Source organism: Podarcis gaigeae (genome assembly GCF_964106915.1).
Source record: "Podarcis gaigeae genome assembly, chromosome: 2".
In the NCBI taxonomy this organism is placed as follows: Eukaryota; Metazoa; Chordata; class Lepidosauria; order Squamata; family Lacertidae; genus Podarcis; species Podarcis gaigeae.
The window spans coordinates 114,362,146-114,605,074 of NC_139679.1; the positions used below are offsets into that span (position 1 = coordinate 114,362,146).

The window sequence follows — 242,929 nt, forward strand, 5'->3', positions numbered from 1 at the left end:
TCTGTCAAGACTGGCCCGTACGGGCAGGGGTACTTTTACCTTTACCTTTAACTTGCCAGACGGGAGATAAACAACGCACTCAGATTTCTATTGTAGACCACCTTTTCTGTGATGTAGGTATGATGTTTGGGGGGGGTGGTCTTGGACTCCAGGGCGGGCAATTTAAAATGTCTATATAAGGGTGGGCACACCTTTGTTTGGGGTCCTCCTCCTCTCTCCTGCGTGTGAGGGGAGCACCCTGTTGCAACAGCTTTAATAAAGATCAGGCTTACTAGCTGCTTTGCTTCTCGTTATTTTCTGGTTAGCCTCTGTTATTTTCGCCTACTGATAGAGAACCTACAGAAGGACTCTGTATGGGCTCTTGGGTACCCCATAAGGGAAAAGGAGCAGTGTTTTTTATCTCATAACAGCAGCTTTTTATGTTTCCCCCACCCACCTCTTTCCCCTTTTCAAGTGACTCCTCAGAACACAACACACAGAAATGCACATTTTCTTCTTGGGAACAAATTGCTTTTATTCATATAAATACAGAGACTTTAGATGCCAGGGAAGGCAACCAGCCTCCTTTGGCCACATAAGTAGGCCACGTGTAACCCCATTGACAAAACTGCGCCTGACCCTAAGGCAGAAGAAGAATTTCTCACAGGGTTGGGGTATTTTTTGGAGGAGACGAACTCTGCCTGCTCCCCCAATCAGACAAGCCATGCTTAGAACTTACCAGCAATAAATAAGGTTCTTTTAAACCATAAATATGTAAACAGTCCCAGCGGGCAGTAAGGGAACTCCAGGCCGAGGAATTTATACTCATAAAAGTTAAATGGAACATGTAAAAAGGTAAAGGCAAAACATAAAAAAAACAGAGGGCAGCTGTGAGGTAAGGCCCAAAGCACAGCTAAAATGAGGGTTGGGCAAGCCAACCAATTGAATAGCAGCTCTCACTTTGAACTGCTTTTTAGTTCTTCAGAAATGCTACGTGAATGTTCATAGACTTTTATGGTTCCTTTATCGCCTAATGTTTTCTTGCTGCAGAGAGCAGTTGACGAAAAACCATTTCTTACATCCCTGTCACACTGTACATCTAAAGCACATTTTTTTATCGCCTTTAACCGTCATGGCTTCCCCCCAAAGAATCCTGGGAACTATAGTTCACCCCTCACAGAGCTACAGTTCCCAGCACCCTTGACAAACTACAGTCCCCAGAATTCTTTGGGAGAGCCTAAAGTTGTTAAAATGGTGTGAGGTGTATGTTGTGACCTTGGTGGCATGATGGGGAAACCAGCCAATCGCTTCCCACATGCGAGTTTTCAGTTCAAACCTGCAACGGTCATATCCCTCACACCTCCTGAGTCTGGCCTTGCAGGGGAAAAGAAATGTCTCGACTAAATGTAGCAAAGTGAACTTTGGGAGCAACCCCACCTCTCTAGAAAAGAAAATAAAAGTTTCCTTTTGTCTTCACTCTAAACCAGGCATAGGCAAACTCCGGCCCTCCAGATGTTTGGGACTACAATTCCCATCATCCCTGACCACTGGGTCCTGTTAGCTAGAGATGATGGGAATTGTAGTCCCAAACATCTGGAGGGCCGGAGTTTGCCTATGCCTGCTCTAAACTGTACGTAAGTTTGCAGACACAAGCTACAATGGACCTAAACAGAAGAGGGGGGGGGGCAGGAACTTCACATAAGGCAGAGTGAGAAATGGAGATTATATTAAAGTTTTTCAGGGATGCAAGTAAGATTTAGAAAGAAAGAAACCACATGGGCTGTAATAGTTTCTCTAAGTCTCATAGATCATGTGCTATTCACAGATAATGTGCTTTTAGAACACAGGAAAATGAGAAACAATAGCTTTACATTGTGGGGGAAATCACTTTTTTATCATTTTCATGCACTCTTCTCACTTGCAATGCCAGGATCACCTGTTCTGCAAATGGTCTCCTCTGCTCATCCTCTCAAGGAACTTAATGGGAGGAATTGAATGTCCCGAGACAAAACAGATGCCAACTCAACGTTGCACTAAAATCGATGTGTCCCAGCAAGCATTTTGGCCAATTGGAGCAATTGCTGCCCCTTGTGTGCTGTTTTATTTGACCTCTCCGCTGCCGCCACCCCAAGCCAATTTTGAGGGTGAATAGAGGGGGAGCACTATTACAAAAGCCGAAGCCCACGCACATGGCTTTTGCTGATGGGACTCATTAGCTGAGTCATTCCCACCATTGTAACTAGGCTGGGATAGCTCAGTCGGTAGAGCACGAGACTCTGAATCTCAGGGTTGTGGGTTTGAGTCCCACATTGGACAAAAGATTGAGAAAAATAGGGCTGTAGTGTCTGGATTGCGGTTAGAAATGTGCATACCATCTGGAGTGTGTCTTCACAGCAGCCCCCAAACTGCAGCAACCCCAATTTGAAAGGAGTTTCAGCAGCTGGTCAGAGGTAATTTATGCCACGCTGAGGACACAAGCAAGTACCAGATTCATGCTGAGCAGCCAGCAGATCTCCTTGCCACACAACCAGATCACCCCACCCTCACAATCCTTCTGGAAGTGGGATGGGCGGTTGTGTAGGGAACTCCTGGCCACAGACTCGCCATCCAATTCAGGGTGGTCCACAACTTGCCACCCTAGGAGCAAGCCTGTGTGAACCCCCGCCAAACTCCTTGAACGATGAACTGGTCTAGCACCTCTTTCCTCCAAATCCAGATATGGGAGGCAAGCAGATAGGATAAAACAATTCGGCCCTGTCTCTGCATCAGGCATGATTGGACAATCACTGGACAAACCACCCCTTCTAAAGGGACACGAGACAGGAGGACCAGATCCTAAATTTGAAAAACATGACTTCCCTACAAAGAATATTGGCACTCACCAAGCTACAATTCCCAGCAACCTCAACAAACCACAGTTCCCAGGATTCTTTGCGGGAAGCTGTGTGCTTTAAATGTAGTAGGTTGCAGCAATGGCCGCTGTTCCAGAAGTCTTACTTTTAAATTAGGAGGTAGGCCTAGATGACAGCAGCTCATGCAGAAATTAAAGGGGTGAGATTCTCTGTTCTGACTCATGGACATTCCAAAGGAAAGGTTTTCAGGTGTAACAACAGCACCTGCACTTCCAATTTTAACAACAACAACAACAACTAAAAGCATGGCTTGGCCATCAGAAATTTGGGGGACACTTACTTCTACTAATTCAAGTCAGATCCAAAATGTGTACTGCTTCAGCTTTCCATATGATAAAAATAAATATTCATGCCAAAAGCATTTCCTTATTCCTTATCCTATATTATCTACATGGCAAAAATAACCCAAAAAACCTTCAGGACATTGCATGTGAGAACGCAAAAAAATATAAATAAAATCTTAAGCTTCTGCAGAACTATGAAGTATTGTAACAATGCTGCTAAAATCCACACTAGTGGCTAGTAAATTATGAACTCCTCAAAACAGCCCCCGCTCCCAAGTTCTGTTAATTTCACACACAAATGTCTATCAATTTTTCTAACTATTTGAGCCTCAAAATAATAATAGTAATTATTATGATGAACATTTCTGAAGGTGAAGTCCTGAAACAAAGTACAATCTGAAACAAACCCAAGTGACTTCGTTGGGGCTATGTTCACATGTGGAAAAGTACAGAACATGCTTTGCAAAAAAAAAACCAAATGCGTATTTTTTAAAAGGTCCTTATTCTATTATTAGGACCTCCAGTCCTTGGCACTTCCTGCTAGAAGGATCTTAAGACCTTTGCTAAAACTGGACAGCTGCATGGGAAGGCAGTGCCAAATGTTTGCAACCGAATGCCAAGGCTTTACCTCAGCAACCGTGGCCCAAAATGCAATGCTTTACTCTCTGCCGCCCCCCCCCCCCGGGTGAAGGAAATGCATCCATTCACTTATCAGGGGTCAGCAACCTTTTTCAGCCGTGGGACAGTCCACTGTCCCTCAGACTATATTTTGGAGGGGGGGGGAAATGAACGAATTCCTATGCCCCACAAATAACCCAGAGATGCATTTTAAATAAAAGGACACATTCTACTTGTGTAAAAACACACTGATTCCCAGACCATCCGCAGGCCAGATTGAGAAGGCGATTGGGCCGCATCCGGCCCCCGGGCCTTAGGTTGCCTACCCTTGACTTATATGGAAAAAGGAATGGGGCACACTCAAGAGCACCACTGTCAGTCTGCCCCACTGTCCGCCTGCTCTCTGCCAGCCCAGACCTGCCTGCCTTCTTATTTAAAACCAGAGGGTGGTGCTGCTTGTCAGCTTCCACCTGCTTAGTGCTGCCCCCTATAGGACTCGACAGGGAGGAGGATGGGGACAAAAGTAGAATTCATTGGTTCTGCCTGCCATTGGCTCTGGCGCCACCTACTGCCTGCCTCCCTCCTTCCTGCCCTATCAGTCCCAATATCAAACAGCCACCATTGGAACAAGGATTTTTGCACCTTAAGCAAAGATGGGAGTTTGGTGCAAATGTAGCCTTCTTCTGGTGCTCGGACAGCAAACCGAAAATGCTATTCACGCCAAGGGAGAAAATCGGAGGAAGTCCTCAGTACCTCACAGCAATCTGGCACCTCAGATATTATCACCTCCACTAGCTGCACTTTTACCTTGGAATACAGTGGTACCTCTGGTTAAGTACTTAATTCGTTCCGGAGGTCCGTTCTTAACCTGAAACTGTTCTTAACCTGAAGCACCACTTTAGCTAATGGGGCCTCCTGCTGACGCTGCGCAGCCGGAGCACGATTTCTGTTCTCATCCTGAAGCAAAGTTCTTAACCCGAGGTACTATTTCTAGGTTAGCAGAGTCTGTAACCTGAAGCATATGTAACCTGAAGCGTATGTAACCCAAGGTACCACTGTAGTGAGGATTTTCCTCAACTCTACAATCTACCTTGCTTGCCATACGTTACAGCAAAACCCAAAGTTTTGCACCTTTCGGCTGATTTATGCAAATAATAATATTTTTAAAAAAATCCAGGCAGCCTGTACAAACTAACTCAAACTTTGCATGATGAAATCAGAATATTGCCCATTTGCTTGCTAGCTGGGCTATATAAACAGCTCTGGTCATCACCTCATCAAAGGAAGAACGTCAAAACACATTAAGAGCCAGCTGATCGACGTAGCAGACGGAATGAAAGGGAGGGATAAGGAGTCTAGGTAGCCTGACTTCCGATTGCAGGCCTGTGTGGGTCACATTTCCAGATGTTCCCCTGCTAAAAAGCCCCTTCTGTAGCATGCAGGCAGCTAAGACAACAGGTAAAGCGCTAAGCTAAGCATTTCTCTCCAGTGTACTGGTTTACTACATAAAGGATTTGTGTGTTTCTTTTATGTGGAGAAACATTAAAAAACACAGCTTCTCTCCACGCTGCTAGAAGTGGAGCAGTCTAGCGTTCCATTCTCTCATTCCACATAGCATGTAAAACATTTCCAAGAATAATTATCCCCCTCAAGCCTCACCAAGCGCAGCTGAAAGTGAACCCTGTCTTGTCTTCATTTCCTTTTTCATTTCCTTTTTCAAACTCCAGCTGAGTATACACTTTGAGGCACATTCTTTTCTGCAGTTTGTTAAGGGCTGCTGGGAATCGTAACTCTGTGAGGGGTAAATGACAGCGCCTGTAATTATTTGAGGAAATGAATGTGCTTCACATAAACACAGCCTGGATCCACAGTCAGCGTTAAACCTGAGTCCTATTGCATTATGTCCTATTGTACCTTGGTGATAGTAAGAGTTAATACTGTAGCAGACGGGTGGGGAATCTGTGGCCCTTCGCATCTTGGGGGACTCCAACTCCCATCAGCCCAAGCAGCATGGCCCGCAGTCAGGGATGATGGGAGTTGTAGTCCCAAAAACATCAGAAAGGGCACCAGTTTTCCCTCCAAGAGATGAGGGTACCTTAGCAGATGCTCCCCCAAAATCAGCCAGCAGCTGCCTCTTAACAGCTGTCACTGGGTGGTTTAAGCACATATCATTTTTTTAAAAAATATAGACAACAGAGCAAACGACGAAGTTTCTGTCTACACTGATTTCTGTTGCTAACCTGAGTTTCTGAGAATGTGCTTCAAAAGGAGGAGGGGAAATATACACATTTCTAATAAATACATATTGCCTTTCCATTTAGTCAATAATTTAAAATATTTGTCTTGATCTATGATTGGAGGACTAAGCTCTGAAGCCCCTTCCAACATTGTGGTGCAAACAAAGAGACTGAAGCAAATTACTGAAAAAATTGCAAGCCTGAACCATTAGATGATTTTGCGGTGACGCCTACATGGTTAAAATTTGAAAATGCCAGGGAACTGGAGTTTTGGTAAAATACTACAAACTGGCCCATCTTCTCTGTTGAAATGTCAAAACAGAAATCTCAACTTATCTCTGCAAAATAATGTTAGCTTGTTGAAACTTTCCTACAATTAGTTTCTGTCACCTTTCTGGAAGTTTAGTCCCCATTAGAAAGAGTATTCAGATTTTTGCCAGAAAGAATGTGATGTCTTTTTTAAAAGTCCAATTGAAAAGGCATTTTCTAAATCCAACCTTTTCAGTGTTAGAATTTCAAAGAGAAATATGGCCAGCTTCCACAAGGCATAGATTTCTGCAAGAGGTTCGGAACCGGGAAATATGAAATAGGAACATTGCATTTAAACGTAATACATTTCCTGTTTTCAGTCTCTTTGCTAAATTCAGCACCTAAATCCCCCCCCCCAATTCTTCTCAAGTATTTGATCCTGCTGAATTGTCCTTTTGCGGTTTTTCCTGCAGCTTTCATAGCTCAGAGCTGCCAAAATTAAAAAATGGCACAATCATTTCCTGCCCTGCAGCCCCCTGGAACCCCCCAAACTGCTCCCAGTCTTCACCAAAAGGTCCTGCAGGAAAAAAAGGTTTCTTCCACTATGAAAGAAAATATCAACCATCCTAAAAATAAAAACGAAACAAAAAAGCTATAGGTAACAAAAGCGGGGTTTCTTCTCGGTTGGGAAAAAATGCCAAGATGAGGTACCACAGCGCATCTCGGTTTAGGACACTCTCCTCCTCTGCCAGCTTCTCCTCAAGTCCTCGCCAGCTACGTCAACCATTTGGCAATGCAAGTGTCATAAACTGTGAGGTTGGAATGCCAGTTTGTGTGGGTGACGCCTGGCATTTTGTAAAAAACGATGTCGCCTCGAGCGTCCAGAGTCTTCAAGCCAAAGGTATCCAGCAGGTAGACCTGAGAGAAAGGAGAAAGGAGGTCATTTAAACTCCTATTCAAAAAATAAGAATAAAAAAAATGGCCCTGTCATGAAGCTGAAGACAAAACCACTTGCGTGGGATTTTTTAACCAGTTAATATGTCGCTTGGTTGTGCCTTTAGATTGCAATGCGCAAGAGACACATACCTTTCCACGGGATTTTGAGGTCCGGTTCTTACACACGTGTTTTAATTAGGCCATGAATGCTTTGAGTTTCCTCTGATATTTCAAATCCAGAAGCATCCCCACCCCCGCCAGACTTCAGGAGCCATTTTGAAGGTCTTATGGAAGAAAACCAGCCTAGAAATATTTACTTTCAAAATCTAGGCCTTCAGGTAGGTTGATGAGGAGCGGACTTGCAATTGAGAGGAACATTCTAAGATATATACAGTGGTACCTTGGTTCTCGAACTTAATCCGTCTGTCCGACTCCAGAAACGGTTGAAAAACCAAGGCACGACTTCTGATTGGCTGCAGGAGCTTCCTGCACTCAAAGTGGAAGCCGCGTCAGACACTTGGCTTCCAAAAAACATTCGTAAACTGGAACACTTACTTCTGGGTTTGCAGCGTTTGGGAGCTGATTTGTTTGAGAGCCAAGCCGTTTGAATACCAAGGTACCACTGTGTGTGTGTGTGTACATTTAAAAATATCAATGGAAATCCAAGTTAAAAACAAGTTATTAAAAATTCAAAACATCATCCTTTCCCAGTACCAACTTCCTTTCCGAGTAAACCAAAAAATACATTTATTTTGACATGCTGATGCCCCCGGCTCTGTCCCCCCAATTAGGCAGTCTAGCTTCACTCACCGGCTGTGATGTCATATTTCTCACATTCTCGTTATCATCATAGAAGGCAAACAGACTGCAGGGAGAAGAGGGAAGAAAAAGGTTTCATTACAAGGACAGTGCTTGATCTCTCTCTCTCTCTCTCTCTCTCTCTCTCTCTCTCTCACACACACACACACACACACACACACGGCTGAGATCCAACCCCATGACCTGAAACCACTGCCTGTGTTTGTTTGCTTTCTTCCTCCTCCCTCCCCAATCCCTTTTCCTTTCATGTCACATCTTTCAAATTGTAAAGGCTGAAAGCCACACTGGGAGTCTTTCTTGACAGGAGGCCGGAGCGAAAATGCTTCAAATAAACAAATTCTGTGATAAGACCCATATGAAAAGTATGCACCTGCAATTTTATCCAGACTAATAAGTCTATGGCGCTGTGGGTTAAAGCCTCAGCGCCTAGGACTTGCCGATCGAAAGGTCGGCGGTTCGAATCCCTGTGGCGGGGTGCGCTCCCGCTGCTCGGTCCCAGCGCCTGCCAACCTAGCAGTTCAAAAGCACCTCCGGGTGCAAGTAGATAAATAGGGACCGCTTACCAGCGGGAAGGTAAACGGCGTTTCCGTGTGCGGCTCTGGCTCGCCAGAGCAGCGATGTCACGCTGGCCACGTGACCCGGAAGTGTCTCCGGACAGCGCTGGCCCCTGGCCTCTTGAGTGAGATGGGCGCACAACCCCAGAGTCTGTCAAGACTGGCCCGTACGGGCAGGGGTACCTTTACCTTTAATAAGTCTATTAAAGGTTACCAGCTAGTCACCTACAAATGTTTAAGTTAATCTTTTGATGCCTAAAAACAAAGAATAAATTTATTTCCTATTGATTTTTTTTGGGGGGCGGTGTGCATTGAAAGTTTCCCTCCCTATTTGTCAGGAGGCAATTCCTATCTGCCCTGGATGAGAAACAGTTTTGCTTACATGCCTGCTGCAGTCCTGTTTTGTTTGCTGTTTGAAGAAGAAGAAGAAGAGTTTGGATTTGATATCCCGCCTTTCACTCCCCTTCAGGAGTCTCAAAGCGGCTCACATTCTCCTTTCCCTTCCTCCCCCACAACAAACACTCTGTGAGGTGAGTGGGGCTGAGAGACTAAGGAGAAGTGTGACTGGCGCAAGGTCACCCAGCAGCTGCATGTGGAGGAGCGGGGAAGCGAACCCGGTTCACCAGATTACGAGACTACTGCTCTTAACCACTACACCACACTGGCTCTCTCTTGCTACACTCTACAGCGGTTTGAATATATTCTCCCTACGTTGGAGCACCTACCACTACAATATTACTGGACATTGACTATTGCGCCTTTGTCACGGTGTTCCCACGGTTATTACACTTACTATTTCTTGTTTATGAACTTTTGCATAACTATGCATGTATTATATGTGGGTGCTTATGATTTATGACCTAACTATTGATAATACATTATTAGCCACGTGCTGCGTTTGGATTTGAGCAGTACGGGATATAGCATGCAGGTTGTAAAATCAACACCCTGCAATATTTCAAGGTTTTTGTTTCCTTTTGCAAAATTCAGTATATTTCAGGGCAGCATCACCAGCACTTATTTAAAAAAAAAATTCCCACATGTATCTACATGGCAAAAATAACCCAAAAAACCTTCAAGACATTGCATGTGAGAATGCAAAAAAATATAAATAAAATCTTAAACTTCTGCAGAACTATGAAGTATTGTAACAATGGCCACATCTATTAAGGGATTTCGCCACCTAACAGAGAGGCACTGTGGCAGTGCTGAATTTCTCTCTCTCTCTCTCTCTCTCTCTCTCTCTCTCTCTCTCTCAAATATTTATACCTAACAAAGGAAGCTCCCTCATATACTGAATCAGACCATTGGGTTCATTTAACTCAGTATTGTCGACACTGCCCAGGATCTGAGAAAGGTGTTTCTCTCAGCCCTGCATGGAAATCCTAGGGCTGTTTTATTCCAAAGCACAGGCTCTGCTACTGAGCTACAGACCTGCTCTACCTACTCTCAAGGCAGCTTATCTGAAATACAACAAAGCAAGCAATGAAAGTTAGCATACAAAACAAAATCAACATCTTTCTGTATGCAACAACAGCAGCGAGAACGTTGGTAGCCAGACACTGGAAAGGAAATTACCGTATTTTTCACTCTATAGGACGCACCGGACTATAGGAGGGGGAGAACAGGGAGGAAAAAAAATTATTGTTCTCCCCCTCAAAAACAAGGTCCGCCGGGCTCTGCAGGCTTGCGGATAGCTTCCTGAAGCCTGGAGAGCGAGAGGGGTCGATGCGTTCGCTCCATAGGACGCACACACATTTCCCTTTCATTTTCGGAGGGGGAAAATTACGTCCTATAGAGCGAAAAATACGGTATATCCCAACAAAAGGGGAATAGTTCAGTAAACTATGTGAGTACCTGGAGTTAGCAAAACTGACAGATTTAATAAGGCATAAATCAAAAATTAGAATTCAGAAACAATGGTAATGCTTAAACGGATATTTATACAAGCCGGGCTCAAATATGAAAGTTTGGTTGTGCCTAGACTAACCTTATGAAGAATATAGAGAACATGAAGATTTGACTGATTATGAAAGAATCTAAAGAAGGGAAATGATTGAAGAACAGATGTGAAGGTGAGCGTGATAACTAAGAGACGTGCGGTGAATGCGGAGGAAGTCTTTTATAATATTTTAACTAAGATTTATATATTGTAATGTTTGAAGCATGAATTTGGTAATATTATTGGTTATGAAAAGTATTTTCTTTTTTCAGTTTGCATTTTGGAAAACATGTATATAAATGTGTTTACAGTGTTATGTATTGTTTTGGGTTTCTTTTTCTTTTCTTGTAAAATTCAATAAAAATTAATAATAATAATAAATTAGGATACAATACTGGGGGTGGGGGCGCAGGGGCCGGAACCAGCAGCAAAGAAAGCGTACACAGTACCAATGGCCTAGGAATACAACAGCGATTCTGCCCGGCACCTAAAAAGCATTACGGCAGAAGGCCAGAGGAATAGGCAGCCTTATCTCACTTCAGAACGGGGACTTTCCAAAGCTGGCCCTCCAACAAAGATCTCAACAGTGAGACAAGTTCGTAATCTGGGCTGTGTGCTTTGACACACAAGCCTAAAAGCCTTATGGCCTTATCGGCAAGTCCGAATGGCGTCTCTGCATTGATAACATACAGGTGGGGTAGGGGGAAGAGTGACAGAGAAGGCAGAAAGCTGTGCTTGGAGACAAAAGCCTTATCCTCATTTATTATCAGTTTATTATCCTGCTCTACTGTTGGAGCATAAGCAGGCGAATGAGTCAGCAGACAGGCTGGAGACAAATCAAAACAGCAGCGGGACCGAGAGTTTTCACTCTTACACATGCAGGAAACTAGAAAGGATCCTGCACAACACAGAAGTGAGAGAAGTGGTTCTATCTGGTGCTAATGGATAAATTAATAAAACACAGTACAGTGGTACCTCGGGTTAAGAACTTAATTCATTCCAGAGGTCCGTTCTTAACATGAAACTGTTCTTAAACTGAAGCACCACTTTAGCTAATGGGGCCTCCTACTGCTGCAGTGCCGCCGGAGCAAGATTTCTGTTCTCATCCTGAGGTAAAGTTATTAACCCGAGGTACTATTTCTGGGTTAGCGGAGTCTATAACCTGAAGCGTCTGTAACCCGAGGTACCACAGTAAAAGCAATCCAGAATCTTAATTTACTCATATTACAGTGGTACCTCGGATTAAGTACTTAATTCGTTCCGGAGGTCCGTTCTTAACCTGAAACTGTTCTTAACCTGAGGTACCACTTTAGCTAATGGAGCCTCCAGCTGCCGCAGCACCGCCACAGCATGATTTCTGTTCCCATCCTGAAGCAAAGTTCTTAACCCGAGGTAATATTTCTGGGTTAGCAGAGTCTGTAACCTGAAGCGTATGTAACCAGAGGAACCACTGTATTGGGACTTTAAACTGTATTTAACGCACACACCCAATGCATCAACATAGTTCAGGAACACTTGCCTCTACCCCTGAGGTTTTTAAGCAGAGTTTGGATGGCCATCCGTCATGGATGCTTTGGTTGAGATCCCTGCATTGCCGGGGCTTGGACTAGATGACCCTCAGGGTCCCTCGCAACTCTACAATTCTATGATTTTATATTGTTGGGCTCCAACTCCCATCAACCCCAGCCAGCATGGTCAATGGTGCAGGATGATGGGAGTTGTAGTCCCAAAAGGGAAACAGATAGCTTGTCCCTGATCTACTTCATCAAGATCCGAATCTCCCCCTCTCCTTATGGCTTCCAGGTGCCATAAGAAAGCTGCAGAGATAGAACAGGATAGTGCGCACCCCGGAAATGATCTCTTTCAGCTTCTGCCTTCCGGAAGAAGGTACAGGGTTATAAAGACGAGGACTAGCTGCCTGAAAAACAGTTTCTATCCAAATGCGATTTTGGTTTTAAATGCAGTACAAGGAGTCTCTATGGGAGTATATTGTGTTTAATATACATATATATTGAGTATATTGTGTTTAAAAATGGGGTATTGGAGTTTTTAGGGGGCTAACCAGGTTGGAATAGCTGGGATAGCAGGCTTGTTGGTTTCTGAATGTCTTATGTAGATTTTTTCCATTCCGTTGTTCTGTATGGGAGAAAGACAATAAGATTATCGTATTGCATGTATGGAAGTAAGAGCTGGACCATAAAGAAGACTGATTGCCGAAGAATTGATGCTTTTGAATTATGGTGCTGGAGGAGACTCTTGAGAGTCCCATGGACTGCAAGATGATCAAACCTCTCCATTCTGAAGGAAATCAGCCCTGAGTGCTCACTGGAAGGACAGATCCTGAAGCTGAGGCTCCAATACTTTGGCCACCTCATGAGAAGAGAAGACTCCCTGGAAAAGACCCTGATGTTGGGAAAGATGGAGGGCACAAGGAGAAGGGGACAACAGAGGACGAGATGGTTGGACAGTGTTCTCGAAGCTACCAGCATGAGTGTGACCAAACTGCGGGAGGCAGTGGAAGACAGGAGTGCCTGGCATGCTCTGGTCCATGGGGTCACAAAGAGTCAGACACGACTAAACGACTAAACAACAACAACAACAATCGTATCGTATCTCAACCTGGGTGAGAGGGTCTTCTCGCGGCTTCCAAAAGCTCACCTGGACTGCCATGGCGTGATTACACCATCATCCGGACCCCCAATCAGAACCATCTTTCGGATCCGCAGGAAGTTTCTCTTCCAGGCTGTATTGGGGGGGGGGGGGAGAGAGAGAGGCAAAAGATTCAGAAATCTGGTCACAAAAGTCACTGTGGAGACTCTTCTCCTTTGTCCCATTCCTCTGCCCCTAACAGACAACAACCGATCTCTCCTCACTCTGAATTCTCTGAGATGTGGACCTGAGGTAATCTACATAATTTGCTCCTGCAAGAGGTAGTGATGGCCAGCAACTTAAATTTTATTATGGCCTCACAAATTGTGGTGGGAAGGTGGGGACAGAAACAAATGAGAAACTGAAAGAAAGCAAAACTGATAGATGTGCCCATTTCCTACTGATCTCACAGTGCCTTGCTGTTTAGAAGTCTTAAGGCAAACTGCAGTAAAAAAAGAGGAATAAGCTGTGATGACTTGTTTTGTGGCTCTGCTCCCGTGCTTTTAGTTCGTTTAAATTTTTGTCGCCTGCCTTTCTTCCTATGAGGACCCCCAAGACAGCTTGAAGTATAAAAACTAGATAGCAGGTGATTAAAATAAAGCAAAACAGGGGGGGAAATACCTAGTGAAAAATCATAAAACGCAACACACACAGCACAGTCAGCAAGCATTCTGTGGCAGGAATCCAGGATCCAACTGGATCAGTTCCAAAAAGGATTGGCGAAACAAAACATAGAAAGGTTTTTACAAGCCTTTCTATAGTTGCCACAGCTGAACTGGCCTGGCAAACCTTTCTGGAGAATTCCAGCAGCCTGACATATAAACTTTTAGCAAGCAAGGATTTCCCCACCCCCACCCCCCACATTTTAACTCTCCATTTTGGGAAATGTTTAACTTGAGGCAGCGGCATTCGCGCAAACAAAAGAACACTCCATCTTCAAAACGTCGTGCTCGGTTGCCAGATGTTGTGGGCCAATAACTTGTTAAATTTCTGTGTCAGGATGCTGGCAAGGCCTTTTTTAAAAAATTAAAAAAACAGAGCTACCCTGTTCAACCTGAGACTTGGCCTGGTTGTAACACCTCAGAGGCAGTAAAAGACTATGAGGACCACAAGGGTTAATGGCAGGACAGGGGGGGCAGCCATGTTTATTCTTCATGGATCAAATGGAATTGGGGGGGGTGTCGGTGGTGGTTGTGTTGTTATTATTATTATTGTTGTTGTTGTTGTTGTTGTTAAGTTGTGGGTGAATATATCAGACGACAAAGCGATTCTTCAAACAGCTCTTGTTTATTCACAGGCCAGGACAGAACTGAACTGAAGGGTTCAGTCAGCCTGCTTATATAGAGCTCCAGTACAACGTAACTGTAACAACTTTATAAAACTATCCAATCACTGAATGTCACTTTCGATCCTTCATTTGCATAACTATCTACAGTATCCCCCTGCTGGCCCAGGGTGAGAACTTCAGTACATAACAATTATTATTATTATTATTATTATTATTATTATTATTATTATTATTATTATTATCATCATCAAAGCACAACACTCTTGCAGGTGAAGGAGAAGAGCCAGGCACTCTATCATGGCAGACACTTTTCTCTCAACTCAGCACTGACATTGGAAGTGAATCAGAACAGGGAGGAAAATGTTTGAGAAAGGAATTGGGGAGACACCTAAACGAACAAACATTGGCATCCACTGACATGACTAGTTTGGCCCTAAGAGGATAATTTGTAAGCTAGGAAGCCCCCGTTTCAATTTTCTCTTCAGCCATTGCTTCGCTGTGGGTGTGTATTTAGCGACGGAGGTCTCCTTCCACCTCACGAACGAAATTATGAGCAAGACTATAAACATTTAAACATATGTTTAAAGAAGGTTGGAAAACGTTTATAGAATATAGGGAGGAAAACTGTGTTTATTTGAAAACGTAGCCAGCATTAAGATAAACTCAACAGTGTAAATAGGTTTCGATGGATGTAATAATGGAATACTGACTGGTTTAGTTTATATAAAATATGCAGGGATTTGTGTTTTGGAAAATGAACCATGGAAAGAGAAGAAAGGAAGTCATTGGTGTTTTAAGGTTGTTTGAATGAATTTTCTAAAATGTAAAACAGAAAATGTAATAAAAATTATAGAAGAAAAAAAGAAATTATGAGGTAGACTACCTGAGAGACCTAGCTGACCAAAGATTAGCAACGCGGACCTAAGTCACCCAAGGCTGTGGGGCTGAATGGACAGGTTTTCAGGATAAGACAAGCATCATCTGTAAGTGGGGATGTGGGGTAGGCCTCCCAAGTGGGGCTAGCCTACCACTCCCCCTTTTACATTGGGAACTGAGGAACAACACCACTTTATTACCTGTTGCGTTGGGATGGAGCCTCTCGTCATTCAACAGAGCCAGGAAGTTGCTATTGTTGAGGTAAAGATCCCGATGATGTGGATCTGAAAAAGGCAGAGAAATCTCGTTTGCTTTCTACACTGGCCTTTTCCCACAGAACCCAGGAGACAGGCTCCAACTCCTCCCTCCCCCTTATTTTTAATATAAAATAAATAAATAACATTTAAAAAACCAGTCTCTTTTTTGCGGGGGGGGGGGGGGGCGGCGGCGGCGAAGGCTTTAGATTTGAACATAGCCCTGGAACTTATTTTTATTGGCAGGTTTTATCTCTGGAACAAGCGTAGCAGTAGCAAGAAGCCACAACTGACTCAGAGCATGCACAGAGTGCATTTCCCTGCAACGGAACAATTCTTATTTATTTTGTCTATCTCCAACCTCCTTCTCCAAAGAGCTCAAGGTTCTTTCCCCTGCTCTTTTAATCCCCACAACAACCCCGTAAGGCAGGTTAGGCTGAGAGGCAGTGAAAGGCCCAAGGCCACTCTGTGAGAGCTTCATGTCTGAGTGAAGATTTGAATTCTGGTCCTAGTCTGATAGGGGACACTGGTGGCGCTGTGGGTTAAACCACAGAGCCTAGGGCTTGCCGATCAGAAGGTCAGCGGTTCGAATCCCCACTATGGGGTGAGCTCCCGTTGCTAGGTCCCTGCTCCTGCCCACCTAGCAGTTCGAAAGCACATCAAAGTGCAAGTAGATCAATAGGTATCGCTCCGGCGGGAAGGTAAACGGCGTTTCCGTGCGCTGCTCTGGTTCGCCAGAAGTGGCTTAGTCATGCTGGCCACATGACCCGGAAGCTGTACACCGGCTCCCTCGGCTAGTAAAGCAAGATGAGCGCCGCAACCCCAGAGTTGGTCACGACTGGACCTAATGGTCAGGGGTCCCTTTACCTTTACCTAGTCTGACAATCTAACCACTACAACCATGCAGACTACTCCCAGAGACCAGGGATCCCGACGTACAAAACCACTCTCCTTCTCCAACCCATCTACCCAAATTTGCTTTGTATTCATCCTTCCTGGCAGATCAGTGGTGGTGACCCACTGTTTCACAACCCCCATTATACTCGCTGGCCCCCCAAAAGAGGCAGATTTCGGGGAGTGCAACTGGCTCACCGGGTGCTGAGCCAAGAGCATGCTACAACAACGATGATTGACCGGAACACGAAAGGCGGGAAGGATACCCAATTCAGGCATCGCACAGGGCACCACTGAAACTTTAAAGCTGAAAGTCTGCCACTGCCTTCAAGCCACAGCTACCTGCACCTATACCAGAGCTGACACAGGACGTCAGGTGTGGGGCAGGTAAAGATGCATCTCAGCCAATCAGCTGATTGCTGACACTACCAAAGAGTTATGGACATAACTTGATTCCAAAATAAGAGGAGCATTGCTAATCAACAACAACAACAATTTGTTATTTATACCCTGCCCATCTGGCTGGGTTTCCCCAGCCACTCTGGGCGGCTTCCAACTGAATCTTTAAAACAATACAGTGTCAGACATCAAAAACTTTCCTAAATAGGGCCGCCTTCAGTTGTCTTTTAAAAGTAAAATAGTTGTTTATTGCCTTGACATCTGCTGGGAGAGCATTCCACAGGGCAGGCGCCACTACCGAGAAGGCCTTCTGCCTGGTTCCCTGTAACCTCACTTCTCGCAGCGAGGGAACCGCCAGAAGGCCCTCGGCGCTGGACCTCAGTGTCCAGGCTGGATGATGGGGGTGGAGACGCTCCTTCAGGTATACAGGACCGAGGACGTTTAGGGCTTTAAAGATCAGCACCAACACTTTGAATTGTGCTTGGAATGTACTGGGAGCCAGTGTAGGTCTTTCAAGACCGGTGTTCTATGGTCTCGGCGGCCGCTCCCAGTCACCAGTCTGGCTGCCACATTCTGAATTAGTTGTAGTTTCCGGGTCACCTTCAAAGGTAGCCCCACGTAGAGCGCATTGCAGTAGTCCAAGCGGGAGATAACTAGAGCATGCAGCACTCAGGCGAGACAGTCTGCAGGCAGGTAGGGTCTCAGCCTGCGTACCAGATGGAGCTGATAAACAACTCTACAATAAATGGCTTTGACCAGTCAAGTAATTAGTCTCCTAATACAGTATTAATGTATGGAGATGGAAATTCAAAAGGAATGTTCATCCTCTAATCTATTTCCTTATTAGAAACTCCCTGGCTCCTAATTAACTCCCATACACCCAAACTCTTATTTCGCACTGTGCAATTCTTTTTCTTTTTACAATGTGCATAATGTGTCTAGATATAAATTCGGATTAACCCTGGTGGAGTTGGAACACAGCCATTGTGGCTAGTAGCAGCCATCAATATCCTCCGTGAATATGCCTAATTCTGAGCAAAGGGAAGTCTGGGAAAAGGAAAGTCACTTGACAGGAGAGAATTGTAGAATTGGAATGACCCCAAGAGTCATCCAGGAATGCAGAAGAAGAAGAAGAGTTTGGATTTGATATCCCGCTTTATCACTACCTGAAGGAGTCTCAAAGCGGCTCACATTCTCCTTTCCCTTCCTCCCCCACAACAAACACTCTGTGAGGTGAGTGGGGCTGAGAGACTTCAGAGATGTGTGACTGGCCCAAGGTCACCCAGCAGCTGCATGTGGAGGAGCGGGGAAGCGAACCCGGTTCACCAGATTACGAGTCCACCACTCTTAACCACTACACCACACTGGCTCTCAGGACCTCCAGAACGAATTAAGTACGAAACCAGAGGTACCACTGTACTGAGGTCGAACAAATGGATCCTTGTTAGCTCCTGCAAACCGAGACCACTAAGAGCCAGAAGAAGAAAGGAAATGCCAGATTATCAGCTACAGCCATCTTCAAAGTGTCACGAGATTCTGTTGTTGTTACTGCAACAGACTAACATAATTTATTATGGCATAGGTTGCACACTTCACCAAACTGCGGGAAATCTCACAGCTGCCGATGACTCATACAAGTAAGCCAAGCCACATACTATTTGAGGTCACTGGTTTTTCTGGTCTGGAGGGCAATGCCTTTATGACATCTAAATAAGAGCATAAACATGAGCAATGACCAGCTACGGAGTAATTTCAGGGCAAGTTTAAGCAATCCCAATATCCTGCTTCCTGGTAGTGGCAAATTTCTGGAGTTCCAAAAGACAGGAAGAAGGATGGGAAATCCACAATGGAGCCTTAGTCCCTAAGAGTTAAAAGTATTAGCTGGGACATCTCTGCTTCTTATCTGTCCTCAGCCACAAATGGTCCTTGCAAGCTGCTCTCTCTCTCATCCTCAAGGATACTGATTCGAAATATGGGGATGATAACCTGGCCTACCTTACAGGGCCGTTGTAAGCACTGCCAAAATAACGTAAGCAAAAGCTGTTATGGCAAGTCAAATTGTCAAATAACAGGTGGTGGTGGAGGAACAGGGATGGTTGTGGATTCTTCTTGGGCCGTTTTCTGTAGATTCTTCCATATTGATAATAGTCACCATCATCATCATATAAATAAACATCGAGGTCCAAACTCTCATGCAAGGCATATTGCATGTATGCAACTTACATTCTTGTAAATTGGGTATGTAAATGAGAGCTACTGGGAAGCCTCAGAAACCCCAGGGCTGCTGGGATAGCTCAGTTGGTAGAACATTTCCATTTCCTCGGTCCACTATATCTGAAGGAGCATCTCCACCCCCATCATTCTGCCCAGACACTGAGGTCCAGCGCCAAGGCTCTTCTGGCGGTTCCCTCACTGCGAGAAGCCAAGTTACAGGGAACCAGGCAGAGGGCCTTCTCGGTAGTGGCACCCTCCCTGTAGAACGCCCTCCCACCAGATGTCAAAGAGAAAAACAACTACCAGACTTTTAGAAGACATCTGAAGGTAGGCCTGTTTAGGGAAGCTTTTAATGTTTGATGCATTACTGTATTTTAATATTTTGTTGGAAGCCGCCCAAAGTGGCTGGGGAAGCCCAGCCAGATGGGCGGGGTATAAATAAATTATTATTATTATTATTATTATTATTATTATTATTATTATTATTAACATGAGACTCATGGGTTCGAGCACCATGTTGGGCAAAAGATTCCTTCATTGCAGGGAGTTGGACTAGATGACCCTCGTGGTCCCTTCCAACACTTCAGTTCTATGATCTGTGATCTCGGTAGTAGCAATAATAGCAGCAGCAGCAGCAATCTCACCATTCCAGTAGTTACAGATTGAGAAATCCTGGCCCAGCTGCGTATAGCATAAACGGTACAGGTTGGATTTCATGTGCTCCGGAAAGAGCCACTTCAAGTACTTGGTGTCTGAAATGACAAAAAGAATCAAAGGAGAGTAAGCACAGACTTTGCTTCTCCCTCTGCAGTTCTTACCGTATTTTTTGCTCTATAAGATGCACCAGACCACAAGACACACCAAGTTTTTGGAGGAGGAAAACAAGAAAAAATATATTCTGAATCTCAGAAGCCAGAACAGCAAGAGGGATCGCTGCGCAGTGAAAGCAGCAATCCCTCTTGCTGTTCTGGCTTCTGGGATAGCTGCGCAGCCTGCATTCGCTCCATAAGACGCACACACATTTCCCCTTACTTTTTAGGAGGGAAAAAGTGAGTCTTATAGAGCAAAAAATACGGTATTTATTTCATTTATTTCATCCATGCTTACCATGAGACACACCTAAGCGAATTTACAAGATAATGAAGGAACAGTTACATATACAGTGGTACCTCGGGTTACATACGCTTCAGGTTACAGCCTCCACTAACCCAGAAATAGTGCTTCAGGTTAAGAACTTTGCTTCAGGATGAGAACAGAAATCGTGCTCCAGCAGCGCGGCGGCAGCAGGAGGCCCCATTAACTAAAGTGCTGCTTCAGGTTAAGAACAGTTTCAGGTTAAGAACGGACCTCCGGAACAAATTAAGTACTTAACCCGAGGTACCACTGTACAGTGGACGCTCGTGTTGCGAACGTGATCCTTGCGAGAGGCACATTCGCAACCCGCAGTGTTTGCAACCCGCAGCGCCGTGTCTGCGCACACATGGGTTGCGAATCGGTGCTTCTGCGCATGTACGACCGCCGAAACCCGGAAGTAACCCGTTCCGGTACTTCCGGGTTTTGGCGCGTCCATAACTCAAAAAAACACAACCTGAAGCGTCTGTAACCCGAGGTATGACTGTATATAAAAACAAGAACAGTGAAAACAATGGCATATGTAATTATTTTTTTTAATATACATTTATATAGAGGGGGGTGAGAGAGAAAAGGATCAAGCAGCACTCAAGCTTGCTCTTGTTGCTGAGTCGGAATCTCCCTTCTTGTAACTTGGAAGCCATTGGTTCGAGTCCTATTCTCCACAGCAGAAGGAAACATGCTTGTTCCCTCTTTCATGTTGACAGCCTTTGAGATATTTGAAGATGGCTCTCCTATCTCTGCTCTGTCTCCTCTTTCCTGGGCTAAACATACCCAGCTCCTTCGACCGTTTCCATGCCCTTGATCATCTTAGTCACCCACCTCTGCGCATGTTCCAGCTTGTCAACACCCTTCCTAAATTGTGGTGCCCTGAATTGGGACACAGTATTCCAGGCGTGGAATCACTGGCTTGCCCTTGCCCCACGACTTACCCCCATATTGCCCCATCTGTGGGGAAGAGAGAGAGATGAAGGTGTCCACGTTGTGGTCGGGCGTCGTGGAGAGGAGAGCGCGGCAGATGAGTCCTCCTGGAAGACAGAGGAAGGGGGGTCATATTTTAGAGGAAGAAGAACCCTAGTCCCGTATCATGTCAACCTTTTTCACATCGCTCCATTTCTTCAAAAAAAATATTTATTACAGGAAACACACACACAAACCCCAAACTGGTGGTCACTGCTCAGTCTTGTGGGGTCTCTTTACAGGTGAGAAGGAAGATCTTATGAAGACCCTAAAATATAATGTACTGTATTTTTCCGTGTATAAGACAAGCTTGTTTTACAGTGGTACCTCAGTTAAGTCCTTAATTCATTCTGGAGGTCCGTACTTAACCTGAAACTGTTCTTAACCTGAGGTACCACTTTAGCTAATGGGGCCTCCCGCTGCCGCCGTGCGATTTCTATTCTCATCCTGAAGCAAAGTTCATAACCCGAGTTAGCGGAGTCTGTAACCTGAAGCGTATGTAACCTGAAAAATACGGTATTTCCCAGAGTAATCAGAAAATGATAATCTCTGCATAACACTAAGAAAAACCCAGGACAATGGATTTAACACTAGCAGCGGGATGGAGCAATGGTCCAATTCTGTATAAGGCAGGTCCCTGTGTTCCTGTGACCAGACAATGGGCCATTGGCTAGACCCAGAAAGAGCGTCTGAAGCCCTCAGCTCACACATACCTTGGGAGTAGCAGATGAGATGGACTCCATCGACAGCATTCTGCATGATGGGGTAAATGGCTTGCCGGAAACCTTCCACTTGCATCCATAGAGGCTTCAGGCTCTCGGTGTGGTCAAACAGATCAATGACTGTGACGTTGGTACCCGGGTGGGTCTGCAAGGAAGTAGCAGGAACAGAGGGAGGGAGGGAGGGAGGGAGAGAGGGAGGGAGAAGAGATTCAAAAAGGACTGAAAGCTCAACCTTTCTTGTAGCACCCAAGGCTTAAGGTGGGCTGCTGCTGCCCCACCGAAAATACGTTTCTTAAAAAGTAAATATGAACTTCAGTTTTTGCAACACTGCTTTTCACAGCTAGCACTCGTGGCTCACATCATGCCAAGGCTATCTCCACACATAAATAGGGACTACTGTTCTGCTAAGTCATGGCTCCCCGGCTGCAAAGAATTCTGGGAGCTGTAGTTTGTTTCGGGAGCAGAAAGTTGTTGTTGTTGTTTACTCGTTTAGTTGTGTCTGACTCTTCGTGACCCCATGGACCAGAGCACGCCAGGCACTCCTGTCTTCCACTGCCTCCCGCAGTTTGGTCAGACTCATGCTGGTAGCTTCGAAAACATCCAACCATCTTGTCCTCTGTCGTCCCCTTCTCCTTGTGCCCTCCATCTTTCCCAACATCAGGGTCTTTTCCAGGGAGTCTTCTCTTCTCATGAGGTGGCCAAAGTCTTGGAGCCTCAGCTTCAGGATCTGTCCTTCCAGTGAGCACTCAGGGCTGATTTCTTTCAGAATGGAGAGGTTTGATCTTCTTGCAGTCCATGGGACTCTCAAGAGTCTCCTCCAGCACCAGAATTCAAAAGCATCAATTCTTTGGCGATCAGCCTTCTTTATGGTTCAGCTCTCGTTAGTAGACTCCTTTCCCCCCCAAACAGAACTATAGTTCCCAGAGCAGTTCAGCAATCTATCCCCTCTCCCAGGGAATTCTGGGAATAGGAAACAATTCAGGAACGGAAATGAACAAATAAATTAAGAGCAGAATTAGGTAGAAAAAAGCACAGGCAGCATGAGTTTTTCTGCCTGTGCTATGATGCCCAATTCTCTTGCCTAGTTTAATCGTGCCTTATATCGCTGGCAGAACCCTCACATTTTATAGGGAATTGGCAGCCAGCCACAAAGCAGAGTCCTGCTGCCATTACTGCCTAGCTGTGCCCCAAGACTCCACAAGGCAGTGCCCACATGTGGCATTGTGCAACAGCCGCTGCAAAGTCCAAAGTTACCAATGCATTCTTAAGGACTAGAAACTTGTGCATTAAAACGGTGGTGTAGCATGGGTTGCCAGTGCCCGGGGCTGCACGTAGGGGGTGGGAGGGAAATGGACGTAGCATGCATGCATGTAATAGTATCCATGTAACTCAGGAGATCCCAGCTGCAGAGATAAGAAATGAAAGAGTCGTTCCATTGTCTGGAGAAGTCGCTTCCTGGTTCGCATGTGGATGCTGGTTTCAACGGAGCCCAGCGACGGAAGCGTGCAGCTGTATTGAGGCAGCACTGGGTGTTGAAATTTTGCACCCCTAACAATTTTGCAAGGGACGCGGGTGGCGCTGTGGGTAAAACCACAGAGCCTAGGGCTTGCTGATCAGAAGATCGGCGGTTCGAATCCCCGCGACGGGGTGAGCTTCCATTGCTCGGTCCCTGCTCCTGCCCACCTAGCAGTTTGAAAGCATGTCAAAGTGAAAGTAGATAAATAGGTACCGCTCCGGCGGGAAGGTAAACAGCGTTTCCGTTCGCTGCTCTGGTTCGCCAGAAGCAGCTTAGTCATGCTGGCCACATGACTGTACGCCGGCTCCCTCGGCCAGTAAAGTGAGATGAGTGCCGCAACCTCAGAGTTGGCCACAACTGGACCTAATGGTCAGGGGTCCCTTTACCTAACAATCTGAGGCAACTGCCTCTAAGCTATGCCGCTACATTAAAAAAAACAAGCAAACATTCGGGAAACTGCATCCCATTCTGCATTTGCACCGTGTAATGCCACATACAGAGTGAGTGAGTCTTGCAAATGCTTTATCTGACTGGTGACCAGGGGCCAGTTAAGAACTCTCATAGCCTTGTGGTTCTATTTCTGCAAACGAATTTGAGACAAGCAAGCACTCAGGAGTTGCCAGAACTCCATGCTTCCTCTTTCACTACCCAGGTAACTTGCCATTCCAGCCTAACCAGTGAATCCCAGTGCAGACATCAGCCTGCCATACAGGGATCTTTGCAACGGCTCCACCTGTGATGGCTCTGAGTCACACAGGGCCTGGAGAAGTAAATAACAACCCATCCCTGCCTCTTATTAGGAGAGATGTTTACACAATTATCCCTCCTGTATTAACACTGAGAAAAAGAGAGATGGGGTGAAAACAGGGAAGAGGGCGAAGCATAAAGCCAGTTGGGTGTAGCCGCTATCTCAAGGGTGGGGAATCTTTGGCCCTCCAGATGTTATTATACTGCAACATCTGGAGGGCTAAATGTTCCCTAACCCGGGTGCGCATGTCAGGCTAGGATAGGGGAGGACCCAGTGTGGTGTAGTGGTTAAGAGCGGTAGACTTGTAATCTGGTGAACCGGGTTCGCATCTCCGCTCCTCCACATGCAGCTGCTGGGTGACTTTGGGCTAGTCACACTTCTCTGAAGTCTCTCAGCCCCACTCACCTCACAGAGTGTTTGTTGTGGAGGAGGAAGGGAAAGGAGATTGTTAGCCGCTTTGAGACTCCTTAGGGTAGTGATAAAGCGGGATATCAAATCCAAACTCCTCCTCCTCCTGTTTTGCCTTAAAACTTAACGGTGTGACCTTGAGCTAGTCATTCTCTCTCTCTCAGCATGGAATACCTCATAGGGATGTTGTTCTGAGGCATGGAATCACACTTGTTGTTGTTTAGTTGTTTAGTCGTGTCCGACTCTTCGTGACCCCATGGACCAGAGCATGCCAGGCTCTCAAGAGTCTCCTCCAGCACCATAATTCAAAAGCATCAATTCTTCAGCGATCAGCCTTCTTTATGGTCCAGCTCTCACTTCCATACATCACTACTGGGAAAACCATGGCTTTAACTATACGGACCTTTGTCGGCAAGGTGATGTCTCTGCTTTTTCAGATGATGTCTAGGTTTGTCATTGCTTTTTTCCCAAGAAGGCGTCTTTTAATTTCGTGACTGCTGTCATCATCTGCATTGATCATGGAGCCTAAGAAAATAAAATCTCCACCCCAAAGATCCTTGGGGCAAAGGATAGTACTCCCCCAGGAGTATTGTGTCTAGGTCTGGGCCCTACAGTTTCAGGAGGATATTGACATGCCGGGAGGTGCACAGAGAAGGGTGACCAAGACGATCAGGGGCATGGAAACCATGCCTTATGAGGAACGGTCGAAGGAGCTGGGTATGTTTAGCCTGGTAAAGATGAGACAGAGGAGATATGATAGCCATCTTCAAATATCTGCCGCATGGAAGATGGAGCAAGCTTGTTTTCTCCTGCTCTGGAGGGTGGGACCCGAACCAATGGCTTCAAGTGAAAAGAAAGGAGATTCCGATTCAACATCAGGAAGAACTTCTGGTGGTAAGAGACATTCCACAGTGGAGCAGATTCCCCCAAGAGAATCTGCTTCTTCGGAGGTTTTTCAGTAGAAGTTGCATGGATACTTGTCATGGATGTTTTAGCAATGATTCCTGCATTGCAGCCGGTGTTGGACTGGATGACCCTCAGGCCCCTTGCCTCCCTATGATTCTACGATAAAAGCCTAAACAAGATACCTATTTTTCGCCCTATAGGACGCACCGTCCCATAAGGCGCACCTAGTTTTTTTTTGGGGGGGGGGGAATAAATGGAAAAAAAATATTTTCCCCCCAGGCGTGGGGCTGGGGCGGGGGAGGCCCGAGCTTCCCCCGACCCCAGCCCCCAAACAGGCAGCTCTCTGCAAGCCGTGGGAGCCCAGCGCTGGCTCCCGCTGCTTGTGGAGAGGTCTGCAAAGCCTGGATGCGCTGAACTCAGCACGCGCAGGCTTCGGCATGCAGGCAACTCTCCGCAAGCAGCGGGAGTGCTCCCGCTGCTTGTGGAGAGGTCCGCGAAGCCTGCATTCGCCTCATAGGACGCACACACATTTCCCCTTCATTTTTGGAGGGGGAAAAGTGCATCCTATAGGGCGAAAAATACAGTATAAATAAATAAAATAAAGATCTGGGACTGAGCAAGGAAGAAGGGTGGCACCAGGGACTAGAAGCTCCTGTTCCTTTCCTCCCTTCCTCTTGTGAAATTACACAGGTCTTCCGCTAGTAAGAGCAAAAAATAAATAAAATAAAAACCCTTTGTTTGTCTGCCCTGCAGCAGATGAGTGGCATATATGGTATGCACCAGAGTCACAAGAGATTTGATGCATCCTGCAGGTACACTTCGCTTAAACAACTGAGGATTCGTGTTGAAATAATGACAGACAGGTAGCGAGTGTCATCTGGGAGGCATCCTCTCGAGCAAGTCCCAAGGAGCCTCTTTTATTGATTATTACAACATTGCCACATATGTGCTTATTGCTGATTGGTTAACACAAGTACAAAGCAAAGGTTGCATTAATCACCAATAGATTAAAGACTGGGAAAGGGAACGCAGAACTAGACAGGCATGAAAACCTCCTAATTAAATTATAACCAATGATTAATATAGTAAGACTTAAAACAATTACTAATGATTGATATAGGAAACTTAAAAGAGCATAACAAGCACGTTCCGTAGATGTGATCAACTATGCATATAGGAACAGGTCAAAGGACAATGTTTTCCTGAACTCAGTGTGAACTGAACATTCTAAGGTGGTGAGTGAATGTCTTAGTATTGTGATGGTTTGTGCAGCATTATGTACAGAAGCGAAGCTTAGGAGCAAGACTTCCCATCAGGCCACAGTCATGTGCAAGACTCATAGCATCCCATCAGATTCGTTTGCCAAATCCCAAACTGAGAGCCCTTTTGAGAAATCAAAGATCAAAGAAAGCATCCAGCTTTGTGACAGGCCCATTAGTTTTAGTGATATGGGCATTTCCGTGCGCTGCTCTGGTTCACCAGAAGCGGCTTAGTCATGCTGGCCACATGACCCGGAAGTTGTCTGCGGACAAATGGCGGCTCCCAGATGAGTGCTGCAACCCCAGCGTCGTCCACGACTTGACCTAATGTTCAGGGGTACCTTTACCTTTTAAGATACATGAACTATTCTATTCCCACTTCCCACATTCATGCCAGGAATTCTGGTCCTCAGCCTCACCTCATTGATGAACACCAACAGCTGCCGGAAGTCGGAAGGGCTGTCAAAGAGGCCATGGACCACGATGATGGGTTTGTAAGAGGCAGTGAGTGTGAAGAGGAGGAAAAGGAACAGGATACATAATGGAGCAAGTAGCCCAATATAGCCTTGGTGCTGCCGCATGATCCCACCAGCTAGACAAGAGAGAAAGAGAGAGATGAGGGTTAGGGTTAATAGGACCTCCCTGTGCAATTTCTCCTTCTTCTGCCTAACCTTCCTTGTCTCCTTACTTGATCCTCCGCTGTGGAACCCAGACTGACCTCCAGGACCCCTCACGTTCTCCTCCTCCCTTTGCAGCCAAGAGGAGGATTTCTGCCAAGATGATTTTCACAGAATCCAACCCTCGTCCTGGGATGCCCCTCAGAGGACCTTAAGGCCCACAAATGGCAACACTTTGGAGGTCCCGAGCCGCAGGGTGGTTAGTTTGGTCTCAACTAGGGCCAGGGCCTTTTCAGTACTGGCCCCCGACTCAGTGGAACACTCTGTCACAAGAGACCAGGGCCCTGCGGGACTTGACATCTTTCCGCAGGGCCTGCAAGACAGAGCTGTTCCGCCTGGCCTTTGGTTTGGACCCAGTTTGACCCTTATGTTTCCCTCCCCTTATGGTTCTGATTTATGGGCTACTACTAAAAAAAGGCTGCATTTTAAATTGTATTTTAACCCATATTTTAATTAACTTATTTATTTATTTTTTCCCTTTCCTATTATGTTTTATTGTAATTTTATTGGTGTTAGTTGCCCTGAGCCTGGTTCTGGCCGGGGAGGGCGGGGTATAAATAAAAAAATATTATTATTATTATTAAGAACCAGGAATACAGTGGTACCTCGGGTTAAGTACTTAATTCGTTCCGGAGGTCTGTTCTTAACCTGAAACTGTTCTTAACCTGAAGCACCACTTTAGCTAATGGGGCCTCCCACTGCCACTGCGCAGCTGGAGAACAATTTCTGTTCTCATCCTGAAGCAAAGTTCTTAACCTGAAGCACTATTTCTGGGTTAGCGGAGTCTGTAACCTGAAGCGTATGCAACCTGAAGCGTATGTAACCTGAGGTACCACTGTACTGGTTTGCAACAAACTGCAATCGGTTGCTTAACAAGCCCAACTTCAAACCAGGGTTTATGAAGCCAGGTTGTTCAAACTGACTAGTGGTTTAGTAAACCTGGTTTGCCCGTAAAGCTAAGGCGAGATTCAGCGAAATCCAATATAATCTTAGCACAAGCCATATGGGAGCTGGAGATGGCAGCACACAAGCCTGATGCTTCTTTGCTCACGACTGATAGAGGCTCAGCTGCATAGCAGTAAACTGTGGCTTAGCATTACGTACTAACACAGCCTAAAGCACTAAACTGTGGTTCAGCACGGCATATGAACACAGCCTGTATATTCTATGAGTCTATGACCTGTTCAACCCACACACCTCTTTCTGTTGGGTCATGACCCAGAAATCCTGCCAATGCCTTTAAAAGTTCTGCAAACTGTCACCTCCCATTTGCCACATACGGCCTTGTGAACCCTGGTAAATATCACCCTAAAGTTATTATTATTGCCAGAGATCTTGTTTGTAAAGTGCTTTCAATTATTCGCATGTCATCATATTGTAAAATAGGCAATATTATCTCCATTCTGCAATCCAGCCAGATGGGTGGGGTATTACTATTATCAACAACAACAACAAGGAGTTGAAAGAGACAGCAGTTTACTGAAAACCACCCAGTGGCTTGATGGACAGAGATGTTATTTCATCACTGCTTTCATGTGATTGCATTTTAAGTATTTCTATTGTAAAAATGTTCCAGGATCGTTTACTTTAATGGAATAAGCATTTCCAGGGAAGGTATTAAAATTGCGTTTTACCCAAAGCACACACACTGAAATCAACGAACATGACTAAGTTAGGTCCATTCATTTAAGTAGGTCTACCTTGAGTGAGAGGGAGACGGGTGGCGCTGTGCTCTAAACCACAGAGCCTAGGACTTGCCAATCAGAAGGTCAGCGGTTCAAATCCCCGCGATGGGGTGAGCTCCCGTTGCTCGGTCCCTGCTCCTGCCAACCTAGCAGTTCGAAAGCACATCAAAGTGCAAGTAAATAAATAGGTACGGCTCCGGTGGGAAGGTAAACAACGTTTCCGTGCGCTGCTCTGGTTCGCCAGAAGTGGCTTAGTCATGCTGGCCACATGACCCGGAAGCTGTATGCCGGCTCCCTCGGCCAGTAAAGCGAGATGAGCACCGCAACCCCAGAGTCAGCCACGACTGGACCTAATGGTCAGGGGTCCCTTTACCTCTTTACCTTTACCTTGGGTGAAACTTAATTTAATAGCAAATCTGTGCTTGGGCTGCACCACTGAAGCCTGCCAGCGAGGGAATCGAGGGAGCGAATGCTCCTATGTACAGAAACAATTATGTTTACAATGAAATCTAGGTGCCGGAGGGAAGGGTTCTGGCCTGCCCTCTTCCTGGCATGCTAGAACTCTGCGTGCAGGGACTTCATGTTTTGTAGTCATTAACTGAAGTCATGAGATATTTCCCCTGTCCGTGCATACTGAAATGGTACTGCCCAGACACAGGTTTAGCACTTCAGCGTGAATCAGAGCAGCCTACACTGACTGGCAGCAACTCTCCAGGGCGCCTGGCAGAGGACATTCCCAGCCCTTCCTGGTGCTGATGCCAGGAACTGAACCCGGGACTTTCTGCAGACAAATTAAAGCGCCAGCCCTTCCCAGTTTCACAAGGTATTATTGCTCTTATTGAACGAAAAACGACACGAAGCATATCCTCGTTAACACATCACCTAATTATCTTGTATTAGTATTTGTATGCGGCCCTTCCCCTTATGTCGCTGGGAGGTGCACCAAAATCAAACAAACAAGGGTACATGACACCAGTCAAGCTTGCAAAAGTATATCATTTGCCCGATAATAAGTGTTGGAAATGTAAAGAAAATGAAGGTACATTCTTTCACCTTTGGTGGACGTGCCCAAGGATTAAGGCCTTCTGGGAGATGATCTATAATGAATTGAAAAAGGTATTTAAATATACCTTCTTGAAGAAACCAGAGGCCTTTCTCCTGGGCATGGTCGGCCAATTGGTGCCAAAGAAGGATAGAACATTCTTTATGTACGCTACAACAGCAGCAAGAATACTCATCTCAAAGTATTGGAAGACACAAGATCTACCCACCTTGGAAGAATGGCAGATAGACTATATGGAACTGGCGGAAATGTCTGGCAGAATCCGAGACCAGGGAGAAGAGTTGGTGGAAGAAGATTGGAAGAAATTTAAAGACTATTTGCAGAAACATTGTAAAATTAATGAATGTTAAAATGATGTTGGATTGAAATGAAACGGCTCTAGCAACAAGGTTAAAAAGAATATGTTAAAATGGATTGATAATCAGATGAAAATACGAAGTTATAATATGTTAAGACATAGAATTAAGATAAAAACAAAGAGGGAAAGGATTTGCTGAATTAACCATGTGAACTGGAATACAAAAAAGGGAGGTGTGAGGAGGTAAGGGAACAAGTAAATGAAATATAAGACATGAAAAGATTGATCTGTTTTTAATTGTTTTTTATTTTTCATGTATTTTGAATTTTTCCTTTGTATTTTTGTACCTTTTTATTTATTTATTTATTTTTTATTCTGTAACTTTTTTCTGTCTGTAAAACTTCAATAAATATCATTTTCCAAAAAAAAAATCAAACAAACAAGAAGTTCATAAAAGCTATTTCAACTCAGGGGACAGCATACTTAAAACAACACGCCAACGGAAGGAAACTGATTTTTTCCCAAACCATTCTACCCCCTCCCAAAATTCTCCTTCATGGGACTCTCCTTCCTTGGAGGTTTTTTAAACACAAGGTTGGATGGCCATCTGTCAGGGATGCTTGAATTGAGATTCCTGCTTTTCAGGGGGTTGGACTAGATGACCATTGGGGCCCCCTAAAAATAAATAATAATAATAATAATAGTAATAACAACAACAACAACAACAACAACAACAACAATAATAATAATAATAATAATAATTTATTATTCTTTATACCCCACCAATCTGGCTGGGTTTCCCCCAGCCACTCTGTGTGGCTTCCAACAGAATATTAAAATACAATAACCTATTCAACATTAAAAGCTTCCCTAAACAGGGCTGCCTTCAGATGTCTTCTAAAAGTCTGGTAATTGTTTTTCTCTTTGACATCTGATGGGAGGGCGTTCCACAGGGCAGGCGCCACCACCAAGAAGGCCCTCTGCCTGGTTCCCTGTAACTTGGCTTCTCACAAGAAGTGAAGCACCAGAAGGACCTCGGAGCTGGACCTCAGTGTCCGGGCAGAACGACGGGGGTGGAGAGCCTCCTTCAGGTATACTGGGCCGAGGCAATTTAGGGCTTTAAAGGTCAGCACCAACACTTTGAAATGTGTTCGGAAACGTAATGGGAACCAGTGCTGGTCTTTCAAGACTGGTGTTATATGGTCTCGGTGGCCGCTCCCAGTCACCAGTCTAGTTGCTACGTTCTTGATTAGTTGTAGTTTCCGGGTCACCTTCAAAGGTAGCCCCATGTAGAGCGCATTGCAGTAGTCCAAGCGAGAGATAACTACAGCATGCACCACTCTGGCGAGACAGTCCGCGGGCAGGTAGGGTCTCAGCCTGCGTACCAGATGGAGGTGATAAACAACTCTACAATTCCAACTCTACAATTTTATTATTCTATGAAAAGCTGGGCAGAAGAGAGAGGTCTTTGCCTGTCATCTAAAAGATTGGAGGGAGGTGGCCAGGTGCATCTCATTGGGTATGCAGGGCCACCACTGAAAAGGCCCTTCATCCTGACCCCCACCCCACCTGGTCCACACTGGCATTTTCACCAATCAGCACCGCAAAAAAGGGTCCTATACAATAAAGAAGAAGAAAAAGGAGGAGGAGGAGGAGGAGGAGGAAGAAGGAGGAGGAGGAGGAGGAGGAGGAGAGTTTGGATTTGATATCCCGCCTTTCGCTCCTCTTCAGGAGTCTCAAAGCGGCTAACATTCTCCTTTCCCTTCCTCCCCCACAACAAACACTCTGTGAGGTGAGTGAGGCTGACTGAGAGACTTCAGAGAAGTGTGACTGGCGCAAGGTCACCCAGCAGCTGCATGTGGAGGAGCGGGGATGCGAACCTGGTTCACCAGATTACGAGTCCACCGCTCTTAACCACTACACCACACTGGCTCTCAATGAAGCATCCTTCTAGAAGCCAGATCATTGGATCAATCAGCTCTGCTTTCACTGTGGAGTCTTTCAACCCTGGAATTCCCACGTGTTTGAGGCCCAGGAGTAATTATAATTTTAAAAACCTAATTGTTGTCCTCTTCCCTCACAAACCAGGCAACTGCAGGAAGGCAAGCAGAGATCCTAAGATGCATTACATTTGCATATACATTTCTCTCATGCCGGTGCCCTTCCCATTTGGAAGGCAAATAAGGTCAAAGTTTGCACGATCAGCCAGCAGTTTCGTCACAGAGATGCAAATTTGTTATGGACCTACAGTAGGTTCAGACAGTCAAGCAGTTGTATAATTTCACACCAGTGAGGACGGCACGACAGTCTCGCACGCCCATTACATACACATGCGTATGAATTTAAAATTGCTGTTTTAATCTGTTGCGCCCTCTTCCTCTCTTGTCATCTGGTTAACTAGCTCTTCCCACGATTTAAAATTTGGCACAGAAATCCACCGCTCCATAAGTAACATACGGTGTGATCCACACTAAAAAGGAAACTATCACAGATTGTGATGGGAGGACAGAGCCAGAGAACTGATCCTTGGAAAAATCCTTCCATATGAAAAGGGTAGCTAAGCAGCCAATATTTTATTAGCGGACAAGTAAAAATGCATTACGTCAGCTGAGCGAGATCCAGATCTTTAAATCCAACAGACTCAGGATTCAGCCAGGCTTAATATCCTGCTTCTTTCTCCAAGCAGTTTTGGGTAGTACGCGTAGCTAAAAAAAAATAAATGCCATATTTTTTAGCTCTTTTTAATAGACAGGGCTTGCCATACATCCGGATTTTAATAGACAGGGAAAACCTGTCCCCAGAGTCGGCTACAACTGGACCTAATGGTCAGAGGCCTCTTTACCTTTACCTAACACAGTTGGGGAGGGAGATTGCCAGCAATGCCATCCCGCTGTTGAGAGAATTGCACAGGCTGAAAAGCAGTGAGCAGGTGAAGCTTAAGGTGCTGGTTTTGGTGTGGGAAGACTAAACAGCTTGGAACCAGTCGATCACAGCACTCCCAGGTGAAGGTCACCTGCAGTTACTACCTCTGTTGCAAACGCCACTTCTCTTGTCTTTTGGGCATCCGCCGAAGACATCTGAGAGTCAGAAGCCGGTGCCTTCTAATTGGGCCAGCGTACTTTGCCATTGGCACATGCAAACTTCTGCATTTCACAGAACCCTTCACCAGGGGAGATGCGGCAGTAGCAGACTCGCAGATGTGTGTGCAAATATACTTAGGTGAAAAAGAGGCCAGGTTTCCAGAGGCTGAACACATTTGCATTGCAGATAAGGAGCTATTTTTCAAAGCCAAAAATACCGAGCCTTTGCAAAACTAGGTTACAAAGAACTGAAAACAATTGCTTTTTATTATAATCACCACCACCCAGCGCTCACAAGGGGGGCATTGCAGTCAGTTGCAATGGCCTACAATCCTGCCCTCCCCCCAAATTACAAATTTACACTCATACTGTTTTTTTAAAGAAACCATTGCATAGACTAGCTTTTCCCTGGAAAGAACAGAAAAGGAGTGCTTACACCAGGGGTCAGCAACCTTTTTCAGCAGGGGGCCAGTCCACCGTCCCTCAGACCACGTGGTGGGCCGGACTATATCTTGGAGAAGAAAAAAAAAAAAACGAATTCCTATGCCCCACAAATAACCCAGAAATGCATTTTAAATAAAAGCACACATTCTACTCATGTAAAAACGCCAGGCAGGCCCCACAAATAACCCAGAGATGCATTTAAAATAAAAGGACACATTCTCCTCATGTAAAAACACGCTGATTCCCGGACCGTCCGGGGGCCAAATTGAGAAGATGATTCCCGGACCTTAGGTTTCCTACCCCTGGCTTACACCAACAGAAAAAGCACAATAAGGTGGGTAGAATTATTTGTTCCCCCCATTTTATCCTTACAACAATCCTGCGAGGTAGGTTCAGTGGAAAGAGGGGGAAGGGGAGAGTTATACTGGCTTGGGGTTATCCAGTTTGACAGCCAAGTGGGAAATTCGAGTTCAGGCTCCCCGCAGTCTGAGGAGCTCCTAGCCACACTGAGGTACCCAAACAGAGAAAGCTGGGCTCAATTCCCCATTCAGACATGACGCTCACTGGATAGTACCTGAGCCCACCAGCTTCTTAGAGACTAAGCCGTGCCACGTGTAAGGTTGTCTCAAGAATAAAGGGGGCGGGGAGGGAGAGAGCTGTTTGCTGTCCTAGAGATAGCGTGGTGCAGTGGTTAGAGTGCACCATACCTGGCAGACTGGGGTTCAAATTCCGACTCGGCCATCAAGCTCACTGCCTCTCAGTCCACCCTACCTCACAGAGTTGTTTTGGAAATTAATCAAGGCATGAGGAGAACCATTTACGCCACCTTGAGCTGCTTGGAGGAAAGGAAGGGATATTGATATAATAATAATTAAAGATAATCAGTCAAACAAACAAGCACAACTGCTAGAAAAGTGCAAGACTTAAAAGCTGGAGCCTGGCACCTGTTTTGAAGATATAAGTAATTAAATAATAATAATAATAATAATAATAATAATAATAATAATATCTATACCCTGCCCATCTGGCTGGGTTTCTCCAGCCACTCTGGGTGGCTCCCAAGAGAATATTTAAAAAACACAATAAAACATCAAATATTAAAAACTTCCCTAAACAGGGCTGCCTTCAGATATCTTCTAAAAGTCAGACAGTTGTTTATTTCCTTGACATCTGGTGGGAAGGCGTTCCACATGGTGGGTGCCACTACCGAGAAGGCCCTCTGCCTGTAACCTCACTTCTCGCAGCGAGGGAACCGCCAGAAGGCCCTCAGGGCTGAACAACGGGGGTGGAGATGCTCCTTCAGGTGTACTGGGCAGAGGCCGTAAATAATAATTCACCCAAGCATGTGCAGAATGCCTCACCACTGAGTCATGGCGCAAAACATTTTGCACTTCACCTGAACACCTTTCGTAACAAAGGCTGCAGTTTCTCAGCCAAAAGCAGAGGAGTCCTCCACCCCAAGCAAGTCTGCCAACCATCAGAGGCAATGGGAGTTGTAGTCCGACAACATCTGAAAGCCCACATCTGCCCCTGTTTTGCCTGCAAACCTGGATTTCCAGCACCTCCCCTATTAGCCGCCAAAGGCCTGGCAAGCAGCCAGAGGAAGCAGCTGAGCATCTTTCAGGAAAGGTGGCAGGTAGCTTCAGAGATGCAGGTGCTCCACTGGGGTTTCAAGGAGTGGGTTGCCTTGTTTCCAAGGAGGAAGGCGCCCCAGATCCTGGGCTTTAGTTATCCCTGAGCCCTTACCTGGCCGAAGGCTGTGTGGATGACACACTCCTGAATCGGGAACTGCTTGCTCAGAGAGGCATCGCCCCAGTGGCCGGTCCTTCTGGCCACCTTCCCAGTTTCTGGGGATTATGAGGACGCCTCCTGGTCCAGCCTCCTCCTTTCAGCCAGTAGCAACACAAGGAGGTGGAGACAGAAGCTGCCTCAGGTGTTCTGGCCCTGGGGTGTTTGTTCACTGCACTGAGGAGCACAGGAAGGGCAGTGGCTAGAGTAGGATACAGGAGAGTCCTGAGTTCAAATCCCCGCTTGGCCACGAAGTTCTCTGGGTGACTTTGGGCCAGTCACTGCCTCTCTCAGTTTACCTCACAGAGATGTCGCAATGGGAAGAACTGTGTACGCCACATTGAGCACCTTGGATAAAAGGTGTGATACGGTGTTGGAAATGTAAAGAGAAAGAAGGTTCTTTTTATCATATGTGGTAGGTTAAATAATAATAATTATTATTATTATTTATACCCCGCCCTCCCCAGCCAAGACCAGGCTCAGAGTGGCTAACACCAGATATAAAACAATTGTTTGAAATACAACTTAAAAAACAAGATACCCAGAAGCTTTTCTTTTGGGAATTATAGGGACATAACTATTTATATTGTATAGAAACTTATTGATCTATGTGACTACAGCGGCAAGAATGTTACTTGCCCCAAAATGGAAAGAAGAATAAGTTCCAGCAAAGGAAGAATGGATACAAAAACTTATGGAATATGCAGAAATGGCAAAAGTTGCTGGAAGAATAAGAAATCAATATAACAAACTTTTTATAAAAGAATGGAAATGGATTATTGAATATTTACAGATAAACTGTAAACAGATAAAAACATTGGCAGGATTATTGCAATAACCTGCAGTTTTATAAGAGGTTATATTTAAAGAAGATGAATAAATGAGCAAATTAGGTCAATTTGAATATGCAGAAGATACTAAAAATAAATTTAAGGAACCGCAGAAAGAGGGGGAAGGAAGTCAAGTTTTGAAATGTCAAAATGCTTGTAAAATTAATGAAATGCATAAACTTGAAAAGCATCTTTTTTAAAAAAAGAGAGAGAGAGAGAAAGGGTGTGATATGAATTAATAAATTAGGATCAGTCCCACTGGGCTGGAGACTGCAGGCTGTAATTGAAGGTGCCCATCTCTAAATGGCCCCCACCTGGAAACAGACCCTGCAAATAAAGAACTAGCACCCACCAGTCGACTCTAGGTTTTTAGCTCTCTGTGTTCCCATTTATTATTTTGAAAAGAGCGCTGTGTTTTAAAAGTGTGCTTGTGAGCCGACTCAGCAGGAGAGGGGCCAAAAGGTGATTCTAAAAAAAAAAGGATTGTATAAATGCATGAAGTCAGGCCTGTGCAAAACTTTTCTGAGGCCTGGGGCAGGAGTCTTGAAAGAATAAAGTTATAAACTAAAAAAAACAACAGCAGCCCAAACAGCTTAGCCATTAGAGGCTCAGGGGAAAGGGGCAGTCAGCCGCCTCTGCATGGGCCTGCCAGGAAGAAAAACTGTTTTTAGCACTCAACTTCTAATGAAAAGTGATCGGAAGGTCGGCAGTTCGAATCCCCGCGACAGGGTGAGCTCCCGTTGCTCGGTCCCTGCTCCTGCCCACCTAGCAGTTCGAAAGCACATCAAAGTGCAAGTAGATAAATAGGTACCACTCTGGCGGGAAGGTAAACAGCGTTTCTGTGCGCTGCTCTGGTTCGCCAGAAGCGACTTAGTCCTGCTGGCCACATGACCCGGAAGCTGTACGCCGGCTCCCTCGGCCAATAAAGCGAGATGAGCGCTGTAACCCGAGTCGTCTGCGACTGGACCTAATGGTCAGGGGTCTCTTTACCTTAGCCTTTAGAACAGACAAAACAGCCCAGCCTACCCCTCCTCTGTTCTAGTTGGTTTATTTATTGATGTGTTAGAGAACTTTCAAAAACCAAAGAAAAAGACACATTGTAAGAAAATTTCCTGCAGTGCTTAATAAAGCTACAAAGGTTGCCTCCATAATGACGGAGACTTTCTTCAATTGTTGAAGGCCTTTTCTGCTCTATAATATTAAACACCTGCATAAAGATACAGTGGTATCTCAGGTTAAGTACTTAATTCATTCTGGAGGTCCGTTCTTAACCTGAAACTGTTCTTAACCTGAAGCACCACTTTAGCTAATGGGGTCTCCAGCTGCCGCCACACCGCTGCTTTACAATTTCTGTTCTCATCCTGAAGCAAAGTTCTTAACCCAAGGTACTATTTCCGGGTTAGCAGAGTCTGTAACCTGAAGCATCTGTAACCTGAAGCGTTATGTAACCCGAGGTACCACTGTAATTGAATTCCCTCACTCTCAATAACGGGAGCCTCCAACCCTTCAATCTAGCATCCATAATTGCCAAGGAGCCAGAAGCAAGTCTGAGTCCAGCCTGTTTGGTTTAGCATAATGTACAAAAACCACCCCAAATAGCACAGGAGTCTAGATTTGTTTCCCAGCCCTTTGGCAAACCTGAGCTACTTTTCTAATTACTTGGGAGGGTGTGTGCGTTTCTGCTCGCCTCCTGCCAATACCCCTCTCCAGCCCCACCTGGATTCACACTGCTCCCACGCGGCAGGCCAGGCTCCCCGTGCACAAAAAAGGAGCTGCTCTGAACATGCACAGAGTGCCTTCCCCTCCCCCGCTGGGTAAAAGGCAGTCAGTGATTGGACGGGAAGAGGGCAGGCTCTCTGGTGCATTTTGTCGACCTTCACTACCCAACCCCGTCCTTGTCTTTAAACCCTCGTAAAAGAAGTGCGACTGCAATCTAGTGCAAATAAAGTACAGAGAGACATGTTGTCAGTTGCGAGCTTGCTTTACATAGGGGACTGCGCAGAAATAAGATTACCCAACTAAAGCGGTAGCCTCTTCTTTCCCTTCTTTGTGCAGAATGAAGCTAATTAATATTATGATTAGCTAATATTATAATTAGCTGATCTACTTTATATGCATATTTGGGCGGAATATCAGACAGACACGCATGCTCATGCCTTTGAACTTTGAGCCTGATCTTTTATTCCCTTTCCTTCCCTCCCTCTCCCCTTTTTATGAAGATTACCCGCTCTGGGATCCCACAGCTACTGGTAATTCTCCCCTGGTCTCCTTGCTGGCCCAAATAGGACTAATTTAGCCAGCTAGCCCTGGTGATCATCTAATGTTTATTGGATGGATTTTTCCACTAAATAGATTTTTGTATTCTGAATTTACAGTGGTACCTCGGGTGACATACACTTCAGGTTACAGACGCTTCAGGTTATAGACTCCACTAACCCAGAAATAGTGCTTCAGGTTAAGAACTTTGCTTCAGGATGAGAACAGAAATCATGCAGCGGCAGCGCAGCGGCAGCGGGAGGCCCCATTAGCTAAAGTGGTGCTTCAGGTTAAGAACAGTTTCAGGTTAAGAACGGACCTCCAGAACAAATTAAGTACCTAACCTGAGGTACCACTGTATGTTTTATACTGTATTTTATGCTGTTTTTTGTTGCATCAATTAAGTGTTTTAAATTTGTTGTTAGCCGCCCTGAGCCTGGTTTTCTGAACCGGGAAGGGCGGGGTATAAATAAAAAATTATTATTATTATCATGTGCAATATCTTGACTGCCCTCGTAAAAACTTCAGTCTTCTCTCAGCATCGTAAAAGCATTGGTGGGAAACTCCAGATGCTGTGGAACTACAACTCCCATCAGCCCTGACCCATGGGCATGCTGTCTGTGGCTGGTGGGAGTTGTGTGGAATCGCTACCCCTGACGGAGTTTTACAGGAAAACCTGTGCTACGCGACGTAGGAATGGAATCCCTTGAAAATTGGTGGACTCTCCTTCGTCAGAGGCAGTACAGTGGTACCTCAGGTTACATACGCTTCAGGTTACAGACTCCGCTAACCCAGAAATAGTACCTCCGGTTACGAACTTTGCTTCAGGATGAGAACAGAAATCGCATGGCAGCAGCAGCGTGAGGCCCCATTAGCTGAAGTTGTGCTTCAGGTTAAGAACAGTTTCAGGTTAAGAACGGACCTCCAGAACAAATTAAATACTTAACCCAAAGTACCACTGTATTCAAAATCCCCAAGGGTCATGTTGCAACCATGTGTAAATAACAACAACAGCAACAACAACTTATTATTTATACCCCGCCCATCTGGCTGGGTTTGCCCAGTCTCAGGTAGAATGTGCCAGCTTAAATGTCCGAATCACCTTTGCAATTGACCGCTATTTTATCTAGTTATTTTCTCCTGATCTTCTTAGCTACCAATGCATACAGTGCTGCTTTATAAGTTACAAAGTCATCAGTTATCACTCGGCAGCCATTTCACCCTTTCCACCCTGTTCGGGTGTGTTCCATTCATAAGCATGGGTTTTATGACTTGGTCTCTTCATTCTATACAGTGGTACCTCGGGTTACAGACACTTCAGGTTACAGAAACCGCTAACCGAGAAATAGTACCTCGGGTTAAGAACTTTGCTTCACGGACTTCCGGAGGCGGCGCAAAACAGCAATGGCGGTCCTCTTTACTCAGTGAAGAGGGGCTCCGCGAAAAAGGGTCGTCCGCTACGGCAAAGCGGAGACCCATTAAGAAAAACCGCAGGCAGAGCGAGCCTGCGGCCGTGGGACTCGGCGGGCGCCCAAAGCCCCCCCGGAAACGAAGAAGGAGCTCTGTAAGGGGCTCCGGAACGCGAAAGGGGGAGCGGCGCTGTGAGTTCATCGCTCTTTTCGTGGACGCAAAGCCGCGCTGCTGCTGCTGATGAGCGCCGACCTTTCTTCTTGAAAACATCAAAATTGGCTGCTACATACCCATGAGTAAGGGGAGTTAAACATCGGAAAAATTTGGGAATTTGGTTGAAATTCGGCTGAAAACGGGAGGCGAGTAACAGGAAGTCCGCCTCCCGATCCTGCTAACCAGATTAAAGCAATTGCGCAGAAGAGCGCTGAAGCGCTTAAAAGGGACTGTAAAAAGTAAAACGAGGGTGCATTTGACAGAAGTGAAAGCTGGAAATCTTTGCAAAAGTTGTGGATTTTATTTTTGGGACCTTCTTCCTAATTTTGAGCTATGTGGAGTTAAAAGGGACAACCCAGCTATCGGGCTGTCAGTGTGCAAAAGAGAACTGTCAAACTGCTGATACTGTTATTTAAACTGATACATTGACTGAGACACTAGAGTTTAAACATTGTTGCTGGGACCTTTCTTGACACCTTGTGGCCTTTCTTCAGGAGAAAGAAAGCCTGGGGAAACTTCCTTTTGTGCTCTGGAACAACTAAAGATTTAACATAGGGAATATAAGAACTTCAATGGCGGACAAGAAATTGAAATTTCCTTGAAATTTTGAAATACCCCCACCTAGAGGATTGTGGAGATATAGAGGCCTGGGAACTGTACTTTATTGTGATTCTCTGTGGTTAAATTGTTTACACTCTGGTCTTGTCTAACTTATGAAACAAAAGAAAATTTGACCTTGAACAGAGGCAGGTGTGGAATGAGTGGCACAGGGAGAACAAGAGCAGCTAAAGCTAAAGAAAAAGAAAAGAAACCAGGGCAACTTGTTCAAACAACCCTATCTCATCAACGAAGATCATCCGTCCCAACTGTGCTGACAGCACAGGAGGTGGAAATTGAAGAGCCTGCTGTAGAGCCTGCTGCAGAAGATATGGCAACTGGAGGATCTGAAATAGTCCTGAAACAAATCTTGGAACAACTGGCAATTTTAAACCAAAAAGTGGACAATCAATCATCAAAAATTGACCAAGCTACATCCTCTATTACTAAATTATCCGAGCAAGTTTCTCATCACACTCAGGCAATTGAAAAATTGCAAGGGGCAACGACTGAAAATTATAAACTCGCTGTGGAAGCTAGTCAAAAAGCAGAACAGGCGAACAAAAAGGTTGATGAGATTAGGGGGGAAGTAAGGCCTCTGAAAAGACAGGTAGGGGAACAACAAGCCTACCTGTCATTGGTTGAATTGAAAAGTAAGGAAAATAATCTCAGATTAAGGGCTATCCCAGAACTGGAGGAAGGAAATCTACAGGGATTTTTAACACTTTTGTTCTCCAAATTCTGGGGGATAGAGGAAGATAAGGACTTTAAAATTGTGACTGCCTTTAGACTGGGAAAATTGATAAAGAAGGACAAGTCCAGAGACTGTTTGGTTATTTTGAGATCGAGAGAGGAAAGAGACAAGATACTAGGCCTACATTTCAAAAAATCTTTGGAGATAGAAGGTAAAAAGGCTGAAATTTACAGAGATATACCTAAACACCTTTTGGATCTTAGGACCACTTATACAGATTTGACCAAACTGTTGAGATACAACACAATCCCTTATAGGTGGGAGTTTCCGCAAGGACTATCATTTACCTACAAAGGAAGGAAAGTAAGAATCAAAACACCGGAGGACCAACAGAAGTTCCTACACGACCACGAGGAGGACCTCCAGAAAGGAGCTGCAGCTTCTTGGCCTCCACCACCACCGGGACCATCTCCAAAGCCTACACCGCCTGGATCTGGACCAACATTACCACCTCCGGGATCGGAGGGAAACCTAGACACCCCATTGTAGACCCACCAATTAGACCAGGATGTCGCTGCAGCTTCTTAGTTGGAATATAAATGGCGGAAATTCTCCGGAAAAAAGAAGAAAAGTATTTCATATCTTGAAAAAAGAACAACTGGACATTATTTGCCTGCAAGAAACGCATGTGACAAGGCTCCACAGAAAAGTGTTAATTAATAAAAGACTAGGCCAAGAATTCATCTCTTCGGACAAAGTGAAGAAAAGAGGAGTGGTGATATATGCAAAGGAGAGCCTGTCACCGAAATTCTTATTTAAAGATGAACACGGCAGAATTTTGGCGATTGAAATTCAGACACAAGGAGAAAAAATTTTGATATTAGGAATATACGCCCCAAATGAAGGAAAATCGGAATTTTTCAGGAAGCTGCATGAGATTATGCTGGATTACCTAGACTACAACAACATCATCATGATGGGTGATATGAATGGGGTTGCGTCTGTAAATATGGATAAGTCGCAAAGTACCAACATAACGAAAGATGGCAGACTACCTAAAACTTTTTTTGAAATGACTGACAATGTGGACTTAATTGACATATGGAGGGTTAAGAACCCCCTAGGAAAAGAAGGGACTTTCTTTTCTGAAGCTCATCTGACATGGACACGAATCGACCAAATATGGATAACTAGAGGACTGGCACCTAAGACTAGAAAGGTGGAAATCTGCCCAAAAACCTGCTCCGACCATAATGCTTTGAAAATGGAACTCAGACTAAATACAACCGGATCCTTCAGATGGAAAATGAATGACACCCTACTAAGGGATGAGAAGATTGTTAAGAAGGCCCAAAAAACTTTAAAGGACTATTTCGAGATAAATTTAAATACTACTGTGGAAAAAAGAATAATCTGGGACGCAAGTAAAGCAGTTATGAGAGGGTTTCTAATACAACAAAACACGATCAAGAAAAAGCTCTGGAATGAAAAGAAGGAGAAGATATTGGAAAAAATAAGAGATGGAGAAAAAAAACTAAGATCCAGGCCCAAGTCGAAGGAAGTGCTGAGAGAAGTGAAATTTTTCCAAGCACAATATTTGAAATTGATAAATCAAGAGGTGGAATGGAGAATTAAACAAATGAAACAAAGATCTTTTGAATCAGCAAATAAGTGTGGGAAACTGCTAGCATGGCAGTTGAAAAAGAGACAAAAACTTAATACAGTTACAAATCTAGAGATTGAAGGGAGAATGGTACAGAAACCCGAGGAAATTCGAAAGTCCTTCCAGAGATACTTCAAAGAGCTTTATTCACAAGGGCCACAGAAAGATTCGGAGGTGGACCAATTTCTTAAAACCAACGGATTACAGAAAATATCTCAGGAAATGAGAACAACCCTGAATAGTAATATCACACAGCAAGAAATTGAAAGTGCCATTCAGAACCTCCAATTAGGCAAATCTCCAGGCCCCGATGGACTTACCTCCAAATACTATAAGGTTCTGAAGGACTATTTGATACAACCTTTGTTGGAGGTTTGTAACCAGATTATGGAGGGGAGGAAGGCACCGGAAACGTGGAAAGAAGCCTTCATCACATTGATACCCAAACTAGAAACTGAAAAGACCCAGCTTAAGAACTACCGCCCCATCTCACTCCTAAATGTGGATTACAAAATTTTTGCAGACATTTTGGCAAGTAGGTTTAAAAAAGTGCTTAATGAAGTGATCCATAAGGACCAGGCTGGCTTTCTCCCTGGTAGGCATTTGTTTGGCAACACAAGAAACATTATTGATATTTTGGAACTTTTACAAACAAAGCTTAACACTAGAGCGGTGCTAATCTTTATTGATGCGGAGAAAGCCTTTGACAATATTTCCTGGATGTTTATGAAGAAAAATTTGGAAGGGATGGGAGTGGGGCGGGGGTTTGAAAATGGAATAGAAGCAATATATTCAGAACAAAAAGCGAAATTGATAGTAAACAATGTGGTGACAGAGGAGTTTAAAATTGAAAAAGGGACACGGCAGGGGTGCCCCCTATCCCCCCTATTGTTTATTTCAGTTCTGGAGGTGCTATTGAACATGATTAGAAAGGACCGGTTGGTACAGGGAATTGAGGTCGGAGTGAAACAATACAAATTGAAAGCACTTGCAGATGACCTGGTATTAACACTGCAGGAGCCTGTCTCTAGTACTAAAAGAGTGTTAGAATTAATTTCGGACTTTGGTCGGGTGGCGGGATTTAAGTTGAACAAGCAAAAAACTAAGGTTCTAGCAAAAAATTTGACAATTACAGAAACAGATGAGTTCGTGAAAGAAACAGAATTAAATGTGGTTAAAAAAGTAAAATACCTAGGGGTGTATCTGACCTCCAAAAATTTGAATCTGTTTAAAGACAACTACGAGAAATGTTGGTCAGAAATCAAAAGAGATTTGGAAACGTGGTCAAGATTGAAACTTTCCTTGTTGGGCCGAATAGCAGCTATAAAGATGAATGTATTGCCAAAAATGTTATTTTTGTTTCAGACCCTACAGATCGTGGACAAGGTGGAATGCTTTGGAAGGTGGCAGAAGGATATCTCTAAGTTTGTTTGGCAGGGCAAAAAGCCCCGAATAAAGTTTAAGATATTAACTGATGCGAAAGAAAGAGGGGGATTTGCCCTGCCAGACTTGAGGTTATATTATGAATCCGCAGCCTTCTGCTGGCTGAAAGATTGGATCTTACTGGAAAACACTGATGTCCTAGATCTGGAAGGGTTTGACAACGCTTTCGGGTGGCATGCATATTTGTGGTATGACAAGGTTAAAGTGCACAAATTGTTTAAAAACCACATTGTCAGGAGAGCAATTTTAATGGTTTGGACAAAATATAAAGACTTATTGGAGAGTAAGACTCCGAGGTGGCTCTCACCGGTGGAGGCCAAGGCACGTAAGAGACCTAATATGGAAGCCAATTGGCCTAAATATGAGGAAATTATTGAAAAGATTGGAGACAATTGGAGGTTGCAGAGCTTGGAAAAACTAAAAAACAAGGTGCGAGATTGGTTGCATTATGCACAAATTCAAGAGGTCTTTAAAGTAGACAAGAAGGTTGGATTCCAGGTGGAAAAATCGAAACTAGAGACAGAACTGTTAGAACCAAAAAGTTCTTTCGAGAATGTATAACCTGCTGCTTAAATGGAATACTCAGGATGAGACAGTCAAATCCGCCATGATAAAGTGGGTGCAGGATTTGGGGCATAACATTATGTTTGAAGACTGGGAAAGGTTATGGAACACCGGAATGAAATTTACGGCATGTAGTGCCTTGAAGGAAAACATTATGAAAATGATATACCGGTGGTACATGACCCCAGTCAAGCTTGCTAAGATATATCACCTGTCTGATAATAAATGCTGGAAATGTAAAGAGGCGGAAGGGACATTCTTTCACCTCTGGTGGACCTGCCCGAAAGTGAAGGCCTTTTGGGAAATGATTCATAATGAACTAAAAAAGGTACTTAGATTTACCTTACCTAAGAAACCAGAGGCCTTCCTCCTGGGCATGGTGGACCAGAGAGTGCTTAAGAAGGACAGAACCTTTTTTATGTACGCTACTACAGCAGCAAGGATCCTGATTGCAAAACATTGGAAGACACAAGATTTACCCACACTGGAGGAATGGCACACGCAGTTGATGGATTATATGGAACTGGCCGAAATGACTGGCAGAATCCGAGACTTGGGAGAAGAAACAATCGAGGAGGACTGGAAAAAATTTAAAGACTACTTGGAAAAACATTATAAGTTGTATGAATGCTAAAAAACGCACCTTTTAGGAAATTCTAGCTTCAGTAATGTTAAATTAAAGAAATGGAAATTAAGGTACAAGAAGTCAGAGATAGAATAATGAAACAACTTTATTGTGTTAAAATGAAAACGTACATGATTTGGGTCATAATATATTTGAAATTGGGTAACATGATAAAATGGAAGATACAATAAGTATTGAAACAAGTTAACAAATTGCAGATGTTATGTATCACAGAGAATGCAGGGTTGGGAGGACGAGGGGAAATCCAGTAGATTTGGAAAAAAGAATAAGAAAATTTGTAACTTTTTTCCCTCTACTTTTATAATATGCTCTTTATTCTTTTTTCTGTATTTCATAAAACTAATAAAAAATATTATAAAAAAAAGAACTTTGCTTCACGATGAGAACAGAAATTGTGCTCCAGCGGCGCGGCAGCAGCAGGAGGCCCCATAAGCTAAAGTGGTATCTCAGGTTAAGAACAGTTTCAGGTTAAGAACGGACCTCCGGAACGAATTAAGTTCTTAACCCAAGGTACCACTGTATATAGCAGGCATTGCAATAAATAGTGGTACAGTTCCTCTATGCAAGGTTGCCCACGCAGACAAAGTCTCTCCTTGTACAGTCATACTTCGGGTTACAGACGATTCAGGTTGTGTGTTTTTGGGTTGTGCAACACATTGAACCCGGAAGTATCGGAATGGGTTACTTCTGGGTTTCGGAGCGCTAAATCGTGCTTTGCGCATGCGCAGAAGTGCCGAATCACGACCCGTGCGTGTGCAGACGGGGCGCTGTGGGTTGCGAATGCTGTGGGCTATGAACATGCTTCCTGCATGGATCACGTTCGCAACCCAAGCGTCCACTGTACTGTACTTTGCTGTACCAACCATCCACCACCGTCGAGGGCGTCGATTGGAATCGTAATTCTGTAAAATGATTCTTAGTACAGTCTTAGTACAGTCACCCTGGGCGGCTCCCAACAGAATATTTAAAAAACACAATAAAACATCAAACATTAAAAACTTCCTTAAACAGGGCTGCTTTCAGATATCTTCTAAAAGTCAGACAGTTGTTTATTTCCTTGACATCTGGTGGGAGGGCGTTCCACAGGGCGGGTGCCACTACCGAGAAGGCCCTCTGCCTGGTTCCCTGTAACTTGGCTTCTTGCAGTGAGGGAACTGCCAGAAGGCCCTCGGCGCTGGACCTCAGTGTCCAGGCAGAACGATGGGGGTGAAGACGCTCCTTCAGCTAGATCTCTGGATGCCACGTTGAGCAACTAACATCTCCATCTGGCTAGTGACGCTGCACTCAAAAGGCATGTGTCTTGTGCCATGGGGCTGAGGCTCAGCCCCCTCCCCACATCCTGAGGGAACTGATGAGGCCTGGCGGGATGTTGTCCGCAGCTGCCAGTGTGGTGTAGTGGTTAAGAGCGGTAGACTGTTAATCTGGTGAACCGGGTTCGCGTCTCCGCTCCTCCACATGCAGCTGCTGGGTGATCTTGGGCCAGTCACACTTCTCTGAAGTCTCTCAGCCCCACTCACCTCCCAGAGTGTTTGTTGTGGGGCAGGAAGGGAAAGGAGAATGTTAGCCGCTTTGAGACTCCTTCGGGTAGTGATAAAGCGGAATATCAAATCCAAACTCTTCTTCTTCTTCTGCAGGGCTTCTCCTGGATATCATGCCAGGCCAGGCAGTGTTGAGAGACGCCGCACAGACCTGGTCGGCCTCTCCTTCATCACGCATGGAACATGCAATGCTCATGACATCATGTGCGCTGCATGCCTAATGTCTCACACACATACCAATGTCAGGCACGACTCGGCACCCGTGGCCTTGTGTTCCTGCGCTGCCCTGCGGGGATCAGCTGGCTCACGGGGCAGCAAACTTTGCCTCTGCGCTGCTGCGTGAGCTGCAATCGGTGGCACACTTTCTCAAGGGTAAGAAAGCCCCTCTGGAGGTGGCGGGGGCTTACTTCCAAGCAAATAAATATCAATAATAAATTTCATTTGGGGGGCGGGGGAGAGAAAGGCACCTAGACATTCTGTTGTGGCGACCGTAACCTAAGGTGTCCCTTGGCGATTTGCTTTTAAACCTGAGTTTTTAACCTGTCATGGATGCTTTAGCCGAGATTCCCGCATAGCCAGGGGCTGGAATAGATGACCCCAGGGGTCCCTTCCAATTCAACAGAGTAGGCATGATTCTATTCTGCCACCCATTTGCCCTTGTGGCCTCAGCAGCCAGTCCTCTGGGACAGACCGAGAGAGCTTCCTCTCTGCTCCCTTATAATTGCTTTCTTTGCTCGCATCTGGCCATGTTGCCAACCTCGGTGACTCACCCTCCAATTAAAGTAACTGCACAACCCCCAGCCACAGGAACAAAAGCCTGAGAAGAACGCAGAAGACAGAACGCAGAAGAACTCCCGGCAGTTAAACAGATCATAACAGAAACTTATAAAAAGTCACACAGTGACCAGGTAAACCTCTTCCGTAATTGCAGAAGGAGAAAGGGCACCAGGCAAAGGGTTACAGAGCACAAGGCATGGGGAACCTCAAAGCTAGGGTGTGGGTGGGTGTCGGATGCGGCCCTCCAGACCTGCCTATCTGGCCCTTGAGATTTTGTACAACCTGCATCTCCCACTGGCTTCTTCCTCTACTGTCTATACCTGGAAGGAATGCATTTTTGAACTTCGATAATCCCTCTTTACTTGTTTGAATGGAGAGTAGAGCATGTTTGGCATCACCCACCATGTCTATGTGGCCCCCTGAAGGTTGCGCACGATGGGATGTGGCCCTCCAAGCTGGAGGTGGTTACAGAAAAGGAAGCCAGGCTTATTCCCAGGTAAATGGTTTTAAGATTGCTCTCTAAGTGGTCTACCAAGACCATCAGCAATAATAATAATAATAATAATAATAATGTTTATTTCTCCAGCCACCCAGGGCAGCTCCCAGCAGAATATTATTAATAATGATAAAAAGTGATATGTTGCAGAAATTTATGTATAGGTTGGGGGGGGGGAGTTTGCCCCTCCAGCAGATATCATGCACATGCAGCCCACTACCAAAATCAGCACAATCACTTTTGTGACTTTTGTGATTTGTCCCCACAAAACGCTTCATCACAGTTTCTTCCTATCTATTCAAAGGGCCTTTGCTGCACGATACCAAATGTAGCAATTCACCGATAAATGTATCTATGTACTGGCTCACTGGGAAAACTTCATAAATTCATATAGACATGTGAGCTCAGCTACTCAGGAGCCCCTCTGCCTGAGTGATAATCCCAGGCATCCTGATACCTGAGTGCCAGACAGGTAGCCATTCCAGAAATAACTAACCCAGATGAAGACAAAAGGGTGTGATTAACTTGGCTGGGAAACAGGGAAATGTAAATATCTTTTTTGTTACACTTGATGGGTGTTTGGTGGAGGGCAAGGAGAACCATGGGGCAGCATCCAGGAGGCTCAGATTACTGCCACCAGACCTCCCCTTTCACGATGTAACCATGATGTTTAAGGGATCTTGTTTGGGAGGGTGTAACATGGGGATTAGCAGCTAATAAAAGTTCGGGGGTTCTTTTGTTCTGTGTTTCCATCTTGTTCCATCTTGTGGTAAGTAGGAGTCCTGTCAAGACAGTCTTCAATAAAGACCAAGCCTACTGGCTGCTGTTTTGCTCTGGTATTCCTGGTTGGTGTCCTTGTTTTTTGCGCAAGGGAGCCCTCAGATTTCTCCGTTAACAGATATCACATCAAACATTAAAAACTTTCCTAAACAGGGCTGCCTTCAGATGTCTTCTAAAAGTCAGATAGTTGTTTATTTCCCTGACATCTGATGGGAGGGTGTTCCACAGGGCGGGCGCCACCAACGAGAAGGCCCTCTGCCTGGTTCCCTGTAACCTCCCTTCTCGCAGGGAGGGAACCACCAGAAGGACCTCGAAGCTGTATCTCAGTGTCCGGGCAGAACGATGGGGGTGGAAATGCTCCTTCAGGTATACTGGGCCGAGGGGAAAACTACAACCTTCCAAGCTGTCCCACTGTTGAACAGATTTTACTGTCAGAAAGGTCTTCCTGATGTTTAGTCATAATTTCCTTTCTTGTAACTTGAAGCCATTGCTTCGAGTCCTGCCCTCCGGAGCAGGGTACATTGTAAGCCCACCAGGGAGCCTTTTGCGCATAAAAGCAGGGTGCGTTGCTGCTTTTTAAAAATGCTACTCCAATATAATATGCTATTACTAAAACGTTCTAATCTCAAAACAGCCATTACTAATTTATGAGAATATTTTTATCCTGCACCTTCCGTTCCATTCCATCCCCCAGAATAATATCATTAAAATGCTAACAATATTAAAAATATATGAACAATTCAAAACCCCAGAAGAAAGAGCGTAGCAAACAATACAAAAAAAAAAAGACCAGCGCTACACTAGGAAAAACATGCATCTTCCCAAAAGCATATTTCTTTTAATAATGACCCAGAAAGACTACGATAAATATTTATATGCAAGATAGATTTTTTTGCTAAGGCCCTGAATCTTTAGCAGAATAGCCCTATACTTGTCTATAATTGTACCTTGGTTTTCGAACAGCCTAGTTCTCGAACATTTAGGCTCCCAAACAATCAAAACCTGGAAGAGACTGTTTCAGTTTTCGTTCTTTTGGAAGCCAAATGTCCAATGAGGCTTCTGCAGCTTCTGATTGGCTGCAGGAAGCCATGCTCTGGTTTTCGAACATTTTGGATTTCCGGAACAGATTCCGTTTGACTTCCAAGGTACGACTGTACTCGGAAGCAAGTCCCACTCAGCCCAAAGCGGCTTGCCCCCAAATGAGTATAGAATTGCAGCCTCAACCTCTTGTTGAAATAAACATCCTGATATAGGAACTTGGGAAACTGCCTCAGACAGAATCAGGCCCATTGGTCAACCTAAATCACTGATTAGGGTTCCAGGCAGAATGCTGGAGATTGTACCTAAGATGTTTTGCAAGCAAAGATTCTCAACCACTGGCCTTTCTTAGGCAGGAATAAACAGCTTCACAGATATAAGATGGGGGACAACTGACTTACTAGCAGTACATGTGAAAAGGATCTAGGGGTCTTAGTAGACCACAAGCTGAACGTGATAATAAATTATTATTATTATTATTATTATTATTATTATTATTATTATTATTATTATTTACTTATACCCTGCCCATCTGGCCGGGCCTGCCCAGCCACTCTGGGCAACTTCCAACAGGATATTAAAAACACAGTAAAATATCAAACATTAAAAACTTCCCAAAACAAGAGCCAGCAGTGCAATGCAGCAGCAAATGAAGCAAATGCTATTCTATTTTTTTTTATTGTTATTCTACTTTAAAGTATTTTATTTTTAATTTGCTCAGTTTGCATTATCACTAACACAAAATTACATCTTTTGTTCAAAACTTCATCTCCTCGGCCCCCCTCCCCCCCCGTTCTGTGGTTGCTAATGCAATATCTTTTAACTCTGCATATCAAAGTCCAATTTATTTTTCTAATTATCCTGCATAGTTCATTAAAGTTATTCTCACTGCACGATGTTAAGTCAACACTACCAACGACTTTTAAGTTGCGTACAATAATTTTTCAAATATTCTGTAAATATTCTAGGCCGCATCAACAGTGTCCAGATCAAGGGAAGTAATATCCCCACTCTATTCTGCCTTGGTCAGACCACACCTGGAATACAATCATACCTCTGGTTAAACACGCTTCAGGCTGCATATTTTCGGCTTTTGCAACACGCTGAACCCGGAAGTACTGGAACGGGTTACTTCTGGGTTTCGGCACCTGTGCACGTGCAGAAACACTAAAATGTGCTTTGCGCATGCACAGAAGACCAAATCATGACCCTCGCATGCACAGACCCAGCGCTGCAGGTTGTGAAAGTTGTGAATTGAGAACATGCATCTCGCACGGATCATGTTCGCGACCCGCGTGTCCACTGTACTGTGTCCAGTTCTAGGTGTCACTATAAAAGAGTCAGCAATATGAAAGGCAACACGATGGCCAGAAACAAGAACAATGTGAAAAACTTTATGGAATTATTCGAAACATCAAAACTAACAAACTGAAGTCTCTGAAAGTCCTTAAACATCACAGTGCCACACTTTACCTGGCAGAGAGCAAGCTGTGAAGCTTTGTATAATCAGCAAATGTCCAATTCTGATGTCCAATTCTGAACGGTGTTTCTGGATAACAACTACTGTTTTGTGGAATTCTTCGTCAGCCAATTAGTTCAACACTTTTAAGTAAATAAAAGAAGCAGGGCTTTTTTTGCAGCTGGAACTCACCAGAACTCAGTTCATTATTAGAGAAGGAGGGAGGCGTTCATGGTGAATTCTGGCAGCTCCTTTTCTAGCAAAACAGCACTGTTAAGAAAGAGATTGAGAAGCTGGAAGGTGTGCAGAGGAAGGCAACCAAGAGGATCAAAGGTCTGGAAACCAAGCCTTATGGGGACCAGTCATGGGAGCTGGGTATGTTTACCCTGGAAGATGTTTAGCCTGAGAGGAGATAGGATATCTTCTTCAAATATCTCAAGGGCTGTCACATGGAAGAGGGAGCAAGCTTGTTTTCTCCTCCTCTGGAGGGTAGGATCCAAAACAACAGAATCAAGATACAGTCAAACCTCGGTTTACAGACACTTCAGGTGGCGTTTTTTTGGGTTACAGACTGCCGAAACCCGGAAGTACCGGAACGGGTTACTTCCAGGTTTCGACGGTCGCGCATGCACAGAAGCGCTACATCGCGCTTCGCACATGCGCAGAAGCGCCGAATCGCAATCCGCACGTGCACAGACGTGTCACTGTGGGTTGCAGACACTGCAGGTTGCAAACATGCATCCCGCACGGATCACGTTTTTGCAACCCGAACGTCCACTGTACAACGAAGGAGATTCTGGCTAAACATCAGGAAGAACTTTCTGAGCTGTTCAACGGAGGTTCAACCTTGGGAAGTTCTGGATTCTCCTTCCTTGGAGGTCTTTGAGCTTAGGTGGGAGGGCCATCTGCTATGGATGCTTTAGCTGAGATTCCTGCATTGCAGGGGGTTGGTCTAGATGACCTGTGGGGTCCCTTCCAACTCTACAATTTTACGATTCTATGCATCTCAGATGGGTGAGGTGGGGACAGGGCGTATGACAACCGCAGCCTACAAGCAGCCTCTTGTGGGTGGGATGCAGTCCTCTGCACCCTCAGTTCCCGAATCATAAAAAGTCTAAAGAAGCACCTCTAACTGGGCACAGAATCAAAACGGGGTTGTGTTTCTATGCTTTGCACACACTCTCATTTCCTAGCATCAGTGGCACAGCAAAAGGTTCAGCCACTGCCCCCTCTCCTTGCCAGTCTCTTGCAGAAATCAGTGGCACTTCAATTGCTTCCTTTTGCCCGAATCGTATCTGTTCCCTTTCAGTGAAACATTACACCCGGCTCAGCAGAGCCGCGCAACAGTAAACAAGACAGGGCGAGGAGCCACACGCCAAATTAACAGCAAGAACACACCCGCCAAACACACACCGACAGGGAGAAACAGTGAATCAGCCACACAGATTCAGAAGCAAGAGGGGGGTTGCAGGCAGCGAGCGAAGCCCATTTCCAGATTGTCCCAAAGAGAAAGCATAAAATAACTAAGTGCTAAGATACTTATTCTTGGGTGGGAGATGAAAACACAGACACCACCAGGGTGCCACAAAACAAACACACAGAAGAACCCAGTGGGATTTGCCCTCCCTTAATTTGGGTTTTGTTTTGTTTTTTCCATTTCTAGATGTTAGTAAAGGTAAAGGTAAAGGGACCCCTGACCATTAGGTCCAGTCGTAACCGACTGGTGTCACGGTGCTCATCTCGCTTTACCGGTGTACAGCTTCCGGGTCATGTGGCCAGCATTACTAAGCCGCTTCTGGTGAACCAGAGCAGCGCACGGAAATGCCGTTTACCTTCCCGCCAGAGTGGTACCTATTTATCTACTTGCACTTTGATGTGATTTCAAACTGCTAGCTTGGCAGGAGCAGGGACTGAGCAACGGGAGCTCACCCCGTCGCGGGGATTCAAACCACCGACCTTCTGATCGGCAAGCCCTAGGCTCTGTGGTTTAACCAACAGCGCAACCCGCATCCCTTTTCTAGATGTTGTTACTGAACTACAACTCCCGTCAAGGATCCTGAGATCACATTAAGGGTAGCCAAATTCTGTGCAATTGCCATAAAACTTAGGGAACAAGCTGTGCTATCATAATCATTAAGGCCTTAAATGATAATTTTAGGTTATACCTCGGGTTGAAGTAGCTTCAAGTTAAGTATTTGCGGGTTGCGCTCTGCAGCAACCCGGAAGTAACGGAGCGCATTACTTCCGGGTTTCGCCACTCGCGCATGCACAGATGCTCAAAATGACGTCACGCACATGCGCGGAAGCAGCGAAACGCGACCTGCGCACACGCAGCTGCGTCTTACGTTTAATTCAGGATGCGAACGGGGCTTCAGAATGGATCCCGTTCTTATCCAGAGGTACCACTGTATGTTAGTGACCAAGTTTTAATTTATATATATTTTTGACTGTTGCTATATCCGTATCGTCCCTGTTATACCTAATTGCAAATTCAAATGTATCCTCATCATGTTTTATGACTTCCTTGATATTGTATGTGGGCTGGAACTGGTCTGTGACCGAAATAATAAATTTGTTCAAACTATAACTCCTGTCATTCCTAGCCATTGGGTATTCTTGTGTGAGCTGATGCAAGATGTTGTTCAGCAGCAACAAGATCCTTTTTAGATCTTTTAATTGTTTTATAATGTGTGCATCTGCTGCCCTGGGCGGCTTCAGGAGGAAGGGCGGGATAAAATAAATTTAAATAAGCACATAATATTTTATACTATTAACAACATCTGGAGGCCCAGTGGTTCCTGGCCCCTGCCCTAGTCCCTCCCAAACCACTTCCTTCCAGACATTTCACACCCAGGCTTGTTCAGTCAAGCTGCCATTTGTCAGGAACTCCCTGCCAAGATGGCAACACTGGTAGAATCATAGAGTTGGAAGGGACCCTGAGGGTCATCTAGTCCAACCCCCTGCAATGCAGGAGGATGCAGCTGCCCCATATGGGAATCAAACCTGCAACCTTGGCGTTATCAGCACCATGCTCCAGCCAACTGAGCTATTGAGGCTCATTTTCCTTTCGTTAGCACAGCATCTCTCAATCTGCTCTTTAGCTGTGGTCACTCATCTTCATCATCCTCGTTATTTAATGCATTTTTATCCCACCTTTTAATCCAAGGAGCTTTGAGAACCAGTGTGGTGTAGTGGTTAAGAGCGGAAGTCTCGTAATCTGGGGAACCGGGTTCGCGTCTCCGCTCCTCCACCTGCAGCTGCTGAGTGACCTTGGGCTGGTCACACTTCTCTGAAGTCTCTCAGCCCCACTCACCTCACAGAGTGTTTGTTGTGGGGGAGGAAGGGAAAGGAGAATGTGAGCCGCTTTGAGACTCCTTCGGGTAGTGATAAAGCGGGATATCAAATCCAAACTCTCCTTCTTCTTCTTCTCCATCTCTAGATTATCCTCGCAACAAGTCAGGCTGAGAGACTGTGTCTGGCTATGACATGGGTAGGCAATAATAATAATAATAATTTATTATTTGTACCCCGCCCATCTGGCTGAGTTTCCCCAGCCACTCTGGGCGGCTTCCACAAAGACCAAAAATACACTAAGATGTCACACATTAAAAACTTCCCTGAACAGGGCTGCCTTAAGATGTCTTCTGAATGTCAGGTAGTTGTTTATCTCTTTGACATCTGGTGAGAGGGTGTTGCACAGGGCGGGTGCCACTACCGAGAAGGCCCTCTGCCTGGTTCCCTGTAGCTTTGCTTTTCGCAATGAGGGAACTGCCAGAAGGCCCTCGGCACTGGACCTCAGCGTCCAGCCAGAACGATGGGGGCGCTGGGCATAGGAATTCGTTCATTTTCCCAAAAAAATATAGTCCGGCCCCCCACAAGGTCTGAGAGCCGGTGGACCGCCCCCCTGCTGAAAAGATTTGCTGACCCCTGGGCTACGAGGTCCCCCAGTGAGCTTCATGGCCTAGTGGGAATTCAAACCCTGGTCTCCCGAGTCCAATCCAACATCCTAACCACTATACCACACTGAACCGAATCATGCCTGCATTGCCAGAGGTTGGAATAGATAACCCTTGGAATGACCCAACTCTGAGATTCTATGCCAAATGGTGCTTCCAAGCAAAGTTCAGCCAGCATTGCAAGTGTACATAATATTCTGAAGTTCATTTTCTTGCATTTATGTCCCCCGCTTTCTTTCATCGTGGAACCCAAGATGGTGTTCATGCAGTTACCCAGGAGGTCATGCACTCAGGCACTGACCAGACCCAACGATGCTTAGCTTCAGAAAGGTGGGGGGACCATATGTCTTCAGACTGCCAAAATCTCTTCTTAAAAAAAAGTAAAGGTAAAGGACCCCTGACAGTTAAGTCCAGTCGCGGACGACTCTGGGGTTGCTCACTTATCTCGCTCTATAGGCTGAGGGAGCCAATGTTTGTCTGCAGACAGTTTTTCTGGGTTGTGTGGCCAGCACGACCAAGACGTTTCTGGCAAAACCAGAGCAGTGCACGGAAACGCCGTTTACCTTCCCGCTGGAGCGGTACCTATTTATCTACTTGCACTTTGATGTGCTTTCGAACTGCTAGGTTGGCAGGAGCAGGGACCAAGCAATGGGAGCTCAACCCCGTCACGGGGATTCAAACCGCCGACCTTCAGATCAGCAAGCCCTAGGCTCAGTGGTTTAGACCACAGCGCCACCCCTGTCCCCAAACCTCTTCTTAGTAGGTTGCAACACACATGCTAGAACAATTCCATGAAAATCTTGCAACATCCATAAATTAAAATGTGCAATAATGCAACCCCATTAAGATGGAACAACAGTTAAAACAGCAATTAAAATTATCATATCATATCCTGGGTGCCAGTTGAGGGGGGAGGGGGAGTAGGATTGCAGTATTTTCCCACCAACAAAAATATGACTCTTTAAACATTAGTTTACAGCAATCAAAAGAGGAGATTGGGGCAGAGGTGTTCAGTTGCCTCTTCCCATGCATGTGTGCCAATGACCACATAAACAACTTTATAATAATATAATAATAATAAATTTATGCCCTGCCCATCTAGCCAGGTTTCCCCAGCCACTCTGGGCGGCTCCCAGCAGAATATTAAAACACGATAAAACATCAAACATTAAAAACTTCCCCAAACAGGCCTGCCTTCAGATGTCTTGTAAAAGTAACATAGTTGTTTATTTCTTTGACATCTGATGGGAGGGTGTTCCACAGGGCGGATGCCACTACTGAGAAGGCCCTCTGCCTGGTTCCCTGTAACCTCACTTATCGCAGTGAGGGAACCGCCAGAAGGACCTCGGAGCTGGGCCTCAGTGTCTGGGCTGAACGATGAGGGTGGAGACGCTCCTTCATTTATTTAGGTAAAGGGACCCCTGACCATTAGGTCCAGTCGTGAGCGACTCTGGGGTTGCGGCGCTCATCTCGCTTTATTGGCCGAGGGAGCCGGCGTACAGCTTCTGGGTCATGTGGCCAGCATGACTAAGCCACTTCTGGCGAACCAGAGCAGCGCACGGAAATGCCGTTTACCTGCCCGCCGGAGTGGTATCCATTTATCTACTTGCACTTTGATGTGCTTTCAAACTGCTAGGTTGGCAGGAGCTGGGACTGAACACTGGGAGCTCACCCCGTCACGGGGATTTGAACCGCCAACCTTCTGATCGGCAAGTCCTAGGCTCTGTGGTTTAACCCACAGCGCCACCCGCGTCCCTTCATTTATTTACTGTTCAGTAAAACAACCCCCTTGGAAGGTGGATGTTGAGCTACCATAGTACAGATTGCACCCAGGACACAAGCCAGTGCATAACAGGTGTAAAAGTGTCAGACTAGGACCTGGGAGACCAGAGGGTCAAATCCCCACTCAGCCACAAAGCTCCCTGGGTGGTGTCAGGCCAGTCATTTCCTCTCAGCCTAACCTACCTCTCAGGGGTGTTGTGGGAAGTAAACGAAGAGCGAAGAGCCATGCATGCCACCTTGGGCTCCTTGAAGGAAAAAATGGGGTATGAATGCACTAAGTCAGTAAATAAATACTGCTGTAGCACAGAGTACAGAAAGTGGCCCCGGAGTAAGTCTTTAGCTGCAAATACTCTGCTTGAAAGCACATGCAGGTGTTTCAGGCATGCAGGTGTCTCAGGAGGAGCAAAAAGGGCAAAATCATAGCTCTTCTTTTGTGCAAAATAAAACAAAGTTACGAAAAAGAATTTCAATGTGCAAAATTTATACTGCTCACAGTGCAGGATCTTGTTTTTTCATAATGCAGGACTGATGTAAGATGCTTGTTATTTTTTTTAATGTGTAGGGAATTTAGGTCCATAACCACAAATGGCCACAGAAATGTTGCGCAGTTGGTGTGCACCAATTGACGCAAGACAAACCCCAAAACCCCATGCAAAACCAGTGGTGGCAAGAAAACATGTGCAGTCCAGTTAAGTTCAAAAGTTATTTTATCTATTCAATTCAGGAATTAGAAACCATTGTTCCAAGTACCGGTCAGTCACCCCAGTTTCTTCACACTTATTGACAAAACACTGATGTTGCTGGACTCCAGCTTCCATTATCTATAACACTGGCTGGGGCTGATGGGAGTTCAAAAACATCTGGAGGGAGGGACATGGGCCTCTGGAGGGAGAGACATGGGCACCAAGTAGAATGCAGTGAAAATATTTTTCCTGGTTTCTCAGTACGTAAGACTTTTTAAAGATGAAAGCTGAGAACGCACAGAAGATGTTATAGCTTGGCATTTTGTTGAGGGGCCCAGTCCCCCACTGTCAGGGACTGGCTGGAAGAGGACGACTGGTGAGAGGCACCAGCTGGGGACCCCCAAGGGAAACCCCAGAGGAGGAAGGCTTAGAGCCCAGGGATTGGCGGCGGGACACCAAGGAGAGGGGGAAAATTGGGAGGAGGTTCTAGATGCTGAAGGAGCAACAGGGTTTAGTGAGCAGGAGGAATATGTGACAGGGAGCTGTTCAGACTCTGAGGCTGAAGCAGAGGAGAGGAATCAAGATACTGCTGAAGAATCCGGGGGGGGGGGGTCTCCCTCTCCTGCTGTGACAAGCCCACCTCTACCCTGGTTTTGAAGAACGTGATGAATATTGAGGAGGGCAGAACAGAGGCCAGAGGGAGGCAGTTTGAGACTGCTTGGGAAACATCCAAGAGAGGAGGAGCCTTAGAAAGGCTGGAGGGCAGGGACCTGCTCCACAGGGCAAGACCTACTGCGAAGTGTTGCCGAGTTGTGTGTTGTTTCCTTGAAGAGTTAACTTCACCAACAAGTGACCTGTTGCATCTGACTCCAGCCTTGACACCCACATGGCCACAGCTCTGGGAAAAGTTCTTCCCATCTTGTGGGACGTTTCCGAGGTCAGATCTCAGAGTTTCCCCCATACGTCTACATTTGTCACTGACAAATTCTGGACTTGCCAGTTTTTGGAGGTTTTTTTTGGGACTGGGATACAATCGCATCCCACCAAATGCAGGTTGCACAATTATAATTGCTTGCAAGATGGAGATAGGCTGGATGTTTTGCAACAAGGCAAGTGGTGGAGGACATGCACTGGGAGGTGTGACCTGGGTCTGATGCAACTCGTCACCTAGGCTTCCTGACAGCAAATCAGTGTGCATGCTCAATAAACAGGTTGTCTGGAAGTGCCCTCTCTTAGGGTGAGGAGGCAGCTAAGGTTGAGCAGATGGGCCATGCTGCAAAGAAGCGGTGGATTAAAAATCCCAGAAAGGACAGAGGGAACACAGGAAACTGCTACTGGTCCATCAGACTCAGTAATGTCTACACCAACTAGCAGTTCTTAAGATTTCAGGCAGAGAAACTCTCCCAGCCATACCTGGGGATTGAACCTGGGACTTTATATGTACCAGGCGAGAGCTCTACCACTGAGCTATAACCCTTCCTCAGAAGCTGCATCATGATTCACAGACCAGTTCATCATCAGTTCTATAAAAAGGAATCCATTTTCCCCCCAGGCCAGAAATCCCTGCTTAAGAGGCATGAGAATATCTCTACAAAGACTTATTTGTTCCTAAAGGTGCAAGAATGGAATAGCTGACCAATCCTCAGAAGAGAGGGGAAGGAGAGGAGAAGGAAAAGCAGGGAAAAGCACATCACACTGCTTCCTGCAAAAGAATCTTGGGAACTGTGGTTTGCTACGGGTGCTGGGAATTGTAGCTCCATAAGGGACGCGGGTGGCGCTGTGGGTTAAACCACAGAGCCTAGGACTTGCCAATCAGAAGGTCGGCGGTTTGAATCCCCGCGACAGGGTGAGCTCCCATTGCTCGGTCCCTGCTCCTGCCAACCTAGCAGTTCGAAAGCACGTCAGAGTGCAAGTAGATAAATAGGTACCACTCCAGCGGGAAGGTAAACGGCGTTTCTGTGCGCTGCTCTGGTTCGCCAGAAGTGGCTTAGTCATGCTGGCCACATGACCCGGAAGCTGTATGCTGGCTCCCTCGGAAAATAAAGCGAGATGAGCGCCTCAACCCCAGAGTCAGTCACGACTGGACCTAATGGTCAGGCGTCCTTTTACCTTTACCTTAAGAGATAAACTGCAGTGCCCAGGACTGTTTGCGAAATTTGTGTGCCTTAAGATTAGGGTGTGTACGCAAGCTAAGCTAAGGCAAGTGAAAAACACAGTAATGAAGGTAACTACTGAGCAGCGCTACCTCACCATTTGGAGAAGGGAAGAATTTCCTAGTGGGGATGCAGAACCTGTTAGCACTGCAAAACTTGACTTATTTCCTCTCTCCTGTCCAGCCCCTAAATATACATAATACAAAGGAACAGCTTCAAAGTCACAGGCTGTTGGCCAGAGCAGTAACTAATCCTAACCCTGCCATTGCATCAAAGTATTTTTTGGTTTTGCTGTTGTCGAAATGCCGGTGTGTTCGTCGCTCTGAGCTCCTTTGGGAGGAAAAGCGGGGTATAAAACCGATGCACAAATGCAACACAACACTCCCCAAAAAAGATTAATCTCTCTCTCTCTCTCTCTCTCTCACACACACACACACACACACAGCCACAAAAATTAGCGAGATCCTGTGAAAATCCAACGCTGGCACCAAAAGAGCCGCACGGCTGAAGCATTCCTGACATTGCAAGCAAGGTTTTCACCAATGGATTGGAGCAAAGCGCGATTCTGCTCTTTTCGATTTGACCAGCAGCCAGACGTGCAGGCGCTAATGTTGCGAAGAGCCTCTCTTGCGCACTAAGCTGTGGTTCAAATAAATAACTACAGTATAGCAGCCGGCAGGCTCGGCAGAGAACGAAAGCAGATGCGAACAAAAGCCCTCTTCCACTTTTCCTTCGGTAGGCGCTGAGTTATTTGCCCCGCCGAAACGACTATAATCGCCCATCCCCTCCATTTCTTTTGCGCCTTTTGAAAATTTGCAATATATATATATATATATATATAGGAACTCCGGGTCATAAAAGCCGCTTGCGCTCCTGTATCTTTAAGGGCTGCGGAGCGGGGAAAATTCCACCAGGTTCGCCTTCTCTAGCCGGTGCAGTTAGGAGAAGGGGGGTGGGCGCTGGGGAGCCACCCCGGAGGAAAAGTCCTCTCTGTATGTGCAACTCTTCAAAAATACAGTATCCATACCTGAAAACCTCAACGGAGGCCAAAAGGAAAAGTCGACGCGACCCTCCCGGCTCCCTTGCAGGCCCTTCTCCAGACACAGCAGATCCGTATGAATGATCTCCGTTGCGGATCCCCGATCAAGCCCCATTCAGCATCAAACCAAACCCAATCCCATCCTCGCCCCACACACTCCCAGCTTAAGATCGTGGAAGAATTCGCCACCCCGCCTCTCCTGAATGGGATTCCCCATCTGTAAACCCCATTAATTCGCAAACTTTTATTTTTTTCCCCCGCCTTGCAGTTCACCGGACCGTGCGCCCCACCGCCGCCCATCGGATCTTGCCTGGATCAAGACACCGGCCGCTTCCCTGCCCCCATCCGCCAGCTGATCTCTTCTCTTCTCTCTCGCTTTTTCTCTTGTTGTTTATTTCCCCTCTCGGGCTGGAGCGCGCGCGTCAGATCCGGGGATGCTCCCCCGCCCCCGGCGACCGCGCAGGCGTCCCTGGAAACCAAATGTTGCAACGTTCTATTCCCACCCCCGCTCCACTCATCGCGAAACTGGCGCCCCCTAAAGAGAGGAAGAGACCGAGAATCAGTAGGGGGGCTGGGGGTCAAGCCGGAATCACAACCCCCTCCCTCCCTCCCTCCCTCTCAGTGCTAGAATGTTCCCGGACATCTGGATTTGCAACAACAATACCGTAATAACAAAAAAGGGGCTAATTTGCCTCTTATGGATGCAAACCTCCGGTGTCCCAAAGCGTCGGCTTCCAGTGCCTGCAAATGAAGGCTTTGCTTTTTACCAGTTGCCAGTTAGGAAGCTCGGACTGAAAGGGGAGCCGCACTAAAAGAAAGCTCTTGACCAGGGGTCAGCAAACTTTTTCAGCAGGGGGCTGGTCCACTGTCCCTCAGACCTTGTGGGGGGCCGGACTATATTGGGGGGGGGGGAATGAACAAATTCCTATGCCCCACAAATAACCCAGAGATGCATTTTAAATAAAAGGACACATTCTACTCATGTAAAAACACGCTGATTCCTGGACCATCCGTGGGCTGGATTTAGAAGGCGATTGGGCCGGATCCGGCCCCCGTGCCTTAGTTTGCCTACTGAACTCTGCACATGCACAGAGGCTAAAAAAAAGAGAGAGAGAAAGAGAGAGGAAGGAAGGAGGGGGAAAGAAGGGGGGAGAGGAGGTTTGCAGAGCGTGTGCTTGCAGGGAGAAACCTATCCAAATTTCCTTATGTAAAACTTGGAACCATTGAGGGAAATCACCCTTAATGTGTCTTTTGCTCCAAGGGCTACTTAATCAAGAGGTTGTCAAGTTTCAAATCTAACATGCCAAATTCTTTTCACAGGTAAATATCAAAGCACTCCCACTGTGAGTTCCTCTCTTGAGTAGTTTGCCACCCCAATGGGATTTAAATTTTATAACAGTTTTTTTTTGTGTGTGTGTGTATGCCTATGCATTTTAGGAACAGCATTTCCTGACTGACTTCTCACATGAAATAATTTTCCCTTTTAACAGGATATGTGAACCCCATTAACAAAGTGTTTGTCCCTTCTTTTCTCCCACAGCACAAATGATAATGAGGGGATGCAAACAGTGATTTAAATACTCTATAAAAAGTAATTGCATTTGTATTTCTTTTTGTCTTTCTTCCCTTAAAGCCAAACAGTCACTCTCTTTCTGTTCAGCAAAACAAGTCTGAATCCCTGCTATATTAGTTGATTTCCCTCTATCTCTTTGTGGCTTTGACATTTTTTAGGTTACAAATAATCTGTTTTTCATTTATTAATCAGTTTTTCATTGGGTTGTTAGAATGCCAAAACAGGTTACTTCAGGTTACTTCAGGTTTAAAAAATAAAATAAAAAATTTGTGTGTCTTAGCATTTATTTATTTTGGGTTCCTCATAGGTCATATTGTGTGTGTGTGTGTGTGTGTGTGTGTGTGTTTTACTTTGGGGACATGTCCATCACATGTTGAAAGTCATTTTCATCAAGTTCTACTTATCAGATAGCACATGCTGAATTTTAAGCCTTTTTCCATTATTTTCCCATTATTATTTTTTAGTCCAGTAGTAATCTGTGTGGTTTTGATAATATCTTTGTATTATTTAATAATAATTATTTTCTGAATCTGATGTCTTTGTGTCAAAATCTGTTTTCATCTGACTGGTAATCTAATTTTTTGCTTTCTTTTTTATTTTTTAACCTTTGTTGTATTTTTTACAGTTCTCTTTCTTCTATGTGGAGTAATTTTTATTTAATAACATGAAAAAAACAACAACAAAAACTAAGTGAAGGAAAACAAACAAACTTAGCAGATAATAACAGTAATTATATGAAAATGTGATAATAATATTAAATTGAGTAAAATGCTTAACATGCTAAGATTTTATTATTTGCAGCTAATAACTCAAGGAGATTTACTTGGGGAGGGGGCTTTTGATCCTTCCTTTTGTCTTTTAAGTCCCCCCAAAACCCTGCCCCTTACAGGATATCACTTCTACAGATGTGCAATGATGAAAAAGCAGCAACAACCCCTCAACTCAGTTCTTCACCATCACAAGACCTGCAACAACAGACACCAGTTTTCAAAATGCCCACAGCTATCTCTTTCAAAGGATATAGACTGACGGGGGAGTGGGGCTGACAAAGGGGGGAGGAGTTGAATTGCAAGGACATCTTCTCACTTTTGAACCCCAAGACTGCTTCAGGATTCAAAAGATACATACATAAAATATCACAATTGACTCAAGATATGCAACTGATATTTAGTTGTTTTGTATTATGTGTTATTACGTAGGAATGTCGAAATGTGTCTGACAGTGTGTTATTTCCACAAAAGGGGGGGGGCTATTTTTGTGTGTAATTGTTTTTATGTTTAATGTCTTATTCCTTACACCCCAAGTTTTTTCATGGAGGATTCTCATATATTACATGCTTTTCGATAGATCAGGCTATATTTAGATTAAGTCAACTGATCACATTTGCTTGTCTGATTTGTTGTTTTTTTTATACACGAAGTTCTCAGAAAGAAATTGTGTTTTTACTCTTTTTTTCCTTTCTTTGCAGTCACTTTCTTAATATTCCAGAAAACTATTTTGAATCCCTTCTATGACTTCTCTGTATCCCTTGCAGATTCAGTACTGTCTTTAAGTAGCAAATTGTTCTGTATTTATTTATTAATCTTGGATTTCCCGTATAGCTGTGAAATTAATCTAACCACAACCAAGTATTATTCTTGGAACCATATTTTATCAGGTAGTTTTGAAGCAACACTCTTTATTATTATTTAGGATGTTTTGATTGGAATGCCAAATGGAAATGGGTGTAGATCATGTCTCAAATTTTATTTATTTGAGGACACGTCCACCATACGTGGAATTAGGTTCCTTCACTTTGTTTATATCTCCAACACATTATTTATTTTATTTTATTTTGCTAACATCTGCATATCATTTTCATATAGTTTTTCCCCCAGATTGCACACAGTGAATCTTAAGGTTTTTTCCCCATAATTGCTCTCATTTTTTTCATCTCAATTGGACAACCAAATTGTGTGCTTACTCTTCTCTACCAAATTTTTATTTTACCAAGGAGAAGCTTCTAAGATACATGAACGTGGATATGCTTTGGTTTAGCAGGAATGATCCCTTATAGAGTTAAATTGACTTATTTGGACAAGTGCCCTTTTTAAGAATGGTTTTCTTTTAACAGTTTGTTTTGATAAGTTGAGAACCGTGGGGCAAGATAAATTATAATTGGACTCAGTTTCAATTGGGCAAGTGTATTCAGGCTGCAATTAGCTTTTTGGTCCTTTAAGTGCAAGTGAGCAACTTTCCTAGAGTGCAAGACCAACGCCAATAAAATAATAAAATTCCATAGAAAGGCCAAGGCGAAGACTTCTCTCTCATGAGATGTCCAAACCTGTGGCAGCTATGGTGAATGCCAGGCGACATGGTTAAATGAAAGCCCCGAGGGGATTCAACAGGCAGGATGTGTTGCTGTAGCACTATGCCGGTGTGAGACCACAGAAGAGCTAGCTTGACACCTGAGAAACACACAAAAATAGCGATGAACAAAACACCAACTGCATTTTTCAGTCATTAGTGGACCTTCCTGCTAAATGTAAAGCATAGCCACTATTGAGAAAATGTTTCTCCCAAGAGCTAGAATGCCACAAGTAATTTAGTAACAAAATGCAACATATGGTATTTTTATATGATATATTTATACAAAGGCATCCATTTACAACATACGATGTTATTATTTGTGGGGCAAAAATTTTTAAGAAAAATTCTAGCCCCAAAGGGGGGATAATGTGATAGGAATTTTATGGTCTTAGATATATGGCAACATTCATAACCACATGTACATAGATCAGCACAGGAAAGCCAACCTGGAACCATTTTGATTCCTAAACTGAGCAAATGTTTCTCTGCATGGTCAAAATGGAAAAATCTCTCCATTGTCTCTTTCCTCACAAATCCTGTCTTAAGGACACATTTAAGATACAAGGTGTGAGCCTGTGACCTGGCCCAGGAAATAAGTATTTTACCACTACAAAAGAATGGCCAGGCTCCCCAGGAAATCCAATCAAGTAACCTGCCAGACAGGAGATAAACAAGGACAAGAGAAAAACAACATTTAAATTTCTGTGATGTAGGTGGTATGTATCTGAGGGGTGGTCTTAGGTTACACCCCTTCTGTGATGTATGCATAATGTTTCTGGGGGTGGTCTTGATCTACAGGGTGGCAATTTCAATAGTCTTTATAACGCCTTGCAGGCCATTGTTCTGGGTCCTCTTTCTCTCCTGCGTGTGAGGGGAGTACCCTGTTGCAACAGATCAATAAAGATCAAGCTTACTAGCTGCTTTGCTTCTCAATATTCTCTGGTTGGCCTCTGTTATTTTCTCCTACCAATAGGGAACCTATGTAAGGACTCTATATGGGCTCTTGGATACCCCATAAGGGAAAAGGGCATATTTTTATTTACAACACTACCCATCCTTTTGAACCAACCCCCCCCCCCTTCTTTTAGTTTTAAAACCTAATAATCCCCGGCAATGTTCCCTCATGCATAAATCCTATGAACATTAATGGCATTTGCTCTCAAATGAGGGTTGCAACCAAGTACTGCTGTCATGTGCATTTGCTGTGGGTGCTGAGGCCGGGGCTAAGCGTTGAGGCAGCTGGTTGGTCATTTTGAGTATTCTGTACTAGGTGGGCCATTGGCCTGATGCAGCAACCAGGTTCCTCTCTTATCTTCTCATCTACAGCTGTATCCTATGTAAACCACTGGAACAGACTGTTTCCACACGTTGACACTTCTGCAGAAAGTATTGTGCCAGCTGCCAGCTGGACAAGTTAAACGATTTAAGTCCGAGTTCCTTTTTCTGGTGCACACAAACCTATAGAGCTTAGGACCTAAAAGATCACCTGCACTCTGCAGGAGAGGGTCTCCGGGAGATACAACCTCATCAGGAGACCCATCGTTATAGAGGCCTTTCATATGGTGACAACACCTGCTCCTGGGAACTCCATCGGATTATATTGATTTATGGTTTACTTCCTACATTTATTTCCCACATATATGGTACATGCTAAGGGACCACTTCAGCCCTGAGTGCTCACTGGAAGTAGTGAGCTGGAAGTGAGAGCTGGACCATAAAGAAGGCTGATCACCGAAGAATTGATGCTTTTGAATTCTGGTGCTGGAGGAGACTCTTGAGAGTCCCATGGACTGCAAGAAGATCAAACAGATCCATTCTGGAGGAAATCAGCCCTGAGTGCTCACTGGAAGGACAGATCCTGAAGCTGAGGCTCCAATACTTTGGCCACCTCATGAGAAGAGAAGACTCATTGGAAAAGACCCTGATGTTGGGAAGGATGGAGGGCACAGGGAGAAGGGGACAACAGAGGACGAGATGGTTGGACAGTGTTCTCGAAGCTACCAGCATGAGTTTGACTGAACTGCCGGAGGCAGTGGAAGACAGGAGCGCCTGGCATGCTCTGGTCCATGGGGTCACAAAGAGTCGGACACGACTAAATGCCTAAACGACGACAACAACAACAACAACTAATTACTTTGTATCTGGCTCACATAAAAGGTCAAAAAAGGGAAGGGCTGTAGTTCAGTGGTAGTGCTACTACCTTGTATGCAGAAGTTTCCAGGTTCAGTCCCCTGCATCTCCAGCTGGCGAGATTTGGAGAGAGCCTTTCCTGAAACCCTGGAGAGCTGCTGCCAGTCAGTGTGGACAATGCTAAGGTACATGAACTGGTGCTCTGCTTCAGATGGTCTTTTTTAAAAAAAGTACCATTAAAAAATTTGACGAGTTGCAATTCTGCTTGAGGCAGCGAAATGTGTTAGTAAATATTCATAAGCAACAGAGAGAGATGATAAAAAAAATCCATCTCGCCTGCAGTCTCAGAGAAGATCTAGGCCATACACCTTTTTAAGAGACAATGCGGTTAGAACAATTACAGGGCACTGCTACGCATCCCTGTTCAGAAGAAAACTCCATGTTAAGTGTTCATAACAATATTGCAGTCTCCAGATGCCAGCCCTTCATGCATTCACATGGCAGCAAGCCCAGTGTGACACAATAAGAATCATATCCAAGTAAACATTCAGTCTGTAAGAGGGACCACTGTCTGATGTTTTCTGTTCAAACCGTGGGCCAATCATGGACTGTTATTATGATTATTTTACTATTAGGCTGTCTATCATTTATCCTAAGCAAAAGTGATATTCCCTTAGGTAGGAGCTGAGTTCCACCCAACACTTAACCTGGTGACATGTGACTCTGTTTGCTAAGGAAACAATCCAAAGGCAGTAAGGGCTTGTCAAGTGGGAAATGTCAAAGTGGTGGTTGCTCAAGGAGCTGTCAAGGGGAAAGGGAGCCTTCTGAAGAAGCGAGAGGGAAAAGGAAATGTTGCCAAATGGGTTGAATTTGGCAGGGCTAAAAAAGAAATAAATCAGCATGTCGCTATCTGTACTTCTTTGCATGTCATTTTCCTCTGAACCCACAGCTTACAATTTACCCACCACCAGACAGGTGTATCTATACCTGCAAGGGGGAAAGACTGTATAGTCCGGTGGTAGAGAATCTGCTTTGCAGGCAGAAGGTCCCAAGTTCAAATCCCGGCATAGCTAGGTGGGGCTGGAAGAGAACGACTGGAAATCGTGGAGCCATGCTGCCAGTCAGTGTAGGCTATACTGAGTTAGATGCACCAGTGGTTTGAGCATAGCTGTCAACTGTCCCTTATTTGGCGGGAAACTCCCTTATCCCAGCGCCGTGTCCCACTGCTGTCCCTTATTGATGATGTCCCTTAAATTTCCCAGGATTCAAAGGAAGCAGCTCCTCTCCCTCCCTCCCTGCTGGCCAGGGAGGAGGGAGGCTCCAACTGTGTTGCTTGGCTGAGTTGCTCACCCAATAAGGAGTCTAAGAACAACTGGAGGGTGGAGCTTGCATGCCTTGTGCCGATCAAATCGGCCACGTTGCCTGGGGACTCGCCTTTGCTCAGCGCTTCCCAGCGGAGAGGTGACGGTGGTTTTCCTTGCTGCATCCCCTTTGCCGGGTTGCTGTGCTGTGGGAACCACCGCTTGAGGCTTCGTTTGGCTGCTGGCTGGGCTTTCTGCCTTTGGCTCGGAGGGGCTCAGAAGTTGAACATACCTGTGCCTGGAAAATCCCTTATTTTAGCTGCTGATCCCTTATTTTTGAGGCTGCTGGTCCCTTATTTTCAAATCTGTAAGTTGACAGCTATGGGTCTGACTCAATATAAGACAGTGTCCTATGTTCCTGTGGACTGTTGTTGCTGGCATCCGTCTGTCTCAAGAGACAATGGAGTGTGCCTCCAGGAGTGAAGCCAAACCAATGAGTTAGCAGGACCAAAGTGATCTCCCAGGGGCTCAAGCCTGGTCAGTGTGCATGGAGGTCCTGGGCTGCCCAGGTGACAGGACCTCTTGGCCTCACTGATGTGGTCCAAAGGGAAGCAGAGTGAGATGTTTGGCACCAAGAAATAACGGTGACATGATCCACATGTGGTGGACGTGTGAAAAGATTAAGATTTTTTTGGGGGGGGAATATACGATGAATTAAAAAGATTATGGGGATAACTTACTAAAAAACTGGAGGCATTCCTATCAAGTATTTTAGATAAAGAGATCCCAAAAAATGTAAGAGAGGTATTCTTGTATGCAACCGTAGCGGTTCATATACTTGTGGCCAAGGGATGGAAAGATCACGAGGCTCCAAAAATAACAGATTGGCAAATCAAGCGAGATTGGCTTCATTATTATCAAATAATGGAGGCATACAATTTGGATAAGAAAATTGGTTTCCAGGTGGAAAAATCAAAATTGGAAACAGAACTGTTAGATCCCAAAACTAAGATTCTGTCAAGAATGTATAACTTGCTGTTGAAATGGAACACTCAGGATGAAACGGTGAAATCTGCTATCATTAAATGGGCACTAGATGTTGGACATAACATTATGTTGGCTGACTGGGAACAGTTATGGACCACAGGTATGAAGTTTACGGCATGTAATGCCTTAAGAGAGAATATTATGAAAATGATATACAGGTGGTACATGACACCAGTCAAGCTTGCAAAAATATATCATTTGCCTGATAATAAATGTTGGAAATGTAAAGAGACTGAAGGTACATTCTTTCGCCTTTGGTGGACGTGCCCAAGGATTAAGGCTTTCTGGGAGATGATCTATAATGAAATGAAAAAGGTATTTAAATATACCTTTCTGAAGAAACCAGAGGCCTTTCTCCTGGGCATGGTCGGCCAATCGGTGTTAAAGAAGGATAGAATCTTTTTTATGTATGCTACAGCAGCAGCAAGAATACTCATCGCAAAGTATTGGAAGACACAAGATCTACCCACCCGGGAAGAATGGCAGATGAAGGTGATGGATTATATGGAACTGGCGGAAATGACTGGCAGAATCCGAGACCAGGGAGAAGAATTGGTAGAAGGTTGGAATAAATTTAAAGACTACCTACAGAAACATTGTAAAATTAAGGAATGTTAGAAGGATGCTGGAATGAAGTTATGTGGTTTTAGCAGTAATGTTATAAAGGAGTATGTAAAAATGGGTTGTCAACAGGTGAGAATGTAAAGTTACAATATATTAAGATAAATGATTAGATAAAAACAAAGATGGAAAGGATTTGCTGAATCAACTAACTGAACTAAAATACAAAAAAGGGAGGTGTGAGGAGGTCAAGGAAACAAGTAAATGAAAGATAAGTAATGGAATAATTGATTTGTTTTTAATTGTTTTTGTTTTTCAGTTTTTTGTAATTTTTTTGTTTTATTATCTTTTTCTTGTTTTTGTAATTTTTTGAAATTTTAATAAATATTACTTAAAAAACAATTAAGGACTTATTATGTTTTCAGAATGTATTGGAAAATTTATATAGAAAGGTTTATTGTTTTGTGTACATTTGATTGTAAGATAAAATATATACAAAGGGACTTGACAGGAAGTCAAAGTTGAAGAAAATATTTTGGAAGATAAAAGGGGGAAAATATTTACTTTCATTATTATCATTTTGGGTGCGGGTGTGGGTGTGTGGGCATCTGCACATATGTGTGTTTTTGTATGGAATGTTTGGGAGGAAATAAGACGGTAAATAACAAATGACAAACTAAACATTGATGTACGTAATTTTTATTTCTTCATTATATTTAGTGGTAGTATGGTTGTATTGTTTTTTGTAACATAAAATCATTCAATAATTATTATTTTTTTAAAGACGTTTGGCACTAGCTTGGCTGCAGGAGTTAACAGGAGGCATTCAAGGCACCATCCAACTGTCTTAGGGTTTGTGTCGGGTTTACTCCTTAGCCACTCCTCCTCCTGAAGGATCAGAGTTTTTCTTCTCCTAGATGGGCTCCCTTCCTAGGCTGAGGAGCACCATCTGCCCCTCACTTCTCTCTGCAGCACATGTAGAAACTGCCTTCTTGACCGCTGGACCTGCTTTTGGTCTCATCCACTCAGTCTGCCAGAGCCTGCCTTTGCATGCAAGAGAAGTCCCTACCTCACCAAAGGTTTGAGATTCACCTGAGGATCACACTTCATGTGCATGATGGGACTCTAATCAGTGAAAGCAGATGCCATAATGACATCTGCTAGTCTTTAAAGTGCTACATGACTCTGCTGTTTAACACTGTGACAGATGAAACACTGCTATTTTGCTATAAACTGTTCCTCATCCTTCTTCTTCTGCTCCTTTGGTGATCACTCGTAGCTGAGTAAGATTGTCTTTCATGACAAATGTCTTAATTGTGTGTCCGTAATTTGGAGGCCAATTCTGGATCCACACGTCCTTCCACAATGGGAACATAGTTTTCTGGGTGAGAGTTCAGCATGGTGAGGATTTGCCAAGTGTGTTCCTCATCCAACACTCTCAACCATACTTTGTTTAACAAACCACAAGTTAAACACAAGTCGTCCCACAAACAATCAAACATACTGAAATATACTCGGAGTCGAGAGTGGATTTCATGCTCTTTATTCAGCTCATAGTGGTGAGGAGGAATGGAAGTTCCCCCAGACTGTCTGCTTTATATACATTATTTACACAATGGGCCCCACATGATTGGCTAATTCCGGGATTCACCTGTAGGCCAATCAGGTTGCGGATTCACTTCCACCTGGAGCTGGATTGGGTGGCTCCTGTGGACCAATCAGACTGCTGCATTCTGGACCCTATTGTTCTAGGACCAATCAGATTGCTGCCTTTTGGATCCTATTCAACTCAGTACATAACACATACCATGGCTTGTTTCTCCAAATATTTTTTGTGTGTTCCAGCTGCTCATGCCTTTGCAAACTTGTAAACATCTGGGGTGGGCTAGTCAGAACAAACCATGGTTATGGAAAGGTGTCTGGTTCACACATGACACCAAACCATAGCTAAAACAAACCAAGGTTCATAGGCCAGCAACAACTCTATGGTTCTTCGGTTCTGTGTTTTGAGGGATCCTAGAATTTCATAGAAGCTTCTCTGGAGGTGGGGAAGACGTATGGAAGAGAAAGATCCACCATGATTAAAATATATTGTTGTGCGAATCACAAGAGAGTGGGGGGGTGTTTGACTGTGGCAGCTTCTGAGTTCACACATGCTGACAGTGAGGCTGAGCAGGCCTTGCCAGTGCCTTGCATGTACTGACTGCACATTCCATAGAATGGTTCCACAATCCCTTGCAGTTCACGGCGGTTCAATGCCAGATGTTTGCTGCTTCTGAAAAGCACCTCTCCTCCCCCCCTGGGAGTCAAAATGCAACAATAGCAAACTAAACAACGAATGCTTTTGAATCCTCCAGATTACCTGTTTTTCAGCACGCATCCTGATTCATTTGGAGAGAGATTAGATTATGCTGGCTATTTAATGAACATCCATTCTGATTTGTTTGTGGGGAGGTTAGATTACATTGGGGGAACTGACATTGCATCAAGCATTATCCCTCCCACACTTCCCAGTGATTGTTCCTGTCTCTTCCCTTATCAGCGATCTTTTGGGCAAGCTGCTATGTTGCACAAGACCAGTCGACTGTAATTTCACATCTGGAATTTGCCTGTTGAGTCCCATCCCAAACCAGAGACAATCTGGAAGAGGAAAGAATGAAAGCCAGTCTTTATTGAACATTCGTTCTGATTTGCTTGCGGGGCAGTTATATAACAAAGAGTGTTTGCCCCACGTTCGTTCCAGAGTCACTTGAGGGCAGAGTGTCTCCCCATGAATCATTCATTCATTCCAGACTTTTCAATCACTTTCTGAACTGCACCAAGCTCGTGTTGACAGAGCACTTTAGTACATGTTAATTGTGCAAACCTACAGCTCCTGTTTCTGCTTGAATCCCTCCCACAAAATAGTGACAGGAGGCACCATTTGTTGCCCTTGCAACAAATCTGCTGTGTGAGGCAGCTGCCTCCCTCTGCCTAATGATAGAGCTGACCCAGTGTGTGTATGCATGTTTGTGTGAATTACCATATTTTTCGCTCTATAACACGCACCTGACCATAACACGCACATTGTTTTTAGAGGAGGAAAACAAGGGAAAAAACATTCTGAATGAAACAGTGGATGTATCATTTTTGGGCTTCATGCTGTGGCCACAGACATGTGATCTGATTGTGAATTTGGGATGACCCAATGCAAAGATCCTGAGAATCCCTGTGGATCCATGCTCTGTAACCACGTTTTTGCACCATTGCAGCCCCAGGCAACAGTGGGTGCGTGATTTTTTTGGTGCAGGCTGTAGCCATGGACATGCTATGTGATCTGATGTTGAATTTGGGGTGACCCAATGCAAAGATCCTGAGAATCCCTGTGGATCTATGCTTTTTAACCACGTTTTTGCACCATTGCAGCCCCATGCAACAGTGGGTGTGTGATTTTGGGGGGGCAGGCTGTAGCCATGGACATGCTATGTGATCTGATGGTGAATTTGGGGTGACCCAATGCAAGGATCCTGAGAATCCCTGTGGATCCATGCTTTTTAACCACATTTTTGCACCATTGCAGCCCCAGGCAACAGTGGGTGCGTGATTCTTTGGTGCAGGCTGTAGCCATGGACATGCTATGTGATCTGATGGTGAATTTGGGGTGACCCAATGCAAAGATCCTGAGAATCCCTGTGGATCTATGCTTTTTAACCACGTTTTTGCACCATTGCAGCCCCATGCAACAGTGGGTGCGTGGTTTTGGGGGGGCAGGCTGTAGCCATGGACATGCTATGTGATCTGATGGTGAATTTGGGGTGACCCAATGCAAGGATCCTGAGAATCCCTGTGGATCCATGCTTTTTAACCACATTTTTGCACCATTGCAGCCCTAGGCAACAGTGGGTGCGTGATTTTTTGGTGCAGGCTGTAGCCATGGACATGCTATGTGATCTGATGGTGAATTTGGGGTGACCCAATGCAAAGATCCTGAGGATCTATGCTTTGTAACCACATTTTAAGTGGGGAGGGAAGGAAAAACACAGAAGGGACAAGGAGCAGGAGAGGGGTGTGCAGAGAAGCAGCTGGCTAAGAATGCAGGAGAGGGGTAGGGAGGAAAGGAAGGCAAAAGTTTTCCCCCACCCAAGCCAGCCAGCCATCTCTCTCTCTCTCTCTCTCTCTCTCTCTCTCTCTCTCTCTCTCTCCCTCCCTCGCTCCCTCCCTCCCTCGCTCCCTCCCCCCCTCTCTCTCTCCCTTCCCCCCTCTCTCTCCCTCTCCCCCAGCAGCACCGGAGCTTGCCTGGAGGGGAGGGGCTTTCCCTGCTCTTTGTTCCGTTTCAGCAAACACAGCAAGGAAACAGAGAAGGGTGGGCAGTAAGACCCTGAGGCAGAATGCAGGAAAGCAGCCGCTTTCTCTTTTCAAGTTTCGCTTCTCTGTGCAGCGTGCAGCCCCGCGATTTGATTTTTGCTTGATTTTTCGGCTCCAGGGACCACACATTCGCTCTATAACACGCACAGACATTTCCCCTTCCTTTTTAGGAGAAAAAATCTGCGTGTTATAGAGCGAAATTTACGGTACATCAGCCGGAAGGCCTGCCTGAGGCCTACTGGGTTTGGATATAATTATTGGGCTATTGGCGCCATCGCTTCCCACATGGCTGTTTTATTTCTATAGCTATACCTTTGCCTGTTTGCATATGCTCTGCTCCATCCTTCCCGCATATTATTTGCTGCCTGTTCTCTCCAATGTGCCCCTCCTCCTCCACCTCCTGCCTTCAGGTATCAGCAAAGTCATGAAGCCACAAAAGAGGGTGATGCTACGAATTCAGCCTGATGCAAAGCAGACAATATCCAGGGTCCAGAAGATCTATTGAATCGTTGCAAACAATATCCTTTCCTCTCTCTGTGCAGCCCTTTCCTTCAGGGAAACATTACTTGTCAAATGTAGCTGAAATATTCAGTTTGGCATGCCTGCCTTTAAAAGAAACAAACAAAAAAAGAAGTCTGCTCTGATTTAATCAGTGCATGTTTTTATCTTCTGCGCACCTCACATATTCTGCTTCTTCTTCTTTTGATCTGCTAAGGAATGTTTCTTACTTTATTTGGAGAAGTAAAGGTCTGGAGCCCAAGACAAATTATTTTAAATCTCTCCATTCCTATTAGCTTACTCAGAGAAGTAGGTCACACTGAGCTAAATATGCATTACTCTCCAGTTAGCATGAACAGCAGGAGTGGGGATTTATTTTCCGCTCAAGGGCCACATTCTGTTTTAGGGTCCCTGAGGGGGAGCACATTCCAGTAGTAGGCAGAGCCAGGGGCAAAAGTGAGCAGAGCAATGGATGTGCCTTTGTACAACAGACCTCACCAGAGCTTTCCAAACTGTGTGTCGTGACACGTTAAGTGTGTCGGCTGCAGCGTGTCACACGAATGCTCCTCCTGGGGCTGGAAAGGGGTTAGTTTAAACTGTTTTGCTGCTGTTGTAAACAAAATCTGGTCTTGTTCCCTTATGGGGTACACAAGAGCCCTTATAGAGTCCTTTGTAGTTTCTCCATCAGTAGGAGAAAAGAAGACCGAACAGAGAATATTGAGAAGCAAAGCAGCTAGTAAGCCTGATCTTTATTGAACTGTTGCAACAGGTGCTCCCCTCACATGCAGGAAAGAAGGAGGACCCAGAACAAAGGTGTGCCTGCCCTTATATTGTTGTTGTTGTTGTTTAGTCGTTTAGTCGTGTCCGACTCTTCGTGACCCCATGGACCAGAGAACGCCAGGCACCTCTGTCCTCCACTGCCTCCCGCAGTTTGCTCAAACTCATGCTGGTAACCTCGAAAACACTATCCAACCATCTCGTCCTCTGCCGTCCCCTTCTCCTTGTGCCCTCCATCTTTCCCAACATCAGGGTCTTCTCCAGGGAGTCTTCTCTTCTCATGAGGTGGCCAAAGTACTGGAGCCTCAGCTTCACAATCTGTCCTTCCAGTGAGCACTCAGGGTTGATTTCCTTCAGTATGGAGAGGTTTGATCTTCTTGCAGTCCATGGGACTCTCAAGAGTCTCCTCCAGCACCATAATTCAAAAGCATCAATTCTTCGGCGATCAGCCTTCTTTATGGTCCAGCTCTCACTTCCATACATCACTACTGGGAAAACCATAGCTTTAACTATACGAACCTTTGTTGGCAAGGTGATGTCTCTACTTCTCAAGATGCTGTCTAGGCCTGTCATTGCCCTTCTCCCAAGAAGCAGGCGTCTTTTAATTTCGTGGCTGCTGTCACCATCTGCAGTGATCATTGAGCCCAAGAATGTAAAATCTCTCACTACCTCCATTTCTTCCCCTTCTATTTGCCAGGAGGTGATGGGACCAGTGGCCATGATCTTCGTTTTTTTGATGTTGAGCTTCAGGCCATATTTTGCGCTCTCCTCTTTCACCCTCATTAAAAGGTTCTTTAATTCCTCCTCACTTTCTGCCATCAAGGTTGTGTCATCTGCATATCTGAGGTTGTTGATATTTCTTCCGGCAATCTTAATTCCGGCTAGGGATTCATCCAGCCCAGCCTTTCGCATGATGAATTCTGCATATAAGTTAAATAAGCAGGGAGACAAAATACAGCCTTGTCGTACTCCTTTCCCAATTTTGAACCAATCAGTTGTTCCATATCCAGTTCTAACTGTAGCTTCTTGTCCCACATAGAGATTTCTCAGGAGACAGATGAGGTGATCTGGCACTCCCATTTCTTTAAGAACTTGCCATAGTTTGCCGTGGTCGACACAGTCAAAAGCTTTTGCATAGTCAATGAAGCAGAAGTAGATGTCTTTCTGGAACTCTCTAGCTTTCTCCATAATCCAGCGCATGTTTGCAATTTGGTCTCTGGTTCCTCTGCCTCTTCTAAATCCAGCTTGCACTTCTGGGAGTTCTCGGTCCACATACTGCTTGAGCCTTCCTTGTAGAATTTTAAGCATAACCTTGCTAGCGTGTGAAATGAGTGCCCTTATATAGACCTTTTAAATTCCCTGCCCTAGAGTTCAAGACCACCCCCTCCATACATCATACCTACATCACAGAAGGGGTGTAACGCAAGACCACCCCCCACAAATATCATACCTACATCACAGAGAAGGTGGTCTACAACAGAAATTTGAATGTTGTTGTTTTTCCTGTCTGCCAGATTATCTGATAATGCCTTATCTGATTGCCTTTCCTACAGGTCTGGCCATTCCTTTGAGATGGTGATTACCCAATTCCTGAGACAATGGGAAGGTTCCCTCACCCCCTCCCTCCTTGCAGAGAAAACATTTGGTCAGTTTGGGAGTCAAAATGGTTTCAGGTCGGTCTTCCTTTGCTGATCTACGTACGTGCTTGGTTGGTACATTTATGAACATTTATTATATATATAAGATCTTAAATTTTATTATTACAACCTTAAAATTATTATAACACTGGTAAAACTGAATGACTGCGCTGTGAAATGATACATGTCTAAAACGTGTGTTCCCAACATGAAAAGTTTGGAAAGCTCTGGACTACACTGTAGCCATGCAAAAATAAAAAATAAAAATACAGAAGTTTCTATGTACCTCTCTCAATCCTCCATTTTGGTAAGCAAGAGGTATTATCATCACAGTCCAATGACACAGTTATGGTAAAAAGGTAGAAAAGATAAAGGACCCCTGGACGGTTAAGTCCAGTCAAAGGCGACTATGGGGTTGTGGAGCTCATCTCGCTTTCAGGCCGAGGGAGCCGGTGTTTGTCCACAGACAGCTTTCCGGGTCATGTGACCAGAATGACTAAACCACTTCTGGCTCAACGGGACACTGTGACGGAAACCAGAGCGCACGGAAAGGGTGTTTTCCTTCTCGCCACAGCAGTACCTATTTATCTACTTGCGCTGGTGTGCTTTCAAACTGCTAGGTTGGCAGGAGCTGGGACAGAACAACGCCCATTGCAGGGATTTGAAGCACTGACCTTCTGATCGGCAAGCCCAAGAGGCTCAGTGGTTTAGACCACAGCACCACCCGCAGGGCAGTAAGGGGTCAGATAGGCCTGGGGGGGGGGCACATTTGGCCCCCAGACTGGTGCAGTGACTTGGCTTACAAGGTCTGTTATTATTGTTGTTGTTACTATTTATATACCGTCCCTTATCAGAAGACCCCAGGGCAGTGTACGGCATTAAAAACACATTACAGAACATCAATGAGAAAACCATAATTAAATCCATAATGATAGACGGCCTAATAGTAAAATAATCATCATAATAACAGTCTACGATTGGCCCACGGTTTGAACAGGAAACATCAGTCAGCGGTCCCTCTTACAGACTGAATGTTTACTTGGATATGATTCTTATTGTGTCAAACTGGGCTTGCTGCCATGTAAATGCATGTAGGGCTGGCATCTGGAGACTGCAATATTGTTATGAACACTTAACATGGAGTTTTCTTCTGAACAGGGATGCATAGCACTGCCCTGTAATTGTTCTAACCACATTGTCTCTTAAAAAGGTGTATGGCCTAGATCTTCTCCGAGACTGCAGGCGAGATGGATTTTTTTTATCATCTCTCTCTGTTGCTTATGAATATTTATTAACACATTTCGCTGCTTCAAGCAGAATGGCAACTCTTCAAATTTTTTAATGGTACTTTTTTAAAAAAGACCATCTGAAGCAGAGCTTTCCGGGTCATGTACCATCTGAAGCAGAGCTTTCCGGTTCATGTACCTTAGCATTGTCCACACTGAGTGGTAGTATCTCTCCAGGGTTTCAGGCAAGGGTCTCTCCAAATCTCCGCAGCTGGGGATTGGACCTGGAAATTCTACATACAAGGTAGTAGCTCTGCCACTGAACTACAGCCCTTCCCTTTTTTGACCTTTTATGTGAGCCAGATACAAAGTAATTTGTTGTTGTTGTTGTTGTTTAGGCGTTTAGTCGTGTCCGACTCTTCATGACCCCCTGGACCAGAGCACGCCAGGCACTCCTGTCTTCCACCGCCTCCCGCAGTTTGGTCAAACTCATGCTGGTAGCTTCGAGAACACTGTTCAACCATCTCATCCTCTGTCGTCCCCTTCTCCTTGTGCCCTCCATCTTTCCCAACATCAGGGTCTTTTCCAGGGAGTCTTCTCTTCTCATGAGGTGGCCAAAGTATTGGAGTCTCATCTTCAGGATCTGTCCTTCCAGTGAGCACTCAGGGCTGATTTCCTTCAGAATGGAGAGGTTGGATCTTCTTGCAGTCCATGGGACTCTCAAGAGTCTCCTCCGGCACCATAATGCAAAGGCATTAATTCTTCGGCGATCGGCCTTCTTTATGGTCCAGCTCTCACTTCCATACATCACTACTGGGAAAACCATGGCTTTAACTATACGGACCTTTGTTGGGAAGGTGTCTCTGCTTTATAAGATGCTGTCTAGGTTTGTCATTGCTTTTCTCCCAAGAAGCAGGCAGAGATGAGTTTTTCCTACTTGCACTTGCAGGGCTGCAGTTTGAGGCATGGCCACAAGGACCTGTTGGAAAGCTCAGATCTTGCTGTATATATACATAAACAGTGGTACCTTGGTTCTTGAACGTAATCCATTGTGGGAGTCTGTTCAAATCCTGAAATGGTTCAAAAACCAAGATGCGACTTCTGATTGGCTGCAATAGCTTCCTGCAGCTGATCGGAAGCCGTGGAAGACATGTCGGACGTTCAGCTTCTGAAAAACATTCGCAAACCAGAACACTCACTTCCGGGTTTGTGGCATTCGGGAGCTGATTTGTTTGGGAGCCAAGCCATTTGGCTACCAAGGTACCATTTTATACACACACACACACACACACACACACACAACCTTAGCTGCTCCCCCCCTCCCATTCCACCAAACCATGTTTTGCCTCTGAGAAATTAAGGATGATTTAAAGTTTAGTCATGTATAGCCTCTGGAAAATTGAGGCAGTATATCCTTATACTGCCAGACACAGGAACAAAATAAAAAATGTTCCTCTGACTCAGCTTCTCCAAAATCAGTTTAAAGGCAAGATCTGAGCTTTTCAACGGGTCCTTGTGGCTATGCCTTCATACAGCAGCTTGATCTGGAGGAGAGATCAGTATTTACTTATATAATTAATTTATATACTGCCCTATACCCAGAGGTCAGGGCGGTTCACACAGTGATGAGGGTGGGGCCTGGACTGACTCCAGCTGCAAAAGCTGAGGCTGCTGAACAGATTCTTGGGCTGGGTTTTTTTTGTTGGGGATGGGGCTGTTGCTGTTTTTGACATTAATTTTTTGTATCTTTAGGTCTTACAATTTATGTGGGAATTGCACAACTCGGTTGCATTTTTTTTAATGTTTTCTTTATTGTTTATCACTTCTTTTGCCATGTTGTAATCCTATCTGACTTTTTTCCATGTTGTAAGTAAGCCTGAGCATGGTTTTAACTACGGAAAGGCAGCGTACCATTAAAATTCTGCGAACCTTAATATTCTGCACAAGCCTGGAAACTTAATTCCGCGACGCGCTGAATTGTATCCCAGGAAAAGGTTGCAAAGCCAATTTCGCATCCTCTTGCGGTTACAATGTTAAAGCCCCGCCTGCAACATTCTTTCGTCGCTCCGCTGGAAGAGATTGGCAACACGCTCCGTTCCTTCGTGGACAAAAACCTATTTTCCCCTTGTAGCAAAAAACGCCAGTTGTTTTTATGGCTCGAGATCCAATGCACAGCAAATCCCAGAACCTTAGAAGATGCATTTGGTGTGGGGAGGAGGGGGCACGCGGAGAAAGCCCCACCCCCATTTCCCAACCATCCTCTTCCTCCCTCCTTTTCAGGAAATGACAAATATGTGCACCCGGGTCAACCAGCCCTCCTGCCTCGCCCCCACCTAAACCCTCCCTCCGCCCCCTAAGGCAGCCCTGCGAACCCCATAGCTGTTCAGGAGGGCGCATGGGACTGCGGCGATGGGCAGGTGGAGGCTGGTGTGGCGGGCTTGGGGGCGCACGAAGCCCCCGGGACTGAGATCCGCGGTGAGTGGAAAGCCTCGCTTTTTTTTAAAAAAAAAAAGAGAGATGCGTGCCATCCCGACGAGCGTGGGCGGAGCCCGTTGTTTTGCAAACACGCTGCCCGCGTGCGGACGTGCGGGGAGCCGCGTCTGCAAGATGGGGAAGGGCGGTGCGCGGGGAATCGTCTTTGCGCGCAGACTTGGGTAGAAATCCCGGGGAGTTTGGGGGGGACGGGACGACTCTCTCCTCACGAGGAAGCCTATGCATGGAGTCGGACGGAGTTGGGAAATGGAGAACCCCGCATCCAGCCCCAACCCCCCCAAAAAAACTCCCCACATTTGATAGTGGGCGGTAGAGGGAAGCGCCGTTTGTTTTGCAAAGCGTGCGCGCCCTCGGGGCTTCCATATGGCGAGCGTCTGCCTGCAAGGGGAGGAAAGTGGACGGCTCTTGCACAGAGGACGAAGGGGAAAGTTAGCACGAGTTTAGCCTTCAGATGATCGCAGTGCCCGTGAGAGTAGAGAGGCCCGGAAAAACTGCAGTGGGTGGAGAGAGGCCCTTAGGATACAAACGGGTGGGGCCGCGCCAGACAGAGCAAAACCGCAAAACTCTTATTTAAAAAACACCAAAGCAACGCCATTTGCATCCTGCCCCTCTGAACATGGTGCCACCTCTTTTTCCAGTTCCTCCCGCTCCGCCATTGGCTTCATGTGTTGGAAGGCGGCGCATGTACCTTGCATTTAAAGCACATTCCACCAGCGCCCCCAGGATCCTGGGAAATGCAGTTTACCAGTTGCGGTACTACAGTTCCCAGACTCTTTTTCTAAAAATGATGGTTCCTAAGATTTTTTTGGGGGGGGTGCTTTTCAAATGTGATTTGTAGGCACCCAGATATTCCTGCTAGGTCTGTCTAGCTCAGGAATGGGGGACCTCAGGCACAGTTGCTAAATGCAGTTCTCTAAGCTTCGTTTTCGGGCCCTCGGGTCTCTTTGCCTTCTCACTGGCCCTCCTTCCGTGTTTTGCTTGTCTGGATGAAGAGTTTTGGGGCACGCAGAAACATCTGGCTTTTGTGTAACTGGGATGTACCCAACTGCACAACAGAAAATGTAAACAGACACATTTTTGCCTCTTAAGAGTGACTCCTGGCATTTGCCCTCTCTGAGTGGCAAAATTTCTTAGCCCCTGATCTAGTCCCAACATCCTGTTGCCGCAGTGGCCGGACAGAGGATGCCACTGCCATAGAATGACCGCAGGCAGGACATGAGGACAACAGTCTTTTCCCACCTCTGTTCCCAAGCAGCTGGCAATCAGAGGCAATGAACTCTTAAAGGTAAAGGTAAAGGGACCCCTGACCATTAGGTCCACTCGTGGGGTCGTGGCTCTCATCTCATCTCGCTTTATTGGCCGAGGGAGCAGGCGTACAGCTTCCGGGTCATGTGGCCAGCATGGTTACCAGAGTAGCACACGGAAACGCCGTTTACCTTCCCGCTGGAGTGGTACCTATTTATCTACTTGCACTTTGACGTGCTTTTGAATTGCTAGGTTGGCAGGAGCTGGGACCGAGCAACGGGAGCTCACCCCGTCGCGGGGATTTGAACTGCTGACCTTCTGATTGGCAAGTCCTAGGCTCTGTGGTTTAACCCACAGTGCCACCCGCATCCCTCAATGAACTCTTATTCCTCTCTATAACCAGACTTCTAAGAATGTGTGCCCACATTCCTCCCCTTTTGTTTTATCTACGGTCTACTCATTTAAAACCCCCCTGTAAAGATTCCTGGAAACTAGTTTGTTAAGGGTGCTGGGAATTGTAGCACTGTAAAGGGTGGAACTCGCAGAGGTTTAACAAGAAACCCCTCTTCCCAGGGAACTCTGGGAATTGTAGTTCTCTTGAAGGCATCCTGACACCTTTGAGTGCCCTTAACAAAACTACAGTTCCCAGGATTATTTGAGGGGCGGGGGGGGGGCTGATTAAAGCTGTATGATACTGCTCTATAATGCAGAGGGGGCCTTGGTCAAACTCAAAGTAGACCCATTGAAATTGGTTATGACTGACGTAGGACCATTAATTTAAATGGGCTTCCTCGGCATAGAACTCATTGTTGTTTGTGCTGTGCATAGATGCTGAGGGCAGAGCCATGCCTTATTGACGGTAGGGCAAGAGGCAGGGCTTTGTACATGTTTTGTCTTTTTGGGTCGGCAGCACATAAAGGCGGCTTAATTAAAACCTATTCGTGGGGATTTGCCCTTGGGGAAATCTCAGCAGCCATTGAAGATATTTGTTGAGTGGAGTGTTAGAAACTCAGATACAGAAGCTAATTGCCAAATGGTACCTTAAACCTGAAGGGACGCGGGTGACGTTGTGGGTTAAACCACAGAGCCTAGGACTTGCCAATCAGAAGGTCGGCGGTTCGAATCCCCACTATGGGGTGAGCTCCCGTTGCTCGGTCCCAGCTCCTGCCAACCTAGCAGTTCGAAAGCACATCAAAGTGCAAGTAGATAAATAGGTACCACTCCGGCGGGAAGGTAAATGGCGTTTCCGTGCGCTGCTCTGGTTCGCTAGAAGCAGCTTAGTCATGCTGGCCACATGACCCGGAAGCTGTACGCCGGCTCCCTCGGCCAATAAAGCAAGATGAGCGCCGCAACCCCAGAGTCGGCCACAACTGGACCTAATGGTCAGGGGTCCCTTTATCTTTACCATTTACCTTAAACCTAGGTTACGGTCACCGCGCTGTAATGTCTAGGTGCCTTTTTTTTCCACAGTGAAATTTTTTATTCATGCTGTTGTTATTATTTTTCGCTATATTTTTTAAAGAAAAAAATTCAGTGCGGTTTATAACGTATCAAAACATCAAATAAAGCAACCCAGAGGGAAAAAAAACAAATTCAAGCATCAATAAAAATTTTCAGATCTGTTTCTACGTGACATTTTACATTTCCCAGCTTTATGTTTACAGTGGTACCTCAGGTTAAGAACTTAATTCGTTCTGGAGGCCCGTTCTTAACCTGAGGTACCACTTTAGTTAATGGCGGCTCCCACTGCTGCTGCGTGATTTCTGTTCTCATCCTGAAGCAAAGTTCTTAACCCGAGGTAATATTTCTGGGTTAGCAGAGTTTGTAACCTGAAGCTTCTGTAACCCGAGGTACCACTGTATAGCTGTCCCATAGCATAAGGACTCTAGGAAGCCAGTGTAGTGTAGTGGTTAAAGTGTCAGACTAGGTAACCTGGGAGATCAGGGTTCAAATCCCCACTCAGTCCTGAAACTCACCGGGTGACCTTGGAGTCAGTTGCAGCCTCTTAACCTACCTCACAGGGTCGTCGTAGGGATTATCTGAGGAAGGGGTATGTGAACCATAGACTCCTTGGATAAAAAGGTGGGCTATAAATGCAGTAAATGGATGGATGGCGGCTAACAGATTGAGGCTGGATCCTGACAAGACAGAAGTACTGTTTTTGGGGGACAGGGGGCGGGCAGGTGTGGGGGACTCCCTGGTCCTGAATGGGGTAACTGTGCACCTGAAGGATCAGGTGCGCAGCTCGGGAGTAATTTTGGACTTGCAGCTGTCCATGGAAGAGCAGGTCAATTCTGTGTCCAGGGCAGCTGTTTATCAGCTCCATCTGGTACGCAGGCTGAGACCCTACCTGCCCACGGACTGTCTCACCAGAGTGCTGCATGCTCTGGTTATCTCTCACTTGGACTACTGCAATACGCTCTACGTGGGGCTACCTTTGAAGGTGACCTGGAAACTACAACTAATCCAGAATGCGGCAGCTAGACTGGTGACTGGGAGCGTCCACCGAGACCACATAACACCGGTCTTGAAAGACCTACACTGGCTCCCAGTACGTTTCCGAGCACAATTCAAAGTGTGGGTGCTGACCTTTAAAGCCCTAAAAGGCCTCGGGCCAGTATACCTGAAGGAGCGTCTCCACCCCCATCGTTGTCCCCGGACAATGAGGTCCAGTGCCAAGGGCCTTCTGGCGGTTCCCTTGTTGTGAAAGGCCAAGTTACAGGGAACCAGGCAGAGGGCCTTCTCGGTAGTGGCACCCGCCCTGTGGAACACCCTCCCACCAGATGTCAAAGAGAACAACAACTACCAGACTTTTAGAAGACATCTGAAGGCAGCCCTGTTTAGGGAAGCTTTTAATGTTTGATGCATTACTGTGTTTTAATATTTTGTTGGAAGCCACCCAGAGTTGCTGGGGAAACCCAGCCAGATGGGCGGGGTATAAATAATAAATAATAAATAATTATTTATTATTTATTAGTAGTAGTAGTAGTAGTAGTAGTAAGAGGCTAGCCAGATGGAGACGTCAGCCCCCAGAAATCTCATTGTGGCGCCTGGGGAATTTCTGACCCTGCTTGGGTGGGAGTGACTGTTCTTTTGACTCTGCCCTTTCTTCCCTTCCAGACACTCCACTGCAGGCATGCCTCGTCCTTCCCGCTCCCTCGCCAGCCCTTGCCGTCGCTGGCAGAGACCACGGCCCGGTACCTGCGCTCCCTGGAGCCGCTGGTGAGCCCAGAGGAGCTGGAGCAGACGCAGCAGCTGCTGGCCGAGTTCGGGGTGCCAGGCGGAGAGGGAGAGAGGCTCCAAGCACGACTGCAGCGCCGGGTGGACCGCATGGAGAACTGGGTAAGGAAGGGGGACCCGGGGCTCTGCAGAGAGACCCCACAAAGCAGGAAGAAGCTGCCGGTGGCAGTGGGGCTTCCTAGCAGGGCAAATTCATGGCATACATTGAAAGAGCTATGCTACCATGTTAAGCAGCCATGGCTTCCCCCCCAAGGGATTCTGGGAACTTTAGCTTCATTATACACCAGGCACCCCCAAACTTGGCCCTCCAGATGTTTTGGGACCACAACTCCCACCATCCCTTGCTAACAGGACCAGTGGTCAGGGATGGTGGGAACTGTAGTCTCAAAACATCTGGAGGGCCAAGTTTGGGGGTGCCTGTTATACACCTTTAGGTGCCGGGGAAAACTGTTCCTTTTTAACCGGGCCTTTGGTTTTCGAGAGTAATTGCTTCTGTTATAATAGAATAACGCGTATAATAGTAATAACGTGCCTCAGAAGTCAAACGGCTTCCGCTGCATGTTTCTCAATTTTCTCAACGGGTTTTCGGATGTTTCGGAAGTCCAGTGTTCTTCCGGAACGGATTATGTTCAAAAACCAAGGTTCCTCTGTATACCTGGTACCTCAGGTTAAGTACTTAATTCGTTCCGGAGGTCCGTTCTTAACCTGAAACTGTTCTTAACCTGAAGCACCACTTTAGCTAATGCGGCCTCCCACTGCTGCCGCACGGCCAGAGCCAGATTTCTGTTCTTATCCTGAAGCAAAGTTCTTAACCTGAAGCACTATTTTTGGGTTAGTGGAGTGTGTAACCTGAAGCGTATGTAACCTGAAGCATATGTAACCCGAGGTACCACTGTATTTTGTAATTTTATGTTGCGAACTGCCTTGATATCTACAGGTATAGGCCGGTACACAAATTTAAACAACAACAACAACACAGTTTCCAGAGTGGTTTCACAGTCACTGGGAACGCAGGGGGTTGTAGCTGTGGGAGGGGAATCGGGGTCTCCTAACAGCTCTCAGGATCCTAAATAACAAATTACAGATCCCATAATTATTTGGGGAAAGGCATGGCTGTTTTAAAGTTGGTGCCGTAGCTGCTCCGTTAGGACGGACAGGGCACGGCCCAGGAGCAGACCTTGATAATCTGCCACCTGTGCAGATTACCTTCCCGCCACAGCGGTACCTATTTATCTACTTGCACTGGTGTGGTTTTGAACTGCTAGGTTGGCAGGAACTGGGACAGAGCAGTGGGAGCTCACTACCATTGAGCAGATTCGAACCACCGACCTTCAGATTGGCAAACGCAAGAGGCTCGGTGGTTTTGAAAACTCACCATGAACACCTCCCTCAATGGTGCCCATCTGAGAGGTGCCGGAACTCAGTTCCTGTTACTATTTCATGGAAAAAAGCCCTGGGGGGGTGACACATCAGGGCAGAGAGAAGTGTTGTATTCCCTTGTCCTAACTGTATCCCATTCATTCCAGATCACAGACTGGTGGGTTCAGTCAGCGTACCTGGAAAGCCGCCTACCGCTGGCTGTTCACTCCAGCCCCGCTGTCGTGCTGCCCAAGCAGGATTTCAATGACTGGAAAGGACAATTGAGGTAAGGAAGGGGGACAGTGGGTGGGGGATGGAAGGATACTCAAGACGGGTGGGGAATTTTGGCAGTCGGTGGGGAAGCTGCCTTGGTTTTAGGCTGTTCAGGTTATGTTCCCTGCACAACCCACTTCTGAGGTCCAGCTTCGAGGGCCTTCTGGCAATTCCCTCCCTGTGAGAAGTGAGGTTGCAGGGAACCAGGCAGAGGGCCTTCTCGGTGGTGGCACCCGCCCTGTGGAACACCCTCCCATCAGATGTCAGGGAAATAAACAACTATCTGACTTTTAGAAGACATCTGAAGGCAGCCCTGTTTAAGGAAGTTTTTAATGTCTGATGTTTTATTGTATTTTTAATACTTTGTTGGAAGCCGCCCAGAGTAATATTAGTAATAGTAGTAGTAGTAGCCCAGAGTAGTAGTAGTAGTAGTAGCCCAGAGTAATAGTAGTAGTAGTAATAATAATAATAATAATAATAATAATAATAATAATAATAATTTATTTATACCCCACCTATCTGGCTGGGCTTCCCCAGCCACTCTGGGTGTCTTCCAACAAAATATTAAAATACAGTAATGCATCAAACATTAAAAGCTTCCCTAAACAAGGCTGCCTTCAGATGTCTTCTAAAAGTCTGGTAGTTGTTCTCTCGACATCTGGTGGGAGGGTGTTCCGCAGGGCGGGTGCTACCACTGAGAAGGCTCTCTGCTTGGTTCCCTGTAACCTCACTTCTCGCAGCGAGGGAACCACGAGAAGGCCCTTGGGTGACTGGGGAAACCTAGCCAGATGGGTTCTGTTCATCCAGGGGAACCTTTGGCCCTCCAGAGTTTTACTCCCAACTCTCATCAGCCCAAGACAGCAGGGCCAGTGGTCAGGTGTTGTGGGAGTTGTAGTTCTTCAACACCTGAATGGCACAGGTTCGCCACCTCATGTTAATCCTGTCGCAGCAGCTGTTATTTAAGCTGCCCGTGTGAACACACCCCTGGCTTGAATCCGGGTTGTCACACAACTGCTTCAGGCTGAGTCACGGTGTTTAGAAATGAGCTCACCCGGACACCGAACTAGTTAAGCATGATGTAAAACGAAGTATAATTACAAAGTGGGTGGGTGGCAATTAACCACAGCTATCCCTGCAGTTAATAAACCTGTTGCTGGCAGCAGATCAAAGTGGACCAGGTGACCAAACCTGTATCCTTATGATGGCTTCTTGGGAAGGAACAATTGTACTGGGGGTATAGCTCAGCGGTAGAGCATTTGACTGCAGATCAAGAGGTCCCTGGTTCAAGTCCGGGTGCCCCCTCTTTTTGGAGGAATTCGCATTTTTAATCCTTCCCTAGCCCCAGTGTTTCAGGTTAGTTAAAATGTATAATTGTTTTTCCTTTGGAAAATATTGCAATAAGGGCCAGGACAGGTCCCATATTCCTTGTTCAAGACTAGTTCTCCCTTATGGGGGGGGGGGGAGAGAGAAAACACCTTTTACATTTTTGGTTCTTCCAATCCCCAATGCCTCCTCTTGTGGGTAAAATCTTGAAATACTTTGGCAGGTAATTTTGTCATTGAACAGAACATCTGAGTGATACCAATACAGTGGTACCTTGTGTTATGGATGGGATCGGTTCCGGAGGCCCATCCGTAATGTGAATTTCCTGCAACTCGAAGCGCTGTACCTGCGCAGGTGCAAAGCGCAATTTAGTGCCTCTGCACATGCGCGAGTGGCAAAACCCAGAAGTAAACCGTTCCGGTACTTCTGGGTTGCTGCGGGACATAACACAAAAAGACGCAACATGAAGCGGCGCAACACGAGGTATGACTGTATATTTTGCTGTCGGAACTGGAGCAGCAATTCGGTGTCCCCACATGTCAAGGCACATAGCCCTGAAGTACTGGCCATTATTATTATTATTATTATTACTACTACTACTACTACTACAGTGGTACCTCAGGTTACAGGCGCTTCAGGTTACAGGCGCTTCAGGTTACAGACTCCGCTAACCCAGAAATAGCACCTTGGGTTAAGAAATTTGCTTCAGGATGAGAACAGAAATTGTGCAGCGGTGGAGCTGTGGCAGCGGGAGGCCCCATTAGCTAAAGTGGTGCTTCAGCTTAAGAATGGACCTCCAGAACAAATTAAGTTCTTAACCCAAGGTACCACTGTAATTATTATTATTATTATTATTCTCTGTCCATCTGACTGAGTTTATGTTGGCCTCTGTGGCAGAAAATCCCCATGGCAGTAAAGCTAAAAAAACAGTGTCCCTCTCATGATACGCAAAAGCAGCTGCCTGAAGCATACCTCCTTTCGCCTAACAGTAGGGTTGGCCCCATGGAGATACTCTGAGGCCCGGTGTGACTGTGGGGACAAGCCCCTGTCTTTTTCTGACCTGGCGAGAGTTGAGGGGAAACTGCAGCTCGCCAATGAATTTTGAAAACGCTCAAAAAGAAGCAAAATATTTTGCTACCGTCCTACTTTTCTGAACCGATTGTGAGGTCTGGGAGATGCTTCATCCTTGCATAGCTCAGTTGGTTTGAGCGTGGTGCCGATAACACCAAGGTTACAGGTTCAATCCTTTGTGGGACAGCTGCATATTCCTGTTTTGCAGGGGGTTGGACTAGATGGCCCTTAGAGTCCCTTTCAACCCTACATTTCTATGGTTCTTCAGGTTCAGGAGGTTGGAGGTCTTGACACTTTTGCTCTTTTCTTAACAAAATCAGTAACACTGGTACCGGAGATCCCACTACAGTGGTACCTCGGGTTACATACGCTTCAGGTTACATACGCTTCAGGTTACAGACTCCGCTAACCCAGAAATAGTACCTCAGGTTAAGGACTTTGCTTTAGGATGAGAACAGAAATCGTGCTCGGGCGGTGCGGTGGCAGCAGGAGGCCCCATTAGCTAAAGTGCTGCATCAGGTTAAGAACAGTTTCAGGTTAAGAACGGACCTCCGGAACGAATTAAGTACTTAACCCGAGGTACCACTGTACTAATAATTGGCCATAATCTGTGGCTACAGGAAGTGTTGGGTGTGTTCTCCACTTGCAGATGGAAGGCAAACAAACATAGGTGTGTGTGGTCCACGCTTTGTGTCAACGGAGGCTGCGCCCTGGAATATGCTCCCAAACCCTTTGCAATGCAAGGGGTTTGTTGCCTACCAGTAAAGCTGCTCCGGGAAGATTCCCTGCAGATGGAATATTCAAAAGCAATTACTCATTAATATATGGCAGAGAACAATGTGGCAAAACCAGTATCCATAACTAAGCTTCAGGTGAGGCACATCTGTGTGCTGGGGGTATAGCTCAGCGGTAGAGCATTTGACTGCAGATCAAGAGGTCCCTGGTTCAAGTCCGGGTGCCCCCTCTTTTTAATTTTTAGGAGGGATTTTGTTGGATTTCTCACCTTCCCTTTCCTTAAAGGTTCATAGTAAATAAAATTCAGGAGTAACCTCCATACTAGGAACATATGGGAAAGTATCAGGAAAGCGATCTCACATCTTTCAATATTACTTTCTCTATTTCTACCCTGCTTTCTTGGCAAAATGTCCACAAGGCAGCTTTCAACAAAATAAGATCAAAACACAGCGTAAAAGCAAACAAACATTAAAGATCATGAAAGGTTAAAACAGAAGCCGGCTACCCAATAAATATGTGCTTGTATACTATCAATATACAGTGGTACCCCGCAAGACGAACGCCTCGGAAGACGAAAAACTCGCTAGACGAAGGAGTTTTTCGTTTTCTTAGCCGCTTCGCAAGATGCATCTCCCTATGGGCTTGCTTCGCAAAACGAAGCTTTCCCCGCAAGCTCCGGGGATAGCGGGGAAGCGCAGCGCGTCTTCCCTGCTTTCCCCGGACCTCTTTTGAAGCAAGGGGCGGCGGGGAGAAGATCGCTTCTCCCCGTTGCCAGCCCCGCAATCTCCGGGGATAGAAGCGATTCTCCCCGCTGCCCCTTCCCTTGTTTTAAAACAGGTCCGGGGACAGAGGGGAAGGCGCACACGCCTTGCCCTCTGTCCCCGGAGATTGCAGGGCAGGCAATGGGGAGAAGCAATCTTCTCCCCACTGCCCCTTGCTTTAAAACAGGTCCGGGGACAGAGGGGAAGGCGTGCGGCGCCTCCCCTCTGTCCCCGGACGGTCTCCATAGGAACACATTGATTGATTTTCAATGCATTCCTATGGGAAACCGTGCTTCGCAAGACGAAAAACTCGCAAGAAGAAAAAACTTGCGGAACGAATTAATTTCGTCTTGCGAGGCACCACTGTATACCTATGACTACACCTTTTTTAACAATATTTTCCCACCTCTCTCCTCCCCCTACTTCCCACCACTATCCGCCTTATCGCTTAAATATTCCTTCCATATTTCTTCATATTTATCCATTCTTAATTTGCGCCGACATGCAATTCATTCGTATGTAGCTAATCTGTCCATATTATCAATCCGTGTGCTCAATGGAATCTTTTTGCGGCTCTCCCAATTCATCAAAACAAGTTCTTTTGCTTCTAATATAGCATGGTACATCCATTTTTTTTGACCCCTTGTATTCTCCCACATTTCCAGAATATAATTACGTCTATATCTTTCTTTTTCCATGACCTCAAAAGCTCATGGTGGGTAACACTTCTTTCTAGAAACATATGATTGGGCAAATCCTATATCCATAATTAAAAGTTCTTAGAGATAACTCAGTTCCCTGTCTGTTGAAGGAGGTAGCTCAGTGGTAGAGCATTTGACTGCAGATCAAGCTTTTCTTACCCCCTCTTTGCGGGGAAAGGAGGAATAAATCCTATCTGGGTGTTATAAACCCCTACATATAGAGAATAGGGATGCAAGTGGCGCTGTGGTCCAAACCACTGAGCCTCTTGGGCTTGCCGGTCAGAAGGTCAGCGGTTCGAATCCCTGCGATGGGGTGAGCTCCTGTTGCACTGTCCCAGCTCCCGCCAACCTAGCAGTTTGAAACCACGCCAGTGCAGGTAGATAAATAGATACCGCTGTGGCGGGAAGGTAAACGGCATTTCGGTGCCGGAAAAGTGTCTGTGGACAAATGTCGGCTCTCTCGGCCTGAAAGCAAGATGAGCGCCGCAACCCTGTAGTTGCCTTTGGGTGGACCTAACCGTCCAGGGGTCCTTTACCATTTACCTTTACCGACATACAGAGAGAGATTTAGGTTTTTTAAAACTAAAGTTTTCAACAGGCATTTAAAAGTTGAAGCTGCACCTTTATTAGCAGTGTCCCACAGTGACCTGGGTGCTGTCATGCGTGCTTTAGCTGAGATTCCTGCGTTGCAGGGGTTGGCGCCGTGGTCTAAACCACTGAGCCTCTTGGGCTTCCTGGTCAGAAGGTCGGCAGTTCGAATCCCTATGATGGAGTGAGCTCCCGTTGTTCGGTCCCTGCTCCTGCCAACCTAGCAGTTCAAAAGCACACCTGCGCAAGTAGATAAACAGGTACTGCTGCGGCAGGAAGGTTTCCGTCACGGTGTCCCATTGTGCCAGAAGCACTTTAGTCATTCTGGCCTCATGACCTGGAGAGCTGTTTGTGGACAAATGCCGGCTCCCTCAGCTTGAAAGCGAGAAGAGTGCCACAACCCCATAGTTGCCTTTGACTGGACTGACCTGTCCACGGGTCCTTTACCTTTTTTTTACCTTTTACTAGATGACGCTTGGAGGTCCCTTCCAATTCTACAGTTCTAGTATTCTTTGACATTAAAGGCTCAGTTCCCTGTTGTCAAATTAGACTTGCCATCTCAGGGAAAACCAGTGATGTTCTGGGAGATAATCTCAGGGATCAAGCTGGAACTTAGAGATTAAGGTACCCAGGACGTACAGTCATATCTCCGGTTACAGCCGCTTCAGGTTGTGTTTTTTCGGGTTACGGACCGCCGAAACCTGGAAGTAGTGGAACGAGTTACTTCCGGGTTTCGGCGGTCACGCATGCACAGAAGCGCTAAACCGTGCTTTGTGCATGCGCAGAAGCGCCGAATCACAACCCTCGCATGCACACACATGCAGCTGCGGGTTGTGAATGCTGCGGGTTGCAAATGTGCATCCCGCACGGATCATGTTCGCAACCCGAGTTTCCACTGTATGTTGTTCAGGGCTTTGTAAATTAATCCAAGGACCTCGAACCTGGCTCAGTATTAGATGAGCCAGTGCAGATGCTTTAACAACACTGTCACACGTTGTTGGTCAGATGTTCCTTCAGCAACTCAGCCACCACATTCTGCACCAGCCAGAGCTTTTGAGCCGGACCCAAGGGCAGCCCCACATAGAGCACATTACAGTAGTCCAGCCTCAAGGTTCCGAACACATAGACTAGCTGTGTCCTCCAGCTGTTTGGACTGATGAGAGTTGGACGTCCTAAACATCTGGAGGCCACCAGGCTGCTCCAGAAAACCTTTGCAATGCACAGATTGATGTGGAAGCGCTGCCTGGTAGGTATAATGTTTGCAGTGGTTAGTCATAAGTACACAGTAGGAGAACTATGCGGTAAAACCAGTATCCATAAGAAGGCTTCCTGGGCAGACATGCCTATGTGTCGGGGGTATAGCTCAGCGGTAGAGCATTTGACTGCAGATCAAGAGGTCCCTGGTTCAAGTCCGGGTGCCCCCTCTTTTTAGAGGAATTTGTTTCTGGTTTGCCACCTGTGGTGGGTAACATGGGAGATGTGTGGTGGGTAACATTGGAGATGCTTTTAATGAAATTTGATGTAGAACAGGAAGATCAGTGATGGTAGACAGGTGATTTCCCCAACTTTACTCATCTTCCCCTGCCTTGTGCAACAATAGGAAGTGTAGATAGTTTTCCCAGGTGTCCTCTCTGCCTGCAAGCAGATGATGGTTGGGCCAGGACTCTGCATGAGTTGACTATGTACACAACAACAGGTGGTTGCTCAGCAGGAAATAAATGATGATGTGGCAAAAGTTGCCTATAGGCAATTAAAACCATTAGTCGTAAGTACACAGTAGAGAACAATGTGGCAAAACCCGTATCCATAAGAACGCTTCCTGGGCAAACATGTCTATGTGCTGGGGGTATAGCTCAGCGGTAGAGCATTTGACTGCAGATCAAGAGGTCCCTGGTTCAAGTCCGGGTGCCCCCTCTTTTTAGTGGCAGGCGGGGCTTTGCTGTTCTCCTGCCTCCCCAACATCACAGGTTCCCACTGCTTACCGAAAGGGGAAGGTGCGCAGAGCTCAGCACATTGCATGGTGGCAAGTGCATCAAATTCCCTCTGTCACCATGCTCTCTGCTCCTTACTCCTGAGCTGCCAGCCTACTGTTCTGTTGTCGCACTGCAGTTAGTGTGGCCATCTATCAGTGACCATACAAACCGCAATGTGACGACATCCTTACATTTTTATTATATGGTTTCCTCACCTTTATTGATCTTCCTCCGCCATGTGCAGGTATAGGGTGCTTAAGCTGTTTTTCTCAGACGTAATCTCAGTTTGCAAGGGGATGGTGGGCCCAAAGAAATACCTAGTGCATTATGTGATCTGACTCTGCTCAAGAACCCAGAAATTAGCAGCAGGTTGTTCCGCAGAAGAAAGAAATGATGCGATCAGAGTTTCCTGTAGGCAGAGTATTTAAAATCATTAGTCGTAAGTACATGGTAAAAACTATGTGGCAAAACTGGTATCCATAAGAAGGCATCCTAAGCAGACATGCCTATGTGCCGGGGGTATAGCTCAGCGGTAGAGCATTTGACTGCAGATCAAGAGGTCCCTGGTTCAAGTCCGGGTGCCCCCTCTTTTTAGAGGAATTTGGTTCTGGTTTGCCACCTCCTCACTTTCTCCAATAGCTTGTGGTGGGTAACCTGGTAGACTGGTTTAAGGAAATAGAGGCTGCAACCATCTTATGCGCATCCGAAATGTGCGTGACCGTGCACATTGCTACAAACCCAGATGTGACCCCTCCCCATTTTTTAAAGGGGCTGGTGAGGAAGTACAGTTGGTTCTGCCTTGCTCTCCCAGCTTCCCAGCATTGCATTACTATCTCCCCTTCATTCCTCTCCTCCCCACCAGTGGCAGGAGGAATGTGAGACACTTCTTTCTCTTGTTTGCCTCCCTCAGCTGTTGGCTTCCTGTCCTCTTCTCACCCTGCAGTTCATGAGGCCACCTGTTGGTGACCATTCAAATTGCAGCGTGGTGACATCCTTTCAATTTTATTATATACTACGAAATAAGATCACTGGTAGTTATCTATATCTATATGCACACCTTTATCTATCTATCTATCTATCTATCTATCTATCATCTATCTATCTATCTATCTATCTATCTATCTATCTATCTATCATCTATCTATCATCTATCTATCTATATGCCCACCTTTACAGATCTTCTCCTGGCATGTGCCACTAGAATAAGTGCAGGTAGGGTTCTCATATGTAATAATCATTTTGCAGGGGATTGTTGTTGGGCCTAAAGCTGCAACCTCCGTGCGAGTTGACTCTGCTCCAGAACACTTTGCAAGATAGAGATTTGCGGGAGGTTATTCCTCAATAGAAAGCTTGATGTGGAATGAGTTGCCTGTAGGTAGGGCGTTTAAAACCATTACTCGAAAGTACATGGTAGAGAACTATGTGGCAAAACTGGTATCCATAAGAAGGCTTCCTGGGCAGACATGCCTATGTGCCGGGGGTATAGCTCAGCGGTAAAGCATTCGACTGCAGATCAAGAGGTCCCTGGTTCAAGTCCGGGTGCCCCCTCTTTTTTTAGAGAAATGTATTTCCAGGTGTTGCCAGCACCTTGTTTTCTGCAATAGCTTGTAATTGGAAACCTCATAGATAGGTTTAGTGGAATACGATGTATCTGAAACTGTGCCCCTGCTCGGATTGCTCACCACCCCCACCCATCCACTACCCCCTGCCAATCCTGTTGGCATGCAGAGGGCCGGAAGGCCAGCTGGCTAGCCCTAGGTGGTCCGTCTCCTTCCAGTCTTCCCGGAGCGAAGACCATCGTCGCTGCTCTGACATAAATCAGCGCTCCGGGCTTCAGAGCCAGGGCACACTATCAGCAGATAGTACTGTGCACACAGAATAGGCGTGAGGCTTGTGGAAGCATACTATAACTACAGATTTATTAATCATAAATCAGGACAAAGAAACATGTTGTCTCTCTCTCATGTCGTCTCAGAGAGAAACAAAAGCAAAAGCTATACACACAACGGGGGTTCCAGGCATAATGTGCTGGAATGTAAACAGACATGGGACACATAACAATCCCATGTCTGTTCCTTAAAGTGGAATGGAAGTGTCAACAAAACCCGCCACCCCTTGCAAATTCCCCTCCTTTTACACCTCACCAACATTCCAGATCCATAGTTCACCCAATCTACCAGCCATAACACCGCAGATTGCGGCTGTTGACCAAAAGCGGGCATGGGCCATAGACCAGTCCGACGGTCTTGCCACCACAAAGATATGTCAGGTTCCCTGCATGCCCCACAACCAGCATTCAGTGACTTCTCACCTTCATTGCCCCTACTACCGAGAGAAGAAAGCCTGCAATTCATGATTCAGAGGTTTTCCCCTATCAATTTCTGTGGCAGTGGGGGGTCCTCTCGCCACCCCACCAGTTGTGGTCGCATGGGGAGCATGGCGCAGCTTAGACCTTCCTCTTTTCACTACATGCCGCTGCTTCTGGCGGAGGAAGAGGGGAAGGGAGAAAGCTGTGAGGAGGGGGCAGCAGCAGCCTCAGTCTGTCCTGCCTATTCCATTGTCTCTTGCCAGGGCTACACCCTGACAGCCTGCCTGAGCTGCCCACCTGCTCTTGTTGTCACACTGCCGTTTGTGTGCCCTCTGCTGGTGGCCATACAAACTGCAGCCTGATGATATCCTTACAGTTTTGATATATACTAAGACAGAAGAGTGAAGCTGAGGCTCCAATACTTTGGCCAGCTCATGAGAAGAGAAGACTCCCTGGAAAAGACCCTGATGTTGGAAAAGATGGAGGGCACAAGGAGAAGGGGACAACAGAGGATGAGATGGTTGGACAGGGTTCTCGAAGATACCAGCATGAGTTGGACCAAACTGCGGGAGGCAATGGAAGACAGGAGTGCCTGGAGTGCTCTGGTCCATGGGGTCACGAAGAGATGGACACGACTAAATGACTAAACAATAACAACAACAAGACAGAAGAAGATCAGAGTTTCCTGTAGGTGTAGAGCATTTAAACCATTAGTCATAAGTACACAGTAGGAGAACTATGCGGCAAAACCAGTATCCATAAGAAGGCTTGCTGGGCAGACATGCCTATGTGCTGGGGGTATAGCTCAGCGGTAGAGCATTTGACTGCAGATCAAGAGGTCCCTGGTTCAAGTCCGGGTGCCCCCTCTTTTTAGAGGAATTTGGTTCTGGTTTGCCACCTCCTCACTTTCCCCAATAGCTTGTGGTGGGTAACCTGGTAGACGGGTTTAAGGAAATAGAGGCTGCAACCATTTTATGTGCGTCCAATATGTGCACAACCCTGCACATTGCTCCAAACACAGATGTGACCAGCCCCCATTTTTTAAAGGGGCTGGTAAGGAAGTGCAGCTGGTTCTGCCTTGATCTCCCAGCTTCCCAGCATTGCAGGCCACTGCTGTTTCCTGAAAAGAGGAGGTGGCAGGGATCTTGGCGCATTGCATGGCGCATGAGCATTTGATAAGTAGGCAGTGGCACAGTGTAGGGAAGTGGCGTCTCATGCTCATTCCCCCCACAGCTGAAAGAAAGAAGCCTGTGCATTAAGTGGCAGGCTTTTTTCTCTTGCTTCCAACAGCAGCAGGGCGGGAGGACGAAGGGGAGAATTACTATCTCCCCCCTCATTCCTCTCCTCCCCACCAGTGACAGGAGGAATTTGAGACAGTGCTTACTCTTGTCTGCCTCCCTCAGCTGTTGGCTTCCTGTCCTCTTCTCACACTGCAGTTCATGAGGCCACCTGTTGGTGACCATTCAAATTGCAGCATGATGACATCCTTACAATTTTATTATATACTACGAAATAAGATCACTGGTAGTTATCTATATCTATATGCCCACCTTTACTGATCTTCTCCTGCCATGTGCCACTAGAAGAAGTGCAGGTAGTGTTCTCATATGTAATAATCTCATATGTAATAATCAGTATGCGGGGGATTATTGTTGGGCCTAAAGCTGCGACCTCCGTGTGAGCTGACTGTGCTCCAGGACACTTTGCAAGACAGAGATTTGCGGGAGGTTATTCCTCAGTAGAAAGCTTGATGTGGAATGAGTTGCCTGTAGGTAGGGCGTTTAAAACCATTACTCGAAAGTGCTTGGTAGAGAACTATGTGGCAAAACTGGTATCCATAAGAAGGCTTCCTGGGCAGACATGCCTATGTGCCGGGGGTATAGCTCAGCGGTAGAGCATTTGACTGCAGATCAAGAGGTCCCTGGTTCAAGTCCGGGTGCCCCCTCTTTTTTTAGAGGAATGTATTTCCAGGTGTTGCCAGCACCTTGTTTTCCGCAATAGCTTGTAATGGGAAACCTTATAGATAGGTTTAGTGGAATACGATGTAACTGAGACTGTGCCCCTGTTCGCATTGCTCACCATCTCCTCCCCACCAGTGACAAGAGGAATTTGAGACAGTGCTTACTCTTGTCTGCCTCCCTCAGCTGTTGGCTTCCTGTCCTCTTCTCACACTGCAGTTCATGAGGCCCCCTGTTGGTGACCATTCAAATTGCAGCGTGGTGACATCCTTACAATATTACTATATACAGTACTATGAAAAAAGATTAGTGGTGGTTAAAAAAAAATACAATTGCCCGTCTTTACTGATCTTCCCCAGCCATGTGCCACTAGAAGAAGTGCAGGCAGGTAGTGTTCTCATATGTAATAATCAGTTTGCAGGGGATTGTTCTTGGGCCTAAAGTTGCGACCTCCGTGTGAGCTGGCTCTGCTCTAGAACACTTTTCAACTCAGAGATTTGCGGGAGGTTATTCCTCAGTAGGTGATGCGGGTGGCGCTGTGGGCTAAACCACGGAGCCTAGGACTTGCCGATCAGAAGGTCGGCGGTTCGAATCCCCTCAATGGGGTGAGCTCCCGTTGCTCAGTCCCGTTGCTCCTGCCCACCTAGCAGTTCGAAAGCACATCAAAGTGAAAGTAGATAAATAGGTACTGCTCTGGTGGGAAGGTAAACGGCGTTTCCATGCATTGATTTGGTTCGCCATAAGTGGCTTAGTCATGCTGGGCACATGACCCGGAAGCTGTACGCCGGCTCCCTCGGCCAATAAAGCGAGATGAGTGCTGCAACCCCAGAGTCGGTCACAACTGGACCTAATGGTCAGGGGTCCCTGTACCTTTACCTATTCCTCAGTAGAAAGCTTGATGTGGAATGAGTTGCCTGTAGGTAGGGCGTTTAAAACCATTAGTCGAAAGTGCATGGTAGAGAACTATGTGGCAAAACTGGTGTCCATAAGAAGGCTTCCTGGGCACACATGTCTATGTGCTGGGGGTATAGCTCAGCGAAAGAGCATTTGACTGCAGATCAAGAGGTCCCTGGTTCAAGTCCGGGTGCCCCCTCTTTTTAGAGGAATTTGGTTCTGGTTTGCCACCTCCTCACTTTCTCCAATAGCTTGTGGTGGGTAACCTGGTAGATGGGTTTAAGGAAATAGAGGCTGCAACCATTTTATGTGCGTCCAATATGTGCACAACCCTGCACATTGCTCCAAACCCAGATGTGACCCACCCCCATTTTTTAAAGGGGCTGGTGAGGAAGTGCAGCTGGTTCTGCCTTGATCTCCCAGCTTCCCAGCATTGCAGGCCACTGCTGTTTCCTGAGAGGGAGAGGTGGCAGGGATCTTGGCGCATTGCATGGCGCATGAACATTTGATCAGTAGGTAGTGGCACAGTGTAGGAAAGTGGTGTCTCATGTTCATTCCCCCCACAGCTGAAAGAAAGAAGCTTGTGTATTTAATGGCAGTCTTTTTTCTCTTGCTTCCAACAGCAGCAGGGCCGGAGGACGAAGGGGAGAATTACTATCTCCCCCCTCATTCCTCTCCTCCCCACCAGTGACAGGAGGAATTTGAGACAGTGCTTACTCTTGTCTGCCTCCCTCAGCTGTTGGCTTCCTGTCCTCTTCTCACACTGCAGTTCATGAGGCCACCTGTTGGTGACCATTCAAATTGCAGCATGATGACATCCTTACAATTTTATTATATACTATGAAATAAGATCACTGGTAGTTATCTATATCTATATGCCCACCTTTACTGATCTTCTCCTGCCATGTGCCACTAGAAGAAGTGCAGGTAGTGTTCTCATATGTAATAATCTCATATGTAATAATCAGTATGCGGGGGAATATTGTTGGGCCTAAAGCTGCGACCTCTGTGTGAGCTGACTCTGCTCCAGAACACTTTGCAAGACAGAGATTTGCGAGAGGTTATTCCTCAGTAGAAAGCTTGATGTGGAATGAGTTGCCTGTAGGTAGGGCGTTTAAAACCATTAGTCGAAAGTGCTTGGTAGAGAACTATGTGGCAAAACTGGTATCCATAAGAAGGCTTCCTGGGCAGGCATGCCTATGTGCCGGGGGTATAGCTCAGCGGTAGAGCATTTGACTGCAGATCAAGAGGTCCCTGGTTCAAGTCCGGGTGCCCCCTCTTTTTTTAGAGGAATGTATTTCCAGGTGTTGCCAGCACCTTGTTTTCTGCAATAGCTTGTAATGGGAAACCTCATAGATAGGTTTAGTGGAATACGATGTATCTGAGACTGTGCCCCTGCTCGGATTGCTCACCACCCCCACCCATCCACTACCCTCTGCCAAACCTGTTGGCATGCAGAGGGCCGGAAGGCCAGCTGGCTAGCCCCGGCTGGACCATCTCCTTCCAGTCTTCCCAGTGCGAAGACCATCGCCGCTGCTCCGACATAAATCAGCGCTCCGGGCTTCAGAGCCAGGGCACACTATCAGCAGATAGAACTGTGCACACAGAATAGGCGTGAGGCTTGTGGAAGCATACTATAACTACAGATTTATTAATCATAAATCAGGACAAAGAAACATGTTGTCTCTCTCTCATGTCGTCTCAGAGAGAAACAAAAGCAAAAGCTATACACACAACGGGGGTTCCAGGCATAATGTGCTGGAATGTAAACAGACATGTGACACGTAACAATCCCATGTCTGTTCCTTAAGGTGGAATGGAAGTGTCAACAAACCCCGCCACCCCTTGCAAATTCCCCTCCTTTTACACCTCACCAACATTCCAGATCCATAGTTCACCCAATCTACCAGCCATAACACCGCAGATTGCGGCTGTTGACCAAAAGCGGGCATGGGCCATAGACCAGTCCGACGGTCTTGCCACCACAAAGATATGTCAGGTTCCCTGCATGCCCCACAACCAGCATTCAGTGACTTCTCACCTTCATTGCCCCTACTACCGAGAGAAGAAAGCCTGCAATTCATGATTCAGAGGTTTTCCCCTATCAATTTCTGTGGCAGTGGGGGGTCCTCTCGCCACCCCACCAGTTGTGGTCGCATGGGGAGCATGGCGCAGCTTAGACCTTCCTCTTTTCACTACATGCCGCTGCTTCTGGCGGAGGAAGAGGGGAATGGAGAAAGCTGTGAGGAGGGGGCAGCAGCAGCCTCAGTCTGTCCTGCCTATTCCATTGTCTCTTGCCAGGGCTACACCCTGACAGCCTGCCTGAGCTGCCCACCTGCTCTTGTTGTCACACTGCCGTTTGTGTGGCCCTCTGCTGGTGGCCATACACACTGCAGCCTGATGATATCCTTACAATTTTGATATATACTAAGACAGAGGAAGATCAGAGTTTCCTATAGGTAGAGCATTTAAAGCCATTAGTCATAAGTACACAGTAGGAGAACTATACAGCAAAACCAGTATCCATCAGAAGGCTTGCTGGGCAGACATGCCTATGTGCTGGGGGTATAGCTCAGCGGTAGAGCATTTGACTGCAGATCAAGAGGTCCCTGGTTCAAGTCCGGGTGCCCCCTCTTTTTAGAGGAATTTGTTTCTGGTTCGCCACCATCCTGCTTTCTCCAATAACTTGTGGTGGATAACATGGATTTCATGAAAAGTGGTGTAAAATAAGATCAGTGGTGGCACAGAGATAGCTTCTCCACATTTAGCTCCGTGGTAGAAAATTTGAATGCAGATCAAGTGCCTGATGTGTGCAAAATGGTAGTAGGACTTAATTTATGATGTAAATAAACCTGTTTATAGAAAGATACGGGGCATATCTTGTGCCCTTACATAGATTTCTTAGTGATTAAAAACCTGTGTTCTGGTATTTGACTTCTGATCAAGGAGTCTTGGTTCTAATCTGGTACTATCAGCTCTCTCTTGTATTTAGCATAATTATAGTTTTGTGAATTTTACAACACCACCATTAAACATTACCTGGGCAATGTAATAATTATTCCTAATTGAATAGTTAAATTCAAAATTCTAAAGAGAGGCTGAGAAGGTACATGGGTTTAAAATTGTATTTATACTAGCTCAGCTATGTTGTGAGCTGATCAGTAAAGGCTTTACCCACTTGAAAAGTAAGGTATAAATACAGTCCTTAAAAACATCTCTCTTTGTTCAAAAAATCTCTCTGTGTGGAAATAAAAACAACCGTTTTCCTCACTCTTCTGGTGAGTTTTGAAGGAGAGTGTGATTCTGCTCTCTGAAGCTCTGAAACACATAGTTGCGCATAAAGCACAGATAAGCTTCGTTTCCCAAACTTTCTAGATCTGTATCACACTTCCCTGCTCCTGAATTATAACTGGAGGCATGCTTCACTCCATGGGTAGGCAAACTAAGACCTGGGGGCCGGATCCAGCCCAATCGCCTTCTAAATCCGGCCTGTGGACAGTCCGGGAATCAGCGCGTTTTTACATGAGTAGAATGTGTCCTTTTATTTAAAATGCATCTCTGGGTTATTTGTGGGGCATAGGAATTCATTCATCCCCCCCAAAAAAATATAGTCTGGTCCCCACAAGGTCTGAGGGACAGTGGCTAAAAAAGGCCCATGGCTGAAAAAGGTTGCTGACCACTGCTTCACTCTCACACTGAAAAATAATTACTTTTTCTAAAAAGTATAAAAATAATAAGGATCACCCAGCTTAGCTTGATGGAGAGCTCCTGAGAAATTGGAAGCTTTCCTCCTCAATCTTTTCCCCCTTTTGGTTGGTCAGTCATAATAACAAAGGCAATGATTTTATTAAGTAGGGAATCTATTTTAGCGTGTTTAAGGGGTATTGTGCAGCCCAGGACCCGTGGTGCATGAATACTGGAGCTTGAGGTTTCTCTATGAAGCGTTTAACCTAAGATTTTATTTTTATCTCTCCTTCATGTAGGTTTGCCTCAAAGCTCATTGCTGGCGTGTTGGATTTCAAGGCAAAGATTGACCAGTGAGTATTCTAGACTAACATAATTGGGAAGTACAGAGAGAGTGTCACATGCAGGACACAACCTGCTGGTGTGAGATGTAAACATAGGGTATCTTCAGGTGTGTGTGTGAGGGGAGAGTCTACTGTTTGAGGGCGCTATTGGGTGTGCATTAGACAGCTATGGCTGTTGCCACTGTGGTCTTGACACTGGCAACCTCAGGACTGGATTACTGCAACATACTCAATGTGGGGCTTCCCTTGGGCTTAACCCAGAAGAATTTAGTACCTCAGCTGTACAACCAGGCAGGCAAACAAACAAACAAACAAACAAACAAACAAACAAACCAAAACCTCACTTAGATAAATTAAAACCAAGGGGAGGAGAAATACATTAAAAGCATCTTGCCCGCTTCTAAAAGGCCACAGATTAAACTTTAAACTAAGTCCAAAGGCCTGGTTCTAGAAGGAAGTTTTTGCCTGGCACCTAAAGATATATAATGATGGCACCAGCCGGGCCTCCCTAGGGAGAGGATTCCTCAAGCGGGGAGCCACTGCAGAAAAGGCTCTGTTCTCGTGTTGCCACCCTCCGGACCTCTCATGGAGGAGGCACACATAAAAGGTCCTCAGAGGATGATTGCAGGGCTGGGTCAGTTCCTTGAGGTCCTTTTAACATTTAAAGCCCAAACAACTTGAGACCTGGGTATATCTCAGGGATTGCCTTGCCCCGTACATCCCTGCCTGGAAACTGCTCCTAATAATGTGGCACTGCTGAGAGTACTCCGTGTCTCAGAGGTGAGCTTCATATGCAGCAAAAGAGGGGGGATTTTAGTGTTGCAGCTTCAGCCCTCTGGAATGGGTTACTAGCTGAAATTAGGCATTTCGATATTTAGTTGACTACTGAAGACATTTTTGTTGAAAGAAACGTTTTCCCGAGGGGTGACCCAGTCACTTATGGAGCAACTGTGTAGCTGAAAGAAAAAAATGTCCTGTTGTTCTTAGAACTTGTAAAGATGGCTGTATCATTTTTAGTGTTTTCCAAAATGGCTTTTTGGAACTTGGTGTTTTATTCTACTTCTTTCCTTTGCCCTGCTTCGGCGGCTTTCTGCTGTGAAATGCTCTATAAATTTGTTAAATAAAATAATAAGTGTTCCTCAAGAGCATATATGTGACGATAAAGGCTAACGCGTATATTGTGGCATAAGCTTTTGTGGACTGCCTTGTCTAAAAAAACACACCCCATATCACCTCTACTGCCCAAAGCAGCAGCAGCAACCTTACAGATTGAGATTTGAAGGGCATTGACTTGTTTATCCCCCTTTTCCCCCTTCATGCCAGCCAGACCCTGTTAGTCGAATATTCCCGAGGCTACCCTCTCTGTATGGAGCAATATTCCCGCATCTTTGCCTCATGCAGACTTCCAGGGCCGAAACACGATTCCGTCTTGCTGCCTCCACCCGGCCGAAGACCCCCCACCTACATCACGGTAGTCCGCAACTTCCAGGTAACTATCGCTGTACCGCTATACAGTGGTACCTTGGGTTACAGACGCTTCAGGTTACAGACGCTTCAGGTTACAGACTCCGCTAACCCAGAAATAGTACCTCAGGTTAAGAACTTTGCTTCAGGATGAGGACAGAAATCACGTGGCAGCAGCGGGAGGCTGTTCTTAACCTGAAACTGTTCTTAACCTGAAGCACCACTTTAGCTAATGGGGCCTCCCGCTGCCGCCGCACGATTTCTGTTCTCATCCTGAAATAAAGTTCTTAACCCGAGATACTACTTCCGGGTTAGCGGAGTCTGTAACCTGAAGCGTCTGTAACCTGAAGCATCTGTAACCCGAGGTACCACTGTTTATATTGTTTCCCAGTAAGCTTAAACCTTACTACAAGATGGTGCTTTTTATGCTTCCTGCAGTTCTTCCAACTTGAAGTGTACAACAGCGACGGGACGCCTCTCACTGTCGACCAGCTGCACTGGCAGCTCCAGCGAATCCGTGCGCAGTCTTGGAAGACCGATAAGGAGCCCCTGGGAGTGTTGACTAGTGACCACCGACACACGTGGGGACAGGCCTATACCACTCTCATGAGAGGTATCTTTGTGTGTGCATGCTGTAGGGAGACAGGGTCAGCTATAGAATTATTATTATTATTATTATTATTATTATTATTCCATTTGTGCTGCTCCAGGCATGTGGTCTATATATTTATGTATGTGTTTGCTTGGTACATTTATGAACATTTATTATATATCTAAGACCTTAAAATTCTTATAACACTGGCAATAATAATATAATAATAATTTATTATTTATACCCCGCCCATCTGGCTGAGTTTCCCCAGCCACTCTAGGCAGCTCCCAACAGAATATTAAAAACACAATAAAACATCAAACATTAAAAACTTCCCTAAACAGGGCTGCCTTCAGGTGTCTTCTAAAAGTCAGATAGCTGCTTATTTCCTTGACATCTGATGGGAGGGCGTTCCACAGGGTGGGTGCCACTACTGAGAAGGCCCTCTGCCTGGTAACCTCACTTCTCGCAGCGAGGGAACCGCCAGAAGGCCTTCGGAGCTGGACCTCAATGGCTGAACAATGGGGGTGGAGATGCTTCTTCAGGTATACTGGACCAAGGCCATTTAGGGCTTTAAAGGTCAGCACCAACACTTTGAATTGTGCTCGGAAACGTACTGGGAGCCAATGTAGGTCTTTCAGGACCGGTGTTATATGGTCTCGGCGGCCGCTCCCAGTCACCAGTCTAGCTGCCGCATTCTGGATTAATTGCAGTTTCCAAGTCACCTTCAAAGGTAGCCCCACATAGAGCGCATTGCAGTAGTCCAAGCGAGAGATAACCAGAGCATGCAGCACTCTGGTGAGACAGTCCGTGGGCAGGTAGGGTCTCAGCCTGCGTACCAGATGGAGCTGGTAAACATCTGTCCTGCACACAGAATTAACCTGCGCCTCCATGGACAGCTATGAGTCCAGAATGACTCCCAGGCTGCACACCTGTTCCTTCTGTTGCCCCATTCAGGACCAGGGAGTCCCCCACACCTACATGTGACAGCGTGCTCTTAATCCAGTTTTCCAAGACCTCCCCAGTGTTAACACTTAACTGTGGAGGCTAAGAAAGTTAGCCAGGGGTCAAGCATTAATGTCTACACCAGCGTGAAGAGAACTCTCTGGTGGGCCACTTCTTCAAAACAACACGTTGGTCAGCTTGTGAGCGCAACGCTCCTTCTCTGCTGCACCGCAGCGCTGGCATAACCTTCGTGTTTTGCTTTCCTCTCCCTCCTTGCCACCAGACAAGCTGAACCGGGAATCAGCCCGTGCCATTCAGCGCAGCCTCTTCACCGTCTGCTTGGACGCTCCCGTCCTGAAAGTCTCGGATGCGCTAGCGAGCAGCCGTCTGGCGGCACAGATGCTGCATGGCGGAGGAAGCTACTCAAATAGCGGCAATCGCTGGTTCGACAAGACTCTGCAGGTGAGGACGACTTCAGGGTAAAGGGGGAGGGAGGCTACTCCTTTTGAAAGCCTGGAGGAGGCACCGCCGCTGTGGTCAGACTAGAGGTGTTTGGAAAGTGGAGCTCCCTTTCTCTCCCCCCCCCCCGCCATCCCCATGTCTTGGTTCAGGTAGGGAAGGGCTCACAAGGCAGAGCATCTATAGGGTGCCACATAAAAGGGTAGCATTATTTTTGTCGTGCTTTTTTTGGAGAAGGAGGGAAGCAACTAAGGCTCCTTCTGCACTGTACATTAAAAGCAGTATCATCCCAGTCGTGGCTTCTTCAAAAGAATCTTGGAAATGGCATACCCAATATTTATCCAATAAAAATAAAGGTAAAGGGACCCCTGACCATTAGGTCCAGTTGTGGCTGACTCTGGGGTTGTGGCGCTCATCTCGCTTTATTGGGCGAGGGAGCCGGCGTGCAGCTTCCGAGTCGTGTGGCCAGCATGACTAAGCCTCTTCTGGCGAACCAGAGCAGCGTATGGAAGCGCTGTTTACCTTCCCGCTGGAGCGCTACCTATTTATCTACTTGCACTTTGACGTGCTTTCGAACTGCTAGCTGGCAGGAGCAGGGACCGAGCAACGGGAGCTCACCCCGTCGCGGGGATTTGAACCGCCAACCTTCTGGTCAGCAAGTCCTAGGCTCTGTGGTTATTATTATTATTATTATTATTATTAGTAGTAGTAGTATTACCCTGCCCATCTGACTGGGTTGCCCTCCTGTATGCGCTTGGCTCTCTCCTGCAAAATACTTGGCAGTTTGGAGACACCCTAAGCAAAGGCTGTACTTAAATAAATGCAGAAGCAAGCAGCAAGCAGGAAAGAATTGGATCGTTGCTTTTGTGGTTCTTATGGGGAAACATAGCCAGTCAGATGCATGGCCAGAGTGGTTTGGTATGAGGAAACCCAAGCCTTTTTAAAGGTGTACTATACCATTTCCACTTGGTGTCATCACACTTATTTATTTAATACTTTTCTATCCTTCCATTAGGGTCACGGGTGGCGCTGTGGGTCAAGACACAGAACTTAGGACGGGGTGAGCTCCCGTTGCTCGGTCCCTGCTCCTGCCAACCTAGCTGTTCAAAAGCACGTCAAAGTGCAAGTAGATAAATAGGTACCACTCCAGCGGGAAGGTAAACAGCATTTCCGTGCACTGCTCTGGTTCGCCAGAAGCAGTTTAGTCATGCTGGCCACATGACCCGGAAGCTGCACGCTGGCTCCCTCGGCCAATAAAGCGAGATGAGCGCCGCAACCCCAGAGTCGTCCACAACTGGACTGAACTGTCAGGGGTCCTTTACCTTTGCCTTTACCTATTCTGTATCCCAGGGGTGGGGAAACTTTTTCAGCCCTTGTAAGAAACCTTATCGGGACTGTGTACTGAGGATGGGCAAGGCCAGGATCCAAAATTAGGTGTTGACAATGTAGATAATAATAATTGCCTGCTTTGACTCATTGAGCAAAGGTGAAGAAACCTCTGGCCTTGCAGATGTTGTTGGAGAGTGACTTTCATCAACCCCAAGCAGCAAGGCCAGTGGTCAGGGATGATGGGAATTGTAGTCCGGAAACATCCCAAGGGGGCAGAGGTTCCTTGCCTCTGTTTCAAGATGGAAGCTCTCGTAAGTCCTTTCTGGCTATCACACCCTCTCTCTCTCTTTGTCTTTTCTTTCCACATGTTTGCCTTCTCTTGCTCCCACCCCATGCTCCCAGTTTATTGTGGGAGAAGATGGCTCCTGTGGAGTGCTTTATGAACAAGCTGTTGCTGAAGGACAACCAATCGCCACCATCATAGACCACGTCCTTGACTACTGGTAATGCCCTCACCAGGAGCGCGGAAGGGATGTGGGGCTCGTCAGATTCAGGTCCAGTAGAAGGTTTTGTGCAGTGGTGATACTGAGGAAGAGACAAGCATATTTCTGTTTTCAGAAATTGTTCTAAAGATGTTGGGTGCTCCAGCTCTCTTAAAAATTACTGTGAGGAAGTTTAGGAGCCTTAATATATCACAGGATTAGGGAGGTGCACTGCTAGAGATGTGAAGGTCTGGAAGTAAAAACAGAAAAACTGGGGGAGATTGTTCAAGGGTCCTGAGAGGGCAGCCCCTGAGTTTCATATGAAAATGAATAAATATTTCGTGCCCAGCACTGGTTCCTCTTTTGTCGAAAGCTGCCCTGTGTAAGGGGAGGACTTCCTGTGTTCTTCAACACTGGGAGGCAGATGAAAGATGGGAGTTGGAACTTCCTGTTTTGAGAAAGCCTTTTTAAAACTATTTTTTGTCCATTATGCAATGATCTGAGGAACTCACAGTCCTGGCTACATTTGAACATATTTCATATAGACACCAGTTTTGTGTGGATACCAGTCTGGATATTTGGAAGGTTTATAGTACCTTACATGCTGAATTTAAGATGTTATTGACGGTGGTTGTATTCATAATGTGAACTGGGCTTGTCCTGGGATGCCGATGGGATCTGAAGTCCCAACAATATCAGGAGTTTGTCTCCCTTGCCACAGGAAGACAAACAAACATGGGTCTTTAACCCATCACTTTATTTTTAATGCATTTTTTCTGTCTCTTTCCTCCCCAAATGCCAGCAAAGATCCTGTCCCAGTCCGCGCCCCACTGATACCTCTGCAGTTGCCCAAAAAACTCTACTTCTGTTTCACTCCGGAAATCAAACGCGACATCGAACACGCCAAACAGAACCTGGACATGTGAGTGTGTGTGTGTTTGAGAGTGGTGTCACAATCAGAGTGGGATTTGGGCAGAAGGAGGAGAACCACAGCCAAATTAGAGACAATGCTGCGGTCTTGTTATTGAGCGTTTCCCAGTGTGAAAACCAGGTCCATCTTGCTCCTTGTGTTGGGTTTTCATTCAGAGCTCCCTGCAACAGAGAACACAGTGATTCTTGTTTCTCCCCATTAAGCCTTGTTTCTCAGTTTCCGAGTCGCAAAGACCTGGCTGTCGCAAGGGGAGCAGAGTGTTCTTTTGTACCAAACAGATGTTTTTTAGGGGCAGGTTGAGATGAGGTTAAGCCAGAGCGACGGAGGCTGGCGCTGTACAATGTGTCCCTCTGTTTGCTATCCGCCACGTCCATTTGCATATGAAAGGGAAGCTGCAACTTACCAGAGATGTGCAACAGAGGCCTCTTAGGAACCCAGGAAGCAGCCCTCTTCCACGAGAACAGAAGAATCCACGGCTGGATTAGGCCAAAGGCCTATCTAGTCTGCCATCCTGTTTTGAAAGGCACCAAACAAATGCCCATGGGAAGCTCACAAGCAGCAGCTGAGCGCAACAGTCCTGTGGTTTCCAGTATTCAGAAGGTGGTTTATCATAGCCTAAGACCTCCAGGTATAGGGCAGTATATAAATTAAATAATTAAAAAAAAAATCATGGCTATAATAATAATTTACTATTTATACCCCGCCCATCTGGCTGAGTTTCCCCAGCCAATCAGAAGGTCGGCGGTTCAAATCCCTGCGAAGGGGTGAGCTCCCGTTGCTTGGTCCCAGCTCCTGCCAACCTAGCAGTTCGAAAGCACGTCAAAGTACAAGTAGATAAATAGGTACCGCTCCGGCGGGAAGGTAAACGGTGTTTCCGTGCGCTGCTCTGGTTCGCCAGAAGCAGCTTAGTCATGCTGGCCACATGACCCGGAAGCTGTATGCCGGCTCCCTGGGCCACTAAAGCGAGATGAGCGCCGCAACCCCAGAGTCGGTCACGAGAAGAAGAAGAAGAAGAGTTTGGATTTGATATCCCGCCTTTCACTCCCTTTAAGGAGTCTCAAAGCGGCTAACATTCTCCTTTCCCTTCCTCCCCCACAACAAACACTCTGTGAGGTGAGTGGGGCTGAGAGACTTCAAGGAAGTGTGACTGGCCCAAGGTCACCCAGCAGCTGCATGTGGAGGAGCGGGGAAGCGAACCTGGTTCCCCAGGATTACGAGTCCACCACTCTTAACCACTACACCACACCACACTGGACCTAATGGTCAGGGTCCCTTTACCTTTACCAGAAACCCTGTCAGTTCTGGTTGCAGAAACAGCACAACTGACGCAGAATTCTAGCAGCGGAATTTTGCACTGCACTGTGGCATTTAAGCTGGCCTTGGAAGATGGTAGGATAAGGTACATAGTTTCTGGCATTGCAAGGGGGTGTGTAGGCAGGCAGGCAGGCAGGCAGGCTGTAAGTTGCAGCTGGGGGTTGTTGTCTAATCAATCTGCCTCCCTTTTCTCTTTTATCACAGACTCATCACCGACCTGGACATCAGCTGTTTCACTTACTGCGGGTTTGGCAAGGAGCTTCTCAAACGCCTTAGGCTGAGCCCAGATTCTGTCCTGCAGGTGGCACTGCAGCTAGCCTATTACAGGTGAGGTGACTGCCTTGACAGGTAAAGGTAAAGGGACCCCTGACCATTAGGTCCAGTTGTGACCGACTCTGGGGTTGCAGCGCTCATCTCGCTTTATTGGCCAAGGGAGCTGGTGTACAGCTTCCAGGTCATGTGGCCAGCATGACTAAGCCGCTTCTGGCGAACCAGAGCAGTGCACGGAAACACCGTTTACCTTCCCGCTGGAGCGGTACCTATTTATCTACTTGCACTTTGACGTGCTTTTGAACTGCTAGGTTGGCAGGAGCAGGGACCAAGCAACAGGAGCTCACCCCGTCACGGGGATTCGAACCGCTGACCTTCTGATCGGCAAGGCCTAGGCTCTTTGGTTTAACCCACAGCGCCACCCGTGTCCCTTCACAGGTAGAATTATAGAACTGTAGAGGTGGAAAGGACCCTTGAGGTTCATCTAGTCCCAACTAGCTGTCTCAAACAGGGATCGATCCTGCAAGCTTGGCGTGATCAGCACCACGCTCACGCCAACTTGAGCTATCCTGGAGTGAAGCCGGCTTTAGGGAATGTTAAATGGAATGTGCTGTCCTGTTTTTTCCAGGAAGAGGTGCAAGTTGGCATCAGACCAGTTAAGGCTAAACGGAATAATGTGCTTTTGTGTTATTTTTGTGTGTTATTTTTCACTCCATAAGGCGCACCGGACCATAAGGCACACCTAATTTTTAGAGGGGGAAATCAAGAAAAAAAATATGAAGCCTGTCCGCTTCTCCCAGAGCTTCTCAGGGCTGCCAGGGAAACCCGGGCAGCCTGGGTCCCCCCCCCCCCAGCCCCAAAGAGCAAAGAAGCCAAGAGAGCGAGCGGGATCCATCCCGCTCACTCTCTTGGCCTCTGCCATAGCCACGCGCAGCCTCTCTGGCCGGGAGAGGCTGTGCGCAGCTAAGGAAGCTGAGACCCCGCTCGCTTCCTTAACCGTCGGAGAGAGGCCAAGAGAGCGAGCAGGATGGATCCCGCTCGCTGTCTTGGCTTCCTTAGCCGTGAACAGCCTCTCCCAGCAGAAGCCCCACCTCCTGCAAAAGCCCACGGGAGCCATGCACCCTTTAAGGAGCGTGCGGCTCCTGCGGGCTTTTCTACGAGGAGGAAGAAGGGACTGACTGGCCGCGTCAGTCCCTTCTCCGTCCTGGGGAAGAGCCCTGCGGAGCTTGTCCGTGGCTCTTGGGGGCTTTTCCTGCCTGCCTCCCCCCTGCATTCGCTCTATAAGACCGCACACATTTCCCCTTAATTTTTAGGAGGGAAAAAGTGCGTCTTATGGAGCGAAAAGCACAGTATGTGGGATTGCTCATCCGAGGAAGGGCAGGCTGTGTGCATTGCGCAGAAGGGCTGTGTGTTTGTGTTGTTGTGCCTGACTGCTGTGCCTCCCTCAGGGCACATGGGGAGCTGTGCGCAACCGCCGAGTCGGCCTCACTCCGTCGCTTCCACCGCGGCCGGACGGAGACCATTCGCTCCACTACCTCTGCTGCACTGGCCTTTGTCCGAGCCATGGCTGACGACGACTGTCAGGTATACAGCCCCTGCTTCCTAAGGAGGCTTGAAAGGACAAGAGTGGACCGCAGTAACTTTGGATATGATGAGTTGTGGCTAGAGTGTTGAACCAGGACCTGGGCATAGCTGTCAACTTTTCCCTTTTCTTGTGAGGAATCCTATTCAGAATAAGGGAATTTCCCTTTAAAAAAAGAGGAAACGTTGACAGCTATGCACCTGGGAGACTAGGCCACACTAACACTGTGCATTTCAGGCCTATTTATATAACACATCATCAATGGCCATGGCTTCCGGCCCTCTCAGAGAGGGAACCAATGGGAAGTGTAGTTTGCTAAGGGTGCTGATAGTTGTTAGGAGACCCCTCTTCCCCTCACAGAGCTACAATTCCCAGAGTTCCCTGCAAAGAGAGATGGATTGTCAGGTGATTCCACTGCCTTGAATTTGGAGAGTTGTGGTGTCTTGGAAAGAGGGCATTCTCTGTGGCAGACCCTAAGTTGTGGAATCCCCACCCCCAGAGGTGCATCTGACACCTTCATTATCTAATAATAATAATAAATAATATCATGTGTACCCTGTCCACTTCAGGCAGCCTCGCAACAAAATATAGAAACACAGTAAAAACCGTACGCAGTTTTGCGAAAGACGCCCTTCTTCACCCCTGACCTTTGACATCCAAGATACATATATATTTAGGTCCCAGTCTATTCTCTTGACTACAATTTATTTTGTGAATTGTTTTTTGTTTTTTGTTTTTGTAAGCCACCCTGCCACTTCATGGTGAAGGGCAGATAAGAAATCTAATGCATTGGATGGTATATTCAACTAAATTTTACGCAGAGTAGACGTGTTCAAATGAATGGACCTAACTTAGTTACATTCATTAATTTTAGGGTGGGTCTGTTCTGAGTATAACCTAGTAGTAAATACAGTGGCACCTTGGGTTACAGACACTTCAGGTTACAGACTCTGCTAACCCAGAAATATTACCTCAGGTTAAGAACTTTGCTTCAGGATGAGAACAGAAATCGCACAGCGACAGCGCAGCGGCAGCAGGAGGCCCCATTAGCTAAAGTAGTGCTTCAGATTAAGAACAGTTTCAGGTTAAGAACAGACCTCCAGAACGAATTAAGTTCTTAACCCGAGGTACCACTGCAATGATAATAATGTCAATAGGCAAATGCCACCTATTATTATTATTATTATTATTATTATTATTATTATTATGTGTGAGAGAGACTTGGAACTTCCTGCCCTCCATCTGTGATCCATTTCCTCCTCTTCTGCACACTAGGCTCCGGAAAGATTGTCTTTGCTGAAGAAAGCAGTCGAGGTTCACAGCACCCTCACAGAGCAGGTAACAAAATTCCCTGTACAGGAGTCGCTTGGTTGTATAAAGAATAGACACAGGAAGCGCTTACTGCCTACTTTTATAGCTCACTTTTAATGACTAATTTCCCCTCCCTGCTTTTTCCCTGACCCTTTCCTCTTCTTTGTGTGACTTGTATTTTTATTTAGCCTGCAAGACCGTCACCATGCATGTTCTCTCTTTCTCTCTCTAATTGATGTGAGCGGCAGTGGGATACACGAATCGTCTGAAAAGTGAGATTACAAAAATGTAACCAACAAACAAAGGACTCAGTGAGGAGTTCTGCAGGACTTGTGTCTTCCTGTTGGTAGCGAATGGGAAGCTCGTTGTCGGAAATTCTGCTACAAGACAAAATGGCAGCAGGATTTGTTAAGTACTGAAGTTCTCACCCTGGGCCAGCAGGGGGATACTGTAGATAGTTATGCAAATAAGGGATCGAAAGTGACGTTCAGTGATTGGATAGTTACAGAAAATGGTTACTGTTGCGTTGTAGTGGAGCTCTATATAAGCAGGCTGGCTGAACCCTTCAGTTCAGTTCTGTTCTGGCCTGTGAATAAACAAGAGCCGTTTGAAGAATCGCTGTGTCGTCTGATATGTTCACCTACAACTTAACAGGATTCTTTCTTTAAAAACACATAAAGTGTGTTTCTTGTTGGGAACTAATCTGGCACTGAGTGAAAGAAGGCCTGATTTTGTGTGTGTTAAAAAAGAAAAGAAAACCCTGTTATGTGTAGGCCCGAGCCCTGAGGAACTGCAGGTGACAATTAGGGCGTAATTAGATGAAACAGTCAATCTTTGACTGGATCCCTTCTTACAGTATTTGAAAAGAACAAAAAGGGTTTGGTGGGTGGGAGCAAGGGGGAAAGGAATTTAGACGCAGCTCCACACTGCTACAGGAAATGTGATTTTGCCTGTGCTGTTTTTCTGATTTGATTTCTTCTCCGCACCCTTTCCAAAAGATTGTAGGTTGTGAATCTCCAACTGTGACATCTTAGATATATTTAAAGCTCCTCTTGACACCCTGTGATGACATGGTGGTGGTTGCAGGAGAAGCTGTTTTTAGGTGGGTGGAACGAACAGCACAATAGCAGCCCGTAGTGACAGAGCACAAGTATTGCAACGCCAAGGAAAGTGTGGAGGAAAACCATGGTTTGCCTTGTCCCAATTCCAGGCTCCTTTTTTAAGAACACAAGAGCCCACAGGTATCAAGCTATAGAAATATAAGTGTACACCATTGTTGGATAAGCAAACTCACCATTCCTTCTCTAGCTGCGTCCGGAACACATGCAAGCTTTGGGGGTGCCTTGGAACAGCGTCATCATGAAGTCTGCTTCCCATTGAGCCCTGGGAAATCCTCTGTCCTCTGATTCTTTTGCAGGCTCTGGCTGGGCAAGGCATCGACCGCCATTTGCTGGGAATGAAGCTGGAGGCCATTGCCGATGGCTTCCGGGTGCCGGAGCTTTTCATGGACACTTCCTACGCTGTGGCGTCTCACTGGAAACTCTCCACAGGACAGGTAGAGCTTGCTAGGCCTCCACATTCCTATGTAGCTGAAGATCAGAGTCCTTTACGTCTTTCGTTCATCCTCCTGAGAGCCAGTATGGTGTAGTGGTTAAGAGCGGTGGACTCGTAATCTGGTGAACCGGGTTCGCTTCCCCGCTCCTCCACATGCAGCTGCTGGGTGACCTTGGGACAGTCACACTTGTCTGAAGTCTCTCAGCCTCACTCACCTCACAGAGTGTTTGTTGTGGGGGAGGAAGGGAAAGGAGAATGTGAGCCGCTTTGAGACTCTTTCGGGTAGTGATAAAGCGGGATATCAAATCTAAACTCTTCTTCTTCTTTGGGTCCCTAATTATATGTCCCAATGACATTTATTTATAAAAATACTTATGTACAGCAATTTCCTTTAAAAAAAAAAGTGGTATATATATTCACCATTGGTCAACATCCCATCATCCCTGACCACTGGTCCTGCTAGCTAGGGATGATGGGAGTTGTAGTCCCAAAAAGCTGGAGGCTCAAGTTTGGGAGACACTGGTCTACACTGACTGGCAGTGGCCCTCCAAGGTTTCAAACTGGGCTCTGTCCCAACCCTACCCAGAGAGGCTAAGGATTCAACCTGGGACCTTTTGCATGAAAAATATGTGTCATACCACGGAGTCGTGGCCCTTGTGTTGTGACTTTTCAAGCGCCTCCTCACACGTGAACCTCCTTGGTTGCCAAGGCCTTCTGGAAAAATTCTGCTCTGGGTTTCGTACTTAGAATCTATGGGTGTGCAGAGCAGGGCCTTGCCAGTGATGGCACCATGATTGTGGGATGCTTTTCCCAGGAGGCCTGACAAGCAACATCCCTTTAAAAAAACACCACCACCTCAATTCTTATTACAATTTAGTCATACCTTTTCCTTATGGAGCTTGAGGCAACATTTAAGATTCTCTTCCCTTCCTCCCCTTGTTCTAACCAATATTGTGAAGAAGGTTCAGTTGAGATGAAATGGTCAAACATCACCTAGTTAGCTTCATGGCTGAGTGAGAATTTGAATCTGGTGCTCCTCCGACACAAGACTTTTCCTGCACCAAGTGGAAAAAAAACATGTTTGTTCCACCAGACAGACTTATGAATCGGAGTGTTGCTATTGAGGCTGGTGCTTACTAGTGAAGACCTTTGTCTGTTTGTTTTACTTCCTTTGTGGTTTGTGGAATATTGTTGTTTATGTCATTCCTCGGTCCAGTATACCTGAAGGAGCGTCTCCACCCCCATCGTTCTGCCCGGACGCTGAGGTCCAGTGCCGAGGGCCTTCTGGTGGTTCCCTCGCTACGAGAAGCCAAGTTACAGGGAACCAGGCAGAGGGCCTTCTTGGTAGTGGCACCCGCCCTGTGGAACACCCTCCCACCAGATGTCAAAGAGAAAAACAACTACCAGACTTTTAGAAGACATCTGAAGGCAGCCCTGTTCAGGGAATCTTTTAATGTTGAATAGGTTATTGTATTTTAATGTTCTGTTGGAAGCCGTCCAGAGTGGCTGGGGAAACCCAGCCAGATGGGCAGGGTATAAATAATAAATTATTATTATTATTATTCTCATCATCATCTTAATGTGGAAAAACAGCCAGTACTTTAAAGAAAAAGAAGTAACAAGGGATGGCGATGATCTGCTGATCACATTTCATTTTTTCTCCCTCAGGTAGCTGCCCGCACGGATTGTGTGATGTGCTACGGGCCACTGGTCCCCGACGGCTATGCTGTCTGCTACAACCCTCTGCCTACCCATGTTAACTTTGCTGTCACTGCCTTCAATTGTTGCCAGGAGACCAATGCTGAGCATCTGGCTGGGAGCATCCAGAAGGCCCTGGATGATGTGGGAGCTTTGCTGGGGAACTGGGGAGTTGGGAGCGATCAAAGACAACCTTGAGAGGACACTCCATACCTTGACGTTTCCTCACCTTGGACCTGAGAGAAGATCCTCTCTGCCTCAGGCCCAACACTTACCACCCATCATTCCAAACACCTCAGGCCAAAAATCTGTGCTCTACTACCCCTTTGTGCCAAAGCTTGTTATCCTCTAGCCTTTCCTTATCCAGAATGCCCTTTGTAACACTCCAGAGGGGGGAAAAGCAGCTTTTTTTTCTACACAGTCTTAATTCGAAGCCAAATCTAATTTATTTCCACGTGGAATAATGAAATAAATGATTCTTTCAGGAAAATGCTTGTCTTTCATGTTTGGGGAGGAATGAAAAAGAACATGGCGGACACACATGCATGGTGCGGTTCAGCAGTGTTGAAGAAATGGATCAACTGTCTGTAGGCTCACAGGCATAGCTGTCCACTTACAGATTTGAAAATAAGGGACGAGCAGCCAAAATAAGGGATTTTCCAGGCACAGGTATGTTCAACTACTGAGCCCCTCCGAGCCAAAGGCAGAAAGCCCAGCCAGCAGCCAAACGAAGCCTCAAGTGGTGGTTCCCACAGCACAGCAACCCGGCAAAGGGGATGCAGCAAGGAAAACCACCGTCACCTCTCCGCTGGAAGCGCTGAGCAAAGGCGAGTCCTCAGGCAACGTGGCCGATTTGATCAGCAAAAGGCATGCAAGCTCCACCCCCCCGTCATTCTTAAGACTCCTTATTGGGTGAGCAACGCAGCCAAGCAACACAGCTGGAGCCTCCCTCCTCCCTGGCCGGCAGGGAGGGAGGGAGAGAGAGGAGCTGCTTCCTTTGAAACCCGGGAAATTTAAGGGACATCATCAATAAGGGACAGCAGCGGGACACGGCGCTGGGATAAGGGAATTTCCCGCCAAATAAGGGACGGTTGACAGCTATGCTCACAGGGCAAGTCCCTCCTCTCTGCGCCCGTTTTCCTATCTCTGTAACGGGAACATGTCCGGGGATTTCTCAAGGGAAAAGTGTATCCTCAAAGGATGCTTATTTTCAATTAGCAATAATCGCGCCTCGAATTAACCTCATTGGCTACGATACTGCCACTGCGCAAAGCTCCTCAAAGGATGCTTATTGCCACGCAAGTCATCTGAACACATTTTGTATCTCCGTCTTCTTGAAATATGAAACCAGCTGCCGCGCTGACAGTAATTCTTCACAGCTTCTTAACGGGCAGTTTTCTTCAAGCAAGTTCTTGTGCCATCTCTCTGTTTAGCAAGAGTTAACCAGCAAGTTTCACAAAGGTGGTGCAACTCTTGAGCAACCCCCAATTCCTCTCCTCAGAGCTCAAATTTCTAGAGTGGTTTAATACGCAGGTCTCTCTTTATAGGGAATTCTGGGAACTGTATCTGCGGGAGGGCAATAGGGTGTCTCCTATTTTCAGCACCCTTAGAAAACCCAAGGCTGTGTAATGTGCTATGACTCTCTTAAAAGGGGATAGTGCAGATGTGGCCTATGTGTCATAAGTGGATTACAGTGGTACATCAAGCTACAGATGCTTCGGGTTACAAACTCCACTAACCAGGAAGTGGTTGCTTCAGGTTAAAAACTTTGCCCCAGGATAAGAAGGAAAATCGCACGCCAGTGGCAGCAGGAGGCCCCATTAGCGAAAGTGGTACCTCAGGTTAAGAACCATTTCAGGTTAAGAACAGACCTCTGGAATGAATTAAGTTCTTAACCCGAGGTACCACTGTATAGGATTACAGGGTGGTGCTGTGGTCTAAACCATTGAGCCTCTTGGGCTTGCCGATCAGGTTGGGGGTTTGAATCCCCGCGATGGGGTGAGCTATAAAAGGATGTCACATAGAGGAGGGAGAAAGGTTGTTTTCTGCTGCTCCAGAGAAGCGGACACAGAGCAATGGATCCAAACTACAAGAAAGAAGATTCCACCTAAACATTAGGAAGAACTTCCTGACAGTAAGAGCTGTTCGACAGTGGAATTTGCTGCCAAGGAGTGTGGTGGAGTCTCCTTCTTTGGAGGTCTTTAAGCAGAGGCTTGACAACCATATGTCAGGAGTGCTCTGATGGTGTTTCCTGCTTGGCAGGGGGTTGGACTCGATGGCCCTTGTGGTCTCTTCCAACTCTATGATTCCCATTGCTCGGTCCCAGCTCCTGCCAACCTAGCAGTGCGAAAGAATGCCAGTGCAAGTAGATAAATAGGTACCGCTGCATCAGGAAGGTGAATGGCATTTCTGTGCACTCCAGTTTCCATCACGGTGTCCCGTTGCACCAGAAGTAGTCTAGTCCTGCTGGCCACATGACCTGGAAAGCTGTGGACCAACGCCGGTTCCCTCGGCCTGAAAGCGAGATGAGCGGCGCAACCCCAACTGCCTTTGACTAGAATTAACCATCCAAGGGCCCTTTACCTTTTTTGTTTTTACCTTATAGGGTTATACTTTGATCTTAATTAGGAATGGGGACGAACATGTCCCAAGTATTCTGTTTGCAGCCGTTTTGCTGTCTGCTTACTGCAACTTTGCACATCACAGCAAAAGGCAGATTTCTGTGTCTCCAAAGCAAGTCAAAAATACCTATTTTAAACTTTTTTTGCACATTTGGATAGCTTCCCCCCACCTTTATTTTTTTGTCCTTAACGAGATGTAAGGCATGGCGCATATTCTGTGGTGAGGATGCACTCATCCAGGGATGAACATGCATGTGTAAAAACAGATCAGTGTAGAGTGATCAAGTGTTATTTATTCATTTATTTCCTGCCTTTTTGCCTGATGGGACACAAGTGTGAAGCAGCCCACAGTTGTCCTTCAAATGTAAAAGCCATGCATAGTCAGCCTGCAATGGAAATGCAAAAATCCGCCATTGTTGTAACATATGAAGCACTGCAATGAAAGAATTTCAAGTGGATTGGTGAAATCTTCCTTCAAAATTATAGGAAGGGCTTTGTATGCCAGCTTCAATGTTTCCTTCATTTGGTTTTTATTTTCAGTATAAACAGGACTGTTTTCGTACCCAATCGCGCGCACTCACTCTCTCTCTCTCACACACACACACACACACACACTCACAAACACCACTTTTAATTCTTCTCTAAGATGTGAAGGAAAAAGGAAAACCGGGACATTCTGGGATCAAATCAGAAACCAGGATGGCTTCTGTAATTCCAGGACCGTCCCTGGAAAACCTGGAGACTTTTGAGGGTATGCAATCCACAAGGGAGGGACGCGGGTGGCGCTGTGGGTTAAACCACAGAGCCTAGGACTTGTCAATCAGAAGGTCAGCGGTTCGAATCCCCACAATGGGGTGAGCTCCCGTTGCTCGGTCCCTGCTCCTGCCAACCTAGCAGTTCAAAAGCATGTCAAAGTGCAAGTAGATAAAATGGGTACCGCTCAGGCGGGAAGGTAAACGGTGTTTCCGTGCGCTGCTCTGGTTCGCCAGAAGCGGCTTAGTCATGTTGGCCACATGACCCAGAAGATGTACGCTGGCTCCCTTGGCCAATAAAGCGAGATGAGCGCCGCAACCCCAGAGTCTGCCACGACTGGACCTAATGGTCAGGGGTCCCTTTACCCTTTAAGAGGTGGAGGAAAAAGGAAAACCGGGACATTATGGGATCAAATCAGAAACCGGGATGGCTTCTGTAATTCCAGGACTGTCCCTGGAAAACCGGGAGACTTTTGAGGGTACACAATTCACAAGGGAGGAAGCAGCAACAGGTCTCCACAGTTCTGACAAAGACACAAAAGACAACCTTGAAGGAGTTCATGTTCGTTTATTTTTCACAGGTATTTCTCCATTTCATTTGTAGGAAAAACAAATCAAGGAAAGCTGCTGAAAGAGATTTGAGGCAGTGGCACTTTGTGGAGCTGCTGCGTGTGGGGAGAGGAAGGAGAGGGATTTGCGAGGGGGGCGGCATGAGCCCCAGAACTCTTTTCTTTCTTGGCATCCTTTGCCCACCCCCTTTGGCAGCCCCCAAACAGGAAGCGGCCCAGGAAGAAATGGGGAGGAGGGGGCAGGTCTTCAAGGCCCCCCAAAGCAGCTAAAGAGGAGGCTGCATTGCTCAATATACACAACAGACATCATCATATTACAAAAACACCTCACTCAATTAAAAAAAGGGAGGAAGAACGTGGATGTTTCCAAGCGGAGAGGCCTTCTCTATGAGCACTTCGCAGATTCCTTCTCCTGTTCGATGGCTGAAAGAGAAGGAGGAACTATTAGTGCTCTGGTAAGTGTTAAACATTACCCAGGCGTGTTTTGCGACTGGAATGGGTCCAATTGCAACCACATGGAGATCCCTTAAGAGGCAGTGAGCTTCATGACTGAGTGGGGACTTGAACCCTGATCTCCCCCTTGATAACCACTACACCACACTGTCTTCCTAGAGTACTTCTGCTATGGGACAGCTTTGTAAGTTAAGTAGGTAACTAAATATGGGTAAAGTAAAATGTCATTTAGAGAAGCTTGAATTTGTTTGGATTTTTTATTCAATGTTTTAATGAGTTGCCAACAGTTTGGCAATTTTTTTCCTTTAAATTATAATGCAGTACGGAAATGAAATTAATAATAATAATAATAATAATAATAATAATAATAATAATAATAACAACAACTCCACTGGGTGGGGGAAATGGCACCTAGGCATTGGGCTGACCGTAAACTAGATTATTAACCCCGATAATAATTTTTATTAGTTTTCAATTACAACAAGCCAATAGCCTCATTATAACAATGCCAAATTATAATACAATTAATAATACTAATCACTGAGATGCCAAAGTATACAATTTAGGTGTCTCCCCACATGCTGGTATTAATGGCTTGATGATTTTCTTTGTTGCTGCATTCCAAAATCTTATTAATTCCAATTATGCTCCAGTCCAAATACCAGTCCCTTATATCGCAACTGCAGTTTATATACTGTACCTGTGTTTCTAACGATATGAACGGATTGCTTATAGATTTAGACTTTGGATGAATATATTGACATTTGGTACGAGCTTATACAGCATATAGTATGTTGCTAATAATCATGTATGTATTGGGACATTATAATATAATAATGTATTGAAATGTAACTGATTCTACACAATGGGTTATACCTTGGGTAGACAAACTAAGGCCCAGAAGCCGGATCCGGCCCAATTGCCTTCTAAATCCGGCCCGCGGACAGTCCAGGAATCAGCGTGTTTTTACATGAGTAGAATGTTCCCTTTTATTTAAAATGCATCTCTGGGTTATTTGTGGGGCCTGCCTAGTGTTTATACATGAGTAGATTGTGTGCTATTATTTAAAATGCATCTCTGGGTCACCGTATTTTTCGCTCTGTAAGACGCACCAGACCATAAGACGCACCTAGTTTTTGGAGGAGGAAAACAAGAGGAAAAAAATATTCTGAATCTCAGAAGCCAGAACAAGAGGGATCGCTGCACAGCGAAAGCAGCGATCCCTCTTGCTGTTCTGGCTTCTGAGATAGCTGCGCAGCCTGCATTCATTCCATAAGACGCACACACATTTCCCCATACTTTTTAGGAGGGAAAAGGGAGTCTTATAGAGCAAAAAATACGGTATTTGTGGGGCATAGGAATTCGTTCATATTTTTTTTTTTCAAAATACAGTATAGTCCGGCCCCCAACAAGGTCTGAGGGACAGTGGACTGGCCCCCTGCTGAAAAAGTCTGCTGGCCCCTGGATTATACGATAAATTTCTTATTGTACTGTTTGTACTCCCCCGCCCCACCAATTTTCTTTCACCACTTATTTCGAATACCTGAAATTATTTTTTAAAAATACTACTACTAATAAAAAGTGGGTCTTCGGGGGCATGGAGACTCACTCAGCCAGCCAGCAGAGTGCAAAAACTCTTTTTCAGGTGGGGCCTGAGATGCCCAGACACGCTCAGCTCCTCCTCAGCAGCCAGATTCCTGTCGGATGATGTCGACAGAAAGCAGCAGCAGCAGCAGCCCCTCTGCTGCCACAGGATACTCCTCCTTCCTTACCAGGAACCAGAAGTAGAGGAAAGAGGAATCCAGTTTTATCTGGAGCGCCAATCCCTGGGGTGGGGCCGCTGAAGGCAGAACAAGCCTGGCCAGGGGTCAGGCAGTCAAGGCACTTCTGTGGGACTCCCAAGCAGCACCAATCTGCCCTGGGCTTTCCCAGCAGCACTAGACTCCGGTCAGACCCTGTTGAGTATTGCCTACACTCTCCGTGGTTTTCAGGCAGGGACATCTCTTGCCCACCCCCCCAGAGATGCCAGTGAACTGGGCGAGCTGCGTGGGCCCTTGCTTGAAGCTGCAACCAGCTGCCCCGCCAAGCCGTCGTGGGCCACGTTTGCCCTTCCCCAAGTTGCAGAGCTTCCGCCTGCAAACTGATTGTTAGTTTCTTTTTTCCTCCCGGCTGGAGGGAAACCAAAGTCCCAGTTACGCCCGCAGGGAAGGCTCCGTCCCAGGAAACACTTACTCTCCTGCGAAGGAAGTGTGTTCTTCTCCTCCGTGTTGGTTTTCTTCAGCTTCTTCTTATCAAACTTCTCCACTTCGGAGAGGTCGGGTTTGTCACACATCTTGGCCACAAGGAAGCGAGACGACAACAACTTGAGAACTGCAAGAAAGCACAGACACTTCCGTTAAGGGTGGGGTGGGCGGAGAGGCAGCACCCAAATGGCAGAGAGAAAGGCAACCCCCCACTACACACACACACACACACTTAGAAAGTAGGCTTTATTTCACCCGGGTCAAAGGCTTGGGCATGGGTAGACGAACTAAGGCCTGGGGGCCAGATCTGGCCCAATCCCCTTCTAAATCCGGCTTGCAGATGGTCCGGGAATCAGCGTGTTTTTACATGAGTAGAATGTGTCCTTTTATTTAAAATGCATCTCTGGGTTATTTGTGGGGCCTGCCTGGTGTTTTTACATGAGTAGAATGTGTGCCTTTAAAGTGGTACCTCAGGTTAAGAACTTAATTTGTTCCAGAGGTCCGTTCTTAACCTGAAACTGTTCTCAACCTGAAGCACCACTTTAGCTAATGGGGCCTCCCGCTGCTGCCATGCAATTTCTGTTCTCATCCTGAAGCAAAGTTCTTAACTCGAGGTACTATTTCTGGGTTAGCGGAGTCTGTAACCTGAAGCATATGTAACCCGAGGTACCACTGTATTTAAAATGCATCTCTGGGTTATTTGTGGGGCATAGGAATTCGTTCATTTTTCCTTTTCAAAATCTAGTCTGGCCCCCCACAAGGTCTGAGGGAGAGTGGACCGGCCCCCTGCTGAAAAAGTTTGCTGACCCCTGGGCTTGGAACCCGCCATTTAGATAAGACATGCACAAGTGCACGCAAACACCTGGCACATTTGTTCTTAAAGGGCATAAAACGTCCAACATTATTTGAAATCATAGAATTGTAGAGTTGGAAGAGTCATCTAGTCCAACTCCTCGCAGGGACAAATCTCAACTAGATCGTACAGACGACCACCCAACCTCTGCTTAAAAACCTCCAAGGAACGAGACCCCAAGGGAGTCCGTTCCACTGTCAAGCAACTCTCGCTGTCAGAAAGTTCTTCCTGGTGTTTAGGAATCTCCTTTCATGGCGCTTGGAGCCTCTGCTTCGAGTCCTACCCTCCAGAGCAGGAGAAAACAAGCTTGTTCCCTCTTCCACATGACAGCCCTTAAGATATTTGAAGATGGGTGTCCGATCTCCTCTCAATCTCCCCTCCTACCCTCAGGCTAAACATAAACTGCTCCTTCAACTGTTCCTCACTTGATCATCTTGGCTGCCCTCCTCTGCACATGTTCCAGCTTGTCAACATCCTTTTTAAATTGTGGCGCCCAGAACTGGACACAGCATTCCAGGTGTGGCCTGACCGAGGCATAATAGAGCAGCACTATTACTTCCCTTGATCTGGAAATTATACTTCTGTTGACGCAGCCTAGAATAGCATTCGCTTTTTTTGCTGCTGCATCACACTGTTGACTCATGTTAAGCTTGTGGTCCACTAAAACCCTAGATCCTTTTCATGCGTACTGTAAGGTGTGTCCCCCCATCTTATATTAGTGCAGCTGGTTTTTTGCCAGCCACAGTGTGAGACGGGGAGGCTGCAGCTGGTCCACAAAGCCCCTATATTGAATAGCCTTGTGCCCTTGTCGCTCCTGCTGCCAAAAATGTTTTTTTTTATTTGATGTTTTTCATTCAAAGGAATCCCAGAGTGGCTTACAAATAACCAGCATGTTAAAACGCAATAGAACATATGTGATGAACAAATTGATACAGCATTTATAATCTATAAAGCAATGTTAGAATTAATTAAGACTAAGTACTGTTAAGTCAATACACACACTCTCCATGCCCCTGTGACTCATATTTCGTTCTATTGAGCTCGATAAAATACACATTAATTCAGTGCCCTGCCAAGGTAGCAACTCCCTTTTGAAGGAGGGGCAGCGCAGGTGAAATCAAACACCCTCAAAGGCAAACAGAGTCTCTCCCCCCTCAGTTTTTTTCCACTGGAAACGGCTCTCTTTTTCCTGCTCTGGAGGACAGGACTCGAACCAAGGGCTTCAAGTGACAAGAAAGGACATCAGAACTTTCCGACAGTAAGAGCTGTTTGCTAGTGGAACAGACTCTCTGGGAGGTTGTAGACCTCTCCTAGGAGGTTTTAAAGCAGAGTTGCGTGGCCACATGTCATGGATGCTTCAATTGAGATACCTGCATTGCAGGGGGTTGGAATAGATGACCCCTGGGTTCCCTTCCAACCCTATGATTCTGTGAAGGCTCCTAGATCTGGAGGGTGGGGCAAGGCAGGTGGAAAAAGCCATTATGTACTGTGCCACACAATATCTCTCCCCTCACTATTGACATAGTTAAGTCATCATACTATTACAAGCGTTATCAGGCTGGGAGCAACATACTGGAGAGGTTGTCCCCCCCCCAAGAAAACCTATTGTTCAAGGTGCATGTTGTTCGAAAGTTCTGCACTGTTCCTCCTCCCTGGCTGCTCCCGTTGCCCGACGGCTGAAGCGAGTCAGTCTGGTCGTCTGAATGCAAGCTCGCGTTTCACTTCCTCCAAACAAGCAGCACAAGTGCTCGATGGCCCCCAAACCATCGCTTACCGCGATGTGATCCCAACCCAAACTGCAAAACAGGCATGCACCGAATTCGCCGGACACACCCACAGGATCCTGCACCTCGCAGGAGCAAGGGAAATGCTTGATCCCCCGTGCATCCAGGTCAACGTCGGACAAGCATTTCGGAAGCATGTGCATGCCGCCGCCCCCTCCCTCGCCATAACGCGCCCGCCCCAAGCGATCCCACCCGGCGCCGCGCCCAGGGAGATCAAAGCAAGGAGAGGCCCCTCCCCGGGCTTTGCAACCCTCCGGCCACGCGCCCCTCGACGGCACAGCCCGACAGCCCCGGACACAAAGCTCCGGCCACCGCCCCTCTTTCTCTCCGCTACCTTCAACTGCCTGCAGACCTCGAACTGATCCGCACCGCGCTCTCCGAAGGCAACGTGTCCGGGGCGGCCTTTTATAGCTGGCGTCGAGCCGCGCGGCACGCCGGGAAGTGTAGTCCCCGAGCCTGGCTGGGCTGCGGCAGCCGCGGCGGAGAAAACTACGCGCCCCAGGGCTGGACGGGGCGGGCCCACCTCCTCCCCCCCCCGCTCCTCGGGAGGGCATGTCCGAGCTGGCAGAGGCAGCACGTGGCCGCCGGGAAGCGGGGCCGATAAGGCAGGTGGGGTTTTTCTGAATGCCCAAGCCTAGTGTTGAAAGGGGACACCAGGAGTCATCTAGTCCGACCCCCCCCAGCATAGCATCCAATGAGAAACCTTCCCTCGGAAGTCTTTGCCTTCCAGTCCCTACCAGCCCACTCTAGGTCCAGTAGCGAGGATGTGGCGCCCCTCTGTCGCGCCCCCCCCACAATGTGCCAGCAGGAAATCACCCCGACGGCTCGTTGCGCGCTGTCGTGCATGGTGCCCCCGGGCAACGGAATGGTGACAACGCCTCTCCCGCCCGGGAAAGTCGGCTTTGCCCAGACACGGGAACTGTTCCAGGCAGCCCCCAATGCGTGTCCTCTGAGTGATCCCTCTCCGCCGCCAAATGGATTGTCATCTGATCGAAATGGCAGCACGGCTGAGCTTTCCCGTAACCTTGCTTGGTTCCTCGACCCTGCCACACTCAGTGGCGTAGCATGGGTTGTCAGCACCCGGGGCAAGGCAAGTAATTTGCACCCCCTAACCCTAACCCCCAGATGTTGCGCCCGGTGCGGCCGCCCCCCCCTGCACCCCCCACGCTACGCCACTGGCCACACTTACTCGAAAGTAAGCCCCAAGTGACCACTGAGTAAACAGGACATGTTTGTCCGTGCTGTTAGCGCTCCACCTGCATTGAATCGTTGTTGCAGTAATTCTTACAACAGCCTTGCGAGGCCGGCCTGTCTTGATGGCTGGTGTTCTTCCTAGCAACACCTGTCAGATGTCTGCTGACTCCCCAGCCAACGAATTGATTAATTTTTAGGGCGGGATAGATGGGCGAGTTTTGAAATTGTGACAAGGGGCCCATTTCTGACTGCCAGGTACAATGGTACCTCGGGTTACAGATGCTTTAGGTTACATACGCTTCAGGTTACAGACTCCGCTAACTCAGAAATATTACCTCGGGTTAAGAACTTTGCTTCAGGATGAGAACAGAAATCGTGCTACGGCGGCAGCAGGAGGCCTCATTAGCTAAAGTGGTGCTTCAGGTTAAGAAGAGTTTCAGGTTAAGAACGGACCTTCGGAACGAATTAAGTACTTAACCCGAGGTAAAAAGGTAAACTGTATTAATTGCGAGCTTTTGCTACTGCTGCTTTGAGCGCCAACCAGTGGCAGAATGTGGGAGCTCTGAAGCCAGGACTTTGATTATTATTTTCCATATCAGCATACAGTAATGATTTCACATTTTGAATTTAATTTATTTACAGGTATAACTAAATAAAATAATAATGACTAGTCATGACCAGCTTCAGGTAATTATTCAAAGAGTTCCTTCTACTGAATCAGTTTAATTCATGCCATTAGTACATGCTCACTTAAAAAAGCAAGGTTTACTGCATTACACATAACGATTTGTGTCTGTATACTGTAATACTGAATAACTAGGTACACATGTGGGTGCATATATCTGCAGCAATAAGTACAGGCCCACTTCATCAGAAGAGTCAGAGGTGAGTTTGGCTTATCAAAGTCTTCAGTGTGCAAATTAATTCAACCATTGCATTGCATTGTTTGTTCCGTGTTGCCTCTGTTTGTTAACAGTGGAAGCCCCCTTGCGTTTACTCAGAAGAAAGTGGCAGTGTGTTCAAAGGGACTTCCCCTTATGCTTGTTTCATACTGCAGCTTAAATTAATTAATACCCACATGCAGCAAGTTCCCCCCCCCCAGCTGGAGCTCACCTGGCATCTCTCAGGTGGGTTCAGGCACTTCTCAGGTGGGCACCATTCCCATTCTAAGAGAATGAGAGAGGCATTCATGGTGAGTTGCGGCACCTCTGTTTCTAGAAAACCAGCACTGCCCACATATAGTACGAAAAGGAAGGACCTGAGGTGTGGACCTCCAGTTTTGGTCCTGCCTAAACCCAGGCAAGCACCTGTTCCTCAGAGGCAGGTCACCATCTCGATGAGAACCACTTCTGATGGTGCTGAGGACTGCAGTCGGAGGCACAGACTGGATCGAGGAGAAGGCCTTAGGTGGCAAGATCAGCAGGTGTTTCTCCATCAGCTTCAGGTATCTGCAGAGGATTCTGCGACCTGTATTTTCCACCTGCTGTTTTGCTCTAGAACTGGGTCTCTTCCCCACCTCACCCCAAGATTAAACATTGTCCTTGTTATGTACTGAAGTTCTCACCCTGGGCCAGCAGGGGGATACTGTAGATAGTTCAGGTCCACATATGCAAATAAGGGATCGAAAGTGACGTTCAGTGGTTGGATAGTTACAGAAAGTTGTTACAGTTACGTTGTACTGGAGCTCTATATAAGCAGGCTGGCTGAACCCTTCAGTTCAGTTCTGTTCTAGCTTACAAATAAAGAGCTGTTTGGAGAATTGCTGCGTCGTCTGCTATGTCTATCCACAACTTAGCAGTCCTCCGTGCTGTTTTCCTCTCCCTGCCTCCCCTACGGGGACCTTTCCTCTTTGGCCTGGCCCGGAATAATGTCCCCCCATCTGGGAAGGCCTTAACGGGATGGGATAGGGGCTCCTAGCCCCTGATGTCTACGAGCAAGTCATAGATGGCTGTGGTGAGGCCCCATGTGACTCCAGCCCGGAGGATGAGCAGGGACCCTCCTCTGTAGAGGAGTGTGGCTTTCCTGCCCCGAGCCCTCCAGACAGCTGCAGCCGCCGCCGGGAGTCTGAGGGCTTCCTCCTTCCCCACCTGAGACTGCACATTGGCGATGAGGACGCCGAGAGGGAAGAGGAGGAAGGAGATGGCGGTTCCGTTCATGCTGCCCGACACCAGGGCGGGGAGCCAGCGGGGCAAGCCCCTGTCAGACAGGCCATCGCGGAGGGGGTCCTTGAAGGAGAAGTAGAGGGCACAGCCCAGGCCATTGCGGGTCAGGATGAGGCTGAGGCCTCGGTAGTAGCCCAGGGTCAGCCTCTCCTTGGGGGCGTAGGAGTTGAATTCCTCCAGGATGCTCCAGGTTGTGGGGAATCTCCTCACGGTCCGCCCGTCCTGGAGAACGTTCTGGACCCTCTCGAAGGGCCCAAAGGCAAGCGCTTCCAGGAATCCCGAGAGGAGGCCTGCGAAGGCTCGGTCTCTCAGCGAGTAAGGCCCGGGGGACCTGTCTGAGAAGGCCCGGAGGAGGTTGTCGTGGGTGCCGTACATCAAGGCCCCCTGCAGCGTCCTGGCCAGGAGCGGAGGGGCAATGCCTCGTGCGAAGCCAGAAAGGCCCTCCTGGCGCAACTGGCTGATGGCCTCCGTGATGGACAAGGCATGGAGCTGCTGGCGGAAAATGGTCTTGTAGACGGGGAAGGTCACCAGCGTGGTGGCGAAGCTGGAAGCAGCTCCCACAACACAGCTGGCGGAGCTCCATCTTTTGTGGTGATTCTCCTCCATCTTCTTGGAGTTCCTGCTGGGAGTCTTCTTCTTTTGGACTTCAAGATTTAGAAGAGAGAAATAATAACAACAATAATTTTAGTATTTTTACCTCACCCATATGACTAGGTTGCCTTCAGCCACTCTGGGCAGCTTCCATCATATTTAAAAACATAATAAAACATTAAAAACTTCCCTATATAGATCAAACCTATCCATTCTGAAGGAAATCAGCCCTAAGTGCTCACTGGAAGGACAGATCGTGAAGCTGAGGCTCCAATACTTTGGCCACCTCATGAGAAGACTCCCTGGAAAAGACCCTGATGTTGGGAAGGATGAAGGGCACAAGGAGAAGGGGACGACAGAGGACGAGATGGTTGGACAGTGTTCTTGAAGCTACCAGCATGAGTTTGACCAAATTGCGGGAGGCAGTGGAAGACAGCAGAGCCTGGCGTGTTCTGGTCCATGGGGTCACGAAGAGTTGGACATGACTAAACGACTAAACAACAACATATAGGGCGGCCTTCAGGTGTCTTCTAAAGATTGTATACAGTGGTACCTCTGGATGCGAACAGGATCCGTTCCGGGTCGTGATTCGCTGCTTAGGCACATGTGTGTGACATCATTTTGAGCACATGCGCGAGTGGCAAAACCTGGAAGTAATACACTCCGTTACTTCCGGGTCGCCACAGAGCGCAACCCGAAAATGCTCAACCTGAAGCAACTTCAACCCAAAGTATGACTGTAGTTGCTTATCTCCTTGACATCTGATGGGAGGGAGTTCCTTAGGGTGGGGGCCACTACCGAGAAGCCCCTTAACCCCCTGCACATGCAGAAGCTCCCCGGTGTTAGTGTAGTCTAAAAAACAGACTTGAAATGATTCTTGCATAATTTTGCCCCTAGCAACAAGTTTCTCCCAGCAACAGGTCTTCCCCAGCAACAGGGTTTCCTTAGCAACAGACTTCTTTATTAGACATGCTCTGGAGGAGAGAACTGTAGCCGTTACCTTGGCCAGATGGCTGGAGAGCACAGATGAGGAATGATTCTCTGTATATAGTTTCGATTTATTTTCCTCAGGCCAATAGCTGCATAAGTTGTAATGTTAATTCTTCAAGAAATATTTGAAGCAGAACTGGCATGCGCAAGGGGTTTATTCCCACATGGGAATTCACCAGCAGATGAGCTGAACTGAGGAAGAAGATTCTGGGAGACTTTCTGAGTGACTCTGCTGACTCAAAGGGAACTCCAAATGGCACAATCTGCAATGCCACATGGTTCAACCCCCTGTGGCATCCCTAGACAGGGCTGGGAAAGGGAAAGGGAAAGGGAAAGGACCCCTGGACGGTTAAGTCCAATTAAAGGTGATTATGGGGTTGCAGCGCTCATCTCACTTTCAGGCCAAGGGAGCCAGCGTTTGTCCACAGACAGCTTTCCAGGTCATGTGGCCAGCAGGACTAAAGTGCTTCTGGTGCAACAGGACACCGCGACGTAAGCCAGAGTGCACGGAAACGCCGTTTACCTTCCCACCACAGCGGTACCTACTGTATTTTTTGCCCCATAGGACGCACCTAGGTTTTTTGGGGGGGAAATAAAGAAAAAAATTATTTACCCCCCAGGCGCGGGGGAAGCCCGAGCTTCCCCCGACCCCAGCCCCCAGAACAGCCTGCTATCCGCAAGCCTAGGGAGCCCGGCGTGACTTCGCGCCGGGCTCCGGATGGCTGCACGGAGCTTCCTGCAGCCGACCCCTCTCGCTCTCCAGGCTTCAGTGAAAGCCTGCATTCGCTTCATAGGACGCACACACATTTCCCCTTCATTTTTGGAGGGGAAAAAGTGTGTCCTATAGGGCGAAAAATACGGTATTTATCTACTTGCGCTGGTGTGCTTTCGAACTGCTAGGTTGGCAGACCACCATCGCACAGATTCAAACTGCCGACCTTCCGATCGGCAAGCCTAAGAGGCTCAGTGGTTTAGACCACAGCGCCACTCGCGTCCTGGCTGGGAAAGACACACCCCCCCACGCATGAGACCCTGGAGAGAAATTGTTGCCAGTCAGTGTAGACAATATTGGGTAGGTGGGCCAACACTCTGACACACACCCCCACGCATGAGACCCTGGAGAGAAATTGTTGCCAGTCAGTGTAGACAATATTGGGGTAGGTGGGCCAACACTCTGACTGGGCAAGACGGCGTCCTAGGTTCCTATGAAGAGATACAGAGACTTATTTGACTAACATGAGGGGTCTGTCACCCAGAGGCATAGCAGGGGGGCATGAGCTGCCCCCCATAAAGGAAGTAAAACAATTAAAAATACTTAACTAAAAGTAGAAATCAATACTGGCTATGCCCCTTCATAAGAAGCAGGGCTGGGAGAGAGGAGGGAAGCAAAGGCTCTCTTGTGGCCTGAAGCTTTTATCCTTCTCCGATCTGCAGTAATGTTGCAGGAGGGCTCACTTTCTTCTCGGAAAGGTGATGCTAAGGGGTTTCTGGCCGGGGAGCAGAATGCTGCACTAGGTGAGCCACTGGCCTGATCCAGCCTTAGATCTCTTCTTCAGATCTGCTCCACCACCTCATTTGGCTGCATGTGTAGATCAGGCCTCACATGAATCAACTGCGGGAGCCATTCTGGCAGAGCTTCCTGCAAAATGGGGTGGGGTTACATTTGCTGAGTCTCCTTAAGGCTCCATCAGTCTGCAGGGGATCACCTTTCGTTAGGAGGTCCCATCGCAGAGGGTAGGCAGATCCCACCCCCCCTCCATCCCCCAATCCTCTGGACAGCAGCCTCTGAAAGCCCCACATTTTGGCAGAGGGTGATGCATCAGCCACCGGCCTCGGCTCGGGTACCTGAACAAATCTTCTCCATCCTAAAGGCCCCAAGTGATGCTCAGAGGTGCAGTTCTTCCTTGCAGCGCTCCAAAGAAACAGCAGCCACAGGCCAGGAGATCTGTCCCCTTGCCATCCTCCTCCCTTAACTCTCTCGCTCACTTACTCTATTCTTCCAGGTGCCAGGGGGGGGGGGGGGTTGCAGAGAGAGAGAGAGACCTCCCACTTCCTTTCTCACAAGAAGCTGCTGCTGCTGCTGCTGCTGTCTGCGCGGTCCATGGACTTCCGGCTGCCTGTGCTCTCCTGCTCAGCAGCCAAAGATGCGTTCGCTGCAACGGAGCTTTGCAGAATATTAAGCAGCTTTGCAGAAAATTAAATGAAAGGCTTCTCTCCCCCGCTTCCCCCATACCCTGCAAGGCAATGCAGAAAGTGGCTACTAGCTCCCATGTGCGCAGCCTGACTCCCTCCTTTCGCAGTCTTTACAGAACCTAAGCTTAATGGTTGCCATCGATTGGATTTTAATTAATTTTTATAATGAAATGTTTTTAGAATGTTGCACTATTTTATTGTTGTTAGCCGCCCCGAGCCCGGCTTCGGCTGGGGAGGGTGGGATATAAATAAAATGTATTACTATTATTATTTTGAATGAAATTTTGAATTGCAGAGCTGTCCACGAAACATTAAGCAAAAAACACAGCACCACGCGCTCTCCATCAGGAGCCACAATGATTTTCTCCAGTCAATACCTGGATTGCTTTGGATGAGATTCCTGCACGACACGGGGTTGGACTAGATGAGCCTTGGAGATCTCTTCCAACTCTACAATTCTATAATTTTTTTCCTTATTTGTTATTTTATTTTAGGGCCACTGTGCCTCTGTGAGTGTTGTACAAAACCACTCTTGATTGGGGGGGGGATCGCTGTGGAATTCAGGAAAGTCCCCCCCCCCCATTAAGAAAGTTATATGCAGGATTGGAATTTCCCAAGAAAGATGTTAGATTGTTTTTGTATGCCACAACTGCAGTAAGAATTTTGTTAGCCAAAAATTGGAAATTGCAAGAAATACCAAGAGTGGAGGAATGGCAGATGAAGATGATGGACTTTTTGGAGCTGGTTGACCTGACTGGAAGGATCTGCAATCAGAAAGAGGAGGCATATCAAGAAGAAATTTAAGGATTATTTAGCTAGATATTCTAATATAATATAAGTAGAACTGTTTGTAAGTACCACATTGGCCTAGGAGTAAAATGTGTTGAATTGTATAACATTATGGATTGAAATTATCATTTAGAGAAAGAAAGATAGCAATTTGAATAAGTTAAGTTTTTTAGAAAGTGGATATTGGAAAACTGCTACAATGAGATTTATAGAACTCAGGGGGGATTTGAGGAAGTCACTTAACAATGAAAATTATATAGGGCTTCAAACAGTTAGGCGTTTATATGTTTGCTTGTTTTTTTCTTTTTAATATTGTAATTTTTTTCTATGTGTGTTTGTTGTAAATTTGGAAAACCAATAATATTTTTTTTGAAAAAAAATAAAAGAAAATTATATGCAATACTAGGGAGCCCTTGATGTTGACGTGGAAAGTTAAATCCACCGCTATCTGGCTGGAAGTGGGAGGGAGGGGGAAGCGGGCTTTGTTTGGGGATGGGATCACTCTTTTGCAACCCATTTGCCCCCCCCCCCCATGACTCCCAAGCCTAGAGCGAGCCGGGAGAAGGGAGGAGTAGCAGCAGCGGCTTTGCCACTCGCTGGGTTTTGGGGAGTCACGGGGTGTGCACCAAATGGTACCCCCCTTCAGCCTGACACCCGGTGAGGCCTGCACCCCCATTGCTACGCCCCTGCTAGGGGGGCCCTACCCTTCCCCACCAATTCCATTTACCCCTTTGCAAACCCCTCCCAGGTTACCTTGACCCCCACTTTTAAAGGAGATAAACGTGGGAGATTTCAAGGAGTCAAAAAAATCTATATGGATGTACCATGCTATATTTGAAGCAAAAAAAACCTTGTTTTGATGAATTGGAAGAGCCGCAATAAGATTCCATTGAGCACACGGATTGATAATATGGACAGATTAGCTACATGTGAACGAATTGCATGTTGATGCAAGTTAAGAATGGATAAATATGAAGAAATCTGGAATGAATATTTAAGCGATAAGGTGAATAGTGGGGGGAAGTGGGGGGAGGAGAGAGAGATGGGAAAATGTTGTTAAAAAGGTGCAGCCATAGGTATATCAGTGTACTTAAATCTGAATTGTCAAATTGTGTTATTATTGTTATTATGCTGTTTGTTGTAGTCTCTTTTGCGGTTGTTGTCTGTATCAAAAAAATGATTAAGTAATTTTTTTTTTAAAAAAAGGAGGGGGAGGTGCTTCAGAAAACCACACCCTCCATTAAACCTTGCTGCCAAAGCACAGACAAATTTACAAGTTTGTGTTTGTGTGCGTGTGACAAGTTCCAGGCATAGCTGTCCGGCATAGGTGCCAACACCCTGGGGTCCTGGGTGCTGAAACACCCACAAAATTCCTCATGAAGGGGCCGGGCACCCACAAATTTCGTTTCCAGGGCCAGGCACACTGCATGGCACCCATGACCCTGGGCACCCATAGTCGCGTGGCCAAGCTGGCACTCCTGCTATCCAGTTAGGCTGCAGCGCAGATGGTGGTGGAGTGTTTTGAAGTTTTTTCAGCACCAGGTGCTGGGGGGGGGGAATTGCTCCTCATTTCCCGGCCCCCCCCCCACGTCCTGTCCTATGCGAGGACAAAGGTGGCAACCTTAATCCCCCCCCCCCGCTTCATGTTAAATTATTTTTATATGCCACAACTGCTGCTCGAATTTTACTAGCTATAAAGTGGGAAACCCAAGAATTACCAACGGTGGAAGAATGGCAGATGAAGATGATGGATTTTTTGGAGATCCTCTCGACCTAACCGGAAGAGTCCGCGACCAGAAGGAGGAGGATTACCAGGAAGAATGGACAAAATTTAACGATTACTTAGCTAAATTTGTTAAATTAAACTAATTGGAAATAGCTTGCAGGCAACAGATTGGCTTAGGAATTTATATAAGTTAAGTGATGTTTAACATGTACAATTTCGAATTGCAAAGATATAAGGATGTTAATGGACTAAGTTAAGATTATAAGAATTATGATTTGGAAAGCCGTTATAAGGATATGCATGGGAATTCAACCAAGGGGAAGTGAGGAAGTCACTTAACAATGTCAATAAGTGTAATTTTAATAAGGATATGATTTATGTTTGTTTGTTTGTGTGTTTTGTTTGTATATAATTTTGTGAAACTTAATAAAAAAAATTGAAGGAAATAAATGCCCCCCCCCCCCGATTCATAAATGATGTTGTAGGTGATGTCAGGTGCAGGGCAGGTAGAACCACAACAATGGCAGAAAGCAGGATTGAACCCCATGAGTACAGGCCTGCATGTGGGTGTGCCAGCCAGTTAGTCAATAGGGTGTCTGACGATTGACACATAGATGGTCTTACTCACCTGTCAATGTTGGTCTGCCGGGATTCGGGGAGGTACCAATTTGATCCATCCACATACCTGGTGTAGACAATACTGGGCTAGAGATGAGCCAATGGAACTCAGTAATAATAATAATAATAATAATAATAATAATAATAATAATAATAATAATTTCTTTACACCCCAGCCATCTGGCTGGGTTTCTCCAGCCACTCTGGGCTGCTTCCAACAGAATATTAAAATGCAATAATCTATTAAACATTGAAAGCTTCCCTAAACAGGGCTGCCTTCAGATAAAGTCTGGTAGTTGTTTTTCTCTTTGACATCTGGTGGGAGGGCGTTCCACAGGGCGGGTGCCACTACCGAGAAGGCCCTCTGCCTGGTTCCCTGTAACTTGGATTCTCGCAGCAAGGGAACTGCCAGAAGGCCCTCAGCGCTGGACCTCAGTGTCCGGGCAGAACGATGGAAGGCAGCTCCCTCTTTATTTATTAACTTTTTACAGAAATTTATTTATTTGGTTTTTCAGATTGAAATTTTACCTCACATATCCAGCACACAACATAAAAGCAAGATTCCAAGGAATCTCTTGGACTTCCCTCCTCCCCTTTGTGGGTCCTACTGTTAATCATTTCCTCCTGCATCTTTTATAATAATCCAAATCTTTTATCTCTCCATTGTATCCAAAATTCACCATTAAACTACAAGTGACCTTCCAATCCTACAAACGATTTTAACTGTTTACAATAAAATAAGTTATAAATTTTCCCTATTCCTAATTTTAAAAATTGTCTTTCTGATTTCTGATTCTTCCGGTCATTTTAGCCATTTTGGCATAATCCATCAACTTGATCTGCCATTCTTCTCTGGTAGGGACTTTATCTTCTTCCATCTTTATTTAAGCTCCCTCTTTATTTAATTCCAGCATCCTCTTCTGGCAGTGGCAAACCAGACCCCAATGGCAAGCAGGTGTGAGAGGCAAATCTACAGTCATGCTTCAGGTTAAAGTTGCTTCAGGTCAAGCATTGCACTCCGTGGCGACCCGGAAGTAACGGAACGCATTACTTCCGTGTTTCGCCACTCGCACATGCGCAGACGCTCAAAATGAACAGAAGCGGCGAATTGCGACCCGCGCAGACACGGGTTCTCTTCAGGATGCGAACAGGGCTCTGGAATGGATCCTGTTCGCATCCAGAGGCACCACTGTACACCTATCATCATCATCATCATCTAATAATTTGTATACCACCCTTCATCCAAAGATCTGAGGGCAGTTCGCAGCATAAAAACACAATATAAAAACGCAAAATACATAATAAAAACAAGAGCAAAACAAACCAGAAGGCAATTGGGCTGGATCTAGCCCCCAGGCCTTAGTTTGCCTACCCATGGTCTAGAACACACCCTTTGTGTGCTGTGGAACAGGAAGAAGAAGAAGAAGAAGAATTTGGATTCGATATTCCGCTTTATCACTACTCTAAGGAGTCTCAAAGCGGCTAACATTCTCCTTTCCCTTCCTCCCCCACAAGAAACACTCTGTGAGGTGAGTGGGGCTGAGAGACTTCAGAGAAGTGTGACTGGCCCAAGGTCACCCAGCAGCTGCATGTGGAGGAGCGGGGAAGCGAACCCGGTTCACCAGATTACGAGACTACTGCTCTTAACCACTACACCCCACTGAAAAGGCTCAGTGGCATATACAGTGGTACCTCGGGTTACATACACTTCAGGTTACATACGCTTCAGGTTACAGACTCTGCTAACCCAGAAATAGTACCTCAGGTTAAGAACTTTGCTTCAGGATGAGAACAGAAATCGTGCTCCAGCGGCGTGGCGGCAGCAGGAGGCCCCATTCGCTAAAGTGGTGCTTCAGGTTAAGGACAGTTTCAGGTTAAGAATGGACCTTCGGAACGAATTAAGTACTTAACCTGTACAGGTACCACTGTATGGCAGAAAAGTGCAAAGTTCCAGAATCAGGCAACAAGCCTGAGTGGAAAGGCAACCACTGCCAGGGTCGACAGGCTTGTGGAAGGAGCAGAGCTCAGTGAGGGTTAAGGGTCTTACTTAACACGAGTCCAAGGTGTGATATATCAGCAAAAAAAGCGAATGCCATTCTAGACTGCATAGTGTGCAGGTCAAGGGAAGTCACAGTACTGCTCTGTTCTGCCTCGGACAGACCACACCTGGAATGCTGTGTCCAGTTCTGGGCGCCACAATTTAAGAAGGATATCGACAAGCTGGAATGTGTGCAGAGGAGGGCAACCAAGATGATCCAGGGTCTGGAAACCGAGCCTTATGAGGAACGGTTGAAGGAGCTGGATATGCTCAGCCTGGGAAAGAGAAGACTGAGAGGATATAGGATAAGGTAAAGGTAAAGGGACCCCTGACCATTAGGTCCAGTCGTGGCCGACTCTGGGGTTGCGGCGCTCATCTCGAGGGAGCCGGCGTACAGCTTCCCGGGTCATGTGGCCAGCATGACTAAGCAAACCAGAGCAGCGCATGGAAACGCCATTTACCTTCCCGCCAGAGCGGTACCTATTTATCTACTTGCACTTTTGACCTGCTTTCGAACTGCTAGGTTGGCAGGAGCAGGGACCGAGCAACCGGAGCTCAACCTGTCGCAGGGATTCGAACCGCCAACCTTCTGATCGGCAAGTCCTAGGCTCTGTGGTTTAACCTACAGCGCCACCCGCGTCCCTTAGGATATAGGATAGTCACCTTCAAATATCTCAAGCGCTGTTACATGGAAGATGGAGCAAGCTCGTTTTTCTCCTGCTCCGGAACTCAGGACTCGAACCAAGGGCTTCAAGTTACAAGAAAGGAGATTCTAACTAAGCATGAGAAAGAACTTTCTGTCATTGGGACGGACTCCCTTGGGAGGTTGTGGACTCTTCCTTCCCAATAATAATAATAATAATAATAATAATAATATATTTATACCCCGCCCATCTGGCTGGGCTTCCCCAGCCACTCTGGGCGGCTTCGCAAAATATATTAAAATACTGTAATACATCAAACATTAAAAGCTAATTAAAACCTAAACAGGGCTGCCTTCAGATGTCTTCTAAAAGTCTGGTAGTTGTTATTCTCTTTGACATCTGGTGGGAGGGCGTTTCACAGGGAGGGCACCACTACCAAGAAGGCCCTCTGCCTGGTTCCCTGTAACCTCCATTGGAGGTTTTTGGCTGGATGGCCCATCTTGCATGGATGCTTTACTTGAGATTCCTGCCTTTGCAGGGGGCTGGACTAGATGACCTTTGGGGGGGGGTCCTTTCTAACTCTACAATAATAGAGCATCTGCTTTGCATGCCGAAAATCCCAAGTTCGATCCCTGGCATCTCCCGCTGCTGCCAGTCCGAGCCAACAATATGGAGCTAGATGGGACCAATAACTACAACGCAGCTTCCTGTATATATAAATGTATGTCAGAGACCCTTTAAAGTCCTCCTGCGTCTGAAAGCGAGCTATCCCGCACCGCAGGAGAAAAACACCCGAGAGGTGGGCTCCGTGGGTTGCCCGTGAAGCCGCCTGGCCCTTTAACTCCCCCCCCCCAACACACCCCACCCGCGCGCGCCTCTTTCTCGCTCCATCGCCCCCCATCATCTTCGCAGGGACAGCAAGACCCGCGTGGCTCGTCCGGGGAAGGAGGGAGAGAGAGAGAGAGAGAGAGAGAGAGAGAGAGAGAGGGAGGGAGGGAGGGAGGGAGGCAAAGCAAGGCAGAGACAGGAGGAGACGGCGAGGGAGGCTTTTCTTGGTGGGGGGTGACGCAGAGAGCTTTCTCTCCCTCCTCCGGTGGGTCTCTAACCCCCCCCCCCAACCCGCCTCCACAACAGACACAGAGGGGCAGCCACGTCGAGAGCAGCGGCAGAGATGTCTTCGGAGAAAACAGGTGAAGGATGGGTCTCTTAATAAAGGATGCTGCTGGTGGGGAACGATCAGGCGGGGATCGGGCCCGCCTGGGTAGCTGGGCGCAAGGTGGGCGTTTGGGGGGGGGTTAGGGAGGGGGGGGGAAAGATCAGATCTGCATCAGAGGGAATGGCACATGAAGATTGTTTTTATATATATAGCGTGTGCCATTCCCTCTGATGCAGATCAGATAGATATATATTGGGTTTTTTTTTCTTTTGCACATGTGCCCATCAAGCTGTGTGTGGGAATTATCCCTCCGTGTGTGCTGCTGTCAGGAGGGGGTCGTGCGAATGCTGCGCGTTGTGCAGAATGGAAATATTCGGGTGCAATGTTCTGTCCACGGATGCAGCTTGCAGAGGAGAAATTTGAGAGGGCGAGGGAGCATGGGTCCGATGTGAGGAGCGGAGCGCAGTTCTTGCGCGGGTGCCTGCCTGCAGAAGGCTTCTTCCTCTTGCAGCCATGCCTGCCTATCACTCGGTTGCTGGGATTTGTGCCGCGGAGCTGTGGTGGAAAATGCCTGTGTGGTTGTGTTGACAGGTGTGCAAAGGAGGGGTGCAGAAGCTGAAGGTATCTGTGGATATGGCCTTTTCCAAAGGCCAGGTTGTGCAGTCAACTGGGGCCTGTAGATTGCATCAGTGCTAGTCCTGCTCAGAGCAACCCCATTGAAATGAATAAATACAGCTAACAAAGGCCCGTTAATTTCTGAGAAAATGAGAGTTCGCCTCAACCGTGTGTGTGTAATGTGCTTGCAATTATTTGGTTTTTTTTTCCTCCCTCAAACATGCACAGAAAGGAGAATATCTGATGTGCTGGAGAGTTGGGTGGGCTTGTGCATTGATCAGATGTTTCCACAGAGGTCACCGGCACAGGTACCATGTGCAGTGGGTGAGGGGTGCAAGATTCCATGTGCGAGGTGTGAGACTGTTTAGCAGGAGCGCTGTGCCGGGGGTAACTGTGTGCGCATCACTTTGTGATGTCATCTGTTATGTGTCTGGGTGTTCGGTGTGTGTGTGTGTGTGTGTGTGTATCGTGCAGGGTGTGAAATGGGAGATGGGATCCGGCAGGTACGGAGAGCAGAGGGATTATGCCACTGATATGACATAACCTGACAAGCGGAGCCGCTTCTGTTTATAGTGCCTCGCCAAATATTGCCTTGAGGAATGTGCCTCTGAATTTTTGCTGTGGAGAGAAGGCTGTATTTATGTATCGTATGTTGTTGTTTTTAGTGTGGGGGTACACAACAGGGTTTGAGGTGTGAGCCGCACAGCGTCTCTGTGTTAGTAATGGTTTCGGGGTAGGTCTCTTTTCTTAGGATTCTGCCTTTGGGGCAGAGGGTGTAGAGGTCTCTGTGGGTCCCAGTGTTTGTGTAGCTTGTTCATCCAGAGGCAGAACAAGGGTGGCCAATGAGGTGCCCTCCAGATACTGGACTCGGGCTGCCACCAACCCAATCCAACATGGCAAATGGGCAACATCTAAAGAAGGGCTTCCCTTGATATAGAAGGGATGGCGTGGGAATTAAGGAGTGGCTCAAGTGCATCCAGAATTCATAAGACTATCTAAAGCACTTTCCTTCATTGTGACTCTACTTGCATTTAAGAAAAGGAAGGGATGTGGTATGAACCTTTGGTCAATCAGATAGAATCATAGAATTGTAGATTTGGAAGGGACCACGAGGGTCATCTAGTCCAACCCCCGGCAATGCAGGAATCTTTTTGTCCAACGTTGAGACTTGAACCCACAACCCTGAGTTTAAGGGTCTCATGCTCTACCAGCTGAGCTATCAGAACTCAATTCTCTCAAGATTCTTCCTTTTTTGTTGTTGTTGTTTAGTCGTTTAGTCGTGTCCGACTCTTCGTGACCCCACTCCTGTCTTCCACTTCCTCCCGCAGTTTGGTCAAACTCATGCTGGTAGCTTCGAGAACACTGTCCAACTATCTCTTCCTCTGCCGTCCCCTTCTCCTTGTGCCCTCCATCTTTCCCAACATCAGGGTCTTTTCCAGGGAGTCTTCTCTTCTCATGAGGTGGCCAAAGTATTGGAGCCTCAGCTTCACGATCTGTCCTTCCAGTGAGCACTTAGGGCTGATTTCCTTCAGAATGGATAGGTTTGATCTTCTTGCAGTTCATGGGACTCTCAAGAGTCTCCTCCAGCACCTTACTTGTCAATATTACACACACACACACACTCCCCGTGCACCGCTATCATGTAAACATAGCTCCCTCTGGCCTTTGCATTTCCCCATCATTTGCAAAGGAAGTCGGACCACAACCTCCAAAACACAAATTCTCTGACACAGCTTTTGCATGTTCTTTTATCCTGTCACAAATGATCTGATACCTGGGGTATGTATGGAGCCTGGGGCTGAATGTGGCTCTCCATGCCTCTCTACTTGGCCCTCAGAACTCTCCAGAGGCCACACACCTCTCCTTAGGCCGCATCCCTCACTTGCCCTACTTCACAGTATCCAGGAGTGCTTTGTCTGGAAGGTGCTCTTGATATCTGACAATGGCTTTTGTTTGCCTAAGTCAGAGCTTTCCAAACTGTGTGTTAGTGTATCGGCTGCAGTTGTGTCGTGCGAACGCTCCCTGCGCTCCTCCCGGGGCTGGAAAGGGGTTTAGTTTAACCTTTGGTTTGCTAGTAGAACTGAATTACTGTGTCGCGAAATAATGCGTATCTAAAAAGTGTGTCCCCCAACATGGAAAGCTCTGGCCTAGATGGAAATTAGCCCACTGTACAAAGGTAAAATTCGCATTCCTTCCTCCACCCGTTTCTGTCTCTGGCCTTGTCCGCTATAGGAATGTGGGCCCCAGAAAGTTCCCCAGAAGGGAGAGCGGCTCCTGGAGTGAAAAATGTTCCCCATCCCTGCCATATACCACAAACACCATACATTTAAAGCTCGTTCAGCGCTCGTTCAGCATCCTTAACAAATTACAGGTCCCAGGATTCTCTGGGAGAAGGCATGCTTAAAATGTGCGATGCGTGTGTTTTATATGTGTGGTGCCCACACACACACAAACATACACAAACCTGTCAGTACTAACACAAAGCCCATAATCAATGCACACAGAGCACAACAGAAATCCAACACACCACATCCTAGTATACAAATGTATTTCATTCATGTTGCACCTATGCAGCCCACGACACCATACACGAACATATGGGCACGGACACGCACAAGTATTTTCCACAACTGTTCCTGAACTTGCAGGTGCACACATGCAGCAGGCAGAAGCTGAAACTTCCACAGAGACACACTCATTGCTGCCACTCCAAAGGGGCTCCTTAAGGAATCCCTTCTGTTTTATGCCCCACCAGAACTAAAATACCCTTACGGGAACTAACGAGGCAATTTAACATACTTACAAAGGATGTCAGCTCGTTTGAACATGCGCATCATTCCAGGATGACATGCCAGGGTCACGTGGGTGGTTTTATGGACACCTACGTGACCCTACGTCCCACACTTACACAACAGTGTGTCGGAAAATTGCAAGCGGGCACTATACTGCCAACCTGGGTGTGGGGAACCTTAAGCTTTGGAGCCGAACGTGGTCCTCCAGGGCTCTCCATCAGCTGCTTGGAGATTTCCTGAGGACAAACCCACACCCCGCCAGCCCTGCCTTGCACCTTCCTTGAGGGTTTTTGCCTGGCTGGAATAGGTCCTTGAACTCTGACGATGGGTCTTGCTTGTCTGGGTGGAGGGATAGAGAAGACCATGTGTGTCTAAGTGTGCGGTGTGTAGAAACTACACTCCTGTAGGAAGGTAAACTTATTGCTCCACCCATTTTTGCCTCTGGCCCTGCCCACCGCTGTCATGTGGCCCTCAGAAGCCTGGCCAGAATTGAATGTGGCCCTCGCGTTGCAAAAGATTCCCAGCCCCAATTTACCTCATGGCCTTCTATAGCCTTCCTTTCTCCCACACACATACACACTCTGCTCTTTCCTGTTTGCATACATATATGTATGCGCTCTATGTAGCCACCTTTGAAGGTAACCCGGAAACTACAACTAATCCAGAATGTGGCAGCTAGACCACATTAGAGTGGCCGCTTGGACCACATAACACCGGTCTTGAAACATTGGCTCCCAGTATGTTTCCGAGCACAATTCAAAGTCTTGGTGCTGACCTTTAAAGCCTTAAGCAGCCTCTGTCCAGTATATCTGAAGGAGGGTCTCCACCCCCATCGTTCTACCCGGACACTCAGGTCCACTGCTGAGGGCCTTCTGGTGGTTCCCTCGGTGTGAGAAGCCAAGTTACAGGGAACCAGGCAGAGGGCCTTCTCGGTAGCGGCACCCGCCCTGTGGAACGCCCTCGCACCATATGTCAAGGAAAAAAATAACTACTGTACCAGACTTTTAGAAGACATCTGAAGGCAGCCCTGTTTAGGGAAGCTTTTAATGTTTGATGCATTACTGTATTTTAATATTTTGTTGGAAGCCACCCAGAGTGGCTGGGGAAGCCCAGCCAGATCGGCGAGGTATAAATAAATTATTATTATTATTATTATTATTATTATTATTATTATTATTATTATTATTATTATTATTTGTTATTATTATTAGCACACCAAACCCTCCAACATTTCTCTGATGAAAATAGTTCCTATTCCGTTGTTGTTATTATTATTATTATTATTATTATTATTATTATTATTACCCTGCCCATCTGACTGGGTTGCCCCGGCCACTCTAGGTGGCTTCCAACGTATATAAAAGCATAATAAAACTATACAGGGCTGCCTTCAGAAGTCTACTAAAGGTTGTATAGTTTCTTATCTCCTTGGCTCGAGAGTTGCATACTCTCCAACGTTTCTCCAATGAAAACAGGGACATCCTAAGGAAAAGCGGGACATTCCGGGATCAAAAAAGAAACCAGGGTGGCTTCTGTAAATCTGGGACTGTCCCTGGAAAATACGGACATTGGAGGATCTGTGCACACCCATTTTTCTGAGACCAGTGCATTATAGCAGCTGAGACAAAGAACTGCATGCTTGGGAGTCCCCAATTCAGACGTCACCTCTTGGCCACCGACTCATCAAGGCTGCCATCTTATACGCATTTAATGTTAAACTCTCCCACTGAGCTCAAAGGGACTTACTTCTGAATCCTAAGATTGTACGCCAGGGGGGCTTTTAGCAAAACGATCTCTCCGCCTCGCTTCCAGAGACATATTTGCCTACCTCGCACCACTGTTGTAAGCACCGCTGAACGTTTAGGAAGAGGCCTAGGCCAATACAAAGGGCTTAATTCCACCAAAGTTAAGCACTTCAGCCCATCGATTGTATGGCAAGACGCTTCGACACGTGCCCACCGCTCTAATTGGAATCAATACGGCTTAGAAGAGCTTAACATTTCCTGGATCATGCCCCTTGTACTATTATTGCTCATTACGGATTGACGGATGAGATATTCGGAAACAGGGTGGGGGAGAACGGGTGGCTTTGTTTGCTAATGGTTTCGGTCCTGAAGGGAATGCGAGGTTAATAAAAAAGACCTCGTCCTTTGCTGGCCCTGAAATGTTAGCAGCCATTGAGCTGTTATGCCCCATTTAACCTTTACGAATTTTGGGGAATCTTACAAGCCAGTTTATCCTCACCACCACAACCAGTCTGCCTGGGAGAGATGCTCTCGGTTTTAAAGGCCAGTAACTGACGCCATGGGAGAAAATGACCTGCCCAGGTTGTGTGGGGGCCGAGACCGGGCATCTGAATCCCGACAAACCTCTCCATGTGCCTTTTGTAATCCACTCACTCATTCATCTAACCCCCCTACAACCTTCCCCCCCACCCCATTTCTCTTCTCCCCCCAGGACACTTCTCCCTTCTCCCTCTATAAATAGAAAGCAGGCAGGCACAAACAAAGTGACCTAAAAAACCCATAACGGGAATTTGTTCACCCTCTGGAGGGATGGCCTACTTTGGAGAGAGTGTGTGCGCGTGTGTGTGTGTGTGTGTGTGTGTGAGAGAGAGAGAGAGAGAGAGAGTGAGAGAGAGAGAGAGAGAGAGAGAGAGCGCATGAATAAAGATCTATTTTGTGTGCTCTGTGTGTAGAGAGGGCAGTTGTATGACCCCCAAAGTGGATCATATATATTTACCGCACTGCAAAACTGTCTGTGTACAATTGTGTGTCGGTGCGTGTGGGTATGTGTTGTGTACCTGCCCTCCTTTTTTGCACACTCATGGGACCGCCTCTCTAAAAGATGCCATGGGGGGAACAAACAAGCAAACACATTGCCAACGTAATTTAATGCAGAACTGCTATTTGAAGGGAAAGGGCAGCTGGACAAAAATACCCAGAGCGAAATGACTGGTTAGGGATGTGGATGCGGCCGCAGGGCCAGCCTGTGATTCAGCGACGTGAGGCAGCTGCCTCAGGTGGCTGATTGTGGGATGCTGTTAAATAGGGCAGCAAATTGCTGGAGATCTCGTTTGTCATTCTGTTGGTAGTTCCTAGGTTTCTAGGGCAGGGGGGGGGGGGATTTTTCTCAGCCTGAGGGCCGAATTCCCTTCTGGCCAACTCTCTGAGGGCCACATGTCAATGCTGGGTGGGTCTAGAAACAGAAGTGAGTTTTTAGCCAAAGTGTTCAGTAGATTTCCGCTTGCGCAATTGTCATCATCTTCCTCTCTTCTCTCTTGCGCCATTGGCCCATCTATCTCAGTACTGCCTGCACTGTTTGGCAGCATCTCTCTAGGGTTTCAGAAGGGGGGCACTCTCAGCCCCACCTGGAGATGAATCTGGGGCCTTCTGCATTCATATCAGATGCTCTTCCACTGATCCACAGCCCTGTTCTGAACCTCAGGCCCAAAGGAGGGCTTGGGTGCAGGGATACCAAAGAAGGATCTCAAGCGTGTCATGAAGAATTAAAGAAGATGTTGAAAATATCAATAATAAAAAACCCCAGAGATATATCTCCTTGGATTGATAGGGGAAGAAATACCACGGGGGCGGGGGGGGGGGAGAATCTTCTTATATGCAAGTACATTAGCTAGAGTAGTGATTGCTGCTAAGTGGAAGTCACAAACTCTACCCTTAAGTGAGGAATGGATTTGTAAATTAAATGAATACTTAAGTCTGGCAAAACTAACAGCTATTACAGTGGTACCTCAGGTTATTACATACGCTTCAGGTTAACTACGCTTCAGGTTACAGACTCCGCTAACCCAGAAATAGTGCTTCAGGTTAAGAACTTTGCTTCAGGATGAGAACAGAAATCGGGCTCTGGCAAGGCAGCAGCGGGAGGCCCCATTAGCTAAAGTGGTGCTTCAGGTTAAGAACAGTTTCAGGTTAAGAACGGACCTCCGGAACGAATTAAGTACTTGAAGTACCACTGTATAAGAAACCAATCGAATCAAAAATTAAAAAAGGAGTGGGAATGTTTTGATGAATATATATGGCAAAATATTGCTCAAAAAAAGATATGCCTAGATTGAAATGTAAAGTATCTGAGGGAAGGTAAATCAGTAAGGAAAGATAATAAGAATATATAGTAGATTTGAGAAGATTGTAAATGCAAATAGAAATGTAATCTCAGAATGTAGAGGAAATCGAGTGGGGGGGAGGGACAAAAGAATATTAGGTTTGATTGATGGATAGATGGGGGGATAGGGAGGACGTGGTGATGACTTTGGTTTATTTATATTGTGAGGTAATATGGAAAAAACAAAAAAAATTGTATGGGGGGAATGTATCAGAATGATCAGTTCTAGTGCTTTATTGAAGAAAGGCCTAGACGTTCTTTAATAGCAAAGCAGCCTGCCAAGTCCCTCAGCCTTTATAGATGTGGGGCAGACACCGCAGCGAGGTGGGTGGCTTGCCTGTTCCCAAGCAAACATTCATACCGTACATTCTTTATACACAAAGCAGCATATGTCACTTTGGCCAGGTACCTCTCATCGCTTCACATGACCAGATGAGGGCATAGGTGTCAAATACCCAAATCTTACAGATAGTGCCCCTTTCTGGGCACGGAGCCCAGCACCTCAAGCCCCCGGATAAGGATAAAGCAAGCCCATTAGCGGATATAAAAGCAAGTGAATACAGTGGTACCTCGGGTTAAGTACTTAATTCGTTCCGGAGGTCCGTACTTAACCTGAAACTGTTCTTAACCTGAAGCACCACTTTAGCTAATGGGGCCTCCTGCTGCTGCCGCCGCGCCACTGAAGCCGATTTCTGTTCTTATCTTGAAGCAAAGTTCTTAACCTGAAGCACTATTTCTGGCTTAGTGGAGTGTGTAACCTGAAGCGTATGTAACCCGAGGTACCACTGTGCAATCATGATCTCGTTGCTACAACAACTACCAGTTACCGTAATCATGGGGATATATCGACTACCAAGATGGGATTTGCGGAGCGTCCAGAAGAGTTCAACACAAGCCCTTCCTTATAAAGTTATCACTGATTTTCAGTGGTGCTAGTTTCTGAATAAAATGCTCTTAGAACATGTGCTGCAAATAAGATTTCAAGGCCGCAGGCTGCAGCAAGTATCACACATATGGACTGAAACAGGAAGACTGTCAGTCATGATTTTGTTTCTGACAAAGAGAAAAAGAATGGTGACAACTTAATATTTTCTCCCCCCCTTTTTTTTAAAGGAGGGTGCCTAAAATTCCTTTTAGTTTCTTCTTATTGCAATTTTCCTTTCTAAGCCAATGAGGGGTGCGTTGTTGTTGCTTTTTAAAAAGTTATTGGGCCAAGGTTGTCAGTGCCAGATAATACCCTTTTAAAAGCACATTAGAATTTAACATGTCGACAAAGGTGTGCCAGAATCCCCATAAAATAGCAGGCAATGAGCCAGTTCAATCCTCAAAGGCACCGGAAGCGACATTATTGTGCTGAAGAGCAAGTTGCCGTTGTGATCAACGGAAGCATAAATGCGCATTGAAGGCACGATTAAGGTCCCCTGTTTGCTATATTAAGCTGAATCAGATTAACCTCCTCGTTAAGGGAAACTGTGCCGTGGAATACTTTAGGTGCAGCTGAGTAAATGGCGCTGTTAGTCAGGAAATAAGCTGAGCTTGACACAAAGTAGTGAGCTGGTGGGCAAAAAAAGGAATATACAAACTGAAGGGAACGTAGGCAGCTCAGCACTCCATCCTAAAATCTAACAATACAGAGTGATCATATCATACTGACAGACACACACTCATATATATATGTGGCAAGGAAAGTTAATGCAGGCAGCGCGTTGGAAAGAGCCACAAATAAGTTTAATAACTAATAATAATGATGATGATGATGAGAAAACAACAAAGGATTAATGAGAGCCAGTGGTGGTGTCGTTTTTAGAGTGTCAGGTCTGGGACCAGGGTTCAAACCTCTGCTCTGCTCAGCCATGAAACCTACTGGGTTAACCATATGAGCTAGTCAGAATCTTTCAGCCTCAAGGATAAAATGCAGAGGAAGAGAACCATGTTTTCCCCCTTGAATTGGAGGATATAAATGTAATCAATACATGTCAATCTGATGTGGCAAGGAGATGGTGCCACAGGTCAGTCTGGCTGCAGTGCTCAGGAGCAACGGCCACGGGGGCTGCCCCTGCACCCCATCACCCCCAGTATCTGCCACCTGCCTAACTCAAGGGACGGCCCTGCCTCAATGCCACTATCCTATTTGCACCTCGTTGGCCCATCTCCCTGCTCCTTTCGGGCGAAGCAGATGCCAGAGCGTGGATTTAGGCCCCGTGCAGATGTTGGTAACTTACTTGCTTCTTGCACATGGCTCTATACGGCTCCCTGGCAGGACTCTTAGCACGGGCCTGCAGCAGGGATCCTTTTCGATCAAAGGGAAAGAGGTAAGGGGGAGATTGCCGTGCATTTAGGGGCTCAGGTAATTTACGGGGCTTGATATGACCGCGAGGAGCCACCTCGCCCGAGAGCACGGGGAGAATTCAGGCCAGGAACTGTGGGCTGGAGAACATTAGTGTTCTGCCAGAGGAACAGCGAACATGTTGGAGGGATGTAATTGTAGGTTCTTGCAGGACCAAAGTACCCACCCACAGACCCTGCTGAGTCTTTGTGTGATTTGCTGCTCCAGTTTTGCTTCTTTCCAATCAGCCTGTGCTGCAGCTGGGCATTCCTGTAGCATCTCTGCATGGGATGTGAACTCACCGTCCAACTCTTCCTGATAAAGGCACGCTGACTCTCAGGGGAGGCTGCTTGCTGCATCTCTGCATGCATCACTGTGCTGGGCCTTGCCTCCTTTCAGTCAGAAGGCACACCCTTAGTCCATAGCTGGCAGCTTACAGATTTGAAAATAAGGGACCAGCAGCCTCAAAAATAAGGGATTAGCAGCCAAAAGAAAGGATTTTGCTTAGCTTATCAGTTCCATCGGCCCTTCCCCGCCCGGGAGGGAGAGAGAGAGACTCTTGCCCACGCCACCCGCGAGCCCGGCATGAGGCAGTTTCGGCGCCACCGCAGCCACTGAAGTGCCGTCCTTCTGCGTCCCTCCCCATTCCCTCCTCTTCCTCCTCCCTCAGGCCGCCTCCTCAGCCGCCTCCGGCTTCCCCTGGCAGTGTGGCAGAAGTCTCGCAAGAGAGGGGCCGCCTGCCCGCCCGCCGCCACCTGTCTCCTCACAACGTGCCCCTGAGGGGGAAGAGGGAGAGACGGAGACGCGGCAGCTCGTGCGCACGCTCTCTCTTGCAGCGGAGGACCCTGAGCCGCTGCTTCCCGCCCAAGCCGGGCGAGCATGAAACCCGGGAAATTTAAGGGACATCATCAATCCGGGACAGCAGCGGGACACGGCGCTGGGATAAGGGAGTTTCCCGCCAAATAAGGGACGGTTGACAGCTATGCCTTAGTCACAGGCAGACTCAGGGGATGGGTTCCTCTGGAGCCCATATCATTCTTAGATTTATACATCAATAACTTTCTGCAGTTTTATCCCTGTGACAACCTTGGGAGGTTATCGTAGGCTGAGGGATAGTAACTGGCCCCAAGTCACCTTGTTAGCTCAGGAATTTGAACATAGGTCTCCCCAGTTCTAATCTGACCCCCTAACATAGAGATTGAGAACCTGTGGGCCCTTTAGATGTCGCTGGACTACAACTCCCACCATGCCTGCCCATTGGCCATGCTGGCTGAGGCCTGATGGGAGCTGGAGTCCAGCAGCACCTGAAGGGTTAGACCCTGCGACACACACCCTTCCCCTGCTCTAATGGCAACCACACCATGCTGCGCGACAGCGTTAATGAAAAAACACAATGAATGCTCACGTTGCTCATTTGCAATTTAATTGGGAATGTATTGTTATAGGGGTTTTTTCAGCGGGTGAGGCTAAAACCTATAAATTAATAAATGGTAGGATTTTGCATACAGTGGTACCTCGGGTTAAGTACTTAATTCGTTCCAGAGGTCCGTACTTAACCGGAAACTCTTCTTAACCTGAAACACCACTTTAGCTAATGGAGGAAAGTGGCCTGGGGACTGAGGAGGAAGGGTTGGAGAAGCTGCCACCCCTTGAATAAACAGCCATGGGGAATGTTAGGCAAACAATGGCTCTTTGTGCAGCTAGGACAGTTGTCTCCTTCAGGATCACTGCCGGGGCGGGCGGGCGAGGCAGAGCGCTGATACCAGGCGGCTGTTGACAAATCCCTCATGTTTTTGAGGCCAGGGCCAGGCTGCAAATGTCGAAGAGTGGGCTCTCCAGGCACAGAAGGACAATGGGCTCCATAGCTGCAGCCAAGAAGGGTTGAGCTACCAGCCCTGTGGATGCTGAAACCTTAAAGTTCAACAGTCAGGCTCCTAACTTTTATACCAGGCCTGGCTGATCGAGAGGTTTCATATTGCCTGTTGGAAGAGAGTTATTCTGAGGCCCGAGCGCACCAAAGTCATGCGCAGAAGGGCCACAGCTCAGTGTCAGAGCATCTGTTTGCATGCAGAAGGCCAGGCCTCAGCTTCAATCCCTAGCACCTCCAAGCAGGATTAGAAAAGTCTCGCTGTCTGGACAAATTCATAGAGGATAAGGCTATCTCCATGGCGACTGGCCACAGGCATCTGGTTGGCCACTGTGAGAACAGGGTGTTGGATTAAATGGGCTGCTGGCTCTTCCTAGGCCCTTATGAAGCCATGGAGAGCTGCCGCTAGTGGTTGCCAAACACTTTCCCTGTCTACAGATCACTTGAAAATAGCTGAGGGTCTTGCCGGACCACTTAACTATTTGTTCTGCCTATTGTAGCAATTGCAATGCGCTGTGCTAGAGGCGGCATAGTTCCTAATTGTCTTTTTATTACTTCTTTTATTTCTTACATTACCATTTGCAGTCCATGGATGTAAGAAATAAAAGGAGAAATAAAAACAGGATTAAAAATATTTTTTATGTTTGATGCAGATATGCCACGGAACACCTTGAGGAGCAATGGGGGTCCACAGACCAGTTTGGGAACCCCTGGTGTGTAGACAGTACTGAGCTGGGTCTGAATCAATATAAGGCAGCTTCCTATGTTCCTATAAGGTGGGGGTGTCTCAGCATACCCTCCAACACAGCGACGGCAAAGTATGGGATGCAGTCTTCCCGGACACCATCTTCCATTTTTTATAATCACACTAGAACGGCAGCGATTTTGGATTCCATGATCTCGCATGATTTTGCACCACAATTTTCCCTGGAAAAAAACGCTTTTGCGGGGGGCACGGTGCCCAAAACACATGTTTTTGGGTGCCACACAAGATTATAGCCCAGGGGGAGCCTTTTTCTGGGGCAAATTGTTGTGTGAAATCACAGCGACCAAAATGGCCACCGTTCTCTCACAATAAAAAATGGGATGTTCCCAGTTTTTCCAGGACACTTGCTGGGTATGTTCCAGTATTGTTGTAGTGCAGCTCCCATCGGCCCCAGCAAGCAAGGCGAATGATCAGGGAGGGCGGGAGTTAGAGTCCAACTACCTCAGGAGGGCTACAGTTCTTCCATTCCTGTCATACAAGGCAACTCCATGTTCATGTGAGCCTCAGGCACTGCAGTCTTAGTGGACCATTGAGCAGCAGACCCCTGAACCAGTGACCAGGACGCAGCTGCTATGCCTGCTTGCTACTCCTTGTTGGCATGTCTTGGTGGGCCTAGGACAGCTTTCACCAGCCTCGGTTCCTTTCAGGTTGTTCAGCCTACGAATTCCATCAGCCCCAGCTTTGGTCCAAAGCTTCCAGAAGGCACCTGCTTATAAAAGGCTGTTCTGCTGACCAAGGTTGTGTAGCTCAGCTGGGAAAACCTAAGAACAGCCCTTTGGGCACATGTGGGTAGAGTGCATGGAAGACTGAACAAAATGGCGGCAGCTGGCTGCCATTTCAGGAGGAAGCGGCAAACACCCAAGCCAGGCCTGACGAGGCAGCACATTAGGCTAGTTCCCTGCCTCAGGCCAAAGACATTTGTAATTCAGTCTCCCCAGGGTCCCTGACATACACTCTCCACTGCCTGCCTCTTTTTCCCTGGTTCCATGCTACAGTCATTTTCCATCGATCCACTTCGCTTTTCAGTCAACTGTGATCTCCAAAAAAACAACTCGCATTGATTAAAGTGTGAGACAGAGGCCCTGCCCTCAGGCTTGCAAACTGAAAAGACACACAGAACGGAAGATCATAGCTTAGGGAAAGGCAGAGAAACGAAATTAGTTAGCTAATGCTGGAACAAAGGCAACCTGCTTATTCAGCATCCATCCTAATTTGCCTGTTCAAAGCTTACATGATTGTTAGTCCTGATTAGATTTCCTCAAACTTGGCCCTCAAGATGTTTTTGGCCTACAACTCCCATGATCCCTAGCTAGCAGGACCAGTGGTCAGGGATGATGGAAATTGTAGTCTCAAAAACATCTGGAGGGCCGAGTTTGAGGAAGTCTGGTCTAGATCCAGTCTTTCGAAAGCCTTCATTCTTATTTGTTTACACGGTGGTTATATGGCAGGGAGCATTCACCCTGATAGACCCGCAGGGCGTTCCTACATCTTACTGCTAGTTATAGTCATTCATTCATCCCACATTATGCAATGTCTTTCTCTGTCACTTTCTAGACTGCAAAAAGGCCCCTCCTGACTAGTGCTTGCAATCGACGCAATAATAATATGTTAGAGGTGGATTTATGCTGGACAGTCCACCCAAAACTGGGATGTTAAACTTCCGGGACGCACTCCCACATGAGTCATATGACCCATGACTCACTCTTGCCCCCCAAGTGTTTTTTGGGGGGTGACAGCGCAGCGCGATAGCACAGCACCCAAAATGGCCGCCATAATCTCACAAGAAAAAACCAGGATATCCTGTTTTCTCCCAGGACACTTGGCAGGTATGCCATCCTGCAGTTCTGCCGTACTTCCCCAATGGTACTGTATCATTGACTTACTGCAAGCAAAGCACTCCAAAGCTTTTGCAGGTGCAAATGATATTGAAAGTGCGGCTGTGTATAATGCCCCAATAATATCATGAGCACAAAGCATGAGGAATGCTTATTGGAAAAAAGGGACATCTGGAGGGGCACTTAATTGTGCAAACCTAAAGATTGGCTCCTTCCTGCAAAATACAGATTGTGAACCTTCATTTGTGGGCTTTGTTCAATATGACAGCATGGTGTGCCCCTTGTACATCAGCCTGGTAAGATGCAGTCACATTGCATCTCTCTGATGAGTGCTTTGATGTTTAGCTAGGCTTCCATCGAAAGGGCATTCCACCAGCGTTAGAACTTATTTGAGCTAAGAGAAAAGCATTACATAGGTCTGGTACGTTTGTTCCAAAAGCTGTTTTCACCAGTCATCTGAATGCCAGAATGGGGAGAATGTGTATCAGATTTGGAGGCAACATGAAGCTCAGACGGATTGCAAGCACATTGGTGGACGAGATTTGAATTCAAGACAATGTTGCTGGATACATTCAATGAATGTGCCTTTGTTTGGTTGCCGAAATGGAGGTTTCGTGGAAAAGGAAAAGACACAAGTAGTCCTGTTTGGGGGTTGTTGTTATTGTTTTGGGGCAATCACTTACCAGCTAAGTCCAATGATTAAAATTATGCTGTGCTGCTGGGTGTATATTGATGCTCCTTTAACATATTTTCTTTGTGGTTCCCCCCCCCCGTTGTCTTTTCCTTCCTCCTTAGGACTCCCCGACTCCGCTCCCCACACCTCTCCTCCCCCCTACAATGCCCCTTTGCAGCCTCCTCCTCCACCCCCACAAGATGCCCCCATCCCCGGCTACAGCGACCCCCCTGCCACGACCGTCCACTCAGGCACTGCCACATTGCCCCGGCTCGGAGGGGCTGCTACCCTGCCCCGCCCTCCCCCTACATCAGCCACCCTGCCGCGCCCGCCACGCCACCATTCCGCCACCCTGCCGCGCCTCCCCCCGGATCCCTACATGCAGGAAACTCAGTTCAATGGAGCCCCTCAGGGCTACGTCGTGCAGACTCATCCACCGGTCGGGACCCTACCGATCGGAGGCTATATGCACCCGGGATACCCCGTCCAGCTGCAGCCGTGCACGGCATACCTTCCGGTCTACCCAGTAGGGGCGGTGAGTTGTTTATGGTAGTGGGCAGTCTGCAGGGCTTCTTATGGGTGTGATCAACTTGCGGGCAACTGCGTATATGTGCGGCACTAGGAAATCATTAAATAATTTAATTCATACCTGGAATTGGGGAGAGAGAGCTGGAGAGTTCTTGTGGCCTGTGAAGAGACCCTTCCCGGAGCCCAGAGGCGACATCAGTGAGGGCAGAGAAGAGGCTGGATGCGCAGCAGGGCTTTGCTTATGCTGCTCAGCCTTCCCCCCTAATAGCTGAAATTTGGGGCAGCGCAGCAGCCACAGCGACCAATTTCCCTCGCATTCTCCTGCCCACAGCTGTCAACTTTTCCTTTTTCTTGCAAGGAATCCTAATCAGAATAAGGAAATTTCCCTTTAAAAAAGGGAAAAGTTGACAGCTGTTCTCCTGCCTCCTGCTTCAATTCCAGTTGTGGCTAGTTTTGCTACAGTATTTCTGATCTGGATTGGAGAGAGAGTGGCAAAGAGGGCATTTAGAGGGGGCTCCCCACTTACGCAATTTTCACTTATATATGTGGGGTGCCAGAACAGGTGGGGAGTCACCTATATTATGAGTTTTTGCATGCTATTGTCATTAATTTATGCATTTTTAGGCACACTTTAAGCTGCATTTGTGTGTACGTTATCTGGATAGAGAAATGCACTGCAAAAATCTGGAGCAAAGTTTGAAAGGTTGCTGTCTGTGTTTCAGTCTGTGCGTTGTTCTGGAAAGTGTGGTTTTTGACAGGTTTGCCTTTTAAATTATGATTATGATTTTATTTATAACCTACCCATCTGGCTGGGATTCCCCAGCCACTCTGGGCGGCATTTGTGGTTGTTTAGTCGTTTAGTCGTGTCCGACTCTTCGTGACCCCATGGACCAGAGCACACCAGGCACTCCTGTCTTCCACTGCCTCCCGCAGTTTCGTCACATCTAAAAACATAAGTGAATATCTAAGAAACTTAAGTGAATCAAGATTCTTCCCCATCCCGAGAACCCTGTCTCCCACCGGCATCCCGAAGTGGTACAGTCCTGGAAGTGTTTATTCACATATATTGTGCCATTCATGTGCCTGGTGCATTACAAACAGCAGTTAGGCCGGGCCTATGCCTTCCATAGTTAAAGCTATGGTTTTCCCAGTAGTGATGTATGGAAGTGAGAGCTGGACCATAAAGAAGGCTGATTGCCAAAGAAATGATGTTTTTGAATTATGGTGCTGGAGGAGACTCTTGAGAGTCCCATGGACTGCAAGAAGATCAAACCTCTCCATTCTGAAGGAAATCAGCCCTGAGTGCTCACTGGGAGGACAGATCCTGAAGCTGAGGCTCCAATACTTTGGCCACCTTATGAGAAGAGAAGACTCCCTGGAAAAGACCCTGATGTTGGGAAAGATTGAGGGCACAAGGGGAAGGGGACGGCAGAGGGCGAGATGGTTGGATAGCGTTCTCGAAGCCAGCAGCATGAGTTTGACCAAACTGCAGGATGCAGTGGAAGACAGGAGTGCCTGGCATGCTCTGGTCCAGGGGGTCACGAAGAGGCGGACACGACTAAACAACAAACAATGCTTTGCGAGGGGTTTACAATATGAAATCCACCTGAATGCTTTAGGCCAGTGTTTTTCAACCACTGTTCCGCGGCACACTAGCGTGCCATGAGATGTTGCCTGGTGTGCCGTGGGAAAAATTGAAAAATTCGAAAGATTTTTTTTTTAAAAAAAAGTCAAATTTTCGCCCACTAGGCGGGCGCCGGACTGTGTCCACTCTCATCCGATTCCCCATAGAGAGCAGCAGGGCTCTGACATCTCCCTCTCCGCACACAGTGCGGGGACGGAGCTGTCATCCGCCGGCTCAGCGGGGATCAGCGGATCGATCCCCGCTGAGCAGAGAACAGTCTGCAACATTTTTGTTTGCCATTAAAGAAAATAATATTAAACATTTTCTAATGATGGTGTGCCTCGTGATTTTTTTCATGAAACAAGTGTGCCTTTGCCCAAAAAAGGTTGAAAAACACTGCTTTAGGCCACCTTTGACACTTCCGGAGAGAAGCAAAATGGGGATTCCTTCCTCCCGTGACACCAGCTTTTCTCCCCTCTTGCTTGCAGGCCTACCCTCAGGCCAACCCTCCACCTCCACCATCTCTGTCCCCTACACAGATGACCCCCGGCATCGCCATCCTGGAACCGAGGCGCCCGCCCCACGATTACCTTCCCATCGCGGTCCTCACCACCATCTGCTGCTTCTGGCCCACAGGGATCATTGCTATCATCAAGGCCGTGCAGGTGAGCAGCTGAGGAAGAGAAGAGGGGAGGTACAAGAATCATAGAAGTGTAGGCTTGGAAGGAGCCCTAGTCCAACTTCCTGGAATGCAGGAATCTTTCGGGGCTCAAACCCACAGCCCTGGGATCATGAGTCTTATGCTCTACCAACTGAGCTATCCGTATAAGGCCCTGTTCAGCTCAGGACCAGGTTACTGGAGGGACTGCCTTATCCCTTATAAACCCAGATTGCTGCAGTCTATAGGAGAGCTTCTCCTGCAAAGATCTCAGAAACCTGCCAAGCAGTAACTCAGAGTAGGGCTTTTGGTGAGGTTGGCTTTGTTCTGTGGGAAAGCCTTCGCGGTAGCGTTCCACTCCTTCACCCAGACAGAATCACCCGGACTATAGGTGTTAAGTTGTGGGTGAACATATCAGATGACACAGCGATTCTTCAAACAGCTCTTGTTTATTCACAGGCCAGAACAGAACTGAACTGAAGGGTTCAGCCAGCCTGCTTATATAGAGCTCCAGTACAACGTAACTGTAACAACTTTCTGTACCTATCCAATCACTGAACGTCACTTTCGATCCCTTATTTGCATATGTGAACCTGAGTAAAAACTATCTACAGTATCCCCCTGCTGGCCCAGGGTGAGAACTTCAGTACATAACAATAGGGGTGAACTGGCTCTGCAAGGCTGAACGGTGTCCTCTGGAGGGCCCACCTGTTAAGAGAAGAGAAAACATGTGAAAGGGACTGTATCTGAGCCTGTGTTATTTTATCCCCGATGGGTTGAGTGTCCAAGGGCAACTTGAACGGGGGTGTGCGTCTATACATCGGTTCGTATGTTGCGAGCCCAGTTCTCTTGTTAGGGGCACATCGGACTCGAAAGAATGCAACCGGGAGCATGTCTGGCCACGGTGTTCCGGTTTATTGAGTCAATTTGGCAAGTTGGTTCTTCAAGGTTCGATTCATTCTTTCAACCTTCCCTGAGCTCTGGGACCTCCAAGCTGTATGCAGTTTCCAATTAATCCATAGAGCTTGGCTCACCCCCTGGACGAATTGGTGTATTGCTGGGCCATTATCTCTCCCTATTGCTCCTGGCAGCCTGAACCTTGGTATGATTATTTCTTGCCATTCCTGGAGGGGGGCCTTCTCCCCATACCGCTGGGGGTACACGGATCATTCTTATGAGCTTCAAATCCAGGCCCTCCTTTTCTCTATTATCCCCCATTAAGGCTGCCGCCAGTCTCCGGGCATTTTCTCTGGGCACCATGAGAGACATAATTCCTGTGCCTGCAAAGATACGACCAACAATTACTATCTGCATTCTTCCGATACCATGGAAGACGTAACACTCCTGTTCCAACAGGCTTCCTCAGCGGGGTAAATGGGTCTTTACCACAAGTGTCTACTTTGTTGAGGTTTCAGTCTAATTTAAAATGTATTTGCTATTTCTGTTAGGGGCGGATTTGCATTAGCAAACAAAAGCAAAAACCTAATGCTATTCTAGGCTGCATCAACGGAGGTATAGTGCCCAGATCAAGGGAAGTAATAGTACCACTCTATTCTGCTTTGGTCAGACCACACCTGCAATGCTGCGTCCAATTCTAGGCACCACAGTTTAAGAAGGATGTTGACAAGCTGGAAGGTGTGCAACTAAGATAATAAAGGGTCTGGAAACCAAGCCTGATGAGGAATGGTTGAAGGAGCTAGGTATGTTTAGCTTGGAAAAGAGGAGACTGAGAGAAGATATCCTAGTCATCTTCAAGTATCTCAAGGGCTGTCACCAGGGCCGGATTTAGGTTTGATGAGGCCCATAGCTACTGCCTCTCCAGAAGCCCCATATGATGTGTTTTGTGCCGTTGAACCAATCACGCAACATTCATTCCCTACTAATAAATCTTAAAATATAAATCTGGGGACGTTAAATGAAATCCGGGGACATTCCAGGGATTTTGTCCAGGGACACATTTGTAAATCCAGGGACTGTCCCTGGGAAAATGGGACGTCTGGTAACCATAATTTAACAACCTCCAATGAAGGAGAGTCCACCACCTTCCGAGGTAGACCGTGCCATTGTTAAACAGTCTACAGTCTACAACTCTCATCATTCCTTGGCAGTTTAGCCAATGGTCAGGATTGATGGAAGTTGTAGTTCAACGACATCTGGGGACCTGTGGTCGCGATGATCACGGCTGTCACGAAACCCTGCTGGGTAATGTAGTCAATAGGTTTGAATAGGGTGGCAACCGACACCGTTGCTGTTGAAGGTCTTAATCTTGTCACAACGGTAAATCCTGTCCCATGTTGTGAGCGGTAAGCCACCCTTTTTCATCCGCAGAAACGTGCTGAAGATTTTGAGGAATATGCAAGCAGTTAAAATGGGGGAAAAGGAAACAGTTTTAATTCCTCAGGAACATATGCTCGGCGCACTCCCTGTTCACGTCTGGCTGGCACCCCTCACCTCCCACACGCGCACACATTTTGTACTCAGTCGCTTCGTTCTGTGCTCTGGAAATAATCCCGTGCTTGAGAGGAGGCTGGCAGCCATTTTACCAAGCTGGAAGAGTGCGAGGTTTCTTGCCTCCAGCTGAGGTGCCGAGTCGATCTCTGCCTGCCTGCCTTCCCGCCCACCCATAAAGGATAAATAACATGTAACTCTGGTGCTTGGTGGCCGCTGACTCCTACTCAGAGAGAAAAGCGTTCTGGGAAAATGCTATGAAGATGGCAATGTTAGGAAAGTGCTCGTGGAGCGATTTCTAAAAGCTACAAACTGGTTTTTGCTACAGTCCTAAATGGAGTTAACTGTTGGTTAAACCACCTAGCCTAGGACTTGCCGATCAGAAGGTCAGTGGTTCGAATCCCCGCGACGGGGTGAGCTCCCGTTGCTCGGTCCCTGCTCCTGCCCACCTAGCAGTTCGAAAGCACATCAAAGTGCAAGCAGATAAATAGGTACCACTGCGGCAGGAAGGTAAATGGCATTTCCGTGCGCTGCTCTGGTTCACCAGAAGCTGCTTAGTCATGCTGGCCAGATGACCTAGAAGCTGTTCGCCGGCTCCCTCAGCCAATAAAGTGAGATGAGCGCCGCAACCCCAGAGCCGTCCGCGGCTGGACCTAATGGTCAGGGGTCCTTTACCTTTAAGCTTAGGGTGGGGAATACCTTCAGGGGAGCGGGGTGGCGTGGGGGCAGACAGATGTGACTCTTCCCTTTGTAATGTAGACAACATCCCAGTGATGCATAGGTAGACCTTCCAAGTATCCCTATTTTCCAAGGGACCGTCCCAGATTTACAGAAGCCACCCTGGTTTCTCACTTGATCCCAGAATGTCCTGCTTTTCCTTAGGACATCCCTATTTTGATCAAAGAAATGTTGGAGGGGACATCTCTATTTTCATCGGAGAAATGTTGCAGTTTGCATAGGTCAAGGAGTTTCCACACATACACCTCTCTCTATCCAGGCAAGTATAAGGGATTCTCCCAGTTCAGTGCCACATTTCAGGCAAAGGAGGCCATGGAGCAGGGCTGGTGAGGGCTGTGGCTTGGAGAGAATCCTGAGGGCCACATAGAAAGACCTGGAGGGCCGTATTTGGGCCACAGGCCCAAGACTCTCCACTCCTGGTTTAAGCATTTGAACACAATGGGGTGTGTTTCTTAGTATAACTTAGTGCTGATAAGCATTTCTTCTCCCAGGGAATCCTGGGAATTGCAGTTCCACCCTCTGTGTTTATTACTTGTCCCAGCCTCCCCTTGTCCCTCTTCTTTTTAATTTCCTTTTACACACTTGGGGTCCAGTTTCCACACTGGCATAGTTCGTTCTCTTTCAAGGTTAAGTTACCCAGACCTGAGCGGCACGCTCAGAAGGAACATTCACAGGAAGTTCCAGCCAGACTATTTATTTATTAATTGTTCTGTAAAACACAGGCCTCCGGACAACTTGCAGAGAATTAAAAACAGCTTTTGAAAGTCAAAAATATAAATAAAGTACCGCAAAGATGCCGCAATAAAATCCATAACCAGCACAGAGAACAAAATCCATAGACAACCACAATCAATTAACTGAGCTATTTGGAAAGCTGAAACCATATTAAAAAAAAAATAAACAACCCTTAAAACAGTCCAGTGGATAAAAACAGGGACAGGGAAGAGATGAACAGTCTAACAGAGGCTAACAAAAAAAGGGAGGATATTAAAAGGGCCTAGGAGGAGCTCTTCCCACCCCATTCTCTTCCCACCCCCAAATCTATTGCAGAGTCCTGGGGGAACCCCCAGAACAGGTAATCCCTATGCCCTTTTAAAATGTGTTTTTTTGGGGGGGTTGTTGTTGGATTTTTAAAATTATTATTATGTATTTTGTGGTTTTATATTTTGATTTTATTCTGTGATTCGCCCTGAGAGCTCCAGGTATAGTGCAGTGTATAAATTCAATCAATCAATCAATCAATCAATCAAATAATTGGGCTGTATGTTTTGTAAACTGCTCAGAAGCCTATTTTGGCATTAGACAGTACATGAAATAACCATATTCCTCTCACTTCTTCAGGTGCGGACTGCGGTTGCCCGCGGTGACATCGTATCAGCAGAAATTGCCTCACGAGAGGCCCGCAACTTCTCCTTCATCAGCCTGGCTGTGGGCATCGCGGCCATGGTCCTGTGCACTATCCTCACTGTAGTGATCATCATCGCTGCCCAGCACCATGACAATGACTGGGACCCCTAGCGCCCGGCAGCCTTGCCTTCCGACTCCTCCTGTGCCCCTGGCAACTGGTGTCAACAGCCCTGGAAGGAAACCGACCACACACCCCGGCAACCATTGCTCCCAAGGATGGTCCTTGGCAACCGTCTCCCCTGCGGTCCTTAGCAACCGTCTCCTCCCCCACTGCCAACAATACTTGGAATGCTTGGCAACCGTCTCCCACAAAGCTCTCGGCAGTATTAATGGTACCTACTCAGCAAAATGACTTCCGGAAGACGATATTCAGACTGAGTGCTGACACACCCGAGGGGGCCCGTCAGCTGGGGCTCCTCGCAACGAATTTTCCATCCTGCCGGTTTTAAAATTTTTTATTTTAATCCAGAATACTTTGCTTGCTTCCTTCCTTCCCAAAGAGTAGGCTCCGCTCTCTTGTGCCCATGGCAACAGCCGCCTTCCTTCTGCTGCATTCTGCATGCATTCTACTGCCCGTTTAACAGGACAATGCACCGCACCTGTGTATTCATTAAGCATTACTCCTTTGTATCCACAATTGCTTTCTGGCAGTTCCACCACGTGAAATAAGGCCAAGTAAGATGCTCTGCCAATGTTGCTGCTGTTCCATCAGCCAATTCTCCCTTCCTGCGTTACAGCCTTGCAGGAGGAGGTGGAGTGACCGAATATTGGGGGCAGTTTGAACCTCTTACCTCCCTTTTATTTGGTTTCCCATCCAATTCCACCCTTCCTCTCTGCACTAAATAATACAGCCTTGCTCTGTTGTCTTTTAGCTCTCTGTTTTAGATAGGAACCCCTTCTAAAATAGGTTGATTCCCAAAGCATTATTCAAGATAGCGGTCAAAAATATTCATGTGCAGTTAGGAAGCCATAGCCTTCCCTTCACCATTTCATTTGAGCACCGGCTCCTAGCTTCCCAGTCCTTCTCAAGGTTTCTTTGAAGAATGCCCGGTATTGCTTAAAAGCATCTCTTTTTAAAATACCTCTCCATTTCATATGGCTCTTCTTTTAAAAAAATTCCCATCGCTAAAGAACGTACGGGGAAAAAATTGAGAGTAGGACAAAGAAATCTCTTCTCCCCTGTGGTGGCAGGGGGAGTGATGGCTATTAGAGCTGGGCAATACCTGGTTTTCAACATTGTGAAATTTATCGGTTTTAGACCCCTAAACAGTAGCAGTTGCCAGGACATTACCCCGTTCACCTCTACATAGTTACATCGTTATTTCAGACATCATGATATATCAGTATATCACGATGTTTACCTGGTGATTTATCACAATGTTGAAAGCCAGACCTAACACACACATCTTGATTCACAATATATTGCCAGATTATGGAACCGATATCACAATATTATTTTATTTTTTATTTGTTGAATTTATATACTGCCCTATACCCGGAGGTCCCTAGGCAGTTATGGACTTCAAACTGGTTTTGGATGATATACTGATATATCACCCAGCCCTGGAGTTTATATAAAGAAGAATCATAGAATTGTAGATTTGTAAGGGACTCACAAGGATAAGTCTAGCCCAACCCCCTGCAATGAAGGGATCTTTCACCCAATGTAGGGCTCAAACCCACAATCTTGTGATGAAGAGTCTCCTGCTCTACTGACTGAGCTATCACACAAAGCCTTGTATGTAGCCAGTTACAGTGGTACCTCGGGTTACATAAGCTTCAGGTTACATACGCTTCAGGTTACAGACTCCGCTAACCCAGAAATAGTGCTTGAGGTTAAGAACTTTGCTTCAGGATGAGAACAGAAATTGTGCTCCGGCGGCACATCAGCAGCAGGAGGCCCCATTAGCTAAAGTGGTGCTTCAGGTTAAGAAGAGTTTCAGGTTAAGTACGGACCTCCGGAACGAATTAAGTACTTAACACGAGGTACCACTGTATTCGGATTCCTTCCCACTCTCTTCTCAATACTTGGGGGTAGATTAAAATATAGCCATCTCTTATCCACATTGCTTGCCTTACATGCTGGGTTTATAGAGGTAATAGGTAAACGTAAAGGGACCCATGACCATTAGGTCCAGTCGTGACCGACTCTGGGGTTGCGGCACTCATCTCACTTTACTGGCCAAGGGAGCCGGCGTACAGCTTCCGGGTCATGGGGCCAGTATTACTAAGCCGCTTCTGGTGAACCAGAGCAGCGCACGGAAACGCCATTTACCTTCCTGCCAGAGCGGTACCTATTTATCTACTTGCACTTTGACGTGCTTTTGAACTGCTAGGTGGGCAGGAGCAGGGACCGAGCAACGGGAGCTCACCCCGTCGCGGGGATTTGAACCACCGACCTTGTGATCGGCAAGTCCTAGGCTCTGCGGTTTAACCCACAGCGCCACTCATGTCCCCTATAGAGGTAATAGTCATTTAAAACTTTCATTTGGAGAGCAAGGCCGTTCCTTGGCTGCCATATGAAAAACATACCACAACCACTTTTAGTTATTTTTTATTTGTTAAAAAGCAGAAAGAAATAGGTGGAGAAAGAGAAAGGGCAAAATATGGGGAACCAGCAGCAGAACCTCAAAAAACAGGGTGTGACAGTGGTATTTCCAGTGTGCAGGCAGAAGCCAGGGCAAGGCTGCAAGAAAGGCATTTTGACTTGTACGAAGTAACCCGGTGAGGCCTAGTCTACAAGTACTTCAGACTGCAGCTGCAGGGACTGCATTTTCCTTTTTTAAAAAAAACAGAACACCAAACTGATCCCCTACCTTAACGACACTTTGTAAATAGAGCCCATGTGATGTAGTGGTGAAGCGTATTTCTTTTTTAATCCTGTTCTTCAACCAAAAATGACTCCCAAGCCCCAGAGCGGCTTTTAAGTATCAGTGATAAGACTAAGAGTAGTTAACATATATGAGTATTTGACTTGGCTACAAAGCTTCCTGCATGACCGTCTCGCGGCCTGACCTACCTCACAGGGTCGTGGTGAGGATTAAACAGAGGGACCATGTATTCTGTCCTTAGCTCTTTGAAGGAAGGACGGGATTTTTTAAATAGAAAATGTAACAAACAACAGGAGAAGAGATGGACGAGACCTTTCTTATGGAAGATAGGTATCAGGGGTTCAGAAGGAGAGACACAGGAGGGGGAGCAAATGGAGAGTGAGGAGGAGGAGTACGAGGGAGGCGCAGGCAGTGACAGTGGCCAGAGTTATTCCACAAGCCTCTCTAGCGAATCGGAGGACTCACAGAAGGGAGCGCCGGTGGCCAGAGCGAAGGGGGGTCCAGGGGGGAAGCCCCAGGAGGAAGGGGCCAGCGGGGAGTCCCTGAGCAGCAGTTGGAGATCAGGACCAGCGTCTCCACCAGAGCGCAGTGGGGAGGGGGAGTCCCAGGAGTCGGGACCAGTGTCCTCACCACCAGAGGGAGGAGAGGAGTCAGGTTTGGCAACGCCCACATCAGGAAGCGGGGAAACGGTCAGAAGGAAAGTCACCGGCTGGGCGCGCGCGCCAAGTTCAAATGTACAGGAGCGCGGCACAGCGGGGAGCCCGGGAAGGGAGCCAGGTCCTAAAGCCCGCCGGAGGGAGGGGCAAGACTCAGGAGGCTCAGCGTCAGAGGAGTCCAGGAAGGAGGGAACCCCAGAGGGCAGAAGGACCCAGCGCAGGAAAGAGCAGCGCAAGAGGTGGAGCCGGGCTAGAATCTTAAACTGGTGTGGGTGGAGCAGTGAGTCAGAGGGGACTTAGCCGGTCTAGCGTCAAGACGTGGGTCTGCGCGCCCAGAGCTTGGAAATGGAAACTAAACTTTAATAAAGACTTTTGTATATAACATCCACTGGGCGTTGGTCCTCTGTGAGCTGGGACCTAGCGGCAGTCCTGACAATAGGTTTCTATCGGGGCTTCCTGATAGACAGGACTTCCCAAACTGTTGTCCACAGACAACCAGTGGCTCACAAGCTTCATTCACGGGATCTGCAGTATGTCTGTGGATTTGTGTTTGAGGTTGGGAGACGGCACATCCATCATTAAAAAGCCATGTTGCTTTTTAATTTGCGTTTTAATCACTGCTTTTCTTTCTTATGGCTTACTGTATTGCACTTTGAATTCTACACAACAAAATAAAATACAATATATAAGAAATAAAAGCAGCAACAAAACCAAAACAAAACCCAACCTTCCCTAGAAATCATACAGTATCTAGCGTGGCACCACGCTGGGAAGAAAAATAATCAAGTCAGCAATTTTCCAGTGGTCTGCAGAGAGTGGTGGTGGTGGTGGGGAGGTTGGGGAACTACTGTTTTATTTACAATGAGGTTTGTTTGTTTATAAGCAGACTTTCAAATAGGGCATTCCCCAGCTACGATCTGAAACGGGACAGTTCATTCTGTCTCTTCGTTGTGTACAGAGCCAACCTTAGAGACGGTCAGCATATTGTGCTAAAAAAAGGCAGAATTCTGGACTATAGTCTGCTGGTCCAGGATGGGAGAACTACCGTATGCTAAACCTTTCACGCTGATGGGCTAGCTTACTAAATGCAGGGAAGGGTGGGGTGTTTTTTTAGGGGTGGGGTGTTTTTAAACATGGCATCGTACCACTTCATTCAGTATGACAAGTACATTGGCTCCAAGGGGCACTGAGAAAAATTTAGCATAAATGAGGCTAGACATGGGCGCAGAAGTGTGAGCATATGTTGAATGGCTCAGGAGCTGCAGGGCATAATTAAATCTGGGTAGTGGCTGTTCGGCTTCTCATTTCCAGGCCGCCCGCCCCGCCCCAGACTCCACCAAACCCCATATTCCGTCACATGAGCTCCCAATTCATTCCCTGCACACTCACTTTTCTTTGATTGGATGTTGGACTCCGTTATTTATTATCTCTCTGTTTGCAAGTGACTGGTTACAGAATCTCTCTCTCTATATATATATATTACTTAATAAAGACATTTGATTGATTCTCAACATCCTACCTGGCTGTATTTTTAAACAGCATTAGCTACCAGCATCCCAGTTTGCTCTGCGTGGGACCCCTTGCCTTTTTCTCGACAATGCGGATAGATGCCAAGCCCCCCCCCCCCGTCACAACCTGGCCCATCTATTCCTCCTGGATCCTGCCTGTCCTCAGCTCCTCTTGGTGTCTTTGCAGATGGTTACGAGCTATGCCAGAAAATTCAGAATTTCCTCTCCCCCGCCATTCACCTCACCTCCTCTCTCTCTTTCAAAACCCGGTGTTCCCACCCCCCTTCTCTCCCCATTATTTCCCCTCGGTTTACCGTCCGATATGGACTTCCCAAGCTCTGCTGTCTCTCAGGAGACGGTTGCTTAGGAACAGCAAGAGGGGTACGTATGGATTCAAAGCAGCAGCGTGTGAGACAGCCCACGGTAAAGGGATGTTGGCTGCAGGGGAGGCAAACGGGAAGATATGGTAACAGCAAGGGAGAACTGCGGGTTTTCTGAGCAGCTTCTCTTGGCTACATCAAAACACCCGAATGGAACCCATCACCCAGCAATGCACCATCATTTCAGGGTCACGCCAAGGTTTCGGCTTGGGATTGCTTGAAACACCCCTTCTCCACATCCCAAATAATCTACCACATAGGGGAGGGAATTACGACAGTTTATGAGTGGCTGGAATGTTTGTACAGTTTCCAGAATTTTGCTTTTCGGAGGATTTTAGGGAAAGAGGAGGCTGTGTTAAAGAGCATGAAGATAAGGGAGAGATGGTCTGTAGGGCAAAATAAGTCTGTACGCGCTGCCCCCTGAAAGAAAGAAAAGCACTACTTATTCAGCTCTGCAACTATGGGATGATTAAAAAACACCACCAAATATTGAAGCCCTATGCAAGTTGAAACCCTCTTCCCAGCCTTCCTTCCAAGATTGTACCAAATCCATGCGTTTTCACACTAAGTGGTTTTGCAGCCATAAGGTCTAGAAACTTGTCATTACATTTTTTTTTAAAAAAATGAAAGCTCTGTGTGAGATGAGGGGTAATATTTTGAAGGTGTTGACTTCTAGGCAATATTTCTAGTAAAATCATGTGTCTGATGTAATCCCAGCAGCGCAGAAAACAGAAACGTATGTGGCATTGGGCAGTGATATTGCTAAACAGGTCCCCCCTTTTTTTAATTGCTGAGATTTCACCAGCCCATACATTTCCATCCATAAGGGTTGCAAACGTGCTCATTTTTAAAATAAAAGGAAGGCAGCAGTCTCTGCACCCAGCCAAATTCCATGCTGGGTGCCAAGATCTCTATCTGTGTACAGTTTTGTGTGGCTGCACAGAAATTATGCTTTGATCTCCCACACAAGGGTTTGTGTCTCCACTCAAATGGACTTAAGAACAGAAGCATAGCCTGCTGCAATGGCCCACATAGTCCAGCATCCTGCTTCCACAGTGGTCAACCAAATGTCTATGGGAAACCCCAGGAAACCCTTGTGGTTTCCTTCAACTGGTATTCAGAGTAACCATCATTCACGTCACAGAGAAGGGGGAAAAAATGGGACAGGGGATAACCCATTCAGGGAAGCAAACCTGGTACTTCCAGAGAGTTTTGGACTACAATTCCCATCAGCCCCAGCCAATGACATGAGAACCATGGGAGTTGTAGTCTGAAACACGTGGAGAGTACTGCATTCGCTACACGTGCTCTATAAAAGGGCAAGGTGAAAAAAACATAGCACAGAGATCAATATCAGCAGCACTGAGGGCCTTCGCTACGAGAAGCCAAGTTACAGGGAACCAGGCAGAGGGCCTTCTTCGTAGTGGCACCCTCCCTGTGGAACGCCCTCCCACCAGATGTCAAAGAGAAAAACAACTACCAGACTTTTAGAAGACATCTGAAGGCAGCCCTGTTTAGGGAAGCTTTTAATGTTGAATAGGTTATTGTATTTTAGTGTTCTGTTGGAAGCCGCCCAGAGTGGCTGGGGAAACCCAGCCAGATGGGCGGGGTATAAATCATAAATTATTATTCTTTTTATTCAGGCAAACATTTTCTGCATGGCTCGGGCCAGCTTGGCATCCCGCGCCCTGATCCGCTCCATGACTCTTTCCAGTTCTCTCCGGGCTGCCCGGTTCCCTGGTTCCACCTGCAGAACCCCCTTCAGATCCTGCGCCGCCCCCTCCAGGTCGTTCATGGCATCGTGAGCCAGGCCCCGCCGGAAGAGGGCCTTGGTGTTGGCCGGCTGCAGGGCCAGGGTCTTGGTGCAGTTGCAGGCGGCATTGGCTGGCTGGTGCAGCCTCAGCTGGCAGGCAGCCAGGTTGGCATGCAGCTCGGCTTTGATCTGGTCGTAGTCCGGCGGCGGGGCAGCTACGACCAGCAACCGCAAGGCCCTGGCATAGCGCCGTGCCGCAGCGGCAACGTCCCCTGCCCGGTACAGCTCCCCGCCCCGTTCTTTGTTGCTGAGGACCAAGTCCCACTTCTCGGCGGCGCTCATCTCCCAGGAGTCTTTGGCCTCCGTGAAGCTCACTAACCGGATGGCCACGGTGCCTTCCGCTGCCAACCTCGCCTCGGCCTGCTCCCCGGCCAGCATCGTCTCCAGGCAACGGTCCACCACCCCGTCCCACTCGGCGTCACCGCCACCCAGCTCCACTTCAGCCCAGCGGTGGGTTGGGTAACTCAAGGGCGACCCTGGCTCTGCTTCGAGGAAGACCTGGCAGAGGGAGCCTTCCTTAGGCTTATCTAAACCCGTGCCGGTCTCCAGGACCAGTTTGACAAACGTGCCATCCGGGCAGGCCCAAGGGACGTCCCTGCCGGCTGGGTCCCGAGGGGGCAGGTTCTCTTTCAGGTCCTCTCCTTCCGCCTCGGCCCCGCTCCCTGTCTCTCCTCCACTCCCAACGGCTGCTCCACGGCTGCTCCCTTGGCCAACGGCTGACCCCTGGTTGGGTTTCTTGCCGGGCGTCTTCTCGGTGACCGGTTCTGTACTTGCCATCATGTAATCAAACTGTTGCCAGCTTTGGGGATGCGATGCTCCCGAACACCAGCGAGGGAAGGGCAGGGCGTTAAGGAGCTGTTCGCCAGGAGGCAATCCGGCCTAGTAACAGCGAAGAAGAAAAAGCACAAAATGGCGTTGAAAAGAATGGGCAATTGCGCCGCCTTTGCGTTGCCTCCCCACACTGAGCCCAGACGCCTCTGAGACTCAGTGTGGGGTATGGCAGTGCGCACAGTTGTTACCTTTCCACCCCACCCCAAATTCCAGCTCAGCCAAGGTTTCCTTGTGTGGCTCTGGTCGATGCCAACAGTCTTCCAGCTTCACTTCCTCATCTGTAAAATGGGAACAGCGGCAGCTTAAATAACAGAGTCGTTGTGAGGACAAGCAAGCTAGGACTATAAGAAGCATTTTTTTTCTAAATGTGAAGGGGAAGTTTGGGCATTTATCCAAATTAAATGCCGCACACTGCTTGACCACTGCCTTTCGCTAGTAGTGCCAGAAAGGCCCTGCCGTGTTTGTCAACCTTCTAGGGCTCCCATTTTCTCCCGAGCCACTAGAATGCGAGCGACCATTTGATGACATCACAGCAAGTCAACCAATGGCTGGGCAGGGCTTGTCTTTGACAGCTTCCCTCGTTATGAAGATTATATACACCCAGCTGTCCCCCAGAAACTGGCTCCAAACACAAAATAGATTTAATACGCCACATAAAACAGAACAAAAGAGGTTCTCAAACAATTCAGCACCCCATCTCTCCTCCCGCCAAAAACACACCCATGCTGCAATGACCTTCCTGACAGAGCAGCAAAATGCTTAATTATCTTTTTAGTCTGTGAAAGTCCCCCAATATTTCACGCTTCATCCTATGTCTCACAATTTCCATTTATTCCCTCCCCCCCCCCCCCAATCATTATCATTGCCATTAATCTGATTGGAATTAATTTTATAATGAAATGATTTTATAATGTTTTATCATTTTACTGTTGTTACCTGCTCTGAGCTGGGGAGGGCGGGATATAAATAAAATGTATTATTATTATTATTATTATCATTATTATCAACCATGCTCTCCTCTCCTTACCTCAGTTGCTCAGTACTGGTCCTCAGCACTGAATGGATGAGCAGGGCATATGCTTCAGCTTCTCCCTCAGTCATACACTCGTTTATCTAGTCCCCCTCCACATTCCCCCCTTCTTCTTCTTCCTCTCCCCCCCTCCCCAAACGTCATTTCCTCAGCAACCACCTGTCTTAGCAACCATTGTAAGCAGAAACCTTCCCTCAGGAGATGCTAGGAGAAAAGGCAGGCAGGCAAGAAGGGATAATTTATTTATTTTGCCAGAAGCCAGGGGAGACCTCCCTGACTACCCCACCCTCGCCGTTATGAAACAGGGGACCCCCCCCCTTCCAATTTATAGGGGACCCCCTTTTCCTCTTGGCATCTTGTCTATGCCGCTTTCAGTCAGCTGCCAGAGAGAAGCTGAGGTTTTAAAAAAACCACAATATTCACGGAAAGGATGTGAACTCACAACTTCCAAGCTCTGTACCAGAACCCTCTGTCAGAAATACAGGAAATATGAAAAATGCCCTATGTTTTAAGCCTGTCCTGGAAAGCTGACAGTATCATTCTGCTGCTTTCCAGCATGAAAGGTTTGTTTCATTTCTTTTTTTAAAAAAAAAATATAGTACATATATATTAATGCCAGGACAGGTAAAGTCAGAAAGACAGGAACGCCAATGCTGATGGGAAACCCCACAAGTCATTTTAAAAAGAAAACGAGAAAAAAGGCTAAGAAATATGGACATGGGGCAGGAAGATGCCTGGAAACTCCATAAACGACTATGGAAGATACGCTACATTATTATTAGTTATTTGATTTCTTGCCTGCCCTTCACCATAAGGTCTCAAGGCAGGTTATGGCAATTTAAAAATACAGTACTAAAAGCAAATTACAGCCCCAAGAAGGGACTCATGGGTTTTCTGAGATGGGGTAGAAAAGGCCTGTGGCATTTTAGAGCCTAACAATTAATCCTAAACCCCTTAAAAGCCTTTGTTGCTTTGCTGCAACGGATCAACAAAGCTACCCCACCCCCGACCTTGCAGTAGAGGTAATAAAACTACATTTCCCATAATGCCTTTCTTTACTCTTCAACTCCACCTCCTTCTTTCCTGCCTTTTATAATCCAGTTTATGCAAGGGGTCTATAGCAGAACTTCCAAGCTGACCGGCGCTCTCCTTCCCGAAGCATGGTCTGACTTATAATTGGTGGTACGTATAGGGTCTGCAAAGGGAGCCCGGACTCCTGGGTTCCTTTAGAATCGGGAGGGGGGGGCACATTGTGTGCAGGCAGAAAGCTAGTAAGTCAGTGCTCACTAGAGGCTGAATTCCTGGGCAGGAGCTAGTACACACACACACATACATATAGATATAGATATATTCATTTTAACATATTAATTAGCATACATACAACAAAACTTCACTTCTTATACAATCTTTTTGGACTTCCATCAGCACCTCTGATGATCCACCATTCTTATCACTTCTGCATTTCTTAAATTCATATTGCCTTTAATTATCTTAACTAACAATTCTCCTCTTTACCAATTTTTGCAATAATTCAAATAATTCGCCTCACAAAACTTCTTGCAAACCTACAAACAGGAGCCAGTACCAGCCACACAGATGTGTCCAGGTCCCCCAGGGAAATAACAGATCGCTAAGTATTTTCCTCTCTCCAATTCAGTTTGCCGCTATGTGGCTAGGAGAATAGCAGCATCGCTGCGCAACGAGGATCTGGGGGAGCCTGTGTTGGCGTGCAAGAATGGGGTGTGCCCGCTGGGTAAGTGACCCCCCACCCTACCCTCTCTCCCTGCCAGCCGTAATCTTCTGGAAGATCCCCCTTCCAGGAAATGCAGCCTTTGCTTAAGCCCCTTCCTTAAATCATCCCCTAAAAATAGAATCACAAAACCTTTTATGTAAATGCCTTAATCTTTGTCTCAGTTGGACCCCACCCCCCTTGCAACCAAACCCAAAACGCCTGTGGCTTCATCTGCTGCTCTCAATGACTCCTTCCCCCTGCTGCCACCCCCCCCCCCCCGTTGCTTTTTGCATTGTCAATTTTTTATTTCGTTCGTTGTCCAAAATCTTCCCAGACAAGACCTTCTTTCATATTCATAACAATAAAAAAATTCCTTCCAGTAGCACCTTCCCAGACAAGACCTTCTTTCATATTCATAACAATAAAAAAATTCCTTCCAGTAGCACCAACTAAGTTAGTTCTTGGTATGAGCTTTTGTGTGCATGCACACTTCTTCAGATACACTTCTTCACACTTCTTCATATTCATAGTGTTGCTTGGGGTTGGGGAATGCAAGTGCTTTTCATGCCTTACTATGAGGCCGAGTGTGGCAGTTGCCACAGGCAGCAGATTTCATCTTATTTACTAAAGGTGTTTAAATATGGCTTAAATTACCGAAGTTTCTAAACAGTGTGAATAAAAGTTATTAAAAAAAACCAATAGTTACAACTGATCATCAAAACAGAAAATGTCAGCTGTAGGAGAAAGGTCTTTTTCAGTCCTGGGACAGCTCAGTCGGTAGTGCATAAGGAGACTCTTAATCTCAAGGTCATGGGTTTGAGCCCCACACTGGGCAAAATCTCTCTCCATTGCAAGGGATTTGACTAGACAACCTTCATGGTCCGTTCCAACTCTACAATTCTATTCTATGATTCTAGGGTACCTGAAAGAAGAAGAGGTCTTTGCCAGGCGTTCAATGGGAAGGGGGCCTGTATAATCTCAGCTGGGAGGCAGCTCCACAGAATCGGGCAAATACAGGTGAAACTCAAAAAATTAGAATATCGTGGAAAAGTTCATTTATTTCAGTAATTCAACTTAAAAGGTGAAACTAATATATGAGATCGACTTATGACATGCAAAGCGAGATATGCTTCTACTTCTCAGAGGTCCAATCTTGCTCGATTTGCAATCCTTGTTTTGCTGATTTCATTGAATATTCTAATTTTCTGAGATTGTTAATTTGGGGTTTTCATCAGCTGTACACCATGATCATCACAATGATAACAAAGAAAGGCTTGACATACCTTGCTTTGCATGTCATGAGCCTATCTCATATATTAGTTTCACCTTTGAAGTTGAATTACTGAAATCAACGAACTTTTCCACGATATTCTAATTTTTCGAGTCTCACCTGTAATACTTAATGCAGCGCTTCTGGTGGAAATGAGCCACGCATCTGAGCCATGGGGGGCCACCAGCAGCAACTCCTCTGAAGTTCTCGGTGATTTGGGCAGGGATATGGGCACAAACGTTGGAGGATAGGGAGAGGCAGCGTGGTGTTGGACGATAGCGCTGTCCATCTCCAGGTACCTTGGTATCATTCTCCTGGCATTGCCAAAGATCAAGTAGATCAAGGATGAGAAGCCTGTGGCTCTCCAGAAGTTGTTGGACTACAACTCCCATCATCCCTGACCACTGTCTGGGGCTGAAGAGAGCTAGTAATCCAAAACGTTTGGAGGGAACCAGGTTAGTAGTTCTGGATCAGCCTTTGCTAACGTTCAAGAGCAGGCATTAATATCAGCATTCTTGAAAGCCTGGGCAGCATCCACATATCTTATTGTTGTCTTTTCTTACAGGCAAGCAAAAAAGCACAATGCCGCCATCTACTAGCTCCCCTGTCAGCCAAGGGGCAACCCGCCCTGCTGCCACGACAGAAGTTGGGATCCAGAAGCCACATTCTTGATGAAATAAAATGAGGGATGGCAGGAGGAGAATGACGGTCCGTTTGACAACTCCTGTGCACGCAGGAATCGAACGGACCTGAGCATCCTTTAGCCTCCCCTCCACCTCACCGTTCTAAATCGGCTTAAATAAAAGAAGCACTTTGCGTGCTCTAATACACCAACTCGTCGTAAGAAGCATAATTTGGGACTCGGTCGGTATGTTTTGCAGGAGATGGTTGTGAAACAGAATGGGATCCACAATGTTTTTCTCTATTGGGAATATTTTTTTTGGCAGCCTCCTACTCGCAGGTTGGGGCAGGAAATGAGATGATGAAAGGAAAATAGAAACCCAATAAAGAACATATCGGTGTGCACACACACGCAAAGGTGAGAAGAACAGTATTTTTCCTCTTTGGCTATCCTTCCACAGAAGCCATATATCTTTCCAGTGCAGTCCATTCTGCTGTCAAAGCATTCATGATGTCAGGAAGCATCACCTAACGTTTAGCCAAAATCTGCTTCCCCACGGTTTCCACCTCATTGGGTCTAGTCTTGCCCTTGGGTGCAACAGTGAACAGTTCCACTCCACAGTCCTTCAGATACTTGAGGGCTGCTCTCATGCCTCCTTTTAATATTTTCTTATCCAGACTAAACATAATCAGCTCTTTCAACTGTTCCTTGTAAGGCTTGCTGCATACACCCCCCCCATACATTTAGAGCACATGTCTTCCCCAAGCAATCTTGGGGACTGTACAGTGGTACCTCGGGTTACATACGCTTCAGGTTACAGACTCCGCTAACCCAGAAATATTACCTCGGGTTAAGTACTTTCCTTCAGGATGAGAACAGAAATTGTGTTCCGGCAGCGCGGCAGCAGCAGGAGGCCCCATTAGCTAAAGTGGTTTCAGGTTAAGAAAAGTTTCAGGTTAAGAACGGACCTCCGGAACAAATTAAGTACTGAACCCGAGGTACCACTGTAGTCTGCATTTCACAAAGCCACTATTCCCCAGCATCCTTAACAGTTCCAATGATTCTTTGGAGAAAGCAATGTGATTTAAACATGATTGTTACTTATGTTATTTATTGAATTTCAATCACCTATCATAATAGTGAGGGTGGGATGATCAGGAAGGGCTTCTTTGACGTTTGGTTGGTAGGACCCTTCAGCATCATGAACAATCTCCGGATTTTGATATTTGTCCAATTTTGGATATCCACATTAACACATACTTTCCATGAGTCCCTTCCCTCTCCAGGGAATTGACAGGGTTATGCAGGGTGCGGCTTACCGAGGCACCCCCCCCCCCATATTTTATTAAAGTAGGCTCCCTGAACTCACTCTTTCCTGGGAAAATCTTTCCTGTCTAAATTTGTTCTGCTGCTGGAAAAAATGTTGCAACCTTAGGAACTGGCTGCTTCTGCTGGAATATAAACAAAGGGAAGGAGAAGCATTTCTTTGGAAGTTTGGATTTGATGGTGGATAAGAGAGAGTAGTAAAAGCAAAGGAAACCTGGCGTTATTTCATTCCCCGCCCTTTGATAATATCATAGCTACATCTACGGCATATCATGCCAAATCAGTTGTGCTGTGGGGCAATGAGGTCACTCATGGCAACCTTCCATTGACTAGTCAATAACACCCAATTCCCTGATGCGCCTCTGAAAAAGTTTGCCACAATTTGCCCTGCTGTCCTGGCAAAACCAGGGACTAAACCAACCTGCATGTGTCACATCTGCTTTGAGGTTTTACAAACAAGCAGCATACAAATTTTTATATAAAATAAATAAGTAAATGCCATTTTAAACCTGGCATATTTTTTTCTTTTTTGCTTTCATATAAAATATTTGTATTGGGGTTTTTTCCAAAACAAAAAGGATGGGTTTAAAAACATATAAATGAATAAATGGTTCCTTGTGCTCCTAGCATCTTTAAACATCAACCATCAGCAGTGGAAATCATTTCTGTTTTTCGACTTCCTAGCTCCATACAAGGGGGAAAGTCCTTTGTTAAAATACCTGTGCACTAGACTGCTTGTTAAAAAAGATGCAAATAGAGTCAGAAAGATGCATGAATAAAAACGACAGCAACCTTTAGGTGCAATATAATATAAAATGCGCCTTGCTATCCTTAAAACACCCGTGTGAGAGAAATGATGCTGTTTTCATGTTGCAAACAGGAAACTGAGACTAAGAATATGCCACTTATCCAACATTTTTCAAGGGCCAAAGAGGCCTAATAATAATAATAATTCTTAAAAGGATTAGAAACCCCTCGTTTAAAAAATACAGCCAAACTACAACTCCCATAAGCACTTGCGCGTCAAGGTATGTCCCCCCCTTCTGTACGCATGCGCTCTTCTCCCTAGATTCTATACACGCACAAACGCAGCGCAGCGCCTGAAACCTCTATTTTATCAGTGCGCGTGCGCCGAGTTAATAAATACCCACCTCATGGAATGCGTTGGCGCAGCGTGGTGCCGGCTCAATCCTTCGCGCTACAATTTCAAGGCGTCCGGGGACAAGCGCCGCGCAGTTTCCCCACTGCGCATGCGTCCTTCGACCCAAGCGCGGCTCCGTGAGGCATCCCACAAAACCAAGCGGACATTCAAAAGAAAGAAAACCACTTCGCGTTTCGTAGTGCGCTTGCGCGCTGTTTTGTAGCAACCGCCGTGCGCAAGCGCACTCGCGGCTTCCGCCTTCTCCGCGTGCGTTCCGGCTCGGTACAACTTCCGTATCATCCTCCTCCGCCACTGGTGGATATTCCGGCCGTGACCCGCCTCTTGCTCGCTCTGGTTGGCCGAGGAGGCGCCGGAGCCGGCGTCCTATTGGGCGCTTCTGTTGTTATGGCAGCGGGGGAGGGGGGGCGGGAGCCGGAGTCGGCCGTGCAGCGTAGTGTACCGGGAAGGCGGAAGGAAGATGGCGGCGCTGGCTTCGGAGCTGCTGCTGCTGAGCGACTCGAGCCGTTTCCGCGCGGATAACCTTCTGAGCAGCGAGGACTGGGGTGGGTGCTCGGCGGGGGCGGGGGGGGGGAGCCGGTGGGCGGAGCTTGTTTGGGGTGGGCGGAGCGTGTCTGTTGGGGAAGGGGCTGCAAAGGCGAAGGAGGTGGGAGGGAAGGAGGATCCTGCGCTACCTTAGCCCACAGTTTAGACAGGTGCGCGACAGGCCCTCTGCGTCTCCACGAGGCGGAGGGGCGGAGCTTCACCTGGTGGGTGCCCACCTGCCATGCACCTGCCGAAGGAGGCTCTACTTCATATCCCTGCATAGCTGTCAACGTTTCCCTTTTTTAAAGGGAAATTCCCTTATTCCGAATAGGATTCCTCGCAGGAAAAGGGAAAAATTGACAGCTATGGCCCCCTGCAACGCAGAAGTCTTTCACCCAACGCGGGACTCACGACCCTGAGATTAAGCTATTGTAAGCAACTACATACATTGGTAGGATTGACTGAAAACTTGTAGTAAAAATTTGAACTATGAATTGACAAAGCATTTATAAAAATAAGAGTTGTGATAGAGATGCAGAGGGGGGAAACCATTACATTAAGATCCACAGTATGGGGGGAGGGACGTCAAAAGGTATTGTATGTTTATGTTTTTAATTCATTTGTTTATGTAAAATAGGAAAGTGCAAAAATATAATTTATTTAAAATAATTTTTTTAAAGTGTCTCATGCTCTACCGACTGAGCTTATGCTTCATGGATGTGTGAGTTGTTGCCTTAACAAAGATCCAGAGGTTCACAGGTCCCCAACTCCCACAACGCCATCCATCGTGTTCGGGACACGTTGACTTTAGTCTTTGAAGGCTGCTTGTGCTTTGTTTTTGTTCTTTACCTGTCATAATAATGTAGTTAAGGCCAAAGGCACCTGCTGTGAGGTAAAGAACAAACCGTGTGTGGCCCTTTATTATTATTATTATTATTATTATTATTATTATTATTATCAAAATACAATGTTACAGATAGGTAGCCGTGTTGGTCTGCCATATTCAAATCAAAAAATTCCTTCCAGTAGCACCTTAAAGACCAACTAAGTTAGTTCTAGGTATGAGCTTCCGTGTGCATGCACACTTCTTCAGATACACTGAAACAGAAGTCACCAGACCCTTCTATATAGTGAGAAGGTGGGGAGGGGTATTACTCAGAAGGGTATCTGAAGAAGTGTGCATGCACACGGAAGCTCATACCTAGAACTAACTTAGTTGGTCTTTAAGGTGCTGCTGGAAGAAATTTTTTGTTTTTAAAATACAATGTGTAAACAACATCAGTGAAAATTGAAAATATACACGCTGTGAAATGAGGGGAAAATCTTTAAAATATATTAGGGGATTCAGTCAAACTGGCAAAAACATGCTTATTTGTATTATCATGGAGTGAGTTGTTTATGTGGCTAATCTCTAGAATTCCAGAACTGTATTATAAGGGGGAGCAGCTCTAGTTGTATTTGGGGGAGAAGGTGGGGCCAGGCCTTGCTTAATGCATACACACACAGATGTGCATGGTATGGGCTGTAAGTGAAAAAGGAGAGCAGTAAAGGGTGAAAACATGTTTTGAGTCTGTTCCTTGCCCTACTGACTGCCCCCTTCCCATTCTCCCCACAGATGCAGGTCTGTACAGCTGCCTGGAAGACGATGGGGATGTGGCAGCCGAGCTCTTCCCCTGCCTCGAACGCAGCATTGTGGATGGTGGCTGTGCCCATTCCCTGGTGAGAGCTGCTTCCTCTCACATGCCTTCCCAGAAAAGGCTTTTTACTTCTTTATGATCCCTCCCATTGCAGAGCAGCATGCTCTTCTCACCTCCTGTTTATCTTTCATCCACTCCCTGCTACTTAACATCAGTCCTTAATGCTGTTTGTCTTGAGGGCCTGCTCACCCTCATTCCTGTTGCTACATCTTCTGAGGGCACACGCATGCATAATGGGGCTTGTGCATGATATAGGGATGTTTAGGGAAGCTTTTAATGTTTAATGCATTACAGTATTTTAATATTTTGTTGGAAGCTGCTGGGGAAACCCAGCCAGATGGGCAGGGTATAAATAATAAATTGTTGTTGTTGTTGTTATAGGACAGTGGTGGCGAACCTTTTAGAGACTGAGTGCCCAAACTGCAATCCAAAACCCACTAATTTATTGCAAAGTGCCAACGCGGCAATTTACTATGGGATAATAATGATTGTCTGCATGCACACATAAAAATAAATATACCATAATAAAAATGTGGGGAGGATTGGCAGGAGTGTTGTGGAGTTTTTTTGGGGGGGGAGGGACATGCAGATAAACACTAACACACATGGACAACACTTCCTGTAGCAGGCTGAAGCTACAAATCGTCTCAATGCTCACCAGCAGCAGAAAAAAACAACAACCCTTGACACAGCCACAAGTCACATGCAATATCGCCACTGACTATCTTCTGCTCTTGGCAGCAAACAACCCAAACAATCACGGTGTGTGGGGGGGGGGGGAGTGGTGCGGCTGAATGTCAGTTGGTTGGCGGGTGTGCTATAGGGAGTGTTTCCTGCCCACAGTGCTGGGGGAGGAGCGGCTGCCCACTTTGCGAACCCCTAGGAACGGCCCTGCTGGGGCGATGGCACGTGTGCCAACAGAGAGGGTTCTATGAGTGCCCCCTGGCACATGTGCCATAGGTTCACCAGCACTGATATAGGATGGTGTGAGCTGGGTTTGCATCTGGGAGATCCAGGTCCCTTATCTTCAACAGTGAAAGGGGCATTTTTCCTCTTTAGATTGCATGTACTAGATTTATCTGTGTTCACCAGGCGTGGGTGAGACCTCGGTCCTTGAATAAGCTGCCCAGATGTGTACTACCAAATCTGTGATGCCAAGCCACACACACACATCTCCCGCTACAAGTTTAGCCCACTCTTGCCCTACAAAACTATAAACCCCATACTTGTTAATAAGCTCCACCCCCAATAATACCCTCAAATTCCCACCTTTCACTGGCTTGTTGCCTGTCTGCTGTGCATGCATATTAATATATATCCATTCAGGATGTACAGAAGGCGAGAAGGGAAGCACTCCACCATCTCTGCTAAAACACTAACAATGTGTGGTTCATCTTCTCCCTGAAATGTTTCCTTTACAGTGGAAATGGAATGTTGTAACATTAAGAATTGATGCACAAGTTTGCATTTTTCTTCTCCCCGCATAATTCCTTTTTCTGTTGCATCATTTAGATTGTAAACCTGAAGCCTCATTACTGATCTTTGCAAGCTGCTTATTTATGGCCAAAGAGTGGGGTGAAAATGCTTCACAGAAAGACACACACACACAGATCAGTTTTGTTTTCTCTCCTAACTCTCTTGGCAGCAGTTCAGTGATGGGTTCGACCTGGACATGGAAACGGTGCCCCCGGACCCACCTTGGGACCCACTGCACGACTCTCTCTTCCCAGGTAAGTACCTTTGTGAGATTGTGGGAGGGCTGTTGAGAGCCTGAGAGATGCAGAGCTGTATATATATGGTAGGATGATACAGTATACAGTGCACAGGGACGAGACCCACCTTAGGCTAGGTTGTTTTTGTGAGTTAATGCAATAATGTGCCAGCACTCTTGGTGGAGGCGCATGGACACGATCCCAGGTCTGAGTCCCCTGTCTCTCCAGTTTAAAAAGGTCTCAGTGAAACATTGGAGAGTCACTGCCAGTCAGAGTCTAGAATACTGGACTAGGAAGAACCCGTGGACCAGTTGGTATAAAGCAGCCCCATGCTACAGAGGGAGATCCCTTTCTTTCAGTTTTGAGGCGTAGAGGAGAGGGCTGTTGCCTTCAGGCCCTCGTCATGGGTTCACCAGAGACATCTAACTGGCCACTGTCAGACAGTGGGTTAGATGGGTCATTGGTCTGTTACAGCAGGATGGTTGTTGTTTCTGAGCCTCAATATGCTTTGAACAGCCTAGAATTAACATGGAGTAGAGTTTTTTCCCTCCCCCATCCTGGACCACCTAGATAAAGTTTCTGACCTCAGACAAAATGTCTTATATTTAATGTCAGCAACTAAACTGGCTGGTGGGTAGAGCAGCAGAAGGGGTGAGAGGGCCTATTGCTTTCACTGATCTCCCCAAGCTCTGCCCCACCAGCTAAGGCTCAGAACCACAAATAACCTGCAGCTTGCGTTTGGCAGTTTCCCTCTTCTTCCTGAAGGCAGTTTGGCAGGGCTGAGGCTCCAGTACTTTGGCCACCTCATGAGAAGAGAAGACTCCCTGGAGAAGACCCTGATGTTGGGAAAGATGGAGGGCACAAGGAGAAGGGGACGGCAGAGGACGAGATGGTTGGATAGTGTTTTCGAGGTTACCAGCATGAGTTTGACCAAACTGCGGGAGGCAGTGGAGGACAGAGGTGCCTGGCGTTCTCTGGTCCATGGGGTCACGAAGAGTCGGACACGACTAAACGACTAAACAACAACAAAGCTGTCCTTTGCCATTGGACAGCAATCTAGCCCATTTCAGGGCTAGACTGGGCTTCTTGGTAACAAGGAGCTTCTCTTTTCCTTGGCACCTCCCAGACAGACAAATACGTGTCCAGCATTTATTTTCAGTGCAAACTTCCCAGGGGGCACAGAGGAGATAAGTTTGAGCTTCTTCTTTGTTTTCACGGTTGAAGTGGCTGGCAGTGAAAGCATGTTAGTGATTTGTTCCCCTTCTTCCTTTAGAGCTGCAGGTGAAGTCGGAGCCTGTCTCCCCCGCCTCGTCGCATTGCTCTGATTCCTCTACGCTGTCCTCTTCCTCCTCCTCCTCCTCCGCTGATCTCTCAGGGCAGGTACGCTTGTCGGACCTCTTGTTACAGTAGAATCTTGCCTCCTGCCCCTTAAGCTCTTGTGCTCAGGCCTGCGTTTTTCTCTCGCAGGCCCCTGGCCAGGCCGATGTGATGGGAGTGAAGACCGAACAACCCCCCACCCCTCCGTGCATGTATGGAGATGTACTACCCCCCCACTTTGGCACGGTGCAGATCAGTGTCGTCCCGGCTCCTGAGACAGGTATGTAGAGGAGGAGAGAGAGTGCCTAGGGAGAAAGGGGAGGACGCGGTGGCGATGTGGGTTAAACCACTGAGCCTCTTGGGCTTGCCGATCAGAAGGTCAGCAGTTCGAATCCCTGTGATGGGATGAGCTCCCGTTGCTCGGTCCCTGCTCCTGCCAACCTAGCAGTTCGAAAGAATGTCAAAGTGCAAGTAGATAAATAGGTACCGCTCCAGCGGGAAGGTAAACGGCGTTTCCGTGCGCTGCTCTGGTTCGCCAGATGCGGCTTAGTTATGCTGGCCACATGACCCGGAAGCTGTACGCCGGCTCCCTCGGCCAGTAAAGCGAGATGAGCACCACAACCTCAGAGTCGGCCACGACTGGACCTAATGGTCAGGGGTCCCTTTAGGGAGAAAGGGATGCAAATTAAGTCAATGTGAGACTCCCGTGGCAAAAAATTCAGTATAACCTAATACAGTGCCCTTCAGAAAAGCGGCTTCACTGATCAGCTTGTTCTGTTACAGGAAAACCGGCAGCTTCCAATAAAGCCGACAGCATTCTCAGCCGGAAGCCCCCCATTCAGCCAAAGCCAGTTGTGGTCACCACTGTCCCAGTGCAGCCTGCAGCCACGTCCAGTAAGACCATCTTATTGCAGCCTGTACCTGTGTCCCAGCCACAGGCTATCAACCCAGCGATTTCAGGTAATGCTTTTGCCGGCTGGAGGTTGTGATCCAGAGCATATGAAAGGCCACAGACTGCGCAATGCAGAAATAGAGAAAGGTTCGGCTAATAGGAGCCTGCTTGAACCCAGGTTCCAAGTGCAACCGAACACACTGTACTAGGGGGCACGCAAGTCCTCTTTTCAGATTTCCCTAATGTTGTTAAATGTGGCACCCAGGTGCACAGTTGCACCCTTGAGGGCTTCCCTTGGCATCCACCGGCCCTCTGAGCCCCCCTTGGTTATCAGGTAGTCGGGGTGGTTGCCATTTTTCTCCTTAGAAAAGTACATCTTCCGCAGAAACTGCTGCTTGCCTTCTATCACTGTTCCATTGAGAGCGTGCTCACTTATGGCTTATGTGTGTGGTACGGAAGCTGTACTACCCAGGACAGGAAGGGGTTGTGCAGAGTTGTTAAGGCAGCAGAGAGCATTGTTGGCTGCCCACTCTCCACCTTAGAGCAGATTTATGCCACAAGGTGCCATAGGAAGGCGCTGGACATAGTAAAAGATCCGTCGCATCCTGGTCACTGTCTCTTCGAGCTCCTGCCGTCGGGACGGAGATACAGGACGATGAAGACAAGAACGAGCCGTCTCAAGAACAGCTTCTTCCCCAGAGCGATCTCGGCCCTGAATGGGAAGCCTGGACTTTGAAAGTCATCTAATCTTCCTTGCTGTATTATACTGTATTGTTTTAATTAGTGTTTTTATAGTTGTTATGATTTTGTGTGGAGTGCCCTACCTGGGTGGATGGAGCAGCCAAGTAATTTCGTTGTCCCCGAGGGGGGGCAATAACAATAAAGATATTATTATTATATTAGTATTATTATAGAGCTGAAGTTGGAAGAATGCCTCTCTCCTCCCTTCCTCTTTCAGCCCTCTGTGCTTTTTAAGGCTCACTCACTTCATTGGAGCTGGCGTTCTCCTTCAGAGTGTGCTTTCTCGGTCTCTTGGGAGGGGGCTGATCACAGGGAGCGGGGAGAGAAGGGACTTGGGGCCCACCTTGCTCAAAAGCCCAAATGTGCCCACGAGGCTGAAAACCTTTCAAACTCTTTTTATGTTACTTTTCATTGTGTTCTTTTGCTGCTTTGTTGTTTGCTACCCTGGGGTCCTTTGGGAGGGAGAGCAGTATAGAAATTTAATAATGAATGAAAAGAACCTTTTTTTTGTGGGGCAAAACTACAATGTATGTGTAGCATGGATTTATAGGACCTTGCTTCTTCTTTAACCTCAGTTCCCGCACAGAGCGTTGTGATTTCCCAGTCTGAGCTGCTGCATCTCCCCGTCTCTGGGCTGATCAAGGTTCAGTCCCCTTTAAAGGAAAGTCTCCCAGCAAAACCAACTCCCTCTGCCCCCAAACCAGAAACCAAAACTATTGTCCCGGCGCCGACGCAAATAGGACCCTGCAACCAAGAGATCGACGTAAGTACCTTTTGGCCCCCTTCTTTCTGCTGCTCCGGGGTTCACTGGTCCTGTCCTGGGACTTCTCCTGAACACATGTGCCGGGGGTGGTGGTTATATGGCTGAACATTATGGCCACATATGTGCTGTGTGTTTGTATTTGTGTTTGTATGTGCCATGGAGAGCCTCAAGGTCCATAAATAGCAACACCCTAGTGGTTCTGGGCCATAAGGAAGTTAGATAAGCTTCAACCAGGGCCAGGGCCTTTTCAACACTGGCTCCGGCCTGGTGGAACACTCTGCCTCATGAGACCAGGGCCCTGCAGGATCTGATTTCTTTCTACAGGGCCTGTAAGACAGAGTTGTTCCGCCTGGCCTTTGGTTTGGAGCCAATTTGATTCCCTCCCCCTCTTTCTTTTTCCTTTCTCCTCCTGTGATGAGGGTGCATTTTAATATATTAATGTTTCAATATTTCAATGTATATTAATTTTGTCTTCATTGTATTCATTCAACTTGTTTTTATTATTGCTTGTTAGCCACCCTGAGCCCGGCCTTGGCTGGGGAGGGCGGGGTATAAATAAAAAATTATTATTATTATTATTATTATTATTATTATTATTATTATTATTATTTTAACCCAATAACAATTGGAAGACCGCAGCATCCCCGTCTCTGTTTTAAAGCGAGAGCGTATTCGTGTTTGAGAAAGTAGCATTCCCCATCCCCTTTGCTAATTCCCCGAAGATCAAGGTACTTAAAAGGCAGCAGCGGATGATCAAGAACCGTGAATCGGCCTGCCAGTCGCGGCGGAAAAAGAAGGAATATCTGCAAGGGCTGGAGTCTCGGCTGCGGGAGGCCCTGACGGATAACGAGCGGCTGCGGCGGGAGAACACGCTCCTTCGCCGCCGGCTGGACTGTGTCCTCAACGAGGTGAGTGCCTGCCGGCCAGACCTGCAGCTTTGTTGGGTCCCTCACACAACCCACACCGTGTGTGCCTGCATATTTGTCCATCCACATTACATCCACATCTCAGCAATCTGTTGATTACCAGCAGGACTGCAACAAAATGCTGCAGTGTAGCTTGGCCTCCTAACAGGAGCTCTCCTGTTCTGGATGTCAGCCAGTGACACTCAGCACTCCCCGCAGCTGCCAAGCCTGCCTGCTTGGTTCTCACTGAGCTGATTTTCAGGCTGGTGGAGAGGTGGGATTGCCCTGTTAGATTTAAATTTTTCCCATTCTTTCTGTACTTCTGTAAACCTTGGGGTTCCTTTGAGCAAGCACGAACCTCTCTCGTTCCTCTGCGGTCCTACTTTAACCCCAGTCCTGTTGGCTCTCACCACCTGAGCTCCCAGTACATTTCTGAGCACAATTCAAAGTGTTGGTGCTGACCTTTAAAGCCCTAAGCGGCCTCAGTCCTGTATACCTTAAGGAGCGTCTCCACCCCCATCGTTCAGCCCGGACACTGAGGTCCAGTGCCAAGGGCCTTCTGGTGGTTCCCTCACTGCGAGAAGCCAAGTTACAGGGAACCAGGCAGAGGGCCTTCTCGGTAGTGGCACCCGCCCTGTGGAACGCCCTCCCACCAGATGTCAAAGAGAACAACAACTACCAGACTTTTAGAAGACATCTGAAGGCAGCCCTGTTTAGGGAAGCTTTTAATGTTTAACAGACTATTGTATTTTAATATTCTGTTGAAAGCTGCCCAGAGTGGCTGGGGAAACCCAGCCAGATGGGCAGGGTATGAATAAATTATTATTATTAGTAGTAGTATTAGTATTATTACTACTATTATTATTAACCTGCTATTAGAGGGAGTGATTATGGTACAACAGGAGAGGCCGTGTCCCAAGAAACTCTGCCTGACTGCCTCTTCCACGTTTGCTTGGGCAGTTGCAAGACTGCACATGAGTCTCACTCTTCAGATGGATGGAGTTTGGAGTGAACATGTGAGAGCCAGAATGCGAGGTCATCCTAAGGAGTCTGGCAGTGTGGTTTTCATTCTGCCTGTTCTGCCTCTCCTTGCAGGGGAAAATAGGGAACACATGTCTGGCCCTCTTCCTTTGTGGACTTAAGAGTTCCTCCTTTCCCATATATGCCTTCCCTCCTGTGCTGGGCAGGGGTGGGCTCTTCATAGCTGCTGAAACGTATCACTTCTGCATCTATAAATGCCTCACCAGCACTAAAATGCTTACACCTCTTCTGTGGAGGTGTCATTATATTATTTATATTTATATTTATATTTACCACCCTTCATCATAAATTCCAAGTCCTCCCCTCCCAAATACAATATATAATAAACATTAAGACACAAACAGGAAACTAAAGCAGCAGTAAAAACTGTTCTAGTGCTTAGTTACCAATAATAATAATAATTATTATTATTTATTTCCCCAGCCACTCTGGGCGGCTTTCAAGAGAATATTAAAATACAATAGTCTATTAAACATTACAAGCTTCCCTAAACAGCAGATGATACCCAGCTCTACCTCTCTTTTAAATCAGAACCAGTGAAGGTGGTGAAGGTCCTGTGTGAGTGTCTGGAAGCGGTTGCAGGATGGATGGCGGCTAACAGATTGAGGTTGAATCCTGACAAGACAGAAGTACTGTTTTGGGGGGACAGGAGGCGGGCAGGTGTGGCGGATTCCCTGGTCCTGAATGGGGTAACTGTACCCCTGAAGGACCAGGTGCGCAGCCTGGGAGTCATTTTGGACTCACAGCTGTCCATGGAGGCACAGGTCAAATCTGTATCCAGGGCAGCTGTTTACCAGCTCCATCTGGTACGTAGGCTGAGACCCTATCTGCCTGCAGACTGTCTCGCCAGAGTGGTACATGCTCTGGTTATCTCCCGCTTGGACTACTGCAATGCGCTCTACGTGGGGCTACCTTTGAAGATGACCCGGAAACTACAACTAATCCAGAATGCGGCAGCTAGACTGGTTACTGGGAGCGGCCGCCGAGACCATATAACACCGGTCTTGAAAGACCTACATTGGCTCCCAGTACGTTTCTGAGCACAATTCAAAGTGTTGGTGCTGACCTTTAAAGCCCTAAACGGCCTCGGTCCAGTATATCTGAAGGAGCGTCTTCACCCCCATCATTCTACCCGGACACTGAGGTCCAGCTCCGAGGGCCTTCTGGCGGTTCCCTTACTGCGAGAGGCCAAGTTACAGGGAACCAGGCAGAGGGCCTTCTCGGTAGTGGCACCCGCCCTGTGGGACGCCCTCCCATCAGATGTCAAAGCGATAAACATCTACCTGACATTCAGAAGACATCTGAAGGCAGCCCTGTTCAGGGAAGTTTTTAATATGTGACATTTTAGTGTATCTTTCATCTTTGTTGGAAGCCGCCCAGAGTGGCTGGGGAAACCCAGCCAGATGGGCAGGGTACAAATAATAAATTATTATTATTATTAATTATTGTAAACAGTAAAATGAGTTTTTTTAACAAGTTTGGATCCAGTGGCTCAGCTGCTAACATCTCCATTGTTTTGTGAAGAACAGCAGTCCGCTTTCAAAATAATCGCTGTTTGGTTCTGTTTGTCTTGAAATCCTTAAACATGCCATTTGGATGCAAGTGGTTAATAGAAAGCTGCTCTTCAGTGACAGGAACCTTTGTCTAGATGTTTTCTAGTTTCTCTCCCTCTGTACGAGATGTCGGCTGGGCTGTCTACCAGTACCATGCAAGGCTTTGATACGATGATGCCTACTCTCCAAATGGGAGCCCCAAACTCTCACAATCCCATTGGAAGGGACACAGAAGGGACACAGTTGACGTCCCTTGGCTAAATAATAATGATTTGGGCACTGCAAGGGCAGTGAGACTTCTTTTTTAAAAAAAAGTTTTTATTGTTAAAATAATTCAGCTTTAATACACACATATTGCAAATATATAAGCATACAAACATACATTTTATACAATCCTTAAAAATGTTCAAACATACCTACACTCAATCCCACGGATAATTCCTTTTCCCATCACCATCCACCACCCCTCACCCTTTGTGTTAGACTTCCAATCTACTCAATTGCAATTTCTTTCCACTTCTATTACTTTCTTTCACACACCTTTAACCTACTTTCATGCTTCTTTTTTCTATTACACATTGTTATCCATCTTATTTAGTATTTCAGTATTTAAAACGGAACTTGTTTATTCTAATAGGAGTTCTGATTTTTCGATATGGTTTTGCAAGTATCCTTTAAACACCTTCCAGTCCCTGTCTATTTTCTTTTGAGATCCTTCCAATTTCTCCCATTGTTTTGGATATATTGTAGCACTCCAATAATTTGGTAAGCCACTCTATTTTTGTTGGTATAATACCGAGTCTCACTGCCAGGAAAAATTGGAAAAGTGGTATTATACCAGCAGTGAGACTTCTAAGTGGGCGACATGCCTCTGTGGCCATAACCACATGTTTCTTGCCTTCTCCCTGCAGAACAACGAGCTGAAATTTGGCTCTGGCAACCGGAAAGTCATCTGCGTCATGGTACTGCTGCTCTTCATAGCTTTCAACTTTGGGCCTGTCAGGTGAGGCTTCAGAGTGCTTGCGGGTGTCCCTCCAGTCCCACAATTGGGGAGTGAATGACTTTGCTAGGCAGTCCTTGTCTGGGAGCCTCTGAAGTTGGCAAGGCCCCAGAGAAATTGGTTTCACTCGTAGGTGGTGAAGCCAGCATGTGTAGGCTTGCTGGATGTTTGGCAAAGGTTAGCAGACTGGAGAGGGAAGCATATTTCCTAGGTTGAAGTTGGACGAGAGCCCCGAAAGCTCACCCCACCCCGCATTTCTTGTAGGCAACTCTCCTTTTTGTATCACATTAGGAGTCACTTGTTGTGACTCAGTGCACTGTGGCCTAAACCATTGAGCCTCTTGGGCTTGCCAGTCGGAAAGTTGGCGGTTCGAATCCCCATAATGGAGTGAGCTCCTGTTGTTTTGTCCCAGCTCCTGCCAACCTAGCAATAAAAAAGCATGCCAGTCCAAGTAGATAAATAGGTACGAATCCGACGGGAAGTTAAACGGCGTTTCCATGCACTCTGGCTTCCGTCATGATGTTCCGTTGAGCCAGAAGCAGTTTAGTCCTGCTGGCCACATGACCCAGAACTCTGTCTGTGGACAAACGCTGGCTCCCTTGGCCTGAAAGTGAGATGAGCGCTGCAACCCCATACAGTGGTACCTCTGGTTAAGAACTTAATTCGTTCTGGAGGTCCGTTCTTAACCTGAAACTGTTCTTAACCTGAAGCACCATTTTAGCTAATGGGTCCTTCAGCCGCCACCACGCAATTTCTGTTCTCATCCTGAAGCAAAGTTCTTAACCCGAGGTACTATTTCTGGGTTAGCAGAGTCTGTATCCTGAAGCATATGTAACCCAAGGTATCACTGTACAGTGGTGCCCCGCAAGACGAACGCCTCGCAAGACGGAAAACCCTCTAGACGAAAGGGTTTTCCGTTTTTGGAGGCCCTTCGCTAAACGAATTTCTCTATGGGGTTGCTTCGCAAGACGAAAGAATCTTGCGAGTTCCCGCGTTTTTTTCCGCCCTTTCCCTAAGCGCTAAGCCGCTTATCATCTGTTCCGCTGATAAGCCGCTTCTCAGCTGATCGCTAAAAGCCGCTAGACCGCTAATAGCGCTAATCCGCTAAGCTGTCAATGGGCTTGGTTCGCAAGACGAAAAAACCGCTAGACGAAGAGAATCGCGGAACGGATTAATTTCGTCTTGCGAGGCACCACTGTAGTCACCTTTGACTGGACCTAACCATCCAGGGGTCCTTTAGGTTCATAGAAATAAAAATGATAATAAAGTAAGCTCAGACCTCTTTGTTAGAGTGTCCCTGAACTCCTCTAGGGAACTTAACTCCCCGTTTCCATCTCTCCAGCATCAGTGAGCGCAAGGCAGCAGACGTGGAGCTGCCGAAGCAGGAGGTGGAGGCTGGCCCTGGCCGGAGGCACCTGTTAGGCATTGTGGAGGAGACCCACGACACTCCAGAGGAGGAGCAGGAAGAGCGGCAAGAGGAGGCCCCAGCCAGGCTGAGAAAGGCACAGTTCCGGTAAATTAGGGGGGCAGGCAGGAGAAACAACAAGGTGATGAAGAGAAGAAGAAACAACCTGCCCATGCATCTCTCTGTTAAAATTATTTTGGGGGCCCTGGCAACCAGGAAGGAATCCTTGACTGTGTTTGGATGTGATGCTAAAGCAGGGGTGAGGGTTCTTAGGCTTGGAGAGGACCGACAATCGCCCTCCATGCCTCTCTGACGGCCCCATTTGACTCTGCCAACTCATACTCCCCTCCCCAGGCCTTCCTTTATTTACTTATTGCATTCCTGCCCCACCCATTTCTCCCAAGGAAATCTAAGGTGACGTTGGAGGTTTCTGAGCAGAGCTTGGATGGCCATGAGTCATGGATGATTTAGTCGAGATTTCTGCATTACAGATGTATGGTGTCAAATGCAAAGTTGGCTTGGCAGGACTGCAGCCAGCCCACTTCACGCTCTTCTTGAAACATGTGGTTTTGCTCCAGGCTGAGCAGCTACTTGTGCGACTCCCAAATCACCATGTGCTCTTCTCAGCTCTTCCTCAACCCTTGATTTCCTCTCTTGGCCAATCTCTATTTAAAATTCACATTTCCTTCTCTCTCCCTGCCCCCCCCCCCATGCCTTTCTCTCTTCCTCCACCCCAAGAAATCTGTCGGCTCCCTTCTCTGACATGAAGGACCTGATGCTGAGGGACTTAGACAAGTTGTTCCTCGCTTCCGATTGCCGCCAGTTCAACCGCACTGAATCCCTCAGGTGGGTCCTGGGGCAGGAGAAGGGAGGGGGTGCTAAGTATTTGGGGGGGGGACTCTTGTGAGCATTGAGGCCTGGGAACATTGTAGGTGACCCTTCTGCCTGCCTCCTCTTCCCCCCTACAGACTGGCAGACGAGCTCAGCGGCTGGGTCCGCCGGCACCAGATCAACCGCAGGAAACCCTCGCAGTCTCGCAAAGCAGCTCAAGCCAGCCAGGTGTGATGTGGATTGGGGGGAGGCAACTGTTTGGGCAGGGAAATGGGGGGTGTAGTGGTGATAATCCCTTGTGGGGCTAGATAAGGACACCAGAATCTTACTGTGGTTTGCCAACAAGGTTGGGGGCAGGGCCAGGGGCTCTGTTGCTTCGCAGACTCTTCATATCCTTGCTTTCATTCTTCATTTCAGGAAAAGCCACAAAAGAAGCCCCCTAGCCCCTCCCGCTACGTGCCCGCCAGCCCCCCCAGGCACCCTGAGAGGTAAGCGGCTTGTTTTGCACCGAATTGTTTTTTGAGTTAGCTCCCCGGTTCGATGTGGAAACACTTTCGCTCACCCTGCCCCTCTGGCTTACAAGCTAACCCCACCCCTCCCAACACACACAAGGAAAAGGGAACAGGGAGGGAAGAGGAAGAACTCAAACTCCAGCACCAATTCTTAAGTTCTTATAATGACCAGCTGGCACACCTAAGGGGTAGGAGGTGCGCGATTGAGCTGGCATCTCACAGCAGAACGGATGGGGTGAGCCCTGCTTCCCATCTCTCCCCCAGAGGCTGGCTAATGGAACAGCTGCCTCCAGGGCTAAGGGAGAGGAGGCCTGGTGGAGCCTCTTCAAATTGGCTCCTTGCTTCATTGCTCCCTCCACCCACCCGCTGGAGACTCCATTCTTGTGTCCCGTGACAGTGATGAGGTGAAGGGAGCCTTTATGTTTGCAAACAGATCTCCTTTCCCCCTCCCCCTCTTCTGCCTTTCCAGGAATTCCCTCAGTCAGCTGCAGGTATACCAGCACCCTGACCACACGGAACACGACTTCATGGACGCGATTGACCGCCGCGAGGATACTTTTTACGTGGTGTCCTTCCGCAGGGTGAGTAAAGAGCGGCTTGTGGGGCACTGAGCGAGTTGCGCAGGCAGTGCGGTGCCCCAGATTTTGCATTGCACAATGTTCTCCTTCAGGCATGTGGCTCCAGAGAGAGAGCCAGGAAGAAAGCAGTAGAGGAAGGAAGCCCTTTCAGACTTGGGCAGAAGATTACAGGTTGCATAAAGGCACACTGGGGCAAAGATGCAAATGGAGAATCTTCCCTTCTTGGAAGCCACCAGGCAAGAGTGCCTAACCTGTGGCCCTTCCTGTAGTTGCTGAACTACAACTCCCATCATCCCCTTCCAGCATGTCTGGCGCTCAGGGATGCTGAGGCTGTCCCCAGGCCGCATCCCTTTCACAGCCATACCCCGTTCCTACCTCTGCTTTGCACCCATCTTTTAAATGTATTTTTAATAGCTGGGATAATAGAATTGTAGAATTGGAAGGGACCATGAAAGTCACCTAATCCAACCCCTTGCACTGCGGGCGTCTGGGATGATGAACACAGCTCCTTGGGCTGGCATTTGTGGAGTCTGGGAGCCAAACGGGGAGAGGTTGTCAGGGTGTGTCCTTGTTGTCAGGGGTTGTCAGAGAGGTTGTCACGGTGTGTCCACACCTCAGGGTGTGTCCTCGCCGCTACCCGCGACAACCGCACCCACCCTTCTTCCCCGCCGGCCTTTTCCGGGAGAGCGACGGCCCGCCCGGCCTTGCGGGCCCCCAGGCCCACCTTGCCCTCAGGCTGGCGGCCCCCGCAGCGCACCCTGTACCTCGGGGAGCATGGGGGAGGGGGCTAGAAAAGGGAGGCCCCCCACCCCGACGACACCGGGGAGAAGAGCCCCTGGGTCTCTTAATTCTTACGCCAGTGATGATTTTGTCATGAAATCCCACTCAGTATTGATCCAGAGCAGAACTCCGACTTAGAGTTAGCAGAGTCAAAACTTAAACACGTTGCAGGATTCCCAAAGACCAGAGGCAATTGTATTTCATCCAGCAGAGCTTTACTGCTTCTGAAGGCAAATGAGCATAATGGTCACAAATCCAATACATTCAGGACTGGCATAAGAAATCCAGTTGCAGCAGACTTAGCTTAAACTTACAATAACTTCTAATAAGTCTATGTACAGAACACCACACCAGAAGGAAAAGAGATAGAATGAGAAAGTGAAACCCAGGCTCCTTCTGGCCTTACCATTATAGTCAGAGTGGCCATGACAGAAGAGAGAACAGAACCAGTTTAGGCCAGCTGTACTCAGCTTCTCTGAAGGAACAACCCAAACATCAGGAACCTTTTGTTTGCTTCTTTCACACAGAGAAGCTTCCAGAACCCTCTTGAATTAAGTAGAATAGGAAAGATCTCTACACATCAGATCAATACGTACTTTCTGCACAAATAAATGCAAACTGACAGATTTTCCTCTCCTGTCTTTTCCCCTCTTTTAACCTTAGGATCACTTGTTGCTGCCTGCCATCAGCCACAACAAAACCTCCCGCCCAAAAATGTCACTGGTGATGCCAGCCATGGCTCTCAATGGTAAAGAAAGAAAAGAAAACGTGCGGGTAGATTTGAGGACTTTGTGTCGAAATGTTTTGTGTGAGATGCAGTCCCTGACTATACCTGCATCTGCATCTCCATATCTATATATATGTATATCCCTATGGCGCTGTGGTCTAAACCACTGAGCCTCTTGGGCTTGCCGATCGGAAGGTCAGCGGTTTGAATCCCTGCGATGGAGTGAGCTCCCATTGCTCTGTCTAAGCGCCCGCCAACCTAGGAGTTCGAAAGCACGCCAGTGCAAGCAGATAAATAGGTACCGCTGTGCCGGGAAGGTAAACGGCATTTCCATGCGCTCTGGTGTTCTGTTGCACCAGAAATGGTTTAGTCATGGTGGTCACGTGACCCGTAAATCTGTCTGTGGACAAACGCTGGCTCCCTTGGTCTGAAAGTGAGATGAGCGCCGCAACCCGATAGTCACCTTTGACTGGACTTAAGCGTCCAGGGGTCCTTTACATTTACCTTTTTTTACTTATATTATTATTATTCTTAGGATGCGGGTGGCGCTGTGGGTTAAACCACAGAGCCTAGGGCTTGCCGATCAGAAGATTGGCGGTTCGAATCCCCGCGACGGGGTGAGCTCCCGTTGCTCGGTCCCTGCTCCGGCCAACCTAGCAGTTCATGGACCTGCTCCTGACAACCTAGTCCATGCAATGCAGGAATCCTTGTCCAATGTAGGACTCAAACCCACAACTCTGAGTCTTATGCATAAGAGTCTTATGCTCTAGGGACGCAGGTGGCGCTGTGGGTTAAACCACAGAGCCTAGGGCTTGCCAATTAGAAGATTGGTGGTTCGAATCCCCGCGACAGGGTGAGCTCCCGTTGCTCGGTCCCTGCTCCTGCCAACCTAACAGTTCGAAAGCATGAACTGCAAGTAGATAAATAGGTACCTCTCCAGCGGGAAGGTAAACGGCGTTTCCGTGCGCTGCTCTGGCCACATGATCTGGAAGCTGTACAAGGGCTCCCTCGGCCAGTAAAGCGAGATGAGCGCTGCAACCCCAGAGTCGGCCACAACTGCACCTAATGGTCAGGGGTCCCTTTACCTTTACATATATTATAAAAATTATACCAGTAGGTACCAGGGCGGGTTACAATAATATGTTATATACAGTTGGGGGGGGGAGAAGACTATTCTCGTTCCCTCCAGAGGGAGGGTATAAATTCTACGAAGCAAATATGAAACAAATAACAATCGCCTCCTTGCATTGTTTTCTTTCTCCCCCAGAGAGCCTGTACAATTCGTCCCTGGGCTACGAAGTGATGATGCAGATAGACTGTGAGGTCATGGACACCCGCGTCATCCACATCAAGAGCTCCACAGTGCCTCCCTTCCTGAGGCGGCACGATGCCGCCACCCGCGACAACCGCACCCACCCTTCTTCCCCGCCAGCCTTTTCCGGGAGAGCGACGGCCCGCCCGGCCTTGCGGGCCCCCAGGCCCACCTTGCCCTCAGGCCGGCGGCCCCCGCAGCGCACCCTGTACCTCGGGGAGCACGGGGGAGGGGGCTAGAAAAGGGAGGCCCCCCACCCCGACGACACCAGGGAGAAGAGCCCCCTTAATGGAAAGTGGGGGCCCTCGCGCCAGGGAAACGGACCCGCCCCCTCAGTGGAACTCCTGCTCGTGTTGAGAAACGGGCTATGCCACTTTTGTCACCTGATCTCCGGCTGCTGCCTCCAGGAGGGGTCAGTGGGCATTGGATCCTGCGGTTCGGGGGGCTGGGGGCTGGCACCTCGGCCACTGCCTCCCCCCTACAACGCCCCCCCCCCGCGTGGCCCAGTTGAGACTTTCTGTGCGCCTCTGCTGCCCCCTGATGGCTGAGACTAAGGAACCTGTGCATTTGGGTAAATGTGGGAGAGTGAGGAAGGGTGTCCATTTTAAACTACTGTCTCCAGTCGTGTGTGTGTGTATGTATGTAGGAGAAGGGCAAAGGGAAGTTTGCAAAATGCAGTGTGTGTGTGTGTGTGTGTGTGTGTGTGTGTGTGTGTATGTGTGTATGTGTATGTACGCTCCCCTCCCAGTTACTCTGATGGCACTTAGATCGGCCCCCTTTGGATCCTCCTTGTGTTTTTTTTTTATTTTTTAAAAAAGGATAAATAATAGCTGCAAAATAAACTTAATATGTGACCAGAACCGTTTTTTCTTGCTTTTCCCCCCTTCCCCCTGGTTTTCAAGCACCACAATAAGGCGACTCATATCGTCTGAACAAGAGAGCTGTGTCCCTTATTGCTGGCAACTGATGCTGTGGTGGAATAGGCACAGCGTGGTCCAGACAGAGAGCAAAGCTTCTCTTCCTGGTTTTGTCTTGTTGTTGCTGTTTAGTCATTTATTCGTGTCTGACTCTTCGTGACCCCCTGGACCAGAGCACACCAGGCACTCCTGTCTTCCACTGCCTCCCGCAATTTGGTCAAACTCATGCTGGTAGCTTTGAGAACACTGTCCAACCACCTCGTCCTCTGTCGTCCCCTTCTCCTTGTGCCCTCCATCTTTCCCAACATCAGGGTCTACCAGCTGAGCTATCAGAACTCAATTCTCTCAAGATTCTTCCTTTTTTGTTGTTGTTGTTTAGTCGTTTAGTCGTGTCCGACTCTTCGTGACCCCATGGACCAAAGCACACCAGCCACTCCTGCCTTCCACTGCTTCCCGCAGTTTGGTCAAACTCATGCTGGTAGCTTTGAGAACACTGTCCAACCACCTCGTCCTCTGTCATTCCCTTCTCCTTGTGCCCTCCATCTTTCCCAACATCAGGGTCTTTTCCAGGGAGTCTTCTCTTCTCATGAGGTGGCCAAAGTATTGGAGCCTCAGCTTCAGGATCTATCCTTCTAGTGAGCACTCAGGGCTGATTTCCTTCAGAATGGAGAGGTTTGATCTTCTTGCAGTCCATGGGACTCTCAAGAGTCGTTTCCAGCACCATAATTCAAAAGCATCAATTATTTGGCGATCAATTTATTGGTCCAGCTCTCACTTCCATACATCACTACTGGGAAAACCATAGCTTTAACTATACGGACCTTTGTTGGCAAGGTGATGTCTCTGCTTTTTAAGATGCTGTCTAGGTTTGTCATGCTTTTCTCCCAAGAAGCAGCTGTCTTTTAATTTTGTGGCTGCTGTCACCATCTGCAATGATCATGGAGCCCAAGAAAGTAAAATCTCTCACTGCCTCCATTTCTTCCCCTTCTATTTGCCAGGAGGTGATGGGCCCAGTGGCCATTATCTTAGTTTTTTTTTGATGATGAGCTTCAGACTATATTTTACACTCTCCTCTGTCACTAGATTTGCCTAATTTTTTTAGGTGTAATTTGTTTTTCTTTTTCTTTTAAGCTCAGTGGTTTTTATCTGTATTTTCTTATGAACGTTTTGTATTATGTGAGCCACTTAGAGAGCTTCCCCCGTCACCTACAATATTATAGTTGGAGGAGACCCTGAGGATCTTCTAGTCCAACCCTCTTCAATGCAGAAAAATACGCAGCTGTCTCATACGGGGATCGATCCTGCAGCCTTGGCGTTATCAGCACCACGCTCCAACCAGCTGAGTTATCCAGGCAAAAACACTTTAATGAAGTGCTTCACGCATCTTGTTAACTAAAACACAATTCCATCGTGGGGTTTCAAAATCAAACGGGTAGTAAAAAACTTTTTTTTGAAATTAAAATAGTTGGCAATCGGGTGGAGCCTTGCTCAGGGTAGGGAGGGGCAGGGGAAAGCCTGGCACTCACATACGTGACTCACATGCCTGTCGAGAACATGTCTAAACTCCCAGTGGCATATAAACTGGGAACCATGTTGCAAGAGAAGGAATGAACGAATTAAGTCCTTAACCCGAGGTACCACTGTATAGGTTAAAATGCAATTTAAAATGGAGCCTCATTTTAAAAGTAGCCGATAAATCAAGACCATAAGGGGAGGGAAACATAAGGGTCAGACTGAGTCCAAACCGAAGGCCAGGCAGAACAGCTCTGTCTTGCAGGCCCTGCAGAAAGATGTCAAGTCCCGCAGGGTCCTAGTCTCTTGGGACAGAGCGTTCCACCAAGTTGGGGCCAGTACTGAAAAGGCCCTGGCCCTAGCTGAGACCAATCTAACCACCTTGCAATTTGGGACCTCCAAAATGTTGTCATTTGTGGACCTTAAGGTCCTCTATGGGGCATACCAGGGGAGGCGGATCCACACGCCCTTCCACAGTGACGACTGAGGTTTCCGGGCGGGACTTGCTCCCGGTGAGGGTTTGCCAAGCATGTCTATCTCTTAGCACATTTCTCCCTTTCGTCCTGAGTTTGAGCATCTTCAAAGCCCACAGGACCCTTATCTCTCATGTGATTGGCTGCCTGTGAGTCATGTGACAGAGGCATTCCATACTGTTGTGACTGTTATTCAAATTGTTTTCATTTGTGAAATGTTCTCCCCTGAGAAGCTTGCCGGGCACCTTCATTAGTCATCTTTAGGTGCCAGGTAAAAATGTTCCTGTTTAATCAGGACTTGGGCTGACTGACATCTCATATCCTTTTACATGTTTGTGGCAGGAGGAAGGGGGTTATAGATTTGTTTCTGTTTTTATTATGCATTTTGAGTTTTTATCGTGCATTTTTGTACTATGTAAGTTCCTTGGGAGAAGGAACTATGGAATAATTAGAACCATTGAACCATATTTTGCTAATGAAGCTCAAATACAAGTATTTCTCATTATATCCCTATAAGTGAAAGGGCTAGACTAGGTTGCCTTTTGCGGAAAAGATTTGGAAATCCAAAAGGAAACAGAGACTCTGGCAATCTTGAGTTCTACCCTGCAGCGACCTCAGCCTGGCCTGGTCCGAAAGAAGGTTGTGCTGCAGCAAATGAGACCATTTTAGAATCATCTGGTCCAACCCCCTGCAATACAGAAATCTTTTGCCCAAACTTGAACCCATGACTGAGATTAAGAGTCTCGTGGTCTACCAGCTGAGCTATCCCAGGAGTAAAACAGCCATTGCATCGGTTCTTTGCATGCGGACATTTAAGTTTAGGTTCAGGAGGAGCAGGGGAAGAGGTGCAAACGCTGCTACACATGAGAAGGAACCAAACTGTCTGCTAGCTTGTTTTCATCAATAAACGCAACCTAACAGCTAGTTCACTCTGACCTCCCTTTAAACCAAAGGTGTTCTTCAGCTGCAGATCAGACGAGAGTCGTCATAAAACACACCATTTAGGAAACATAATAATAATATTTTTTATTTATCAGTATACCCCGCCCTCCCCAGCCAAGGCCGGGCTCAGGGCGGCTAACAAGCAATAATAAAAACAAGTTGAATGAATACAACTTAAAAACAAGATTAAAATACAACATTAAAATGCAGCCTCATCACAGGAGGAGAAAGGAAAAAGAAAGAGGGGGAGGGAATCAAATTGGCTCCAAGCGAAAGGCCAGGCGGAACAACTTTGTCTTACAGGCCCTGCGGAAAGAAATCAGATCCTGCAGGGCCCTGGTCTCATGAGACAGAGCGTTCCACCAGGCCGGAGCCAGTGTTGAGAAGGCCCTGGCTCTGGTTGAGGCTAATCATACTTCCTTAGGGCCCGGGAACACTAGGGTGTTGCTATTTATGGACCTTGAGGCTCTCCGTGGGGCATACTGTACCGGGAGAGGTGGTCCTGTAGGTACAAGGGTCCTAGGCCGTGAAGGGCTTTAAAAGTCAAGACCAGCACCTTGAACCTGACCCTATACTCCGCCAATGCAGCTGGAAAAGCACTGGGTGAATATGCTCCCATGGCAGAGACCCCGTGAGGAGCCTCGCTGCAGCATTCTGCACCCGCTGGAGTTTGTGGGACAGTTTCAAGGGCAGCCCCGTGTAGAGCGAATTACAGTAGTCAAGCCTGGATGTAACCGTCGCATGGATCACTGTGGCCAGGTCGGGGCGGGAAAGGTAAGGGACCAACTGCTTGATGCGGCGAAGGTGGGAAAATGTCGCCTTGGCTGTTGCTGTAACCTGCGTCTCCATGGAAAGGGAGGCGTCAAGGATTACACCCAAACTCTTAACGGAAGGCAATGGCACTAATTGGGCCCCCGCAAGAGAAGGGAGTTGGTCCCTCATCCCCATGCCATCCCGACCCAGCCAGAGGACGGGACATAAAACACTTTAGTGAATTTTGGGCATGAGCTTGGTGGGAATGAAACCAGGATGGGCTTATAACCCTTCAAAAGCTGTTGTTGGTTTCTGTTTGGTTTTGAAAAATGCAAGCCCATCGCAGACCCTTTTTAATATTTTTAACAGCAGGGCTCTCGATAGCTTTGCGTTTGCTCCTAAATCACAGGCGAGGGTGGCGCTGGGGGAACTACAGCTCCCAGAATCCCCTCTGCTTGCTTTTTGTGCGGGGCAGACGCAAAGGAGGGGGCGAGAGAAAGGGGGGGGGAGAGGACTACAAGTCCCAGCAGCCAGGGTCAGGCTGTCTGAATCCCAAGAGATCTAGCGGAGACATTGGATCTGGGGGTGGGGAGGTTGGGGAGCGGAAAGGGATCTGCTGGGAGTGGGGTGCGGTGGGGTGGCGCACCCCCCAACCTTGGTGAATTGCATCCTGGAGGAGCCTGTGCGCAATTTAGCCAATGCAGGTGAGGGTCCAGAAAGAGGGGCGCTTGCCCTCCTGGAGAAGGAGGGTGGGGTGGGGTGGGCTCCCATCTTTCCTCCCCCTCGCCCCACTTTTCTGATTCTGTCTTAGATTTTGAGGATGGTGAATCTGGAAGCGGTGTGGGGTGGAGAAGGGAGCGGCGGCTGCAGGGCTTTTGAGTTTTCCTTTGTTTCCTCTCCCGCCGCCGCTCCCACCCCCCAAACCCCAAACCTTGGAAAGGTGGAAGAAGAAGAAAGGGGGAAATTCCGTGGAGCGAGGCAAAAACGGAGGGCAGGAGGAGATCACGGCTTGCTTGGGCGCCTGCTGCCCAATCCCCTTTTTAGCAATCGAACGAGATGTGAAGGAATATAAATACTATGGAATATGAAGGGAAGGGGAGCAAGAAACAGATTTTTTAAAAGCAAAGCAAAAAGAAGTCGGATCATCTAGCAATTCTGCAGCCCCGCTGGGTGCCCCTCCCCCGATTTTTCCGGGCTGCAATTCTCATCATCCCTGACCATTAGGGGTGGTTAGAGTTGGGGGCACCAAACAGCATCTCGCGGCCCACAGGGTAGTAGCAGGACTTTTTAAAAACAACAACTTGGTTTTTAGTTTGCGTTTTCCTGTTTTATTGTGTGCCTCGCTCCTTTAACTGGAGAGCTGTGTCAGTGTCCCTGGGATCTCTTCATAGCTGTCAACTTTTCCCTTTTCTTGCGAGGAATCCTATTCGGAATAAGGGAATTTCCCTTTAAAAAAGGGAAACGTTGACATCTATGGATCTCTTTGGATGAGGGGTGGCTAAAAAAATGGATTGCAAACCAATCAATATGGTGCACCGAAAGCAGGATCCACCCAGTCCTGGTCTCACAGTTGCCAACCCAGTGCCCCCAAGCAGGACCCGGGTGCAAGAGCAGTCCCTTTGCTTGCGATTCCTGCAACAGGTATACAGAAGCATGCTGTCTCTCCGACAGTGGAGGAAAGACGTAGCCGTTGTGGCTAGTAGCGTCCTCCTTCTTGACCCCTACTCCAAAACGCATGTGCGGATGGGCAGAGTCCAGGGGGGGGGGAGCAAGGATGCAAGTCTGTTGCAGCTAACACAGCAAAGAGAGTCTCAGGGTGCCTGAAGCCATGGTGGCAGAAGTTTTTGCGGACTGGAGTCTGTGCTGTCAGATGCAGGAAGGGCTCTGCTCAGATGGGCGACGGATTTTGGTTTTTAGTTTGCGTTTTCCTGTTTTATTGCGTGCCTTGCTCCTTTACCCGGAGAGATGTCTCAATGCCCCTGGGATCTCTTTGGATGAGGGTGCTCAGGGTCACCGACCCTGCTGTTAGGGCGACTGAGGGGGCCGCCTCAGGGCAGCAGGTGAGGCGGAAAATGGAGCTGAACTGTTGAGAGGATGGAGTTGAGCAAGCGCCATGTCGCCTGGCCTGCACCTCCAAAGGTGGCTTGCTAGCCTCAGGTGAGGTGGAAGAGGCTGCTGTCCTCTCGCCAGCACTGAAGCAGGATTCGGCTGCCTACGTGGTCAGCTTCTGCCAGCCTGTCCCTTTGCCTCAAACTGCAAAATGTCTTGGGCCGGCCCTGGGTGTGGAGGAAAAAGGGTAAATGGTGGCTTTCCCCTCCCACCCCCACCAAGCTACAATTCCCAGAATGGTGCAACAGTCAAATCCTCTTCACATGGAACTCTGGGAACTGTAGCTCTGAGAGGGGAATATAGGGGGGTCTCTTTTTCCCATCTTGCATTTTACCTCATAAAATCCAATGTAATGTTGAAAAATGAGATCCCCCCCCCCCACACCTCCTTAATACTTGAAATGAACCACTTTTTCTTTGGTTTTTTAACTTCTACAGAAGACAAAATGAGGGCCATGTTTCTGTCTGGATTGTCTCCTCCTTCCAGAGGATGGGAAAGAGCTGCAGCTGAGCCAACTCAGGTAAGACGTCGAGGGCCCAAAGTCCTTCCAAGTGGAAGTGATTGGGGTACAGTCATACCTCATGTTATGTTTGCTTCATGTTACGTTCTTTCAGGTTACGTCCCGCGGTGACCGGGAAGTACCGTAAAGGGTTACCTCCAGGTTTTGCTGCTCGCGCATGCGCAGAAACGCAAAATGACATCACGCGCATGTGCAGAAGCGGCAAATCACAACCCGCGCGTGCACAGACGCGCCGCTGCGGGTTGCACTCTTTTCATGTTGCAAATGGGCCTCTGGAACGGATCCCGTTCACAACCAGAAGTACCACTGTACATAGAAAAATACCCTTTTAACTCCACGGAAAAGTGGTGCCCATTGAGGGATTGCGCATCTGGCTTGCGTGCACATGATACAATACAGTGGTACCTCGGGTTAAGTACTTAATTCGTTCTGGAGGTCTGTTCTTAACCTGAGACTGTTCTTAACCTGAAGCACCACTTTAGCTAATGGGGCCTCCTGCCGCCACTGTGCCGCTGCTGCAAGATTTCTGTTCTCATCCTGAAGCAAAGTTCTTAACCTCAGGTAATATTTCTGGGTTAGTGGAGTCTGTAACCTGAAGCGCCTGTAACCTGAAGTGTATGTAACCCGAGGTACCACTGTACACTATTAACATTACTTTCAACAGTCATAGGATCCCCCAGAGGATCCTGGGAACTATAGTTTGTGAAGGGTGCTGAGAATTGTTAAGAGACCCCTCCTCCCCTTGCAGAGCTACAGTTCCCAGAGCTCTCTAGGAAGAAGGATCGGTTGTTTAAACAGTCTGGTATATAAGTACAGTGGTACCTCGCAAGACGAATGCCTCGCAAGACGAAAAACTCGCAAGACGAAAGAGTTTTCCGTTTTTTGAGTCGTTCCGCAAGACGAATTTCCCTATGGGCTTGCTTCGCAAGACAAAACGTCTTGCGAGTTCTTGAGAGTTTGTTTCCTTTTTCTTAAAGCCGCTAAGCCGTGCTTCGCAAGACGAAAAAACCGCAAGACGAAGAGACTCGCGGAACGGATTAATTTCATCTTGCGAGGCACCACTGTACTATGGAATGAAATATAGAAATGTTTGCAGCCTTTCATTTTCTCTCTGTGAGTGAGAGCTTTTGAGGCAGAGGAGGCTAAGACGAGGATTCTTCTTTTTTATACATTTTATACATTTTTATAATGTTTTATAATGTTGTACTGTTTTAGTGTTGTTAGCCGCCCTGAGCCCGGCTTCGGCTGGGGAGGGCGGGATATAAATAAAATTTATTATTATTATTATTATTCCAGAGGCTGGTGACTTTCAGAGATGTGGCCGTCTATTTCACAGAGGCAGAAGGGGCTCTGCTGGACCCAAATCAGAGAGCTCTATACAGAGAGGTCATGATGGAGAATTATGAGAACGTGACCTCCTTAGGTAAGGAACTTTGCTTCCTTGTTTCGTTAAGCTAGGGAGAAAAAACTCCTGCTTTCTGATAGTCCTTTGCGGGAAGAGGAGGGTTTTTAATTTTTTGAACATCTTTTATCAAGGGTTTCCGGTTGCAAAGCCTGTCCTCATCACTCGTCTGGAACAAGGAGAAGCTCCCTGGGTACCAGATCCTCGGAACTTGGGCAGCAGGTGCTCAGGTGAGAGGTTAGGGCATGCCAACAGGCAGATAATCCATTGAGGAGTGTCCCCATCACCCAGACATGGCCAGCCATGAGTCTCAGCCATTGCATTTGGATGTGTTGCCTCTTCCCACCGCTCTTCTTTGAAACGCTTGCTTGCCCTGTGTGGGGAGGGAATCCCACAACTTTGGGGCTGCCAGAAGGAATACCCTCTCTCGGGTCGCCCCAGCCACCAGACCTCTGAACTACCCAAAGGGCTCCCTCCCTCTTCTGATCTTAACAGGGTCTTCAGGGAAGGAGACAGTCTTTCAGATATTTAGGGCCTAAGTCGTTTAGCCGCCACAAAGAGACTTATTTTTCTGTGAGTTTGTCTAAGCCTGTTTTAAAATCACCTGATTTGGCGGTCTGGTGGCCACCACTTTCTGTGGCAAAAATTTACCTCAGGAAATTTACAGCTTACTTCCAGTTTTAAAGCCACACGATTTGGCGGTCTGGTGGCCACCACTTTCTGTGGCAAAAATTTCTCCAGGAAATGTACAGCTTATTTCCCCACAACTCAGGCTGATTGACTTTCTATGATTCTTCCTCTTCTGGAGTTGAAGGTCAATCCTGTCAGTGTCCCCCCCCCCTTCTCACCCCCTTCCAGGTGTCTTGAGGAAGAACAACTCGTGCCGCAAGTGTGGGAAATGCTTCTCCCAGAAACCGGATCTCGTCATACACCGCTTGGTCCACATGGGAGAGAAGCCCTTCAAGTGCTTGGAGTGTGCGAAGTATTTCGTTCACCATTCGGAGCTCGTGAAACACCAGCGGGTCCACACAGGGGAGAGGCCCTTCAAGTGCCTGGAGTGCGGGAAGTGCTTTTCGCGCCAGTCCGTCCTCGTGAACCACCACAGGATCCACACGGGGGAGAAACCCTACAAATGCCTGGAGTGCGTCAAGTGCTTCACCCAGAGATCGCAGCTTGTCAGGCACCGGAGAGTGCACACGGGAGAGAAGCCGTACAAGTGTCCCGAGTGCGAGAAGTGTTTCGCACGCCACTCGGTCCTCATCAACCACCAAAGGGTCCACACGGGGGAGAAGCCCTACCAGTGCTTGGAGTGTGCGAAATGCTTTGCACGGCAGTCCGTCCTCGTGAACCACCAGAGAGTCCACACGGGGGAGAAGCCCTACAAGTGCCAGGAGTGCGGGAAGCGCTTTGCTCACCAGTCGAACCTCGTGAATCACCAGAGGGTCCACACGGGCGAGAAGCCCTACAAGTGCTTGAAGTGCGGGAAGTGCTTTGCCCAGCAGTCGGACCTCGTGAAACACCGGCGCATCCACACGGGGGAGAGGCCGTACAAGTGCTTGGAGTGTGGCAAGTGCTTTGCCATCCATTCGGACGTCGTGAACCACCAGCGGGTCCACACGGGGGAGAAGCCTCACAAGTGCCAGGAGTGCGGGAAGTGCTTCGCTCAGCGCTCGGCCCTGGTGAGCCACCAGCGAGTCCACACGGGGGAGAAGCCCTACAAGTGTATGGAGTGCGAGAAATGCTTCTCTCAGCTGTCCAACCTCGTGAAGCACCAGCGAGTCCACACGGGAGAGAAGCCCTACAAATGCTTGGAGTGTGGGAAGTGTTTCGCTCGGCACTCGCACCTCCGGGTTCACCACAGAGTTCACTTGAGAGCGAAAGCCAGCCAACGCCTCAACGATCTCGAGAGCTTGATGGAGAAGGGGAGCCTTATTCAGTATCAAATAGCCAGCACTTAATTGAAATTGAAATACTTTATTGTCACTTGTACAACTTGTATACAGTGAGATTACATGAGCACCCCCCCACTCAGCTCTCTTAATTCCCCTTGTTTACTGACGCACACCCACCAAACCTGAAAGTCAGTTGCCCTGTTGTTATCTTTTCATTCAGCAGCCTAACAGCCCACGGATAGAAGCTGTTCTTTACCCTGTGGGTAGGACTAACTATGCTTCTATATCTTCTGCCTGAGGGCAGGAGATCAAGAAAGTGCCGGCCAGGGTGTGAATCATCCCTGAGAATTTTCCTCACTCTCCTGAGGCAACGTTCTTCCGCCATTTTATCCAGCAGATTCACGGGACAGCCCATAATATCTTGTGCTGTATTCACCACCCTCTGCAGGCACTTCCTATCAGATGATGTCAAACCAGCGTACAACACCGTGATGCAGTATGAAAGGACACTTTCTATTGTGGACCGGTAGGAGGAGCTCATCAAATGTTGATTGACATCGTTCTTCCACAATACTCTGAGGAGATGGAGTCTCTGTTGGGCTTTCTTAACCACCTGGTTAAGAACATAAAAAGAATTTGCTGGATCAGGCCTGAGGCCCATTTTGTCCAGCATCCTGCATCCATAGTGGCCAATCATATACCTATGGGAAGCGTGCCAGGAGGACCTTCTATGGCTTAGGTGAGAAGTACCTTGGGGTGAAGACAGATTTAGTATTTAGCAAATAGCCCCAGTTCTTTACCTGAGCTTGACTTTGCAGTCAGCAGGGCAGCCATACACCAACAAGTCAAATGGGCTCAGCTGTCTGTTATGTGTGTGCGTTGTCTACCTTTAACAAACAAGCCACGTACGTTCTTCTGTTGTTCCTTTCTCAAACAGGGAAACCCAACCCACCAAATATTTTACGACTGTTTGCATCACGGGGGAGCAGGGAAACTGTTTGTGACATCACGGGTGCTAGCCAGTTGGCGCTGTCTGCAACTGCCCTTTCCCTGGCTCCAAGTTTTTGGAGCTTACCCCCCAGGCTAAGAGAAGAAACACATTTATATTGAAGGCATCAGAGGCCCTTGCCAGTCACCCCACTCTGAAATGTTTGTATCTGTCCTTGTTACTAGGCTGTAACGGTGTGGGAAAAATCAGGTATGTACTCTTTCGATTCTGAGTGTCCGGCTCAGGAGTGAAGCTACTGCGGAGGGCTGCCCCCATTATCCTTGAATATCTGGTATGCTTTATCGCTGTGAAGCCTCGAGTACCCAAAGGAGTAGCCTCAGTATCTCCTCTGTAAAGTTGCACCTTCGTTTACTGAACATCTCCTTAAGCCACCCCTATGTTCCCATCAGTCACCAAAGCTACAGGAAGAGTAGAATTTCGGGAATCGGGGCCAAATGCCTTTCTTAAAGAAAATTACAAGCTGCTTTTGGGTAGTTGAGAGAAGAGGAAAGATTTCAGCTGAACGTACAGCTATATAACCAAAGCTGTTCTGATCTGTAATGCTGGCTTTAAAATGTTCCGTATGGCAGTTTTGCGACCCGAAGCCCGATTTCGGGCACCTGTTGCGTTAGGGTTTGAATCAGAATGGTACGGTAGGGGAAAGCACTTCAGTTTTCCGATTAGCACTGTTGTCATTTAAATACTTTGGTTGTTGCTGCTTAGCGGCCTAGTTTATGCTCAGTTCTGTGTCTCTAAGGTGAGATAATGCTTATGAGCATCTAGCTATGTATATTATGGTTTGCAGCGTTCTGTCGTACTCTAGAGCAGAGGTGGTGAAACTCCACACACAATACACACACACACACACACACACACACACACACACACACACACACATTGAGGTCCACTTTCTCTTGAGGGTGATCTGTTGGGGGACACATCATGCCAGCAGTGCGTGGGGCCAAAGTCTGTGATGTGTGGAGCCAGAGCTCAAAGTGGAGTATCAACCTTTCAACTCCAGCCGCAGCTAAGCATGGCCAACGGTCAGAGACGAAGGGAGCTGTAGTCTGGAAACATATGGAGGGTGCCAGGGGGGATCAACAGAGCCCAGAGCTTGTCTTGCTCAACCATTACATTGTCTGTGTCATACACAGTTCTAGTTGTTACCTTCCACACATCTGCGTAGGTGCCGTTTGTTTGTTTATTTATTTAGGCTTTATTTTATGTTCGACAATGATCTATAATTGTATACGGGGTATGTATCTTGCCACTAGAGTACTGTTTGATAGCACTGTTTTGCAGAATCTTGTATAACCTCCTTTTTGGAAAAAACCCCAATAAAAGTTATTTAAATTTTAAAATTAAACCAGAACCTGGAGCAGGCTTTTATACAGATAGGGGCAGGCTTGGTTCTTAAGAGCTGGGAGGGTCACCAGGGACAGGAAGGTTTGGCTCCGGTTCCTAGCAGTGTTTCTGAAATTCTGGTTGCATTAAATGCGCGGTCACCATGCGCTTCTGAAAGGAAAAGCAGTATCCCATGAGGACATTGCAGCTGCCAGGAGAGAACCTCTCTCTTAGCCCAGATAGTAGGTGACTGCACTTCACAGGGATCCCATAGGGGTGGGTACAGAGTGGGTGGATTTGGGGGTATAAAATGTGCACAGACCCCTTCTCAGGGATCCCATTTAAAGCACTGTTGCACCGCTTTGAACAGTCATGGCTTCCCCCAAGGGATCCTGGGAACTGTAGTTTGTTAAGGGCGCCGAGTGTTGTGAGAAAACCTCCCTATTCCCCTCACAAGGGCTACAATTCCCAGAGCGGTTTAACAGTCAATCCCTCTGGGAACTGTAGTTCTGAGATGGGGAATGTACTCTTGGCACCCTTAACAAACTATAGCTCCCATAATTATTGGGGGGAAGCCATGACCGTTTATAAAGTAGTTTTATACTGCTTTAAATGTATGGTGTGAGCATGATCGCTCTCTCTCTCTCTCTCTCTCTCTCTCTCTCTCTCTCTCTCTCTCTCACACACACACACACACACACACACAGAGTCCATTTTGCGGCCTGCAGCAGAGTCTAATGATGTTTATCTCCGGCCTGAAGCAGAGCCAAAATGGCGCCCTTCCTCGCCCTCCCAGGGCAAACACTTTGAAAAGTCTTCTTGTACCATTAAGACCCCAGTTCTTGCCTTCAGCTCTCCTTCCCGGCCGCCTCATGCAAGGCCAGCCCTGGCTAAACCACCATTTTGCATGACAGGATTTTTCTCAATAACCCACCAGAATAAACTGACATAAAATTTTTGGGGAGGGCATGTTGGAGGAGAGGTGGGCTACAAATATAAAAAGTTAAAAATGATGGTGATGTTAAATGAATTATTTACTTATTGGCTACCTAGCTGAAGGCAAAGTTGGAAAGTCAGTTTGGAGCTTAGAAAGCTCTTTTTTTCTCATAGGAACTAGCTCAAGTTCAGTGAGTCCAAAAGGGAACTTATCCCAGTTCAGTGTCTTCCCTTTGCAAAACAAGCTAGTTCAGTCCACAGTTCAATTCCAGTGCGCCTAAAGGATCCTTGACCAAAAAGAATCTCAGCATTCAGGATGCTACAGGCTGCTGTGCTGAAGAGTGAGATACAGTTTAAGAAGACAAGGTGTGAATTGTTTATTTTGTTTTGTTGAAACAATTAACGATTGTAAAGGCCCAAGGACTCTAGAAGAGTCAAAAACGCACGTAAAAGAAAGAAGTTGAAGCTGAACTAGACATGGTTCAAAGTTCTACCCCCAAAACAAACTTAATTCACGTTCTCTTCCCCCAGGGATTATAGGGACGGCTTTGGAGATTTTTGAAGTAATCCAGTGAACTTTGCGAAACCGAACTAGTTCATTCCTAGCACTTTGAAAGTTCGTTTCGCGGCTCACCATTCTGTACATCTGTACCAGTCATGGCTCTTTGCGTTGTGTTTATGACCTTCATTTCCCCATGTTTGCTTTGTGCTGCATGTTTTGTTCCAGCTTGCAATTTATGTGAAGTTTGCCATCGATAATTTGTAATTTCATTATAATCCTATAATACGCTGCGTTTATTGATTTGATATTCCACTGCATAGAAACAGTATGTATGTGCGTGTATACATGTAATATTTCATTGCTTCTTGTTCTTTTGCATTTGGCGTGGCTCAAATTACACTTTAAAGCTTTCTGGGTTTTTTAAACAGGCTCAGAAATTTCTGGCGTTTTTTCTACACAACCTCATAGTATTGATCACTACAAAGGGCTGCATTGAACGCTGGAGTTTTGTTTATGCAATGGAACTTCCATTTCCTCTCCTTTCCACCTTGCGGGGGGGGGGGGAGAAATAACCTGACTTCCCCATCCCTTGGGAGCTGATTTTGAGGGTGCTGGTGTAGGGTGTGGAGGGGACAGGAGAAGAAGTACAGTGGTGCCTCGCAAGACGAAATTAATTCGTTCCGCAAGTCTTTTCGTCTTGCGAGTTTTTCGTCTTGCGAAGCACGGTTTCCCATAGGAATGCATTAAAAATCAATTAATGCGTTCCTATGGAAACCGCCTTCAGACCAGGTCCGGGACAGTCTGTCCCCCGACCTCTTCTGAAGGCCGGCGGGGGGCGAAAGTCTTTGCTCCCCTCTGCCTGCCTTCAAAAGCTGTCCGGGACAGCGGAGAAACACGCTGCGTTTCTCCGCTCTCCCGGGAAGGCAGGCAGGGGGGAGCAAAGACTTTCACCCCCCGCCCGCCTTCAGAAGAGGTCCTGGACCTCTTCTGAAGGCCGGCAGGGGAGCAAAAGTCTTTGCTCCCCCCGCCTGCCTTCAAAAGCCGTCCAGGATAGCGGGAAGCGCTTCCCTGCTATCCCGGACTGCTTTTAAAATGCTGGCGGTGGGGAGCAAAGCCTTTCGGCCCCCGCCGGGCTTCCTGGACCTCTTCTGAAGGCCGGAGGGGGGGGGAAGGCTTTGCTCCCCACCGCCAGCATTTAAAAGAGGTCCCCGGAGATTTCCCTATGGGCTTTCTTCATGCGAAGCAAGCCCATAGGGAAATTCGTCTTGCGAAGTGCCTCAAAAAACGGAAAACCCTTTCGTCTTGCGGGTTTTTCGTCTTGCGAGGCATTCGTCTTGCGGGGCACCACTGTAGAAGTTTTGTTGTACTCGTGGAAGTCTGCTGCTTGAGCACTGCTCCAAGTGCTGGATACAGCCCCTAGGCACTGACAACTGGAAAGAATTACTGTATTTTTCGCCCCATAGGACGCACCGGCCCATAGGACGCACCTAGTTTTTTTTGGGGGGGAAATAAAGAAAATTTTTTATTTCCCCCCCAGGTGCACGAAGTCGCGCAGCTCTCCCACGGCTAGCGGAGGGCTGCGCGAAGCCCGAAGCTTGGGGTGTGCTGAGCTCAGCGCGCCCCAAGCTTCTGGGTGCAGGCAAGCTCTCCGCTAGCCGTGGGAGAGCTGCGTCTCCCACGGCTAGCGGATAGCTTCCTGAAGCCTGGAGAGCGAGAGGGGTCGGTGCGCACCGACCCCCCTCGCTCTCCAGGCTTCAGCGAAAGCCTGCATTCACCCCATAGGACGCACACACATTTCCCCTTCATTTTTGGAGAGGAAAAAGTGTGTCCTATAGGACGAAAAATACGGTAAGCGAGAATCAATAGGCACAACCCAGCCTAATTTAAGCAATTCCAAATCTCATAGCGAGACACATGAAGCTGCCTCATAGTCAAACCTTGAATCCATCTAGCATGGCATGGTCGTAATTGATTGGCAATTCGTGCAAAGCATGAGCTTTGCACTTAACTCAAATAGGTAGTTCCGTCAACAGAGCATGAGACTCTTAATCTCACAGTTGTGGGTTTGAGCCCCAAGGTGGGGGCGGGGGGGCAGATTCCTGCCTTGCAGGGGGTTGATGACCCTTGGGATCCCTTCCTACGATTCTGTGATTCTACAGCCTCTCATTTGAGCAGTGAGAGAGTTTGGAACAGTTAGTTGCTTAACGCTGGCGGTCAAAATCGAAGGGCACTCAAAAGTACTGTATTTATCAGGATCGTGTGCAATGTTAAAGTAGGGTTGACATACATGTGGAATTTTCCAGACGTGGCCCATGTCGGTAGTGTAGATTTTGGCAATTGGCATTAAAAATACTGTAGGTCAAAACCACTTTAAAAAAAAAAAAAGATTTTGCAAAAAAAGGCTTGAAAACTTTGCCACAAATAACTTTTGTGTCCTGAGTTTCACTTTATGAACCATGGCAACCTTAGTTAAAAGCTTTGTTGGTGTTGTTAAATAAAAGAAGGAACTTATTACCGGTAATCGGTTTAATAGATAGGAGGATTTATAAGAGCAGTTGGCATTTGATATGCATAATAATCTTGTGGTTAAATGTTGGATAAAAAGACTCCAGCAAATTAATATTGGATATGTATGCATCATTCTGTAAATGTTTTCCACAGTTTGATTACTGCAGTCATTACAATCGTGAGGAGAGAGATGGCAAATTAGGGACCTGTGATGATGAATGTAATATAATTATATTAATTTATCACGTTGGTTTTTAAAAAATAAATATTTCTTAATTGAAGTAGGTATTAGATTTTGAGTATTGTGGTGTTGTGAAAAATCAGTTTTATTGGATATATCCAACTGATTCAGAGCGCATGTTTACTGAGACAACTATCCCACTGTGTTCAGTGGGATTTGCTGTCTAGTAAGTGTGTTTAGAATAGCAATCTCAAATAAGATTCAGTGTTTGCAATCTGATTGATAGAGCTAATAGTAAATTTCATAGGATTATGTAAGGGGAGAATAATGAGTGCTCTGGATGACAAAATTAGTTCATGAATCCCATATCCTTAGAACTACTTTGTAAGAATCCTGTAGATTTTTTTAATATTAAATATAAATATAAAGTAGCTCTGCATGGGAAAGAACAAGGACAGAAATATTTCATCACACTTCTTGAATAAAACTGAAAAATATTCTAAATCAGCAGAACACATTTGTGGGATGATAAAAAGGTAAAGGTAAAGGTACCCCTGCCCGTACGGGCCAGTCTTGCCAGACTCTGGGGTTGTGCGCCCATCTCACTTAAGAGGCCAGGGGCCGTTTAAAAACTGAAATGACTTCAAAATTAAACATAACTAAGACACATGGTGTTTCTGTCTCGAGAGGTGGGGTTACAAAACCAAAAAACCATCAGTGTATAAATCACCATTTATGAATGATATATATTGCAATTAAAGGGGGGGAAATGATAAAAATATTTATCAGTATTACATAGGTGGAAATAGCCCATAGCCTGGTTCAAATGAAAACCGAATAGGCTAAAAAGATGCAGATATAGGAACGAATGATATTCAGCAACCTAAATTAAACAGTAAGAAATACTGGAGGGAAATAATTTAATCAAGTAACGTTAGATAGAATTGATGAAATGGAAAATAAAGATGGGGGGGTGTCCCCTTCCACCCCCGAAAGATCAAAATAAATGGGAGGTAGCAAGTTGTAGCTAAATCAAAATCACGGGTTGGTGTGTTATTGGGCGTCCCCAGAATCACTTGAGAAATTCAGGGGTAACATTGGGGTTGTTGACCCACCTCCCTGACCTTTATTCTCTCAACTTCCTTTGGGTGGTGCCAGAAAAACCTGCGGTTGCTCTTTCTTGGTCAGTGGCCACTTGGCTCACAAACTGGTGTTTGCAGGCTAGACCTCTGCCCTAAACAGTCAGGCTTCCTGGCAGGCGAGGAAGTGGCCCTGTTGCAGCAGTATGGGGCCACCCCTTCCTTTTGCTCCCCTTCTTCGGTGACCCTGTTGTTTTTGCTCTGTTTGTCAAGGCGAAACGGGCATTGCGGCAGACACTGTCATCATGCGTCCTCTGTTCTGGTGGGTCATGGGGGCTGACCAGTGTCAATTGCCATCAGACCCCAACACTGGAGGCGAGTTTGCCGGTTGCACATTCAGTGAGGGCTCCTCCTTCTCCCGCTTGTCGTGGCCTCAAATGGAGTAATGACTGGCGCCTGGGCAGTGAAACTACAACAGTTGTTCATAGGAATGTCAGAAGAGCTGTGCCAGAACAGCCCAAGCGCCCATGAAGTCCAGCATCCTATTCTCACAGTGGCCATTGGGAGCCCACAAGTTGGTACCCTGATCACAGCTGTGCTCTCCTTCCTTGCAGCTCCTCGCAGCTGGTTTTTAGAGGCATAATTTCTCCGACAGTGGAGGTAGAACATAACTATCCTTCTGGCTCCAGCAGCATAGATCTAGTGTTCATATTTTAATACAAGGCACTTGTAATCTTTAAAGCAGAATAATATTCTGGAGGTTTTGAGAGTAATTTGGGCTTGCTGTAAGCTGATTGAATGATTGATTGATTGATTGAATGAATGAATGAATGAATGAATGAATGCTCAGAATAAACTCAGTATATAGGGTACTTATATATTGGATCATTTACGTGAGTGGGTAAGAAGAATGCATTAAACGATGTAACCTGATTGGATTTTTTTCTTACCGGGGGGTTTTGTGATGTCTCTCGTCTTTGTGTAATGTATGGATAAACGTAACTTTTCACGTTAACGGTTAATAAAAATTTTAACATATATTCCTTGTAATCAATAAAGGAACTTCCAAGTTATCATAAAACAATATCCGTTGTTGTATTTTCACTTTATCTTTTCATTTGACTATGTTCATTATATCCCGGAACTTACAGCACAAGCCTTAAAAGAATAAAAAGAAGATAGTTCATGGGAAACAGCTCTAGGATTCAGTATTTATTTACTGCATAAAAATGTATGCCACTTGAATGCAAAACAACAACAACAACAACCCACCAACAACTTCAAAGCAGTTTGAATAAAAAAGGATAAAACAATGAAAAAAGTAACAACTCTTTAAAAAATTGATATCAACAATAAGATAAAAAGCTGAATAAAACACGTTAGCATTCTACATATCTGGGTAGGCATGCAGAAGCAAAAATGTTTCCAGCAGGTACTGAAAAGAGTTCAGTGGAGGCATCTGCCGCACTAAAAGATTGATTCCTTACCAACCTGGAGCAAGTATTATATGGTACCCGTAACAGTGCCAGTTCTGTTGATCAAAGTGGTCCGAAGTTGTTATACACCCATAAGGCTTCTTTGCCTGATCCAGCAAGGGCCTGTTTATTCCCCCCCCCCATATAATTTTATTGCAGCTTTAAAATCATAAGGGAAGGGGGGGAAATAAGAAAGAAAAGAGAGAAGATACCCAGGGGAGGGTGGGAGAAGAGCATTAAGAAGCATCAGTCAAACATGGAACATGAGTACGGCGGAATATTGTTGAGGTTTGACAAATATTTCATAGAATCTCAGAATTGTGGAGTGAGAAGGGACCCCACTCTCTACAATGCAAGACTTTCCAGCACATTTGGGGGGGGGGGGCCGGGAGGAAATTCTGTAGTAATTAGCAAGGCTCTGTATATGCTTTCATCCCTAACGTTATATTTAATTTAATTGTTTTTTAATTATTGTTCCCCCCCTCCCAAATTTTCAGCTGTTCTTATTTTTATCTGTCAGTGGGGAAAGGCGGGGGCTACTTTTAAAATGAGGCTGCTTTTTAAACTGCATTTTAACCTGTATTTTAAATTGGGTCCGTCCCCCCACCTATTATGTTTCCATTGTAATTTTACTGGTGTTAGCTGTCCTGAGCCCGGCTTTGGCCAGGGAGGGCAGGGTATAAATACAATTAAATTATTATTATTATTATTATTATTATTATTATTATTATTATTATTATTATTATTATTATTCGATATACAATATCTTTATTGTCATTGTCCAATACAATGAATTTGAAAAACTACATAAAACATTCAAAAACCCCTAAAAACTCTGAAACCCAATTTTAAAATACAATATAATAATAATAATAATAATAATAATAATAATAATAATAATAATAATAATAATAATAATAATAATAATAATAAAACAAAAAAACTAGGCTGCCCCCACCACGCAAGAACTGCCAAAAGCAGAGCAGGGAAGCGAGGACTACAACTCCCAGAAACCCCCTTTGCCAAACGTAACTTCGCGCAACGGAAGGACGCGGGCCAAAGGACTACAATTCCCAGCGGCCACTGGGCTTCCGTGCGCCCCAGCTTGGAGGAGCCCGGATGCGGGATGGGATGGGATGGAATTGTCAGGAGCGACGCCGAGGAAGCGCCCGCAGGAGCCCCGTGAAGGCGCGCAAGGGGTGGGTGGGCGGGCTGGCTGGCTTTTGGGGGACCCTGGAGGGGCGAAAGACGTCATGGAGCTGGGAGGAGGAGGAGGAGCAGGAGGAGGGAGAACTCCTCTTTTTTTGTAAAAAGGCTCCTCTCTTTGCACGCCCTGCCATTGTTGCTGGATAAGTGCTTTCCGGACTGAAAAATAAAACTAAAAGCGGGGTGGGTGGGGAGACATCCCAGACAAAGAAGGCAAATAACGCCCCCAAAGGAAGTAGCTGAAATGGCTGACCAATGCCCGTGGCTTTTCTGGCTGGCAAGGGGTGGGGGGTCCTTTCCTGCACACTCAATAATAGGATTCCATCAACCTGTTGCCAGTTGTCTCTCCACACTCCCATGCCAACCTTGCCTGGGAGACTGTTGGTCTGCAGTTTAGGGGTGGCTGCCTTCTTGGTCCCGGAAGTCAAAAGTCTTTTTTCCCCTTTTTTTTTTAAGAGGGCACTATTTATCCAGAAGGCTAGTGTGGGCACTGTGGTTAGAGTGTTGGACTGAGACGAGGGAGACTGGGTACCCAATGGCCTTGAAGCTCGCTTGGATATCCCATGATCAGACATATTCATATTCTCTCTCTCTTTCTCTCCTCTCTTCTGCTCTGTTTTCTCTCTGTGTGTCTCTCTCAGCCTGACAGGGTTGTTAACTGAGATCCCACAGCTAATTCTCCCCTGGTCTCCTCGCTGGCCCAAATAGGACTAATTTACCCAGCTAGCCCTGGTGATCATCAAATGTTTATTGGATGGATTTCCCCCCCAAATTGATTTTTGAATTCTGAATTTATTGTTATTCACATTTTAATACCGTATTTTATGCTGTTTTTTGTTGCATCAATTAAGTGTTTTAAATTTGTTGTTAGCCGCCCTGAGCCTGATTTTCTGAACCGGGAAGGCGGGGTATAAATAATTTTTTACTTTTTTAAATATTATTATTATTATTTGGCTGGGGGCGGGGAGAAAAGGGGAAAGTGAAGCAGAGGGTGCTCTGGGAACAAGTGGGGCAAAGAGGGTTGCATGTATGTGGATCTGTCTTGCTGGTATCCCCAATTTTGATAAGCCGCCCTTTGGTCCCCCGCAGAATGCAGAATGATGTCAGCGCTTGAATCCGGATTATCCCCCCTTTCTGTAGAAATGGCCAGGGCAGCGACGGAGCTGGCTCAGGTAAGGAGGAAGGCTCCGCGGCAAGTGCTGGGGAAGGAAAAGGCACCTATGGCTGCTGCCCTGGACTTGAGAGTCAGGCCCGGCTGGGTTCAGCAGGATGTGTATGACAGGCAACTGACCCAAGCCTGGTCCCTTCCCCCTGCTGCTTCTGCTGGACTCTAACTCCCATCATCCCCCTGACCATTGGCAGTGCTGGCCAGGACTGATGGGCACTAGAGTGCAACATCTGGAGGGTGCCAAGTTAGGACAGGCTTTTCCAGAGCATAGGATTGGGCTGGGGGATGCCAAGCAAGCTGCCTTATTTTCTGCTGGGGCTCAGAAATACAGTGGCGCCTCGGGTTACAGACGCTTCAGGTTACAGACTCCGCTAACCCAGAAATAGTAGCTCGGGTTAAGAACTTTGCTTCAGGATGAGAACAGAAATCGTGCTGTGGTGACGTGGCAGCAGCAGGAGGCCCCATTAGCTAAAGTGGTGCTTCAGGTTAAGACCAGTTTCAGCTTAAGAACGGACCTCTGGAACGAATGAAGTTCTTAACCCGAGGTACCACTGTACAGGCTCTGCTGCTCGCCTGATCTACAGAGCTATTGGCATAGGATAGGAGAACCATGTTCAAAAGAATAAGAATTGGGTGAAAAGTTCCTGCATTGCTAAATGGTCCTTGTTGTCCCTTCCAACTCTTGTGATTATAACTCCCATTAAAATAGAAGATGTTGGGTAGGGAGAATCCAGCCTCCTAAGGCCAGAAAAGGCACTTGCCTTTTGTTCCCCGCCTGCGATGTTGAGGTTTACTTATCCTCTCTGTCAGTGCTAAGCATATTTAACATCATAGTGTACATGCTAAAAGTGACCTAAGTTTTCCTTTTGCCGGTGCTTATATAGGCAAAATGACACCTGCCTGTCCAGTAGCAAAGGGCTTAGAACAGGCATAGGCAAACTCGGCCCTCCAGATGTTTTGGGACTACGATTCCCATAATCCCTGATCACTGGTCCTGTTAGCTAGGGATGATGGGAGTTGTAGTCACAAAACATCTGGAGGACCGAGTTTGCTTAGAACTAGGAATGTTACCCATACAAAGAAGTTGTTGTAAAATCACATTTTTTAAGCTAACATGCCACAAATCTTTTCAAACTATTCACTGACTAACTGATTACATTTAAAAAAACAAACCTGAAACGTTGTTCAGTGGGAACTAGACAGAACCCTTTATTCTTACAGAGTCCGGTGACTTTTGAAGATGTGGCTGTGTATTTCACGGAGAGCCAGGGGGCTCTGCTGGATCCAGACCAAAGGGCCTTGTACAGGGATGTCATGATGGAGAACTATGGGAATGTAACCTCACTGGGTAAGGAGTTTGCAGCCTCGATGTAGAGGCCTGATCCTTGCTGAGGCTGTCAACCTATATCTGCACTATGTGGAAATTCTTCTTATGCACCTTTGGAGCTTCTGAGGAATCTCAGATTTCCCCAGGACTCAGTTTGACTAGCACTATTTAAGGAATTCTGACAAGGTACATCAAGTACTCTCTGTCGGCCATGAAGGAGGGGCAGGAAGAAACTTAAACATGCAGTAGAGTTCCCAAAAAATAGACCAGAGGGAATTGTACTTCATCCAGCAGAGCTTTACTGGTACTGAAGGCAAATGAGTATAATGGTCACAAATCCAGCACATTCAGGATTGGCACAGTCCATAAAAAATCCAGTTGCAGCAATTACAATAAAGCTTACAGTATTTATAATAAGTTTAAATGGTAACACTATAGCAAACAGAAACAGAACACCAGAACAAAGGAGACAGAAAAGAGAAAGTGAGTGAGACCCAGGCTCCTCCTTGTCTTACTATTATAGTCAGTATGGCCTTGACAAAAAGATAACAGAAGCAGTTTAAACCAGCTGTACTCAACTTCCCAGAAGAAATAATCCAAACAACAGAAACCTTCCTGTTTCTTTCACATAGAAAGAAACTATCTAGAACCTCTTGAACTAAGCAGAATAGGAAAGATCAATACTTTCTGTACTAAGAAATGCAAACTGACACTCTCACATTGCTTTGCCTACAGGATTTCTGTGCCCAAAGCCTGAACTCATCTCCCAGATGGAACGAGGAGAAGAACTCTGGGTACCCGAATCCCAAAACAGAGGTGAAGCAGGGATCCTTGATGCCTGCTCAGGTAAGTTGTTGGTGATAAAAAAAACCCCTCAGCCAGTTGATGTTCTCCCCTTGCCTCCCTTTTAGTGATTGTCTGGAACACTCCTTCGCCCTTGTGCATTTGTTTATTAATTAAATTTCTTATCCACAATATCCCAGGGCGAGTTACAATAATAGAATCATAAAAACAAGTAAGGCTGTTCCAACCAAAACATAACAGTATAGATTCAACAAAATCATCACCATCCATTTCTTAAATCACTTTTTAACTACCAAGATAATTATGATACAGTGGTACCTCTGGATGCGAATGGGATCCGCAAACTCCATAGAACATAAAACGTGGGTTCTCAGGAGGTTATGGAGTTGTCCTTCGTTGGAGGTTTTTAAGCAGAGGTTGGATGGCCATCTATCAGGGATGCTTTAGCTGAGATTCCTGCATTAGGCCGGGGTGTTTGGGTTTCTCTGTGGAGCGCTGCTGCTTTTTTGTATTTTTATTTTAGATTTTGTTGCGATTTATGTGGGAATCGTTCAGTTTGGTTTTGTGTTTTTTAATGATTCATTTATTGATTTTGACTACTTTTGCTACGTCGTGGGTATGTATCTGTTTCATGTTGTAAGCCGCCTTGAGCACGGTTTGAACTGTGGAAAGGCAGCGTACAGATAAAATTACGCAGGCGTGTATGTATGTACAGTGGTACCTCGGATTAAGTACTTAATTCATTCCAGAGGTCCGTTAACCTGAAACTGTTCTTAACCTGAAGCACTATTTCTGGGTTAGCGGAGTGTGTAACCTGAAGCATATGTAACCTGAAGCGTATGTAACCCAAGGTACCACTGTATATGTACCGTATTTTTTGCTCTATAAGACTCACTTTCCCTCCTAAAAAGTAAGGGGAAATGTGAATGCATCTTATGGAGCGAATGCAGGCTGCACAGCTATCCCAGAAGCCAGAATAGCAAGAGGGATTGCTGCTTTCACAATCCCTCTTGCTGTTCTGGCTTCTGAGATTCAGAATATTTTTTTTTTCTTGTTTTCCTCCTCCAAAAACTAGGTGCATCTTGTGGTCTGGTGCCTCTTATAGAGTGAAAAATACAGTATTTGAAAGGGGTTGGAGTAGATGACTGTTGGAGTCCCTTCCAACTCTACAGTTCTATGATTCCATTCGTTTAGAACATGGACTACGAAATCCTCCTTTCTCCTACCAGGTGACCCTCTGGAAATGGAAGCGTGCCCCCGGTGTGGGAATCGTTGCGGCGTCGTGCCCCAGAGAATCTTGGTGGGCAAGAAATCCTTCCGGTGTCTGGTGTGCGGGGAGTGTTTTGCTCGGCAGCCGGACCCCGTCGCGACCCGTGCGGGAGAAAAAACCTACAAATGCCAGGAATGCGGCGATGGCTTTGAACAGCACGCAGCCTTCGTGAGCCACTGGAGGGTCCACACCGGAGAGGAGCCGTACGAATGCCTGGAGTGCGGGAGGTGTTTCCCTCAGCCCTCGTCCCTCGTGAAGCACCGGCGCGTCCACGCGGCGGCCGGCGGGCCTCGCCACACGTGCCTGGAGTGCGGGAAGGGCTTCGCTCAGGAGTCGTCCCTTGCGGCCCACCAGAAAACCCACCTGCAGGAGAAGCCCCACAAGTGCTTGCAATGCGGGGAACACTTTGCCGACCACCCGGCCTTCGTGAGGCACCAGAGGGTCCACACGGGGAGGAAGCCCTACAAGTGCCTGGAGTGTGGGAAGTGCTTTGCAGACAGGTCGCACGTCGTGGCGCACCAGCGAGTTCACCAGGGAGCCAACCCCTACAAGTGCCTGGAGTGCGGAGAATGTTTTGACCAGCACTCTGCCCTCGTGAGTCACTGGATGATCCACACCGGGGAGCAGCCTTACGAGTGCCTGGAGTGCGGCAAGTGTTTTCCCCGGCCCTCGGCGCTCGTGAAACACTGCCGCGTCCACACCTCTGAGAAGCCCTACACGTGCCTGGAGTGCGGCAAGTTCTTTGCCCAGCAGTCGGGGCTCGTGAAACACCAGCGCATCCACACAGGGGAGAGGCCCTACGCCTGCTCCGAGTGCGGGAAGTCTTTCGCCGACAGCTCCTCCCTGGCCAGGCACAAGAGGGTCCACACGGGGGAAAAGCCCTTCGCCTGCTCCGAGTGCGGGAAGCGCTTTTCGGACCGCTCCAACGTCTTGGCTCACAAGAGGGTCCACACGGGCGAGAGGCCCTACAAGTGCCTGGAGTGCGGGAAGTGCTTCTCTCACCGGTCGCACATCGTGAAGCACCAGAAGTTTCACGTGAAAGAGAAGCTGTCGGCTGCGGGCAAGTTGCCTTGTCCTGGAGCAGTCAAACAAGAAGCGCTCTGAATCTCGGGTGAGGGTCATTCCATATCAAGTGATCCAATTATTAATTAATTTTTTGCCATCCAATTTTCTTTCTTTTTAAAAATATTTTTTATTAGGAATTTCAACATAACAATTTATCAAAAACACATCCTCCTCCTCCTCACACTGAGAGCCGGTGTGGTGTAGTGGTTAAGAGCAGTGGACTCGTAATCTGGTGAACCGGGTTCGCTTCCCCGCTCCTCCACATGCAGCTGCTGGGTGACCTTGGGCCAGTCACACTTCTCTGAAGTCTCTCAGCCCCACTCACCTCACAGAATGTTTGTTGTGGGGGAGGAAGGGAAAAGAGAATGTTAGCCCCTTTGAGACTCCTTCGGATAGTGATAAAGCAGGATATCAAAGCCAAACTCCCCCCCTTTTTTCCCTCCCCCCTCTCCAAAAAAGACACCCCCCCCAGACTTCCCTCAGCTCCTCTCTCTGGTTTTTCAGCACATGTTATTCTTTGCATATTATAAAATTGTAAATCCAATTTTCTTAAAACTTTGTAGACTCTGTACACTTGTTGAATGAGCAAAACTATTTTAAATCTAAACTTTTAATTCTTTCATCTCGTCCCTTTTTTGAAGTATGAAGGTTTGGAATTTCAAAAAACTGACAATTGTGATCATGCCCTACTGCACAAAAACTTTAAAAGCTCAGCCCAGAATGGAGATATTTCAAAACTAAAAAATATCAATCTCTTCAGAAGTTTAATATGATGTGGCACATGATGGATTTCCTTTCAATTTTAAAATTAAGCTAAAAAATTTAAAGGTTCTTTTTAAAAAATCAATATGATTAAGATTCCCCCACCCCAAAATGTATGGAAGATTTCATATTTCTAAGAGCTTCCTGCAAAATTTCATGTTGGGATCTCAATGACATCATAGTTAATAAAAATATTTTGTACGTACCTGTCTGCCTTATTGGATTCTCTTTAGCATAAGTGGGTTTTCTTGGAGTAAAATATAGCAGAATAAACAAGACCTTCAGGCATTTCTTTAAAAAGCTATTTAGTTAAAAGCTAGTCAGGCTTTTCTTTTAAAAATGTATTTCCAAGCAGAACGATAGCTTGCTGAAATCTGGGATCTTCCCTTATACAGTGGTACCTCGGGTTAAGTACTTAATTCGTTCTGGAGGTTCGTTCTTAACCTGAAACTGTTCTTAACCTGAGGTACCACATTAGCTAATGGGGCCTCCCACTGCTGCCGTGCTGCCGCCGCGCGATTTCTGTTCTCATCCTAAAGCAAAGGTCTTAACCCGAGGTACTATTTCTGGGTTAGCGGCGTCTGTAACCTGAAGCGTCTGTAACCTGAAGCATCTGTAACCCGAGGTACCACTGTACTACTTTTTAGGAAACTGAAACTGAAAGCAATATAAAATGGTAAGGTAAAAGTCACTGAATCACTTGACATGGAATGACCCATGAGAGTTGTATTTCCCTATTAACAAATTGCCTAGAGAGTTTTGTGCAGCACTAAGCTTGGAAATGTGAACCCATGTTCTAAATTCTGCACTGGGGAGTTCTCTCAGGTGAATAAACTCTTGAAGCACCTGAGTCCAGAGCTGGTTGCATTGAACAGTGCTTTTTCTACGGTCCTGAATTTGACGTGAATTGAGAGATTTGTGCTTAGGACTGACGTCCTCTGATTCCTCCAGTTTCTCCAGTAACATCAAGTGAAAAGAGATCAGTGGTGTGACATTACTGCACTTGACATTTCCCTGCCTCCCAGAATTATTATTATTATTATTATTATTATTATTATTATTATTATTATTTTCATTTGTTAATTGCTTCCTGCAAAGCATCTTGAAGCAATTTCATAAGTACAATTAACCATATTATTTTTATTTATTAACTTTCGGTCCTGTCCTTCCCTTTCCCAAAGGAGCCCAGGGCAGCATCCGTCAAAAAGCTAAAGCAATGTAATTTAAAATACAAACTTCGTTTAAAAATAATTTTAAAACCACACATGTAAAACAACTGCACACGTAAAAGCAATTAAAATATTATGCAGGCATCTCCCCACCTAACGCAGGGGTTACGTTCTTGGGTACTGCGCATAAATGTGAAATTACGTGTCGTGGGGAACATCGTTTGAAAAGCCTGCAAACACCTATAGCTCTTTAAAACTTTTTTAAAAAAAAACCTTTTCAAAAGCCAGCAGCACTTACCAGACTGGCCTGAATGGTGACTCGGATTTTCTGCATCGCTGGAGGACATTGGAAATGATGACAAGTAGGGTAGACTGATACGCCAAAGTGCCTTGCTGTGAATTTCTTGTCATTTTTGCCCTTTTCATGCCTTCTTGCAGTTTAAATTAGTTTATTTAATTAGGTATCTGAAGAAGTGTGCATGCACACGAAAGCTCATACCAATGACAAGCTGCACAACCGTGAGCTGATTCTCAAAAAAGCGGGCTTTTCTCCTTTGCAAAAGAAGCTGCACAACTGTGAGCTGACCCCCCAAAAAACAGGGCTTTCCCCATTTCCTCCTCTAAAAACTAGGTGCGTCTTATGGTCAGGTGCATCCTGTTGTTGTTTAGTCGTGTCTGACTCTTTGTGACCCCCTGGACCAGAGCACGCCAGGCACTCCTGTCTTCCACTGCCTCCCGCAGTTTGGTCAGACTCATGTTTGTAGCTTCGAGAACACTGTCCAACCATCTCGTCCTCTGTCATCCCCTTCTCCTTGTGCCCTCCATCTTTCCCAACATCAGGGTCTTTTCCAGGGAGTCTTCTCTTCTCATGAGGTGGCTTCTCCTTAGTATTGGAGCCTCAGCTTCAGGATCTGTCCTTCCAGTGAGCACTCAGGGCTGATTTCCTTCAGAATGGAGAGGCTTGATCTTCTTGCAGTCCATGGGACTCTCAAGAGTCTCCTCCAGCACCATAATTCAAAAGCATCAATTCTTCGGCGATCAGCTTGCTTTATGGTCCAGCTCTCACTTCCAAACATCACTACTTGGAAAACCATAGCTTTAACTAGACGGACCTTTGTCAGCAAGGTGATGTCTCTGCTTTTTAAGATGCTGCAGGTGCATCTTAGAGAGCAAAAAATACAGTAGTTGGTCTCTAAGGTGCTACTGGAAGGATTTTTTTTTTATTAGTTCTGGGTCAGAGAGTTAGAGAACTTGTAGAGTCAGAAGGGGCCACAAGGATCATCTAGTCCAACCCCTTCAACGCAAGAATTTTTTGCCCATTGTGGGGCTCGAACCCTTGACCCGGAGATCAATAAGAGTCTTGTGGTCTACTGATTGAGCCATCCATACAGGAAAAGGAGATGCAGCTGACTAGCAGGTACTCCCCTCACATCAGTGTCTAATTTGAGCTTTAGGGCAGGAGTGAGGAACCTCCATCTTTTTCAGAAGTACTACAACTCCCATAATCCCTGTCTTTCAGCTGTCTTGACTGGGGCTAATGGGATCTGGGAGGGCACCAGCTTCCCTTCCTCTGCTTTTTAAGGGAAGCTGTTTGAGAAGCAGTTCATTCTGGTCGTAGGAGTGTATTTGGTGTGGGGCAAGGGGAGCTTAAAAGAGAATAATATCCAATGTGCTGCTACTATTGATAGGAGAAGCTGTGGAAAAGGTTCTAGTTTGCTGAAGGCGATGAGCCGTGTATAGATTGTTCAGGCCATGGCAATCTAAAAGGGTGTGTCGTAAGCCCACAAGGGTGGCTGCCTTTGCAAAATGCTGTTGCCTTTTGATAATTGGATGAATCGTTTGGGACACCTGCAGGCAACTCAACTGCAACCTTTTAAAAAATCTCCCCCTCTGTTTGACTGACATAATTTTGCTTGTTTGTTTAAATCAACCTGGTGTCTTAAATTCTCGACTTTTTTTTTTACTAGTCTACCCACACATGTAAGTAATTTGTAGCAAATCGACATCCAGAAAAATAAAGAACTCAACACTTCCCTGCCTCCTTAAATATAGAGGCTTCCCTTATTGGCCACAAGATAATGTCTCTTTGAGACTGGTTTTAAATCAGATGAGTACTATACATAGTTCCTTATGTTTTAGTGGAGGTGGGGTAGTTTGTTCTTGAAAATATAACATGCATTTAGCTTTCCTTATTTTGGCATTTAAAATGTTTGCATAAACTGAGTTTATTAGCATATGTTACATCTACTTTCCTTGTTATTAATGTAGGTTACCTTTGCTTTGTATCAAAGGATGCAAAGCTTTGAATTTATGTTGTGTCTTTCTTTGCTCCCACCTGAATTAAAATTAAGAAGCACTAACGATGCGAAATTCAGATATTTCCATTTTGTTAATTCTTACTGAGCGGCCCTAATAATAATAATAATAATAATAATAATAATAATAATTTTTTATTTATACCCCGCCCTCCCCAGCCAAGGCCGGGCTCAGAGTGGCTTACAAGCAATAATAAAAACAAGATGAATGATTACAACTTAAAACCAAAAATAAAATACAACATTAAAATAATGGAACATTAAAATATTAAAATGTAGCCTCATCGCAGGAGGAGAAGGAAAAGAAAGGGAAAAAAAGAGAGGGAGGGAATCAAATTGGCTCCAAGCCAAAGGCCAGGCGGAACAACTCTGTCTTACAGGCCCTGCGGAAAGAAATCAGATCCTGCAGGGCCCTGGTCTCATGAGGCAGAGCGTTCCACCAGGCCGGAGCCAGTGTTGAAAAGGCCCTGGCTCTGGTTGAAGCCAATCTAACTTCCTTAGGGCCTGGGACCACTAGGGTGTTGTTATTTATGGACCTTGAGGCTCTCCGTGGGGCATACCGGGAGAGGCGGTCCCGTAGGTACGAGGGTCCTAGGCCGTGAAGGGCTTTAAAGGTCATAATCAGCACCTTAAATCTGACCCTGTACTCCACCGGGAGCCAGTGCAGCTTGAAAAGCACTGGGTGAATATGCTCCCATGGCAGAGACCCCGTGAGGAGACTCGCTGCAGCATTCTGTACCCGCTGGAGTTTCTGGGCCAGCTTCAAGGGCAGCCCCGCATAGAGCGAATTACAGTAGTCAAGCCTGGAGATGACCGTCACATGGATCACTGTGGCCAGGTCGGGGCGGGAAAGGTAAGGGACCAACTGCTTGATGCGGCGAAGGTGGAAAAATGTCGCCTTGGCTGTTGCTGTGACTTGCGCCTCCATGGAAAGGGAGGCATCAAGGATTACACCCAAACTCTTAACGGAAGGCAATGGCACTAATTGGGCCCCCGCAAGAGAAGGGAGTTGGTCCCTCATCCCCATGCCATCCCGACCTAGCCATAGGACCTCTGTCTTCGAAGGGTTTAGTTTCAATCGGCTCCCACGAAACCATCCAGCCACAGCTTCCAAGCATCTGGTCAGTGTGTTCGGGGCCGAGTCAGTGTGGCCATCCATCAGCAGATAGAGCTGAGTGTCATCAGCATATTGGTGACAGCCCAGCCCAAAGCTCCGGATAATCTGGGCAAGGGGGCGCATAAAGATGTTAAAAAGCATTGGGGAGAGAATTGCGCCCTGCGGCACTCCACACACCAAGGAATGGCGCGACGACATTTCCCTCCCTAGTGCCACCCTCTGTCCCCGACCAGAGATAAAAGAGCACAACCAGTTACGGGCTATGCCCTGTATCCCCACGTCTGCGAGGCGGTGGTCCAGAAGATCATGATCGACCATGTCAAAGGCTGCTGACAAATCTAAAAGGATCAGCAGTCCTGACCCGCCTCGATCCAGTTGTCTACGGAGATCATCTGTTAGGGCAACCAGAGCCGTCTCCGTCCCGAAACCGGACTGAAATGGATCTAATTGTGCATGTTGACTCAGAAATAATTCAATGTGCTCAGTGGAACTTACTCCCAGGTAAGTGTGTGTATTTGACTGCACACTTCAGTATACTGAAAGCTGTACCACTCAGCCCAAGACAGATTTTTCTATAGGAATGTTGAACTTGAAGTGACATAGGCATGTGGCCATGAAAATTTCTGGCTGAGTCTTCAGCTGTACACCTGGCAGGTAATGTTCTTCCGTTCTTTTCACACAACTTCTCTAAACCAGATAAAGGGAACCTTTCGCAAAATCGTTTTTATTCGTTTTCCAAATTTTACCAGATCAGCTGCAAATTAACACAAATTTAATGCAATTTCTCCAAAAACTGGTTTCTTGCACTACGTTCTTGATGTGTCCAAAATTTCCTTTTGTTGCTGCTTTATTTTCCTAGTTGTTTCTAGTTCACATTCTTTACAATTAATCTTACATTACATTAGTTTTTTTTTTTTTTTTAAACTTATTTATCCTTAACCATCAGCTGTCCGCTTGCCAGTTCCGGCACATACAATATTTTAACATTTACAATATCTACAAGTAGCACCTTAGAGACCAACTCAAAAGTGTACATGCACATGAAAGCTCATACCAATAACTAACTTAGTTGGTCTCTAAGGTGCTACTGGAAGGAATTTTAAAATTATTTTATTTTATTTTATTTTGACTACGGCAGACCAACACGGCTACCTACCTGTAACTAGTATCTACAAGTGAGGTGGCTCCACAATCGATCTACAATCAGCAATCATCATTTCTAAAATAAATTCCTTTCCTCCCTTCTGCATGTCTAAAAGCCCAATAGTACACTTTTACTAGATGTTTTTCCTTTTCTTATCTGCACACTCCACCCTGTCAAAGATTCTTTCCAGTCCAAATACCTCTGTTCATTCTAAAATAGGAATTCCAAAGTTGACCCTCTGGCTCTTTATTTTCCCAGGCACCTTAACAGCCAGCCCATAATAGCAGCGGGGAGGCAGACTGTATTTCCTAGAAAATCTTTTTAACAGTTCAATCTTTGGTTGCCCTCCTCTTAAACCAAACAAACCCAGGCTGATGTCTTTCCTTTGAAATTTCCCGGCTCGCCTCTAGAAGGGTACTCAGTTTCTTGCTGGCCTTGTTCCATCACATTCTCATCAACATTTTCCGATGCTCCAAACTTGTAATTTAACTATTCAGTTGTTTAATTATTTTAAATTCTTTCAGTCTTCTTCCTTCAGTTCTTTCAGTTTCACAGCATAGCAGGGAAACTCAGCAGGCCATATGGAGATAATGGCAGTGGTCTACCCTGCAGGATTGGTGTGAATATTTTGCCTAGTTTCATGGCCCCCCTCTCTCCCCCCCTCGCCTCCAATATGGAGAAAACAAAGCTGGACAACCTTTTCCCCCCTCCTATGGTGGAAAGTGCCCCTAGGGCGAATTTAAGAAATCCAAAAGCTTCTCCTTTTTATGCACAGGTAGATCTTTGGGAGCAGAATATGGTTAAGAGCATGGTGCTGATTCTACCAAGGTCGCAGGTTCGATCCCCACGTGGGAAAGCAGCATATTCCTGCATTGCAGGGGCTTGGACTAGTAGATGATGCTCAGGACCCCTTCCAAATCTGATTCGATGTGGTCTTTCAAATTCAGGCTGCGTGTGAATGCGCGCGCGTAAAAAAGAGGACCCAAAATGAGGATTCCTGCATTTCCCACGACCGGTAGGAAGTGGTATTGTGGGGGGCGGACGGACGCAAACGACGCCGAAAGAACTTCTCCAGGAAATGCAAATCTCTAGGCTAAGGGACTAGTGGTCTAAACCTCTGCAGGTTGGTGGAACCAAGCCGAAGGGCTGAGATCCCGGGATAGAAGCAGCGGGGTGTGCAGCTTCGAGGGAACGTCTGAATGATTCTTCGGGTGGTGCAGATGCAGATCAGTGGCGGCGGGGAAATGGGAGGCGCGGTGGGGAGAGTGTTTCGGTTTCTGCAGGAATTTAGGGGCGCGTTTCTCCTCGGCTGCGCCGGCCCGAGTTGGGCAGAGCTCGAGCGGGTTCGGGAGGAAGAGGCCCGCTGCTGCGCGCAGTTCCCACGACCTCAAAAGGCCCGGGTGTTCGTCTGAACGTGTGCGCGTGTTACGTGCGCGGGCGATTCCCAGTAACTCGTCTCCCTCCTGCTCAGCCATTTATTAAACGAGGCGGGATGGCGCGCAATTCAAATGGTGGCCTCTTAAGATGCCGCAGCGGAGACCCACTTGGTTTCTTTTGTGTTCTTTAGACAAAGGGTGGTGCATAGACTTTAGCAACGGTGATAAATATAATAATAACAGTTAATAGCAACAGCATTGCCAGTGGTTCCAGCTGGGGCAACCCAGTCAGATTGGTAGAGAATAATAATAATTGCAGCTTTGCATGCTGGACGTTTGGATGTCCCAATGTTGAACCCTTAGCATTTCTAGTGAAGGATTGGGTAGGTGGTATCTCCTCTGCTAGTCAGAATGGATAATTCTGGGGTTGGAAGGACAACTATTCCGACATGTGTAAGACTGTTTCCAATGTGCCACCAAGCCTCTGCAGTGGTACCTCGGGTTACAGGCGCTTCAGGTTACAGGCGCTTCAGGTTACAGACTCCGCTAACCCAGAAATAGTACCTTGAGTTAAGGACTTTGCTTCAGGATGAGAACAGAAATCGCAGCGCGGCAGCAGCGGGAGGCCCCATTAGCTAAAGTGGTACCTCAGGTTAAGAACAGTTTCAGGTTAAGAACGGACCTCCAGAACGAATTAAGTTCTTAACCCGAGGTACCACTGTAGTGTATTATGTGGGGAGCAGGGGCTGATGGGAGTTGTAGTCCAAAGCATCAGGAAAGAACCAAGCTGGCCAAGGTGGAGCAAGAGGAAAGAAGCAAACCATAGTTTACTTGGGCATTTGAAAAGGAATTGGAACCCCCCCCCCCCGTACTCACTCGCGCTCTCTCTCTCACACACAGGGGCTCCCATATTTTGGTCACATCTATGCCATTCATTATCATTGATTTGCCGATCAGAAGTTTGGTGGTTCGAATCCCCATGACGGGGTGAGCTCCCGTTGCTCGGTCCCTGCCCCTGCCAACCTAGCAGTTCGAAAGCACACCAGTGCAAGTAGATAAATAGGTACCGCTCCGGCGTTTCCGTGCGCTGCTCTGGTTCTCCAGAAGTGGCTTAGTCATGCTGGCCACATGACTCGGAAGCTGTACGCCGGCTCCCTCGGCCAATAAAGCAAGATGAGCGCCACAAACCCAGAGTCGTCCGCGACTGGACCTAATGGTCAGGGGTCCCTTTACCTTTACGCCATTCATTATCATGATACATTGCCCATCCTTGAACAGCACTCTGGCGCGTTGCAGTAGTCCAAGCAGGAGATTACCAGAGCATGCAACCCTCCCAGGTTGCCACCATCTCTGAATTTTAGGCATCACTTTGGCTAAGTCCCAGCCAAAAGAAGAGAACAACCGAGGCCTTTTTCTTCCTGTAGAGTCCAGTAACTTTTGAGGATGTGGCCGTGTATTTCACCGAGGGACAAGGAGATCTGCTGGATCCGTATCAGAAAGCCTTGTATGCTGAAGTCATGATGGAGAATTACGAGAACTTGGCCTCGTTAGGTAAGCATTTTGATTCCTCTTCTGGTGGAGGCTGGATGATTTGCAAGGAACCTGTGCATTTGTCAACGGCATCTCTTCTCTCCCACCAATCCTTTACATTTTCAGGAGAGTTGAGTTTATTTCAGTTGGTCAGACTTCCATTTGCTTTCTTACTCCAGAATGTAGAGAGCACTTGGAGACAGGTAGCATGGAAATGTGTTGCTTTATGCTTCCGTCAGCAGCCTCTTTGGTTTCTGTGCTGAGATCTACAGGCAATGGTCATGGGTGGTCTGTAATAGTGAAATCTAGCTCTCCTGGGGTAGCACAGCTGTTGTGGTAGTTAAACATCAGTGTGGTGATTTATTTATTTTGTGCACCGCTTCTTATTTCGAGAGGAATCTCTAATTAGTTTACAAATTAACAAAAAAACGGGAATCAGTATAAGAAATTCTCGCAGTGAGGGAACCGGCAGAAGGCCCTCAGAGCTGGACCTCAGGCTGAACAATGCGGGTAGAGACACTCATTCAGATACAGTAGTACCTCGCAAGACGAATGCCTCGTAAGACGAAAAACTTGCAAGACGAAAGAGTTTTTCGTTTTTTGAGTTGCTTCGCAAGACGAATTTCCCTATGGGCTTGCTTCGCAAGACGAAAACGTCTTGCGAGTTTGTTTCCTTTTTCTTAAAACCGTTAATACCCAGGGAATCCGTGCTTCGCAAGACGGAAAAACTCGTAGAACGAAAAAACTCGTAGAACGAAAAAACTCGCAGAACGAATTAATTTCGTCTTGCGAGGTACCACTGTATACAGAGCTGAGGCCATTTAGGGCTTTAAAGATCAGCACTTTGAATTGCGCTCAGAAATGTACTGGGAGCCAAGGTAGATCCTTTAGGACCAGTGTTATATGGTCCCAGCAGCCACTCCCAGTCACCAGTCTAGTTGTAGTTTCTGGGTCACCTTCAAAGGTAGCCCCACGTAGAGCGCATTGCAGTAGTCCATGCAGGAGATTACCAGAGCATGCGCCACTCTGGTGAGACAGTCTGCAGGCAGGTAGGGTCTCAGCCAGCGTACCAGATGGAGCTAGCAGACATCTGCAGCTTTTTGAAAGGAGCTGTCTTGTCTTCTGTTCTCTCCCTTCAATGATAGCAGGAACCAGGAATCTGCAGCTTTCCATGTGTTGTTGGTCTACAACTCCCCAAAATCTCTGGCCATTGGCCATGTTGGCCGGGGTTGATGAGAGTTGGAATGCCACAACATCTGCACAGGTTCCCCATCCCCGAATTTAGGAAGTTTCCACCAAACTACTCACTCTTTTGTTCCTTCTTGGCAAGGATTTTTACTGGCTAAGCCACCTCTCATCTCCCAGCTGGAACAGGGAGAACAGCCCTGGGTGCCGGGTACTCAAGTCTTGGATGCATCAGGGATGTCGGACACCGAGTCAGGTGAGAAGTTAGGGGAAGCTGGTGGAAAAACACACACACACACACACACACACAACCATTTAGGGATTACCAGGAACTCTTAATTGCCTCTTGAGAATTGGCTCTTATATATGAGCCATTTTGTTCCAAGAGAGAGTTATAATCACCCAGAAGACATTGCATCCCTATGGTAGAAGTCTTTTAATTCCTTTTGCCACCTCAGCTTTGCTTATCTACAAAGTTTATTCCACACTGAAGAAGAGAACTGTCAACACCTCCGTAACAGCCACTGTACCTCCCCTAAGCTGTGGACCACTTCACAGTTCACAGTTTCCAGTTGACATTGTCCCTTGCCATGTTATAAGAATCACTATACAGTCATACCTTGGTTCCTGAACGGCTTAGTTGCCGAACAAATCAGCTCCCAAACGCCAAAAACCTGGAAGTGTTCCGGTTTTTGAACGTTTTTCGGAAGTCGAACATCTGACATGGCTCCAGTTACAGATAGGTAGCCGTGTTGGTCTGCCATAGTCAAAACAAAAAAAATTCCTTCCAGTAGCACCTTAAAGACCAACTAAGTTAGTTCTTGGTATGAGCTTTCGTGTGCATGCACACTTCTTCAGATACACTGAAACAGAAGTTACCAGACCCTTCTATATAGTGAGAAGGTGGGGAGGGGTATTACTCAGAATACCCCTGTAAGACCTATTGCAGTCGTTAAGAGTCGTCAACAGGCTCATCACAGCTATCTGCCAATCACCCATTCCCACCACCCTTCTGAGTAATACCCCTCCCCACCTTCTCACTATATAGAAGGGTCTGGTAACTTCTGTTTCAGTGTATCTGACATGGCTTCCGCTTGAGTGCAAGAAGCTCCTGCAGCCAATTGGAAGCCACGCCTTGGTTTTTGAATGGTTTCGCGAGTTGAATGGACTTCCAGAACGAATTAAGTTCGAGAACCAAGGTTCCACTGTGTTACTTTTTTTTTATCAACTATTTTATCCTGGCTCCCGTTTAGGAATATTTGTCTTGGTTAGTGAGAGGCAAAAACCCTAAGGTTGGATGGCCATCTGTCAGAGATTCTTTAGCTTTCTCATAAAATCACAGAGTTGGAAGGGACCCTAAGGATCATCTAGTCCAACCCCCTGCAATGCAGGAATTTGCAGCTGACCCTTACAGTGATCAAACCTGCAACCTTAGCGTTATCAGCACCATACACTATCCAGCTCCTGCATTGCAGATGGTTGGATTAGAAGACTTTTGGGGTCCCTTCCAACTGTACAGTTCTATGATTCTATGGTCTGATGTCTTAATGCTTGCTTTTAAAAAAGAACGGAGGGAGTGAAGTTTTCCCCCTGACACATTACTTTTCTATGTGCAAGAAGTTTATTTATGGAGGAATATTAAAACATTTCGTTCTCAGCCTGTAGTCAGTTCAGATGGCGTCCAGTAACAGATAAATTACATGGGACTGCTGGTTCCTGTAGTTCACAGAAAGGCGCTGAATGACCCACATATGTGTAGGGTGAAGTAAAAATAATTGAGCAGAACGAAATAATAATAATAATATACCCTACCCATTTGGTTGGGCTTCCCCAGCCACTCTGGGCAGCTTCCAACAAAATATTAAAATACAGTAATGCATCAAACATTAAAAGCTTCCCTAAACAGGGCTGCCTTCAGATGACTTCTAAAAGTCTGGTAGTTGTTGTTCTCTTTTGACACCTGGTGGGAGGGCGTTCCACAGGGCGGGCGCCACTACTGAGAAGGCCCTCTGCCTGGTTCCCTGTAACTTGGCTTCTCGCAGTGAGGGAACCGCCAGAAGGCCCTCAGCACTGGACCTCAGTGTCCGGGTAGAATGATGGGGGTGAAGACGCTCCTTCAGGTATACTGGACCGAGGCTGTTTATCAACGACAGATGATAAATCATTGTTTACACACACCCTACCAACCAATTTCAGTTTCTTGCACATCTTCATGTATTGTTTCCTTCCTTTATTATTTTACTACCTTCCTTTCTTTCCTTCTCAAGTTCAGAAGTGAATGGTTGTTTATCCTTGCAGGTGATGCTGAGAGACGGCCGTTGTGCCCTGTGTATGGGAAAAATCTTCCTCAGATCTGCCTTATCGAACAGCAGAAATGCCACACTGGAGAAAAAACCTCACGGTTGCTTAGAGCATCAAACATGTTCTGTCAAAAAACCACAGTTTCTGAGCGAACATGTAAACCACAAAGGAGAGAGGTCTCCCTGAGCCACTGGCGAGTTCTCACTGGAAAGAAGCCCTATCAGTGCTCAGAGTGTGGGAAATGTTTTCGCCAGCAGTCGCACATTATAGCACATGAGAGAATCCACACAGGGGAGAAACCGTATGGATGTTCTGAGTGCGGAAAACGTTTTCGCCAGCAGTCGCACATTATAGCACATGAGAGAATCCACACAGGGGAGAAGCCCTATCGTTGTGGGAAGTGCAGGAAGCGTTTCTCCCAACAAACACACCTCCTCAAACATCAGAGGCTTCACGCAAGAGAGGAAACCCTATAAATGCATGAAGTGTAGAGAGTGTTTTGCTTGACACTTGTGGCTTTTGAGCCGCCAAAAGATCCACACGGCAGAGGGTATGCTGCAGCCAGACATGAGAAAATTGCCTTGGCAGTATTCTCGCATGGCGACAGCACTTTCCCTGGCGCCGCTGGGGCAGCCCTCTGTTTTGCTTTCCCACAGGATAAATCCCCAACGGAGAATGAATCATGAGTGACAGTGGGTTTTCCTTTTGGGAAAACAGGTTGCAAACAAACTGTATTATAACAGATGTAAACTAGGAGTTTTGGTTCTTCTTCCACTGAAATGTAACAAACAGTGCTGTTGCTTTTTATTAAAATGAGTACGGTTTCAAGTTTTAAGCTGAATGCTGTTCAGGTTACTTTCTTTTACACATCTTCCATAAATCCGACTTCTCCACACATACTTCAGGAATTTAGGATTTTAACTGGACTGTTTCCTTACAGACCCCCAAATCCTCCTTTGCCTCAGAATCACGACTGCCCTTTCCTGTCAGAGTATTCCAAATCTTCAAATATCTTTAATACGGTCAATGACCAGAAAGCAATATATAAAAATATGACATTATAAGTAGTAATGTGCTACAAATAACAGTGGAAATATGGCCAATTCACAGAATTGGTGCTTATATTTATGACCAGGTTTCGTCTTTTAAGGTTTTAAGAATTAAATTCAAATGTCACTACTGTTTATTATCGTTCCTTCGATATTTACAATTTGAACTCCGTTGCTGACATCATTGCTCGTCTTATTCTTGTTGCAATGTAACAGTACTTTGCCACAGGCCTGTTAATTTCGGGCTCTTTTGTCAGAGTATTCCCTCCAAGGACCCTTTTTCCATGTGGGACGGTGTCTTTTCTATTTTAACAGTGTTCTGCGATTCAGAACCTGAGAGCATATACTGTCAGTTCTCGGCTCTCCTCAGCTCTACCCCCTGTCAGAATGAACTCTCCTGACAGAATCCACCTCACACCTTTTCTCACTCCACTCCAACTGCCTCCCATGGAACTGGCCAATCAGGAGCTGTTGCTAGGTAACAGTTTACTGGAAGGGGGGAAAAACCCAACACTCCATGACTCAGCCCTGCTCAGTAAACAAACTTTTCCATCCCAAGTTGCCACCAACTCTCCTCTCTCTGCCCCGGAGTGTAGCTGCAGCTGCCAGCATTGGACTGCTGCACCAGAAAGCTGCCTCCACAGCTCCCTCATGCGCTGGAGCCAGGCTCCAATGAGGGAGCCTGTTGTGCAGGGTGCCTGGTCGCGCCCCCTCAAAAAAAATGCGCCCGGGGCCACAGACCCACAGCCTCCCCCCAAGCTACTGTGATAGGAATTTTGAGGTCTTAGTTATATGTTAAATGTTCATAAGTGTACCAACCAAGCACATACATAGATCAGCACAGGAAGACCGACCTGGAACCATTTTGATTCCTAAACTGAGCAAATGTTTTCTCTGCAAGGTCAAAGTGGGAAACCTCCCCATTGTCTCTTTCCTCACAAATCCTGTCTTAAGGGCACATTTAAGATATGAATAGGGTGTGAGCCTGTGACCTGGCCCAGGAACTAAGCATTTATCATTACAAAAGACTGGCCAGGCTCCCCAGGAAATCCAGTCAAATAACCTGCCAGACAGGAGATAAACAACGACAGGAGAAAAACAACATTCAAATTTCTGTTTTAGACTGTCTTTTCTGTTATGTAGGTATGATGTATCTGAGGGGTGGTCTTAGGTTACACCCCTTCTGTGATGTATGTATGATGTTTCTGGGGGTGGTCTTGATCTAGGTAAAGGTAAAGGTACCCCTGCCCGTACGGGCCAGTCTTGACAGACTCTGGGGTTGTGCGCCCATCTCACTCAAGAGGCCAGGGGCCAGCGCTGTCCGGAGACACTTCCGGGTCACGTGGCCAGCGTGACAAAGCTGCATCTGGCGAGCCAGCGCAGAACACGGAAACGCCATTTACCTTCCCGCCAGTAAGCGGTCCCTATTTATCTACTTGCACCCGGGGGTGCTTTCGAACTGCTAGGTTGGCAGGCGTTGGGACCAAGCAGCGGGAGCGCACCCCGCCGCGGGGATTCGAACCGCCGACCTTTCGATCGGCAAGCCCTAGACGCTGAGGCTTTTACCCACAGCGCCACCCGCGTCCCTTGATCTACAGGGTGGCAATTTCAAAAGTATAAGGCCTTGCGCGCCATTGTTCTGAGTTCCTCTTCATTTCCTGCGTGTGGTGAGGGGAGCACCCTGTTGCAACAGATCAATAAAGATCAAGCTTACTAGCTGCTTTGCTTCTCAATATTCTCTGGTTGGCCTCTGTTATTTTCTCCTACTGATGGAGAACCTACAAAGGACTCTATGAGGGCTCTATGAGGGAAAAGGGCAATTTTTGTTTACAACACTATTCCACAGGCTCCACAAGAGAGAGAAATCTCATAAATGGAGTGTAGGAAAAAGTTTTTATCGATACTTCGTGCTCCTCAGACACGAGAGCAGGCGTCCTCAACCTTGGCCCTCCCGATGTTTTTGGCCTACAACTCCCATGATCCCTAGCTAGCAGGACCAGTGGTCAGGGATGATGGGAATTGTAGTCTCAAAACATCAGGAGGGCCGAGGTTGAGGAAGCCTGCATTAGAGAGCCCACACAGGAAAGACCCTGCAAATGCCACGAGTAGGAAATAGTTAAATCAGTGTGCAAGCCTTTTGGAAAATCACATCAAGCTCCACACAGGTAAAAAAAAAATCCCCATGAATGCTTGGAATGTAGGGAGATTTTTGGTGATACCTCAGGACTAGAGAGCTCACACATGGGAGGAATCCTGTAAATGTTCAGAAAATCAAAAATGTTTTGCTCAGAGTTCCCTAGTGGAAACCCAACTGAGAAGTCACTCTTTTTTTCTGCTTTTCTGCTGCTTTTTTTCTGCTGCTTTTTCTCTGCATTTCTGTTGTTTTTATTATATTGATTTGTTTGACCAGATTCAGTTAAAAATATATAAAAGAAAACTTTGAAGAATGCTTTTAAAGAGAAAATTCAATGTTTCAATGAATTTCAGTGTTTCAGTTCAAAGAGATTCAATAAAGGTGGGGGCTATTGGGTTTTTCTTTGTTACTATGTTATGTATTTTTATGTTATAAACTGCCCTCAGATGAAGGGTGATCCTCAGATGAAGGGTGGTATGAAAATTATAAAATAAATAAAATTCACTCAGGAGACAAGCCCTTTGGCTGCCTGATTGACAGTTTGTTTTGAGGCACATTTCATTGTCTTGGTGACCTGTCTTGTTCATATTGTACAGATATTACATCTTGGCATTTGTGCTCTATGCTGTAAATCTCTGTGGTCTTTTGATGAAGGACAGTATATACATTTAATAATAATAATGTACTTTAAATGTATGATCAAATTTGCAGATGACACCAAACTGGGAGGGGTGGCTAACACCCCAGAGGACAGGATCACACTTCAAAGCGACCTTGACAGATTAGAGAACTGGGCCAAAACAAACAAGATGAATTTTAACAGGGAGAAATGTAAAGTATTGCACTTGGGCAAAAAAAATGAGAGGCACAAATACAAGATGGGTGACACCTGGCTTGAGAGCAGTACATGTGAAAAGGATCTAGGAGTCTTGGTTGACCACAAACTTGACATGAGCCAACAGTGTGACGCGGCAGCTAAAAAAGCCAATGCAATTCTGGGCTGCATCAATAGGAGTATAGCATCTAGATCAAGGGAAGTAATAGTGCCACTGTATTCTGCTCTGGTCAGACCTCACCTGGAGTACTGTGTCCAGTTCTGGGCACCACAGTTCAAGAAGGACACTGACAAACTGGAACGTGTCCAGAGGAGGGCAACCAAATTGGTCAAAGGCCTGGAAACGATGCCTTATGAGGAACGGCTAAGGGAGCTGGGCATGTTTAGCCTGGAGAAGAGGAGGTTAAGGGGTGATATGATAGCCATGTTCAAATATATAAAAGGATGTCACATAGAGGAGGGAGAAAGGTTGTTTTCTGCTGCTCCAGAGAAGCGGACACGGAGCAATGGTTCCAAACTACAAGAAAGAAGATTCCACCTAAACAGTAGGAGGAACTTCCTGACAGTGAGAGCTGTTCGACAGTGGAATTTGCTGCCAAGGAGTGTGGTGGAGTCTCCTTCTTTGGAGGTCTTTAAGCAGAGGCTTGACAACCATATGTCAGGAGTGCTCTGATGGTGTTTCCTGCTTGGCAGGGGGTTGGACTCGATGGCCCTTGTGGTCTCTTCCAACTCTATGATTCTATGGTACATACACAGCCACAAGTGCTCTCTTAATACGATCTTTATGGAAGGAAAGGAGAGAGGATGGTTATCATTCCATTTTGTGTAGGATTATTCCAGGCACGCTAGAAATATTCCAGTTGTTTCATGAATTTGATGAACTGGAGTCTAGTCCACAAAAAGCGTATCATTGCCTCCATAGCCTGTGTCCAGGCTGTGAGTATTGTTGCACTTAGGTAGCCAAAGCAGCACTGCCCATGCACAAAAATGGTAAAATGCGGGTGGCGCTGTGGTCTAAACTACTGAGCCTCTTAGGCTTGCTGATCGGAAAGTCTCCATCATCCATCTGGTGGCAGATAGCCATTTTTCTCCTCATGCTTTCCAACACTTAATTCTCCACGTGCCAGCAGAGGTCACCCAAGTTCCACTTGGATAGCTTTCTGTTCCCTGATTGAAGATAACGCAGAAATGCAAGCTCTGTGTAAGCAGGGGTGTTTGCAGGAAATATGTAAAATTGCAATACTGGAAGCTACCAGCATGAGTTTGACCAAACTGCGGGAGGCAGTGGAAGACAGGAGTGCCTGGCGTGTTCTGGTCCATGGAGTCAAGAAGAGTTGGACACAACTAAACAACAACAACAACAACAAGGAATTTTCTGTACACGATGATGGCAGAAAATTTTACAAACTCTGCATAACCTTTGATATTCAGTGGAGCAGGACTTTTAAAAGCAGGTTTTCCAATTCCAAAGTCCCAAACCCATCAGATATCCCCCCCCCACACACACGTTGAATGATGGTAGACGACATCCCCATGTTGAGCCAATTCCCACTTGTGGAATGCTCTCATCAGAAAGGCTCATTTGGCACCATCATTATATAGCTTTAGGTGCCAGGTGTCATAGGAACTCTAAGGTCTCAAATATAGAATAATTGTTGATAATTGCACAAGTATATAAACCACATGTCTAAAACAGTACAGGAGAGCAATCCAGAAGCCATATTGGCTCTCCTAAAAAACCTACAGTCATACCTCATGTTACGTCTGCTTCATGTTACGTTCTTTCAGGTTACATCCTGCGGTGACCCCGAAGTACCGGAAAGAGTTACTTCTGGTTCGCTGCTCGTGCATGCGCATGCGCGCAAAATGACATCACATGCATGCGCAGAAGCGGTGAATCACAACCCGCGCCTGCGCAGATGCACCACTGCAGGTTGTGTTCTTTTCATGTTGCGAACGGGCCTGCGGAATGGATCCTGTTCGCAACCAGAGGTACCACTGTAAATATTTCCTTTGCTTCCTTAATCCCCTTAGCCCAACCTCCCTCACCACCAAAGGAATACAGGGGTACCTTCGGTTCTGAACGTAATCCGTTCTGGAGGTCCGTTCGTAACCAGAAACCGTTCTCAACCTGAGGCACGCTTTCGCTAATGGCGTCTCCTTCTGCGCATGCGTCTCTGGTGCACAATTTCAGCTCGCATTTGGGGGCAAAGTTTGCTTCCAGGAGCACGTACTTCTGGGTTAGCAGAGCTCATTACCCGAAGCGTGCGTAACCCGAAGCG

The 242,929-nt window shown here is 46.9% G+C and overlaps 10 protein-coding genes and 3 long non-coding RNA genes across 20 annotated transcripts; 9 read left to right on the top strand and 4 right to left on the bottom strand.

Moving 5' to 3' along the window:
• Nucleotides 1-488: 488 nt before the first annotated feature.
• Nucleotides 489-62,210, bottom strand: PPT2 (palmitoyl-protein thioesterase 2). 2 transcript variants are annotated; one of them, XR_014560644.1, is made up of 10 exons: nucleotides 62,117-62,210; nucleotides 27,174-27,346; nucleotides 21,909-22,062; nucleotides 21,168-21,263; nucleotides 19,749-19,856; nucleotides 15,544-15,627; nucleotides 13,189-13,273; nucleotides 8,026-8,080; nucleotides 4,547-7,197; nucleotides 489-4,504 (listed from the first exon to the last, which is right to left on the bottom strand). XR_014560644.1 is itself a non-coding variant. In XM_083725169.1 (9 exons), the coding sequence occupies exons 2-9, from the start codon at nucleotides 27,333-27,335 to the stop codon at nucleotides 7,054-7,056; spliced, it is 888 nt and encodes a 295-aa protein (XP_083581295.1). In that variant the 5' UTR covers nucleotides 27,336-27,346; nucleotides 62,117-62,210; the 3' UTR covers nucleotides 489-7,053. The 2 variants fall into 2 exon arrangements, 1 of the variants encoding a protein (XP_083581295.1); XM_083725169.1 differs by having other exon boundaries at nucleotides 489-7,197.
• Nucleotides 62,211-81,532: 19,322 nt separating this feature from the next.
• On the top strand, nucleotides 81,533-118,620 carry LOC310837475 (carnitine O-acetyltransferase-like). The gene is made up of 14 exons (XM_083724114.1): nucleotides 81,533-81,724; nucleotides 86,108-86,329; nucleotides 87,754-87,872; nucleotides 104,155-104,208; nucleotides 105,523-105,688; nucleotides 106,102-106,276; nucleotides 107,484-107,662; nucleotides 109,391-109,491; nucleotides 110,273-110,392; nucleotides 111,920-112,042; nucleotides 113,434-113,569; nucleotides 114,843-114,905; nucleotides 116,296-116,433; nucleotides 118,101-118,620. The coding sequence occupies exons 1-14, from the start codon at nucleotides 81,659-81,661 to the stop codon at nucleotides 118,326-118,328; spliced, it is 1,890 nt and encodes a 629-aa protein (XP_083580240.1). The 5' UTR covers nucleotides 81,533-81,658; the 3' UTR covers nucleotides 118,329-118,620.
• A 3,431-nt stretch (nucleotides 118,621-122,051) lies between these two features.
• Nucleotides 122,052-124,916, bottom strand: LOC310838090 (thymosin beta-15A homolog). The gene is made up of 2 exons (XM_083725484.1): nucleotides 124,758-124,916; nucleotides 122,052-122,495 (listed from the first exon to the last, which is right to left on the bottom strand). The coding sequence occupies exons 1-2, from the start codon at nucleotides 124,855-124,857 to the stop codon at nucleotides 122,458-122,460; spliced, it is 138 nt and encodes a 45-aa protein (XP_083581610.1). The 5' UTR covers nucleotides 124,858-124,916; the 3' UTR covers nucleotides 122,052-122,457.
• A 3,976-nt stretch (nucleotides 124,917-128,892) lies between these two features.
• On the bottom strand, nucleotides 128,893-134,441 carry SLC25A53 (solute carrier family 25 member 53). Its single transcript, XM_083725145.1, has 2 exons — nucleotides 134,188-134,441; nucleotides 128,893-131,405 (listed from the first exon to the last, which is right to left on the bottom strand). The coding sequence occupies exons 1-2, from the start codon at nucleotides 134,204-134,206 to the stop codon at nucleotides 130,513-130,515; spliced, it is 912 nt and encodes a 303-aa protein (XP_083581271.1). The 5' UTR covers nucleotides 134,207-134,441; the 3' UTR covers nucleotides 128,893-130,512.
• A 6,779-nt stretch (nucleotides 134,442-141,220) lies between these two features.
• On the top strand, nucleotides 141,221-164,577 carry PRRT1 (proline rich transmembrane protein 1). 2 transcript variants are annotated; one of them, XM_083725215.1, is made up of 4 exons: nucleotides 141,221-141,540; nucleotides 156,628-157,040; nucleotides 159,197-159,322; nucleotides 163,843-164,577. In XM_083725215.1, the coding sequence occupies exons 1-4, from the start codon at nucleotides 141,522-141,524 to the stop codon at nucleotides 164,017-164,019; spliced, it is 735 nt and encodes a 244-aa protein (XP_083581341.1). In that variant the 5' UTR covers nucleotides 141,221-141,521; the 3' UTR covers nucleotides 164,020-164,577. The 2 variants fall into 2 exon arrangements, with proteins under 2 accessions (XP_083581341.1, XP_083581340.1); XM_083725214.1 differs by having other exon boundaries at nucleotides 141,225-141,540; nucleotides 159,146-159,322.
• A 941-nt stretch (nucleotides 164,578-165,518) lies between these two features.
• Nucleotides 165,519-168,906, top strand: LOC310838126. 2 transcript variants are annotated; one of them, XR_014560702.1, is made up of 4 exons: nucleotides 165,519-165,650; nucleotides 165,895-166,004; nucleotides 166,373-167,069; nucleotides 167,835-168,906. It is a non-coding gene; the product is annotated as an uncharacterized lncRNA (long non-coding RNA). The 2 variants fall into 2 exon arrangements; XR_014560703.1 differs by having other exon boundaries at nucleotides 166,380-167,069.
• Nucleotides 168,907-170,778: 1,872 nt separating this feature from the next.
• FKBPL (FKBP prolyl isomerase like) lies at nucleotides 170,779-173,580 on the bottom strand. Its single transcript, XM_083725109.1, has 3 exons — nucleotides 172,955-173,580; nucleotides 172,116-172,205; nucleotides 170,779-171,975 (listed from the first exon to the last, which is right to left on the bottom strand). The coding sequence occupies exon 3, from the start codon at nucleotides 171,874-171,876 to the stop codon at nucleotides 170,923-170,925; it is 954 nt and encodes a 317-aa protein (XP_083581235.1). The 5' UTR covers nucleotides 171,877-171,975; nucleotides 172,116-172,205; nucleotides 172,955-173,580; the 3' UTR covers nucleotides 170,779-170,922.
• A 31-nt stretch (nucleotides 173,581-173,611) lies between these two features.
• LOC310838100 lies at nucleotides 173,612-174,715 on the top strand. The gene is made up of 2 exons (XR_014560665.1): nucleotides 173,612-174,139; nucleotides 174,615-174,715. It is a non-coding gene; the product is annotated as an uncharacterized lncRNA (long non-coding RNA).
• A 4,346-nt stretch (nucleotides 174,716-179,061) lies between these two features.
• Nucleotides 179,062-198,217, top strand: ATF6B (activating transcription factor 6 beta; the record flags this gene model as incomplete). The annotated part of the gene is given in 18 exon segments (XM_083723580.1): nucleotides 179,062-179,265; nucleotides 179,267-179,467; nucleotides 179,470-179,611; nucleotides 181,207-181,310; nucleotides 182,934-183,018; nucleotides 184,274-184,380; nucleotides 184,468-184,597; nucleotides 185,101-185,277; nucleotides 186,526-186,713; nucleotides 187,436-187,621; nucleotides 191,124-191,215; nucleotides 192,555-192,725; nucleotides 193,356-193,463; nucleotides 193,586-193,676; nucleotides 193,866-193,936; nucleotides 194,430-194,541; nucleotides 195,982-196,066; nucleotides 197,313-198,217. Coding segments are annotated over 18 exon segments (2,538 nt in total). The 3' UTR covers nucleotides 197,597-198,217.
• A 2,219-nt stretch (nucleotides 198,218-200,436) lies between these two features.
• Nucleotides 200,437-212,206, top strand: LOC310837723 (uncharacterized protein). Of its 3 annotated transcripts, XR_014560603.1 has the most exons (6): nucleotides 202,451-202,658; nucleotides 204,501-204,583; nucleotides 205,880-206,006; nucleotides 206,120-206,215; nucleotides 206,844-208,782; nucleotides 210,762-212,206. XR_014560603.1 is itself a non-coding variant. In XM_083724743.1 (5 exons), exons 2-5 carry the CDS (start codon nucleotides 204,509-204,511, stop codon nucleotides 207,941-207,943), a joined length of 1,398 nt encoding a protein of 465 aa, XP_083580869.1. In that variant the 5' UTR covers nucleotides 200,437-200,530; nucleotides 204,501-204,508; the 3' UTR covers nucleotides 207,944-210,231. The 3 variants fall into 3 exon arrangements, 2 of the variants coding, with proteins under 2 accessions (XP_083580869.1, XP_083580868.1); XM_083724743.1 differs by lacking the exons at nucleotides 202,451-202,658; nucleotides 210,762-212,206 and adding an exon at nucleotides 200,437-200,530 and having other exon boundaries at nucleotides 206,844-210,231; XM_083724742.1 differs by lacking the exon at nucleotides 210,762-212,206 and having other exon boundaries at nucleotides 202,439-202,658; nucleotides 206,844-210,231.
• Nucleotides 212,207-212,996: 790 nt separating this feature from the next.
• Nucleotides 212,997-216,499, top strand: LOC310838134. Its single transcript, XR_014560713.1, has 3 exons — nucleotides 212,997-213,092; nucleotides 213,501-214,872; nucleotides 214,955-216,499. It is a non-coding gene; the product is annotated as an uncharacterized lncRNA (long non-coding RNA).
• A 1,470-nt stretch (nucleotides 216,500-217,969) lies between these two features.
• LOC310837635 (uncharacterized protein) lies at nucleotides 217,970-224,697 on the top strand. Of its 3 annotated transcripts, none has more exons than XM_083724545.1 (5): nucleotides 217,970-218,078; nucleotides 219,186-219,268; nucleotides 220,486-220,612; nucleotides 221,327-221,437; nucleotides 222,625-224,697. In XM_083724545.1, exons 1-5 carry the CDS (start codon nucleotides 218,027-218,029, stop codon nucleotides 223,767-223,769), a joined length of 1,518 nt encoding a protein of 505 aa, XP_083580671.1. In that variant the 5' UTR covers nucleotides 217,970-218,026; the 3' UTR covers nucleotides 223,770-224,697. The 3 variants fall into 3 exon arrangements, with proteins under 3 accessions (XP_083580671.1, XP_083580672.1, XP_083580670.1); XM_083724546.1 differs by having other exon boundaries at nucleotides 217,986-218,089; XM_083724544.1 differs by having other exon boundaries at nucleotides 218,025-218,093.
• A 6,406-nt stretch (nucleotides 224,698-231,103) lies between these two features.
• On the top strand, nucleotides 231,104-237,224 carry LOC310838014 (zinc finger protein 82 homolog). The gene is made up of 4 exons (XM_083725336.1): nucleotides 231,104-231,360; nucleotides 233,038-233,164; nucleotides 234,474-234,584; nucleotides 236,627-237,224. The coding sequence occupies exons 2-4, from the start codon at nucleotides 233,131-233,133 to the stop codon at nucleotides 237,103-237,105; spliced, it is 624 nt and encodes a 207-aa protein (XP_083581462.1). The 5' UTR covers nucleotides 231,104-231,360; nucleotides 233,038-233,130; the 3' UTR covers nucleotides 237,106-237,224.
• Nucleotides 237,225-242,929: the final 5,705 nt, after the last annotated feature.

Bases quoted from the DNA above. Each gene is read 5' to 3' on its own strand.
- PPT2 (XM_083725169.1), bottom strand. From the start codon at position 27,335: ATGCGGCAGCACCAAGGCTATATTGGGCTACTTGCTCCATTATGTATC. The intron at 21,264-21,908 runs GTATGTGTGAGC...TCTGTCTTCCAG, and splicing joins TCTCATCTGCTACTCCCAAG to GAGGACTCATCTGCCGCGCT. The intron at 7,198-8,025 runs GTGAGTGAAGCT...CCTTTCTCTCAG, and splicing joins GAAATATGACATCACAGCCG to GTCTACCTGCTGGATACCTT.
- LOC310837475 (XM_083724114.1), top strand. From the start codon at position 81,659: ATGGGCAGGTGGAGGCTGGTGTGGCGGGCTTGGGGGCGCACGAAGCCC. The intron at 104,209-105,522 runs GTGAGTATTCTA...CCTTCATGCCAG, and splicing joins TTCAAGGCAAAGATTGACCA to CCAGACCCTGTTAGTCGAAT. The intron at 105,689-106,101 runs GTAACTATCGCT...TGCTTCCTGCAG, and splicing joins CGGTAGTCCGCAACTTCCAG to TTCTTCCAACTTGAAGTGTA.
- LOC310838090 (XM_083725484.1), bottom strand. From the start codon at position 124,857: ATGTGTGACAAACCCGACCTCTCCGAAGTGGAGAAGTTTGATAAGAAG. The intron at 122,496-124,757 runs GTAAGTGTTTCC...CTTCTCTTTCAG, and splicing joins CACACTTCCTTCGCAGGAGA to CCATCGAACAGGAGAAGGAA.
- PRRT1 (XM_083725214.1), top strand. The intron at 157,041-159,145 runs GTGAGTTGTTTA...TCTTGCTTGCAG, and splicing joins CGGTCTACCCAGTAGGGGCG to GCCTACCCTCAGGCCAACCC. The intron at 159,323-163,842 runs GTGAGCAGCTGA...TCACTTCTTCAG, and splicing joins CTATCATCAAGGCCGTGCAG to GTGCGGACTGCGGTTGCCCG.
- FKBPL (XM_083725109.1), bottom strand. From the start codon at position 171,876: ATGATGGCAAGTACAGAACCGGTCACCGAGAAGACGCCCGGCAAGAAA.
- LOC310837723 (XM_083724743.1), top strand. From the start codon at position 204,509: ATGAGGGCCATGTTTCTGTCTGGATTGTCTCCTCCTTCCAGAGGATGG. The intron at 204,584-205,879 runs GTAAGACGTCGA...TTATTATTCCAG, and splicing joins CTGCAGCTGAGCCAACTCAG to AGGCTGGTGACTTTCAGAGA. The intron at 206,216-206,843 runs GTGAGAGGTTAG...ACCCCCTTCCAG, and splicing joins CTTGGGCAGCAGGTGCTCAG to GTGTCTTGAGGAAGAACAAC.
- LOC310837635 (XM_083724544.1), top strand. From the start codon at position 218,027: ATGGAATTGTCAGGAGCGACGCCGAGGAAGCGCCCGCAGGAGCCCCGT. The intron at 219,269-220,485 runs GTAAGGAGGAAG...TTATTCTTACAG, and splicing joins CAGCGACGGAGCTGGCTCAG to AGTCCGGTGACTTTTGAAGA. The intron at 220,613-221,326 runs GTAAGGAGTTTG...CTTTGCCTACAG, and splicing joins TGGGAATGTAACCTCACTGG to GATTTCTGTGCCCAAAGCCT.
- LOC310838014 (XM_083725336.1), top strand. From the start codon at position 233,131: ATGATGGAGAATTACGAGAACTTGGCCTCGTTAG. The intron at 233,165-234,473 runs GTAAGCATTTTG...CTTCTTGGCAAG, and splicing joins CGAGAACTTGGCCTCGTTAG to GATTTTTACTGGCTAAGCCA. The intron at 234,585-236,626 runs GTGAGAAGTTAG...TTATCCTTGCAG, and splicing joins GATGTCGGACACCGAGTCAG to GTGATGCTGAGAGACGGCCG.